Source organism: Passer domesticus, chromosome 1, assembly GCF_036417665.1.
Source record: "Passer domesticus isolate bPasDom1 chromosome 1, bPasDom1.hap1, whole genome shotgun sequence".
NCBI lineage: Eukaryota > Metazoa > Chordata > Aves > Passeriformes > Passeridae > Passer > Passer domesticus.
Window position 1 is genome coordinate 42,705,138 of NC_087474.1, and position 244,350 is coordinate 42,949,487.

At 38.9% G+C, this 244,350-nt stretch overlaps 7 protein-coding genes and 4 long non-coding RNA genes across 21 annotated transcripts; 7 read left to right on the forward strand and 4 right to left on the reverse strand.

The window, feature by feature from the left end:
- Positions 1–33,198: 33,198 nt before the first annotated feature.
- LOC135298622 (prostatic acid phosphatase-like) lies at positions 33,199–51,295 on the forward strand. Its single transcript, XM_064416404.1, has 11 exons — positions 33,199–33,354; positions 34,696–34,791; positions 37,277–37,363; positions 37,961–38,113; positions 40,249–40,347; positions 41,467–41,562; positions 43,930–44,062; positions 45,311–45,393; positions 46,281–46,387; positions 46,872–47,041; positions 49,507–51,295. The coding sequence occupies exons 1-10, from the start codon at positions 33,241–33,243 to the stop codon at positions 47,026–47,028; spliced, it is 1,125 nt and encodes a 374-aa protein (XP_064272474.1). The 5' UTR covers positions 33,199–33,240; the 3' UTR covers positions 47,029–47,041; positions 49,507–51,295.
- Positions 38,026–48,401, reverse strand: LOC135298650 (uncharacterized). The gene is made up of 3 exons (XR_010360687.1): positions 48,297–48,401; positions 44,523–44,616; positions 38,026–39,171 (listed from the first exon to the last, which is right to left on the reverse strand). It is a non-coding gene; the product is annotated as an uncharacterized LOC135298650 (long non-coding RNA).
- Positions 51,296–55,983: 4,688 nt separating the features above from the next.
- Positions 55,984–75,747, forward strand: ACP3 (acid phosphatase 3). Its single transcript, XM_064416290.1, has 11 exons — positions 55,984–56,152; positions 61,949–62,044; positions 63,947–64,033; positions 64,927–65,079; positions 67,607–67,705; positions 68,459–68,563; positions 69,560–69,692; positions 71,080–71,162; positions 72,887–72,993; positions 73,600–73,769; positions 74,559–75,747. The coding sequence occupies exons 1-11, from the start codon at positions 56,039–56,041 to the stop codon at positions 74,675–74,677; spliced, it is 1,266 nt and encodes a 421-aa protein (XP_064272360.1). The 5' UTR covers positions 55,984–56,038; the 3' UTR covers positions 74,678–75,747.
- Positions 75,748–82,157: 6,410 nt separating this feature from the next.
- LOC135298640 (uncharacterized) lies at positions 82,158–86,605 on the forward strand. Of its 2 annotated transcripts, none has more exons than XR_010360683.1 (3): positions 82,158–82,386; positions 83,465–83,741; positions 85,310–86,605. It is a non-coding gene; the product is annotated as an uncharacterized LOC135298640 (long non-coding RNA). The 2 variants fall into 2 exon arrangements; XR_010360677.1 differs by having other exon boundaries at positions 83,470–83,741.
- Positions 86,606–93,691: 7,086 nt separating this feature from the next.
- DNAJC13 (DnaJ heat shock protein family (Hsp40) member C13) lies at positions 93,692–150,438 on the forward strand. 5 transcript variants are annotated; one of them, XM_064416087.1, is made up of 57 exons: positions 93,692–93,759; positions 101,645–101,725; positions 105,982–106,057; positions 106,546–106,695; positions 107,059–107,100; positions 108,187–108,387; positions 109,451–109,657; positions 109,743–109,838; positions 109,979–110,070; positions 110,870–111,036; positions 111,136–111,215; positions 111,295–111,464; positions 112,280–112,379; positions 112,629–112,736; positions 113,242–113,397; positions 114,139–114,195; positions 115,453–115,574; positions 116,717–116,792; positions 117,825–117,920; positions 118,059–118,202; positions 119,376–119,390; positions 119,904–119,986; positions 121,154–121,307; positions 123,367–123,470; positions 123,549–123,708; positions 124,652–124,714; positions 125,058–125,159; positions 125,308–125,412; positions 125,810–126,012; positions 126,451–126,535; positions 127,017–127,171; positions 128,081–128,126; positions 128,305–128,459; positions 129,034–129,235; positions 129,892–130,007; positions 130,830–130,908; positions 131,467–131,602; positions 132,720–132,904; positions 134,330–134,404; positions 134,589–134,708; positions 135,953–136,132; positions 136,465–136,632; positions 137,237–137,350; positions 137,684–137,800; positions 138,311–138,488; positions 139,510–139,601; positions 139,944–140,043; positions 140,926–141,000; positions 141,167–141,279; positions 141,663–141,832; positions 142,200–142,242; positions 143,210–143,383; positions 144,340–144,519; positions 144,769–144,909; positions 145,355–145,498; positions 146,300–146,399; positions 149,595–150,438. In XM_064416087.1, exons 1-57 carry the CDS (start codon positions 93,737–93,739, stop codon positions 149,690–149,692), a joined length of 6,774 nt encoding a protein of 2,257 aa, XP_064272157.1. In that variant the 5' UTR covers positions 93,692–93,736; the 3' UTR covers positions 149,693–150,438. The 5 variants fall into 5 exon arrangements, 4 of the variants coding, with proteins under 4 accessions (XP_064272157.1, XP_064272179.1, XP_064272168.1 ...); XM_064416109.1 differs by lacking the exon at positions 93,692–93,759 and adding an exon at positions 93,844–93,864; XM_064416098.1 differs by lacking the exon at positions 93,692–93,759 and adding an exon at positions 93,909–94,113.
- Positions 114,128–180,839, reverse strand: ACAD11 (acyl-CoA dehydrogenase family member 11). Of its 3 annotated transcripts, none has more exons than XM_064416133.1 (20): positions 180,548–180,839; positions 178,655–178,754; positions 178,299–178,424; positions 176,789–176,950; positions 176,193–176,357; positions 174,341–174,488; positions 173,636–173,757; positions 173,103–173,209; positions 172,839–172,962; positions 169,718–169,795; positions 169,200–169,338; positions 168,975–169,082; positions 168,785–168,883; positions 157,206–157,272; positions 155,617–155,702; positions 155,354–155,425; positions 154,671–154,825; positions 152,739–152,855; positions 152,213–152,322; positions 151,413–151,761 (listed from the first exon to the last, which is right to left on the reverse strand). In XM_064416133.1, exons 1-20 carry the CDS (start codon positions 180,682–180,684, stop codon positions 151,647–151,649), a joined length of 2,337 nt encoding a protein of 778 aa, XP_064272203.1. In that variant the 5' UTR covers positions 180,685–180,839; the 3' UTR covers positions 151,413–151,646. The 3 variants fall into 3 exon arrangements, with proteins under 3 accessions (XP_064272212.1, XP_064272203.1, XP_064272223.1); XM_064416153.1 differs by lacking the exon at positions 180,548–180,839 and adding an exon at positions 179,326–179,405; XM_064416142.1 differs by lacking the exons at positions 151,413–151,761; positions 152,213–152,322; positions 152,739–152,855; positions 154,671–154,825 and adding an exon at positions 114,128–115,219 and having other exon boundaries at positions 155,353–155,425.
- ACKR4 (atypical chemokine receptor 4) lies at positions 161,459–166,818 on the forward strand. The gene is given in 2 exon segments (XM_064416323.1): positions 161,459–162,005; positions 164,814–166,818. Coding segments are annotated over 2 exon segments (1,158 nt in total). The 5' UTR covers positions 161,459–161,928; the 3' UTR covers positions 165,895–166,818.
- Positions 180,840–180,921: 82 nt separating the features above from the next.
- On the forward strand, positions 180,922–190,876 carry UBA5 (ubiquitin like modifier activating enzyme 5). 2 transcript variants are annotated; one of them, XM_064416300.1, is made up of 12 exons: positions 180,922–181,122; positions 182,133–182,178; positions 182,293–182,382; positions 183,097–183,206; positions 183,619–183,705; positions 184,263–184,347; positions 185,838–185,942; positions 186,121–186,248; positions 186,636–186,771; positions 187,226–187,301; positions 188,071–188,177; positions 188,773–190,876. In XM_064416300.1, exons 1-12 carry the CDS (start codon positions 180,977–180,979, stop codon positions 188,854–188,856), a joined length of 1,200 nt encoding a protein of 399 aa, XP_064272370.1. In that variant the 5' UTR covers positions 180,922–180,976; the 3' UTR covers positions 188,857–190,876. The 2 variants fall into 2 exon arrangements, with proteins under 2 accessions (XP_064272370.1, XP_064272380.1); XM_064416310.1 differs by lacking the exon at positions 180,922–181,122 and having other exon boundaries at positions 182,134–182,178; positions 182,293–182,377.
- Positions 190,877–191,000: 124 nt separating this feature from the next.
- On the reverse strand, positions 191,001–217,531 carry NPHP3 (nephrocystin 3). The gene is made up of 27 exons (XM_064416122.1): positions 217,031–217,531; positions 216,349–216,474; positions 214,966–215,116; positions 214,054–214,206; positions 212,575–212,708; positions 212,163–212,323; positions 210,598–210,745; positions 209,990–210,064; positions 209,293–209,472; positions 207,830–207,933; positions 207,034–207,148; positions 205,791–205,934; positions 205,160–205,257; positions 204,581–204,683; positions 203,877–203,959; positions 202,707–202,845; positions 201,734–201,898; positions 201,169–201,266; positions 200,217–200,339; positions 199,698–199,887; positions 199,315–199,556; positions 198,848–198,923; positions 197,563–197,690; positions 195,711–195,951; positions 193,994–194,119; positions 193,561–193,676; positions 191,001–193,368 (listed from the first exon to the last, which is right to left on the reverse strand). The coding sequence occupies exons 1-27, from the start codon at positions 217,376–217,378 to the stop codon at positions 193,188–193,190; spliced, it is 3,948 nt and encodes a 1,315-aa protein (XP_064272192.1). The 5' UTR covers positions 217,379–217,531; the 3' UTR covers positions 191,001–193,187.
- Positions 217,532–218,052: 521 nt separating this feature from the next.
- On the forward strand, positions 218,053–239,218 carry LOC135298637 (uncharacterized). Of its 3 annotated transcripts, XR_010360668.1 has the most exons (6): positions 218,053–218,179; positions 219,795–219,890; positions 221,664–221,860; positions 223,240–223,524; positions 234,277–234,411; positions 238,649–239,218. It is a non-coding gene; the product is annotated as an uncharacterized LOC135298637 (long non-coding RNA). The 3 variants fall into 3 exon arrangements; XR_010360667.1 differs by lacking the exons at positions 234,277–234,411; positions 238,649–239,218 and adding an exon at positions 224,633–225,279; XR_010360666.1 differs by lacking the exons at positions 234,277–234,411; positions 238,649–239,218 and adding an exon at positions 224,633–225,279 and having other exon boundaries at positions 223,429–223,524.
- On the reverse strand, positions 223,495–226,792 carry LOC135298629 (uncharacterized). The gene is made up of 3 exons (XR_010360655.1): positions 226,708–226,792; positions 225,213–225,507; positions 223,495–224,169 (listed from the first exon to the last, which is right to left on the reverse strand). It is a non-coding gene; the product is annotated as an uncharacterized LOC135298629 (long non-coding RNA).
- Positions 239,219–244,350: the final 5,132 nt, after the last annotated feature.

A 244,350-nucleotide genomic window follows, 5' to 3' on the forward strand; every position in this document is an offset into this window, starting at 1 on the left:
TTTATTTAAGACTACAGATAATAGGCCTGAACTCAGATTGTTTTTCTTGTTGGTTGTTTTCCCCACAGTTCTGAGAATTTAAATGCTTCCTGGTTTTAGATGAAGCTGTTGCTTCTTTTCCAGTTAAGTTCTAAACTTACAACCCTTCAGTTGTTTCTTATTGTTAGAGCTAAGTTGTACCTTTGTAGCCATTCAGTTGTTTCTTATTGTTAGAGTTAAGTTGTACATTTGAAACTGTTGAGCTGTTTGCTGTTGGTAGAGTTAAGCTGTAAGTTCATAACTGTTGAGCTCTAAGTTTGCAGCATGCTTCATTGATAACTTGTATGGCTAGTGGTCCCACCTGACAGCTCTCTCGAGTGAATGTTACAAATTCAAGAATATAAAGGATACATCACCAACTACAAAGAGGCCTGAGCCGGTTCAATTGAGTTGAAGGCTCATTCAAGGCATAGGTCACGGTCTCACACAAAGCCGTGTCTGTGCTCTTGTCTGCAAGGTGCCTGCGGAGGATGACACACAATGCTTTTGTATTTAAAAACAAAAAGGGGGAACTGTGGTGGCTGACAGCTGGCCTGCAGCCCTCAAAGTGTAAATATTTATAAAATTATAATGGAAAAATATAATCAGGTACATAATTGCCTTACTTACATAATTTGGCCAGTAAGAGCAGGCCCAGGCCACCGCAGACTCAGGCTTCTATTGGCTGGCTGAGCAGGAAGGAACAGGCTCAGCCAGTGAGGATGAACCTCATGGGCTCTTAAGGTATAGCAGGGAGAAAGATGTGAATAAAGTGAACGGTTGCTGCATGAACTCAGTGTGTCTTGTCACTGCTCTGTCTCCAAAACTGTGACAAAGAGCGGTCTCAGAGAGAGAGGAAGAGAGCAGAAGGTAAGCAGGTGAAGAACTCGATGATGCTTAAGGCCCTTGCCAAGCAAAACCATTTCTTGATTCTAGATGATATAGATATGTTTATTATAACTTGATATGACCATTAATAATATTATTATCATTATCAATATTTTCTTTATTCAATACTAATATTATTGCAACTTCTTCTTTATCTTCTTTATCGTTATCTTTCCTATGTTAATCTTCTTCTTTTTCTTCCTCTTCTTCCTCTTCTTCTTCTTCTTCTTCTTCTTCTTCTTCTTCTTCTTCTTCTTCTTCTTCTTCTTCTTCTTCTTCTTCTTCTTCTTTTCCTTCTTCTTTTCCTTCTTCTTCTTCTTCTTCTTTCTAGGCTTCCCATAAGTATTATTTATGGCAACTATTACAATTTCTTCTTCTAATTCTTCTAATTCTTCAAATTCTTCTAATTCTAATTCATCTAATTCTCTTCTTCTTTCTATTCTTCTTCTACTTCTTTCCTACTGCTACTTCTATATCTTCTTCTTTGCTACTACTATTTCTTAATCTTCTTCTAATTATTATTCTTATCCTATTATTTTTGTTTTCTTTGGGTTCTTTAGGATTTTTGGGGGTATTTGGAATTCTTGGAGATTTCATTTTCTCATTGTCATTTCCTACTACTCTATCTTAAAGCCTGTAATAGGTGGCTGATGGTCTGGGATGCACCGCTCTGACACCTGGTCCACATTGGCACCCATGCTGGCTGATTTGGGGCCGGCCCCGTGGGTAAAACTTGGTCTTGAGGAGGAGATGCACTTGGGATGCTCCAGAGCAGCCGGGGATTGCTGAGGCTGCAGGCACATGCTGAGGGAAAGGCAGCCCCTGTGGCTCCCTCAGGACGCTGGGCAGGCTGCGGGCCGGCCGCCGTCTGCGGGGCCGCTCCTGGTGCCAGCAGCGGGCACTAATCCTGGGGCTGCGGCACCAGGCAGGGGCAGCGGAAGAGGCTGCGCAGCGCCCGCAGCGCCCGCCTGAAGCGGGAGGGACGTTTCTTGCACGGGCCCGGCTGCTGGCTGAGGGCCTGCGCTTGCACACGGGGAGAGGAGGCACAGAGCGGCGCTTGAGGGCACGGCTCCAGCTCCTGGGGCTCAACCCAAGCCTCCGCAGGGAAGGGCACTGGGAGCCTGTCTCCTGCAACATCACCCGGCAGTGGCGGTCTGCCTTCTTCAAGCAGCTCGATGACGCTGATGTCATCCCATTCGTCCTCCTCCTGCAGCAGGAGCTTGTCCCCGACACCCTGGGGGGTCACACATTCCCCGTTGTCCTGCTCGATCTCTTTGGCACTCTCATCTCCCCAGCTTGACTGCACGGTGGGTCGGTTCCCATTCCCTTTGGGCACTTCTTGGCCAATGCAGTCTTCCTCATGGCCGAGCTCTTGGAGAATGAATTCTTTCCACTCTGACATTTCTGGGTCACCACCGACACCTTGCTGCGACAGCCCGTGCTTGCTGTATTCTTCCCAGTAGGAGAGTGCTGGGGAGCTAACTAGTGCTGCCTGGCAAAGCCATGGATCCAAGCTTTCTCCCCAAGCAGAAAATGGTTTGTAGCTTGGCAGGTCACGGGCTGCCTCTCCCAGCACCTGGTTGCTACTCTGCTGCCACTCTCCCACACTGCTGGGAGAGCTGGGCCCCACCACAGCACAAGCCTGGGCATCCTTGTCCTTCTCTGGCTGGCATTTTTTATCCCACGTCTTGCCACCGATATCTTCTGCCCATTGGGACACGCCCTGGCTGCTGCCACGCTCTTCCCCTTGGCACGGCTTTTCTTTGCTCATACCTTTTTCTTCTTGCGGCAGCTCTGGGAACAGTAGTCCCGCCCACCGGCCAAGCTCTTGGCCACTAAGGGCTCCCCCTGAGGAAAGCTCTGGATGCACCTGATATTACCGCTCTTGGTCCGCGGTGACAAAGGGCCCCTTCTCCTTCTCCTCCTCTTCAGTCTCCAACAGGCCAAGGACTGAGCCACTCCCTGCCGCCAGCCACTGCCCGCTCAGGGCCTGGCTTTCAGCTGGCCGGGCAAGGGACTGGGTGCCTGCCTGGGACTTGGGCTTGACCTTATCCTCCTGTGTCTCAGATGTCGTCCAGCGCTGAGAGATCCCGGGAGCTGCTTCCTCCTCACGCAGCGGCTCTCACGGGACTGGGCACGCCAGGGCTCTGCGCCCCTTTTCCAGCCCTGTGGCAGGCCGTGGCTCTGCCGCGTCACAAAGGCCTCTGGGCACCACAATGTCCCGTCTCACTGAGGACCATGACACAAGGCGCCTGTGTCACAGAGGGCCACACCCGGCACCCCTTCAGCAGCCCAACCCACTGCAAGGGACATGGAGCAGCCCCTGGACTTTGGCCTTCCAGCCCCTTCTTATGATCCCTTCATTAAAATGATCAGACATGCCTCAGCTAAAAATTAAGGTGCCAATGGCATCAGGCTCCCAAGCCAATAGGACAGGTTTTACTGAAGGGCAAATGAGAGAGCAAGACAGAGAGAGAGAGAGACAGAAAGAGAGAAAGAGTGACAGGGAGAGATGAATCAGAAAACCTCAGTGCTCTGCGGATCCCAGTGGCGTCCCATTCATGCTGTCCATGAGGCCTTCTTGGTGGCCAGGGTCCCCCAAAAACCTAGAGCTGAGTGGATTGATATACATTTGGGCCAGGTGGGAACACCCAGCTAACTTCCATGGCAGGGGCCGAGTCTGACAGAGTTTCTTGCACCAGACTCTGGAACGGGTGCATCACTTTGCATCACGGGCAAAGAAATGTGAGCTTGAGAGATGGAAAGAAAGAGGAAAGCCTGTGGTGGTCTACAGCTGGCCTGTAGGCCTCAAAGTATAAATGGTTTGTATAAAATAAATTTATAACAGAAATATGTAATCAGGTACATGATTTCCTTCCTTACATAATTTGGCCAGTAAGAGCAGGCCCAGGCCACCGCAGACTCAGGCTTCTATTGGCTGGCTGAGCAGGAAGGAACAGGCTCAGCCAGTGAGGATGAGCCTCATGGGCTCTTAAGGCATAGCAGGGAGAAAGATGTGAATAAAGTGAACGGTTGCTGCATGAACTCAGTGTGTCTTGTCACTGCTCTGTCTCCAAAACTGTGACAGTTGGTAACCCCTGACGGCATCGCAACAGCTGCTGCCAATAGAGCAGGGAGACAGACGGGGCAACTAGGAAGAGCTGCCCGCAGCCTTTGAGCTGCGAAGAGTGGCGTTCACAGCGCCGTGGGGCAACCAGGCAGAGTTGCCCGTGGCCTTGGGGCTACAAAGAGCGGCCTTTACATGGCTGTGGAGCAACGAGGAAGAGTTGCCTGCAGCCTTCAAGCTGCGAGGAGTGGCATAGAGAGCCGAGATTGGTCCAGACCCCCCCTTTATTTTTTCTTTTAATTCCTCATTTTTGTAAGTGGAAGACACCACCAGCATGGCAGCATGGGCTTCAACAGCAGAGGATGCACTCCTGAAGGTATGGACTCCCATTTTAAAGAAATATTTGAAAAATTTCAGGCATGGGCTTTAATGCAAGCCTTACAAACATCCTTATAACATGGTGTGAGATCCATGGACTGGATGTATCAGAAGGGGCTGCCCTAGATTTAAAATCTGGGAGCAGACTGGCTGACATATCCTAACAGCTCCTGCACAGGAGATGACTCTGCCATTTATGTTGTTAAAGCATGGAGACTCATCATGAACATGATAAAAATGTTGCAGAGTGAGCAGGTGGTGAGATCAGCAGAGGGATCCCAACTGATGCCGTCGGCTGAGGTGAAGGGCTAAAGCGTGGCAATGAGGGAGGCGGCAGGGCAGGCAGACGCTGTGCCGGATGCCAGAAGGATGAGGCAGGGTGCAGAAGGTGCAGCACGCCGGGAGGCCTACCGGCAGAGTCATGGGGCTTCCCCAAGCAAGGGTGATCTACCCGGGGAGCGCCCTGACACCCTCCGGGACCAGGATCTCTTGGCGGATCGCCCTGTCCCTGAGGCTGCCAGTGAAACCACCCCAAGTGGCTGTGCTGTGCTAAATGGGCACTCAACAGCCCCTCCGTGCCTGCTGCGGATGCCCAGACCTCTGAGACGGCTGGCCGCTTTCCCGCTCCGCGCGCTGGTGCCCCTGGTCCTGCCGTGCTGGCAGAGACCTCCGTAGCCGCCCAGGAGCAGCGTGCATTGTCAGCAGAGCGCAGTGCCGCTGATTCAGAGGGCAGAGAGACGCCGTGCTGCAGAGCCCCTTTGAACAGGCCCTCTGCCACTCTGCCGTGCCCTGTTGACCTGGCTCAGACCCCAGAAGTGGTGCTTGGTAGCCACAGGAAGATGCGTCGCTACTGCAACCGCTGCCAGGTTGCACCCAACTGCCATTGCTACGGGATGCCTTGCACCTGTGGGATGGTGCACGGCCACAAAGCAGGGATTGCTACTGCTCCACTGTGCCCTGCCGCCCTGGCTGAGATACCAGAAGCAGTGCCAGGCTCCTGCGAGGTTCCAGATCCTGTATCTGTCTCTGCCTGCAGCAAAGCTACCTCTCTGTACTTTGCCATGCCTGAAAACAACCCTACATCCCTACCTGACCACAGCGAGACTGTGCACGGCCCTGGCATGAGAGTGCCCTGTCCCTGATGGGGGGCACTTGGCTGCAGAACTATTTCTGGCTGCTATAGAGCTGCCCAAGCCTGCTGCCAGGTGCGCCACTGCCACCAAGCCCTGCCTGCTGCTGAGCCACGGCAGCGCAGAACTTTCCCTTCCAACCCTGCTGGGTCTCCCCGTGCCAAGCCTAAAATTAAGTTGTCTTCTCAGTTATCCAGAATTGTGCAGAAGTATTATTTAAGGAGAAAAGCTGTTAGACGGATTTGTTAGACGGATTTGTAACTAACCAGCCAAAGGTACAAATGAAGCTCTAAAGCTTATAGGGTTATTAAGAAAACACCAAAAGTTAGCCTACTCAAGATGCTTGCAAAAGAAAGCCTTACATACATGATTCTCAAACAACAGTCATGATAATATTTACCCAGATTTGATCACCTTCTATCTAACTGGACATACCTTCTCATAACTCTAAATAATAGCAACAGAGCACTTCACTTTGTCACTTTCAGTTGAATGATTCTTCATAATCCTTCAAAGAAGAATACACCTTCGGCCATCCATGGCACCCTTAGAATGACAAGTCACTTGTAACTTTACTCAAATACTTCAAGAATCAAATCTTTGAAAGACATTACTGACACAAAGCTGTGTCATATTTGCTCATGTGCCAAGATGCGGCCTGTGAAACCTCAGACATGAGATGTTTCCTTGGAATTACTCTTGTAAAGAGGACTTTCAGAAGCAGTCGTATACCTCACTAAATGCAATTCTTACAGCGACAGGGCGTCCTCCTCCACTAGTATCTCCTACATAGCACTTTGAAATATACTTCTTAAACTTTTGCAAAGGGGGAATGCCTAGTGCTGGGTACACCCTAAAACAGGTGACACTATTAAAAGGATTTTCTATATTTACAGACATGAAGACTAAGGATTTTATTTATTTAAGACTACAGATAATAGGCCTGAACTCAGATTGTTTTTCTTGTTGGTTGTTTTCCCCACAGTTCTGAGAATTTAAATGCTTCCTGGTTTTAGATGAAGCTGTTGCTTCTTTTCCAGTTAAGTTCTAAACTTACAACCCTTCAGTTGTTTCTTATTGTTAGAGCTAAGTTGTACCTTTGTAGCCATTCAGTTGTTTCTTATTGTTAGAGTTAAGTTGTACATTTGAAACTGTTGAGCTGTTTGCTGTTGGTAGAGTTAAGCTGTAAGTTCATAACTGTTGAGCTCTAAGTTTGCAGCATGCTTCATTGATAACTTGTATGGCTAGTGGTCCCACCTGACAGCTCTCTCGAGTGAATGTTACAAATTCAAGAATATAAAGGATACATCACCAACTACAAAGAGGCCTGAGCCGGTTCAATTGAGTTGAAGGCTCATTCAAGGCATAGGTCACGGTCTCACACAAAGCCATGTCTGTGCTCTTGTCGGCAAGGTGCCTGCGGAGGATGACACACAATGCTTTTGTATTTAAAAAGAAAAAGGGGGAACTGTGGTGGCTGACAGTTGGCCTGCAGCCCTCAAAGTGTAAATATTTATAAAATTATAATGGAAAAATATAATCAGGTACATAATTGCCTTACTTACATAATTTGGCCAGTAAGAGCAGGCCCAGGCCACCGCAGACTCAGGCTTCTATTGGCTGGCTGAGCAGGAAGGAACAGGCTCAGCCAGTGAGGATGAACCTCATGGGCTCTTAAGGTATAGCAGGGAGAAAGATGTGAATAAAGTGAACGGTTGCTGCATGAACTCAGTGTGTCTTGTCACTGCTCTGTCTCCAAAACTGTGACAAAGAGCGGTCTCAGAGAGAGAGGAAGAGAGCAGAAGGTAAGCAGGTGAAGAACTCGATGATGCTTAAGGCCCTTGCCAAGCAAAACCATTTCTTGATTCTAGATGATATAGATATGTTTATTATAACTTGATATGACCATTAATAATATTATTATCATTATCAATATTTTCTTTATTCAATACTAATATTATTGCAACTTCTTCTTTATCTTCTTTATCGTTATCTTTCCTATGTTAATCTTCTTCTTTTTCTTCCTCTTCTTCCTCTTCTTCTTCTTCTTTTCCTTCTTCTTTTCCTTCTTCTTCTTCTTCTTCTTTCTAGGCTTCCCATAAGTATTATTTATGGCAACTATTACAATTTCTTCTTCTAATTCTTCTAATTCTTCAAATTCTTCTAATTCTAATTCATCTAATTCTCTTCTTCTTTCTATTCTTCTTCTACTTCTTTCCTACTGCTACTTCTATATCTTCTTCTTTGCTACTACTATTTCTTAATCTTCTTCTAATTATTATTCTTATCCTATTATTTTTGTTTTCTTTGGGTTCTTTAGGATTTTTGGGGGTATTTGGAATTCTTGGAGATTTCATTTTCTCATTGTCATTTCCTACTACTCTATCTTAAAGCCTGTAATAGGTGGCTGATGGTCTGGGATGCACCGCTCTGACACCTGGTCCACATTGGCACCCATGCTGGCTGATTTGGGGCCGGCCCCGTGGGTAAAACTTGGTCTTGAGGAGGAGATGCACTTGGGATGCTCCAGAGCAGCCGGGGATTGCTGAGGCTGCAGGCACATGCTGAGGGAAAGGCAGCCCCTGTGGCTCCCTCAGGACGCTGGGCAGGCTGCGGGCCGGCCGCCGTCTGCGGGGCCGCTCCTGGTGCCAGCAGCGGGCACTAATCCTGGGGCTGCGGCACCAGGCAGGGGCAGCGGAAGAGGCTGCGCAGCGCCCGCAGCGCCCGCCTGAAGCGGGAGGGACGTTTCTTGCACGGGCCCGGCTGCTGGCTGAGGGCCTGCGCTTGCACACGGGGAGAGGAGGCACAGAGCGGCGCTTGAGGGCACGGCTCCAGCTCCTGGGGCTCAACCCAAGCCTCCGCAGGGAAGGGCACTGGGAGCCTGTCTCCTGCAACATCACCCGGCAGTGGCGGTCTGCCTTCTTCAAGCAGCTCGATGACGCTGATGTCATCCCATTCGTCCTCCTCCTGCAGCAGGAGCTTGTCCCCGACACCCTGGGGGGTCACACATTCCCCGTTGTCCTGCTCGATCTCTTTGGCACTCTCATCTCCCCAGCTTGACTGCACGGTGGGTCGGTTCCCATTCCCTTTGGGCACTTCTTGGCCAATGCAGTCTTCCTCATGGCCGAGCTCTTGGAGAATGAATTCTTTCCACTCTGACATTTCTGGGTCACCACCGACACCTTGCTGCGACAGCCCGTGCTTGCTGTATTCTTCCCAGTAGGAGAGTGCTGGGGAGCTAACTAGTGCTGCCTGGCAAAGCCATGGATCCAAGCTTTCTCCCCAAGCAGAAAATGGTTTGTAGCTTGGCAGGTCACGGGCTGCCTCTCCCAGCACCTGGTTGCTACTCTGCTGCCACTCTCCCACACTGCTGGGAGAGCTGGGCCCCACCACAGCACAAGCCTGGGCATCCTTGTCCTTCTCTGGCTGGCATTTTTTATCCCACGTCTTGCCACCGATATCTTCTGCCCATTGGGACACGCCCTGGCTGCTGCCACGCTCTTCCCCTTGGCACGGCTTTTCTTTGCTCATACCTTTTTCTTCTTGCGGCAGCTCTGGGAACAGTAGTCCCGCCCACCGGCCAAGCTCTTGGCCACTAAGGGCTCCCCCTGAGGAAAGCTCTGGATGCACCTGATATTACCGCTCTTGGTCCGCGGTGACAAAGGGCCCCTTCTCCTTCTCCTCCTCTTCAGTCTCCAACAGGCCAAGGACTGAGCCACTCCCTGCCGCCAGCCACTGCCCGCTCAGGGCCTGGCTTTCAGCTGGCCGGGCAAGGGACTGGGTGCCTGCCTGGGACTTGGGCTTGACCTTATCCTCCTGTGTCTCAGATGTCGTCCAGCGCTGAGAGATCCCGGGAGCTGCTTCCTCCTCACGCAGCGGCTCTCACGGGACTGGGCACGCCAGGGCTCTGCGCCCCTTTTCCAGCCCTGTGGCAGGCCGTGGCTCTGCCGCGTCACAAAGGCCTCTGGGCACCACAATGTCCCGTCTCACTGAGGACCATGACACAAGGCGCCTGTGTCACAGAGGGCCACACCCGGCACCCCTTCAGCAGCCCAACCCACTGCAAGGGACATGGAGCAGCCCCTGGACTTTGGCCTTCCAGCCCCTTCTTATGATCCCTTCATTAAAATGATCAGACATGCCTCAGCTAAAAATTAAGGTGCCAATGGCATCAGGCTCCCAAGCCAATAGGACAGGTTTTACTGAAGGGCAAATGAGAGAGCAAGACAGAGAGAGAGAGAGACAGAAAGAGAGAAAGAGTGACAGGGAGAGATGAATCAGAAAACCTCAGTGCTCTGCGGATCCCAGTGGCGTCCCATTCATGCTGTCCATGAGGCCTTCTTGGTGGCCAGGGTCCCCCAAAAACCTAGAGCTGAGTGGATTGATATACATTTGGGCCAGGTGGGAACACCCAGCTAACTTCCATGGCAGGGGCCGAGTCTGACAGAGTTTCTTGCACCAGACTCTGGAACGGGTGCATCACTTTGCATCACGGGCAAAGAAATGTGAGCTTGAGAGATGGAAAGAAAGAGGAAAGCCTGTGGTGGTCTACAGCTGGCCTGTAGGCCTCAAAGTATAAATGGTTTGTATAAAATAAATTTATAACAGAAATATGTAATCAGGTACATGATTTCCTTCCTTACATAATTTGGCCAGTAAGAGCAGGCCCAGGCCACCGCAGACTCAGGCTTCTATTGGCTGGCTGAGCAGGAAGGAACAGGCTCAGCCAGTGAGGATGAGCCTCATGGGCTCTTAAGGCATAGCAGGGAGAAAGATGTGAATAAAGTGAACGGTTGCTGCATGAACTCAGTGTGTCTTGTCACTGCTCTGTCTCCAAAACTGTGACAGTTGGTAACCCCTGACGGCATCGCAACAGCTGCTGCCAATAGAGCAGGGAGACAGACGGGGCAACTAGGAAGAGCTGCCCGCAGCCTTTGAGCTGCGAAGAGTGGCGTTCACAGCGCCGTGGGGCAACCAGGCAGAGTTGCCCGTGGCCTTGGGGCTACAAAGAGCGGCCTTTACATGGCTGTGGAGCAACGAGGAAGAGTTGCCTGCAGCCTTCAAGCTGCGAGGAGTGGCATAGAGAGCCGAGATTGGTCCAGACCCCCCCTTTATTTTTTCTTTTAATTCCTCATTTTTGTAAGTGGAAGACACCACCAGCATGGCAGCATGGGCTTCAACAGCAGAGGATGCACTCCTGAAGGTATGGACTCCCATTTTAAAGAAATATTTGAAAAATTTCAGGCATGGGCTTTAATGCAAGCCTTACAAACATCCTTATAACATGGTGTGAGATCCATGGACTGGATGTATCAGAAGGGGCTGCCCTAGATTTAAAATCTGGGAGCAGACTGGCTGACATATCCTAACAGCTCCTGCACAGGAGATGACTCTGCCATTTATGTTGTTAAAGCATGGAGACTCATCATGAACATGATAAAAATGTTGCAGAGTGAGCAGGTGGTGAGATCAGCAGAGGGATCCCAACTGATGCCGTCGGCTGAGGTGAAGGGCTAAAGCGTGGCAATGAGGGAGGCGGCAGGGCAGGCAGACGCTGTGCCGGATGCCAGAAGGATGAGGCAGGGTGCAGAAGGTGCAGCACGCCGGGAGGCCTACCGGCAGAGTCATGGGGCTTCCCCAAGCAAGGGTGATCTACCCGGGGAGCGCCCTGACACCCTCCGGGACCAGGATCTCTTGGCGGATCGCCCTGTCCCTGAGGCTGCCAGTGAAACCACCCCAAGTGGCTGTGCTGTGCTAAATGGGCACTCAACAGCCCCTCCGTGCCTGCTGCGGCTGCCCAGACCTCTGAGACGGCTGGCCGCTTTCCCGCTCCGCGCGCTGGTGCCCCTGGTCCTGCCGTGCTGGCAGAGACCTCCGTAGCCGCCCAAGAGCAGCGTGCATTGTCAGCAGAGCGCAGTGCCGCTGATTCAGAGGGCAGAGAGACGCCGTGCTGCAGAGCCCCTTTGAACAGGCCCTCTGCCACTCTGCCGTGCCCTGTTGACCTGGCTCAGACCCCAGAAGTGGTGCTTGGTAGCCACAGGAAGATGCGTCGCTACTGCAACCGCTGCCAGGTTGCACCCAACTGCCATTGCTACGGGATGCCTTGCACCTGTGGGATGGTGCACGGCCACAAAGCAGGGATTGCTACTGCTCCACTGTGCCCTGCCGCCCTGGCTGAGATACCAGATGCAGTGCCAGGCCCCTGCGAGGTTCCAGATCCTGTATCTGTCTCTGCCTGCAGCAAAGCTACCTCTCTGTACTTTGCCATGCCTGAAAACAACCCTACATCCCTACCTGACCACAGCGAGACTGTGCACGGCCCTGGCATGAGAGTGCCCTGTCCCTGATGGGGGGCACTTGGCTGCAGAACTATTTCTGGCTGCTATAGAGCTGCCCAAGCCTGCTGCCAGGTGCGCCACTGCCACCAAGCCCTGCCTGCTGCTGAGCCACGGCAGCGCAGAACTTTCCCTTCCAACCCTGCTGGGTCTCCCCGTGCCAAGCCTAAAATTAAGTTGTCTTCTCAGTTATCCAGAATTGTGCAGAAGTATTATTTAAGGAGAAAAGCTGTTAGACGGATTTGTTAGACGGATTTGTAACTAACCAGCCAAAGGTACAAATGAAGCTCTAAAGCTTATAGGGTTATTAAGAAAACACCAAAAGTTAGCCTACTCAAGATGCTTGCAAAAGAAAGCCTTACATACATGATTCTCAAACAACAGTCATGATAATATTTACCCAGATTTGATCACCTTCTATCTAACTGGACATACCTTCTCATAACTCTAAATAATAGCAACAGAGCACTTCACTTTGTCACTTTCAGTTGAATGATTCTTCATAATCCTTCAAAGAAGAATACACCTTCGGCCATCCATGGCACCCTTAGAATGACAAGTCACTTGTAACTTTACTCAAATACTTCAAGAATCAAATCTTTGAAAGACATTACTAACACAAAGCTGTGTCATATTTGCTCATGTGCCAAGATGCGGCCTGTGAAACCTCAGACATGAGATGTTTCCTTGGAATTACTCTTGTAAAGAGGACTTTCAGAAGCAGTCGTATACCTCACTAAATGCAATTCTTACAGCTACAGGGTGTCCTCCACCACTAGTATCTCCTACATAGCACTTTGAAATATACTTCTTAAACTTTTGCAAAGGGGGAATGCCTAGTGCTGGGTACACCCTAAAACAGGTGACACTATTACAAGGATTTTCTATATTTACAGACATGAAGACTAAGGATTTTATTTATTTAAGACTACAGATAATAGGCCTGAACTCAGATTGTTTTTCTTGTTGGTTGTTTTCCCCACAGTTCTGAGAATTTAAATGCTTCCTGGTTTTAGATGAAGATGTTGCTTCTTTCCGAGTTAAGTTCTAAACTTACAACCCTTCAGTTGTTTCTTATTATTAGAGCTAAGTTATACCTTTGTAGCCATTCAGTTGTTTCTTATTGTTAGAGTTAAGTTGTACATTTGAAACTGTTGAGCTGTTTGCTGTTGGTAGAGTTAAGCTGTAAGTTCATAACTGTTAAGCTCTAAGTCTGCAGCATGCTTCATTGATAACTTGTATGGCTAGTGGTCCCACCTGACAGCTCTCTCGAGTGAATGTTACAAATTCAAGAATATAAAGGATACATCACCAACTACGAAGAGGACTGAGCCGGTTCAATTGAGTTGAAGGCTCATTCAAGGCATAGGTCACGGTCTCACACAAAGCCGTGTCTGTGCTCTTGTCTGCAAGGTGCCTGCAGAGGATGACACACAATGCTTTTGTATTTAAAAACAAAAAGGGGGAACTGTGGTGGCTGACAGCTGGCCTGCAGCCCTCAAAGTGTAAATATTTATAAAATTATAATGGAAAAATATAATCAGGTACATAATTGCCTTACTTACATAATTTGGCCAGTAAGAGCAGGCCCAGGCCACCGCAGACTCAGGCTTCTATTGGCTGGCTGAGCAGGAAGGAACAGGCTCAGCCAGTGAGGATGAACCTCATGGGCTCTTAAGGTATAGCAGGGAGAAAGATGTGAATAAAGTGAACGGTTGCTGCATGAACTCAGTGTGTCTTGTCACTGCTCTGTCTCCAAAACTGTGACAGCAGCGGTCTCAGAGAGAGAGGAAGAGAGCAGAAGGTAAGCAGGTGAAGAACTCGATGATGCTTAAGGCCCTTGCCAAGCAAAACCATTTCATGATTCTAGATGATATACTGATGTGTATTATAACTTGATATAACCATTATTATTATTATGATCATTATCATTCTTTTCTTTATTCAATACTGCTATTATTTCAACTTCTTCTTCATCTTTATCTTTTCGATCTTTATCTTCTTCTTCTTCTTCTTCTTCTTCTTCCTCTTCTTCTTCTTCTTCTTCTTCTTCTTTTCCTTCTTTTCCTTCTTCTTCTTCTTCTCTCTAGGCTTCTCATAAGGATTATTTACTGCAACTATTACAATTTCTTCTTCTAATTCTTCTAATTCTAATTCATCTAATTCTTCTTCATCTTCCTATTCTTCTTCTACTTCTTTCCTACTGCTACTTCTATATCTTCTTCTTTGCTACTACTATTTCTTAATCTTCTTCTAATTATTATTCTTATCCTATTGTTTTGGTTTTCTTTGGGTTCTTTAGGATTTTTGGGTTTTTGCCTTTCTTTTTGTCTTTTCCTACTCCTTTATCTTAAAGCCAATAATAGGTGGCTGATGGTCAGTGATGTACTGCTGAGACACCTGGTCCCCAGTGGCACCCATGGTGGCTGGTTTGGGGCCGGCCCCGTGGGTACAACTTGGTCTTGGGGAGGAGATGCACTTGGGAGGCTCCAGAGCAGCCGGGGATTGCTGAGGCTGCAGGCACATGCTGAGGGAAAGGCAGCCCCTGTGGCTCCCTCAGGACGCTGGGCAGGCTGCGGGCCAGCCGCCGTATGCGGGGCCGCTCCTGGTGCCAGCAGCGGGCACTAATCCTGGGGCTGCGGCGCCAGGCAGGGGCAGCGGAAGAGGCTGCGCAGCGCCCGCAGCGCCCGCCTGAAGCGGGAGGGACGTTTCTTGCGGGGGCCCGGCTGCTGGCTGAGGGCCTGCGCTTGCACACGGGGAGAGGAGGCACAGAGCGGCGCTTGAGGGCACGGCTCCAGCTCCTGGGGCTCAACCCAAGCCTCCGCAGGGAGGGGCACTGGGAGCCTGTCTCCTGCACAGCCCGCCAGCAGTGGCGGTCTGCCTTCTTCAAGCAGCTCAAGGACGCTGATGTCATCCCATTCGTCCTCCTCCGGCAGCAGGAGCTTGACCCCGATGCTCTGGGGGAGTCACACATTCCCCGTTGTCCTGCTCGAGCTCTTTGTCACTCTCATCTCCCCAGCTTGACTGCACGGTGGGTCGGTTCCCATTCCCTTTGGGCACTTCCTGGCCAATGCACTCTTCGTCTTGGCCGAGCTCTTGGAGAATGAATTCTTCCCACTCTGACATTTCTTGGTCACTACCGACACCTTGCTGCAACAGCCCGTGCTTGCTGTATTCTTCCCAGTAGGAGAGTGCTGGGGAGCTAATGAGTGCTGCCTGGCAAAGCCATGGATCCAAGCTTTCTCCCCAAGCAGAAAATGGTTTGTAGCTCCTACCTTCTCCTTGGGATAGCTCTTGCTCCCAGAAGGCTTCCGCTTGGGACATGCCCTCATAGGTACCGGCATCTGCTTGGAGCAGCTCTGGCACTTCCTCATCATTGTGTGGCAAAAGCATCAGTTCTCCAGCCGGTATTCCCTCCTCAGCCACTGGCTGTGCTAGCACTGACCCACTCCCTGCCTCCTCCACTGCTCACAGAGGGCCAGGGCTGGCAGCAGGCTGGCTAGTGGGCTTGGAGGACAGCCAGGGCTGGAAGCAGGGGTAGAGATGTGGACTAATTCCCCTTCTCCTGGAGCTGCTGCTGCTTCTTCTGCAGCCACGCATTGCTCCAGCTCCCTCCCTTCCTCTGGCTGCTGGCCACATTCCTGCCTCTGTGGCAAATCCTGGCTGCTGGGCTCCAAGTTGATGTGCTGGGCCAAGTCCAGCAGAGCCTGGCTACCTCCTCAAGGGCCCTCTCTAGCAAAGGCTGACCTGTCAGTCTCTGCTGTTGGCACCTCCCGGCTGAGCACAGGAGAAGCTGGCTCCTTTTCCAGCTCAGGAGCCAGCGGCCTGGGGAGCTCCTCCTCTGCAGCAGTGCCCGGCATGGCACCAGCAGCTGCCGGCTCAGTGTGCCGGGGCCTCTGAGGGCGTGGGCACCGAAAGTACAACCCTTCAAAGAAGGACAACAAAATTAAAAGCTTTCTTCGAACCAAAACACTCAGTGTAATGTACTTGAACCTTTCATTTCTTTTTCATGTATGAGGGTGTTGAGAGTAGGGCAGAAAATATATCTTGATTTTGAATGTCTTACTTATCTCTGATATGTATGGTTTTTCAAATGGAAATCAGACTGTATTTTTTCTCTTGAATAAAATCCCATGTTCAGTTTATACAAAAATCCTGATTTACACACTTAAATTAAATATTACCCCCCATTTTGTTTTCATGTTCATTTTGAAGCACAATCCAAACTCTGGTGATAAAGGTACTGACCCACAACCACTTACCATTTGTCCAAATTTACCCAGCAATGGCAAACCTTCTTTGCCTACTTTTCCAGGAATTTTGCATGTTGTTTGGACAGATGCTCACTAAAAAGTGTTGCTACAAATCAGCAGAGCATAGCTGGTGTTTTTTTGTGGGTTTTGTATACAAAACCTGGAATTCCTAAATTTTTTGCTTTGCACACATTGTGAAGATATAATGCTGATTTAACAGGCCAGAATTGTCAAAGCCATTCACTTCCGTGAGAAGAATGAATAAGCAGTAGCACATCAGGACAAACTTGCAACATGTATGCCAAAATTCACAGCATTTGCTTAGCACCTAAACTTTGGCCCTAACATCCTGATCCAAATAAGCATTAGATCTGAGAATGTTCTAGTTCAAGCCACCCACTGGTAGCATTTCAGAAACATATAAATCACGTTCAGATCAGCTTTCTGTACTATGCATGTTTAATCCTAGACCCATTACATTCAACAGCAAAATTTAACTGCTGTAAATGGAAATTTTTTACTTACTCCAAGGTAGTATTCTAATACAATAGCTGACACAGACTATTAATATAATAAGTTTCTCAGCTTTAGGTTCAGTCTTTGTTACAAAGACTACTAGTTCTCACACAGCATTTTTAGCATCAGTTAAATATAATCTAGAACAGGGAGAGTCCTGGGCTAGACTGGGGTAGGTGGGATGGATATCTGTCAGGAGCCTGTTTTGCCCAGACTTACAAAGAGAAGACTTGAGGAGTCCTTGCTTACAGCTGCCAGATGGGAGAGAGTAGAGAAATAGTCAGACTCTACAGCTACACAGTGGGTAGAGGAGAAGCAGTAGACACAAGCTGCAACTTAAGAAACTTCCATTAAAAAAAAAATAAAATATATATATATATTGTCAGAGTGGTCAAATGCTTTGCTTCTGCAGTGTTCAGCACTTCAAGTCTCACTGTAAAAGTTTATGCATGCTATGATTTTGATGTTTGCATTTTTAATTTCTGCTCAGGGTAACACTTAGAAGGCAGTGCTACACTCAGAAAATATTTTTTTAACATGCTATATACGTACTTTTGCCAAGGACATCTGAAATTTTACAAGCTATTTATTTTTTCAGAAGTGTCTGATTCTTTCACCTGAAATCATCCTGAGGTGCATAATCATTCCTGCAGGAACCAATTGATTTCACAGAGTATTCTTTCAGTTGAGAAATAAGCAGGTGATGATGAATCCTGCAGGGAAAAAAGCATTCTTGAAAACTTTCCTCTGTCCCTATCTAAAAAAACAGAACAGCAGGGAAACTATATATGTAACAATTTCTAAACTTTTTTTCCTGAGAAACAAGTAGACAAATGATAGTCCTAATTCAGCAAAATAATGAGGTATCTGGACAACCTATGAATCGTGAGTGTTGGCTAAGAAGATGCCTCTCTGAATTTAAGCCAATGTTGAGTTACATCGTGTCCCCTCCTTTTCTCATTTTCTTTGATCAAAGGACTCCTTCCTATGTGGCAGATACATCAGAAGAGCTAAGGAGGCTCTTGACAGGTACCAGCAACTGCTGAGTGCCACTTACAAGTGGAGTGTCAGTATAACTCCATGTAGCTCTCCACAGCAGCTGAGTTAGGCCAGTTCTAACACCTCCAGAACGCCATTTAATGCAACATGCCATGGGAATAAAGTTGGATCATAGCTCTCTCCACACATCGAGTAATGGAGGCACTGAGGCAGAGTCTTTTCCAGTATTACATCCCTTCTCTAGTTCTTCTGCTTCCCAGAGTAAGATATCAGAATCTCTCATTAGATAGAACCTTGCCCATTACACTGACTGAATCAGAAATACAAAGAGCAGGTGCTTCATAGCTACAGCCAAATGCAATGGCTCTGAATCTTCTATGTGCCACTTTCATACAAGGTCAATTGCACCTATAATTAATTTATACAAACTGAACCCTCAGCTGCTATCTTACACAGCCTTACAAATCCACAGGCTGCACAAAACTGTATTGGTAATTAATTTGTCAAGCAAATGCTAGGGAAGAACGACACTGGTAATTTATATCATAGATATTCAAATGAAACATCTTGCCTGAGTAATTTAATGTCAGAGAGTAGAAGAGCCACAAAGCAGAACAAAGAATTGGAGTCTTCCACCAGCTGTTTCTTGAAGGGACATTGCTGTAATATGTTATGAGCCAATTTCAGACACAGTAGAAACACATGCTTCTTCAATGAAGTATTCTGGACAGGTTTTGGCATTAAAAAGGATTGTAAAATTATAGATGCACATCCTTTGGACAGCGACAAGGATGACAGAGGATGATCCAAGTCTACTAGAAAAGACTTGTATGGAAGACACTCTGTGTTATCCTGAGAAAGTATGGGTGAGCTATTAAAAAAAAAAATGGTGCAGGACTGACTCCACAGCCTTTCTTCTTACTCTACCACTCTTAATATATTGTGGTTGGTATTGGAACCCTCATCATTTATTAACAACACTCCTCTCCAACGATAACACTAGTGATTGTAGTTGCTGTAGTGTTACTTTTTGTGTGTACGTAATAGAATTTCACTTAAAAAAATGTTGGGGTTATACTGCAGTGCTTTGCCAGGATATTGTGGATTCACTGGACTTCAGGAAAACCAAAAGTAGGATTCCCTGGCTTTGTGACTGTGCATTGGACTTCACTGTACAATGGAATGACCTAGTATTGGAAATGCTTGTCATGCTATGAGGACTATGTCTGAAACACCCAGAAGCTTCAATTTGGTCAGCACTTCATCCCTGCTGCAGCAGCTTTGGGAGCCTTGGTGAGAATTGTAGAATTTAAAATCTTGAATAAAAACCTATGTCAAATTCTGGTGTTCCACAGTTCCACCCTGTTAAATGACTGTTAAATGACTTCCTCAAATCTTCTACACATTTTAGAGGTCTAGACCAGTTGACTTATAGAAACCAAAATGTCTCAGTCCAGAATCCCACACCATGTTTCTTGGTTTCTATTGCCTGTAAAGCTCTCACCTCATCAGTCAAGAAAAAGGGGAGAAGAACGAATTCTTCCTGGTGTCACAAGTTATGTAAAGCATTTCAAACCTTGTTGACAACAGAATATTTTATAATTTAAACTGTAAGAAACATTTTTTAGATGTACTCACAACAGATGATGGGGAAAACTACACTTCTATGTAAAAATATTTCATATGCAGTACAAAAGAGCCCCTTCATTTTCCAGGAGTATGACGAGTTAAGATATTACAGCCATCTGAAACAGACATCCTTAGCACCAAGATGACCCATTTTCCTGACTTGTGTGTCTTAGGATGATTTAGTGGGATAAACAGGAGTATATCTGAAGGAGCAATGGTAGAGCAAGCAGAACTGCACAAAAAAAAATATATATCCTCTTAGCTGTCTGTCTGGTTATGAAACCATGAAGAGAAATAGGTCCTTTGGGGAAAATATGAAAGCAAAGAAGGTTAAGTTGGAAATTGCCTGACCACTGTTAAAACCTCTTTCTCCAAGCAAAATTTGTTGCTAGTCTTGAAAAAAGTTGTGTTAATATAGGTCTGATTGTGGGATTTTCCCCTTGATTTTTTACACAAGCCAATTCACAATAAGACATATCACTAGTAGATTTTAATCTGGCTGTACTTTACTCTCAGCAATATTTCTGAAATATATCCTGCTGAACAGAACAGGAACAAATGACGAAACAAATGAAAGATGGAATGTAGAAGCAAGAAGAATAGTTAAAAAGAGGCAGGTAGGAAATATAATTCATATAGAGTTGAAAAGTCTTCAAAAAAAGTGAGAGGAGATGAGGGGAGCTCTGCATATAACTTGTGCAAAAGCATAATTAGTGGACCTCCTATGTGATAAAAATATCAGTGTTCACAGAAAATCTAGGTATACTTCAGCCATACAAGAGAACAAAAGAGCTGTAGCTCAAGCAGTGTGGAGATATATATATGTAAAAGTCAAAAACAACAAACAGAAACCCCACAAGATCAGCTGGAAACAGTCTGAGAAACTGCTTAGGGGGATGAAACTATCATTGTTTAGAGGGTAAAAATTAATTCAGTCACCCAGTTTGACAGTCAAAGTAGCCAAGCTGAAAAATACAGCATGAATGAGATGTAATCATGAGTAACACATTCAGAGCATTATGAAATAATGACAAAGCAGTGGACATATCTCATTATTGAAATAACACTCAACTTTTTGACCTCTCTCTGGTGCCATCAAAGAACTGAAAACAAGTCATGTTCCCAGCAAGTGAAAATATGGGTAGCTTTAAAAGTGAAAAATGTGGTATAAAGAATATACCAGCTTCCACAACACTTTATAATTGGAGAGAGAACTGAGAGCCAGAACTGTGGGCTTTGAAATCCCACAGTTTTTATTCATCTCCTCGGAATCCATGAACAAATCACCTCTTCTCTTGCCTTCATTTTCTTGTGAAGAACTGGAACTGATGCATGTCTGATGGGAATTTGACAATCCTGATGTGATCATCACTTGAAAACCTTTTTAAAATGTAATATGGGAATGTTGGAGAAATGCTGCAGTTGTACCCCCTCCAGGGTTTCTACTCTCAGGTGTATGAGGGGGAGGACCAACCTGTTTTTTTTTCTAATTAAAGTTGTATTTACTTACAACTTGGATGAATTATTTCTGCTCTCAAGACAGAAAGTTTGAGTTAGTAGGTGTTGGGGAGCTCAAAAATTATATCACTGGCCAAAAAACCCAGCTCCATGTCTATTACACTAGCGTCTGATGAGAAATGCAGTGTAGGCACTCCAATTTACCAGCTGACTAATGCTTCACACCCAAGGACAAATAGTGTATTACAATTCACTAGAAATGGGGACCATTTCTATAGCACAGTAATCTCCACATAGTAATTGTTTGATGGTTTTCAGTTGGAAAAAATATGCTAATAGGATCAATAAACAAAGAGAAAAAACCTTAGAAACAATGATGAATACATATAAAACAGCTCAGTGAAACAGAGATATTTCCAGATGGCAGCCAAGCGTAGCTAGGAAGCATTGCAGTGTCTTTTCTGAATGCAAAGAAAGAAGCCAGTGCTCAGAAATAGACTCTAAAGTTGTACTTAGATAGGGAAAAAAACTCAGTATTGGTTAGAGGTAAGGATTGTGAGGTTGAAGCAGACAAAACTGTCTCAGCTCATTTACAGTCACTAAATATCTTTTTTTTTCTTTTGACATTTTGGTCAAATGTGTTGACTATCCTGCTTTGAAAAAGGACTGTGGTCTGTCATGGAGGCCACCTTTTCTGGGTGCTGTACTTCATTATTTGTATGGGTACATTAATTTCATTATTTTTGTTAAAATTTAAAAAAAAATCCTTCAGGAACTGTCATTATTCTGGCTGAGTTTCTCTGAGTAATTCAGTTCCCACTTGGAGATTAACAATAAAAATTCCCTCAGCTCTCTCCAGGTTCTCATCAAATACTGCCTGAAATACACCACAGTGCTATTCCATCCATTCTTTCTTCCCTCATGTTATCAACCCATATTTCTGAGCAGAAATAGCCCCACAGATGGCACGATATGAGACTTTATATTCCAAGGCTGAGAAAGAGCAATGACAATGTCTGTTGTGGTTCAGTGCAGTGGTTGAATAATAGTTAGCTTCATTTAATGTGAAAACCTTACTTGTTGAGTGCATTAACTGTAAAACCAAAGGCATGAACCAGAAGTGTCATTGCATTAAATTGTAAAACAATTTACAGAGCTTGCCAAGAGTAGTAAAACAAAAGAGAGGACCTGGTCCTTAATTTTTTTATCACCAGAAAACCAGACTGGCCATGTAATGCCACTGAGTAGTACAAAGTAACATCCTGACTCAATCTCACCAGACCATTCTGGCTTGCAGAGTTACTGTACAGGCAATTCCATCTTTCAGAGTATGTAATGGAAAGTTGGCAATGCAAAAGTTGCAAAGGTGGGTCCTTTTGTATCCAATGGATTTCAAAAGAGGGATGGTTTGAGGAACAACAGCTTGGATGCTTTTCCTAATATTTTGTAGTTTTTGTTACACAAACGCAAGTTTGTTGATTTTGTCACAATTCAGAGCTGAAGTGAAAAGTGCGTAGGTCTTGGTGTGGATAAAAGGTCCATGTAAGTGTCCAGCAGACAACCACTGATGTTATTTTGTTTACCTTCTGGAAACTGCACATTTCATTTTGATAGAACATTTGTCTGAAAAGCAATCACAGGTTGCTTTGACATGTGAATTGTACTAACATAGAATAGGCTACAAAAAGCTGAAAATTACTACAGAGGTGCTGTGAAAAAGATTAGATTGTTGGATGGGTCCCATTTGACACAGGGAAAAGTGGTCACATAAAGCATGAAATCACAAAGGTTACAATTGCAAGGACTTCAGGAAGGGGCAGCACTAAAGAGAGATTTGTACTTTCTCATTCTTGCTAGTTTTTGGGGTTTTTTGGTGGGGTTATTTTGTGAAAAGAAGGAGGGTTGAGTAGCTTGCCATATAGAAGGCTGCTGCTACTTCAGACAGCAATTTCTATAGTGCTAGGACCTGTCAGATACTCTGCCATAGTCAGGAAGGACATTATCCTTGAAAAGAAAAGAAATAACTTAGAAAAGAAACACTGTTCAATTATAGGACCAACATAAAGCAGTTTTCAAAATATTATTGACATGTAGACTTTTCAATCTGGCATGCAGTAGGAGATTTTTTTAAAAAGTCATCCTAGTAGTAGTTTTCCATGCAAATACTGCACTACCAGAGAATGTGGTTCTTCACTGTCTCCTCCCTTACAGATTGTCTCATACCAGTCATTTCCATTTCCTGCGCTGTAACACAGTTGTCATGCTGCAGCTCCGTGTAAGAAATTCAAAACCTTCAATCAAATAATCACTGCTACATATTATACTACAAGTATGTACTTTTGCTGTCCTCTTCAAGTTTACCCTAGATGAGCTTCTGCTTTATGCTGGAAAATTCAAAGGAGGATTTTCTCTCAGGGTAACCCGCATTGTTTATATGCAGCATACATTGTGGACAAAACTAAAATCCTAATATTTTTCTCTAAAAACTAGAAATCATGAAAAGAAGAAGACTGTTTGGATCAAATAGTAGCACACTATAAAATTTGTCCAAATTACTCTATTCACTGAGGTCCACATATAATCTTTTATAAATTAGTACAGAATATTTAATGTAATTTAAACACTGACAGGAAATCTATGCTTGCTTGCTCTTCTTTTCATTATTTAAATGTTAATGCTGGAAAATAATTCTAAAAACCTGAACAGTTTGTTGACTTTGCAGTATTTTTTTAATACTGCAAAGAGGAGACAACTACATGTAATTTAATGATGCAGAGCATAAAAGACCAAAAGGGTAAAATCAGATGAACCAGAGTAGATATTTTTGTCAATGGGTTGCATTTGTTTGCTCCTTAGGGCAGGAAGTACACATGCTTTCATAATGGTATGTGTCCAGTGAAGATGTTCTAGACCTAAATATACCTTTAAGGCAGTGCAGCAGAATATGCATGTTTTTCAGACCTTGAAAATTAATTGACTGAATTATGCATTGGCTAATTAACTTGTGAGTCTTTAAAAAGACATAGGAATAGAATAGAAAATTTTTGTATTACACATGGTAATCATCAAAAAGAGAGAAGATTAATGTTTGATATTGCACAGCCACACCTTGACTGAAATTCAAGAACAATCTGATCTGGCTTTGGTTAGCCAGAAAGAGAACTTTATAGGCAGTCTGATCTTCTCTGAGAGTGAAACCCAGCAGAAAGAAACATGCTTTACAGATCAGAGATATCAGGAGCTGAAGCAAGTAATCATCAGATGTTTCTGATGCAAAACTATTTACACAGCAAAATTATAAAACACAGCAAAACCATTCACAATTTCTTGCAAGGCAGGTCACCGGAACTTCTGGACACCAATGGTTTGGATGCATGTGTGTGTGTGGGCACACACAGCACATGTACATAGACATCACAGCCAGCTCACAGACGGCATTAGAAATATGCACTGAGAAAGAGACACCGTACAACAAATGCACTGTTTGCTGCATTGGTATTTTTTCTTGTATTTTTTTTTAACACAAGTATTTTTTCTTCCTCCATTCATGACATATTAGTTATCCAAATAAGGTCCTTGGTTTTTCTTGGAAAGATTGCTGTCACAAACAGCAAAGTAACCAAAACCAGTGCCTTTTCAATCACTTTAATTTTACTACCAACTGTAAATAGAAACACTTTCAGACTAGTTTTGTCAGATGCATCTGACATTACTTTAAAGTTAGTGAAAGGATTAGTAACAGAGATCAGACAAACTGTAAGATGGAACAGTTGACTTATGAGTTACCCTCTCATCTAGCTTTTGTTGACAATACCATGACTACTATAAAGAGAAAGATCTCAAGCACTGCTTAAACTCCCTGTATGCAGCAACTTCATAGCACACAAATCTCACCTTCTCTATCTTGGTATCCAACCCAAGTTTATAACTGTCTTTACAGATATTGATATTGATATACAGAAATTGATACTTTATAGAAATTCATACTTCAAGGGCTCTGATTTTTTTTTTTTGTCATTGAGCTGGAATTTTTCCTATGGAAATGGAGTTACAGGAACTCAGTATTTTGTTAAACAGCTGTTATGATTCCCATTTAATTGAACTAGTCTAGCCAAAATACACTCTTAGCCATTCATCTGGCCAGAGCATTATGAAGACCAAGTGCTTAAAATGACATTTCCTTTGCTTAATTCCTTGGCTATTGTAATACCCATTTATTTAACAATCTTTCTCTCCTGAGTAGATGGTACAGTTTTCCCCACAGCTTCACAGTTGGAGATGTCACAGTTTCTAATGTACTTTCACACTGTTGATGTGACTGACATTTCTTCATGCAGCAAGACTATATTCACATGGAGGAAATGTTTTGGTCCTCAGGAATCAATATATTCATTAGCAACAAGACATTTCAGGTCAAACTTTCTTATTTTAATCAACAGCAATGAACATAAAGGGTGCAAGTTTGTCCAAATATTTGACTAGAAACAAACCAACAAAGCTTCTGGCACAAAAAGTGCTGAGAAGCAGCTGCATATTTGTTCTATGTTTGCCTCCAACAAAGTGAGTGATCTTAAGAATGAAGTATTGTCCTTTCCCTCTGAAATACTCTCAGAATTCTTAAGTCTCAGATATACATCTTCTGGCTCTTTGCCACAGGAAAATCTCAGCCTATGGCTCATAGGGACTGGGAGTTTGGGCATCTCTTTTCTTGCCTTACCTTTAGCAAGGCAGCAACAATCTCTGCCCACAGCTGACCAAAAAGGAAGGGGAAATTCAGTTATCCAATGCACAAAACAGCCAAGTCAAAATACATTGAAAGTACGTTGCAATGTTCCACTGATGTAATTCCATAGTAATGTCATTTCCTTTATAGAATATATCTGGAACTCTTACAGAACACAGGTATGTTCTAGAACATTGTGATGGTCTCATGGGTTTAGAGATGGGTAGTAACTCAATTAGAAATGCATAACGATCTCTGCTGATGGTATCTCTCCTTTTCCCATTTTCTTAAAGGGAAATAATACATATAATTTCCTAAACTGCATTTACTTGCAATTTACCTGAAATGTCAAAGACCCAGTTTTATTAGCAGTCCAACAGTTAATGTATACATAAGTACATAGTTAGGAAATTAATAAAACTACCACATTTACTTTTACCTTTATATTTTACTTTTGCCTTTCGAAGGTGAGCAGATGATGAAATGTACAGTAAACTTCTCCCTTTTCCTTTTCTTTACCTACCCGACCAATTTCAGCTAAAGGTTCCATGCAAAACCATTATTCTAAATGGTTGAAAGCTGTTTCTACCCACCAGTTGAAAAAAAATGTCTTAAAAGAGAAGGCAGTGTTGCTGGATATACTGGAGCTTTCTTTATATGTTTCTAGATGAAAATGCTTTTTTTTTTTAAACATCATACATATAGGAAATTATAGCTTCAATCGCTGAAGTACAGCACAGTTTTATACAACTATAAAGCAGGATGTCATAGAGGTAAAAGCTCTTTTTAAAAGGAAGTGTTTCCAGCCAGCTGATAAAGTTCCAATCTTCAGCTCACTATCTGAAAGTCATTGCTATGAATCAAATGAGTTCAAATCAAAAATAAAGCATGGAAAGAGAGATGTGAAAGCTATGTCATCTTTGAACACCATCAATAATAAAACATGCAGAATTTCTCTCTTTCACATTAAGTAAAACCAAGAACTGAGTGGCATAGAGGAGAAAAATCCCCAACAAACTATGTGAAAAGAAGAAGAGAAGAAACTACATTACCCTAGCTTCATCCTTGTGACCACTCAAATTCTCTCATTTTGTAAAATTAATCCAAAAGCCGCTCTCTCTTGCTGAATGCCTATAACAACACAGATGAAAATATACAAAGAGAAAATTATTGAAGAGTTAATAACACAAGTATATAAAAATCGTTGCATCGTTTTTTCACCACTTCTCACAGTGTTGAAAGAGGAGGCAGACACTGACTTAAACAAACTCTTAACTTCTGGTGGGTACATAAATATTGCCAGAAACCCTGAATACAGGAGTGAAAAATGATTGAAATTAATCTTTATTTTAATTTGGAAATGTGGTCATGTATTCTCGATGTCTGATTGCAGTAATGCTGTTTTGCATTGCTCAACAAATTATGGGATTTCCAACGATTCTCACAAAAGTGTCCATCAGGAACCTACTGCAGCTACAGCAGCCCAAAGTGCAATGAACAGAAGAGAGTTTAACACTAGATGGCAATATGCTTTTGCAAAATATTTATCTGGGGTGCCTGTAATAAAGGCACATATTCTTCAAACTATTGCACTATTTCTTTTTTCTCATGTATGTTACAGTTTTTCTTTGGTTTGCACTAAAATAAACTCTAATTTCATGCTATTGTATTTTTTTTATTAGTTTAGACAATACTCTGATCCAGGCAGAAGAGATTCACAGTTCAACTGAAAATATGTTACAAATTATTCACTATTTTGTATGCGTGGAAAACGTGAAGAATCATATGTGAAATGTTGACCAAATCTCTCCTGCTTGGAGAACTGAATACCAAAAGGAAGCTTGTTTTGTGGGCTACCATCTTCCTTCTACTGATGCAAATCAGAGCGTGAACCTAACCATGTGTCTTTTAAACACAGGATTGCTTTGGGTAGCATTTTTTCCCATTATCTGAAACACTGAACTTGCTTACCCACATTTTACTCTCACTTAATCAAATAGCTTCCTCCAAAGCCCATGTCTGTTACGCTGTTGAAATAGCCTGGATTGTGCTACAGTTCTCCACTGTACTGTGGGTTAAAAAAATCAAAGCATTCTGTATTTCGTGTAAAGCTTTTCCCAATTCCTTGGAAAGCTCAACATATTATTAATCAAACCAATAAACCTACACTTTGTAAAACTAAACCCACATTATAATTATCAGCTAAGCTGCTAAATAATGAGTAGCTTGGTTGTTTCCAAGAATTATCAGTATCATTAATCTGTCTCAGCAGTGGCAGCAGCTGAGAAAGGCCTCAGTCAATTCCCTGCATGATTTTAGGTGCATCTTCCTTCTACTGGCACTTCTTTTTCTATAAAAATGGGTTCCTTGAAGCTATTACCACTCCCATACACAACTTATTCTCTCTTCCCTATCCCAAAACAAAACAACAGGGTGGTTGCCAGTACCATTTTGTCTGTTCTCCATTTTAGCTATTGCCCTCTGGATAGTTTATCCCATATTTCTGGAAAAGGCAATTGTACAACTTTTGTGCTCTTTATGGATATGTCTGTGAAGACAAATATGGACAACACAAGATTATAGTAGGTAAGAAAATGGGACATTATTCAAAGTATTTTATTGAGGCTGATTGACATACCTGACAGAACAAACACATTGTTACTTCTAAATTAAAGGAAAGTTTCAAATTTCTGTTACCCTGATATGCAATATTTATTTTAGTTTGATTTAAAGTGAGAGAAACTGGACATATGACCTAAAGGAAAAATGCACAGTTTATTTCTAACAGCCATATTTACAATCAATGCAAATTTCCTTGGAAATTCCAAGGAGAGCTTTGAAACACACCACCACCAGCCAGTCTAGTCAGTATTAATAGACACATTGTAGTGACATAAAAGCACAGTCATCCGTTTTCACAGTTCTGACAGTTTCATTCACAAAACTTTTGTGGCAATATTAAAATAAATCACCAGCCTCTCAAGAAAACATCTGATAGAAAAATATTTGAAATGTGCCATGAAAGCATGCCTACATCCTAGCATAGAATGCTTTACTGATTTAAATGAAGAAGAGCAAATATAACCAAAATCTTCAAGAATCCAAAAGACCCTGAAAGATGATAACAGTACAGGAACAGAACAGAAAGGAGGAAGGGGAGGAATTAAATCTGAAGGAACAGCTAATTTATTAATTCTTCACTAATAATTCAGGATTTAAGTATCAAAAAGTAAATCACTCACAGGGGTCAATGACACTGATTACCAGAAAGGTACAATATTTATGAGAAATTGTTGACTTATACTTTATCTTAGCTGGTATTTTTTAAAAGGACATTTTGTTTTTTATTCCAATAGAAATAAAGAAGTTATTGAGAGAACATTTACTCCCTCCCACATATTTGCATTTCAAATCTTGCAGCATTGTGCTAGGGCATGATCAGAAATCATTCCAGCTGAGCAGAACAATTGCTTTAATCATAGCTATTGTAGCCTCTCTCAAAGTTAAATATAGTTATTAAAATTTAAAGAAAGCATCAACCCAAACCCCTCAGGTATTCTAAGGTGCACAAGAACAATAGCTTGATGCTTGATTACACACAGGGAGGTTGTTTGGACTGATGTCAGCACCTGCATGAAACATTTGTGCATTACACCCAAGCTAGACAGCTGTGGCGGTGGCTGGCTGGAACAAAATGTTCTTTCAGCACAAGTAATATTTCATCTCTCATTGTCAAAGCAACATGATCCTTCTGGTCCATACAATTCATTAGCAAGTCTAAATAACTAGATAGTGTCACTGGTGTAAAGGCCTCCCATCTCCTAGCCATTTGCTACAACCCTTGCTTCTTTCCTGCAGTGGCAGTCTGGTTATGGGATACAGCCATCCATCACACTCAAGCAAGGTTACTTGAATTTGTTCACAGAATTTGGGGGAAAAAAAGAATTATGGAATTTTGCACTGCACAAAATTCAGGTTTGTGACTCATTGATGGCCCAAGATCAAAACAAGAACCACCACTCTGTGGAATACTGCCAGTTAAACCCCTTTGTTCTTATATTATAGTAATCATCTGTTAAAACACAACTACCAAACTACATCTTAATTGGTAACTCCTCCATGTCAGTGTATTTTATGACCAAAAGTTGATAAGTCGTAGAGAACTGGAGAGAAAGTGCTCACATTTGAGAGGAGGGAGTTTTACAGTCCAGCGAAACTCCAGACGAAGGTGCTGAGAACATCATTAGTGGAAGAATAGCTGTGTAAACACAAAGGAAAATATATCTGGAATAAGTTCATCAGCTTCTAAATACTTACTCAATATTTGCCTCAGTGTAATGGAGAAGAAGCTGGCCACTGTGCAAAAAAAAGTATTTTGTCTCAGATGACATCAAGAGTGCAGCTTTGAACCCAAAAAGAAGGCAACTGCCTGAATGGCCTGAGAACAGCCACAGCAGTAGTCCTTACAAGTCCAACACTGACTGCTGTCTCCTCTTTTCTGCTGCAATTCAATGAAGGATCAGAGAATATGGGGTAATAAGTGATGTATTCTGCCAGCAGTAAAAAGGACATCATGCATAGTTCTTAAGATCCCCAGGTACCAGTGAAGACCACTTTATTTGCAGGACAAAGGTACTCCATTTTGTTCATATTCATAACTAGCCTCATAATTCAACTCCTCAAAGCAGTTAGACATGCTTCTAATTCAGCCTGAAAATGTGCAGAAGAGTATTATTGAATGAGTATTCTTGTATGCCAACACTGAAATCATTAACAGAAAATGTGTATCTGATTGGGGCAGAATTCCTTTCAAGGCAGGGGTAGTGTGTTCCTGAGGCAAGGCGTGGCGACATGACATGCCTTTGTTTTCCTAGCACAAAGGACCGAAGAAGGCTATGTTAAGCATTAGCCAAATAAAGGCAGCTGATTCCTATCTATTTACCTATTAGAGTTGTTGGAGTTGTATTTTTTTGTTGCTGTTCTGTCAGTTTATTGCAGCTGAAGAAATGATACCATCACTTTTCTTCATCATTTAACCAAAGCATGTAAGGAGACAAAGAGGTACACTGTAAACCAAAGCAAACCTTGAACTGTCTTGACACATTTAGCCTTGATCTGACTGGAGCTGAGAAAAGATGAGGAAAAGTCATGGAAGTAGACATGGACACCAAAACTGTACAGAAGCCACAGAATCATGACTTCAACACCAGAGGCTGGAATAAGAATCCCACTAAGGAGTTGCTTCAGGCACGGTTAAGAAGGGGAGGCAGGGTGGGCAGGTTGAAATCCTCCTCCACCTGCCTCATTCTCCCCACACTAATTCTACACTGGAGTCTTCCTCTAACATTCTTTTCACTGTGTCTTCAACCAATTCTGACCCTTCTCCATTGTCAATGAAGAAGTAGCATCTCAAGCTGCAAGTCCAGTCCTACCCTGTATTTACATATCTGGCAGATTTAACCCTACACTTAAAAGTGGGAGGAGGGTGTGAGCCTGAAAAGGAATATTCATATTGTAATTTGGGGGTAGAGGGTCAAATTTGGTTCTTTGGATTAATAAGCTTTCAAATACAATACTAGCACTTTAACCATCAAACAAATTTTAAAACACTGGAGCATTGTTAATGAACATTTGCATTCCCTCAACAATGTTAAAGATCCAACAGCTTCAGATATCACAGTACAGAACACAACACAAAGCTGTACTTTTACTTGCTTAGTAATATTACGTTTATCATGATCGTATAAATATTTAATCAGGTTTATTGGTAGATAAAGGCATGTGATCTACACCTCGTATATTGTCCTTTGTACTCCCAAGGAAGTGAGAGAGGTACAATTATTACCTTTATCATTATGTTCTCTCTTCCACCTTCAGCTGTTGCTTTAACACAGGCTGCAAGCATATTAAATAAGCAGTTACCTTGACTTTGGAACAACTAGAGTTTATACACCTCTCACCATGGCACAGCACACTGCTTCATTCTCCCTTTGTGACCTTCAACAGGAATAGAATTAATCAACATGGTGTACTTAAAAAAAATTCAAGCCCTTTACATGTCTCTTCTAACAGAATTAGAAACATCAAGATCAGATCAAAGGAAGAAAGTATCAGCTTTAACACTACTATTTTTTCTCATTTTGTTAATATTTTTACACTAATATTTTGTTATCCTCAAAGTAAGAGTAATTTTACCTTCCTAGTTACAGAAGTTTCACATAAAGTGTGAGACAATGGATGCTTGAAAAGATTAAAGTTAAATCTTTCTGCTCTTGTTGTAGATCTGCAGTTCCACCCAGACATATCTACAGTATATGGAGAACCTGAATGGAGCCTTGCAATTGTGAGAACTTGCCTATTTTTTCTGAGTTCTATTTTTTCTGAGGTCTATTTAAAAATCTTGTCTTGCAGAGCAGTGTATTTTAGGAGTAGTGTCTGATGCCATGTTCTCTAGAAACAGCAAAACACAGACTCTTCAGAGAAATTGTTGAGGTATGACACGTACAGGGTGTGAATAGCTTCAATCAGTTGACCCATATCTCCCCAGGTGCCTCCAAATTTAAAAAAAAAAAAGGCATTTTCTTTCTCAATAAATGTGGGCAAGTCCCCACATTTTTTTTATTTCTGAATCTCTTAAAATTGTCAGAGATAAAAGCAGAAATGAAAGTGTGACCTCTGATTGTTTCACAGAGGAATCTTTTTAGCTCTGACAGATGTGAAAGATACAACATTGTTACCTCAGGAAGGAGAACTGATTCCCCCTAGAGAAGTCTATATCTAATAATCACAACAAAAGTTTTGTTTTGTGCCTTAAACTAGTTTCGGATTACATAACCTTTTTGGGTAGCAACATGATTTTTTTTTTTCAGTAATTTCTTTTAAATTCTTACAGACAGCTTTTGATGACTAAGAAATCACCCTCAATTTTAACATATTAACAGGACTTTCACTAACACATGAATGGACTGAACATAAATCAATAACTTGCAAGATCAATCCTGTCTCTCGCAATGGCATCTCTGACCCAGAGTTTTTTTCTCATTTAAAATATACTGGGGAAATGACAGAAGCAACTCTTGATATATGTACCCTCTAACAATGAGAGTGTTTGCAGCAAGAGAAATTTGAAAAGTTAAAATTTAACTAACTGTATGAAATTCTGGGGGATAGTTCTAGAAAACAGCGTCACCTGCTTTGCCACTAGAGACAGTAGATTTAGTTCAATCTATTAAAGAGATTAAAAGTTCATTCATATATCTCTACATTTTTTGCAATGAATTTAGGCTTATTCCTGTTCCTTTGCAACAAAACCTTCTGTTGCTTATTCCTCCTACAAATCACAGCCAAATCCCAGGAAAATCCAGAGATACTTTATAAAAGGACATTTGTTAGCACTGCTCCTTCTAGTACAAAGTGTTCAGAGAAGACTGGGAGCACTAGGAATGCAGATGGTTTTATAGTCCTTTTGCATACAGTAAGATACCCACAGCATTTTCATATTTGGGAAGGCTGACTGACCCATACTAAATTCTAGTTCAGTAACAGAAGGCAACCTCTGGCTCTTTACATTCACCTGCCTTGCCAGGGGCAGGAATTAGAGAGCTCAGAGATTTCACTCTATGCTATACATGGGACACAGATATTGAGTACAAATGAGAAATACACTTTTCATTTCATGAGTTCCCTGAAAAGCACTAACCCTAGAAAGGGAGAGAAGCAACTTCACAGCCTGCTCTCAGATTTCACTAAGCACTGCTGACTCCACCCCTCTTAGCCATATATCTACTGTCTCACCACGTGCAGCCAGGGACCTTGATGTGCAAAATAGCTGAAAGCTACCCTCAGGATGAGAGCAAGGCAGCTGGTCTGTGGAATTTGGAGTCTGTGTTTCCTGTTCTGTCTTTTCTGCATTTTTCTTCACCAAACAACAGCTAAAAGAAAACTGAAGTTTGTGTCCCTAGTAAGTATGGGCAAATGAAATTTCTTCAAAACCTGTCACTTACTACACTTTTTGTACTCTAGGGTAGGGAGGAGGGGGCACATTTTCAAATATTTAAATGTTTCCTCCATATCCAAAATTAATTATTGTATTGTTCCAAAACATATTAATTTTAAATAAGATTTTATAATTTTGTCTCCTTTATGCACTCCTACATGAGCTTACTTTCTGGATGGATATAGAATGCATATTTTATAGAACTGAGAGAAAAATAGCACAGGATTTGGTTTTAAAATGTAAAAGAGAATTTCATAACTAAATACCAACATTGCAAAAACCCTCTTTACCATGGAAGAGTTTCCACTTTTCCAGTGGTTTCAATGGACTAACACACAAAGTAAATTTCGGTATATGAAAATCAAACAAGTGTACAATGACGTTGAACAAGCAACACAGAAACCAGCACTGTGAATCTAATGCTATTTGCAATGGTTATGATGTACCATTTGTTTGCAGAAAGCCTGAATCTTATTCTGAACATCACACACACATATCAATAATTTATATAATTTTTTTCCCTGCAGTTTTTGATTTAATTTTTCCCTGCTTGGATTAAGAAATTTAAAAAAAAAATCTTAAAATTTTAGAATAATATCGCTCATATCTACAGGAATTATGCTGCAAAGCACATGAAGCAAAGAATTCATTGCATGAATGAAAATATCCAATATATCTGTATAAATACAGCTTTTTTCTGAAGTGAAATTCCAAAACAGGTTCAATGTTTTCAGAGCAACAGTTTAGCCTGTATTTACATATTAGATAACACTTCTATCACCTCTTGTGATGAAAAAGCCAACATATGACTTTTTAAGGCTAATTTCTGTGAAGTGAGAGAATTTCACAGGAGTCATCCACAGAACTGTTACTTTGAGTGATAGTTTTGGTTTTTTCCTTTTGAATTCCAACTTAGTTATACCAAAATACTAGCATTCAAATATCTCTGAAAAATTACTTACGTGATTCTGTTTGTTTTCTGTTTATTTAATATTAAGGTCTATACCTTCTAAAATACATAAAACCTCTTTAAAATATAACAGAGTATCCTGTGGTTTTATAACTTGCAAAAATTTATTTGGGCTAATTTATTGTAAAATGCCAAAAAAGAACCAGTTATATTTGTCTAAATAAATTAAACAGGAAATGTAGCCATCTAAATTTAAGGCAAGCACCATTAATATACTTAGCATCTGTCAGATACAGTATTCACTGTCATAGCATATTCCTTGTGACTACACTAATTAGTAATAATCATCACAAAAAATACCAGTAACACAAAAGCAATTTCATCTATTTTATCAGGTATTTCGCCATGGTGATCATACCCCACAGGAGTTTTTCCCAACTGATAAGCACAAAGAAATTGCAAGACAACAGGGATATGGCCAACTTACCAAGGTGAGTTTGTTTACCTGGGCAAAGAACTGAAATATTGAAAGATGTTGTGTTGATATTTGGGGGTTGGAACTTTGCTTTGGAGAAAGCCCTTATTAAGTTGCCATTTAAGGACAGCCAAGGAACTTATGAGGAAACTACAGCAACATCACTCACTAATTTTGAATTAAACTGAGCCAGCCTGTTTTGGTCCAGTGTCAGCATATATTGAGCTTTTTGATTGCAGACTAGGGTCTTCTGGGAGGAGCCAGGCACTGGTGACCATTTCAGAAGATTTAATCATCAGTAGCAGAAGGTGATGGAAGTGCTGACAGACACAACCCTCCCTCAATCTCTGCTGAATAGGAGTGTTTTCTTACTCATAAACTGTTAAGTTCAGTACAGGCAGAAACTCTTCTTATGCTATGCCCAAGAAAGTTGATTTAAAACTCAGTTAGTTTAGTGCAGGCATTTGTGGAATCAGCTGTTGGTGGTAACCAGAAGCAGCACAGACACTGTATGTGACTGATGCTGTGCCTGCCTTGACTGTAACTTCTATTAGCTGCCATCTCTTATAAATGGAGCCATGAGTGAACTGTAAGGCTGTAATGCAATATTTGGACACTGGGTGTTTTTTCCCCTCCCACTGGCAGGACCCACTACGTCTGTATGCTTGTGCTTCGTTCCTTTTTGCCCAAGATATGCTATTTGGATGGCAAAAGCTGCCAGTTATTTGCCCAGCACTCAGAACCAGGCAGTCTCTCTGAAGTAGTCTGAGAAATGTGGTTGCCCCAAATAAATGGCTACAGTGCATATGGAGGCAGACTGTGTGTCTCTCTGTTAGGCACACGCACCTTATGTGCAGTGTCTCTGCAGTGGGTCTCTCACCTAAAAGAACTTGCCAGGTCTCCGCCAAAATCAGAACAGAACAAACTGCCTGAGGGGTTCCTCCTCCCCATGGTTCTTAGGAGGCAAAACTGGTCTCCAAAGCAAAATCAGGCCTATTTCTGCTCAAGTCAACTCCCTTGAAGAAACAGGAGTAACAGTAGATTCCCAACTCAGCTGTGACTCAATCATTCCATATAAACGCTATGCAAGTTCAGCAATCCATGCCAGCTTGCTCCAAGGCATAGAAGACTTCAAGACCCAGGAGTCAGGACTTAACAACATGCATATTAGGCAAGTTGAGGCAGAAGCCTAAACCACACATACTCCCTAGGAAACTGGGTGCACCATTCCAGCATGAGAAAGAGGTGATCATGTGCACACACAGTGGGTCCTGAGTAACTCCTAGTTGACTTGGCTTTGAGCAGGAGGTTGGACTAGAGACTTCCCAAGGTGCCTTTCAGCCTGAATTATCCTCTGATCCCACAGCTTAGAAAATTTCTTTAGGAAGCAATGAGTAAGCACTGTATTTCAGATACCAGTGTACAGTAATGATTACATGAGCAAAGTGGAAAATATTTAAATTTAGGCCAGGAAACACCATGTACAAGTAAAAAGATGGCAATATAGAGACTATTACAGGGACACTGTGTGTGATTGTGGTGGAGTCAACACCCCAGGGGTGTTTAAGGAAAGAGTGGATGGTACCTAATTCCATGGTCTAATTAACATGGTAGCATTAGGCAATAGGCTGGACTCAGTGATGTCCAAAGTCATTTGCAACCTAACTGATTTCGTGATTTAGTGATTCATATGTGATGTGTTCACAAAATTATGTAGGTAAGTTGAAAGATGTTCAGCTAAGAGCTACCAAAATGTTGGGACTGGAAAAATTTTGCTTTGAGGGTAGAGAATTGTCATCAGTTTCATTTAACACAGAGATAAAGTGACTTGATTCCATTTTATGGATTATTGTTTAACTGTGAATAAGATCTGTGATGGCGAATGTTATTCAAAATTGCAACAAGATTCAGTGACTGAAAGTTGGGAACACAGTCAGGCAAGAATCAAAAAAGAAATGTTTCAGACTGTTGATAACTATTGTAGCAAAATGCCCAAAGGCTTGGAGGACTTTTACTTCAAGACTTCTATTCTGAAAAACTAGATCTTGCCCCAGGCTAAAAGTGTAGCCCCCCATAAGGAATCACTGGTGATACTCTATGGGATTTGTATCCTGGATGTGTCTTCATGGACAGGTGGCTGCTCTGTCTGCACTCCCAGTTAATCAGCTCTGAGACAGCAACAGAGTAGAAAGTAGACAGATGGTGTTGGAACATCTCTATGCCTGCTTTAAGTCTCACTAGCTCAGATAAACATACACATAGCTTTCCACAGAGCAAAATACAAAACTGCATCTACCAGGAGTCATATCTAATGTTATCCAATAACATACATGCAGCAACTTCACTAATTTTTTCTCATGTCTTCTTTCCTAATTAAATTTGAAAAAGAAAAAAGGTCTTTATTAAAATAACATCAAATATTATTGTATTCTTTTTTGGTTGTAGGAATGGATGCATAGCACATTTCTTTAGCCTCTTATGCTCTTGTGTTACTTCTACAGCTTGGCATACAACAACAGTATGAGCTTGGCCAGTACATGCGGAGGAGATACTCTCATTTCCTGAGCGTTGTATACAAGCAGTGTGAGGCAAGTACTGGATCTGGGCAGGAAGATGGTTGTTAATGGGACTTCCTGGATGCATAAGAGTCTAAACCTGGTGCAGTTGGAGAAAATGTAATACCAATTGAAGTCAATGTCATTCCAAAGTATCCCTGAAACTGTAGTTCAGCTTTTATCCTGATGTGAAAATCACAAAAGCTTTTAGGCTGCACATCAGGTTCAGCTCCCTCCCTGCTGTATGGGAGAGCATCTGTGTCAAATACCTCCAATGCTACACTTCTACATAGAATGCAGGTACAATGCAGTTTTCATCTAGGTTCCAGCTTTTTAGTGCACATGCCATGCCCCAAAGCCTAGAGGGTCAAATAGAGTCAATCTCATGTTGTCCACTAGGATTTCTAAGATGTTAGCCTGCTGCAGCTCAGTTGTCCAGGAAAATGTTATTCCAGCTGCAGTCTTTCTCCTTGCTTCTTCTTTCTCACAGACCTTCTTCATGCCACTCCATTTTAATGACAACTTCCCCAGTACCAGCCCCTTTTTTTCCTACCAAGAAGGCAATAAAGTAAACCTAACGAAAGACATTACCATCACAAATGTTTATTTTTCTTTTTTTTCCTCCTTCAGATTTATGTTCAAAGCACTGACTGTGATCACACACTTATGAGTGCTCAGGCAAGTCTTGCCGGACTGTACCCACCAACACAGGACCAGATTTGGAACCCCAGAATCCTTTGGCAGCCAATTCCAGTTCACACAATGCCACTGTCACAGGATAATGTGAGTATAAACTAGGGGGCATCTGCTTTCCCTTGATCATTAGTAAAGTACATAGGATATGAGATAAAGGTGCAGCAAAAAGCTCATAGTAAAGGCAATGAAAAGAACATTGTTACAAGCATTTTGCAGGAAGGCTTAATAAGCTGAGTAAAAGTGTTGGTAAGTATTTCACAGGAATGGACTTGCATATCAGAGACATGATCTTAACAAAAGAGAAAGAAAAATGGGAGTACTGGGTGTAGAGAAAAAGTTCATTTATAAGGTGAGTAAATCACAGTAGAAGTAGATTAATCCTAAATTTAATGCAAACATGGTTTTCTTTGTGTGAGAAGAGGAAAAATACTTAATCTCACTAGTGCTTCAGTATTGCTTAGTCCGCAGCCAATGAAGAGGACAAAAGAATCATTCTGGGACTTACATTATGGTGAGAATTGGGTTACAGGATTGTTTTTCATGCACTTTGCAGGTCAATGCACGTACTCCAAAGATTGGTGCGAAAAGTAAAAGGGGAAAGGAAGGAAAACTCAGAGCTTTAAGCACAAGTTCATAGGGCAATGTATTTATTCACCTCCCCTCCTCAGCTCCTCACTTTGGAGTGGTAAGCAATCCTGTGGATACCAGCTCTGTAGCTTGCATATACTTGTGCTAGAGGGGAAAACTGTACAACTGACTGGAGATGGAATCTCCTGTGTGTAGAAAATCTGTGATAAAAAGTTAAGATCAGGAGTGTGCAGCATGAGTCCCAGTTTATGAGAGCAGGCTTGCACATGTGATGCAAGATAAATTGTGTGGGCTTTACAAGTCTAGTTAACACAGTCTATGATGATAAGGGAATCACGTCAGATTGGACATGGAGCAATGGTTTTCACCTCAGGGTAATGACAGCATGAAAGTGGAAGGCATGGAGACATGTCTTCCTCTTCACACACACAGCCAGGCACAGTCAGGAGCTGCTTCTGACACTGTCACAGGTGGGGATATCTCAGCAGAGAGACGAGAATACCTGGCCAGTACCAACACAGATGGCACACTCAGCAAGCAGGTGCTGCAATTCACGTCTAGGGGAGCAAGTAAGTTTATTCCAACAAATCATGAAGTCATGAACACATGCACAATTGTCATACTTTCTTCAACTATTTGTGTTTTAGCCTTATTTATCTTTACTACATATACAGGCTAAGCCACATGTATCCTACAACATAAAACAAGTGTCCCTCATTTATTGGCGAAGTCATGCCTGTTTGTGAACCTATGGCTATAATTCACAAATACCTTCCTATCTTATGGAATGCATAGTTTGTATTTCTAAAAAGACTGAGGAACTGCTGTGAAGCATTCCAAGCTAATTATCCTTTCAAATCTCTCAAGTTCTTTTCAAAGTTCTTTTAATATTGGGACTATATAGATGGGGCTACATTACTGAGAAAAGGACAAAAAACACATTAGGGAAAAGCACTGATAATATCAGTGTAAAATTTTAATTTTTGTTTAAAATGTAACACAGAAAAAGAGAATAAAATAAATTTAGCTAACATATATAAATACATATAAATGAAATAACAAGTTCTTAAGTTATTCCAGTCATGTTTAACATTCTTATATCTTAGGTTGATGAAAGACAAAACCGAGTTACAGAAAGTTCATAAATTTCTACAATTTAACTGAACTACATGAAGCTGTGTTAAACAGACTCAATACAGCTGAGTATGCACAAAGACACTTACTGCAGTCCAGCTGCTGCTTTGCAATTTGTTGTAAAAATGTGATGGTGTATGCAAAGAAAGACTGAACACAATGAATGAAATCATCCCTGGAGAAGCTAAGAACAAAGGAGTTCATGAGGGCTTGTCTCAGTCTTCTGTCAAAGGACAAATTTCATCTTGTATAAATGAATCCTTTAACTTTGAACTACTGCAGCTATTACTCCTCTGAACATTTAAAGATTCTTTTGTATGTAGTCATCAGTATGACTCCTAGAGTCCTGAAGATGAATATCCTTGAAACTACGTTCCCAAATTATTTTTCAGCTTGTCCTAACTAGTGCAGCAGATCAGAACAGCAATCTTGCAAGGGTATATTGAATTGCAGAACAAGATTCACCTTGCCTAACTAGGATTTTGTAATTTTCTTTCCAGTTGCTATACCTACCTCTCTCACACTGCCCAAAATACAAGGAGCTTCTGAGAGAAACCTTTGCAACAAGGGATTTCCAAAGGCAATTCAAGCACTACAAGGTAAAGTATTCTCAGTTCTGGAAATCCAGATAAAGTGTACCACTTCTTCAACATTATCTAACACATGGGTTTAAAAAATAACAGTTAATATGATCCCTTCAGATCTCAAATCTTCAGAGTGGGTGTAGACAACATACCCAAAAAACAATTACAACATTAGAGATCCAGCTGGACTGGGCTATTCCCGACAATTGAAAATGGCAAGCCACAGAAAAGATAAATTATTGACCTACTTGCAAAAACTTAGTTTCGAGGGGACTAGACAAAACAAAAACTCAGATAAAATCAGAGTCAATGCCTCTCAGATTATTCCAATACCTCTCTCTGTTTACTCCCTTGTAAAGAAACTCCTCTGACATCTCTGCCTATACAAGTCTCTGAGTTCAGATTCATTTTCTCAGCTCAGTTCCCCAGAATTTCTATAACAGTCTCAGTGTTTTTCTCAAGTACCTATTCATGTTTTCCACCCAAAATCTTAATTTTGGTGTTCTCTTATGTTTTGTGCCTGTCTTCATATGGTATCCTTTCCTTTCTTTCTCCATCATCAAAACCTTTGCATGTCTATATAACCAGATGCTTATTCTGCTGCAACCTTCTACTTCACATGTGTATTCATCAGGACACTATGATCCTCACCTGTTTTTCTATCTTATCTTTCACCATTGACCTCAATCATCCATTTGTGGCTCTGCATCTGGGTATTATATGCAAGTAAATCACAATTCCCATTTTACATCAGCACATTTACATCATACCTCTCCTTCTCCTGAGTACCAGTATCAGAATAATTCTGTTTACCACACTTCCTTTAAGCACTTCTTGGATTTCTGTCAGACTTCTTCATATATCTGTGTTCCCTCTACTTCTTTCTAAACATTTCCAGCAAGCATAAATAATCACCATACTTCAAATCGGAACTAAAATCACCAACCTTGTCTAAATGAATAGGCCAAATTCTCTTACCTCTAGGCACTGGTTTATTGCTTAAGTGCAAAGTGCACTTAAACAATGAACCTTCTTTCTAAAAATTCCTATGTACTACTATGGCAGGCAATGTGTAGAAATCCTGTAAAAATGCCCTCAGTAATACAAGTTTGGATATTTTTCTTTGTATTCCAGCAATTTCTGAAGTTTTTAGCCACTCATACAGGATATCCATTGAAGAAGTTGACTAGTGAAAGGATTTGGAAGCTCTCTGACACTTTACAATATGAGGTAAATAGAATCATAGAGTCATTTAGGTTGGAAAAGACTCTTAAGATCTTTGAGTCCAATAGAAATTCCTACACTTCCTTCAACCTGGTATTTTTGATTTATTTTTTTATTGTAAGTCATAAAAAGATCATAGATCTGTGCTTCAAAATTTTTTTACACATCGACTACTTGCAGCTTCTTTCCTAGAAACCCTCACTTAACATCAAACTTACAACTGAAAATCCTGTAAACACTCAAGGTGTGAGGCTGCTGTGTGTCATCTACCCCTGTAAGGAACACATATTCAAGATCCAGCCAGTGACTGCATATGGAGAATTAGGCAAAAGCATACCTTAGGATAAAATTGTCTTGTAACTCCCCCAGACCCCACTAGGAGATACACAGGGATAAAAATATGTTGCTGGCAAAGAAACATAAGCATCCTTCCACAAAGATTTTATGCAAATTGAATAAGCAAGAGAAGCCATTATTTGTACATTGCCAGTAGTGGACCGAGTATTTTCAGGAATTAAGCAGCCATTGGAATGACACAAATTGCTATTTGTGCAAGTTTGGGAGCTTGTTCTAAGCAAAGGTATCACAAAAGAGCATGAATTGTATAAAAAAGGGGTACTATGCTGCCAAACTGGTATGGGTATCTGGGCTCCGCAGTCTGGAAATGTCATGATTTGAAAAAAATCCTGACTGCCCTTAACTTAGCAAGAAATTCCTCTTCAAAGTTGAGATTTACCTCAGCTGACATAAAATTGCAGTCTTGTGTTTAAAAGTTATTTTTGAAGGCAGCTTTTGCTACACTTTCATGCATAACTATTTATAAACATATATTAATGATAAATTGGTCATCAGTACTGGCATATTAGTGAAGAAGTTTTAAGGTGGATTTCAGAAGCAACATGTAATATTTTACAGGGTGTGATACGAATGAGCTTACCTTCATTCCTGCAGTTTTTGCAAAAATCCAACTTTAATCAAAGCAGACTTGAATAGAATGTTAGCCAGGGACTTAAGTTAAATGAAATGTTAACATGCTGGGACATCTCACCGTAATTTCAGTGAGGTCACCCTTCCATGTTTTCCAAATGCAGGGCCACAACTTTCTATTTCAATAGTTAAATCATACTGAGAATCTGTGTCACCAGACAAATTTGGAAAATCCACAGCTCTCATCAAGAATCTAGCTAAACGCTGGAATTAAAAAAAAAAAAAGTGCTTCTCCTTCTAGTGTTACATTTGATGAGCCTTGGTCTTTGATACTACTGACTGAGGTCTCCAAGGGTATCAGTTAAGACATCTGCCATAAAAGCCTCTCTCATTTTTCAAGCATACAGAGAGAGCGTGCTTACACAGTTTTTAAATCCAATTCTTGAAATTATAGTAGCACACATCTCTCTGTATTTGTTACTTTCAGCTAAGTGTTATCTGACTTTCAGGTAACTCGGAGACTGAGGTGTTCGCTTGCCTACAGACTGTCTTAAATAGCATGCAACCATCCAATTCTTTCCTCAAGATATAAATCACATTTATTAAAAGAGAAATGGATAACATTGTGATCTGAGATGGTCTAACCAATAGCACATTCTATTGTTTTCTTGTTTAAACAAACCCTTAAAGTAGTTGACATTTTCCTTTGAGTTCACTTGTTACAAGAACACTCCTTTTGGTGAGCTCAGTCCAAAGGTTACATTGCTCTAAAGGAAAATTACCAACCTTGTTTAAACAGGAATTCAGGGTACTGCAAACCAGGAGTGTTGTGCATATTTTCCCTTCTCAAAGTTGTGATCACTTATGTACCTTGGACTGCATCCCCAAGGAAAGACTAATCTGCTCCACTTTAGCTTGAGGACTGTGACAGTACCCAATAGACCACAACAGGTACAAATTTCATTTATATCTCATCCTTATACATCTACTCCATACTTCAGTACATCCATACTGCAGCTATACATTGATCTCTGTATTCCTCTTACACCTGAAAGCTACCAGCCCTTAAAATCCTGATGTTTATACAGGATTTGTTTCAGTAAAAATACATCCCAGCACATCACTGGAAAAGTAATACACTGATTTTTTGCACCTGACAACATAAAAAATGCCAGTTGCTTTTTGTGTAATTTTAGTATTACTAATAAATATTCCTCCTCTTGTTGAAAACTGCCCTTCAAATATCTTTCAAGCATTATGATGCTATAAATAGGAATGCTACAGCTGTCTAAATGCAAAATACAGTCATTCTTTTATTACAATGAGAAAATGTTACTGGAGTGAAACATTTGGAATTTGTTCTGAGAAGAATTTTGTGGCAGAATAAATAACAGTTAGCATTAGGAATCAGTAAGAAAATCAGCATGTTTTCTTTCTTCACTCTAGGATATTAACAATTACACTTTACCTGTTTGGGCTACTCATGGTGTCAGGACCAAGCTGATAAAGCTGTCAGAATTGTTATTGCAAGCAGAATTTGGGGTCCACAAAAAAATACAAAAATCACGTTTGCAGGGAGGTAAGCTGAATTCTTACCCCATTTAAAACCAAAAGCAGGATGGGAAAGAGGAAAGGGTATATGACAATGTTGCTGATTTTATGGTAGAATGGTGAAAGATGCCATTATGGGGATATTGGTGGGCAGCACTGAAATATTTTGATTAATGGGGAGGGAGATGGTGAGCATATGTATCATGAATACCCTAATCTAACATTGTAATTGAGATATCATTTAGATTACACTGTATAAGAAATTCAATATAACATACAGATTCTTGTTGAATTGAATGAAGTCTGAACTTAGCATAAGCCTCCATGAGTAACTTACTTAGAAAAAATATTATTTGTAAGAATGGTGACTTTGTTGCCTAACAGTCTTCATATTCCACTACTGAGAGTCCTAAAATGAGATTACCAAACTGCTTCTAAACCTTACTCTGCTCAGAAAACAGTTGCTGAAATTTGAAAGTACTTTATACCTTTTTTATCACTCGTTCTCCTCCAGTCTTCCACTGTCATCTTTTGAGCCTCCTTTTTGTTTTATATGGGCACTGTACAGGTAGGATCTGTGAGCTAGGAAGACAAATGAACATATAATAATGAATTAATTTGTTGCATTTTTCAAAGCTCCAACTTGTAAAACTTGGCACAAAGTTCAAACCTCTGCCCTTGCTTTACTAACCATTGCTCTTAAAAATGTGCCAGAAGCTAAAGACTAATTCTGTCTAATTTGCTGGCTGGTACAGTTCTACTTTTAGGATTTTAACCTGTCAACATGGCAACCTTATATTAACATACTAGAGCAGCCATTGATTTAAACCAAGTAGTTTGTCTTAACAGTTTTTCAGCAGTTAACATTAACAAAACTCAGACAACTACACAATTTATAAAGCCCCAGAGTCAAGAGGATATGCTCTTTCTTTTTTCTCTGGAAAGCAGGAAATCACTAAAGCTACACAGACAACGGGGTAGCACTCATTACTGTGCTCTTGCACTGTTCTGCTGGCACAAAGTAACTATGAACGCACTGTTTGAAGCTGTTGAGGCTATTAGGGATCCCCAAAACATTTTACACAGAAGTAAAACAGGCCCACTGCTCATTTGAAAGATACTGTCACTATTAATCAAGGCACTCTGCACAAATTACCAATTGAGTTAATCGAACAAATCTGGTGCACTTAGTGACAGATTGCTGAAATGGCAACAATCGATACAGATGTTAACAAAGCATCTCTTTCATCGTCACTGCTTCCCCATTTTCTTTCAGGTATTCTTTTAAAAACTATTCTAAAGCATATCTTAGATGCTAGAAAGCCTTCATACCACCAAAAAATGGTTATGTATTCCACGGTGAGTGCTTTCTGTTTCTCTTGTGCTTCCTTTCTGCAGTTATTAAATGCAGTGAAAGCTGTGAACTTCTATTTCCTTCATGAAATACAGCTACAAGCATTTTTTTTATTTGGTTAACCTTAAACATCCTCAGATTTAAAAAAAAAAAATAATGAACAGATATTACTTTGAAACCTGAAGCATTCCTGGCTTACAACTTTCTACTGAATGTCATGGTTTTTTCATTGTAATAATGTTTTGACTGAGCAGGGAACTGGAAAAATCATGCCTCATGTTTTATTAAACCTGGATCACAAAGTTAATTTAAAACAAAATCTCCTTCCTCCTGCATCTTTCTCAAGTGCATATGGGGGAAAAAAAGAAAAAAATTAAGTTACAGTTATTTTATCAGGCTTTATGAAGGCAGTTACTCAATTTCGATCTTATATTTTTGTTTAGAATGTACAAATGCTGCCATTGGAGGAGGAAATTTTTTGATTGCTTTCACTAAAAAGTTCCTGTTACTAAACTGCATTTATATCATGACCTATTGGGTATATATCAGCTAAAGAGCTTACTGATCTGATCTCAAATAGTTCTTACTTAACAGGCAAAAACCCTAGTTCTTTTTAAAGAAGTTTTAACAGCTCCTATTAATTTTGTAAGAGCTGCAAATGACTAAGGCTTCTTAAATATTTACATATATGTACACTTTATACATGCAGGACTTCAGTTTATATAGCCATAAAGGGACAATATTTGCTCAACAGTGCAAAGGGCAGGTACTTATGAGGCCCTAATGAGGTTAATATTGAGTGGACAGATAATGTGAGGGAAATATTGCTAAATAAGAGGTTAATGCAATCATTTTCAACAGACCTTTAATTAAAGGTTTCTTCTGTTCACAGCATGCAGCCACCATTGCTGCCTTACAGATGGCACTCAATGTCTTCAATGGAAAATTGCCTCCTCACACTGCTTGCCATTTTTTTGAACTTTACCAGGAAAAAAATGGGCAAGTATCTGCAAGCTATACTGCTAATATGTACTTTTTCTAAGAAGGAATTTTCTGATACCCAAGACTAATTAAACCGGATATGTGAGGTTTACTATTCAGGGAAATATTACACATTGATTTTAATTATTGTAATTGCATTCATTTTAGTAATCAGTAGCAGAATAAGCCTGAAAACCATATCTCTATATATACATATAAATATATAGATATCTTACACTTCTGAGAGGTTGTTCTCCATCTTTTTTTATCTATTTACCTCCTTAGCAAAGACAGCAAACTACATGCACATTGGTGTTGACCCCACATTGCTTAAAAAAAGTTCTTTTCAGACTACTAATTATATTAGTAAACCATAAACATATTAGCAAGCAGACAAATAAGCTGGCTAAAAGTTTGTCCCCAAGTACAATAACTGCAGCATGGAAAGGCATGTGGTTTTGCACAGCTAACTTTATTTTGACCCCTCTGTGTTTTGAAACAGGCAATACACCATAGAAATGTACTACCGGAACAATTCCTTGAGGGAGCCTCACCCCCTCACTCTCCCTGGCTGCAAATTTCGCTGTCCCCTAGAGAGATTTACTCATCTGGTCTCTCCCATCCTCCTACCCTATTGGACAAGAGAATGTAGGATGTAGGACATCAAAAGAGGTAAGCTAAGTGCTTTGGGCACATGTACCCAGAAGTAAAGTCAGGATTACATCTTGAGCCAACAGCTCATTTGAAGTGACAGTAATTTTCATAAGGGTCTGCTCTGAAATGAAAAATATGCAGATCCAGGAAAAGAGAATTGTAACCATGGCTGTCATTCCTACTCCATCAATGCATTTATCTATTCCTGACCAACTTTCTGGTGAAATGAAATCAAGGCTGATCTGACTTTAGGGTACAGTTTTTCATGTGGGGTTTTTTGTTTTGTTTTGGTTTAGTATGATCCAAAAGATCTTCAGTTACTGAAGAAGTACATAAAAATGCACTGACTTGCAAACAGTCACCTTTTCTTCTCTAACTGCAGAGTGTTTGTCCAAGCTGATTAACAACAGTCAACAATTATGCATTCTCTCTATTTTAGCAGGCATTCAGAGATCAAAACAGATAAATATTGAATAGTACACCAGATTGGTACTTACCAGAATGTCAAAAGTATACAAACACACGTTGGTATACTAACTCATTTCCTCATAACTTGTCTATATCACCATATTTGGATGTTTAAATTTCCATTTTGACCACTTACAATACTTAGTTTTGCAAAATGAGGGAACAGGAAGGCATAAAATGGCATTGTATGTCTTTTATCTAGCTCTATATTACTTAAAGGAAATAAAAATCTAAGAAATCTCACTTTTCTGATGTTCAAATATTGTACCCAACATTAAAAAATCCCATATGGCTTTCTGAATCACTGATCTCAAGAAGAATTTGAATCGTCGGAGATTACAAGAATGCAGACCAGGCAACTCATCTGGTTGGAAATAATTTCCTGTTAAATATCTTGAATCCATTAATTGAGTGGATAGTATGGCCAGAATACACGAAAAATTAGCAAGTAATGATTCACTAAACAAATTTCTTCAATATAGTCATTGCTCACAAATTCTCAGGAAATATTTCCGGAAATTATCACATTTAATTGCAAAAGGTAATTTGACAGAGGAAGGGGCAGGTTGTTTCTGATGAGGTTTTTTTCCATTCACACTACTAATACAGTCATGGATATAATGATAAATACTTCATGTTTATATTGTGGTGCTTAATAATCTAAGATTTGTGGAAATTAATCCCTCCTCCTTCACAAAGCAAACTGTGTAACTGATCAGATAAATAAATGAAAAAAATTATATTTAAATTTTACAATAATAAAGACACAAATATTTAGCCTTCAAGTTTAACGCAAAGGCTGTACCTTGTTTCAATCCTCATATTTTTCTGAAGTAGAAGTTAGATGGCATTCAGGCATTTTATACCAAATTCAGCATCACTGCTTTCATTAGCAATCCTGAGTGCTGAAAACACATATAGACCACAAAAGAGGTTACAACCAAACCTGATACTCCGATAAAAATGTTTTCCATATTGTCATATCAAAATTTGACACTTTCCACTATTTTATCCTAGTTGATAAAATATGGATAGTTCAGAATGGACCTGTTGGGGCCATATCCTAATGTTTTGGACTAATTTAGGAAACATGAATTTCATTTTTCCTGCAGGTAGTTTTAAACTCTCTGCTGTGCATGAGTGACACTTGGGAAAAAGCCAAGGCACACTGATTCACAGGCTGCACAGTGCAGCACACTGACAGTCTGTGCTAAACCACTGTGCACTACCAATTCTCAAGGAATGCAGACAGTCTGGAACAGCTGACTTTTACCACCAGTGAGCTAAATTAAGGAGAAGAGTGATGCATAGTTTACAGGTCACAATTACACTTGACACAGACAACTGCAAAATCCCTGACTTCAGCTGTTTCCAACTCTGTCAAAATTCTTCTCAACTATTTTTCTTTAGTAATCCATATGTTATTAATTTGATAATACATGCATGAGAGCATTTTATGAAGCCCATAAATGTGATTTAAAAAATAATCCAGAAGTGTGACTGAGCTCAAAAATGTAATTATAAAGACAACTATTCTACAGGGAGACTCCAGTTCACAAACATACAGATGTTTCTATAAAAAGCTTAACTGAAGTTTTATGGAGAGGATTTATGTCCGCACTACCAGGAAATAAAGGGGCTAGGCAAGTATTGTTATTATAGGTCACACAATACAATAACAGTATTTGAGGGTGGTTTAAATGAGCCTTAAGTTCTTCCACATCTCAATGACCATAGAGTGAAATATAGGAAATGAATAAAGATCAGTATATTTGGGAAGGAGGTAAAACTGTGAGCTCTCCGTGTGGTCTTTTTGCTGCTCAGGAAGATTTCAGCATGGATTGACTCAACATTTCAACAGGCTTTTCCTAATCCCGTCAAAACGGGAGCAAATGTGTTAAGTCCTTCCCGCTTAGTCTGAACTGCTTCTTGTAGAGGTACTATTAACAGGCTTGCCATGTTTTTGGAGAATGCCATATGGTAAGAATGCATCTCTCTTTTTGTCTTCCCTTTAGGTGTTCCCTCCACTATCTTCAGAGTGCTTCACTTTATGAAAGAACTCTTCCCACACTGTGATATGACTGTGGTCCAACATTTCTCTTTAAATTCCATCAGCATGACCAACTGAGTCTCCTGATCTCTACCAAAAGAAAACATTCCTTAATGCTACAAACAAAAATTATAGAAAGCAAGGACTTATTCTTCATGAATATTTGCTTTACTGGTAAAACCCAATGCAATATGAAACCAGTGGAATTTTTCAAGACCTATTCTGTCAAAAGGGTCTTTGTCAGAACTACTTCAACAATGCAATTATAGCTAGAGTGTTTTCAAGGGCTATAGCCTTGATTTACAGCAAAATTGGAAAATACCTCTGAAGGAGTGTTGCCCTCTTTTGAAGAATGAGACAAGAACTTCCAGAATTGGTGACAGAAGCAATGCTTCAAATGGAGACCCTAAAAGGAGGAGTCATTCCACTCAGACTTTATTTTACTTAAGAAGCAATGAATCATTTTGCCCAAACAGTTCTCAGAAGCCACAAGAATGAGGATAATGCCTGCTTACTTACCTAAGAGATTTCTTTCTTCTTTTCTCTGCCTTTTACATGCACAAATCCCATATCTACATAGAAGGAAGATGAGACTTATGGAAAACTTGGAGTGTGAATCTAGAGATAAAAGGGGCCTAGAAACAGCCAGGCTAGCTAACATGAAGACCTAGCAACTACTAGTAGACCCAACAAGGCTTTCAGATATTCTTTCCAAAAAGACAGCAAAGCCAAGTGCTAATTTTGGAAGAAAAATAATTTTTGGTTTCAGATAGATTTTTTAACATCTTCCTTTTATTATGTTACCTTGACTGATCTGATCATATAAAGTCTGTTCTGATCTGATCATATAAAGTCTGTTCTCCTGGGAAATTGTAAGTAGACACTGTTCTTGACATGAACAAAAAAAAAATGGCAATACAAAATAAAAAAAAAAATCAGACCTGCATGCTCATTAAAATATGCAGTATATGTTGGGCAATCCTTTACTAGTTATGTTTTCTAATATTGCTATTGCAACAACAGCTTGTGTTCTTACTACAAAAGCTGGATCAGAACAATCAGATGCAACTAATTTCTGAAAACAATAGATATGTCTTTGCTTGAAGAACTCGGATTTCTTTTTTTGTTTGTTTTCTCACAGTGGATAGGACCTTTTGTCAACAGTCTTATTGCCCACAGATCATTTCAAAGAGAACTGGAGTAACAGCTGAGGTGCAGAAAATGTTGCTATTCTGGCTTCTTTTCCTCAGATCAGGCTTTTAAAATAGATGCTAAACCTGAAAAGTATATTCTATACAGCATAAGCAGATGTCACTCTACAAAATAAAAATTAATCAAAATAATAAAAAATATCCCTTTTCTGTCCAAAAAGAATCTAAGTTTCAGAATTCTCACTGTAAATGCCCTATTCTCTTCTCAGCAGTTCCCAATTTCTGTTCTTCTTAAGCCATCATAGGAAATATAATTCACCAGAAAAGCTGTAGTTAGATTTCCAGCCAAAAAATGCAACCCCTTTTACCATAGCATCCAAACAATGGTAAAAATGTTTTCTGACAACATGAGACAACCAGTTCTACCTGCTTCTTAATGCAAAGAAGAGCAAGCTTGTTTATTCTGTATTACCTTAATGTCCTATAATGGACACCAGAAGAAAGTCTTCCCAGGTCTGGCAGCCCTCGCAGGAAAGTTAGTGCCAGCTCTTTAAGTTATTCATCTCAAAGCCACGCTGATCATCACACCTCCCTTCCTAAGAAGTAATTAAAAAAAACCTGCTAGACGAAAGCAAACAGAAAGGAAAAGCCAAGACTCCACCATTATCAGTGTTAGACTTCTAACACATTGTAGCCTTGGCTGTCAAAACCAAATTTCTAGGCACTTTCTCTTCTCAACCTGTTCCTGCTTATTCTTTTTTTTGAACTGGTGCCAAATTGTGGTGCTTGAGTTGCTTTTAACATTTTGTTTGCTAGATGTTTAGAAGTGAAAGTTCAAGAGCTATAAAGGGTAAGTTTCATGATTCTCCCATCAAAGTTAAGAGTAACTTTTCTGTTAGTTTCCTGAATAGGACAATGCTGACATAAAAAATGTGATAGAGACTTGAGACATTCTTCATTATTCTCTTTAGTCTCCAGTTCCCAGCTCCTCCCCTCCTTCCTAACCCAAATCCACGTCACAAAAACTTTCAAAGCTGCATGAAGATCCTTTGCCCCAGAGATTTGTCTGGTTTGGGGGATCATGGACCTGGATAGACCCTGGCCTCAGCCCTTCAGTTCATTTATGGAAATGCATCCTATGTGAGGTCACTGCTTACAGTACAACAATGTAAGGCCCCCTTTTCCATCACATGTTGAGAAAATATCTGCTTCCATGCTATATGCCCTAGTGTATATACCTTGAATAACCTAATTTCTCTTGAGCAAAAATATATTTCAAATTTAATTTACAAATTAAGACATTTCTAAGACATTTCTATTTTATTCCTCCTATCCCTACTGAACAGAAACCCCATCGCACACATTCTTTGTAATGCTTTTTGTTGTTAAGACTATCATTGTACAAACACAGAAAGGAAGATTTCCTTTATACCTCACTAACTCAGAGTGAAAATAAACATCAGTGTTTATAAAGGCTGGAACATAAAGCCCAGATCTATTGTAGGAATATAAATTGGGCTGTCAGTGAATGAATAATAAACTGCTCTAAATTATGTTTTCCTACAATTTCACCAGCTGACTTAATTTGAAAAATCTGTCTTACAGTCTTTTGCAGGCATGAAGTCATAAACAGGTTCATTTCAGTTCCTCTTAAAGAAGAAGTGAGTCAAAATTAGAAAAAACAATTTGACTTTGGAATTATTTAAATTACCTATTTTTTAAGTTTGTTGCAAAACCAGGATCACCTGGATATGAAACTCCCTCTCTCCTTTCACAAGCAATGCCTAAATAGACAGTCATATTTTAAAGAAGACTTGCTTCAATAACCTGAATAGTCATAGATGGTGTAATATAGCTGGATATAACTTGTGATCACTATTTTTTCTTTCATATGCTGAAGCAGTGTCAGTAAAATGGGGAATGAACAACAGAAAATCAACAGTAATTTTGTGCTCCCTGGGAAAGGTGGCACTGGACAGCCTGAACTATCATTTTCATTAATTTCATCACCTGTTTTTCTTTGGGTTATTTACTGAGCTGACTGACTATCAAAAATGAATGAAAGAAGAAAAACCCAAAACAATGCATAATCTGATCAAATTAATCAACTAATTTAGATTTATTTCATAGTAATACTAGAAGTAGGTGTTTCTTCTTTTTATTTAATGTTTATAGTATTTAGCCAAGATGTGGCAGACACAAGTTCAAATCCCTCCTTTAGCAAAAGGATTTATCTCTACCTCTCCAGAAAATAAAATCACCAAACTGCAGAGTTTCAGAGAGGAAAGATAAGAATTGTGCTTTTTGTCTCTTAGTTATTTGTTCACTTTGAAAAACCTGCAAATTAGGTTTCCCTTGTCTCAGGCAAACAGCTTAATCTCATAAGATCAAGAAGAAATTCTCTGACTGCCCTGTAACCAGGTGTGTATTACAAACTTGGGACAACCAAGAAACTATTAGAAGACAGTGAGAAGACAGTTTCTTCCCCACACCTGCTATAGATTAGTAACTTTGGGCTTCGGACATTTTCCTCTGTAGTCTAAGATACAGGTTCATGTTCTGTCAGCAGTACAAGTAAGTGATTCCATGTCACAAATGAACTCCCAGACCCTTCCCACTCCCCACGATTGGGTGAAAACACCCTCAACACAGGACTGTCAGACAGTCTTGTTTTCCTCATGTTTCAGAATGGTGCTTGGAAAATGTGTCACTTTTTTACTGAAATGAAATCTTTTCTTTTCCCTTTTTCAGCCCAAAAAGAAAAAAAAAGCTTGGAAAAAAGGATTGCAGATAAATCCAAACCATGCTAATCGCTGATCTGCACATGCAGTCAGTAGCAGGACCTAAGCTGTTTCCCTACGTAAGCAGCCTGGTTCATGAGTGCTGGCAGCAGTTTCACACCTGGTGCTTTGACTGCAGTGACTTCCACCCTTTCAGGGTGTAGGCTGTGCTCCACCAGCAGCAGTGGTTACCTCAAGTAACCCTTGTGTACAATAAAGCACAGACTCTTTTGCAACCAGCCACTTCAAAGCAAATCAAGGCTTCAGCAAGCCTTTAAGATAGGTATGTGCACTTAAAATTTATAATTGTGTTTAATTCTACTTAATGTCATAATATCATAATTAGAACTTATGACAATAAGTCAAATTAACATAAGCATGATTTACATTGTTTAGGTTCACTTGCACTATAACGCTTCAACAACCGTAAATAGATTAAGAAGGACTTTTTAAATTATTAATATTTTGAAGCAACTTTTCCTGAAAAGTGCCAGGATTTAGTTACTGCAGAATATGCTGAGTTTATACCTGCCAAATGGCCAGTATAGAAATGGAGATAATTGCAGAAACTCAAGGAAATTTCCAAATTGAATACATACTACCAGCATACTTACAGATTGCATACAGGATTTCTACATGACTCTTATCTTAACCACTATGAGGATTATTTTCCATTTTGGAATGTGCAAGCATTTACTTAAGTTGTTGTGGTACCTATTATTTTGGGCACAAAATAGTCTCCCTAACAAAGCATACATGCCAAGGGAAGAGTGAAACCACAGAAATCACTACTATTTACCACAGGCTTGGTCTTGTGTTGAAGTATCATTTTCAAGAAATATTACCAAAGATTTTCTATGAAATGTGATTGACATATTTTTTAACATTCTTGAATTATGCCATCCAGAATCCCCTCCCTGTCCCAATAAATTGCGTTCAGGTCCTCAAGTGAAGTCATTAGAATGGTTCCATAATAGTGAGACTACAGTGGTCATAGTCACTCATCAATGAAAAAAATAAACCAGCAAATCTTACAAAAACAAATCAGTTATGAATTTCGTAGGAAGGTCATAAGAAGGATAAGAAAATATTCCAAGGGCAAACAGTGATCCTTGATCAATAGCTTAGGAACCACCCATTACATAGATTAAAAAAGTAGGACATCCATTCTTGAATTTTGAGACATATTAAAGTATTCTGACAGTCTGTTTTATGACCTACACTCTTAAATAATGGAGGAAGATGATCAGCTTATATTTGTTTTCAGAAAGACAACATATTCTATATTTATGAACTCTCATGAACCTTTTGCATAGGCAAAAATCACACCAGGAGAGATCAAAAAGGAGGGTGGGGACAGAACAGTGGAGGAAGAAAGAAGTCCAACTGCTGAAAACTGGGAATGGACTGAGAAGACAGACAGGAAAGTTTAGGATCTGTCATACTCCTCTCATCCATCAGAAATGTGGATACATAAAGACATTCACACAACTCAGAGGAGGGGATACCTGAGGCTTAGTGGGCTTTAGGGCCTTAAAGATGGAATTTCTGGTAAATAGTGAAGCACCTGTTGTAGAAAATGTTGCTGCAGAGACCTCAGCAGAAGACTCTGAGACAGGTTTGGGCATGATAGGAAAGGACAATACACAAAGGACCTAAAATTTCAGCATTTAAAAAACTCTGCTTAAAGATCTCTACAAACTAATTCATTACTCAAAAAGTGCTTATGAAATCATGTCTACAGGTATCATTCTTCTTATTTTATAGAGAGGAAGTCAGCATAAACAAACTGAGCAATCTCCTCAAAGCCACTGAGCTACTGTCAGAAAGAGTGTTTTTAATCAGTAATAATAAATATGAGATCCAGGACTTGTTCACAAGAAATTTCTTAAGGATTTGAGGCCAAAAAAGATTTTGACATAAGCAGTTCCAAAGGAGAAGTCTAGGAATACTCCAAGGGAAAAGCAAAATAACACATGCAAATTGAAGAGCAAATAACTGCCCAGCAAGGATCTTAAAGAAGATACTTGTCGCAAAATTTTTTTGAGTATTTTATCTGAGACCCCGGCAATTTTAACCCACATGAAATTTTATTTTAAATAATTATTCTGATTTTACAATGATAATGTGGAAGAGGGGGGAAAAAAGGGAGGGCTGGCTGAAAAGTGGGCTAGCTGAGCAGCAAAGAGAAACTATTGCCTGGTTCATTCCTGTGGCTGTAGTTCGGAAAAATTCCAGGCACAGAAAAGTCAAAACAGAACAGGTAGGTTGAAATATTAGCAATGCTTAGCAATTCCTTTGTATTTTAACTTCATCCTCACACTCCAAAAGAGTAAAATATTACAGGAAAAAAAAGGAACTGAATTATGATTTGATTAAAAAGAATGTAAACAGTAATTTGGAAACAAAGGGCGATGCAATTTGTTGCGTAGTCACACAACATTCCTCTTGGATTTGAAATGCACCAGCGGCAGTTCCACCCCTTCTGAAGGTGCAGCCTGACGTCTCACAGTTGAGCCTGAGCAGCTGCTGGAGCTACAAAGTCTTTCTTTCCTCTTCTGTCAGGATGGGTGTGATATGTCTTCCCAGCTTGTCTAGGATCCTGTGTTTTTCTTTTCACATTATTCTCATTCTGCTTCAACAGACTACTGCAGCGCGAGAACTGAAGTTTGTGGTTGTAGTAAGTAGATATGTTCTCTGTTTTGTTGTGGGGAATACAGGGACAGAATTACATGTCTGTTGAATCAGACAAGGTGTACAGTTTCTTTGCTTGTCTTCAGACTTAGAAAAAAGTACTACTGTCCTTTTGCTTACTGAGTTTAAAGACCGCACCTAAAGAAAGATAAAAAATGTCTCTAGTTCTTAGAATTTTCATCCTCTAATCTCCTAATTAATTAATCTCCTACTTTCATCTTCAAATTTTCATCTCTTAATCTCCTAATTATTATGTCAAGATAACTGACTTTGTGGTAGATGCATAGTGCAGAGCAGTTGAAAGATGCAAAGTCCACATTTACCTATTCTTCCTTAGTTTAGCTGACACTCCAATGCATAGTGTGAGAGCTGGTGATTATGGACCTACCTCTTCTATGCTTGCAAGCTGAAGCTTATCATGTTAAGAAGTTACCACACATAAACACACAAAAGACTTTCCATTTCACAATAACTGCATTGTCACAGCAGTACCCTGAGAAATTAAATAGACAGGCATTTTTAAGTCGAGATTTAAGAGACATGTTGTATTGACTTCAGTTAGGCTGAAAACAGACTCTAATAATTCTTTTGCTGGGCCATTTCTTATCTCAAAATAGCTAAGTGACTACTTCAATGTCACTTTCCCAAATACCTCTAGAAAAGGAGACATTTAATTCAATGTAATACTTTGGATTATGAAGCTTGAACCATGGTCCTTTTCATTCTTTTTATAAATAAAAGGTATAATGATAAGGAACAGTTAGTCCAAAGGAATATTTTTTGTACAAAGTTGAGGGGATTGGAATGAACTTTTATAAATAGACAATTGAAGATCTTCTCCTTCAGCCTGTCCATATTTGAGACATTATGTGTGCAGTACTGTCTCCAAAATATATCTTCTGACTCTAGATAGAGTACTTCATGTATAGCCACATTGGGTGCATTGTGCATGCACAGCTTGGAGGAAGGCCAGAGTGCACAGGAAAAACCAGTTCTTACTCCTGCTGAGACACCACACATAGCAGGGACCTGACGCTAACTCCAGTAACATTCTGTATACAGAAATATACTTACGTGTTTTTTCACTGCTAACAGGGAGGACTAGACACACAGATGAAAATGGGTATACAGCAAGCCTTGGAGCATTAACTCCCTGAAAGAAATGAGATTTTAATTGAATTGTAGCTGTTATTGTGTTTTGAGAAGCAATGGTTTTGCAGCATGGTTTTGGAAAAGTTACCACTATGGAGATAGAGACTTCTTATCCAAAATCATCTGCTTATCATAACTGTGCTTACCATAACCTAACAAAAAACCAACCAAACAAAAAAACCAAAAACCAATTTCTAGGGTAGTTTGTCACAATAAACATTAAAGAGTAGGTAAATTTCATTTATACTGTGTTCCTTTTAATCCTGTTACTTTTGCTTAGGCTGACCAATCACATAAAATGTTACAATAGGTTTAATCTTATCACAATATACATCTTTTTTCTCAAGGCATAGTTTACGTATGGTCTGTTGAATTTTGCCTTCTAAAATCAGTGGATTTTCATAGAAACAGAATTGCTAGTATAAACATACAGCATAGGAATTGACCTCATCAGTGAATATATCACTGATTTAATGGGATATAATGAGGGTATTGCTACAGTCAAGGTAAATCTGAAAGGCATCTTTCTGACATACTTCAATAGCCATTGTCCAGCTGTCCTGTAAGTTACTATGTTTCCACCTGGGAATATTACAGCAGTGTGGAAATTGTCACAATGACTTTTTAAAACTTCCTTAGCAGAACTGCACAATATAAAATACATCTGCAGGGGTGAAGAAACACAGATAAATGTTCACTTTTTCTCACTTCTAGTATTGTGCTGTGCCTGGGAACGTGAATCACTTTCTCCTCACAACTTCCAACTTTGTGCTGATTCTGTGTGTTTTGATTATTGGCCACAAGCCCAGTTCTCTGAAAAGCTCTAATTCAAGCCAATTTGTCAAAATGCTTTTTAAATTTCTTTGCTTACATGTAAACATTAGCTTTTACCATAACTCTTGTACAACAAATTTAAGATTAAAGGCAGAATTTAAATTTAAAACCACAAAGTTTAAAGAGAGAACAAAATAGGAAATATGTAGGACAATCAGGCACCTAAATAGAAACAAAGTACTGATTTATTGCCTTGGTTTACAGAAGTTCTAACCTGGACCTTCTGCCTCTACACACACATACATTTCACCTGTCATATATACAAAGAGGTGTGGTTTCTGAGGCATTGTGGTTTCATCATGTTTTTCTTCTTGTAAATCAGGATAGGAAGAGTTGACTGAACATGTTATCTCTCAGCGTGATTTCTCTAATCAAGCCAAGCCATCTGAAACCTTGACTAAACATGCTCCGTATTTCTACATCTGGTTTCCCTGAACTGCCAACATGATGGTTTCACTTCACTTTTGTTTCTTCCTTCCTACTGCTGGCTTCAAAGTAAGAGATATTTTGTCTAAAGTTAAGCCTGTCAGTGAAAGTGTCTGCAAGAGGCTCACTATTACTCAGAGACACATACTTCACTGTAATTCATGGCATTTCTAAATGAAGATGTTATGTATATATATATATGTGTGTGTGTGTGTGTATGCTACACATGCTACATTCTCAGGGCACCCCCTCCCCTGCACCAGTTTGTCTCCAAAATGATTTTTCACCTGACAACAATGGAAGCAAATGCTGGCCAAAGTCTAAGGCATGTGACCATTTTCATATGAAGTGATCATGCTCACAAAGTTAGCAAGAGTGAATAGATGAACCCAGACACCAAATCAGATTCAAGCTGTATCAGAGTGGAAGGAGAGGGTAATGAATTTGGTAATTATTCACCTACTGCTTTAGAGAACTGAAGCACTTCAAAAGGAGTGCCAAAATTAATATAGCAAACAGATCTGTTTTGCTCTTCTTGTGTACGCAGCACTTACCATCCCCTCCTTCTTGATTTCTGGTGTCTTTTTACATTTTATAATGCTTCCTTGCTCCTCTTCTCTCATTCTGCCATGTTTTGTGTCTCCTGAAATGTCAGTAAGGCAATCTGTAGGCCAGGAGTAATAAATGCTGCAGCACACATTTTTTTAAATTAATTTGAAGAATGCACTCATTTTTAACAAAGTAGAAATGATACGTTGAGAAACATATACTGATGAGTAAGGTAAGATCTTCAGTGATACAGTTTCTTTTCCTATCAGGTGTTCTAATGAAAAGCATAGTTTCAAATTTTAGAAAAAGTCTCCTAAGATGTAGCTGTGAGTAAACGAGTTAGTCTTTCAGGTTAAGTGGTTGTTCATGTGGTCATTTCAGCTGAAGCAAAGTCATTTTCAGAAGTAGCAAGTTTGAGCACATACAAAAACCAGCTGTCTAAGAAGCTTTGTCCTTAAATTCCTAAAAATGGGGTTCTGCTTCTTTAAATGTTTGTTCCCTTCTTGTTGCTTCCAGCTTAGTGTTCACATCATATTTATGTGACACTGTGCAATGAAGGTGCAGAAATATGAACAAGGAATGTAATTATTAATTATCTCCTCTTTTGTGTGGACTTAAAGAAATTAAGCTTCTTTTTAGAAGAGCACACCTCCACTCCTTTAATTCCTTAAGGTTACAAAGAAATAAAATATTTTTCTTTATGTCTCCTGCTCACATATTCAATATCTCTTTTGATCTTGATCTTTTTGCACACTAATCTCCATTCAGATAAAATGCTATTCTGGCTTACTGAAAGCTGTTAGGGACTGGCTGTTGTAACACACTCAGGTTTACGCTGTACATTGAACATAAAACATCACAAACCACTATTTAAAATCTAACATGTTGCCAGTAATTTTCCACTAATAAAAAGGGCATATTTATGGCCAAGTGTTGATCTATTGTTAGTTATTGCCTAAAATATACATAAAAATTAGTCATTTAAACATATCAGTCAGTTTGAACAATTGTCAATTATCCATAAAAATGCTTTTGTGTGAAGTTGGATAATTTAACAAGAGAGAATGCAGCTATGCTGTAATTGGAAATTTAACCTTCATTCTTGACACAGGTACCCGCTTGTCCAGAAAAACGAATGAATCCTACCTGATACCTATGTACATCAAAATAAGGGAATGAGCAGTAGTACAAAAGTCCTTCTCACTCATTTTTCCTACACTCAGCTGAATCAGCCACCAGACAACATAGCTCTTCACTTATTTTCCTGTTGACTACAGGTGCACTGAGAAATTGTTATGAAGAACGGAGATTCAAAATTATAAGAAATGAGATTTAAAGAGGATTAAAACTGCACAAATAAGAAAAAAAAACCAAAAAAAACCTTGATGATGAGGGTGAAAACCTTCCTTGATTCACTGCAAAATATTCATTTCAGGTTGGCCACATAGTGACATTAAACTGGCAAAACAAAAAACATACATGTTCTAATGGTAACTTATACTCTAGCAAACTTCATTGTCTATTGTAGAAAATGAACAGAGGGAGAAATCCAATCATATTTGCCTTTACTGGACAGCATTTTCCATCTCTGAAGTACCTGCTCTAGCACAGGTTCGTGTGCATTAGGCTGATGGAAAGGGTGTGTGTTGTAATTAAAACATTAAGTCACACTGCTGATGTTGACTTTGAAAAATATAAATGTGAAACACCTCCCAGTGGGAGTGGCAAACTAACTAGTGTGAACAACTCTCTCTGATGTCTGGGCAAGAATGATGTGGCTTAATGAGGCAATGGAGAGTATTAATTATAAGCAGGTTATGCACCACTAAGGTATTAAGGCATAAATGTCATTTTATTAACAAATATACCATGCTGCTATGTTGTCACTTTATTGTGCTAAGTCAGGAATGAAGTTGGTGATGGGAACATTGATAAACAAAGCTTAATTTTATTACCCTACAATCTGGGTCAGCATTTTATTTCATGTGAAACTTCTGTGGATTTAATTTTTCTAAGCCTATGCAGCATATGCTATGGGGGGATAATTCAGTTTTCCAGAACCATTTAATCTAGGGCTGTAATTTCCTTTGTATGCTGGAATCAAAACACAAAAAGGTTCATTTAATTTTTCTGATTAAAAATCCTATGATTGAATGCATCACACTAATACTCACCATGCTGGAGTGTCCAGGATAATAAAGCAACCAAACTCTTTGCTCTCTCCAAATTTGATAAAAATAAAATCCTGAAGACTTAAAAAAATATTTTTATATATGCATGTAAAAGTACTAAGAAAGTATTAATTGAGCTAACAATGTAAATGTTTATACTCTTATCTTTACATTTTAGGATGATTGAGAAAAAGAGCATAAGATCCATATGTACATAGAATTACTTTTAAAGATACTGCTATGAAGAAAAGGTTACCAAAAAATTTCAAGTGTCTATGACATAGTAATTAAATACTAATCACATCAGTAACTGGCTTAATATTCAGAGGCACTGAGTTTCCAAAATTCAGTCATATTTCCTGTCTAGATGCCTAGCTGTGAACACAATCCCAACATTAACATCTTGAGTGATTATTTTAATGTTCTAGGATGAAGGATCATCAGGCTTATGCCCACTTAATTCTAATATAATTATACATAATCTTGATTTTAAAGAACGTATTCACATCCTACTTGACCAGGTTTCTGCAGACTCTCCAACATTTTCAGTTGAAAAATGACACTGGAAGTATAATATATGCTTTGCTACTAGTTAGATAAGATTGTTAACAGTAATGAACTCAAGGGGTTGTTATTGCTTACATTGTCAGCTTTTCCGACACGGTGACCGAACACCAATTGTGAACTTTCCAACTGATCTACACAAAGAAAGTGAATGGCCCCAGGGATTTGGACAGCTCACCAAGGTATGTTGACTTTTCTAAGAAGAACTTTAAAATGCTTCTAAAAGAGGAAGTGGGAAGATATTTTTTGTGTGTGTGTCTCAAAAGCATTAGCAAATCCCAGGTTCTGATAGTTGCTATTAGCAAATACCAATACCAGTAATTCATAAACATTTTTGCAATGTTATTCATTCAGCTATTGTTAAATTGAAATATTGTTCATCACAGGTTTATAATTACCTTCCTAAAAGCAACAACTTCTTGATAGTGCATCATCTGCTTTCAAACAAATGGCAAGTTTCAACACTGTACTGTTAACACTGATGAAGTTCTAATGACCATTAAGTACTGAGCCCTGTGACAGGTTAAAGATATGACACCTGCCCACCAAGTCAAGCGAGACGAGTCCACCTCTCATCATTGGACTGACAACCACCAATTCACAAAACAAAAGAAGACGTGCAGTAGAAGGTTGCTTCTGGGGACAATGTGTCTTCTTAACAAGGCCACTTGCAGTCCAGAGCTTCACTAGGATGCACTGAACCTACTTTGTATTTGACATATGACACTCTGGAGCAAAAGAAAGCCAATGTATTTCATAATAACATTTTGTCATGGTGCAGAAGTATGAAATAGAGACAGTTCAGTCTTTAATGTTTGAAAGGGGCTTGAAAGATCTGTAAAATTCACACACTGAAAAACTGCATTACTGTCTTATTACTAGCTTATGTACTAAGATGTTCCTGCTTTGGCATTGGCTTTTTTGAGAGCTTTTTTCTATTTTGCTATCTTTTTAAAAACAGTAGTAGGAATGTACTTCTCTGACAGGTAGAAGGTAAAAAGTTCAGCTCAGGCTTTAGAAATAAATAACAGAAAAACAGTCTGCAACCTAAGACAACTGCAGGCACACAAAGGCAAAGACAGAAGAATGCTACTTAAGGCATGAAATATAAGCCACAAATGTATAAGGCTGGACAATTAACAGGGAAATGACAGTGATAAATACTAGGCTGTCAATCATACTCTCTCAGCTGACACTGACATACATTCTAAAGGACAATGTTGATTGGTGTCTACATACCTACAGTTCTGAGGAAATAATATTTGTATGGAATTGGAGGCATTGCCTTTCTTTAGCAGGTGCTGCAATCTTAGCACTTCAGAACACAGAATTTCTTCATAGATGTAAGTGACCATTTCTAGTAAAAATTCTAGATCACCTGCAACACACACCGTCGTTCTGTTTTTGGCTGAGAGAGAGCTGGTATGGGGCTCTGTTTTGGATTTCTGCTGAAAACAGTGCTGGTAACACAGGGATGTTTTTGTTAATGCTGAGCAGGGCTTACAGATTCAAGGACTGTTCTGCTTCTTGTACCACCCTGAGTTTGTCTGGGGGTGCACAAGAAGTAGGGAGGGGACACAGTTGGGACAGCAGATCTCCACTGACCAAAGGGATATACTGTACCACATGATGCCATGCTCAGCATATAAAACTGGATGGAGAAAGAGGAAGGGCCAGACATTCAGCTTGATGTTGTTTGTTTTCCCAAGTAACTGGGATGGGGCTCTGCTTTCCTGGAGGCTTAACACCTTCCTGTCCATGGGAAGTGGTGAATAAATCCCTTATTCTGCTTTGCTGGCATGTGTGGCTTTTGCTTTTCTTATCAAACTGTCTTCAGTCCCTGGAGTTTTCCCACTTTTACTCTTCTGATCCTCTCCCCAGTTTCACCAGGAGGCAGTGAGAGAGCACTTGTGTTGTGTTCAGTTGCCAGCTAGGGTTAAACCACAATAACAGTATGTTCTACAACCACTTAATGATCACTTAAAAGCTAATTGCTGAAGACAAAAAAAAAAAAAAAATAAAATTTTACACTAAAAGTCTCTAGTAACCTTAATCTAGTAGTCATTCATATGCTTGCCTTACAGACTGGAATGCAGCAGCTATTTGAACTTGGGCAGTACATGAGGAAACGATATTCCAGCTTCTTGAACAGCACATACAACCGGCAAGAGGTACAGAGCAGAACTGTCTGCAGCATGTTTCTCTGGCATAGCAGAAGTATGGATTTATGAAAGCACATTATTATACTAATTTCATTAATGAAGAAATTAGGGTAATAGAAAAACAATTTTGAAAGTCAGACTTATGTCAAGATAAAACCAGAATAACATCTATTTTTCAGCTCTTACATTCTGTTTGGGTCTTTCACAACCTAATTTTCCCAAACTGAACAGCTCCACGATGAATAAGTTGGGAATTTTTAACAGACTAAGACAATAATGGTCACTGTACAGCTAAATACCTCTCCAGTCCTGTGATGGGCCATGCTTACACACTTCCTCCTGTAGCAGAGAGTTCTAACAGCTCTTTGGATGTGCTTATCACACAGTACAGATCCATTGTGGAGAAGACACCTCTAACGTTTTGGTTTGTTTAGGAGGCATGCATTATGGGAAAATATGAAAGACCTTTGCTGTGCTTCCAAGAGAAGTTTATATTTTGAGTACTTTAACATTCCTGATGACTGATAGACCATAGAAACATTTAGGTGGGAAAAGACCTTTATGAATTTCAAGTCCAATTGTTAACCTGTCCACCACTAAATCATATGTATCAATGTTAAGATTGAGAAAAATAAGATAGAGACCATCCTTCTTTGAAATAATATTTTCCTATTCTTTCAGTTCACTCTGAAGGCTAGATTCCAAATTAAAAGATGCCTTAGAAATTCCATTTGTGAAACTGAGGTAGTACCCTGGAAAGCTGAGTTACAGTTTCACTGTTTTGACTTTATGGAAAAATATAACACTAAAAACAAGAAGTCAGTATTGACAAGTCAGGTAAAATTTCCCTAATATTTTATCTTTTCCATTTAATCTTTAATTCTTTGCCATTCTATTTTCAGTTTTACATCCAAAGTACAGATTATGATCGCACCATTATGAGTGCCCAGTCATATCTTTCTGGCCTCTTTCCACCAACTAGCAGCCAAATTTGGAACCCTGACCTTCTCTGGCAACCCATTCCAGTCCACATTTTTCAAAAAACAGCAGAGCAGGTGAGTACTGGCTAGAAGCATTCTACGAGGTCCTAATCTTTCACAGAAGCAAAAGAGCTAAAAAGCATTTTTAAAGCTTTTTGAGTCCAACATAATAGAAAATATCAAATGGAGCTACTGGCTGACAAGTATGTCATAGGTCAACTGTAAGAGCTACATGAAAATCCTCCTTCCATAGTTGCAGAATACCCGAATTATCACACACACACACTACCATTTTCTCTGAGGTTAGTTCTTCTGACCAGAACACTTTTGGGCACTATTCTAGGGAAGTTTTTCTAAATCTTTATAGGAAACAAGTGTTTTTCTAAATGCCACTCAACTAGGCATATCTTGTCTCTTTGGCAAGTTTTTTCCATAGTTTATTTAAGGAATTGAATTTCCACCAGCCACAGTAATGACCTCAAAAGTATTACCTTCCTATTCTGGTAGCACTTAGGCATTCTAATTACAGACAAGGGCTCTTTTATGCTCAGTGCTATAGAAACACTTAATGAAACCCTAGCACTTCTCTTGCAGATCATAAGAGTAGGCCTACCTGAATAATAGGGCCTGTAGAAGTTTTACTTCATATAGCTCACTCTGGCTGATTCAGGTTTAGATTTTAATTTCACTTGCTCTTGTGACAAGGACTGTGTAAGGAACAGTGTGGCCAACAAGGGTAAAAAGCTTGTGAGTGTAATAACAGAAAACCTCATTTACTTCTGGCTTTGAGGACAGAAGCTGACTTTAATAAAATTTGTACAAACCCTCTATTACAAAACTGCCCATCACCAACATCAGACAATGGACTCACTCATTAGGGGGCTGCCACACCTCTCTCCCTTTGATGTTGCTCCATTCTTAGAGACCACGTTTAAAAACAGGTACAGAGAGAAAGGGTTCACACAAACTGAATTAGGTAAGTGTGATTCAGCCAGAAACTTAACCCTGTTCCTAAACAGAAAAGAACACTGTCATTGTTATTTAAATACAGGACACCAGAGGAAACCCTTTCACCAGAAGACAAGAAAAACATCAAAGTGGTTACAGTTTTGGCCACATAGTACCTCAAAGCCCTTAGGGGAATCACAGTGCAATGAAATAACCTGTCTGAGGAAGGCAAGCTCATTTGTAGGAGTCTCTAGTGCCTCATCACTTCTGTGGCTGCTTCGGGAGCGAGTATTGATGCTTCTCTCAAACACACCTCTGCAGCAACACAAAATGCCTTTTATAATGCAAACCACCTGGAACAAAACCACTGTTCCCTTGTTAAACGAAGCAGATGTTTGAAGGTATTTTCAAGCCCCAAGCAACACAAAGTGGGAAACTGAAGCCAGGTACAGTCCTGTATAAAAACCATAATCACAGTTCATTTTTAAGCTGCTGAGATCAATCAAGACTTGACAGGCAACAGTACTGAGTATTGCTTATTGAAGCCAAAGGGAGTGGCTTGATTAATAACACTTAGAGAGGGATAATTAAGACATACAACAAGAGAAACATTTGTTATTGTGTAATTAAACAACATTCCCCAGTTTCATATTGCAACTTTGAGCTTTCATCCTTCAGTGTGCCACTGTTACAGAAAAATTGGACCATTGGAAATCTATCCAAGTGAAAGTGGGCTGAGGTCTGTTGATGGCTGCTGCCAATGTCCCACTGGAAACATGCTGGAAGAGCAGTCTGTAAATGTAAATGTAACAGGATAATACTAGTGCTGGGTCAAAAATGCTTTAGTGATGTGGCATAAAGTGCCGTACCAGCACAAGCTTGTTTTCTTCACTGTGGCTTTTCACTGACATTTTATGCTGTATCAGGGATCATTTGTCTTTGTGCAATTGATATAAAACATATTTTTCAGAGCTCAGGGTTTGAAAGACGCACGTATTTACATGTTGTTCAGATCAAATATGTACTATCACGTGACCTCATAATGCACACACTTGGAGTAATTAAAAGTGAACCATTTCCTTAAACAAGAACAGAGCCCTTAGGCCCATAGCTTCTTGATATTTCAGAAGAACAATTCATCACTCTTGTTTCAAGTTCTTTTAAGTAGTACTTAAAATGCTTACCATAATCCACTGGTTATCTCCAAAGAGATGAAACCTGGATTTATAGATGGAGAAGCAATTCAGTTTCTAGTACCAGGTGGAGTTAACTCACATCTGGGAAAAGACAGAAAATGAGAGGGAAATTGCAGCTTTTAAAAATTTCTGATCATGGACCCTGACCCATTTCTCAAAGCAATCCCTTGACAGACATGTGTCATTTCTTTTTACCAAAATCAGTTAAATTGAGGGAAATCAAGCTATCACAGAAACAAGTAGCCGTTGAAAAGTCAAGATACCACAGTCTATCACTTATGTTAACTGAATTCATGATTAACTGAATTCATTATTAAAGTACCCAAACAATTATTGAGTAGGTCTAGCACAACCATGAATCTGTCTAAAAAATGTTACACCATTAATCTCAGCAACAGAAAAAACAGAGGGGTGTTGATAATTTTAGAACTTTCTAAGTGTTCCTTTTCATGTTTCAGAGGCTGAACTTTCCTCTGCCCAACTGTCCCCGTTTTGATGAACTTCAGCAGGAAACACAAACATCAAAAGAATTTCAAAGTAGAATACAACCGTACATGGTAAGAGAAAAAAAACCCAAACAAACAAAAATCCAAACAAACACAAGATGTGAGAAAAAGGAAGGTAACTAAGTTGCAGAAGTTAAGGAATTGTATTTTTTCCTTTTGTTAAAATGCAAAAACTAATTTAAAAAAATTAAAAGCCTGTTTAGGTTATGTTATCATTGGATCAGAGATGACACAAAGTCAAATCAGAAGGCAAAGTGGCAAAATAGCTGAAACCACTTCTTTTATATGCTGGTCCAATACAGGTGGACCTGAGTGGTCATTTAATCAATGCATTTCACATGATTGGCTAATTAACAAGACACCCATTTGTAAACAACCTTATGGGCAAAACAGCTTATTACAAAACACCAGGTGCAGATGGTTTAGAATTATTTCCAGCTGCCTAAAGTTTCCCAGACTGATTCATGGGAAAGCTTATCTAGCTTTTCTCTCTGATCACACTATTGTATCCACAAATTTAGATATTAGAGAAAGGTTCTTCACCCAGAGGGTGGTAAGGCATTGAACAGGCTCCCAGGGAAGTGGTCACAGCACCAGCCTGACAGAGTTCAAGAAGATCTCAGGCACATGGAGTGATTCTTAAGAATGCCATGTGCAGGGCGAGGAGGTGTACTCAATGATCCTTACAGGTCCTTTCAAACTCAGCTTATTCTTTAATTCTGTGAAAAGGTTGGGTGTTAGTGAATCTATCTGCATGTATGTTCCATGTGCATTTGTAGTACACTGTTCACTTTTTCCCCACAGGATTTTTTACAAACAATGGCAGTTAACACAGGACTTGAACTAAACCACCTTAAAATACTGGACAATTTCCAGCTCTGGAATACATATGATACTCTACATTGTGAGGTAATAATATATCAATAGATGCTGGGGAGAAATATAACTCCAACTTTGGGTTTCAGTTAAATCGTGGCCATGTGTTTTCACTGGATTGAGTTGTAATGTCTCCTACTTTTTTCTCTTTTTTTTTTCTTTTTAATTTGAATCTAAGTTATATTTTAGTGCTTTGATAAAAAATAACTGAAAAACATGGTCTACAGCTTGGGAGATTGTAATTTCCATTTCATGTTTGAAAAATTGTTACCGTTCCCATTATTTCCTTTTTACCCTTCCCAATATGCTGCTATAGAATTATTCAGCATGATGGCTATAACAGAGTTGTGATTTTTAACAGAGAAATGAAATTATTAGCTTTAAACTATTAACAGGTAAACACCAAAATACTTAAGATTTTGAATACGAGAGATCATGAAAGATCTATCAGTTAAAAATTTTTGAGACAGTGATTGCTATCAGTTAAAAAAACACCCAAACTGACCCCAAGTATGGGATAATTCCATTTGGCCTCAGTCACTACTGGCAGTGCATGAAGGATTTTGAACATATCCTCTACAAACTGAGGTAATTAAACATGATAATATGCTGTCACTTTTACATGACTGCAGAGTGACACTTGTGTCTAGCTGCCCAGTGATAGAACCGGTATGTGGACAACTGTATGGAAGGCAGAAAAAAATCACATATTTATAACCTGAAGACCCAAAGAAAGGAAAAGAAGACATATGTCTGCAGTATTTCCCACTAAAACATGTATCTCTATAGCAAGAGCACATTATACCTACAAAGAATCTCCTTCATTCAGGTGCTTCTGCCCTTCACTCACTTCAGGCCAATCCCCATTCCCACAAAATGTGTTTCAGGGCATACTCTGGAGTAAAACCAGACTGTGCAGAGAATTGCAGGACAGCCTCAGAAAGTCTAAACTAAGTAGAGTGAGGGTAGATGACAGGATGATGGAAACCAGTGAATTATAAACATGCTTTTGTTTTCCTTTACCACTAGGGTATTCACAATTACACTCTTCCTGTATGGGCCACTGAAGATGTAATCAACAAGATGGAAAAACTGGCAGAATTGTCCCTACTCTCATTATTTGGGGTTTATAAAACGGAAGAGAAATCAAGACTACAAGGAGGTAAATCAAAAAGTGCACAGCTCTAAGAAAGGAGGAGATAATGCAACATCCTGTCACTTTACTAATGCAAAATCATCCAAACAAACTCTTCATTTGAAACTATGGACATTGGATGCCATATTAAGAATTCCAATATGTGCTGAATATTGGCACTTGCATGGATAAAATACTGCAACTAGGTGTAAAAATTACTATCTTCAGGTTTTCCAGATTTTTTAAGGGATTTGGACTTTTTAGAAATATTATAGAAAACTAAGGGAATAAATCAGGCCCTCATGGTTATGATCATTACTTATCTTATAGTAGGTTAGATTGTTTCTCCAACATTTCTTCTAATTGTTTACTGTTGTTTTTTCCCTTTGATGTACTGGTTATACATTGTGTCAAAACACTGGCAACAAATTTGTAGCTCTCTCAGTGATACAAAGCTGCTCCAAAACAGTCTGATCAGAATAAAAGCTGAGAGATTCCAGTTACGTCTATACTGCAAGAACTACAAGAACTGGGAACTACTGCTTAGCTCCAAAATTGGGGTACATAGACTGTGCTGCACATTCTGACAGTACTTCTGGACACAACCCAGGAATTTATCATAGGATCCCCAGGTATCCATGAGCAAGAAATCAAAAAAATTGAGTTTGAAGATTTGCAGGCTGGAACATTTGAGGCCAGGCTTTCTAATGCACCTACTGTGCAGATCTAGGTAAAGAATAATTAGCAAATCCATCACCTGGGCATGCACATCACTGGATTGAATATATAGTAATTACAGGCTCCAATCTGCAGTAAAGCCTGTTAGCTGGCAGATGCCCATATCATACGGTCAGGACTATTTAATGTTCACTGGCATACCAGTTACATCCTCTTTCCTTAGAGTGATATAAACTGTGCTTCAGGGAATTTCTGCTGCCCTTACCCATTAGTTTTAGAATACCTTTGGGCTGGAGAAGAAGTAAAAAAGAGCTTTGGAAAAAGCAAAGAATCAATAATGTGCAACATGTTGGAAGTAAATAGTTAAAATATTTCTTTGGCATGTAAAGAGGAAGAGATCAACACAGCTGTCATTATTCCAACACTACAAAAAAACAAAAAAAAATAATGGAGAGATCTCAGCATAACAGAACTGGAAGTGTCATTATCACCAGTTCTCAGGATGGTTCTAAATGATTTCCTGTGAATCCTGCTTCTTCATTTAATCTGGATGATGAATCATATATTTCTCCTCTGTAATATCTTCTCTGTAGTTACAAAACTGTATTAAACTGAAAAATGAGTACGAGGCCTGAGCAGATGTCTTATATTTGATACTCTCAATATTTTGTCTTTTTTGTTTCCATTCAAACATTATACCTTCATTTTCCACTTCCTTTTTTTCTATCTTTTTAAGGTGTCCTTGTGAATATTATTTTAAACAGTATTAAACAAGCTGCCAATTCTTCAAAACCAACAAAAATGGAGGTCTACTCTGCAGTGAGTATTTTCACCTTTCATACATCTTACTTTGATTTTATCAGTAAGTTAAATGAAAGAATAATATACTACAGTTTAACTAAAGTGCTTTAAGTGTACTGATCGGTGTTTTAAGGTAAACACCGATCAGTACAAGAACACAGTATAGGCATGGATCTCACCTCAGTTTTAGTTAAACTATATTTGGAAAAGAAAACTATATATTTTATCATTCATTTTTCCTACAACCTAATGGTGCCGTTTCTATTAGTTGCATCTTTCCTGAAGTGCTCCAAAGATACTGGCACATAGCAGAACTTCAGCTGTGCTTCCAAACCTCTCCTCTGTGGGTTCTTTTTTATTACTACTACTATTACTTTATTTATTTTAGAGGGTGAAGAGGGCCACTTTCATCAGGCTAAGATCTGCTTAGCTCATTCATTATTCTGTCTCTAACAAGAGCCAAAGGCAGGGATGAATGTCAGAATAAAGCCAGCAGAGAGTGATAAAACCTTCCAGCAATCTGTGTCTTAGGGACTTCCTGAGAGAGAATTTGTCCCTGTGTTTAGTGTCCCTTGACAGACTGTCTTCCATCAACTTGCCTAATTACTTTTTAAATTAATTTATACCTTTGGAATCTGCAATATCTTATGACAATGAAATTTGTGTTAAAGAAAAAAGTACGCCTGCTTTTATTCACATTTTCTGGGTCTCTAATGAATTTACTATTTTCTGTCACTCTTTTTCCATATTTCCTTTTCCAAGACCAAGTCCTACTGTATTTAATCTTTTCTAGAAACTACTTGATACCTCAAATCTTTTTCACTGTCCTTCCTACATGATTCTAGCACTACCATGTTCTTTTTGAAGAGGGAAGAGCAGTACATCCAGATTTTTCACTTCTGCTTTAATACCCTGAGTTAAAGTATAGTGTTATTTTTGAAACTGATCAGCCTATAAAATTCCAGAACCTGAATAATAATTAAACCATAGCTGCTAGACTACAATATAAATAGGTCTAGAAGATATATATATATATATATATGTATACATATATATACTTAAAGATGCTTGCAAAATTTATGCACCAAAGTGTTTGGACTTCCTGCCTTCAGCTCCTCATCCTATAATCCCTGCAAAAGCAGGGATAATGGGTAGATGAAGAAACTATATGTGGGTGGGTAACAGATCCCATAAAAATAGAAGCCAAACTGAGATTTTGTTGTATGAGTCCAAACAGAAGGAACAATAGAAAAAAAATCTGAAGTGGAAGAAAGGAGAATAGTCTTTGTACACAACTATTTGTCTGGAATACTACCAGAAAAAAAAGTACTTGTACCTTCACTTGAAATTCCCTAGATTATACTACTCTACACTGCCTTAATCTGACCTTGGAGCAAAAGACACTACCAAAGGAAGGAAAAGAGAAAATGGACTGAAAAACTAGATTTATTACTCAAACCACATCTTGCTTTCCCTCAGAATCTGTCTCCAAAATTCTGCCAGATGGTGTAAGACACATACTGCAGTAACTCTTTGCAAATGCCTCCTGCTCTCTGTAGTAATCAGTTTACATGTTTTCCCCAATGGTGAATATACTGAACACATTTTTATAGTCAAATTTACACAGGTTTCCTTTTATCTTGATTTCCACTCCCTCTCTACTCTTGTCTCATAACTCTGGCTTAGTGCTAGTTGACTTAATTGACTGTAAAGGATGGATTTATTTTTTTTTTCTTCAATAGCATGACACCACAATTGGGGCCCTCCAGATTGCTCTCAATATTTTCAATGGAAAACTGCCACCATATGCTGCTTGCCAGTTTTTTGAACTCTACCAAGAAAGCAATGGGCAAGTATCTTCTTATTGATGCAAGAAAGAGTGTTTAGAATTTGCTACCCTCGTCCCCAAAACCATTTTTCTCTCAAATATTGTGAAAAGATACAATTTTGATTTAAATAGATAATTTACTAACAGCCACAATTTTGATTTAAATAGATAATTTACTAACAGCCCATAGGCACAAAGTCATATTAATACTAGGGAAAATTACATTTTCTGGATGTGCATGTATGTTTTGAAAGACAGGAAAAAAGGTAAAACAAGCCTTATGAGAGGGAAGAAAATGGTAAAATAATTCTTCCTGACTCTTCAGATGATAGCAAGAACATTTCCAAGACATAACTCCCACAATAAGCCAGCTGGCATAGAAGAGCCCAGTACTGGTGCATTCAAGGAGCCTGCAGAAGGACCTTTTCAGCTCACTGTTGATCAGTGCTGTTAAATTAACAGCTTTGGCAAAGTGGGCTTTGCAGACGTCTTTCACAAAGCCTCCTCTCTTGGAGAACAGGTTCTAGAGTAGGGTGTTAGAGGCTATTTCCAACATGCTGTCTTGAAGTAGGAAACCTTCTATTTAAGTACCATTTTTTAAAAAAATTTTTCAATGTTGTTAACCAGGCAACATAGCATCGAAATGTATTATCGGAACGACACTTCAAAGGATCCTTATCTCCTCACTTTGCCAGGGTGCACCTCTTCTTGTCCACTTGAGAAGTTTGCTGAACTAGTTTCTCCTGTGATTACAGAAAACTGGTCAAAAGAATGTGGGAAGAAAGACAAAATGAAAGGTAGTATAACAGTTCTGTATTTTCCACATAAGACAGGGAGGTAGGTATTTCATCAGTGGCTGAACTTTGTACCCTTCACACAATCAATAGATTTCCCTTTAAGTGGGGGCCAGATTTACTGTGAACGAGGATGTCTGTAGAAATTAAATTAGCATATTCACAAAATGAGCCGCCTGAAGCCTGTGGTCAAAACTAGATCTCCACTTGTTGAAACGTCTAAGAGAAGTATGGATGTTGGTGATATAAGAGGGTCTTGTTCATGTTGGATACATCAGACTTTCTGCAAATGCAAAGCAAAAGTGGCTTGCAAATGCATGGTAAGATTTGTGCACGTGTATTTCTGCAGTTGTACTGAGTGCAGCTGATCCATGATCTACTAACAGAGCTGATAACCTCTTCCTGCCTGAATATTATTTCTTGGAGGGAGGAGAAGAGCAAGGCAACACATGTTACTTTTCAATAGTCCCATTATTTCCCCTGTCCTGCATACATTCACCATTTTACTGACCCCTGATGAAAGTATTTTTCTTTTTTTATTAACTACACATAGGCTCTCCTGCCCTATGGGAACATGGGAGTAAGATTCACCTACGCACAGGAAGCACAGGAATCTATAAATTTCTAGGATTGAAGTATATGTTCTTATCTTGCATATGCCAGTAAATGTGATCTTGTCAAAAATATTTCCATTGTACATATATGTAATTAGACTGCTAGCTTTGCATATAAAATGGTATATATATATGTCTTTCATTAACTCCCTTTTCATTTATATTTTGTTCTTCACAGATATTTTTATCGGATTTAATGTTGCTGTTTGCTTGTTGTCCATTTTTAACCTTGTACTGCTCTACCTCCTTTATCATTATGGACGCTGCAGGAGCAGAAACAACTACCAAGATATTTAAAGTGGAGGTAAAGAAGTGAAAGTGAGAGCAGCTAGACATCAAGGAATACTTGAAGTTGCTGATACCTATCAGTTTGCTCTGGCCAAAATAATCTCCAAAGCATATCCAATAAACTTGAACAGCTGAGGTATCTGTGGTCTCCTAAAATTCTACACATCTGCAGTGAGAAATACTGTAGAAATACATTATTTTAGGAATTACTGGATGGATGGCGTTATTCCAATTAATATCTTTATTCTACTACTACTATTACTCAATTTTACATTAACCAGTGGGGTGAAAGAATGCCTATGCTTTTTTTTTATATTGTCTATTACCATTTAGCCCTCTGCTACTCAACAAGTCTTTCTTCAAAACTGCATTCTGTAATATTTACCTTACTTCCTATAAATGGCTATTTTGTTGATGCACAGGAAACCAGTGAGCAGAAGCTGCAATTTCTGTACAAAAAAGACTCATACCAGCACTTGGACATACTGTTCCTGCATTTAGTAGTGCAAATTTATGCTAGAATTTTGACCTTAGCCTTCGGCCAATAAAAGTCTTCAGCCAGCTCTTTAAAGGAGTTACATCTCTATAGCTCTCAGTGAAATTAGTAAAACTGGTATAATCCGTCACATATCTAGGCATCAAGCAAGAAGCTTAGTGCAACAGCATTTTGGTCAGTGTCTGTAACTTCAATAATATGGATAAGTAAATATATTAAAATCTATTTTCTATTGCTACACTGTTTTCCTATTTTTTCTGGGCTCCCAGTCATGAATGATCCTTTGCTCTGCATTTCTTTGAGCCACTCTTAGAATAATTCCTCAAGCTATCACTCTCTTCATTATCTTTTATTTTAAATCACAATAACTCCTTTAACTCATTGCTCTGTTCACAATCCAATATGTTAGCAAGATGTACACTAAAAGTAAGAAAACAATGATTCTGCTTTTTGTATGTTGATCTCTTCTGTGCAATTTATTTTGTTTAGATTGTAAGCTTCTAATGTCAGGAATCTGTTTCTGTAACTGCTCTTGAGTGTCACAAACTATATGCATAATAAGCACTAATATTGCTGTATAAAACCCTACTTATTGTCATATGTTTCAAGACTGAATCAAGACTTTTTCATCCTGTATTCCTGCAGAGGCTACTGTGAATGACAATACCTTGGAGAAGTCTCTTTAAAAACCAAGACAACCATAAAAACAGGTGCCAAGAGCAGGGTCAGTCCAACAGGTATAATGTGCTGAAGCTAGCGTGTCCTGCTGAGATTCAGAAAGAAAGCAAGCTGAGGGATGGAGCTGCTTAACTCAGACATAGCATCACAGCAATGTGAATACACTGCTTCTGCACTGACTTTCACATTCTGTGGGTTGCAACGTGGAGCTCAGGAGCCTCAGTAAGCTGTCAGTGAGATAGTGATCTAGAGATCAGCCTTCAGTATTACAGCTGAAATGTGATATAATAATATATAGTGATATTAATTATAATATATTAAATAGTATAAGTCAGAGTAACAAATGCTTGTGGGAATACATCACTTCCCAAACATTGCATTTCTTGTAAAAACTTCAGTTACTGAAGTGTCCACCTTTTGAAAATTATTTCTCACTCAGTAAAAGGCTTTTATTAGTATCCATGACATTTCCATTTTATCTATTTTAGGAAATATCATAATCAGCTGGTGGATTTGAGTCTTACATGTTCAGGATTTTTATTGTATAACAGGTTGATGCAAAGCTGTCAAAAAGATGAAAGGCTGTCCATAAGTCAGATGGTTTAGATGTACAACCTTCAGCTTGTAACTAGTCATTTTGATCCTCATGTAAAAACTTGAAGAAATATCTATATTGCAGTCAAATGTATTAAAGCAGCTCTAGGAAACAAGCCTGAGTTGGCTTGATTACTGTTAGAAGTGTACTCAAGGTGGGGAAAAGTTCAGAACAAACTGCAAAACTCATCCTGGCTCCTGTATGTGCATACGTAGATATATATATGCTCAGTCAGTGAATACCTGATACTGAGCTCTGCATTAACACAGCCATAATGCCGCTGGTACCCACTTAAGGATAAATTATGTTTCTTATTAGAGGAAGTCAGATGCTTGACAAATGAAGATGTATCAGCTTGATAATGTGCAGTAGGAAACAGTTTTGAAGTATTACAAAATCGGTCAATTGCACTCCTCAAGAAGCAGAATGGGACATATTTTCCCAAGATTTCTTCTTACAAAAAGAAGTTGATTTCAGACAGAAATTAAAATGTGAAGTGTCTGAGACATCTTGTATGGTTTATGATGCCCAAGCCTAAGCTGTAACAAAGAACTTCAAAAGATAAGGCAATTCTTATTGCAGCAGGAGCTGTCAGGAAGGAGTTTTATTGTAGGGACACCTTTCTGTTAAGAGCTAGTCATACTTGAAAATGCATATGCACTTTTAGAAAGGATCCAGTGAACACAAGTTACAGAGAATGTAATGACAGGTTCAGATGATGTAACTTCAGAATTAATGAGGGTACATTAAAGATGTAATAACTTAGTAAAGTAGGCCCTGAATCTCACTTATAGGAAAGATGTTTTGTCTTGCTGTGTTTAAATCAAGTAAAATTTCTCCAGTGGAGTAAAAGTAGGAAATTTCATGTACATGTAGACAAGTTCATAGTTTTTTTTATTTTTTCAGCCATATTTAGAATTTGTTGAGTATAATCTGCAGACTGTTTGTGATTAGAAAATATCTTGTCTCCAAGAAACTTGTGGCACTGCAATAAAGTACTTTTAAGAAACAATTCAACATTTGCCATTTTATCTTATTGAAAAACAATGGAACTTTCAGTACTTCTAGAATTTCCAAACAAAAGTATATGTTCAGATTTGTTGCTTCTGTAAGAACAGATTTTAAAGCACTTCTGCTTTGATATAAATAAAGTTGATGGCATGAAGCTCTTCAATTTGCTCTCTAGCAGTGACATCATCTGACTCTACAATAATTACAGTAGCAACTAGATGCTCTGCAGCAGGGTTTTCTGGTGCCTATGGTAGACAGTAATGCACACACAGCACTTTTCACCTCAGTCAGCAACAACCTCCTCTCACTGAATTGATTTTATTTGGGAACTTCTTTTTTCACAGGTCTGAATATTGAACATAGTGGGTCAGCACAGAATGGGCCTCTGACTTCCAGAGAAATATTGGCTCAGCCAGGATCACTCATGTTCTTTTGTACCAGTAATGTAGAGACATTGGATCCAAATGACATTATTTCCTCTCACTGTAATGTATTTTCTTAGTTGTGGTAAGAAAGCAGAATGACAAATGCAGTCTATTTGAATTTTTTAAAAAAATCTATTCAGTCCAAAAGTTCTTAAGTCTGGATTAAACCCTAAAAGAAAAGAATTATGTTTCTAAATTTTTCTCCACCAAAAAAAAAAAAAGGCTGAAACTTCTACTCTACAAAGAATATTAATTATTTACTGTGCTGGAATTTAAGAGTGGTGGTGAGAGTAGAAACAGGCTTATTCTTAGGCACATAACCTTGGCCCATACAAGACCATGCTGAGGCGGTGTCGGCAATATTGCATAGGATTGTATTCTTGGCATGGAAGAGTTAAAACTACAGTATTCCTTATTGCATTTCTTATAAAGATGGGGATGAAAGATGGACATTTACCTATAAACAGCTAACTTTATTGATTTAGACACTAATGCTTCTTCATCAGAAATTGCCAAGTATTAATACTCAAACAGATAAACATGAGTTGCTATTGAAATAATAGCATATCACTTGAACTATTACACTACATAGTCTCTTCTATGACTAGGCAAGTTCACCTTCAAAGGGATTAGAGCACTAGGAAGACCTGCAAGATCACGTGTAGGACATCAGGTACAGTTGGAAAGACAGATTAAAGTCCTGTTTTGCTAATTTCTGTTAACATCTCTTGTAGAATGACACTACTTTTTCTCCTGAGAATCAGTGCATTATCAATTTTTTCCATCCTGCAGACTAAGGTTCCAGTGGTCTTTAAAAAAATCTGTAGAGAGTAGAATAATGACATTTATCAGTTCAAAGTAGATAGAGGCAAAAGAAATTGTCCTGGCTTTGCCTCTGTATATATTTAGCTGCAGTCATGTGCACGTCCAAAAAAAGGTAATTTCTTTGTGCTCTGTTTACAGCAGCTAAATCTCTTGCTCTCTTCCTACAGTGAGCCCTTGACTTCAGAGGACAAAGCAATTCTCCTAGCTCATCTACCCTATAAGCTAAAACTGTGGAAAGAAAAGTTATAAAAAGCAGTCTGATCATAAAGTCTTTTCTTTAGGAAGATGAGAATAAATGTGGACTGTAATTTAAGGTCTAAAGAGGTAAGCTCTCCATTCTCTAATATACTAGTGTTGACAGCATTTTTATCAATAATTACAGGCAGACTAGCAAAATTCCATAATACCCACAACTATTGAGCTGTCTGAGGCCAGTGCCAGTACTTCTTGGAAGTGGAGCTCCTTCATTCTTTCCATTCTAAGGCATTCTCGCAGTTTCTCCCGGCTGCTCTTCAGGAAGCAGCAAAAGCTGAAGCAGATATGAAGCCTACATCTTGTTCAGAATTTTTGAAACACATATATTTAAGATTAAAATAGATGTGACTAGTGAATTACTGTTGTACTTGTTGTACAACAGTTTGCTCATGTGTTTTATTAGAATCTATATGAAGAAATACTTTTAAAGTGCAGTAGGTTCCTCCACGGCAGTCAAACGAACAATTCAGACATAGCATGTAAAACTTGTATTTAGATGAGATCATTTGCTACTGATACAAGTAGCTGTGCATGAGAATCTTCTGTATCCTCTGTAATATGGTAGTGGAAGATAGCTTTATCAATTTATTATCCACAACAATCAGACTCCTCTTTTCTTGGTAAAAGAAGATGTGGATGAAAAAGCACAATAATCTGGAGTACTCTTCAAATAAACACATAGAAGTCTCCCTTTGCTAAATGAAGGCCTAATTTTCACTTCACTCAGTTAAACGTTTGGAAAGAAGGATTTGAAAAAGACAGGCTATACTAAACCATGCAATACTGCAGTTAGCTCACCTCCAGCACAGTTACTGAGTTGTCTTCTCTTGTGGTGAACGACAACGATACAGTGAGTACTATAAGCATGTATGTACTAATTCTACATATTTTAATGACCAAAATATTTGGCCATGTATGTGAACCAAATGAACCATTAATCCTCATTCTAACTACCACACTGAAACCTCAGTGTATGCACCAAACATAGTCTCTGTTGATTTATCTCTCTCCCTTTCTAACCATACATTCGGTAATATCAATACTATAAAAAAAAACACTAGCTGGGCTCATTGGTCTGGTTGTCTGGTTGAGGTTTCAGTATGGTTTGTATACCAACCCTCTGTAAAGACCACTCTTCACTATGAAGTGCTGTTGTCATTAATGACTGCCTGACTTGAGCCCTAAGAAGGATCCTATATTCTGCAGAATTGCAGGCCAGAATACAATTACTTAGCATCTATTCACCTGAAGCTTCAAACAAGTAACTCTGAACAAAATGTTAGGAGGTTTTCATAACAATAACTTGCATTATCAAAGCAGACTGAGTACTCAAAACAAACTTTCTTCTCTATTTCAATGAAGTAACTGTCACTTTGGAGAGTGCAGACATCCTCTGACGCTTCTTAAGTGTGTTATTTATAATGATGTATCTCTCTGGTTTAGGATGTATTTTTAAAATGTAGTCTATATTTGTCAGCAGAGAAAACACAAAGTCTAATATGAGGCTCTTGATGATGATAGGTCTTGACTATTCAAGAAAGAGCTGTGTTTCCTGAAATAACAATGACAAACTTTAAATGAACTGCGTTGCAGAGCAGAAGAATGTTACAGACTCTTATCTGTTTCATGTAAATTCTAAGAAAATTGGAAATACTATAGGAATGGTCATAGGTACAGTTTTGGAAAATTTCTAGTAATAAAATATAAAAATTTTGCAAATGGGCTCTTCTGTCAAGAAGAAGAAGTCCTGAAGTTACTCTTTCTGTTCTTCTCAGAGATGTTTTTATTTTCCACCATGTGCTTACATGTTCACTGAGCCCTTGTAAATGTGACTGTGACAAGATCACTTCTGAGTCTGAAAGAGTGCATAGGAGGGAGGAAAGAGGGGAATTGTGCATAGGTGGACAACACCTCATTCTCAAATCAATCTTTCATTTATACACTATGCAACTAATATAAAACTGATATTGAGCTAACATGACACATGGACAGGAACTCAGAAAATCTGTATGTTTCATCATGTATGATTTCTAAAGAAATTCCATCACGTTTTAAGGAAGATAAAAGCAAGATAAATCGTCCTGAAGATGAATGTCATAATCTTAATCTAGCCAAAGCATGCAGTAGAAATGTAACATAGTCTGAGCAGGAAAGCAAACCCAAAAGAACTGTGATTCTGCATATCCATGGGATGTCCCACTAACCATCAGTGGAGCCTAAAGGATCAGTCTCAAGAGTTAGTTTAAATACAGAAGCAGCTAAAATTAGTCTTAATAAAATTATAAAATCCATAATGTTTGGTTATTTTGTACTTTTATAATGCCTTTCCTAGCGTGAAAATCTTTTTTTTTTATTCTTTCGCTTTCAAATCTTGTCTGATGATAAAAAAAGTTCTAAATAATCTGGTGAATGCTAAGCATATCAGATACAACATTTTTGCATGGTGGACAGGCAGCTCCCCCAAGTGTTTACCAGCCACTGGATTGTGTGGTTTCCAGCAGTCTGTGGACAGTCCTCTACTTTGAAACAAGAGCCTAGTTCAAGGTGGGTAATGAAATGTCTTGGTATACACTACATAGAGTCTGACAGTCAGGAAAATAATGGCATGAGAAACAAGTGTGATGGGGAAGGCAGTTTGTGTAAGCACCACAGGCTTCTCTTGAAATGAAACGTATGAGACAAAAGCCAAGGCATAAGGTGCACCCTTACGTACATTAATTATTAGCAGCAGGGCATTGGAAAAACCCCTCAAGGTGAATTTAAATTCAAAATAAAATCTGCTATAAAGGGAAAAGATTTGTTCCACCTTAACATCATTTAGGTAAGGGTAAGCACAAAAAAAAAAAAGGTTTTGTCAAAGACTGGATCCCAGATTTTTGGGTACTGTTCAGAACTACTTTGTGTATGTAGAGATCAGTAGAGGCTGTGGTATATCCACAGACATCCTCAGACATAATTCCATGTGTTAAATTCTATTTTGGTTAAAAAAACTCTTTGGGATCTCTGGAGTTAAAAGGGATTTCCAAATAGTAACAAAACTAAGGCATACTGTTGTGTAGAAGTGTCAAAGCCATGACAATGCTGGCTTTCCCTCAACACTGGCAAATTCTTCAAATAAGATCAAGGTCACCCAGCTGCTGCAGGGCAGGGTAACAGCCACAGTTACTCTAGGAACTGATAACACAGGGCGTGTGGGAGCAACATCCCCTCGCCTGGCAAGGGCTGCCTCGAGTATCCCTGGCATGCTCTGTGAAACTAGGCAGACTGCTTGAATCCTAGGAATCTCCCCACCTTTACATCTCTCTTCTCACCACCTCCAGCACCAGCCCCGTGGGCATTAAGAAGGCCTGTCACAACTTCCTAAGGATTACTGGGAGCAGTCTGCCACCTACTGCTTAGACAAGATCTTGGTGTTTGCAGTTTCCCACTTATGGTAAGAAATCCTGTTTTCATAAGCATAAGAAATCATAAGAAAGTTTGTTTTAAAAGGGATCTAGCCCACTCTGATGCTTCTGAATCTGAAGCTAAAATCACCTTGGATGGTGAAAGCTCAGTTCTATCCTTCCAGAACTAACTTTTGTTTTAAAGGAGTAGAAAAGATACCAACAATTTTCTTCTGGATAACATGCAGAAAGTTGATAGGTAAGTTAGTGTCAAATGAACAGAGCTTGCTGCCTCAGAAAATACCAGACTTCACCACTACACTTGGCTCAGGGATTAACCCATGGTCTTCTTTTTCACAGACAAGAACTTCTACTCAGTCATATTCAATGGCAAAACTTCAGAAGATGATTGTTTTTCTGACCTCTGTTAGCCTGTGTTCAGCTTGATCTGTGCTTAATTCCTACAGCCAGCTAATACAACAGACACCTTTAATAGAAGAACAGAGGAAAAACATCTTTGATCAGTTTGCTGTTGATTACAGGCTGAGCTGTGCTATATTAAATTTCCATGCTGACCCCAGACTTTCCACCAGCATTTTCTTACTTCTTGTTGATTACAGTGATGAATCCAACCCATTGTATTTGGCCACTTTGCCTAACACTGGGAATTTCAGCTGGGGATTTTTCAACACTTTGTTATCTGAAGTCCAATGCTGTTGCTACATGCAAATACAAGCTTTCTATCGAAACCAACAAAAGACATATTTGTTCTAGAAACAGATGTTCAAGGCCTAGCAAGTTTGAAACATTGTATATTTTTAATTCTGGGAAAATCTACAACATAAAAATTTTACAACCCCAAGCTATTAATGGCTAAGACTGTAGTAATTTGAGAAATAATTAATGGCAAGGAAATTCCCACTTCCAAATTCTCCTTCAAGAGCTTGTACTAAAATAAGTACAAAAAATAGTGATACACTGTAAGCAAATTTGTTGTTTGTAATAATAACAATGTAACAGATTTATATTGCTTTTAATAGTAGTATTCACATTTTTAAAAGGCACTTCGTGAGGTAGATGAAGTTAATGATCAGAAATTAATAATTAACTTTGTGTTGCCTCCTGCAGTACAGAGCAATTCTGCTTAAAGCCCATTCAGACAAGACACGAAGAGACACTCAAGGGTATGTATGAGACAAAAATAGCAATAGAAATGTGAAGACATGCAAAACACTTGCCTTGAAGCCACCTCCTGGAAATCCTCACCTGTGGGATGAGTACATCACACATGCACAGTTCCACTGACTCTGATCCCTCATACTGAGACCACTCACCTAAGGAAGGCTGGAAAAGGGAGGTCCTGCTAGATGGTAAAGGTAGGAGCAGTGAAACAAGGAATAATATGGTAAGCTGCAAATATCTCGGAGTTTGGCAGGGGGGTATTAAGTCTCTCAAGGAAATCGAGAGGAAGAAATAAATTCTCCTAGAGGGAAGAAAATACACAAACCCACAATGAAAGAGTAATATTCTGCAGAGGGATGCCGGAAGGCACAAAGTAAAAGGAAACAGAATCCCATGTGTTGAGCTGGTTACAAATTGGAACACTGTCAAATGCAGCTTTAGGCTTTTTAATTTTGCTTTTAATCAGCAAAGTCCATGGTGTGTCCCTGTTTACTGGTTGCACTAAAATAAATTTAGGGCCACAACTGAACAGTTTGTCCTTTGTCTGCCATGTGCCAAGTCATCACTTTGTGCTTCTGTCAAAAGCTACATTAGTTTTCCTAAAAAACTGGGTGTGCCAGCGCTCTAACCACTGGTCAGAGAGAAAACCAAATTTTATTCAAAGACATAACTGCTAGTCACTTTTACATAAGAAAATAACAGCAAATAAATTAATTAAATGCTTAATTTTCTCTTAATGACTACCAAAATGTTAGTTTATTCAAATACAATAAACAAAGAATTCATTTTTAGTACATTTCTGTATAGAATATTCTATACCTTACTTGACTGCAATCTTATTTGTGCCAAGAAAATTTTCTTGTAAGGGTCAGGTCACTTCTGATTATAAGATTCACACTGAAAGAATTAATCAGCATATCTGGTGTTATGAAAATAATTACCTCTTTATAAAAAGATTCAGTTTGGACACAATCAGTAGTAAAAAAAAAAAAGGCTCAGTACCTTTTTTGCTAACAAACCACTTGTTTGCATATTGTGGGTGAAAGCCATCAGTAAAAAGCTTGAGCAATTATGGAATTGGCTTATATATTTGTGAATTTTATTCTTGACTTTCCTATAATGGAAGATATTCCTCCTTTCAAAATGCAATTTGGATGAGAAGCAGAAAAAAAAAGAATTATGTGATTTTATGATTGTGAACATAGTCCTTTTCATGGCTGTTAAAACATCACCCCTATTGAAGGACAATTCAAGCATTTTTAAACTTAGTCTACCCTCCTCTCGAGTGGATAGTACTTACTTGCTGACCAACTAATTCAATAAGCACACTAGCTAATTTCACTTCACTGTGAAGTAATTTATCAAAAAGCTGATTAATTAATATAATCCAAAACTGATTATTAGTATAGTACAATAATAATTTGTATTTTCCACAAATTAAGATGCATAAATAAGAATATATTTGAGCTTCTTTTGTTACATGCCTCTCCGCCTTACACTAAAAATAGGACAGCAGAAGTTCAGAGGAATTTGGCCAAAAAAACCAAACTAGCACTAAATAAGATTACATAACTATCCATATGCTTATGCTTAAAAACAACAGCATATGCCTTATATACCACTTGATGGTCACGATCTGTGTCAAAGCAAAGCAAAAAGAGTGGGAAGATAATATGGATAACATACTGCCTGAAATGGATGTTAGAAGGGGTGTTAACTTACTGCTGTTAACTTTCTGCCTTGCTGCTTGTGCTTTCTCACATGCATCTAATTCTGTTTCCATTAATTCAGCCAAATGACCCAGTGATCTGGATATTAAGGGTGGAATACTTTTTCATCACCAGAATCTAAAATACCAGTATCCCTGCAAGACTGAGAAATTGGTAAAGGACTCAATGATTTGGTCATAATGAGAAAAACGAAACTAGAAACAGCATGAAGGAAATGAAGGTGAAACTGTAACGATCTAAGAAAAAATATCTACCAACTCAAAAGAAAACAGACATTTTCAAAGTACTGCTTCTGCTTATTACAGGAAATGGGAAAGAGCCGAAAATCATGCTGACTGATGCTCTTTTTATGACTCACTGCGTCCAGCAGTCTTACATTGTAGCTGTCATTCAATAACAGGGGAAAAGCAAAGTATCAGCTTCTCTATGTCCACGGCTTGCAATGCAGTTTAGCATTACTGCAGAATATGCTACACCCTCCTTCTGCTGTTAATGTGGACGTAATCTGATTATCACTCTAAATAGCTCATAACACGAGATTTATAAGCACCTGTGCCCATCTTTTCTGAGCCTTCTTCCAAGGAGAGGGTGTGTTGCCTAGGAATATTCCCCACCCTCCTTCAGACCAGCACTAGCGATCACTGATGTTGCACAGAGAGCTTAAAACATTTCTCACATAAATGATGAGACCTCTTGCCTGTGAACAGTAAAGGTGAGAATATACCTATAGGGAATACCACCCACCTCTGTGGGTTCAATCACTTTATTTTTCTTCATGAGCTACACAATGTTATTTGGAGATTCAGAGTCAAGGACTCCAGGGTAACTGAGTGTGACCTCTCATATCTGAGATCTGTCTACATCGAGGAGGAGGCACAGCTCCCAGGATCAAGGCTTTTCCTGGCTCCATCAGGAGTTTCAGGTTCAAATGTCAATTAAATCAGATGCATCATGTGCCATCAGTGTGTGACGTGCCAGCTCTGCCATGCAGGGACAGGGTGGCTTTGTGTGCCACACTTTGCTGAGGGAAGTTACACCAAGATGTAAAGCTACTCATAGGAATATAGCCTGAAATACCATCATTGATGACTTATAGGCATTCTAGCTGAAGTGAACTGAAAGTCACTATAGTTAATTTCCAGTCTTTCATAGCAAAAAAGGGACAGGGGATGGGGAGAGAGCAGCTTAAGTAGCCTAGTAAGATGTGACTACTACAAACCACACACACACAAAGATACACTAACTTTTGAAGTTGTTGTAAAGAGTTTCTTTGGCGAGCAGGATTAGATAGTGATTGCATAGAGATCTGGATAGCATCCAAAATGCGGAAAGCAGCAGGTGCTGGGCATCCCATTTTCTGTGCTATGGTGCTGGAGCTAGGGGTGCCTGGTGTAATCTCATAACGAAATTTCTGAATGCTTTGAGAAATTGAACACAGCTCAATAAAACAGCTCTTGAACTAACGTGGAATTTTTTGTCTTCCAGCAATCAGATAATTGTATTCTGTTTTACTTCAGAATGTTTATGAAACCAAAATACATTTTTGTAAAATCCACCATGAAAATATGTTCCAGTTGTGGATCATGCATATAGGCCATTAAGCTATTATTGGGGTGGGGGCTCTCTAACAGATACTACAGGGTATACAGATAATGCTTGAGATTAAATTGTTATAAAAGCAACGCAGCTTTCACATATTATGCAACTTAGATCTTTCAGCCAGAAGCCTTTTCATTGCTGCTGCTGCTATTGGTAGTGATCTGTTCACAGATGAATAAGAGCTAAGGAATGTTATTAGGCAATAAAATGTTCTTTTGTTTTTGTGATAACGCCTTGCAGCTGTATCATTCATAAATGGTTAGTATGCATTTCTCAACTAGCAGTCATTCTAAATGGTAAAGAGCATACTACTGGATCATGAGAAGCTTAAAAAAAAAAAAAAGAAAAATGAAATATTCTTTCTGATTTACATTCTTTATCACAAGGCTATAATTTCAGTGGCTTGGCCTGCAAATTATGAGATCATAATTTCCTCTAATCTTCTCCGTGCTTCATGAACAAATTTTGATGAAACTGGATATGCTCAAGAACATTCTTGCTCTCTGAAAATAGTAAGACTTCTAGGATCATCTGAGACCTGTAGGAGGGTTAATAATTCCTGTTTGTTATTTTGTCCACAATTATTTTCATTGGGCATTATAATCTCACTTATTGCTACTTCTGGGATTTGACCCCAGGCTAGGGAATCAGAAATTAGTACTTACTCTTCCCCTATTGCTCTACAGGCTGCAGTGATGAATCAAGAATATATAAGTGACTCCTTCATAACTCTTGCTGATGAAAACTGTATTGTGTAAGCAACAAGAACCTGTTGCTTGGTTTTCAAAGGCCTTTTTTGTTTGGATGACCAAATTTAAACACCTGCACTGCAGGAATCTCCCTGTGATTCTTAGTTCAACCAAAAAATTCCAATGACTGAATGTTCCTACTGTCCCACTAATTCACTGTACTCCTGAAACACTTCTGTATTCAAAATATTTTTTTTTGTTACCCTAATTGCTGAATATAAATTTCAGCCACTCTGTCAATATCCAGTTTCTCAAATTAATAGCGTTGCCACTCCTGAACTAGCATTTAAATTTAATTTTCCACAAAAATCAACTTTCAATAAATAAACTGACAATGAAACTGACAATGCAATACCTTAAGTAGATGAATTTTATAAGATGGGAGCATGTACTAAAGTACGTAAGACATGTAAAAGTTGACATGTCACACTGTCACACAGATCAATACATTGAATAAGCCTGCAAGGTACACTGTCATCTGTTTTTGTTCTCATGTCTATAAAAAGAGACAGGGAAAGATCAAACAGCAATTTGATTTTTTTTAATAGGAGAAGTGTGCTTTTGCTAAAAAACATGTGATCTTTAAAGGTTGTATTAGGATACTTGAAAATTATACACAGGAATACACAGAAAAAGAAACATTAATGTACTTTCAACTAGTCAAATATTAGAAGCAGAAGGATGCTGAGAAAATAAATTAATTCATGTTTCTGGAGCACTCAGTGTACTGAACAATGTCACAGAAATGCCAATATGGAAATTAGTAAGCTTGAATATTCTGAAGCTTGAATAATAGAGCTGGTATAGTGTACACAAAATAAATCTTGGGCCAGCAAAGTGAGCAATGTGAATAGAACACAGCATAGCATCCATGTGGATTCAATGAGTCCTTTCATCTTGTGGAGTGAATAAGGCAAAGTTCCCATGGATAAAAATTATACACAAGCATGCAATTATTTGCAAAGGCAACACTAATCTTCTGGAATTTTTTTAACTCTAAAAGACTTGTGGGTTTACAACGTCAATACTGCATATATATGTACATTTATTTACATATTTATGTATGTAAATGCATAATTGTCTAGGTTTATTTTAAAAATCCACACAGTAATGATGTGGGATTATATCATATACCGCATCTAGATCTGCAACACAAATCTCTGATTGGTATTAAGAATAACTAACAACAGAACTAAGTGGAGATCCACTAAGGGAGGATGTCAGATACCAATGGGCATTAGGTTTCTCAGCCTGAGTTATCCTGGACAAACTGTGGTTTCTAGTTTAGCAAACTGTTGCGGGTACTGCCTCTTTTGTCCTGTCTTTTGCAGCCTCTTGCTCTGCTAAGCCCTTTCTCCTACCCCTTGCTTCTACATTTGAATCTTCCTATTCCATTCTATTCCTCAGATCAATCCCTGTCTCCTTCCCAGACATTCCCAGTCTTTCTTCTCAGCTATATGTATCATTAACAGTGTTTCGCTAGGCCAGATCTAAGTATAACCTAGCTTCCTCTCTTCTGAGAGTTCTGCCTGTATCAGTTTTCTTGAGAAAAAGTCCTCCCTACATAAGCTGTTCACAGTAAAATTTTCAAACATCATAGCCTCACAGCTCTTCCTATCTTCCCAGTTCCCAGGACTAGCCTGCAGAAGCTGACTGATTACTCTCCTTCTCAGTTGTTCAAGATACTTATCCATCCTAGAAGTCCCTTGTGCAAAACCCACTCCTACCATGCTGGCCAATTCTGCTCTTCCAGAACTCCAATTTCTTCTTTGCACAGGCCCTCACTTTTCTCACAGTCTGTTCCTCCTGCAATGCCTCTTTGTGTTTCAAGGCACTTCCCTGCAGGTGCGGTGTGTCAAGAGTAGGAAGAAGTATCAGCTGGGACATCCACAGTACCTTTTATCACAAAATGGTCCCCAGGAGTCAGATATTTCAAAGAACAGTTTACGTTTAGCAGCCTTGCAATGCTAAGGTGAAGCATTCCCAAGATGAAATAAGTATATTGGAATTTTAATTGTCATTTTATTAAGGTTTCCACTGAACATATGTGTACAGTTTTTTTTTCAACAACCTGACTAAATGCTGTCAAAAGAGAAGGCAGTTAAAGACTTACTCTATGAATTGGCTGCTATTTTGTTTTACATCCAATAAACAATACATTTCTCCTTTACATTTTCCTTTGAAAAAATACAACCACATTTTTTAAACAGTGTAATTTCATTAGGAAGTGTTACATCATGGTGCATTGCTATTTAGTTCCATTAAAAGATTCTTTCTACTATGAATGACATGTGAGGTTTTAAGCATATCTGATATATTCACTTTTCTTACACCAGATGTACCCACATAAACTACTAAGACTGTATTGCAACTAATACTGGAACTTGTCTATTGGAAGGTAAAAGAGTTAAAAGCTAATCTGTAGATTATCTTCAAAAGACACACAAAAAAGACCAGGTTATACAAAGGTATAGATGGATCAAGAGCTCAAAAATTAATATGTGAGTGTTTATTGCACATAGGCCAATGCCAAAATGAAAGGATTATCCAAAAAGAAGAGGAGTTATTGGAGGAATGCTATGAATATGAATACAGATTGGCATGCATCCCTGTATTGAAGATACTTATTAATTATCTACCAAAATTTATCAACAAAATTCATCAGCTTAGGCTACAGTTATTATTAAGCCTTTAGCTAGGATAACAAACAAGTCATCATTTAACTAGTCTATCAGGAAATACAGAATTATTAATGGAGAGGATCCAAAAGTTACCTGTTAATTAATGTCACAGAGAAGATAAATTATTGTAATTATCTGCATTTATTTTTAGACAAAATATGTCAAGATACATAAAAATTTGATGTGAGCTTTGAACAGCTGGCAGATTGTCAGCATAGTCTTAATGCTTCTTTGGGATAACAAGGAAGAGAACAAAGACTGATGCAGGAATGCAGGTCTGATTTCCAGAAGGCCCTCTGTGTAACCTGCATATTGCCATTTACAACAACTTTGCAGTAAAAGACACAAGATCCAGGACAGAGGTTTCCAAAGGCATGTTTCTTAATTAGATTTATGTGGGACTTTGACATTTACTTCCCCCCTTTCAAAATCCTTCTGTTATCCCTTCTCAGTGAAGTACTATAATTAGTCATCAAGGGATTACTGTTCTTGTTATTTGGTAATCTAAAAATTACAAGCATTAAGCATATTTTCTGATAGTTATCCTAAATTCATACTAAGCTGTGGTGTACCTCTCAGATCCAGTCTTTAGGAAGACTGGATAGATCCACATTACTTCATGGCAGAAAAACAGTAGTTGATTTTGGAGTGGATGGTCCTACACCCTCCAACACTGCACGTTAAGTAAGAGAGTAAAGTAACTATTCCCAGTACTAGCAGGAACTTTTTTCCTTCTAAGACAAGGAAGGATGGAAAAAGTTCTCATTTGTCCAAACAGATGACCCAGAATTCTGCCCTACCATTAGTACTAGGAAGGGAAGTTAATTTGTCCATTGTTTGCTTCTTGCAGGCCAGGTAGAAACTTGATCTTTTTTACTGCTATAAACCACAATATATCTGTCTTAAAAGTAATAGGATCTCTGCCCTTAGAGGTTGTATTTACAATCATAACATTTACTGTTGCTGCAGAGAATCTCAGCATTGGCTCTGCAGTACCTGTACTGTAGCTTGCTTGAAGAATTCAGCCATCCTAAACCACAGTCTTTCACAATAGGTGCTGATCACAGAAATAGCCAGTGGACTATTAATTATTTAGTGGTGGACTGGAACTCTTCATTCCTTCCAGATTTCAATAATTGGATGGTAGGGAGAGACCTTGCTCTCTAGACTGGAGATGGCCTGAACTCTTTTGCAAATGGAAGTATTTAAATGGACAAGGTCAGACTGACATTTGCAGTACTTCAGGTGAAAGATCTGGAAGAACTGAACTTGGGTTTGCTTATCCAAAGTGGATTGAAGCAATTTAACATTTTATCTTTCAAGAAGCCATCAAACCTGTGTTTTGCTATTGTTATTTTGATAATGAGAATGTCTCTGATATGATTTCTGACTCTGTAAGTGACTGGGAAAACTATGGGCAAAGCACTACCTGTGTCACAGACAGGTAATAACAAAACTGCCATTGACATTAATGGAGCAAGGATTTTGTTCATTTTCTTTTTAAATTTAAACGGCAAACTTTTAAATTTGAGGTGTTAAAAATACAATTTTTGTATTAGCAACAAATTGCATAACTTATAGTTTTGCAGTATTAGCATTTTCACAAACCTTTAGTCAAACTGAAAAATGAGATCCTATCCCTAAAAATATCCAGTAGTATCATTCCACAAGAAAAAATGACTCAGCAAACTAGAATGCTTTTTTCTGCACACAAGGTAACTTCACACATACTTTACAGTTAGACAGCAATGAAATCCTGGTCTACTTTAATTTCTGAAAGACATTGTAGCATGTTGTGCAATATCATTTCCATAACTTCCTGTCAGAACTGCTAAACACACCTTCCTTGTTCACTTTTTCTCTGAATAATTTAAAAATTATTATTTCACTATCTCTCCAATTTTCTCTATTTTAATCTGTATTCTCTTTTCCTTTTATCAATTATTTGCATTAGATCCAAAGTTAATATGACTACTTATGAAAAAGCATGTCCAAAAATAGAGGAAAACACAGTTACTGAAATACTAGTTTGAGCTGAATAAATATACTGAAATATAATCTGTGCTGTCTGATTAAAATCCATCCATGAAAACATTGATTACTACTTTGTTACATCAATTTCATTATGCAAGTGTCATTCTTTGTTCCTGAGCAATAAACAGCTAACAAGCTGTTGCTTTACTTGATGTATTTTACCTACCTATATTAACAACACAAAATAAGTACTGAGACAAAATCAACACCCCCCAACCAAAAACCCTCTGAGACAACTAATCAACAAAACCAGAAATCAGTCCAAATCTGTCAAAAAACTCTTCCATACACACAAAGAAACTCTTCCAAATCCTATGACCTCCCTATGAAATTAGATTCCTACAATTCCTAGTACGTTAATAAAACATTAAATCTTTTTTTCCCCCTTGAAGTTCTGTAACCAAAAGCAATTTATCAGCTTCCCTGAAGTAATGCTATTTTCCCATCAGTGCTACTTTATCACAGTGCCCCAGATTCAGAGGACTAGATTTAACAGAAGAATGTCTGACTAGTATTTAACTTTCTTAAGCAAAATAGAAGACAGATAGTTTATCACAGAATATCCTGAGTTGAAAGGGAACCACAAGGATCATCGACTCCAACTCCTGGCCCTGCACAGGACACCCCAAGAGTCACACCATGTGCTCAGGAGCATTGTCCAAATGCTTCTTGAACCCTTGTCACGTTTGTGCTGCGACCACTACCCTGGGGAGCCTGTTCAGTGCCCAACACCCTCTGGGTGAAAATCTTTCTCCTGATATCCATCCTGAACCACCTCTGACACAGCTTCATGCTGTTTCTTAGAGTCCATATGATGATGAAAAGGATATTAAATCATTAAATGTTAAATTAAATTAAATGTTAAAAAAATTTAACACCTGTGGTTTTGGTATTTCTCGCCAAGACAGTTTGTTCCACTTACAGTTTTTTCCTCATTTCTCTCTTCCTCTGCAGACTTTAATGACACTGTTTTAAGGGAAAGGCCATAGTATTCTAATGCAAGTCATATTTTGAAGTATTCAAAATATTTCTGCCAATCAGTAGGCATTTTAAGGAGCTCGTGTTATAATGCTGCCGTAGTTTACAACATTTTTGGGAAAGCTTGCGTCTGCTGCAGAATATGGGGAAGTTGACGGGGAGCTTAAGAGTCCCGTAACAAATCTGGAGGGTGGTTAGCCAACCACATAAATCAGTGATTCAGTCTCCGCAGCCTTCATGTGGCATTTTAACATCGCTTTTACAGTCACGTAAGTAATGTGCATAATTAAACAGCGTGCTCCGGCTTTTTAACTGTTCAACGCGCCTTTCACGGCGCGGAGACGCTCGGGCAGGAGCGCACCGGTCACCGACACTCCTGAGGCGACGCGCAAGGCGAGCGCCACAGGCACTTTGCACCCCGGCGGCGCGGCGCCTGCGCACGGAGCCATGCCGGTTCCCGGCAGAGCAAGGCAGGGCAGGGCAGGGCAGGGCAAGGGGCGAGGGTAGGAAGGAAGGAAGGAAAGAGGGAGTGAGGGAGTGCGGCGGGAAGGGGGAGGCAGCGCGGAGCACATCAGGTGACCGCGTCCCGTGACGGCCCCGGGCCGCACGGCGGCTGCGCCGAGGGGGCGGTCTCGCTGCCCGAGCTAAGATGGCGGCCTCCAGCGCCAGGCTCTGAGGCAGCGGGAGCGGTGTAGCGGCTGCCGCCCGCCCCGCCGGCCGGAGGGTGAGGGGTGAGAGCTCCGCTCAGTGCCCCTTCGCCCTGATCGCCGGGAAGGCGCATTGCTGGTGGGGGCAGGTCCGGGCAGCGCGGGCTCCCCGGCCAGGTAAATGCCAGCGGCGGGGGAGGTGAGGGGGCGGCGGCAGCCCCCGCCTCCTTGCACGGTCCCAGGCGCTGCTCGGGGCCGGGCGGGCGGGCAGGGGGCGCGCCCGGCCCGCGGGGCTGTGCGGGGAGCGGGGCCGGGGCAGCGCTCGCTCTGCCGCCCGGGGCTGCTGCTGCCGCCGGCACAGCCCCGCTCCCGCCCCAGCCGCCAAGGGCCTGGGGCTGTGAGCCGGCGTGCCTCGTCCCCGGCGTGGTACCTGTCAGCAGCCGCTCGCAGCCCTTCGCTTCCCGTGTCCGGGCGCAGGAGAGGGCTGCGCTTGTCTCCAGCCCCAGCCCGCCCGGTGCTTCGCTCGGCGTGTCCCGCACCTGATGCGGCTTCTGTAGCCTCCGGGCAGAATTTGGTCGTTTTTCTTGGAAGAGTATTGACGTGTCCATTAAGAAAAGACACGTTATTTTCCTTCTCCTGCCCTCAGATCAAAATATGCCCGTCAGGAGATGCTTTGGAAATAATTTATGAAGGGTGGGAGAGATGTGGCAAAGATATGCTCTTACAGAGATTGATTAGATTTTTTTTTTCTTTTTTGAATGCTAACAGTATGCCTGAAGAGCATGAGCAGAACTAGATGCACTTTTCAGAAAATCTACCCTTAATGCTCTTGTTTTTCCACAAGCATTTGATTTCCTTCCATGCATGCTTTTAGCTTGCTTTTTGTTTTCTGAAAGTCAAAACAAGGCGTCATATTTGATGGTTTTCTGTCTGTGGTGAGCTGCCAGCAGTCTTTGGGATAGATTTTTCTGTCGAGTGGTGTGAAGCTTGTGCCTTCATAGCTGTGCCTCTACTGAGGGCAGAGTTCTGGGCCATAAAAATGTTGTCTTAGCGCTTCAGTTTGGGAGGGAGAGGTCTTTTTTTGGTTTGGCGAGGGAGTGTTTGAGGATTCTGCTTGGGGGGAAACATAGGCCTGGAAGTTTATTCAGAGACTTCCTGTGAATGCACTTAATCTCTGCTGTGTGGCTGCTTTTGAAGTTAATGTAATCTGAAATACGTTTTTCCTTTTTCTCCTGTGCTCTTTCACGAATAAGATTTGTGATGGTTGGAGTAGATGAAATTGAGTAGATAACTGCTTTGTTTCCTGTTACTTAGCGCTGGTTAGATAATACTGCATTTCAGAAAATATTGCTCATTTTAGAATTTAAATTCTCTGAAGCTGAAGACTTTTTTTTTGTTGATTATTATATTTGTCTGCATAGGCTAGTTGCATGTAGTGAGATCTCTTGAAATGGAGGAGGCTGTTGAAGGGACTACTAGTGACTTGGGTTTCATTTTAGAATTGAGTTAGGAATATAGTTTATGAACAGTCTGATGAAAAAAATCAATAACAGGACCAGTATTACAGATGTGAAAGTTATGCTTGGCTCTACCCTCCTTCAACTCATAGACGTGCAGCTTGGTCTAATTCCTGCCTGCTATAGGCAGCCAAGTGCCAGAACACTTAACTAGAAGTTACTGGTGCCTTTCTATTATTACTTGCAACAAATATCTGAATATTTGGAGACCGAGTTGCATTTCTCTCCCTGTGTGGTGTAAACTTTATCCGGGAACTTTAACCTCGTATTTTAGCCTTGTTAGAACACATTTTTTGAAAGATTCATTTTGTATGTATTGCTTGCTCCTCTGGGTGTCATGTGGCATTTTTCATAGTTTCCAAACACATACTTGTCCTGAGGGACTGAATCACTTTGTATTTCCAGATTTTAAGTGATATGCTGAGGCTTGTCTTTTAAAGCCTGATCTGTTTTTTATACTGTGGAGGTGACTTTGTTTTTTGACTTGTTTGAAGCTCAGTAAGTGAAACTTACTGACTTAATAATTCTTCTGCTGGCATTCAACCATATCTTGAAGAGTTAACCTTCAACTGCTTAGCTTCCTGATTTGTTTCCAAAAAACTATTGTGTCAAAAAAATTAACTCTCTTGCCTCACTAATAAAACAGAACATTATTCTGAAGAAATATGACAGGACTGCTAAACTATGACTGAAAGGAACACTATTTTTTTTTCTTCCTTCCCTTAGTGAGTATATACTTTTATTCTGATACTCACCTGTCTGGCTGGGAATCAGATTGGTTCACTAGTAAAGCAGAATGCTAATATAAATTTAAAAGAAAACCAGACTCTTCCACACTTTTTATTATCTTTAATGGGTCACCTGGAGGATGGACTCTAATGTTGTCACCATCATTTATGTTAGTAGTAAAGCTGAAATTCTCAGCCTGTTTTTGTCCTGGGTCACTGAAGGTGAGATTGCTGCTATCACTGAGGTGGGTTGCATGTAGCTTCTTTTAAGGATCTGGTGGATCTTAGCTCTTTCTCTTCTTACAAAAAGGTCTGGGAGATGCTGCACTACAGGCAGAATCTTTTTCCACAGCTAATTAGGCTGTAGTACTTTAGGAGAAGAGTACAGTTCAAGGAAGAGGAAAAATTAATGCTTGTTAGAAAGAATCTGTCTGAAGGCAAAACTCTGCCACGTAGTGACCACAGCAATGAAAGAGGACGCTGAAATGTGGACAGCTAAAACATTTCAGTGCAGGAAAACTCACTTATTTAAATAATGTCTTTAAAGCTACAGAGGTGTGGGTAACTGGAAATCAGGCTCCAGACCTTTAAGCTAGCAGGCAGGTATGTAGAATCATAGAGTAACAGAACCCTAGGGGTTTTTTTAGTGCTTTGCTCTCATTGCTTTCCAGTTGGTTCCTGTTTTTATGTTCATAGTATGTCTTCTCTCTCTCAGAAAAGTCACACTTGAGCTTCCTATGAGTATCTGTCCCTGTGTAGTAAAGACTTTCCAGGAACTCTTAACTAGTATTCAGCCATGCTGGAATAAATTTTTAAAATAAAATCAGTTTCTTATCTTCATTTCTCTTCCTCTTTTGCCCAAGAAACTTCACTTCCTTATCAGCATTTATTTTACTCCTCCCTGCAGTGGAACAGAATAATAATCTTATGTGGGGCTCTGAATCCTACCTTGTTAAACCTTCTTTTAAGAAAGATATTGAGGATTTGTAATAATAGAGAGATAATCAGGAAAAACCTCAATCTGAATTCTGCACTAAACTTTGAACCCATGTCCCAACTTCTGACTTTATTTAATAAATTGAAGGAAACTTATGTGTAATTACAGCTGTGCCTATTGCTTTGATGTCTGCAAGGTCACAGCTTTTCTTCTGACTCCACAAGTGCTGGTTTGAGACTGACTTGTCTCAGTTTCCTGAAATAGATTGTTTTCCCAGATGGTAGTGTTGTCTAAAGAATGTGAAATCCTGGAAAAGTGGAAAGTGGCTGCAAGTTGAATATAGATTGTGTAAAAGGTCCCTTTCAACTCAAACTATTCTGTAATTCTGTGTAGCTGAAACTCTGAGGCAGGGGGAGTCCTGGAAGCAGTTCAGGCCCTTAAGTTTAAAGGTTTGCTATTTCTGGTACATGAGGCACTCAAAAATGTGGTTTCAGCTCTTCCCCTAAAGCATTTCCACTGCTATTTACAGTACTACAGGAACCAAATAGGAAAGTATTCTTGAACTTCAGTCCTGTGAAAAAGCTGATTAAAATATCCAGGGGATATTTTGGAGAGTGCTTTAGTTAGGCTTCCAAAAGAAGTTGCAAGTTGTAGACAATACTTTGCCTGCAGAATCCTTGGGTTATTTGACTACAGACTGTATTCAGCATCCCCTCTCTCAACCAAGAAAATCATGTTTACAAACTGCTACTTTCAAAGTAGTTTTTTGCCTCTGCTCCAATGGAAATAGAACAGCTGGGTGTTTCTCTAGTATCAAACCTTAGAAAACCATCAGTATGGGATATGCAGTAGCTGTGCTGTGAAGTATTTAAAACAGCCTTTGAAGTTGTGACTTCTCTACTCCCCAGTACCCCAGAACATTAAGATGATTGCTCAAGTTAGTGCCTTATTGTCCTGGATGCTCTTATGAGTGAGATAACAAATTTCACTCAATTTTTGTGTCAAGTCAGGCAACTTTTTAAAGGTTTGTTGAATGCAGGAAGAAGAGGTAAAGGTAACAAGAATGTTGTCTTGTTTTAGGAAATTAATATATAACTAAGCAGGCCACTATAGCTTACACTGACAATGTGGCTGAACTTGATTAATGGTAAAGCCTGATGTGTTCTGCAAAGTCAATGGTTATACTGTCTTAGGTGATAAAATTACAGTGTATGACACTGTGGATAGTATAAAAGAGGTGCCAGACTGGTTCTGCTGGAATGAGTGAAGGAAGAGGAATTTCGTGGTTTCTTCTGAAATACTGTTCTCTTTGGTGTGAACTTTTTTTTATTTTGTTCTTACTGTGGAATCAGAGACAACCAGTAAATAATTACTGGGCTTTACCACAGCAGCTCAGAACACTAGGCTATTGTTAGCCTTTTCTGTCTGTTAAACTGCTGGAAAATGTGTACAAGAATTAATTGTTGGTAGACTTGGGCATATATTGCCACTGTGGTAGTCTCCTCAGTGGGAAGGATGGTTGCAATCACTGTCCAGAAGCACAGTGAATAAAGCATGAAAGCTAAATGATTTTAGTGGTTTTCATCCAAACAAAAAAGCAGTCTGATGAATTTGTCATTGCACTTCAGGTACAATACTTCATGCATCAGTATCCTGATTCTAGTTAGATGCTGGTGTTAAAACTTCTGGGAGCTGCTGGTAGCTCATAAATGAAGGTTTCTTAGTTCTGTATTATTAGTAGATATTTGCAATCTTGAGAACGTCTTGCTTTAAATACTCTAGAGCAAGTGGTGTTCAGGTCTGGGAGACCTAGTAGAGCTGGTCAGAGGAGTCTGGTATTGGTGAAACTGGAATTACAGATAAATAGATCTTTTAATCCTGTACTTAGTAGAGCTAGTCTTGTTATAAGCCTCTTATTTTATTTTTACTAATACTTTAGTCAATGTCAAGAAAATGGCTTTGAAAGAGAGGCATGAAGATTGAGTATATGGCATGTTGTTCTGAAAGGTAACTTTAAAACAAAATTACCAGATCTAAAGTGTGCTACTGTGCAGTAAGATCTGTGTAGTTTTGATAGAGTGTACTGTTTTGATTCTTATCCATGGTAATAATAATAATAACATTCCTTAAACCAAGCAAAATGGAGAACTTCAGGAGTAATCATAGAATGCTTTGGGTTGGAAAGGACCTTAAAGATCATCTAGTTCCAACCTTCCTGCCATGGGCAGGAACGCTTTTCACTTGACCAAGTTGCTCAAAGCCCCATTCAGCCTGACCTGGAGCACTTCCAGGTCTCAGCCTGTCTCCATAGAAAAGGTGCCCCAGCTCCCTCCCTGGCCATCTGTGTAGCTCTACTCTAGATTCACTCCAAAAGGTGTGGACCGGGTCCTTCTTACGTTGGGAGCCCCAGAGCTGGACACAGTACTGCAGGTGGGGTCTCACAGGAGTGGAGCAGAAAGAATTGTCTCCTTAGCCTGCTGGCCAGTTTTCATTTGATGCATCTCAGATTGTGGTTCTGGGCTGTGAGCACACATTGCTGGGTTGTGTCAAATGTCTCATCAACCAACACCCCCAAATCCTCCTCAGGACTGCTTTCAAGCCGTTCTCCACCAAGCTTGTATTTGTGCTTGGTGTGGCCCCGCTCAGCTGCAGGGTCTTGCATGTGGCCTTGTTGAACTTTGTGAGATTGGCACAGACCCACCTCTCGGACGTGTCAGAGTCCCTTTAGATGTCATCTCTTCCCTCATGCCTGTCAATTGCACCATACTGCTTGGTGTCATCAACAAACTTACAGAGAGTCCACTGTCTGAATCCCTGACAAAGGTGTTAACACAGTGCCAGTCTCAGTCTTGACCCCCAAGGAATGCCACTTGTCACTATCTCCACTTTAACATTGGGTCATTAACTGCAACTGCTTGAGTGCAGCCCTCCAGATAATTCCCTGTCCACTGAGTGGCCCATCTGTCAAATCAGTAATTTCAGTTTAGGGGCAAGGATGTTAGGCAGGACAGTGTCAAATGCACAGGTCCAGGTGGATGATGTCAGCAGTCAGTAGCAATAATGCTGTTGAATATCCTGTCCCTCATAAAACTTTATTTCCAAAAACTGGCTTTAAAGAATTTAACTCGCCACAAGTCATTGGAATATTAACTCTGAAAATTTGACTCGAAGACTGAGTCATTGAAAGATGTAAATACTACTCTTCTCTCTTCCCAGAGGCAGTACTTCAAGTTTCCTTCAGTAGGTAGTGATGATTGTGCTGGCTCCTCACCTGAGGGAAGGAATTCTAGAGTTCATTTTGAGCAGGTTATCCATTCTTCATGCTTATGACTCCATAACTGCTACAGCCTTTGCTCAGAAAGAAAACAACCTGAAGTCATGGAGGGTAGAAATTAGCAATAAGCTAATGTTGCACATCATCCATCTCAAAAGAAGAAATCTTCCTTTGCCCAGTCAAGCAGAGTTAGCTGAATGTAAAAAGATAATAGGTTGTTATTTAACTTTCAGTGGGGTACTTACTGGGATTGGGTTGCTTGAGAATTGCTTCAGGCAAGCTGTGTTCTTGCAGACCAGCATCAATGTGTGTTATTTTGGGGATGCCACTGTGTTATTGGCCTGAGAGTAGTACCAGTCTTCAATCAGTTACAGGGAAGGCTGATTTAACACATTTGAAAATAAAACTAATGCCGTAGCAGTAAATGGAGAGTGACAACTTCACTTTTGTACTTAATCAGGGAATGTCTGCTTAAGTTCCTTGTATATGCAATAGCAGTGAAGTAAAAGGGAGGTTAATTTCCTAACTACTCAACATGCATGTGTTTCAGGCATTGAAAATAGTAGTGTTTAGAAGCATTCCTTAGAATTTAGTAACTCCTAAAGCAATGATCTACTCAAGCAATTATTGGAAAGTTTCACTAAATTCCTCTCTGTGTGTTTAGGGAATAGATATTCCCTCTGTGTGAAATAAGCATGTCAGGATGTTAGTGGTGAGATTGCTTAAACTTTTGCAGCATAGGAATGGTACTTAGTCAGCTGTTCAATCATAATGCTTAGCTGGTAAGTTTCTCAACCTCAATTTATCATTCAGACTGGAAAACAAACTGTTCTATGTATCCAGGTATCTCCTTACTGTTTATTTCAGAATTGCAGTAGGACTTTGGTTTAGTTGGAGTTACAGGTAGAGGCTACTCAAATAATTTTATATAATACAATTTTTGAGAGTAAAGTGTTTTGGAGATGACATAAAATATACTTGAATTTGAATGTGCAAAGGTGCAGTGAAAGTACTGTGATTGTAATATGGCAAATGTGGCATAACTTAGTGGAAACTGGTACCGTTAAGGAATACCTAGTATAACAAATGCAGTGAAGAGAGTAATAATTCTTGTGCAATTTGGTCCATCTGTTGCTTGATAAACATAAGTTTAAAAACAAAGTCTTTTTGTCTTGAAGCATATCGATGATTCGTGAACTTTGGTTTTAAATAAGAAGCCTGAGTGCTAACAGGATGTCTCCTTTGTTTTCAGGTCTTGGCGCAGAATGAATATAATTAGAGAAAACAGAGATCTTGCTTGTTTCTACACAACAAAACATTCATGGAGGGGAAAGTAAGTAGTTTGAAGTTTGTTAATTTTGGTTTTTTGTTTTTAAGGTTTTGTGTGACATTTTTTCCTCTCTGTTATTGGATTTAACTGCATAGTTTTAACTTCATCCAACTAATGAATGAAAATTGAACTAAAGGCTCCTGCTGCTCAGTGTCTGAACGAAATGTATCTTCACTAGAATCAGTTTGGATTTTAAACATTGCGGTTTAGCTTTCCTCTGCTTATGTTCCCACACTGCAGTGTAGCTCTAAAATGGACCACCTGACCTCATCAGCTTCTGAGTCTCTTGAACTTACTATATAAAACACTAAATTTAAGATGGAAATGTTTTCCTCGGAACAGTTTTATGGAGTAGTATTTTATGTACTTTAATTGATGAGGTTCACTAGTCCACATATACACTTAAGAAGCTGTGTAACAGATTATCTGTTAAACTACTAACTGAGATAATTGGAAGAATTCTACTAATAGAAATTAACCTGATCTTAATGGGGGTCTTGGATCTAAAAATGAATTTTTGGTGGTGCTTCTGTCTGCAAAAGCTTGGGAATGTCTAATAAAATTATTCACTAAGTTGTCATAACTGGTATCTGTTATGCTGTGTCTGAAGTCATCTGTTACAGGACTTTATTTGGTATTCTTACCCACTGTTCCTTTTCACATGCATAGAATCTCTGTAAAATGGGATTTTTTCTTGCTATCCAAACATCAACATAACAAAGAGAGTGGGTTATGTGCACCTTGGGAACATGAGAACTGTTTGATTCTAATGTATTTATGAAGAGGTATTGTCCAAATCTGTTGTTTGACCGGTAAATTGAAACTGGTTGATTTTTTTGTCTAATACATTCATCCTATCAAAGGCTGGGAATACTGAGAAGGAAAGGAGAATGGGCTTGCAAGGAGCAGCAGTCACAGATCTTTCACAGTTGTGCTTTGAAGAACTATGAGGTTGCTTCAATGTCTAATCAAAGAGCTCCCTGCTTTTTTGTTAGCAAAAATTAATACTCTGGGTAGTTCTGAGTCCAGACTAGACTGAGCAGCTCTCTGAGTGCAAATCTTTCCTCTGCCAAGTCAGACTTTTGATTGACTTGACAGAAATTGTGTAATATTTAGTTTTTCTCAGTGTAATTGTATCTGGTACTTGTGTAAATTGAGTCTTATGTGAGTTATGATCCATGCATTTGGAATTGTGTGGGCATGGGTGAATAAACTATTTCCCTTAATAACAATCAGATACTATATTACAGAAGAATATTAGAGCAGTTTTTCCCTCCTAATCTTTCTGTTCCCCAACTGAACATGTCTAGTCTCTTCCTCAGAATTTTCTGCAGCATATGTGCAAGTTTAGTGTGCACGTGATTTGAGCCAGTTGGTGAAAATCAAATACCTAAACCTCAGATTTCATTTTTGCCCAACTCCTCTCATTGAGGAGCCTGAGGCAAGCTCATGAGGTTATGATCTTGAACCTTGATGGTAACATTTAGACAATTCTTCCAGGTCTTCAGGCTAAGTCTAAAGTCTAGAATAGATTTAGTTTAAAAATTCAATGGTGTGTTAATTATTTTATAGTGAGGGGGAAAGAAGTATTTAGTAAGTAGTTGCCTCTTGTTTGTTGCAGCAGAAGCTTATTTGGATTTTAGTAATTTTCTATTTGAATTCTCCACTCAGTTCCTCCACTGAGTGGTCCATTCAGTTCATAGTCATACATTCTCAGTATAATCTATACATAACATTAAAAAAAAACTAGTAACTTAATGTGTGGTGCTAAATGAGCCTGAATAATTTTGACTACCCATAGAATTAGTCACTTTGAATATGGGCTCTGTGTGTCCATAAAGTATTTTCCAGTAGTGCAAGTGATGATGCTCCAGTGTTCTGTAGACCTGTAAAATCAATTAAGATTTTTTTTGTTGGATGTGGTGGTATGAAATTTATCTGCCAGGTTCATTGTGATTAAAAAGGTGTCTCCAGTGCTTTGAAATAACTAGTGAACAGGCCATAGCCTTTTTATGGGGAAGAGGACATTTGCTCCAATGTTTCTCAAAACAGCTTGGGATTAGACAGTACTGCAGAGTAGTTTGAGAGATAATTAATTGTAAACTCTTCAAGTCCTGGAGGTATGAATACCTTTATTAAATATTGGTAGGTGAAGTTATGAACAAGAGTAGGCCATGTGTAAGAGCTGACTGCTCAATCTCCTCTGTTCACGAAACAAGACTTGGTTCTTCTGAATTTACCTAGGGAGAGGAAACAAGGGAAATGGCAACTCAGCAAAACTGTTATGTCTTGTGTTCCTTGTCCCATCACATATTAAGAATTCTGGATAATAAATGCTTCCTGGATCTTGAAATGTAGGCTTGAGCATAAGGGGAGAAAAGGAAGGGCTATGATGTTTGGAAGCTGATCTGCAGTTATGTGTAATGGTTGCAGATCCTTCCTCTGCCACAAAGCACTGTGCAGCTCATAGTAGGCTAAGTAAGTAAACAAAACCTTGAGCAGGTAATAAAGAGCTTTATTACTTGTGATATGCTGTTCTAAAGAACTTACACGAACTATGTTTATAAGTCGTATAAAAGATAGAATGCCTACCTAAATTGTGCAACAAGAGGAGAGGGAACAGTTGGTTTCTTCTTGTGAACTAAGAACTGGAGCATTCTTTCACAGACTGAATATAGTGGAATTATTAGCAACTAGGGTAGTTTCAAACGTTCTTCTTCATTATTTCATGATCCTTGACCTGCATCTTAAATAAGGAAATTTCAACTATGTGGAAAAACAAATGGGTTTTGCAAATATGTTAAACATCCTTAACGTGGCTGATGAGTTCAATACCAGTCTTCCTAAGCTTTGAAGAAAATAAGCACTTGCTTTAATTCCTAAGTAAACTCTGGGCCAGTGAAGGCTTCAACTCACACTGGTTATTTTAGTTATAATGGAAAATGGAAGTGTATTAAGTTTGTAAGATTGCCTGACTGTCAGATAGATGCACTTGACCTTCCTGTTATAATGAATATGTGAGAGCTGCTCTGAATATATTTGAGACCCATGCAAAGTTTGATTTTATACAGAAATGATGGCTTATGCTGCAGACATGTCAAGTGAGAGAGGAGAAAGGGCTGCAACACAAGAATGCAGAGAGGGATGGAAGAAGTGACCTGCTGGTTCTTGATGCAGTCTAACATGGCACAGATGCAGATTAATCAAGCATCTGGTTGCTAATATCTTTTCCAAGCAAACCCACAGTTTGCTCAGAACTGAAACTTAAATTCCTACACTGAATTAATTTTAATATAGACAACTAGCCAAAGTGTTTTTATTTGCTTCAATTTCAAGAAAGGCATCTGTGGTCAGATACTATTGCTTCAGTCAGAGAATACAGAGAATGCTCTGGTTCAGGTTTGGCTTTACTTTTTGGGCCGGATGACTTCCAGATGGAAGCACCCTAGAACATGGTTTGTGCAAGTAATAAGCTATTACTAATAATGTACTGTTTCAAACTCTGCATAGTTACGTTTCAAAACTTTTGGATTCAGAAATCTATAGAGTCTCTATTTGTTCTGGGTACATTTTGGAGATTATCTAGGAAATGAAGCCATGGTAAGGCTTTGATTTTGCACTTGATGCATCTGAATTCTGTAGCTTTAGCTCACTGCTGCTTGAGTCTGATACACTTGAAACACAAACCTTGCTATTCTTTAACATACTCTGTGACAGTTAACATATCTGTAATATCAGTGTACAATGACTGTAGCTTTGGTGATATAAGTCTTTCTAGAGTTTGGTAGCTTTGCTTTCCCTCAAGATGGAGAAAATTAGGCTTGGCCACAGTAGTACTTTGACTTGATACAATATTGTGGCCAGTTGTATAAGTTGGATTTTGTGTTAAAACTGTTGGCTGAGACAGCTTTAGACTATTGCAGGAATGGTTGGGGATTTTTTGCCTACCTGTGTAGCCTTCTTAAGGTCTGGTAGTACCTTTCAGTGCAAGTCCATGAGTCTTTGATCCTGCCTTAGCCACTAACTTAGAAAAAGGTATGCATAAGTAAATCTATTTAGTAGTATTTAACTTGCAGGTCCCCTGTATGGATATATGGAACAGAATAGCTTAACATATTATAAGAGCACACTGCAAGTCACAACAAAGAAAATCAATTTCCTAACAAAAACCTCTGTATATCATCCTAACATTATTTTTGCAATTCAGCATGGGTTTTCCTGTGACTTCTGGAGAAACTTAATATTCTTTTGTATTCTAGATATAAACGAGTCTTTTCAGTTGGAACCCATGCCATCACCACATACAACCCCAACACGCTGGAAGTTACAAATCAGGTAACTGTCATTTTTGAAGTTGATTTTTGACTTGTGTTCATTATCCAGAATGAATAGTGGCATTCAGGCTTAAGAAACCATCTAGTCTGACAAGATCTCAGAAAAGCCAGAAGGCGTGGCAGCTGTGTACAAAAGTACACATAACAGAAGGTCTGTGTTGCCTTTGCTAACTCTACAAATACCGAGTAGGGTTTTGCACTTTTAAGCAATTTCCCTTTCTTGACCAACAAGTAGTAGTTTGCCTTTGGCTGTGCTGTTCTGAAGGAACCAGGGTAAGTTTGATCACTGCTGAGCTGTGTCCCAGTAGGGAGTCAGGACACTTAGTTACTTTGCACAGTATCAAATAGGAAGCTCAAGCTTATGCTGTCACCTAGCGTGCTAGCTGTCACCTTGTTACAGGGTTATTATATATTCTAAGGGGTTTTGAAGGGTGGAGATGTAGCTTTAAAATTACTGACAGTATAACCTAATTACTTTCAATTGTTTAGTGGCCTTATGGAGATATCTGTAGTATTTCTCCTGTTGGAAAAGGACAAGGAGCAGAATTCAATCTCACTTTTCGCAAAGGGAGTGGAAAAAAATCCGAGACACTTAAGTTTTCCACAGAGCACAGAACAGAACTCCTTACAGAGGCACTGGTAAGATTTTTATTTTTATTTTCTTCAAGCAGTAAGTACTCGGTTACCATTTGTGGTAGTGTATTATGCTTTCTTTCCCTGCATAAAAAGTAGGAAGCCAAGTTTTTTGAGCTGTTATGTTAATGATCTTGATCTAGTGTCAGTTGGAGCAAGTACTGCATGATTTGTAAAGAGTGAGTAAAGCTACAAATACTGAATATATTAAACTGCAGTGGAATGGTGAGCCTTCTGAGGAGGTTTAGTATGAGTCCCATAAAACATAATATGAGTCCCATAAAATTTAAGTCAGCTTAAAAGTAGACTTTCTGGATAGATAGGTTATCATATTTGCATTCATTCACTGTTAACTTTTTTTAAAAACAGAGATTCAGGACAGACTTCTCAGAAGGAAAAATCACAGGACGGGTGAGTGTCTGGCTTACCTGAATCATATGCAGTTTAAGGAAATGATCTAAAGACTCAAATTTCTACTTTGTTCATGTAATTTATGCTTGTGCTATATGTGCTACTTGAAATCGCTTTTGTGAATTTGGATCTGAAGTCTTTGGGAAGAGAAAATGGAGTTTGTTCAAAAGCAGTGGGAACCTCTTTACCAGTAGAATATTTGAGCTCTCTTTGATTGGCCTGAGCATTATAGTTGTTCTTGGACTATGAATTGTTACTGTTGAAATAGAGGGCTGTGCTATGTGGAGCTCTTATCTGGAGAGGAGAAAAACATTGACTCGTGTTAGTCAGTGTTTGCTTTACTTACTAATTAAATATTTTCTGCATAACATCCTGAACATTTTGATGCTTCCTAGGAGGATTTCTATAGGTCAGATTACAGACAAGATTGGCATTTACTGAATTGTGGTAATACAGCAGTAAGCAATGCAGTCTTCAGAGCTGGGTTTTATATTTGTCTTTTGGTCATAGAAGATAGCACTTCATGTGCCTAAATTTACTTAAAGTAATTTAAAGTATTACATAGAATAAATCTTCAGTCATGAGCATAGGAACATTGCTGGAATATGAGGATCCCCTTTGTCTTACTGGAGTTTAGGAGATACTTCTAACTTTTGCTGGTTAAATTAGTTTGTATTTGTAATGGAATGTGACTGTAGGAGATGAAAAATTTTCACTACAGTGACAAACTTACCTTAACGTGATTTAATGAGCTGAATAACAGCATTTGGTGTAAGTGCTGTTTCCTCATCTAACCACAGTGTTCAGAAGTCTGTGAGTAGACCACCCTCTGCAACAAGAGAACTTACTTCCTTTGGGAGTGGCTCTTTTGGGATTATGTTCTTGCTTCAACATGCATTGTTTAAGCTGTGACCTCCTTGTCAATTGACAGCTACAGCTACTTTCCTTTGCTTCATAGTGTTCTTAATATAGACAACAGCATTAAGGGAAATTATATAATTTTTTTGAACTTACTAGCTAAGTAGAGAACTACTGCTGTTTAGTAAAGGAAGGTTCATGGATGTCTAAAAGCAGCTCTCCCTGCAGAGGTATAATTGCTATAAGCATCACTGGAGTGATACGAGGAAACCTGTGATTCTGGAAGTGACTCCTGGAGGTATTGACCAGATTGATCCTGCAACAAATAAGGTCCTGTGCTCCTATGACTACAGAAATATTGAAGGATTTGTTGATATTACTGGCTATCAGGGAGGTTTCTGTATCCTCTATGGAGGGTTTAGTAGATTGGTGAGTATTAAATCAAAATATCTTGGTATGATTCTTAGGATATTTATAGCTGCATATTTAATAATGAAGCTTCAACATAGTTGGAGCATAGAAGTATGTGCATCTTTGGGACCCAGTTGTGTAGCCTCAAGGCTTATGGACAGATCCTAAAAGGGAATGAAATTAGTTAAAACATTTGAGAGGGTATTGATATGGGTTTCGTTATGGTTTTTGGTGTGGGGGGGATTTATGTGTGTGTATTGCATGTTTAAGAACTAGAAAGGATGGGATATCTAGTTTTTTAGGCATATGCATGTAATGTGGATGTGAAATTTCCTGTCATTTCTCAAATTTACAGTAGTATGTTACTAATCTACCTAACTGATGTAGGGATTCAATTCAGCAATAGATCAAACAGTGATGCCATTGCCTCTTTAGACCTGTGATGTGATTACTTGGCAGCTTTGCTTGGGAAATATTGCAGTGTAATGTTGGTTCTAAAATCATGATAGGGTTTCTGTGTACTGTGCATTGAACAGCTGAAAAGGATCTTTACATTATTAACCATAAATTAATTTCTAGGTATAGCTACCTCAGTCTCTACTAATAAAATAGGACTAGATGAGGGTTTCCATGTCTTTTGTATTGCAGCATGCTTTTCTTTGGCATAAAATTAGCAATGTTGATCCTCTAGAGCTGCTCTAACCTTGAAGATCACCAGTGGTAGCCCCAATTGCTTTCTCTGGGTCCTCACTCCTGCCAGGCTGTCAGGGTCAGTTGCCAAGGGTGGACAGGCAGGTCATGCAGACCTTAAATTTAGAGGCACACTAATGTGTAGTAGGGTATCCTTTAGGAATAGCTGCTATAGATTTTCTTTTTAAAGGCAAATGTAAAGTCAGTAGTGGATCTCCTGTGTAATAAATACCTGTCTATACCATGCACTTAGCAAAGGCCAGTCCAGCTGCTGTGAACATTCCCTACTGTTAGGTATATAGCGGAGGATTATTTCTAGAACTGTGATTTTCTTTGGCTGGGCCATATTTTTCACCTGTTAATTTATTTTTTTTCTTGACAAAATTTGCAGCACCTGTTTGCCTCTGAGCAGAGGGAGGAAATTATCAAGAGTGCAATAGAGCATGCTGGCAACTTCATAGGCATCTCTCTGCGGATAAGGAAAGAATCCCTAGAATTTGAGCAATACTTGAACCTTCGCTTTGGAAAGTACAGCAATGATGAATCTATAACATCTTTAGCAGAGTTTGTTGTTCAAAAAATAACACCTAGGCACTTGGTAAGGCTGTCAGACTGAACATACTTGGTTCCTATTAAGTACAGAGTATTCTCTTTCCTAGCATGCCTCTCTCTTGTTTTACAAGGAACCTGTGAAAAGAATACTAGCTCTTACAGAAGCTTGCTTAGTTGAGAGGGATCCAGCTACCTACAACATTGCAACTTTGAAACCATTAGGCGAGGTAAGGGACATTCTTTCTCACAACCACTTCTTCAAGTAAAGGCTCTAAAAGAGAGCAATTGATAGTATTTGTGAGCCTTAATTTGTAGAGTAGCTAAATAACACTACTTCATGAATGTGAACCTTGTCCCTTATTTTCAGGTATTTGCAATAGTGTGTGACTGTGAAAACCCCCAGCTTTTCACCATTGAATTCATCAAAGGACAAATTCGGAAATACTCTTCAACAGAAAGGTAACTAGAGCTTCTGTGCATTACAGATTCAAATGGAAGTTGCTGCTGTAGCACTTCTAGCTCCTCAGCTTCTATAAACTCTGACCCTTGGAGGGGTAAACTCAAAGCTTTGCTGTGCTAGCAGTCTGCCACTTACAAATCAAGATTTGTTACAAGAACTAATTCTCTTCCATTTACCTTCATCCCAACTTTGAACAAATCTCCCCAGAAGTTGTCTGATGAACACGAAAAGGTGTTGGACAGTTAGATACAGCCTGTTTCTCCTAAGCAGTATAGTTCTGTGTATGCTGTACTTGGTTAAGTAGTATATCTGAAACAAGGGAAGAAAGCACAGTCTAAGTAATATGGAAATGTGAAGGCTGTGAACCCTTTGAGCTCTTTGCTTGAGACAGTCTTAGTTGATTCTATTTAAAACAACCAACAGAACAGTCCCTGAGTGCACTTGCAGTTGTAATACAGTCTAATCCTGCTAAGTGAGGTTTTGCAGAAAGCACAGGGATGAATTGGCTACCAACATGTGTCACTGATTAACAGATAATCTAGAACTGATCCCGTTAGTGAAAGGCTGCAGCTGGCTATACTGGGTGTAAGTCAGCTCACTCCTTACAGTGCATAAAGGAACGCTGGAAGTTAGTAGTTTCTTCCAGAGGTGTAACTGTTGGCAGTAGTGTTAGTAAGAGATTCCAAGTATTGCTGCTTGTCATTATGTGGTTTTGTCCCCCCCTTTCTCTTATAATGTGTTTGTTCAGCACCACTTCTCTGATATAAATTGTATTTGTGTGTCATTGTCCCCACCCAGAGATTCTCTCCTGGCTAGCTTGTTGGATGGAGTGAGAGCCTCTGGTAATAGAGACGTCTGTGTGAAAATGACCTCCACGCACAAAGGCCAGCGTTGGGGATTACTCAGTATGCCTGTGGATGAAGAAGTAGAGAGCCTTCATCTGAAGTTTTTGGCTGCTCCTCCAAGTAAGCTAATGCTTCTTATGTGGGTTTATAGTGCTCTTTAAAGCATCCAGATATTGAGTCAGGTACTGTACACTTAACTTTTGATATGTCTTTTTCCAGATGGTAACTTTGCAGATGCTGTGTTCAGGTTCAATGCTAACATTTCCTACAGCGGAGTCCTACATGCAGTTACGCAAGATGTAAGAATAGAGCCTTTACCCATCCTTTTAAGATGTTGCTAATGCAGAAAGAAATTAATGATTGTTATTTTTCAACCAGGGTCTCTTCTCAGAAAACAAGGAGAAGCTCATTAATAATGCCATAACTGCATTGCTCTCCCAAGAGGGAGATATTGCAGCATCTAATGCAGAGCTTGAAAGCCAATTCCAAGCAGTAAGACGACTAGTGGCTTCAAAAGCAGGCTTCCTTGCCTTTACTCAGCTTCCAAAGTAAGTGCCAAGTCTCTTCAAGCTTGGAAGTAGTAGATGAAAATAGGCCTTGAACTTCTGTTAGTAACTTACATCTAAAAGTGAGAAATGGAATTCCGTTCTGAAAAGGACTGTAAGACTGTACATGATGGTTTTCAGTAGTATGAGGCTGCCACTAGGCTTTTGTGCAAATTGAGAATCCCAGATAATCATTTGCAAGTAAAGCTGGTTCTTCCTTTGCTAAATACTCTGTCTTGAGGCAAATATGGTTTAATGATTTTCCTAGTGGAAAAATTTTTAACATGTACCTTCGTCCTTGAAGTAGGCAGTTCTTCATTCTCAAAGTATGTTGATGTCATTGCTATCTTCAGTTCAACACAAGATAAAATGGTGTTAGGAGGTTGTACTTCTGTTGTATGTACAGAGTGCTTGGAGTTTGTGTTAAATAACATAAGGAAGCAGAAAAGCTGTCTATTGTTCTGAAAATGAAAGATTCTTTGAAATATTTCTGACTAAGAATATAGAGCAACTGTAATATAGAGAATGACAAGAAGAGTAACAAAAGCACTTAGTCTGAGACCTTTATAAATTTCAGTTTCTCTGTAAATAGTATCCTGTAACTACACAGATACATTTTTTATTTTGATGAATGTGCTTGGGATGATAACAATGAAATCAATATTTTCCTACCAGGAATCTCAAATTTATGAAAATATCAAGGTATTGGCTTGCTAAGTGCAAGAGCAAACCCCTCTTGGCCACTGACTAGATTTCATCTTAATTTTAAGATTTTAGTTTCTTCTCTGATCTTAGTGGTTTTGCTTCCCTTTCAAAAGATTTCGAGAACGATTGGGAGTGAAGGTTGTGAAAGCGCTCAAAAGGAACAATGATGGAGTAACCCATGCCTCTATTGACATGCTGTGTGCTCTTATGTGTGTAAGTATTAAATTTCAGGTTCTTTCACTTTGGAATATGTCAACTTCAGGCTAGTGAAAGATGTAGAAGCGGGGACTGCCATTCAACTTGCAGTGTGTTCAGACATGGAATAACTTGTTTTACAGTGATTTCTTGCTGAACTTGAAGGAGGATGTGCTTTTTGTGTGTAGAGAGATGGCTTTTGGATTACAGCTGTTAGGAACTGAGGTTTGAAATGTTCCTTTGTAGTGAATGCTTCTTTTTTTATAGCCTATGCATGATGACTATGACTTGAGGCAGGAGCAGTTGAACAAAGCTTCCCTTCTTTCTTCAAAGAAGTTTCTAGAAAATCTACTAGAGAAATTCAATTCCCATGTGGTAAGTCAAATTTTGGAAACAGATTTAAGCTTCTTTAAGTGCCTTTCCTAATTGCAATGAAAATGCCTTTGTCATATTTAGATGTATCTTTAAATGTATTTGCACCTACAATTGAAAAAGCAGCTCTGTCTGGCACTGAAGTTTGTTCTAATTAAGCTTGGATCTTGACAGGTAGGACGTAGCTGTCAATACTGCAGAATTTGAATGTCCTGGAACAAATGTTTGCATGTTTAATATGGAAACTGGATGTTTCTTTAAAGTAAAAGAATAGTGTAAACATGGATTTGTGGGATTAAACTAGATGAAAGTATTTTGAATCTCTAATATGCTTTAGAAAACAATTATTTACCAGGGTAGTGCCATACTCAGAGTAATGGAATATTCTAAACCTGTAGTTTTTGTTTACAGACTATTTTAATGCTATGACAGGGAAGAGCACCTTCAGCATCATGAATACTCTCAGACCATTGTACCTGAGTTTACATACCTGTTTTCCTAATTTCAGGATCATGGGACAGGTGCCCTAGTAATTAGTTCACTTCTGGACTTCCTGACATTTGCCCTATGTGCTCCATATAGTGAGACTACTGAGGGGCAGCAGTTTGATATGTTGTTGGAAATGGTGGCATCTAATGGAAGAACACTATTTAAGCTCTTTCAGGTGAGATTTACTTTTCATTATTATTAGAGGCTTCAGGTAATCAGTGAACATAATTTTTTTTTTTTTTTTTTTTTTTTTACTGAAAGACAGGTTTGTCTTCAGCTGGTTAATGTGCCTGAATCTTTTTGGTCTTGGTGAACGTTTTAGTGGCCTGTTATTTTGCCTTCAGATATCATATTGAGGTGATAATTCTGTGGGTAATGATATGCCAAATCATTGTAGAATAGACTGTCTAGGACCTGTTTCCAGAAACACAGTAAAATACCACTTGGACTTTAGGATAGATTCAGCAGATGCACAGATCTTCCCCTGACTGGCAGGTTTTCTGCCTTTTTGTTTCTTTCTCAGTAAATGAGAGTTAAAAGAGCTAGGAAACAAAGAGTAACATCCTCTTCAGCAGTAAACCTGTAAGGACTGTAGCATTTTTAGCCAAAACATCAGTGCCTTCTTACTGTAGAAATAGTATTGTCTTCTGCTTTTGATTAGTGTCAGCCAGTTTCCTCAGCATTATTTCAGCTTCTCTGATATATGCTGCTGCTCAGTGCCAGGAATTCTGTCTGGCAGTTGCATAAGAGATGCTTGTTCAAAGACGTAGGGGAGGAATTCTTCTTAAGGCTAGTTTTCACAAAACTGAATTGGAGGTAGAACAGCCATGTACATTAGTTAAGGAAACTGAATCACAGATGATCTAATCTTCAGTTTTTGCACTTGGATAATTTTTTCATTAACATTCTGTTCTAGCACCCTTCCATGGCAATTGTGAAAGGAGCAGGTTTGGTGATGAAGGCAATAATAGAGGTGAGATTTTATCAGCGTTAGCTGGGATAGCATGCAAAATATGTATTGTCTATTTTGGAAGTGCAATTGCTTACCGAGAGAAGTTTGTTGTATTAGCTTCTCAAAGTGGGGAGTGGGGAGGGGGAAGTTGGAAGGTGAGGAACAGAGCACCTGCTTAATTGTGAGTGGTTTAATATAGCAACTTGCTTTATCTTACACTGGGGGTTTGGAAAGCATGTGAGTTGGGACATTAGATAGTGCCTTGCATGTCTTCATACTGCAGTCAAGATTTGGCTGTAAATGTTGTATGTAGCTCAGCCACATTCCTCAGAGCCACCAGACTTCTCCTGCATGTTAGAGGGTATCTCAAGGAGGAAAGGCCATATTTCCTGGGATGTTTTTCCAGATGGAATAGAATTGCGTTTAGGAAGCAGTAGTGTCCCAGGGCAGACTAGTGATGTCAGCCCTTGTTCTTGCTTTGGCTTTAAGTTTCCATACCACATAATGTATGGGCCAAGCCCATACTTCTCAAGGGTTGCTCATGATTGTTGCAGGGTGATCTTGCTAACTGATTCTAGACACTTCCTGGGTTGAAATTCAGGGCTTAAGTTAGTGCCTCATTGTATCACAACGGCTTATGCATCTGAAATCCATCTAGTACTTTCTTGGAATGGAAGTGAATGAACACTTGAAATAGAGGCATTCCAGATATTCAAGTTTCCATTGATGTACCTGATAATGTTAGCTAAAAGTTAATATGTTCTTTATTAGAAGTCCTATAATTTAGACAAGTAAAAGTTCTGCAAAAGCTTTTTCTTATTCATTGCAACTAATGTATCTTGAGTGAGTAGCAGTCTTACCCATGTGGCTGTTTAAACTGAGCATCAGCCATTAATCTTAAATGGTTACTGCCAGCAGAAGTCAAGCAACAACCCATGTGTGGCTGCCATTCTTTGTTTAGTTCTAATTTATAATTGCAGTGTGAAAATGGTACTGCTATTACAACCTTCTGATGTGTGGTGGGAGGACAGGCATCCTGCCCTCTTCAGTTTTTGTCCTCACAGACGTAACTACCAGTTATCTGGTCCATGGCTTTGCTACAGCATTGAGCAGTTGCTGTTGAGAACTTTCACTTAAAATCTGTCTTACTCTAGCTTCTGGTTTTTGAATATTAGTTGGTATAATTGATGGTCAAGAAGGCCTTGGAACTTTAGACTGAGATAAAAGCAGCTTAACTAAGATTCTTTCCTTAGTAATCATCTTGCCCTGTTTCCAAAGGAAGGAGACAAAGAGATTGCTACCAAAATGCAAGATCTTGCCCTCAGTGAAGGTGCCTTACCTCGTCACTTGCACACTGCTATGTTTACAATAAGCACAGATCAGAGGATGCTTACAAATAGGTATGTCCATCTCACTTGATATATCATGTTTAAAAAAAATTAAGTAATGGCCTAGTGAACATTGTGAGGTCAAGGAAGAAAAGTTGCAGTTCTTCAGGAGAATATTTTCTTTAGTAGCTGGTATGTTTTAGTAGGACAAGCTTCAGCTGAGACTGCAGCCACTTAACAAACCCTCGATTATTTTTTGTTAAGGTGGGCTTGGGTTGGTTACTCTTTAATGGCTCAAGTTTTGATTTTTATTTCTTTTAATTTAGGAACAGAAAAGGCAAGTAGAATATTTGGAACTTGTAAAAAGTTTCAACTTGTACTGTACAACTGTATAAAAATGGGTGTGCACATCTCAGACACCTTGCATGCAGTTAGGATCACCCATCCTATCTGAGAGACAAGTTTCTTCACAGAAGTTATTCCCTGAATCAACAGTCAGTAGAACTTGTGATCTCTGAGAGTATGCTGTGGAGGATGAGCAATAATTCAGTTAATTCCACCCAAATACAAGATTATAGAAGCTTTAGTTGTGAAGTCCTGACGTGCTTAGAGTTGCTAAGGAATGTAGGGACAAGTGGAGCTTGTTGCCACTGTGTGTCATCCAGGAGAGAGCGGGTATGAAACCATCTGTCATGCTAGTTCTGTTTGGTGCTACTACTTACCATGTGCTTGTAGCAATGCTTCAGTTCAGTGCAGTAGAATCCTAGTGACAAATGTTGGCAGAAAGCATCAGTTGGCATAGAAGGCAGGCTCCCAGAAAAGATATTCTAGTAAATAACTTGTATTAAGAACTTCAAGTAGAGCATGTAGCAGTTCTTGATGGCTTCTTAACTTCAGCTGTAACTTGAGGTAGGCTGGATAAACTACACTTGGTTATCAGCTATTTCTGCTCTATTGCTCAAGTGTTCTTTGAGGTCTAGATGTAAAAGCATGTGCTGCTACTGTTCCACTAACTTCACTGGAACTTCTTGAACACTTTAAAGCATGCTAAGCATATCCTTGAACAATGTAATGCATTGTGCTCTTACTCACTCAAGAGCACGAAGCTCTTGCTCATCTTCATTTCATCAACATGGTAAGGGTGACAGTTTAGTGGTTTAAAAATCTGTTTAAAGTACTAACTTGAAGTTTCTTAATTCCAATGGCTTTTTCAGGCAGTTAAGTAGACATTTGGTTGGCCTCTGGACAGCTGAGAACAAAACTGCTATGAATTTGTTGAAACGTATTTTGGTAAGTAAAAGCAGAATATGGAGTAGCAAAGAAATAAAATATGAAAGCTTGCAGTATCAAAATTGGGACAGTCTTTATAATAAACATACTTGCTTTTCCCTTCAAGGGGAAGGTCTTGCCTGGCAGATCAGCAATCTGGCATCTGCTAATTAAAGGATATTGATAAGATTCAAAGCATCTCATACTCTAAAAATTTTGTTACTTCCCTGACACTTTTTAAGATACTTTGACACAAAACATAAAAATAAGGTGTGTTGAAAAGAACAAAAATGTGGGACACATTGTAAGCATGTCTCTAATGTTTTTTTGTGCCAGTATGAAATTGAGGTATTAAAAGTGCTATCCACGCTTTCATGCCTTGCCTGTCCAACTTTGTTTGATTGTAACTTGGTTAAATCTATATGTTGTTCGTTCATATGCTGATCGTTCATATGTTCTTTCACCCTTACAGCCTCCTGAATGCTTCTTGCTTAAGTTACTTCAGTAAAGTTAGTTCAACGTAGTTAGTTGTAAGAAATTATCCTATCTGTTAAATTACTAGCTTTTAATTTCAAAATAGCAGTTCCTTCATTTTTGGCAGAGCAAACTGTCCTGAACTTGAACACTGTTTTAGGCAAATCTTAGTCAAAAAAGACTGTCTCATCTCTAATGTCACATGTAACATTTAGTCCATATCAGAGGATATGGATGGATTCTGGTATTATTCATCTCTCTCAGTTATTGCCCTGGGATCAACTTGTCCTGCATTCTTTAGGTGCATTAAGTGCTGCTTTAAGAAATGAGATATAGCCAAGAGTTCTGCTGCGCTGAAGCCAATAATATGTCTCTGTTGAGCAGTTCTGTTGAGGATGGTGGCATTTTACTACTCACAGAAAAAAAAAAAAAAAAGCTGTAGCTTTACCTACTTACTTTAGAGTAGAATATAAATTCTGTTTTAAAATCTCTGATTTAAAGAAATTATGTTATTACCTAATGTGATGGTTTCTTTTCATTAGCCACTTGTGTGTTTACATTGGTTTTAAATGTTTTTAGCCACCAGGTTTGCTGGCATATCTTGACAGTGCTGATCCTGTTCCTGAAAAAGATGCTGATAGAATGCATGTTAGAGATAACTTAAAAATTGCAACTGTAAGTAATTGTAGTTGTCTTTCCTATTCCATTATATAGATGTATTGTCTTAGTGACTTTTCTAGTACAGACACTTGACTGCTGCACTGACCTGCAGCAAAGATAACCCACAACTGAGTAATTGCTTTTATTCTGTAGGATCAGTATGGCAAGTTCAATAAAGTGCCAGAGTGGCAGAGACTGGCTGGAAAAGCTGCAAAAGAAGTTGAGAAATTTGCCAAAGAGAAGGTGGATCTAGTCTTGATGCACTGGAGAGATCGAATGGGCATAGCTCAAAAAGAGGTAAAAGTATTTGAAAGTATTTTTTAGAGTAACTTGACTAAGTCACAGTTGAGTGTCAGAGCACACACTCAAATAGTAAAGAAGTGTTGTGATGTGAGAGTTCTCCTTCCTTTTAACAAACTCTCTACTGCTTACTATACTTGGTTTAGAAATAGGATCTAGGGAGAATGTAAATCAGGCAAATTAATTCCTTCAGCATATGTATTAAGCTTTAGCCAACTGTATCAAACTTTAGTGCAGCTTATATGCATTTCTTGTAAAATGATCATACAGGAGAAAATTTCTTGAAATGTGGCAAAACCAGTTTTTGAGGTATATTTAAAAGAAATGGAATGTTCTTTGCATTCAAAATTATATGCTTTTCACCAGTAATATTTTAGTTGTAGAACCTTCTTGAAGAATCATAGAATAGCCTGGGTTGGAAGGGACCTTAAACATCATCTAGTTCTATTCCCCAGGCCATGGACACCACCTTAGGATTCACTTGAATATAGGTATCTCAGTGTGTGAAGGGCAACACAAGACTGTACCTAAGGTCACGATTGAGACTGAAGTCATAAATAACTGTTTTGGTCTGATATTGTAAGAGGAGAGCTTAAGAATTGCTTGAGTCTGTTGGTCTCATTTTTCTTTTAGTTGCATTGCCATGTTTAAAATGGCAACTCTTTCAATTATAAGGTTCCCTTAACTTTCTTTATTATATTGACTAAGCTTGTTTTTATGCATTCTGGAAGTGAGACAGTCTGTTGTGCAGGCAAGGAAGGATGAAAAGCACAATGCAAAGTATTGAAAATGCCTGTCTTTGTACTTGTTCTGATATAGCAATAAGCTTTAATTTACGAAAATCTAACTCAAGTTTGATGTAGAATGTGGTGCAGAAGTTTGTTAGTAATATTTGTAAAATAATGGTGATTGAGGTTCAAAACAGGAAATGAAATGAAGAAATGTGAAAAACAGTGGAAGGTCAAATTGCACTTTAAACAACTTGTCTAGATATTGAGTTTAAAGAGTCATTTTTCTATGTGGAGTTCTGAGCTGTATCATTTCACAGTAAATGTGTGCAAGTTAGCTTGGAAGATGGAGCAAGTTTGGTGTTACCACTTTAAATTACTTCAGTGACTCTGGAGTGTTAAATGTGTTTTTCTTTTTCTTCCAATTTTTCTTCATAATCAGGACAGAAACAATATGGTGAGTCTGTGAATCTCTTGTCACTTGTGTGGACTCTGTTGCTCAGACTTCTGCTTGCATGTGATACCTCATGTAGATGATAACAGTGATTTCATGCTTCATCAAAATAGGGAATCTTTCAGTGACCAAGTCAGGCTTTATTTTTGTGAATTCCTGTAGTTCTTTCCTTTCAAGGGCAAAACATTTTTCGTGTGAGTTTTCACCTCCATCAGCTTTGGAGCTGATGAATTCCTATGGTGGTGGGAATTAAGCTTTTCTCAGGGATAACTTGCTTCTAAACAAATGATGTGTCAAACAGCTGAAAGTTTCTCTGGCATGATTTAACTTGGTGCAAATAACACTTGTGAAAGTCTGTTGCTGCTACTCACTAGAAAAGGAGACATTTTTCATTAATAATAAGACTTAACTTAGTATGGTTTTTGAAGGAGTGTAAAAAATATAGCCTTTTATTTTAAAAGGGAAAAATGGGAAGTATCTGCCTCTACTGACTTAGGAAATTTGGTTATTTTGCAGAACATTATTCAAAAACCAGTGATATTAAGGAAACGGCGCCAAAGGATAAAAATAGAAGCAAACTGGGATCTCTTCTATTACAGGTGAAAATACTAAAGTTAATGTGGTGGTCTCAGATACAAGTTTTTATCTGGCTGGATATTTTTGTTCATATCTTCTGAGTTTCTGTGACTTCCAATTTCTGCCTGCCTTGAAACAGTGCAAGTGTTTTGTAACAGCTGCTTACTAGAAAACCCCTAAGCTATACTTAAGGATTTCACTTGTGTTTAGGCAAAGGAGGAATTTAGAAAGCTTCTAAAGTATCATCAAACCACATAACTTTTTCCCTTGAACCAAAAGGAAGAGTAAATAACAAACTGCAGGTGCAAATCTGTGTGGTACTGAAGGCCAAATGAAGTAGCACTAGAAAGCATTGTAGTTGGATGGTACTTCAACCTGTAAGCTACTCAACATGTTGTAACTTGAATTGGAGCATGAGCTTAAAGCAGGGCAAGAGAGAGCACATGGATACTGGATTTCAAGTAGTGCCACAGGTCCTAAATGCAGCTTGCTTACCTGTGAGTTCTTACAGCTGTCAAAGTTTACAAGGGAGGGGCTTCCATCTGAAAAAGATACATCACTTTGGCTAGAGCCATTGTGTTAGACTAATAAAGCTTGGCTTGGCTCGCAAACTATGTAAGCAAGCTTGGAAAAATTCCATTAACTGCTTAATGTTTCTAAATGTCAAATATAGTTGTATGAAAGGAAGATCTTCCAAACCTTTGATATTAAAGTCCATTCTCAGTCTTTGGATCCAAAGGTTGTGTTGGTAACTGCTGCTCAAGAATGTCCACTAACTGTTTTGTAACATTTAAGACATCAACTTCTATTTTACTGCATAAGCTACATTTTGTGTTGTTGGTTTAAAACACAGCTGGTATGTGCATGTCTGCTGTTCTGGATTGTTTTCCTGTAGCCCTGGCTTACAGTGCATCGCTTGCCTGTCTCCTGGTCATCAGCTACATGCAGATGGCACACTGAGTCCTAAGGGATGACTCGGGCATGCTTTAATCTAGGCTGAACTCCATGGCTATCAGAACAGTATACAAGTGAACAACTGTAATTACTGTAGCAAACTGGAGACCACTGCTCTCTGCCTTCTACTTAAGGTCCATTAATGCTAACGAGGTCCCCTAGCTTCCCCTAGCTGAATCTTGTCTGCTTTTCAGATAATGTTTTGAGGAGTTTAAACTATGAAACTTCTTTCTTAGATTTGTTCAGGATCATGCTAGATCAAACTTGATTTGGAACTTCAAAACACGGGAAGAACTGAGAGATACTCTCGAGTCTGAGATGAGAGCATTTAATATTGACAGAGAACTTGGTAGTGCTAATGTTATCTCATGGAACCACCAGGAGTTTGAGGTAAATGACCTACCATAGGACAAACTGCATCTGTAAAATATGTCTACTTGAAATGTCATTTCTCTCTCTAATGCTATGAGTGAATCTTGTGTTGATGATCTCTTACTGCAAGCTAGAATATTTTGGGGTTATGGAATCAACTGCTAAGGCTCAAATCAGTGAACAGGTGCTACTGTCCAGTGTCACTGGGCAAAACAGCCTCTTTAACTTAACAAATCATGCTGTACAGATGAAACGCTTATCAGAACCTGTGGTGTATTCTTGCATTAAGAGTTGATCCTTACACTGTTGTTTATTGTCTTTATTTCCTTCACATTTCAGTAATCCCGTGTCTTAAATACTGGCTTGCCAAATCACGAATAGGTTATGGGCTAAAATACACTGCATTGTAAATTTCAGATAAAGGTCACTGTCATCCCATTCTAGGAACAGCAGTACCTAAAGCAAAAAAAACCCAAAAACTTGGATGCTTCTGCAGAGCAATCATTATGGTCCTGACTGGCTTTCTCAAAACATCTTGCGAGATGTTTTCAAGTAATGTGCTAATAAACACTTCTTGTACTGTTCTCTTATCTCCAGTATTGTTATGGTTCCACACAACAATGTGGTTTTAATTAATGTGTAATGCTTAAGCAAAGCACAGCTACTGTTCAATTCAACTTCAAGATATTCCTTAGATATTCCCATTGCCATCCTTGTTAGAGTATGGCTTTCTAGTGACATTGGAGCTGAGAACTGTTAGTGAAATGAGAACAAACTTGGTTTGGGTAATTTCTCACCTGGCTACTATGCAAATCAGGAAGAACTGCAAGACATCAGGATAATGTTTTATGAGAGAGCAATTTTATGTATGCAATTTATCCCTATCATACAACTACAGGTTGCTTCTTACATTGATGCAGGAAATAGCTAAGACTGGGTTTAGATTGATATTTCTTGCACTGGCATTTGTCTTTCAAAGTTTTCTTCAGGTATAGATCAGGCACAGAACTTCCATGTGTCACAATGTCTGCTATCCCAACTTTTTAGCACTGCAAACTGGGACAGAATCAGAAGTACAGACTTGAAACTTAGTAATACAGACTTCCCCCATATACTCTATGCTCCTGTGTGGCTTTATGCTGCTGGAATGTAGCAGTAGCATTCTTGCAGCTACAACCCAGGATACTTTGGGACTGGATTGAACAGCTGCTGTCTCACGGATTTGCTTTTAAATAGTAATGAATATGTGATTGGATTATGCTGTAAGTATTTGAACTAGATAGTGGTGACAAAGGTTTTTCTATCAACTGTGGGACCTGTCACTTTGCCGAGGGTGATGGTAGCTTGAGACTCCTCTGAAAGCATACCACTTAGTGGGATATCTTTGTATAATATGCTGTGATCAAATCTGTAGATAACTTTGTGGCCTTGTGACAGTAATCTGCTAACTATAGATAAGAAAAACCACTGTAGAGTAGCTGTTGTTGTATGTTAGAGGTACCTCTAATTGAAGTGTTTCCAAATGCTTGTTACCACTGAACATTGAGGCATTTGTTAAATTTAATGTAATTGCTCTGAAGTTAATGATGGCTTTTATTGTGCAATTTTACTTCAGCTTCTTGTTTGGTGAACTGATGCCTCTAGGGTTTTATTATCCAGCACAATAGCAAGTATAACTACTAATTATGTCATGCTTGTATTTCATACTTGCAGTAACATTAAGTGAAATACCTTGCAGTGGAATAAATACTTATTAAACTTGAGTCACTGAATGCATCACATGTTATACAAGTTTGGTTAATAAAACCGGCTGGTATTAGAAACAAGTTAGTTAAAGGCTGGAAATAGAAATTTCAGTATGATGGAAAGCTTCATTTATTCAGGGGGCCAGCAATAGCCAGTGACTTTCATTCTGTAGATGTGTGTTTCTTTAACAGAAAACTCAGATTTCAGTTTTCCTACAGCTTAGGAGAGGTTTTAGTTTTTAGGTGCAATTGAGCTCAGTATTGTTATGCGAGCAACAACTTACTGAAGAAGAAACAATATATATTGTTAAGTAAGGTGTTCTGTGTTACAGGTAAAATATGAGTGCCTTTCCGAGGAAATAAAAATAGGGGATTATTATCTAAGATTGCTGCTGGAAGAAGATGAAACTGAAGAGAGTGGAGCAATCAAAAGATCGTGAGACATTATTAAAACCTTATCTCATTCCTAAGGTCTGTGTTTGTTTTCTTTTCTAAAATCTCATTTCTTTTTTAGATATGAATTCTTCAATGAACTCTACCATCGCTTCTTGCTTACTCCAAAAGTGAATATGAAATGCTTATGTCTGCAAGCATTGGCCATTGTTTATGGAAGGTGTCATGAAGAAATAGGACCGTTTTCTGATACTAAGTACATTGTTGGAATGTTAGAAAGGGTAAGAATTATTTTAAATTACTGGGTATAGCAGTTAACATGCTGCTAGTCCAACATATGTTCAGATCCTTCAAGTTACTGTGAAACCCAGATTTTGGGTTTACAGATTGTGAATACTTTTTTCCATGCTGTCAAGAGCTGTTCTTAGTATCTCCCTTTGTTTCAGTTTCATTAAAGTTTAACTGAAAAAACCTGCTGATCATAGAGGTATTTCAAACTAGTCTCTTTAAGGCCAACAAAATGCAGATATAACTTGTGCTTGCTTTTGAAAAATGCAAAAGCTTTATAACAGGAGAATCTTCTTCCATATCACATTACTTCAAAGTACTGACGTTGAGTCGTAACCCCAGACCTAATGAAATTATAGTTTTAGATGAGCACATGTGGTAGATTAAATTTGTAGTAGTAGCTGCTTTGTCTATTAAGTGTCTGTTAAGTTATGTCTGACAACTGATTCAGCTTGCAAAAATAAATTTCCATGCAGTCTGAAGGAGTTCTTTCCTTGCATCAGCATGGTTTGTGGCTGTTGCAAATGAAACTGAACCAGGGTGGTCCCTTGTTATTTTGCCTTGAGCCTTGATAGTCTCACCAGGGATGAAGTACCAAAGACTCTCTCTGTCTGCTGGCTAAAAGGATTCTCTTTTTCTCTGGTGCTTGTTTTAACTGGTTCACTGGTAATCACACATAGTCCTGATAGAGCAGTAGACTTGTCAGAATAGTGGGTTTGATCCAGGACAACAACAGTGCTGGAGGGCAACAAGGCATTTGTTCCTCAGTGGCAGAAAACTGCCTTTATTAGCATGAAACTTAACACTTAATAGTCAATAGTTTTTCTGGGCATGAAGAAACAATATGGGGCTTTGCAGTTGCAACTATGTTGACTTTTGAAGGGAGTTTCTTGTATGTACTATGAAATACTAAGTTGTTCTTTTCTGCTGAAACAGTGCACTGACAGGCTTGAGCGGGACAGATTGATCCTGTTCCTCAACAAGCTGATCCTCAATAAGGTAAGGTGGACATGTACACTTAACAGCAGTTCATCAGTCTGTTGACTGTGTAAAACAGTCTGAAGTAGTCTTTCAGGGTTAACTTGAACAAAAATTCAAGTATTGAGGCAGTTTTAGAACAATGTTTGATACAGCTTTCTGGAATTTGAGAGCTGTTATTTACTGGTGAGAAAGCTGATGGAAATATGTAGATATTGTGGTGATTGCACCAAATTGAGTCACTTTAGAGAATGATTTGACTTTTTTTGTGGTCACTTCTTACTTGAATAAAACTCTGCAATGCTGAATTGCAGCAATGCTTATCTAGAAAATGCTTTTGGTAATTCAGTTCATTTGTTCACAGAGAAACGTGAAGGACCTTATGGATTCAAATGGTATCAGAATCCTTGTAGATCTTCTTACTCTGGCACATCTTCACACAAGCAGAGCTACAGTCCCTTTGCAGGTACAGAGCCTTTGTTTCTTACTACTCATATGTTGCTCTGTGAAAGGGACAATTCTTAAAAAAAATCAATGTACTTTTCACATTTCCTGTAGAAATGTGATATTTGCACTGTGAAGTTAAAGCTCTTCTTGTAAACATCAACTTTTAGAGCAACGTGATTGAAGCAGCACCTGATGCCAAGAGGGAGAGCGAGAAAGAATGGTACTTTGGCAATGCTGACAAAGAAAGGAGCGGTCCTTACAGCTTTCAAGAGGTACCTGTCAGCTTCAGACTCACAACATCACAAATTATGTGTGTCCTGGTGACTGGGTGTGTTTCAAACAGTGGGAGGGACCATAAACAATGCTAAAGAATGTTCTCCAACTAACTCTTTAAATAAGGATTAAAGCTAGATGAGAGACTTGATGTGGTGCCAAGAACTACAGCCTTTTTGGCAAGACTGCCTACCTGTCCATGCCTCAGTTAGTTTTAACATAATCAACACCTTATTCTTCATGATTCTATGACAGAGTTATAAACACATTGAAATTTCATGCAACTGTAATAGTCTGCTATATAACAGTTAAAAGCTTGTCATGAGCACAAGTGTTTAGGAGCAAAGGTGGCTCTGAATGCTGAATAAACTAAATTCGTCTCTAATCTTGCAATAGATGCAGGAACTATGGAACAACGGGAAGGTGACGTCCAAAACTCGTTGCTGGGCTCAGGGTATGGATGGCTGGCGACCCTTACAGGTCATCCCTCAGCTGAAGTGGTGCTTGCTTGCCAGTGGCCAGCCTGTGTTGAATGAGACTGACCTTGCTACACTTGTCCTCAACATGCTCATCACCATGTGTGGATATTTTCCCAGCAGGTAGACACAGAAGGGGTTAACTTTATCTGGCAGATGCATGAATTAATAAATCCTGTCTTAAAGCTTTTCTTAGAAAGTAGTACATTAAGGAACTCTATTAAAGAGCCTTTTACATGGTGGTAATTAATTCTGTGGGCAAATGGCGAGTTTGTAAAGGAGACAATACTAATATTGTGAAAGGGACTGCAAGAATGAATGCACAAGCTATGTGCATTTCTAATGCTATAGACAGGCTCTTGTTTAACTTAAACAGAACTGCTTTAATGTAGGACACTAAACCACAGTTACCAAGTCTAACAGCAAACTTTGAAGTCAACAAACAAAGACAAAGAATATGGCTTCAGTAGTCTAATACTTATGCTTAATAAAATTGTTCATTCTTGAAAGAGAAAAGGCACATGTATACTTACTGCTGTACTACTGCTGTGCCTTTTTTAGGGATCAAGATAATGCTATTATAAGACCTCTGCCTAGAGTGAAAAGGCTGTTGTCAGATAGTACTTGCCTTCCTCATATCACTCAGGTAAGTAACTCTTCAAAAATGTACCTAAATGAGTAAAAGTTTGACGTACTCTACCATGTTCCTCATGTGAATACTTTAGGTGGGGCAAACCCATCAAAGAACAATCGTAACATTGTGCAGATCTGACCAAGCAGTTGTTAATTTCATAGGGTGTTGTTGCAAATTTTGTCCTTTTCAGCCAATATATCTTAAAGAAATGTTTTCATCCTTGGAGAAGCTGAAAAGCCACCTGGACATGGTCTTTATTCACCAGGTCTAGATGATCACATTTATAGCAGAGGGGTTTGACAAGATCATCTCCAGAGGTCCCTTTCAACTTTAAATGTTTTTTGATTGACACGTGTTGTTTTTAGGCTGAAGTATTCTTTAAATGTAATACCTGTAAATTTCTGGGTTGTCCCAATAATTAGTTAAAACTTCAATTTTGGCTAGATGACTTGCACTATTTGCAGCTAATATAAATGCTTGTGTTTGATTTCAGCTATTACTTACTTTTGATCCTATCCTGGTGGAAAAAGTTGCTGTATTGCTCTCTCATGTCATGCAAGACAACCCTCAGTTACCTCGTTTTTATCTGAGTGGGGTATTCTTCTTCATCATGATGTACACAGGTTCCAATGTACTTCCTATTGCAAGGTGAGGAAAAAGAACAGCCATAAGTACCTCTTCACCATTCATGCTCAGGACTGCTGCTCTACATCTCTACATGCTCTGGGGCATATGGTTTGCTAGAACCAATATGAAGTTCTTCTAGAGAAGTTGTCTCCACATGATCTAGTCAGTCACTAAAAAGTGAATTTCTTATCCTTCCAGAGAGGGAATGATGATACAGTTCTAGCAGTACAACTGGGCATGCCTTACTGTAGAATAAGCCATTTACAAGCACTAAAAAGCAGTAATACAGGCTACATGTATGCTGATGTAGCTTTTGATGGTAGGCAACTATTGAAAGAGTTTAAAAATTTTAAAACTTTCAATATTGAAGCTTAAAACAGTTAAATCAGTCTGTACTGCCTGATAATGCACTGCATATGCAGGTGGCTACTGCTATTCTTGTCAGTACTTTTTTTCTAAGTGCAATAGTTCATAAAAAGCTGTCCTACAATTCCATTTAAGTCTCTTGGACAGTGAAATGCATTAGGCAATGATTGCATGCTTCCATGATGACTCTGGTGTAATAGAACTGTCAGCACTTAATCTAAAATCATCCTGTTTCATCCCTGCAGTGATGATCTAACAGTGCAGAGGTTGTCTGTGTCTCTATCAGCATCTTTTTGTGTGTGTGTAGAAAACCAGCTTTCAGGAGTAAGACTTCCAAACTGAAATGATGCACATAAGGCAGCCCTTATAACACGGGAGTGCTTAACTGGGTGGAGTTCCCAAGGATTTAGTGAGCTGAGTACATAAATTCTTACAAATGTTGCAATTACTCTTTTGTCTGAAAGCAAATGTGCAATATCTGCCGGCTGGACTGTGTTGGTCTGTTACTATTCAAGGGTATCTAAGTATCAAACAGAAAGAAAATAACTGTGGTTTCTCTTCTAGGTTTTTGAAATACACACATACAAAACAAGCTTTCAAGTCTGAAGAAGTGAGTAGATTGCATCAGTAACTACCTCTGTTTTCAAATAGTTTTGCAAACTACCTGTAGATGTTTTAACTAGAATTTAACTATTATAAGGGAAAGGGGGGAGAGTTTTTAGGTATCAAATTAGTTAGCAAGACAGAATTCAATTAACTTTGAGATGACCATATGATCTCTTCTGTAGACAAAAAGTCAAGATATAGTTCAAAGAAGTATACTTGGACATATTCTTCCTGAAGCAATGGTGTGTTATTTAGAAAACTATGAACCAGAAAAATTTTCTGAGATTTTCCTTGGAGAATTTGACACGCCGGAGGCAATTTGGAGCAATGAAATGAGGTAACTGTTTTCTGTCAGAGGGACAAATAAATCTGAAATACAGGTTGTCTTGAAGAGGTATTTGACATTCTTAAAGAAAGCTAAAAATACCTGGATTCCATGGCTTCCTCTTGTTTGCCTTCTGCAAGGGCAATGTCCTGCATTGCACTCTGCTTCAACAATAAATAACCAGTGCAAGGGAGAGCAGAATTGGCAGTGGGAAGGGGAGTATTTCCCTGAATGTCTTGAGTAAGTTACTTCTCTGAATGGAGACTTTACCATGTATGTGAAGTGTTTTATGCTTACTCATTTATATGTACTTTTTTATTACCAACGCCCATCTCTGTAATATACCCCTAATATTCCAATACATATTAGGGTCTTGCAGAAAGTAAAGACGTGTTGAGAAAGGTAAAATATTACTTTTAATTGTTTTTAATACACTAATTTTCATGGTGTTTAAATAGGTCTCTAATAGAATAGGACAGAGTCCTATTTCGAAGGAAAACCTTTTCAGAAGAAATCATTGAACACACTTGTGAGTGAGGATTAAGGACTGCTGGGCAAGTGTTAAACTAAACTTTCTAACTTTTAGGCGCCTAATGATCGAGAAGATTGCTGCTCATCTTGCTGACTTTACTCCTCGTCTTCAAAGCAATACAAGAGCCCTCTACCAATACTGTCCCATCCCTGTTATCAACTATCCCCAACTGGAAAATGAGCTGTTCTGTAACATTTATTACCTCAAGCATCTTTGTGATACACTCAGATTTCCAGACTGGCCAATTAAAGATCCAGTAAGTAAAAAGCATTTTAGGATTCATTTAGTTATTGATATTTCAGTCCTAAAAGTTAATGAAAAACCCTAAAATATTAACAAAATCAAGTGCTAGGTTTGTTGCAAGTAACTCCTTTATTGTGAGTTTTGGACCACAAGTAAATACATTAAACCATACTTTATCTTCAAGCAGCTTAGTGTTCTTTCCACATAGCAATCTCATAAGTGTATCCTTCTTGTTGTGACTACTTAAATAACAAAATCAAGTATCCAAGACACTTCAGAGAGTGTTTCAGTGAATCTTATTTTGGGGGCAGAGAGAGGGAATGGAAGTTATGACTTTGGGGTTCTTATTTGTCCATGCTGCAAAAAAAACAAGCTAACATGTCAGTACATTAACTGAGGAGATCTTTTTGGTACAAGGCTATAGACTAGATCTGTCTAAGCAGCTTTATTTATTCATGCAGCTTTTCTGTTTTTTAGTATCATGATTTGAGGTGCGTCTTATTTAAGTGGTTCTCCATCTTCCAGTTTGACTCTTAGATAGTCATTTTAATTTCAAGGTGCTTTTACCTTGAATAAAATACAGGATTCATTAGTAAAACAGCATTTTATTAAAAATTATGTATACTGGTGTCAGCATAAATAAAACACTAATAAATTGTAATTCTTGAGGTTAAACTGTTGAAAGATACCCTAGAAGCTTGGAAGAAGGAGGTGGAGAAGAAGCCACCTACCATGTCAATAGATGATGCTTATGAAGTTCTTAACCTGCCCAGAGGACAAGGCCAGTAAGTTGTCTTCAGGATTTAAAGTTGTATAAATACTTTTGTATAAACTCCATGCACTGAACAAACTGAAGTTTCATATCTCGGTACTTGGAACGAGTTAGTGGTACCCGCTCGGTCACATGTAGCACCTGCTTCTTTCACAGTGAAGGATTGCTTTGCTAAAAAGAAACAAAGCTTGGAAGTAGAATTCCAGTGTTTGAGAAAACAATTGTTAAAGTGTTTAGATAAGCTGAAAATGGGGAAAAGAATGCTCTGAGCTTTCCTCTTTTAAAGGACAAGCTTTAACCGTAGTGAGCAAAGAATATAGCAGAACTTGAATATGTTCAGAGGAGCTTTTTTCTATAATCATCCTTCTCCCTCCCCCATATTGCCCTTTTTCTTGGTGATTATACCCTTAGAATTTTTTATGTCCTGTCTTGCCACTGGTTTCTGACTTCAGGTCTCTAGAAGTGAACCAATAGCAGTTTGTTTATCCTTCAAGACCAGTGCACTTAACTGCAAATGGTGAAATACTAATACTAACTTTCAACACTTGTAGCTCATTTGGATACTTCATTTAAAATATTGAGGGACTTTGAGCACCTTGAAAGTATTAAAATACTTTTAATCTTCAAAATTTCTTCTTATTGTGACCACACAATTACCCCCCATTCAGTGTAAGATGATGAAGCAGGGTTTTAAAATGGAAATAGGAGAGCTTTGTAGTTTTCACTCAATTGCACTTAGTACTCTTTTCAGAACCCCAGGCTGGTTTTGCTGGTTTTGTTGTTTTAGGGTTTTTTTGGTTATTAAGTGTAATTGATGGAACTTGTTTTATTGCAGAAATGATGAAAGTAAGATCAGGAAAGCCTATTTCAGGCTGGCTCAAAAATACCACCCAGACAAGAATCCAGAAGGCAGGGTATGTACAGCACAAATTTATGGTGTTAATAAAATGGGAACATATTCAGCTCTTACGTATGTTAAGTATTTTGAAATGCACACTTGATTTGTCTTTCTTCCTTTTAAAAGCTATGCTCTAGGTGAATTATAAAATAAAGATTAATGCTAGAGATTAATAATATAATTAATACCATTCAAGGATTAAGGATTTCTACAGTAAACTGGTGTAGTCAGATCGGACTCACATCTCAAAATGTTCTTGTTTAGAGAGTTACACAGGACCTAAACAAGCTAGTTTTTTCCCTTTCAGAGACTGGGTTTGCCCATTCTCACAGTCTTACTGCTTTTGTCATACTATGATTGACTTAAAGTCTCTTGCCTAGGACAGAGTTCAGGAGACAAAAGAAAACTAATCTATCAACCAGTGTTTGCAGTATTTCCTGAAGTGCAGTGAGGCAGCAAAGCTAGTGCTGTTGCTAGTAACCTGAAATGCTTTATTTTACTTGCACTTATACTGATGCTCTGGTAATTTAAAGTGTTCTTAACAACACTTACAGCTGTTTCTCCTTATTGGCAGGATATGTTTGAAAAAGTTAATAAAGCATATGAGTTTCTGTGCACAAAGTCTGCCAAGGTGATAGATGGGCCAGATCCAGAAAACATAATTTTGATCTTGAAAACTCAAAGCATCCTCTTCAACAGGCATAAGGAAGGTAAACATGCTGCCTCAGTGTTTTATGTTCATTTATTTAGTAGTCATTTCAGTCAGCTTTAATCTCCTCTCTTCTTTAGTCTGTGCTCTGTTGATCTGGTTTCTGACTTGCCACAGCATTATGTATCTATGATATAGGGCTTCAAATTAGGACCTTTTCTTCCATGAGATAAACTAATCTGCAGTAAAACTTAATTCAAAACAGCATGAATAGCTCTTTGAAGTGCGCTGCTCCAACACTGATCAATTTGAATCCTCCTCTGTACGGATAATTCTGTCTGTGCAGAAAAATCCTCACTAGTACTCAGTCTCCCAGATGCTAATTATACGTGAGATTGGCTCATTGTCTGTAGCCACATGATGCATTCTTGCAGGAATTCTGACCAGCGTTAGAGTCCTTGGGTGAGTGTGCTGAAACATGACCTATCTCATTGCTCAATTGGGAAAGAGGGGTAGCTAGAGCACCCTAACACTTGGCTCCAGCTACAGTCCCAGGCTGGTATCTGCTGCCATGTCCCTTGCAGAGCCAACAGTGTTTTTCTGTTTAAGTGTTACATTATAATGATAAACTAGGAACCTCAAATGCAATCATAGTCCTGTCAGTTATGTGGAGCTAGGGACAGCATTGGTATTGACTTTAAGTGTGTTGCCTTGCAGTTGGCTCTGTATGAAAAATGAAATTATGCTTTAGCCCTGCTGAATTCTACAGGAGTGAAAGATGCAATTTAAAACTTAAAATTGTTGTGTCAAACTGGACAAGGTCCTTATAAGCTTATTGCTAGTCAGTCCTGGCCCAAGACAGAGACCAAGCTATACTTGAGTTTTTCTGGAGAGAGACAAGCATTGTTGGGAAATCTTTGAGCTTGGGGATTACTGAGCTGGAGATAAGCCTTTTTGATCTTAAATGAGTTCTTCCTGTGAAGCTCTATTAGCTTCTAGAATAAGCAGTTCTGTGTGATGAGGAGTTAGATTGTGCGGGCTGCTCAGGTTTCCCGGGTGTTTGGCTTCCTTTCCTAGTCCTTGTATATCTTATGTATCTTAGACCAATAATTTTGTGGTGGCTTAAATTGTTTCGACTGTGCATATACATAAACTTGGACTTTTTTTTCCTCTTTCAGATTTGAAACCTTACAAGTATGCAGGCTATCCTATGCTGATAAAGACCATTACCATTGAAACATCAGATGACCTTCTGTTTTCCAAAGAATCTCCACTGTTGCCTGCTGCTACAGAACTTGCTTTTCATACTGTCAGTTGTTCAGCATTAAATGCAGAAGAACTGAGGAGAGAAAGTGGAATTGAGGTAAATGTAAAGAAATGTGTTGAAATGCATGTTTTTAGTCTAACTTTTCCATAGCTAGAAATCTTAGATCCTCAATACCTGGGAATCAGATGTAATTGAGAATCACTTTTGGTTCTGAGACACCTGTTACTCTTAACATCTCAGATATTCTGGATACAGTAGGAAAAACATCTTGCACCCTTTTCTGGACCTAGGCTTTTCTATTGAACTGTGGATAAACAAGCTACATACAAAGTTTCTCTGCTCCTTTACAGAACCAATACATTTTTTACATGAAAGAATATATAAATGTGAATAAGTCACTCGAGCAGAAGACCTTTTCTTTGTACATTTTACCATATTAGAACCATATAGGTTGGAAAAAATGCTGAAGATCATAGAGTGCAACTGTTAATCCCCACACTGACAAGTTCCATTAATCATATCCTGATTAATTACCTTCAGGGATGACAACTCAGCTGCTTCCCTTGACAGCCTGTTCCAGTGCTTGACCACCCTTTCAGAGAAGAAATTTCTTCTAATATCCAATCTAAACCTTTCCCAGCACAACATGAGGCCATTTCCCCTTGTCCTGTCTCTTGTTTCTTGGGAGAAGAGACCAATCACCACCTTGCTACAGCCTCCTTTCAGGTGCTTGTAGAGAGTGATAAGGTCTCTCCTTAGCCTTCTTTTCTCAAGGCTAAACAACCCCTACTGCCTCAGCTGCTCCTTATCAGATTTGTACTCCAGAACCTTCCCCAGCTCTATTGTTCTTCTCTGGACGTGCTTCAGCACCTCAATGTCTTTTTTGTAAAGAGGGGCCCAAAAATGAACACAGCATTCAAGGTGCAGCCTCACCAGTGCTGAGTACAGGGAGACAATCACTGCGCTGGTCCAGCAACATCACTGTTGCTGATCCAGGCCAGGTTGTCATTGGCCTTCTTGGCCTCCTGGGCACACCCTGGCTCATATTCAGTAGCTGTTGAGCAGCACCCTCAGGTTCTCTTCTGCCAGGCGACTTTCCAGCCACTCTGCCCCCAGCCTGCAGTACTGCATGGGGTTGTTGTGACCCAAGTGCCCGATCCAGCACTTCACCTTGTTGAACCTTACACAGCTGGCCTTGGTCCATTGGTCCAGCTTATCCAGATCCCTCTGAAGAGCCTTCCTGCCCTGCAGGATCCACACTCCCACACAACTTGGTGTCATCTGTGCACTGACTGAGGTATTAGCTCACATGTGAGATGATTGTCAGCTCTTAAAGCATCAAAGGTTATTACTAGCACTTGCAAGGAATTTTGCACTACAAGCCATTTATGCAAACAGCAGATTTATGTCAAATGTTTCCTTTCAGCCATTAAAAATGACTTTACCAGCTAATGTTTTGGTTTTGCTGGCTTTTAGCTCTTTTTGTTGTGACTGAATTTGTGCACCATCCAATCCTCCCAGGTATTGCAAGAAGCATTTAATCGCTGTGTAGCAGTCTTGACTCGTTCTAGCAAGCCAGATGATATGTCTGTACAGGTGAGTTTAAAGCAGCAGCTTTAACTGAGTGTATGGTCTTCTCAGAAGACTGCATTGTGTATATATATGTATAATATGATAATAAACACAAATGTGTGTGTATAGATAATAAAAACATTGATCTAGTACTGTATCCATGCATTTTTTCCTCCTCTTGGAACCAATACAATATTGTGTTTTGTAGGTATGTGGATACATTAGTAAGTGTTATAGTGTTGCAGCTCAGTTTGAGGAATGCAGAGAGAAGATTACAGAAATGCCTAACATAATTAAGGACCTCTGTAGACTACTGTATTATGGCAAGGTGAGTGCTTCATTTGCTTATCCAAGTGGGTGTTTAACTGTTAAATGTTTAGGGCAGTGTTCTGGGTTTTGGGCAGATACGACAGTCATAGAATCATAGAATGGTTTGTGTTGGAAGAGACATTGAGTTCATCTAATTCCAATTCTCCTGCCATGGGCAGGAACACCTTTCACTAGACCAAGTTGCCTAGACCTGCATCCAAGCTGGCCTTGAGCACTGCTGGGGATGGGGCATCCTGTTTCTCTGGGCAACCTGTTTCAGTGCCTCACCACCCTCACAGTAAAGAATACTTCCTAATATCTGATCTAAACCTACTCTCACTGTTTGAAGGCTTTTCCCCTTATCCTGTCACTCTGTACAGTTATGAATAGTCCCTCTCCTTTTGTGCAGGCTCCCAGGTACTTGAGGGCCCAATTAGGTCACCTTGAAGCCTTCCCTTTTCTAGGCTGAACAAACCAAATTCTCTCAGCCTTTCCTCATAGTTGCAGTGCCTGGTCAAACCCTTCTGTAAGATCCCAGCAAATAATGAGATACAGAATTCAACTGCCTTGTTACCACACCATGTATTTGAATCCATTTAAACTGCAGCCACTCTAAAGATTCAGCTGCTTTTGCCTTTTAACTGACACATCGGACAGCTTGGCTTACTGTACTTAATCAGCCAGTAAAAGTACTACAACTAGGTCTTGCATAAGCAGATAGACACTACAGTCAGCATAAACTCTGGGAACAGTATTTAAGAAGTTTTTTTGCCATTTAGCTCTTTTGATCTTGCCTCATATTATAAAAAATATTAATTTTGTCTGAATTAAGAAAGTTTGTCTTTAACTTTTCATGTGGGGTGTGTGAAAACAAGAGACTAAAACCAGATTCTAGTAATTGACTGTATATGCTTGTCTGTTATTTAGTCTCTGCAGGACACATGTGTTGCCATAAAAAAAACTCACCTGTCAATCTCTGCCACAGTTTTGAATTGCTTTTCCAGCAGTTCATCAGTGCTTCATTCTAATCATATGAAATAACTATTCAAGTACTCTTCCCTTTGAAAGATGCTGACCAATTAGCCATGTTGTTGGTTACCAATATTACACCTGCAGAAATTATATGCACTTCATTTTTTAATCTGGGCTGCTTGGATAGTACTGCAGAATTAGCATGTTTTGGGTTTTAAATCTTTGGTACAGAAACCAGTTGGCATTCTTTGGTTACAGTCATTAAGGCAAACTTCTTTTTTCTCCCCTCAGACTATACCACGAGTAGCTGCTTTAGGAGTAGAGTGTGTTAGCTCCTTTGCCTTAGATTACTGGCTACAAACACATTTGTTCCAAGCTGGAGTTCTGTGGTACTTACTGGGTTACCTCTTCAACTATGACTATACACTGGAGGAGAGCGGGATTCAGAAAAGTGAAGATTCAAACCACCAGGTATTGTTGCTGAGGTGTTGTCAACAATGAGTGGCTGTTATTTTCCATCTCTTAGTAAGAGACCAAGTGTATTCAAATATTTGTTACAATCATTGAATAGCATGAAGAGTAACATTAACAGAGAGTTTTGGAAGGGAATTTTTGTATAGTGATGAATACTCTGAGTTGGTTTGGGTTTTTTTAAAGCATTCAACTGTTAAAGCTTCCAAAGCCTGTGATTTCTAATGGACTTCAGGCGAGACACTTTTAACCTATATCAAACACTATAAAAGTAAATTTTTGCTATCAGAAGAAAGCTCTAGGTTTTCTCAAAATGTCTCCCTATTTTTCAGGAGGTGGCAAATAGCCTTGCTAAACTCAGTCTTCTGGCTCTGAGTCGCCTTGGAGGGTATCTTCCTGATGAACAAGCTACTCCTGAAAACCCAGCGATCAGGAAAAGCTTGGCTGGAATGTTGACACCCTACATTGCAAGAAAACTTGCTGTGGTCAGTCCTACTGAGGTAAGCATCTGTTGGCCAAAACTTTCTCTAGTGCTTTATAGGAGGAGTAGCTGATCACTTCTAAAACACTGAAGTCTCTTATGCCAACTTGATACTAAGAACAGCAGTGTGATTTTTATTTGCAGTTGAGGTAACTGCAGGGAAAAGAAGCTGGTTCAGCCTCAAACAGTATGGACAGGAACAGTGCTTTATAGACTAATATTTTCAAAAAAATACAGGAACAAAAAAATGGAGTTAATTGTTCAAGGCTTAAGGACATCATGATGATGGAGAGCAAAGGTTAAACTTAACTCTTTAAGAGTGGTGCCAGGGAAGTAATCTGTAAAGAGATACTGAGGTAGTTGCTGCTCACTGTCAAAAATGGATGGAGAATCTGAAGTGTGTCTTAGAGCAGAATAAAGAGAACTAAAATCTAGATTTTACCACATAACTTACACATACTGTTTTTCTAATATGGGAAGTTTCATACTTTAAACTTGCTTGTGTAATCAGTCTAGCTGTTAATGAGATTGGATTTACTGATACTATGAAAAATGCTGATTACTGTGCATAACGATCCAAAACTGTTGTAAATGTGTTACATTGTGTAAATTCCTTTTCTTAGACTCTGAAGATGCTTAACAGTAACACAGAGAACCCCTACTTGATCTGGAACAATGGGACACGAGCTGAATTACTTGAGTTTTTGGAATCTCAGCAGGAAAGCATGATTAAGAGAGTAAGATACTCTTTACTTTACATCCCAGTACTATTTTTTTAAAAAACTGTTTTGTGTTTTGCTATATCTTCTTGGGATGCAATTGTATGGTTAATACAAGCATCCATTGTTGTCTACCCCAAAGTCACTTTGTTCATTCCAGTTTATAAAAGAAAACAAAACCCCTAAGATCTTGCTTGTTCATTTCATGTTAAGTTTCAGTCTGAGCTTCTGACTTGCTGAAGTATTAAGTTTTCTGTTCAAGTATTGCCTATTTCATTATTGGATTATAGCATTACACTTTCTACAAGATTATTTTCTGTCTGAGCTTGTTCTGCTTATCTCTGATAAAAGGGTGATTGTGACAAGAGCTATGGATCTGACTTTGTCTTCAGTGACCATGCAAAGGAACTTATTGTGGGAGAGGTTTTTGTTAGAGTCTACAATGAGGTCCCTACTTTCCAACTAGAGGTGAGATGTAGCTAATTTTTTTCTGTTAAAACTAGTGTTTGGAATGCTAATTCTTCCTATTTATCTATCTGTCAGTGCAAACAGAATGGAGGAAATAGAAAATGTTATGGAAAGATCAGCATGTTATGGGAGCTTTTTACTGGAGCAGAATAAATTAAAAGACCAAGTCTGTCATAAAGATGTGCTCTTCAGATGTCTGAATGACTTCTCTACACTTGTGATGCAGACACTTGGGTTGATTCAGTAATTCCAGGAGGTGCCTGTTGGCTTTACAGTCAATCTCTATGTATGGGCAAACACACACCTGTTGCAGTAGTGGCAGCTTTTTCAGTGTATGTTTAGATAGAAATAGGGTGTAATGTGATCCAGATGTTATGGTGATCTTAGAAAAAATCTGCCTGTCTGGAAGAAAGGAATATGTGAAATGGAGAAGTTACTTGGATACATTTTCTTCTACTGTGGGTACTGTTGCACCACACAGCTAAAAATGCTGTCATCTCTACTTCAAAGCTTCCTAAAGCATTTGCTGCCAGCCTCTTGGATTACGTAGGCTCACAAGCACAATACCTTCATACACTCATGGCGATAACTCAGACTGGGAAAGTGGAGTCCAATCAACATGGAGATCGCTTACGGAGAGTTGAAATGGCCCTGGAGGCTCTGAGAAATGTCATCAAACACAACCCAGGTAGGCTTAAAACTGAACTGCCCCAGTATACTCTTCTGTGGGCACCCCTAAAAACTCTGAACCTCTGTGGTCTGTATCTTCCAGTGAGAAGGAATCTCCTTTTACTTGCTGACAGACTTAAACATTGTTGGTAAGCTGTATAAGCTTGCTGTTTTTTTCCTTACTTGGAGAGCACTGTCAGTAAATGCAGCAAAATTTTTGGTTAAATTCAAGCCTTATCTGTTTTCATGTCTGAATCATAAGGTTTTAAATGTAATTCAATCCTGACGTTGCTAGGAAGACTTAAACCTCTTGAAAGAAACTTTCTGTAATCCTTCAAAGTATCTTCAATTGATTTTAGAACTTCCTTGCATCAAAAAATCCTTCTTGACCTGACTACTTTGTGCTAGTAAACACCTAAATGGCACATGTGTTAGGGTAGTAAAGCAAGAGGAGAAGATGCTCTTGAGAGTTGTCAGCAAAATTTAATGAGCAGACATCAATGTACAGACTGGAACAGCCTGAGACAAATGATTAGGATGTTTTCCTACTTCTAAAAGCAAACCATATCTGGTTGGGATGTTCTCTGTGTTTGCAATTATAAACCTGAAGGCAGCTGCTCCTGCTGGAGATAACATCCCTGCTCTGAGCTGGGAAAGGGCAAGTGTATTTGGAGACAATAGATTTTGATAGTCAATGATAAGTGAAATTATGGAATTTGTTTTGTTGTTTTGTAAGAATGCAAGTAACTGGGTAGTCCAAGAACTACATCAGTTACTTTCCTTGGAGTGGGGAGTTACCCTCTGTTTTTGAAATATTGTTGACCTGAAATTCTGTGGAAGCTAGATTAATAGAGAAGAGTTCATAATTTTCTAATTCTGCAGCAGGTGCTGTCCTGTATGAGCTATTAAAACTTCTGTGGCAGACTATGTACAGCTGTGTAATCTTTAACACCTCTCTGTATAGTGAAATATGGGTGTGGGAATTTGCCTTTAGTGAATGCTTTGGCTAGCAGGAGAGTGACTTCTTTGGTCTCTTGCAGGTTCTGAGTGTGAATGCATAGGTCACTTTAAGTTGATATTCTCCCTTCTGCGTGTTCATGGAGCTGGCCTGGTGCAGCAGTTGGCTCTGGAGGTAAAAAACTCAACAAACCAACCCCCACAAACTCCCAACCTCACTGTCTGGATGCTTTACATAATCACCATAAACAACCCTGTTTAGGCTGTTAGAGTAACATCTAAAAAATACTAAGATTGGGGTTCCAAGGTGTCAGTTCCTCCTTGGAGGAACATGTATCATGCCTTTGTCTTTGTGTCCTTCTTGCCTGAAGAGACAAAAAAAATTTGGTGGCAGGAAAAAATGTTGTATCACCTCTGTTGGCCAGTGATTTCATATGGCTGATTTCATACACTGAATTTACTGAAAAGTGTCTGAATAGCTGAAGTATAATCAAGTGTTGTTTCTGGTCTTTCGCAGGTAGTGAACATAGTAACAAGTAATCAGGAATGTGTTAACAACATTGCTGAGGCAATGGTCCTTGCTAACTTACTGGCACTTCTGCATTCCTTACCTTCAAGTAAGTACCGTAGGATTCTCCGTCTTGCAAGGCAAAGGGTTTCTAACTCAGGAATTTATAAGAATGCAGGAAGTTGGCTCTGTGTCTTAGGTTACAATGGTCTTGTTAGCTTTATAGGATAGAGAGCTGGGTTATGAAGAGAAGCTACAGTAAGAACACCAGTATATTGGAACAAGGCTTTCCTCAGGCTTCCCAGCTATTGCTGTGCTCCAATCCAGTTGCTCAGCTATTAATGAGAGCAGTAAAGACAGTACTGCAATACATCCTCAGTGAAGCATGGTGTTTCTATGCCTTGTCCTAATAACATTCTTCAGCTATCCGTTATTCTCTTCTAGATAAGAAAAGCAGAGCTACCAAACAGGAATCACCTTTTTTCTTAAAGAAGATGACAGGAAGCAGGAATAGAAATAGTTTTTTAAACAAATGGAAAATTTAGACCATCTCTGTCATCACACAGGCCCTATGATATGCTGCTAAGTCACTTCTGTCAGCTGATTTAAACATTAGTGGCTATCATATCCAAAGCTAATGAGAATGGTTTACAAAAATGTCGTGTGTGGCAAGTTTTTTGTGTTAAATGTGTGACCTGAAACATAAGAAGTGTAGGTACTCTGATTACTTCTGAATTGCGTAGTGTTTCATTGACAAATTATTCCTGGGAATTTAGTTAATTAGCATCTAATTAAGAAGTTATGCTGTATTAGAGTGTGGGATTGATTTGACATTCCTTAACTAATGTAGTATAGGCAGAAATCCCTAAATTTGTAATTGTCAGAAGCTTTATTGCAGTTTTGATACAGTTTTCTGTTAAGATCAGTTACATTTATCTTCTCTTCTTCATTCTCTCTGACTCAAAGTTCTTAATGCTCTTTATTTCAACAGGTCGGCAGCTTGTCCTTGAAACTTTGTATGCTCTGACATCTAGCACAAAAATAATTAAAGAGGCCATGGCAAAAGGTACAGTACTGCACTGAAAGCAAATGTTTCTGCAACAATGGGCTTAGAAAAGTGCATGGAGTGGCCACTCTGCCCTTTAAAATAATTAGTGTGGAATTGGAGAATTTCTACTACTTGTGACCAGACAAATATACTAAATTGAATGCTCCCTATCTCTTTGTTACAGGTGCTTTAATCTACTTACTAGATATGTTTTGCAACTCAACTCATCCACAGGTCCGAGCCCAAACGGCAGAGCTTTTTGCTAAAATGACTGCAGATAAGCTGGTGGGTCCAAAGGTAAGAATTTTAACAGCTCATGTTGTAACACTTTCTTGATATTACCTGCATCTCTCTAAAGGTGAGCAAAAATATTTCAAAATAATTTAACTTTGAATCTGTGAGCAGACTTCTAGAAGCTGTTGTATGTACAGTAATATGTATAAGCAGTTTGGTTTCCATTTGTAATGACTTTAACAGTAGAGACCTAGATTTCAGTATCACTGGCTATTGCTATTTGAAATGAGGGCACTATTTTATTTTGTGGTGTTGTGGTCTTGCACTTGACAATTCCTGCATTAAAGACAGTTAGACATTGTGGAGTTTTCTATTTCTGTCAGTTTGTCCTGTTGGTTAGTTTGTCATATGATACACTAAGTGTCATTTGTGTTCATCCCTTCTAGGTTAGAATCACACTAATGAAATTTTTACCTGGAGTCTTCATGGATGCCATGAGAGACAACCCTGAAGCTGCTGTTCATATCTTTGAGGGAACCCATGAAAATCCAGAATTAATTTGGAATGACAGCTCCAGAGAGAGAGTATCAACAACAGTTCGAGAAATGATGCTTGAGTATGTGGAAACCTTCTGACTCAGTTATCTTTAACTGAGACTCTCTCTGGCAGTAAACCAGAGTAGCTGTAGAAGAACTGAAAGACAGAGCTCTGCCTGTAAAAAGTAGAATTCTTGCAAGCCAGACTTCAGTGAAATAAAGTTGTTCACTGTTTGTGTACTGTACCAGTAAGTCAGTGATGCAGGTGCAGTTTGTGCACAGTCCAGGTATTTGCTCACTGCTGTAGGATTTGGAGGGATACATTGGGGACAGAATGGAGCTTAGAAACTGGAGCTGCTTCACAATGATGGAGGGAGACTGAGGTGTCAAGTAGAGAAGACAACTGCTTCTTTTTACTGCTCATTAAAACTTACTTTCTTTTTAAAGGCACTTTAAACTTCAGAGGGACAACCCTGACACTAACTGGAAGGTAAAAGTACTGTTTCTGCTTTGGCTGTTTCCAGAGAGGCTGCAAGCCACATGATAATAGATGCTTGTATTGGACTCTTAACAGGCTTTTCTCTTAAATGTACTAACATGATTTCACTGCTGTTCATAACTGTTCATAACTGAAAACATAACTGGTTTAATGTTGGATTGATGCTATTGTTACTACTTGCAGCTTGAAATGAGATAAAACCACTGTCAGCATACTCTGAATATTTTGATAGTTCAGGTCATTCTAAAACTCATCAAAAGTCAGCAACAAAGGAGAATACTGAGGCATCACTGGCTTGCTGGAAAAAATCCTGTCACTACACAGCCATAGTAAACTTGTTCTTGGTAAATGTGAAGTAACTTTAGTAAGTCATTGGGTCTCAAAAAATATTTGAGTCCTTAAGCCATTCCCTTGCATCAGGCCCATCAATGAGATGTTTCAGTATGTAGTAATTCCCAGTATCTATGAAAAGCTAGACATGACTTCTTCCCAACAGTCCTCTAGTTCAACATTAAGCCAGTTTCTAAATACATCATAATGTCTATTTTGATCCAGATGAAAACTGGAAACTTCCCTAGACCGGTGGTGAGAAACCTTTCCCTGAAGTATGCCAGGAAGGAAAGGGCTGTTGTATCATCAGCCTTGTTGCTGGTGCTTCTCTTGAGCTAGGGTTTGCCACTGTTGCAGTTGTAGGTTGAGTTATCTGTGTTCTTTGAAAGAAAAGTTATTTCTTTGAAACTTCTTTCTTTCTTTTAAAAGAAAAGTTTGCTGTAGTGGTACTGCCTGCACTGCACTTTCTACTGTCACTTCTTACCTCATGTTCTTTCAAGATGAAGGGTTTATTGGTCTAGCTCAGCTCTGTTTCAGAGAATACAGTTAGTGACCCTGATCACTTAGAGAAACAGTTCTAGATCTCTCAAATACCCTTGTCAATAACTTCTACTTTACAATTCAACAGCTGCCTGAAGACTTTGCTGTGGTGTATGGTGAGGCAGAAGGTGAACTTTCAGTGGGGGGAGTCTTCCTCAGGATTTTTATTGCCCAGCCGGCCTGGGTTTTACGGAAACCAAGAGAATTTCTCATTGCACTGTTGGAAAAGTTTACTGAACTACTGGAGAAAAATAACCCCCATGTAAGATGATTTTTTTTCCTGGTTCTATGCTTTGAATTTTTTTAGCATTTTAAAGTTGTTAGTGTTTTAATTTCTGATTAACTTAGATTCTCACGCTTTCTTCCCATCATAAATGGGGTTTTCTGTCTTCTTTCTGACTCTCTATAAAAGTGTGTTGATATGTTTAGGCAACTTCCGAACATGAGTCAAGGTTTCTTTCAAGTCCCTGAAGCCATTGAATCAGGTTCAGTTAAGTGTGAGATACTTACTTTGTGCTAGAGATGAGGTTTAACAAATGAAGTGTCTTTCAATCATTCCATGACTGACCAACCTAAAAAATGGCACTTGTTCTACACCACCTAAAAATTTTCTGCTCTTGAGGCTTCTGTTGTTCTTCTGCAACACTAGCTTCCCACTCTGGTATAAATTATGTGACTTGCAGAAGGCTGCCACCTTAGTTAGTATAATGACTACAGCAAATGTGCTGCAGTTACAAATTCATTTTTAAATGGTGTTCACACAGATTCTGTGCTAGACTTGCAGGATGGAAACTCACTAGCATGTTGAATAAAACAAGCATCTTTATTACAAAGATGTGATAGCAGTTTGTAGAGGCATGCAGAAGGTGTGACGAGTGCTTCTGCACAGACTGCAGAATCCTTTAGAAATTCAGGTGGTCAGCCAGACATCCATGCTGTCAGTGCTTCCACCAAGCAACTTAGCCAGACACTGGATTCTCAATATGCTGGAAACAGTGCTTAGGAATTCCAGTGTGATCTGTCTTTGTGGAACTAGTGAATGTTTGCCACTATTGGAGCTGATAATCATGTTCTTACCTTGTTGTTTTAACAGTTTGAGAACAAAATGATATAAAAGCATTAGGGAAAAAAATTATAATGCAAAGCAAGTGAGAAATGTTGTTATGATGATGATACTTTACTGAGTTATACTTTCTGTTGATTTTCAATTTTCTGCAGGGGGAAACTTTAGAAACCATTACCACAGCAACTGTGTGCCTGTTCAGTGCCCAGCCTCAGCTGGCTGATCAAGTTCCTCCTCTTGGTCATCTTCACAAGATAATCCAGGCTATGAATCACAAGAACAATGCCATTCCTAAAAGTGCCATTCGTGTCATGCACATATTGTCAGACAATGAGGTACTGAATTATTTAAGTGCTTGAGGGGAGAAAAGCATAGCTGGAGTTACTTGTATTGTTTAGTAGTGTTCCTAAAAGGGCATTATTCTAACTGTAAATACTGTGTAGCAAATGAGCAGGACCTATAGCTAATTAATGGAGAATTGCTAGATTAAACACTGAGAAATTCTTGGTGTTGGCTGACCGTATCTGCAATAACCATTAATCGTGGCATAAAATAGAGTCCTCAGGATGTTTATTTCTCTACAGCTTTGTGTAAGAGCGATGGCATCTCTAGAGACCATTGGCCCTCTGATGAATGGAATGAAAAAGAGACCGGATGTAGTTGGGATAGCCTGTGAAACACTGAATCGAATGTTTCAGAAGGAACAAACTGACTTAGTAGCCCAAGTAAGTAGTACATTCTCAGACTGTAAAAATGTGGTATATTTCAACTGTTGAACTTAAATGGCATCTGGGAAGCCTCCTGCACACTTAACTAATGTGCTTTTCTTGTTGGAAAAGTTTTTTATCTAAAATGCAGACCTGTTCAAGGATGTGACCTGGGCATTGAAGCTTAATGCACAGGGTAGTGTTGTGTCCACTGAGAAAGTGTAGTGGAATGCCAACTAATTCAACTGATTTACACCTAGATAGAGCAGAATTGCTGGACAGTGTCTTTGCTTTCTCTTATTTCTATTCAAGTATTCCTGAAAGCTCAGGAAAATTGGACTCATCTTGGCATTTGTAGTAATAGCTGTTGGCACTTTTGATTCACACTAATGCTACTGATATTGAAAATTTTGTATGGAACTTCCTGTACGTGCTAAGACAGCTCATTTGGGTATGTTTGCAGGCTTTGAAAGCAGATTTGGTCCCTTATCTTCTGAAGCTGCTTGAAGGTCTTGGTCTTGAGAACCTGGAGAGCCCATCTGCAACAAAAGCTCAGATTGTTAAGACTCTGAAATCCATGTCTCGTAGCCTGCAGTATGGGGAACAGGTGAGTACTCACAAGTCCTTATCTGGGCTTTGACACTTGGTAGGTGTGTACCAAATTCTGAACATCCCTTGTTTAATGTTCTGGCTGTCATCATTCCACCTAAAGTGTTAGCACACTGCAACTGCAAAATGATCATGGTTTGGAATTTCTTCACCTCTTGCTTGTGGAGAAGCCTTTGGTTCAATGCATGTGAATACCACTAATAAAGACCAGTCCCAAGTGCAGAATGTTCTATGAGCTGGTGATCTTTAACTGACAACTCTTGAGAACTTGTGTTATAAATGTAAATTTCTCCTCTGTTTTCGGAATAAATACATAACTTCAGCAGCTTTATGGATGTATATCTTAAGAAAATTTGTCCCAGTAACTGTGCTAGTTCTTAATGCCTTTCTCTTACCCTTTTGTTGAAAGCTTTCTCAAGGGGAGGAAACTTGGAAATAGGTCTTTCTTCCAAGTAGTCTGTATCTTGCTGTAGTACAGAAAAAGTCCTATTCTCCCTCAGCTGTCAGTGAGTGGCAAGGGCTGCTTCTAGGGTTGCTTTTCCTTGTCACCTTTCTGGGGGACAAAGGATAAAGTCATCCTACTGAATAACTCCTTTTGAGTATTGTGTTCAGCTATACAATTCACATGGAAAAACAAGCCTCCTTGGAAATGTGCACGAATTCCGTATCGCAGCCTGAACTATTGCCTTGTTCTTTGGTGTAATCCTTTCAGAATGGTTTGGCAATAGAAAATGCATTTGTTTGCCTGGAACATGACAAATGGCACTTGCTCACTGTGTCACCTCTTCAAATACTGTAGGTAAATGAAATTCTGTCCCGTTCTTCTGTGTGGAGTGCCTTCAAGGATCAGAAACACGACTTGTTCATTTCTGATACACAAACATCAGGATACCTCACAGGTTAGCAACTTTTTACTGTTTATGTCCTGAATAATACTGAACTGTTACTTAATTGTCACACTGGACTCTGGAGTTACTGTTTATCCCCAGGATCTAGTGCCATCACGTGGTTGAACAGTCAGTGCTGTAAAAATACAGTAAGTTTTTAAAACACTTACTAAAAGGTAAACTTCCTGCTGGTTGAGAATGTTTTTCTCTGCATAGTCTTTACTGTACATACAGGATCTGGGCACTGGCAAGACTTGCAAGTACTCTGTAGTGATAGAGCAGAGATGTAATTGAAACTGATGAATGACAGTAGCTTTCCATGCTTTCTTGGGATCAGTCTATTTCAGTTCTAGAACACAAGTTTGTCTACAGTTGGAGGGATGTGTAAACTGTCTTCAGAATCACTCAGACTGTCTGTATCAGTTGGCTGTGTGAATTAACACAACTTTAGGGTTAGGCAGGTAGCTGTACTGTTGGAATAATAGGTTGGAGTAGGAGGCTATGTTGCAGCCTGAATCAGTGGCCTGCCAGGGTGGCCTCGTGCCTGTACGTGGAGCTTGCCGCATACACTTCACTGCCGCAGTGGTGCACCTTTGGGTGGGTCCCCTGCTGATGCCACCAAGATGAAATGGCACCCCAGCTTCACCCCAGCCCCACTGATAGTGAAGAAGAAGAGCATTTTAGCAGTGTGTGCTGTGCACTGTGTGCACAGTGAGGTTAGCAGCTGAGGGAACTTCCTTGCATGATGCAGCCATAATCCCAGATGAGTTATGTCACTGAAAATCAGCTCCTGTTCTTCCTTCACTTGAGCAGCACTTGACAGACACAGTATCACAGTCCAAAACATCACTATCGCATAAAATATTTTCTGATGTAGCAATAATGACATTGCAGCAAACTGTCTGCAAACTTCTGGCGCCTCAGTAGCCATCAGCTGAACAAACACTTGGTCTTAAAAGCTTTGCTTCACAGATGGGGTTTTAGAGTCCTTTGTGACAAGCCAGTGTGGACACAGCTATGTGCCACATGGAACTTTCTCATCTAACCCAGCTTAGGAATCTTAGTAAAGCTTTTGAGCATAACTGAACTAATGAGGTATAAATCAGATGGCCAAAGTTTTTCCTGCAAGATACTAGCATGTATTTTGAGACAATGAAGCAAGAGCCTTTCAAGTCAGGAACTACAACTCCTAGAAGTAGTTGCTTGTATTTTGAGAATAGATATTGTGACAGTTGATGCATTTTTTTCACATGGGAGTCTGTACTTTAGCTCTGAACAGGAGTTTTCTGGTTTTGTATTGTTTAATGCCAGTTTGACAAAGAACACTGGAACTTATTCATTTTGTACTGAATTTCCTTGGTATTTCATAAATACTATAAATTTAGGAATAGGAAGAAAATGCTGACTGATTATTGGCCAAGAACTGAAACTATACCAGATGTGGTCAGGCTTGAGACTGGAGGCAATACAGTTTTCCAACTGCCTTAAGGCCTGTGCTGCTTTTAAATTGCCTAATGTTTAAGTGCTTGCCAATGTAGAATGAAGGTGCTCTACGAATGCAAAGTGTAGATGGAAACCAAGCTTTATTTTTAACCTCTCTTATCTTGTATTCTGCCTTATGTCTTGCTTCAAATTGCTTTGCTATTTGCACTTCCCTTGAAACTTCCCTTGCTTATTTCTCTTCCCTCAGGTGTCTCTTCTCCTTCCCTTCTAACTGGCAGCAGTCCCCTTCACCTGAGAAGTGGGCTTTAGATCTGCTGTGTCAGGCAGCTTGCTAACTTCTGTGTAGCTCTCTAAAGCAGGTAGATACCACCTCGCAGAACGCACGCTGCGCTCGCTGCATTCCGAGTCACAGATGCATGTCCTAGAGCTGTACAAATGCGTGGTTCCAAACTGCCCAACACCGACACACTTGCCTTCCTCGAGCACACAGGAGCACTACACTGACACCTGCACTGGCTGGTACTTGCTGGTACTACACAGGAATTCAGCTTTGGACCTGTGTTAGGAATCCTCCATAACGGAAAAGCTTGAGGCACAAGATAACTCTTGGGAATTTTTGCACTAGGATGGGTAACAGTGGGTGTGATACTTGGCAGGTTCCACTGATGGGCTGGCAAAGAGAGGTTCCCTCCTGCAGTCAGAGAGCTTTGTATTGCCAGAGGCACTGCTTGCTTTGCTCTCTGCCTCGCAGGAGCAGTGTGGGCCCACAGGGAGACCAACCATGCTCTGATGTTCTGACTGAAGTATGAGAAAGGAGGGTGGGGCAGGCAGGAAGGAATAGTAAATTTGGGAGAACTCAGTGAGGATGGCTTAAAGGGGAAGAGTACAGGACCCAGCAGAACTTAGTATGTTGAATATTGGCAGTATAGTCTGGAGGTCTAAGAGCAAGTCAGTCACTGTATTGGTGCAGGAACATTTTGTGAGTGACCCATTTTCTAGTCACTAATATGATAAAAATTACTGTTAAAACACTTTATGCTGCAACCTAAGTTTTTATTGCATTTGTTGAAAGTTTCTATATGACTAAATTTTTAATTCCAGATCTTAATTCCAGGGCTTTACCTGCAGGGCAAAACTGATTGTCCCTATTGTAATCAACATAGAAACTTAGTAATGGTGTGAGTCTGCATCTCCAGTATAGAATTTCTGTATTCCAAGAATGCTGTCACTTTATTCCAACTGAAGGCACAAAATGCTGGCTAGACAAGCTTTAGGTAGTTCTGCTTCTTCAGGGGTACCCCATTGGGTTTCCTGGAATTATACAGCTGGGAAAAACCTTTACCACACTGAAAAGATACACAAGGAGCCCAGTAGTGGAACACATGCCTGAACTCACCTTAATTCCATGGCAGGGCATTTCTTTAGCAAAGGAAGGCCATCCCTGCTTTATTGCTGCTTCCATGGTGGAAGGTGAGATGGGTAATGCAGGTGCTTGAGGTTCTTTCATTTATTTGGCATATCAGAATTTTAAAAACTGAGCAAGCCCAAAAATGGTCCCCACAAGCTATTCCACTTGCTAGACTAACAAGTCTTAGTTTCTAGTCTTCCTAGATTTTAAAGAATCTAAAGGAAAACTCTTAAATGTTCTTGTGTAAGGTGTCTGGTTGACTTGGATGATGTATCTGAGTGTTACCAGAGGAAATAAAGCTGTTCAGTCGCCCAGTAGAAGGAAAACTAATCACCAGTATTTTTTCCTCCTGAAAGGCCCTGGAGTTGCTGGTTACCTCACTGCAGGGACGACGTCATCCGTAATGCCCAACGTACCACCCCCGGTAGACAACGAAGTGGGAGATGTCAGCTAAGGACTGGAAATCCTTGTGGAAGAGACAAAGGCAGACTGGCCAGTGATGAGGAACAGCACTTTCCTCCAATACATTGAAGTGAACTTACTGCCTTGCCAGGTGTTTATGACAGTGTTATTCCTTTTTTCTATGACTTTTTTTTCTAGGAAAAGTCAGTGATTCTAACTACCACACTGTAACACATGAAAGCACTCTGTGGATCAGCTGAAATGGGTACACAAGAATTTTTTTCTTGTTGTACATAAGCACATTTTGTTCCTTTATATTTGTTTACAAGACTGTGAATCAAACTTTCCTAGTTTTTATATTTTATGAATTAGCATGACTGGAGTTGAGCTACAGTCTAGAGTAATTGGGCTAAAATTACTTTGACCTCACCGACCCCACTAAAAGGGCATCCCTTCATTTCTCAGTCTGATGTGATCACTTCCATTGAACATGACCTAAAAGGGTTTGTTCCTGCACCAGTTCACTCATGTCCTTAATCATTAACATTATCTTCTTCCTCGGATCAAACAGCATTAGACATTTGTATGTATAACTGGCTTGACCAAATTGACGAAGCTTCAGCAAAAAAAACCTTAAAGAGTTGACATGTTATGTAAGAAATTAGTGTAATTGTGAAATGTTCTATACATTATCCAGTATATAAAAACTTTCTATATTGAGTGTACATTATACAGATCATTCATATGTACATAGAATTTTAAAATAAAGGGAATTAAGAGCCTTGTTAATGAGATAAAGGTGGTATTCTTGTCTAGCTGCTCATTGAAAGTGAGAGAAATGAGGGTGGTCAGAGACCCTAATTGGAACATGGCTAAATATGAGCCTGGGCATTGGTTGAAAAAACACTTTGTGCAGGTTTTGACAGCCTAGAGCAGAACTCTTGAACCACATGTACAGTGCAGGTGGTTTTGTATTTGAAGTGCATTTCAGCCACTGACCTGCTGACAGTCTCAACTTCCTGGAAAACATTCTTGGCAGGAAGCAAGAGGAAACTAAGGTGGATGGAAATGTAAACAAGAATTACGGCTTTCTGAAAAGAGGTTATAATCTTGGTTTTAAGTACAATGAGGTAAGGAACTTCATGGAATGCTTCTAGTTCTAGGGACTCTGCCACTGTATCCCCCCAATATCCCTACCACTGCAGCTGTAGCTGGACACCCTTAGGGTGAGCACTTGGCTCTGGGCTCAAGGACAGAACTGGCACAGCCTCATCCTGAAGACTGAGCCAAGCACAAGTGTTCTCCACAGGCTCCAACAGGAAGGAGCTTGGAGGGGAGAGTTCATTTGTTCAAGCAAACGGTAAACCCTTCTGTCTTTAACTTCATTGCCCTTAAGTTACCAGCCCTGTGTAAACTGAGAAGTGATTATCCTAATTCCAGGAATCACTCCAGTGATATCCTAACTCCAGGCTCCAGCCTTCTGTGCTGCCCTGAACCTCACTTGAGGGGAGCTGGGGGCAGGACTGAGTGTAGTCTCAGTGACAAGGAAGGCAGCTGAGAGCAGGAACTGGGGAGCAGAGAGGGTTGGACTGCAGCTGAGCTTTGGAAAAGAAAAAGCAAGGTACTGCCTCCAGTGTTCGTCAATTTAACAAATCCAAAAGTTTAGCCTAGCTTGCAATAAATTAAATTGTGTGGGACTTCTGACTCAAAACTACTTTGTCTACAATAAAAGGATAAAATGCTCTGATTCAGAACAAAGAAAGCACTTCAGGCCTGTTAGAAAATAGATTTTATTTAGTATTATAAAGAAACCCAGAAAGTTATTCCATGGTGTTCTGCAAATTCTTAAAAGCCCATAAGTATTAAGTGTAGTAAGTGAAAATAGTGAGAGAATTGCTTCCAGTTAGAATCAAGTTTTTGTATTCATTCAGTTTTACCTTCGATACCATTATTACACTGAAACTTCTCCTTAATCTTCCCTCCATTTGAGAAGGCTTTATGCTACATTAGATTTTTGCAGTGAGCTTCTTGGACTGCTCAAGGAGTTCCCACCTTGCAATGGTTGAGAGATGAACTTCATCGGGCCCGTCTGCTAGGCGCAAGGTGCGTATGGACGCGAACCTGTGGGGGAGAGCTGAGTTAGGGCTGGGCTCCTGACCTGCCACAGCAGCCACACAGGCTCACACGGGAGCTCTCAGCACTGCTTTTGCTGCCCTTTTGCTCCTTGCTTTGAAAAGTGCTGTCACATGGGAGATATTGCAGCAAAACCTTCCTGGCAGGATTGAGATGGGTGGGCTGGGAATTCAGGAGTTTTGCCTCTCCCCAAGGCCGTAAGAGATAACATTAAGTTTTAGAAGCACATCCTCTTTACTGCTGATAAGAACTATTTTAGGTCCAGTGCCAGCTTTCATTTTTCATAAGGCTAATTGCACTATAAAAACAATTGTTTTAAATTTTATAGCTTAAAGGGACACACACTATTATTTCACGCTGAGGTGAAACAGCATGTACTGGTGTTATAAATTATCATAAAATAAATGCTTAAATCTACAGGAAATCTCCTTTTACTCACATGAATGCCAAAGGAAAATCCTGAGAAACTCCAGCTCCACCACACACTTGAATTGCACAGTCAACCACTTTAAGCACAGCTCGTGGAACAACCACTTTGGTCATGGCTACCTGTGGTTAGAAGAACTCACATTACCAGTAATAGTTTCATAAGCAAGTGAAAATATTTACCCAACACTTCCACTGAATATTGGTATCTTTCAGTACATTCCTTCCTCTTGGGGTTGGATGAGAGCTCTGCTGTTCCCGTCCCCAGCGTGTACGGTAAAACTGTTTCCAGTCACTCAAAACTATCTTACTGTGTTAAGACAAGCAAGCAATGCTTGAACAGATTCATCTCTGCTTCTGCCTGAGATCACTCCCCAATCTTCTGACAATTACAATCATATCTTAAGGGTCCTTTCAACATGGATTTATACTCTACACATGCAATAATGTTTAACAATATGTTTTACCTTGTCTTTTAACCAGCTGAATGCACAGGCATTGCATCCACCAAGTCCTAGCTACCAAAAAATAACATTTACCTCTCTCCTTGCTCTTCTGTTGCCCAACGTGTCGATCTTGCGGGCTGTTTGTAGTGTGAGCAGGCGTGCCTGTTCTATGCTAAGACGGCATTCCGCAATCCAGTGGGCAACAACTTCCTGCAGATCCCAAAGCCAACACCAGGACATCAGTTAATGCCTCTGAGCACACATGGAGCTTCCCCTCTTCCTCAGCATGTGCACGTTCAGTCAACCTACAGCCACTTGTGTACAAATTAAAGTACATCTAATATGAGGCATAATAAAGAAAACACTTGGCTAACAGAAATATTAAAGATAGAGCAATTCTTCTCCTGCCAGGAAACAAGAAAAAGGGAAAACCTGTGGATTCTGGCACCTAATCAGACCCCACTGTGTGCTGGCCATTTTCCTGAAGCTCTTCCATGCCTGCTTTCCTTTACCTCTTACCACCCCTCACAGCCTTTTCTCCCTATGATAAGCCCCAGTATACAGAAATAGGGAGGTGAAAAAGGAGAGGAATTCCTTGTTCTGCTTAAACTGGTGGTGTGTGGTGCATGACACAGAGGCGAACAGCTGCAGGGTGGTGCCTGCTGCCTCTGACTGATGATAAATTAGGAACTCTCTGGCTCCAAAATCAAGTTATGATCCTGGCAGCCCTTCCCTGCTCTTAGCTAATTCCCCCCTGCAGCCAACATAGCACAGGAGAAACAAATGTGTGATGCTTATCAGTGCATAAACTGTTTTGAGCCTGAGCCAGCCTCCACTTCTAGGGCTGTGGATTTTGTAGCACACAAAAGCAAATGTGCAGCACTTGCTTCAGTACAGGCTGGAAGCTCAGCTTGGCTGGTGCCAGCAAAGGTGATCTGAACCTGGGTGGGGTGTTCAGTTCTCTTCAGTCAACAGCTCCTGGGGTCATAAACGATGGCCTAGGTAGGGACAGGCACAGTGGAACTCAGGAAGCTGCCAGCCTCACCTTGTCCTTTCCCATCCTCACTGTGAAGAACCTGCATGGGCTCAGCAGCTGCCTCCAGGTGAGGCCTGTGGCTTCATCAAACATCACTGTCACTTCAACATGCTTCTGAGAGGCAGGGTGTGCCTCATGCACCTCTTACTCATTCAATTTATGGTGGTGAAGGGAAGTTGGGAAATGATATGACTGGAAATACAGATCTGTAAAGTTGCTCCCTCTGGATCTGCACAAACAATTTGCTACAATCTGTGCCAGATGCTAATTCAATTTCCTCTTTCCATTGCTTTTTCTTGTTTTTTCCAATAAAGCTATCCTAGCTGTTGGGAAAGATTAAGGAACGCTTGAAATATGACAGACCAACTACCAAACTCTGATGGTTCTTATACAAAGCAGACTGTCATATTTTTATTATTTTAGCAAGCTCTTGCTCATGAAACAGTATTTCAGTCCTGAGCAAGATAAGAGCAAGGATATCCAGTTTGTACTTTCATAAGCAACTACAAATACTTGATCAAAGCAGCAACATTTTCAGTGAAATTTAGACTCCCAAGTGTCTCCAGTGATTGTGAATGGAAACAGCCAGGTGACAGAATGGATACACAAAAATGGTGAATTCAGATTGTAATTACAGAAATGTAAGCTGCATGCCTGAAAAAATACCTGTCCAAACTGATCAGGAAAAGCAGAAAACAACACAGAGTGACAAAATCCATATTCGACTCCAGCAGAGGATATCCAATTCAGTGCATATTGCAAGGAAAAAAAAATAAAGATACTGTAGATTATGGTGAAAAATGGGAGACTTGCAGTTGCAGTATGGTTTGGGTTTTTTCCCTTTGCCACCCAAAGCTTTATGAATAGGAATTCAAGGTTAGGGCACAGCTGCTGCCATGGCCATTATCAGAGCCACAAGGCTGTGTGTGGGCAAAACAAAGGTCAGTGTGTGGAGTGTGTGAACTGAGCCAAAGAGGGAAGGTGCTTACGTGCTGATAGAGTTTCTTGCCGAAGGTCTGGCGCTGAGCCGCGCGCTGGCACAGGATCTCCAGAGCGGCCTCGGCCGTGCCGAGGGACCGCATGCAGTGGTGGATCCGGCCCGGCCCCAGCCGGCCCTGGGCTATCTCAAACCCCCTGCCCTCACCTGGGTGGAAAGAAAAACGGGCTCTGCAGACTCCGTGATTCCCTCCTCAAAGGGTCCAAGGCTCCAAGCAGAAGTGGCCCCATAGTAAAATAAGCAGAGGGGAAATAGAAGAAATCAGGACCTACACTAACTGAGAGAAGTAGAGCAGAGTTCTCCCTGCAGGGGACCACAGTGCTGGCCTGCTTGTTACTTCTTTTCAGTTCTGCCAAGTACCAGCCATGGAGTGCATCAGAACATTCTTTCTAAAAATCTGTTTGAGCTGGTTTTGGGGGAAGAGCACCACTTACAGACTTTGCTTTGCTCACTTCAAGGCAATGATACCTGCATGACAGCCAGAGCTGCCGTGCTTCCTTCTGCTCTAAATAAGGTACATTCAAACAGCAGGAAGGCTGCTAAAGGAAGAGTGGGCTCCCTCAACTGACCAGAGCTGTTTAAAATAACTTATGGTGATTCATGACACAAACCACTGTCTCATAAAGCTTGGTTCATTGTTGTATGTATTAAAAATAAATCAGTGCTAACACTCACCCAGGATTATATTGGAGACAGGTACTCGCACGTCATTGAAGTGTATCTCAAAATGTCCTCCATGGATCTCATCTACAAAGTTAGAAAACACAACAGCAGGGTAAAATGAAGGAGGAAAAAAATACAGGCCTCCAGTTCTTAACCCTTCTTCTGTATATCCCTTTTACTGATTTATTTCATACACAATATTTATTAGTATAACTGCAGCTTCTGAGCCTGCTAATAAATTAATACACATATAGCTGATAAATATGATCACCTACCCATGTAGCCAAACACTGAAAGAGGTCTTATCAGCTTCAGCCCTGGGGTGTCCATGGGAACAATAATCATACTGTGCTGCTTGTACCTGATCAAAACAAAAAGCACAGTTACATCTGAGCCTCCCTTCTGTCTGCCCCTTCTGCTTTTTTTACTTTCCATCCTTAATTTAGGACTCGCATAAAGTAAGGGGTGAGATTTACCCGTACCATCTCCACCATCCTGCCCACACAATGTGGCTTCAACCCTTCTTGACCCACCAGTCAGTAAGTATTAGTGGCACCTAATGCACCATGACTGAGAAACTCCTGCTGCTGTCACTTCTGTGCACACAGTTCTGAATCACCCAGTCAGTTCCTCCCCCTCTACCTTTCTGTTTTGTTCTCAAAACCAGTTTATCAGAATCATCATCTTGGCTTGCCTACAGCTTAGGAAAGAGAAATCCATCCCCATGTTTACATTCCTTCAGAATATTTAAGACCAGTTTTTAGTCACACAAAATGAGGTGATGCCCCAGGTCTATGAATTCAGTCTCCAGTTCCAGCAAGTGGAGTGTCACATAATCCCCTCCATTAACTTCTCTTCAGCTTCTAAGAGCTCAACAGATGCCACTGTCTGTACAACTTCCAGGCAAACCTTCCTGGGTGCTGTGTACAAGTTACTGATTGCTTCTTGGTGGAACCTAGCCAAACCTAAAAACTTCAAATTATCCACGGAATTTGGGCTAAAATCCATCTTAGATATAAATGTCACAATTCTTTTGCGTTACAAGCTGTGTGATGTTAATAGCACCAGACACGGAGCATTTTATTCATTACTTGTATAAATTTTTGCAAAAGCTTGCAATTCTATGGTAACGAGTTGAACGTGTTTGTGTCAAAGAAGAAGAGGTAAGGATTATGTTTATACATATAGGAATAAAATGTGTAGGTCTGATTTAAGATGTGCAACGCTCTCTGCTTACACAGCTTCACCTTACCAACACCCCACGTTTCAGACTTAACTTTCTGTATGTACAGATAACTTTGTGAAAAACTTAATCAGTAACTTCAGGTCTCTGATGTGCCACTTGTACCCATTCTGTTCAAGGGAGCTCTGAAAAGTTTTGTTTTTATTATATAAGCATTATTATTTCATTCTTCCTGGTGTTAATTGTTTTATACACTACACTTACAAAATAAATTATAAGCCAGAGTTGTTGGTTGTTGATGCAGACTAAACAACTGATGCAGACTAAAATTTATGTGACCAAGATAAATCTAGTGAAGCCCCCAGAATTTCCTGATCCAATTCATCACACAGCTGCACAAACACTGGTGCATTGCCGGTGCAATGGAGAGAGGTGGGAAGCATGCCAATGAAAGATGGTAACAGTGGAAAGGTTGGGAGGACTCAGTCAACAGCACCTTACAGCAAAACAGGAACTCAGGCTACAATAGACAGGTGCTGAAGTTTAAAACATCCCTCTAATTTAGGAGCACATCCAGCTGGTCAAGGCAATTAATGGCATTTCACTTAATAAAATTTTGCAAACAGTGACTCCTCCAGGGAACAAGTTTTAGGGAATTCCAAGTCTACTAGGAATTCTTACCTGGATGCTGATGAATTTTTGGTTTTGCCCATTACAATTGCAACTTTGCAATTTGGGTTCCCAGCACCTTAAAATAATGGCAAACACAAAAATTGTTTTTAGCATAAAATTTCAATGTAGAAACAAATTAAGTTTCATAACAAGAAATCCTACTGCCTTCCTTTTGTGAGGCAGGAAATGCAATCTACCCCCATGTTTATGTTCTGAATACCACACTGAAACAAAATACATACTAGCACTCAACATGTAAAAAAAGGGAGCTGACTTGTGGGAAGCAGAACATGAAAAGCCAAAACATCCAAACCCTCCAGGTCCATCACCTATTCCTATGAAAAGGGAACAAGAAGGTACTTGAAATGGAATCTGATTACTTCAGTCTCCATTACAGCTGAGCAAATAAGTGTGATACAACAGCACATCTATCAAGGTGACATGCTGCCATTTCAAAAGAAAAACTTTTAAAAAAACTACTTCAACCTATAAAGACTGGAGGGTCTATGTGGGAATGAAACACCAACCACATTATTATCAAATTATGCAGGTAAGGCTATCAAAGGGCTACCATGATAACTTTGCTACTACTTCAGCATAACTTCTCTGGAATGCAGGATTTCTCCCCCTTTACACAAATTATTTTAAATTGCACTTTGAAGAAAGATCTGAGTGAAAACTGTTACCTGAAAAGAGCCTGCTAATGTTTCAAGCCATGGATAACATTATTTGAGATGTTTCTTATTATGGACATATTTATTAAGCCTTTGTAGCATAAAGAAAGCACTTTAATGTACTAGTGCTGAAAAAGATTCTACCATTGATTAAAACATTTCTATGATCATTAATCCTCCCTGTCTTTTTCTTTAAAGATTTCTTAGTACCAAAGCATGCTCGTGTTCCTTTCAAAGCCTCCCACAAACAATAAAGCTAAGGAAAATACCCAATGGGTGTGGCAATCAGTAATTTTTTAGTGCAGATGGCAAGGTTTGTAGAGATTCAATTCAAGGCTTGATCTGTGTCAGCTTGGCTTTGTTCTGAGGTTAGAAGCAAATACAACTGTATGACTTCTCTGGCAGCTGTTCTCACAAGGCTTGGGAGACTCTGGTCTGGACAATACAACTACCTGCCTTTGAGCTGAGCCACTTCCTCCTACAAACCGCCACTGTGATGGCCAGGAAGTGGGAGAGAGATTTATTCAATTGTGATAAACACTGCCTGTTTGGAGGGTCAGACTGCCAGATGTTTACTTTTCTCTTTTGCAATATGGTATTCAGCCATTGTTTCCAGAGGGGGCTTAAAGAGTGGCCCACGAGCTGTACAATGCCAACAATGCAGAAAATCCCAGTGAAGAGCGTTGGGCAGGGGCATAAATCAATTTGGTAAAAAAAAACCCAACCAAACTGGATCCCAAACACTTAGATCATTTGGGCAACTGCAACAAGCAGCTGATCAGCCCCAGATGACCCAAGATATGCTTTGCAGGGTACTAGCCTGCACCGGGAAATGTCACCACTGCACAAGGGGTATTTGACTCTTCTTTTCCATGGAAGGTAAAGAATTGCACAAGTGCTATTTTCTAAAACAAACCTGTGTTCAAGTGAGGTTTACAACAAAAGATGTTTTGACCTTCTGGAAACTCCTGAAAAGCTGTTTTGTAAATAATCCTCAATCACATCCCTGCTTCAAAACAAAGGGCAAACTTAACCATGTTGTATGAAAAGAAACCCAAAACCTCAGAAGAAGCTTTCATGTTGAACTCAATGAGAAGTTCACAGAGAGCCGGACATCTGGTTAGATGTTCTAAATCATTTGTACACATTTCTGGAAGGCAAATGAATACTCCAATCTTACATGTGCTTGTTCCTGTCTAAGCACAGCAAAGGACAGCAGATTCCTGGCCCTTCCACTCCTTAGAGTCTTAAGTCCAGGAAAACTAAAATAAATTTTATGTCACTTTGACCCATAAAAGACTGAAAAAAGTTCTGGTCTAATGCAAGACTCTGAAAAACGCCAGTGCTTTTGGATGGAATGCAAACAGCCTGGATGCAATAAACATCTCTTTTGTAAATGACATTTTCACATCACTTACAGAATTCAAAGATGTTGCTGGAGGATGGATGGGAAGAGTCAGAGATTGAATAAGAGTTAGAAGTAGTTCTGCAGGAAAACTCACAACTGAATAAACACCAGATGTTTAAGGTGGTCAGTTTTAACTATTTTTCCATATTGATGAGCTTTCAATAAAGTTTTCCATGTATATGACTGCACAAACCAAAACTTTTAGACCACAGTGCTGCTACACTAGCAAACATCTTTGGTTTAACCAACTTCTTACACTTTTGAACTCTTCATGGCACTTACATAGTGAGGCAAAGCCAGTATTTTAAAACGTGCTTAGAGTGTTGATCACAATCCCATCAGAAGCCTAATCTTTGCTATCAGGGGTATAAGATGCTTAAGTTTACTGATCTTCACACAATCAACTTATACAGGTTCTTTCTGGTGGAGAGACTACTAAATATGACAACCTTTGAGTACTACCTGTACTTGAGCAATCTGCCATAAAGTCTGCTTCCAGAAGCCAGCAGCACTTTAATTGTTACAATCTATTTATTTTTCAGTGTTCAGTCTTCAATTTCCTGTCTAAGATGACTAAGGCCAGATGAACTAGTGCCTGAATGCTGAATACCTATGATTTTTGTCTCATTGGCTGCTGCACCCCTCAGCCCAGCAAGTTACTTCTCTCTGCTAAAGGTCAGGGGTCTGTGGTAGCTTACAGACCTGACAGCTTCCTGTTCTTCCAGAGTTCTGGACTCTCCTGCAAGAAGAAACTGGTCTTGTAGGACCAACACACTTAGGATGTTGGTCCTACAAGGATGTGGATGGCAGCATGGTACTGACTGTTGGAATGTGGGAGTCTCCTGATGGAGAAAAGGGACACACAGAGGCACATCCCACCAAGAGCCCACAGTAATTTCTATCCACCAGCACATTGTATTCCATAGTTTTATCTCATCTTCTCCAGATAACAGTGCAGGCAGCTGGTTCATGGAGGACAAAGACTACAGCTGTAGCTGCAAGCAAACAGGCAATGCTGGAGCTGTGCAGCTGCAAGTGGCTTTGCAGTCCTGCTACTGAATGTGGCTGCTGGTCATTCCCAGCTGGAGCTCATGGGCTCCATTGGTGCCAGTGACTGCAGCTGCTCAGCTCAGGTTTTTTTCCTTGCCATCCTGCCACTTTCACATATCCACAAGTGTTTTTACTTACTTTTTACTTACTTTTTACTTTACTTGTTTCATATTCAGTCTTACTTACTAAATAATTTTTATTTTTTACCCTACTGAAATACACACATGACAATATTATTTCTTTACTCTGACTGGAAGGATCTGTCCTCCCTGCACCCCTAAAAAGTTATAAGGAGCTGAGAAACTGCAAAAACAAGGCAGGATTCACATGAACTGCCTTCCTACAGCCTGCCCACAGAACCTCTTGGGCACTTCTGCAGGCAATTCCCTGGGAGCATTCTCAGCTCTAGCCTGATTATTCCATCTTCTTGGAGGCCCTATTGAGACAAAGCCTATTCAGAACTGAAATTTTAATTTGTTTTAAAGAGATATAGCTCAGGCCTCAAAGCCATGACAGGACCTGTGAGATGATGGCTGGGAGAAGCCCAAGCATCTTATCTGCCACTGTGAAGAGCACCACTGAAGTACTGTGATAACTCAAGATGAAAGCATTGCAGAAATATGCACAAATATTGTGGCACTCTTCCTCTAGGCTGCAATTCCTCTCCCAGCCCATTTTACTTTGTCATTCTGTAACAAAATATAGCATATGGAAAACATCTGCCCATTACATTCTTAGCTGTTCATTTTTAAGAATCTTTCCTTTCACATATTTCAAAATAATTGAAGCACAGACAGAAGGTTAATCTAGTCATGGCAGGTGCACCAGCATGCCAAAAAACTCCGAAAATCTGACCTCTGGTCTCTTTAATATCTCTCTGTGTTGCTGGGCTTCAATATTGCATTTACTGAAGCTCATTAGATTGTTACCTGATCCAGGATAATTCAAATAGGTCACTAATTTGATTATGAGATTGACTGGCAACATTCAGGTCCCTGGGAGCTCTCCCCGAGGGTGCAGGACTATCTGCTTGTATGCTGGTTGACAATTTGCCACTTGCCTTCACATATTTTCCTTACCATCTTTCTGGTTTCACACACTGAAAGAACCCCTTTCCCCACCTCACAAAAAGTAACTCATCTGTCTATTGTATCCCCTAAAGAGTTATGTAAGGAGGGGATGTAAGGATCTATTTAAACCTTATACAGTCAGCCATCAAAAGCACAGTACTGCCCCTGAGGAAAGATGGAGTGACTCCCTGTGGTGTCTGGGCCAGTAACTCAGCCCCAGATGCACCTCCTTTCTATCCTTTTCATCTTTTTAATGTGTTGTTTGATAAAAGCCTCTTGATGATGTATAAAACATTTGGACTTCCAGGAATAAAACCACAAACAACAAAGAGAAGCAGTAAGAGTGTCCTGACCTTCCAAAGAGCAGTCACAGTTTGTTGGAACAGGAAGGAATGTAGGAAGTGTACATGTTCAACATAAGAAGAGTCGCCAGGAAAGCACATTTTTTAAAAGTTTTTTTAAACTGTCAAGTCAAAATGAAAGTGCAACGGACTTCCACATGAGGGTGTGGTGTTTGAAGACAAAATGCAATGTGTCAGAGCAATTCAGATCACTTCACTGAGGCACATCTCAATTGCAGTACCTGCTACTCGTCTGCTGACAAAAGGTAAATTTTGTTTTATCCTTACTGCTCTTTATATTGGATGATATCTTCTTTGCATACATTTACTCTTAGTTAAGTTTGCTTTACAGAGATATGTCATTTCACAAAGGCATGTCTCCTTTCCAGTATCAAAATTAGATTTGCTCAGTAGCAGGACAGAATACTGCTTAATTTATCAGATGAAAAAATCTGTCTGTTTAAACTAGAGATATTAACTTAATTCACCATCATTCATACAATCCTACATCAAGTTTAAATACACAGAAACACTGAATTTCTATCTGACTGGAAGGCTGAAACAATTCTGCAAGAAAACATGCAGTTGCAGACCTAATATATTTATTAGTATACCTCCTAGAAAAACCAGCAGCTTCTGAGCTGTTTGGGTACTTGTGGGTAGTTTGTACGTGACAAAATTCCTTTCTGTCATAACATTCTGAGAAGCTCCAGCTGGAAGATGCAGTGTACCCACAGCAATCTGCTTCTGTAAGAAATTCCACGTGGGCATGGCTCCCTGTGTGGGATGGAGACTAAACTAAGCTTTTCCACCACTCTTCAGTGCTCGATTCCCACAGGACTGCTTGGCTGTTTGCAATGGGCACATGCTCGTGTGCCTGAGAAACAGCACTACCAGGAAAGAAATGTGAGCCAAAACATAACTGTGCTTTCAAGGGAGAAATGTCAACTGTTACATTTTAGATAACTTTGTTTCTGTCATGAACTCAAGGCAGGCAAAAGCTTATCAGGCAGCTGAGCACGGAGTCACAGCCAAACTGCTCTGTCATACACAGACTTTTAAAGTTTGCCCTGAAATGTTTACTGATTTACTTTCAAGTAAATTTGCCAGTGACACAATTTGATTAAATATTCCTTGATGGGTTCTGTATTGAGTGTTTTAAGACCACAAGCAAATCTTTTAATTTAACTTCTAATTTTCCTCAAATCTCAGCTAAGTAGATTAATTTTTTCTTGCTGCAGTTTCTCTTCTATTAAAAAAAATTAATAAGCAAAGGTCCTTTTGCTGCTGATAACTAAATCTCTCCTCAAAGTACTATAAAGCTGCAAAAGATTACTGCTGCTGGAGAATCCTGCTAACACAACTTGTTAGGCATAGAACAGACATCCCTCTGCCAAAGTATTAAGTAGAGTGACTCTACTTTTCCATTCTGCACATCTCATGCCAACAATAAAGAACAAATTGCAAGACTTAAAAAGGAGTAATAATTTTTTTTAAGTTTGATGGGGAGTGTTTTGAAATGTTAACAGAATAATACAACAAAGTCATTAAAGATGAGCCAAACCTGATAGCTAATTTTAAACTAATACACTTAAAAAAAATTGGCTAGGAGAATCACTGAAAAAAATTAAACAAAAATAAAATCTATTAATTTCTCTCTATTTAATTAGTCTGCATCCCTTATTATGAGATCAATCAGCAACTTGTTTTTTCCTAGTAGACAAATATATTAAAAAAAACTTTAGGAGTTTAAACATTCAGTTCAACTTCATTTAATTAATTGTTTAAGAAACAGAAATGGTATTTGCATTTTTCTTTCATGCTTGAAAAAGCCAAATTGTAGCTCTGGGGCAGACTATCAGATAACAATCTGCTTTCAGCACAATTGACCTCAAATTCTGAACTCTGCATATGATGACAAAAGGGGGATATGTTTTTCATTCTCAGCTGATTTTTGCTACTGCTGCTAAGAAACCTTAATCCCATTTATTCCAAGGAAACAGGGTATGGCAGGACTTATTTTATGACAGCAGAATTTCAGCACATTAGTCAATGAACACAGTTACAGGAAAAGGAGAAAATAATGCAGGACACAAACTTGCTTAAGACACAATCTGAAGACACAAATGCTTAAACTTCAACCCTAAGCTGGCAGTGAGAAGCCAGCCTCAGTGTGTACAGAGTAAATCTGTCATGAGATCATACTTGAAAAACCAACAGAGTTTCTGAGCTGTTTGGGTATTTGTGGGTAGTTTGTATGTGATAAAATTCCTTTCTGTCATAACATCCTGAGGAGCTCCAGCTGTAACATGCTGTGTACCCACAGCAATCTGCTCCTGTAAGAAATTCCACATGGGCATGGCTTGCTGTCTGGGAGGGAGACTAAATTAAGCTTGTTCTGCTGCTGTTGAGCAACAGACCCCCTGCTGTGCTTTTTGTAATGGGCATGCACAGTGTACCTGAGAAACAAACAAGAACCTCTCCTTTGTACTATACTCCTATCCAAAACTTGTCAGAATTTATGACAGCAGACAGCTGCTTGCCTCAGCTCTAATCTGCTCGTATTCCTTATACACCTGATTGTAACAGCATTTACAGCCTTCAGCTGGTATTCCTTTGCTTTGCAGAGGCTGCAGAGGGAACCCCATAAAGGTACACACAGAGTTATGTGCAATGGAATATTGTCAAACACAACACAGTTGGAGCAGTTAAAGCAATGATGGCTCCTTGACTCAAATGTGGAAATCAGTGAGGGGCACTCCAAGCATATTACAGTCTCAGATGCTAAGGGTAAAGAAAGCATTTCAATTGAATCCATTTTACATGTATTGCCCACACTGATGTCCTCAGTTACCCTATTTCACGTGAGAACTTGAAATGGTCTGCTCTGCCTCTGTTACTGTCTAGCTTCACTTTGATTATTCACAAATGTATTCTGAATATCCAAGTTCCTTAAATTTTAGAGGTATAAGCAGGCCTGAAGAAGGGTTTTATGTTTGAACAGAAATTTTAGAACTTACACCCAATATTATTTCTTTGGTGTTCCCTTCTCCCCACTTTTTTGTGTCTTGTAGCTTTGCCACGGTCTGAAACATGAATAACTCAACAGATTACTGGATTGAGGAAGAGGAGGATGATCTCAACCCTCTTATAGATTACAATACCTATGAGCTTCTCTGTGAAAAAAGCGACGTGAGAAATTTCAGAAAATTATTCCTCCCAGCGTTCTATGCACTGGCTTTCACAGTTGGAGTGGCTGGAAACTCATTAGTGGTTGCAATTTACGCCTACTGCAAGAAACCCAAGACCAAGACAGACGTGTACATCATGCACCTCGCCATTGCTGATCTGCTCCTGCTCTTCACCCTCCCTTTTTGGGCTGCAAATGCAGTGCAGGGATGGGAACTTGGAAACCCCATGTGCAAGCTCACTTCTTCTCTGTACACCATGAATTTCAGCTCCAGCATGCTGTTCCTGGCCTGTATCAGCGTGGATAGGTACAGGGCCACCTCTGAATCCCAGGGCCAGAGAAGAGTAGGCAAACACTGCAGTGTTACCTGCATCTGTGTCTGGCTGGCTGCCACTTTCCTCAGTATCCCAGAGCTGATATTTAATCAAGTCAAGAAACACAATGAGAGGAACGAATGCCTTCCCATATTTCCAATGAACATGGAAACACTCTTAAAATCAACCATTCAAATCCTGGAAATTATCCTGGAATTTCTGCTTCCTTTCCTAGTAATGCTGATCTGCTATTCCGCTACTGCTCGGGCAATCTTTAGGTCTGCAAATGTTAAGAAGTCCAGGCCTTTCAAGGTTCTGCTGGCAGTAGTGGCTACTTTCATTGTCACCCAGCTACCCTACAACATCGTGAAGCTGTGGCGAGCCATAGACATCATCTACATGTTGGTTACAGACTGTCACACGAGTAAAACCATGGACGTGGCGCTCCAGGTCACCAAGAGCATCGCTTTGTTCCATGCCTGCCTCAACCCTCTCCTCTATGCCTTCCTGGGCGCCTCTTTCAAAATGCACATAATGAAAATTGCAAAAAATTATGGGTACTGGAGAAGACAGCAGCAGAATGGAAGACCCGAAGAAATTTCTATGAATTATGAAGACCCTACTGAAGAAACCATCAGTTTCACTATATAGGCCCTCTGTTCCTTCCATCATCTTACATGACCAAGGGAATTGTTAACTAATTCCAGGGGGTATTGCTTCTGCAGCTGTTTCTCTGCAAGTCAGCTTTCAGATGAATTTCTGAACCTGCCAAGATACCACAAAGCACTTCAAAGTGGAATGTGTTTATCAGAATCAAGGAAGAACTGAATAGGAATCAAGCAAGAACTAAATACTGAAACCCCTAGAAACAACCTCAGATTTACTAAACAACAACATTAAAGAACTCAAACAAAAAAAGCACCACAATAAAAACCAAACACCTAAAAACACCCCCAAGACTTAAATTCCTAAGTGTCATAGTACTAGGCAATTAGGCAACTGTGTAATGAACAACTAGTACACATCTAAGCATGCAATTAAAACAGAGAAAAAAAAATCACCAATCAAACAGGAACCTTTGTACCAGAAGTTAATAATCTTGTGTTTCTTCAACTATTTTATAAAACTTTAGAACGTTTACCTAACAGTTCAGCTCCATTTCTCAACTCAACTATCATTCCACAGATAACCTTGCAGATTGAAATTAAGTATAAACTTATGGCTGAGAACAGAGAGGGAGAAAGAGGGGGAAAAGCCATTCTCTATGTGTTCCTACAAAGGTATAGCAGCAACAACATTCTCCACGAAAGTACCCCAGCAACTCCTTTTCTATAACTACAGAAAAAATGACCTTTCATCTCTTCTTTTCTGCTCACCCTAAACTTCAACAAGACCAGTGCTTGTAGGGTGGCTGGCATATTCTAGGTTTTTATAAATGTAATAAAAAGTTCAGGTAATCTTCAGATACAAGGCCTGGATTTTTTATTTAGAATTGTTAAAATTAATCAAGCACTGCAATAACTGTATCTGCTAAAGTATATGAAGATACAATAAAATCAAAGAATAGAAAAAGTGCACTGGCTTTTGTTTTCTTATCTTTGTTTTTGTTTTGTTTTAGTAGGTACTGACATCTGTCATCATAGGCATTTACCAACCAGCAAATGGGAGAGGCATTGCTTGACAAAAGAGGTTCCCATTCTATATGGAGCTCATGGATTCACAATTTTTACACAGAGAGGTACCAAGGCCATCCCCTGCCACAGTGTTGGCAGGGATTCACCAGTTTTTCCATGAGTCACTGGAAGCATTTCAAACGTACTGACATGCTAGCTTAGCTTTCAAAATGAAGAAGTGGTGTTACAGCATTCTGTCCTTGTCTTCAGACATCCTGTGGGCTCTGACAAAACCTTTTGTCTACAGATTAGGAAAGCCAACAAGAATCTCTCATTTTTAGATACTGTTGCTAGTTACACAATTACAGACTGGAACAAAAAGCTCTAAAATGACAGACAAGAAACAACAGTAGCATAAACAAGACATTAGCCTCTTCTCCCTGTCTGGATGACAAAAGCTTACAGAATGTTTGTCCAGAATGTTTTGAGAAATACCAGGGTGTGAACAGATAAGTCAGAAGTGCCTGACCGGTTTTCTACAAGTGCACCATAAATCTGACCTATTTAAGCCATACTGGATTTATTGTACACATGCAGAGCATAATAAGAAACCCCAGTTTTTCCATGAAGTAACTGACTCCTTGCATGTGTGATTTATGACTTGCCTTCACAAATAAAGAGTGACATTCTTACCAGACTGCCAGACTTCTGGAAATCCCACACATCCAAGGTTTTAATGTCCCAAAAGTTAAAAAACCCAACAAAAGAAAAAAACACCTGAACAAAAAACCCCCCCAAAAAAAAAAAAAAAAAAAAAAACCAAAAAAACACCGAGAAACTCCAAGAAAAAACCCCCCACCTTTCTAGCCAGGCAGAAAGAGAGACTAATACAGAGCCAAATGAACATGTTTCTCAAACTTATTGGAACTGCAGTGCCTTTTATGCATCTGTCTTTATGCAAATCTGACTGCCCTCATTGTATTTATTGGAAATAAGACAAATCAAATCATGCTGTCTTATGTTTACTCTCCTTTTTATAATCCACATAACTAATTTTATGAATATTATTTTGTGTGTGTGACCCCCCCCAAACTTTCTCATTACTTCCTCAGGGACTGCAATGCACAGCTGGGAGACACTGACCCAGAGCAAAGGCTAAAAAGCCAGCAGTTAAGCAACACTCTTGGGTCAGGAGACAAGATTCCATGCCTCTCTTTGCTGCCAGCTTTACAGGAGTAGAACACAGAGAGAGATCTATCTTCTGGTGACTCCAAGTATTGCACAAGCATGTATCAGCAGCTAGCTGTCATAATTGTGTACATAAATGAAACATTCAAGTTTAACAACTCATTTACAACAGTTTGGATTCCAAATTCTCAGGGAATTATGATTTTCAAGTTGCTGTCACATGTTTTGGCAAAAAAAGTAACAGTTCTACAATATCAGGGACAGTTGCCACTTACAGTACAATACATTGATTTTACTGGGAATTATAACATAAGGAAATCTCCTTTAACAGTCAGTCCAACAACATCACAGGCTACTTTAAAAGTAGCCACATTTTACTGTAGCTATACAGCACTCTCAAGCCTCTCACACAAGCTGCCAAAGACAGCTTCACAAAAACAAAGCCATAAATGTGTAATTTGACTGACAGAAAGAGGTTTAAAGAAAACAGCAAAAAAATTTTGTGAACAAAATTCAGAGGTTCCAAAAAGGGCCCAAATTCCCAAACTAGATTTGAATCTTGGAGTTTGGTTCATAGAAAAAAAGCTCAATTCAGCTCCTTCTGCTGCTTTACATTCTATTGCCTTTACTCAAGAGAAGACAAATTTTTATCTCAGAAATGGAGCACAATAATTTTTGTTTTAACAGTTCTTAGAAAAAAATTCTTCCTTAGCCATTCTTATTTAGGTTTCCACACTTACCACTGCTCCACCACTTCTTGCCATTGATCACATAGCTGTTCCCATCTCGCTCAATGGTGCATTGCATATTGGTCGCGTCACTTGAAGCCACATCAGGTTCTGGGTCAAAGGAAAAAACAAACCACCAGATTAAATATAAAGGTAATAAAATCTCCAACTGGCTTTAACTTTCTTCTGGAGAAAAATTTACCTGTCATGCAGAAGCAAGAACTAATCTTCCCTTCCAGGAGAGGCTCCAGCCACTCTTTCTTTTGCTCTTCAGTGCCATACATGTGGAGGACCTCCATGTTTCCAGTGTCTGTAAGAAATCAGAAGTCATGCTTACTGCTTGAGACACACAGCCTTTAAGGTGTAAGACACCCAACCTTTTAATGCTCCAGTGCCATAGTTTTGGGACTAAACCAGGGTTGCTAACCTGGTGCATGACAGTTGAAAACCTCAGGAGCAATAAGGCATCTCCCTGTCTCCTCAGCTATTAGGGCATAGTCGAGCTGGCTGAGACCACTGACAGCTGGGAGGAAAAGGTTCCACAGACCTTCTGCTTTGGCCAATTCCTATCACAAAAATCAACAGAAAAAACATCAGCAATAGGCCATAAAAAAATTTAATTCTGTTTGCAACACCTTTTCTTCACTCCTGCCTACCCTACTGTCCAATATATATAATGCTTTTTTCAATAGCTATTCTGAAATTGTAGGTTCAGTCTTTGATTTAAAGTTCAGATATCCCCCTCTCAGACCTCATTTTGTTTTTCCTCTCTTTCATTTCTTTTCTCACTTTTTCCTTACTTCCCTCCTCCTTTCTTTTCACTGTTCCTCACATAGTTACTTTCCATGTAAAGTAACTTCTTTGACAGGCTACACCAATCACTCTTATCCTCTGTGTCTGTGCTCTTTTACTGCTAGAGTGCTAAAAATATTTGTTATCCCATACCTTCAGTCTCTCCAGCAGTGGTGGTTTCTTCCATTTGTCCTCAGCATTTCTTTGTTCCATATAATATTTTATTATTTCCTTAGAGAAACAAAATAAAAGATGCTGTTTAAATTAAGAACACATGTAACACACAAATATTAATACATCTCTTCCAGATCTATGAACCAAGGAACCAAGTAAAAAAAAAAAAAAAAACAAAACCAAAACCACAGGTTTACATTATATAGTTGGCTGGATTATAAAAATTAAATATATAATTGAAAGTTCAACTGCAATCTATACACTTTGCAAGACTTTAAATATGAGATGACCCCAATCAGTACATTAACTACTATTTGGGATGGTTTAAAGTATGTAATGCTGGCACTAGGAGGTCAGTATTTTCTGGAGATAAAAGTATCTATTACGAACAGTACATACAAGAGGCACAAACCCAAAACAAAAACAACAAATAAAAGCCTGATGTACTGACAGTTAAGATTCAGACAGGTAACCCAGCTAATCTTTTCTTAACTGTTGTTGTGGTTTGACCAGGAAGTGAGTTTCTAGGAAAGTTGTGGTCAAACCAACCAGTGGCTAGATTTTAAAACTGGCACCTGGTGTGGCTACTGGGGACCTGGATACGCCTCTGAGAACACACAGGGTTAAAAGCAGAGGATTCCTAGAGGGATTTTCTCTTTTGGATCCCGCGGTGAGTCCAGTCTGACCTCTCCCCTGCCCAGCTGCATCTGGGTGGGGAAGGGGCAGGCCATGCGGCCTGTGAGAAGGGAGGCCGGAGCCCTGCAAGATGCAGGGGTGGAGGAGATCTGAAATGTTTCAGGCAGCCCCCCCACCCCAGGAGAGAATGATAGAGACTGTGCTGGCTTGGAATTTGGTATCTTGTGCTGGCACCACGGCCAGGAGGAGAAGGCAGGGGCAAGGCCGCTGGCAGACCGTGGCCAAGGTTTTAACCCCGTTGGTACTGAGATAATGGAAGCTGTAAAAAACACTGATCCTCCCTAGCTGAGAATTGAGAAGGGATGGAGGATGAGCAGATGAGAAAAAGGCTTGAGTGAGTGAAGAAATACCAGCAGATGAGAAGCACCCTAGATAGAGAAGATGATTTGGAGTGACCTTTTAGCTAAACTTTCCTCTTACATGGCCACGAGACAGAACCAATTTCTTCCTGTAAGGTAGAGACTGCACCTTGGGGAGGCGGTTGGCCAGAAGCCAGGAGTGACAAAGCCATTGTGAGAAAAAGTAAAGGGAACAGAGACTGATGGGAGGGTGTGGTGGAGCCCTCTGCCTTCAGCGGAGAAGGATCTCTGTTCATGAGGCACCTCGGCCCCAGGGGGTGAAATGGGGGGGACAGGTGTCCCAAATGGTGAGAGGCGGCCACTTCTTGGAACCAGGCAAGGAACTCTTAAAAGGACCTGAGAAGCAGTTTGGATCCATGGACAGTGGTGAGAGCACTGGACATGGAAGGAAGATGGTCACCATAGCAGATTCTCTCCGGATGGCTGCCACGTGTGACATGAAAGCACAAGAGGTTCCAAGTGTGTTTCCTGGGGAGGCCCATGGTGCAAGAGGGAGACTCCTCTCTCCTGGTAAACTAGGAGGAAGTTGTGTGAAGGATAGCATTAGACTGAGAATTGAGTGTTAGAGGAGATTGAGTGTTAGAGGGGTGAGGGGAGGAGGAGTGTTTTGGAAGTGTTCCATTGTGGATTGTTGTGTGTGGTTTTTTTCTTTTTTTTTCCCTTTTGTCTCTATGTCGTAGATTAATAAAGTGCTGTCTTTTCCCTCCATTCCCAAGTTAGAGCCTGCTTTGTTCTGTTTCTGAGTCACATCTCATAGTAACCATTTTGGAAATATACCTTTCATAGAGGCACTAGCACTGTGCCAAGGTCAAACCGTGACAACTGTGCAACAAAAAAAGCATTTTCTCTTCCTGTCAATATAATTCCTTAACAGATAATGTAAGGAGTCATTCCGAGCACCAGTCATTAGTTTTAAGTGAACCTCTGCATTCAGTAATCTTAGTATTTTCACAAACATGTTTTAGTGAGGCACAGAACTTCAAACCTGGCCCAAACCTAGTAATAAAATGAATAAAAGTAGTGCCTAATTCTGAAAATGACACAATAAAGACAAATGGCCAAGTAGAATTTACAAGTCCTGATTCACAATCCCTGTTACCAGAAACAACATCCAAGCAGAACATAACTCATCTGAAAAACTTGCATGGTTATTTGCGGTTCGTTTGTTTTTTAAAGCAAATTATTGCAAGCGTTTCCCGGACAATCCAAAACTACAATCCCAACTTAGTCACGGACATACTTTTAAGGAAAAGAGTTACTGCCCTCGACCCCTCCTTTTGATAGGTAGATGTATTCATTAAACTTTTAGATTAAGATTTTTCTGCATTTCTGCCTGACTTGGAAAAAAAATAATTCAAAAAGTAAAACCAACAAATTCTGCATCAAAAGTCATCTGTACTTCCATAAGGCTAAAAGCTGAACCAACTTTCTAAGGGGAAATTCCAAACCTTCCTAGGATATGAAGTAAACTACTGTATCTAATTTTCCCTTCCACTAACTACGGACTTTGTGCATATTTCATTATCTGATTTCAAACCTTCATTGGTATTAGATATATTCAGGAATGAAGCTATTCTGACACATTATGCAATCCCATTTTCTGCCACAGCCTAAAAAGCAAGAAACAGAAAAAATCAGCTTCATATGGTTAAAATCAGCAGTTTCTATTTTTAAATAGGTGTCTTTCAGTTCAATATCTAAGAGTTCTAAGTTGTTGTTAGTCTAACAAGTATTTTGGCAACTTGCTTTAAAAAGTAACTCTTGCTAAAAAAAGGTTTTACACTTCAAAAGTTTAAAAAATAGCCCTTTCATTAACAATGCATACAACATTTCAATCCTGAAAAGAAATAATGCTGTCTATAATGATTTCTGATAATATTTTGTAATGCCATGATCATTACTGCATAAAAATCAGGCTGTTTTGGGAAAAAAAACCAAACCAGGAAGACACAACTTCTATACATATTTTTGCATTTTTATAAAGCCTAGTCAGGCTTTATAAAAGAAAATGTTCCTTTATAAATAGGTTAATGAAAAGCTTGTACCTTCTCAGCTGGATAAATGTGCTGCTTCATGAACTGCTTAACTTTCAGCAAAATTTCTTGGCCTTTCCTACTCTGATGGAAGAGCTCTCCAGAAATGCTGTGCTGTGTGCTGCTGAAGGATGACCTAGGGAAGAACATTCAATGCAGTAACAGGACCAGATTTTCTCTCATAATAACATAAGCTGCCTTAGACAGGCATTTAATAAATAAAGATGTTGGAAAAGCTTTGCCTTGCCTTTGACCAGTAGTCTAGACTACTCTTACCTTTTTGAGAGTTCTAATCCTCTTTCTGCCAAAGGCTCCACAAGCTTAGCAAATTCATGACTGTTCTCTGCAGAAGCATTTCCAATAAGATACCTGGCATATACACCCTAAAACCAAAGGAAAGCCATATATGGTATAATTATGCACTTAAAATTGTCTCTTTAACACACTGGTGATGTCTTCAAATATAAAAGTAACACTTAAATGCACATGCCCTTAAAATGAAAAAAACTTACTGGGATATGCTAATATTGGTTTTGGTACGTATCTGATATAATGGAGATGCTTGCTGCACAAGAGTTAAAACCATATCCCAGCTAAACCAAACGATAGGCAAATCACAAAAAGCAGTAGTGGAAAAGTAAGAAATAAAAAAGAAAACACAAATGTCTGCATATGATATGGCAAATGAGCCCAGCCTGTCCCTCAAGCCAACTGACAACATCATAGACATCAATTATTACACATGACTAAATGAACTATCCACAAACACACAATAATATGTGGCATTTCAGCAAATGTGAGGGTATTACCTGGGCTATCCCTGCCATTTTAAAATAGGACAAAGCAAGAAAAAAGTTCAAGTTGGGTAAAGTAGTGGAAATACGTCGGCAGCGGCAGTAAATGGAAACCAGTTCTTCAAAGGAAGGAGTTTCTACAAAGAAAAAAAAACAAAACAAACACAACAGATTTGTTTAGAATACTCAACATTTTCTATGATTTTTCCCACCATATTATTCAAACATTTGTGCAGTTTTTAAACTTTATGAGGTATTTCTTTTACATAGTAAACTCATGATTTATCATTTCTCATGACATAATTGTGATATGGAAAGACCAAAGGAAGTAGGAATTGCCAGAATTTCAGATAACCATAAGAATTCCTGCTGTCCTTGGTCTCCACTGTGGTTAGGCAAATAATTTGACCTGGGGGAAAAAAGGCTTTTAAAAATATATAAATGATATATTTACATTTGCATTTATTTTTTCTTCCATTATCTCTTAAAAAGGTTCAAAATAAGGTTTTACAAAAGTAGCATCTTGTAGCTAATACAAACAGATAGAACAAAAGTATCTAAAACCTCACTATCAGCATGTTGACAACAACAAAACAAATTATGGAAAAATTCTTTACAAATGCAAAACTACATGTTTGTGAATTTACCATTTAATTCCTACAACATTTCAAACAGAAATAAAGCCTAGGATTTGTGTCAAGAAAAAGATTAGTTTCATACCTATGGTGTCTTTGAAACCCAAGACAGAGCCTTGACCCAAGGCCTTAATAGATGTAGGCCAAAAGTAGAATTGAGTAGCATATGCTAAATCTGCTAAAGGATGACCAGTAGTTGAAAGTTCCCAGTCCAGCACTGCCAAAACACGAGCCTTAAATAAAAATAAAAGCCTCAAGTGAGTGCTAGAAGACATGTTCTCTCCATCCACAAATGCACAACCCACTCAATATCCAAGGGTTTTATTTGGTTACTATATGTTTTCAATTAAAAACACACACTCTAGCTGTCAACAGCAAAAAGAGTTCTTTTTGGCACTATCTAAAGATCTGCATAAAATTAAAATTCACATAGGGACAGAAAGCCAGGCATTTTTCCAAAGAAAATCTCATTTAAATCTACATTTTTGAGTAGTGCTCTTCCTGTCAGAAATTTCCAAACTCTTCTAGCATAAAAGATGATTGAATTAAAATATCCTAAAGAACAGCAGTACTGAGAGTTGTTGTGTTTCTTTCCCAGTCCTGTTGCACAGTCCTTTAGCACAGAAATTAACAGACAGACCATGCATCAGAAAACCTAATTTATCACAACATTGTCCATAGATTAACACTTATGTGGGGAACTGAATTTCTTAAACAGGAAGTCAATCACTACTCAGAGTAAGCCTCTACTGCAAGCATCCTTGCAATGGTGTCATCAGCTGGGTGGTCTGAGACCCCCCACAGTGTCATTCTGGTAAATTCCTATAATCCAGCTGTCCTGTCCACCTAAATGACCACTCCAGCCTACTCATGATCCATGGCTACTTCAAATATGTGGAAAAGTCTTTCCTACATGGTCAGTCCTGCATATTCAGGAACAGTTTCTACAGATGACTTAAAATTAACTATGTACAACTTGGTCAATTCCATCAGTTCCATCAAGAATAGCTGGGAGAGTCCCCAAGACAGTTAAATTCCCTGCTCAGTAAATCAATCAGCACACTTAAGCCCACAAATCAGGTCTGTCAACTAATCTATGCACTAGGAATCTCTGGGATCTGTTGCTTTGTCATGAAGCATGCAGTCATGGTAATAAGTTCCAGGCATGTCTTCTGGTGACAATACAGCAGGTAACGTGCAAAAAAGTAATGAAAATGCAACTGTGTTGATATAGGTAGCACACATTTATTTCCATAAACTAGAAACAAACAAACACACAAAATCTCTTTTTTTCCCCCTAAAGTTGAATGGGGAATTTTCAGGGTCTCTGTAATCTACATGTGGTCCATAACTAAACAGCTCTGACAGATTTTCCTTTGCTTCCGCTAGTGTCATGTATCATACACTCAGCTCCTGCTCCAAAAGCCCTTGTTGTCAACTGAAGCCATAAAACAGATGTCAGTGGGCTTTGGATCAGGTGCTTATGCAGCTCAGTGAAGTGAGATCTGGATTCAGCTGCACTGAATCCAAGAGGATCTGTGCATATAAAATGCTTTGTTCCTGTACTTTGAAGCAAGGACTAAAATGAATGGAGTTATCTCTCAAGGCCAGGTTGGATGGGGTTCTGAGCAACCTGGTCTAATAAAAAGTGTCCCTGCCCGTGGCCAAGGGGTTGGAAATAGATGATCTTTAAGGTCTCTTCCACTCCAAACCATTCTATGATTCTGTGATTCCATTGATTCTATCAAGCTCCTGCAATGAAAGGACTGTATTAGGTCCTTACAGAGGAGTATAGAGAAGAGCTCAGTATTCTACTGTTTCTTTCAAAGGTGCTTCATGCACTAAAATAATCCACATATAAGTGTCCTATTACATGATAGGAGTACAAACAAATGGAGGGCCAAAATCTACTAAATGTACAAATACATTTCAAATACCTCTGTTGGGTGAAAGATGATGTTATCTATTCTGAAGTCCCCATGAATCAGGGTTTCTTCATTATCATCAGGTGGCAAGTTGTTTGCTAACCACTCAGCCAGCTTGTTCATGGCAGGAATATCTGTATGAGCAGCTGCATCATACTGTTTTTTCCAAGTTGATACCTTAAAAACACAAACACTCCAACAGATTTTTCAGTTGATTCACAAGTTTTTCAAAAGTACAAAATTTTTAAGCACATGATTCTGGGCCTTGGCTACCACCATGTTTCTTGAAAATTCAGTAAAACCCAGCTCCTCTGCATTTGCAAATGTGAACTGAGATATCAACAGATGAAATTAAGACTACATCTACTTCAATCCTATTTACATAGCCCAAATCTAGTGTTATTCCAAAAGCAAATGTGTTATCTTTCCCTAAGTACAGCACTACAGAATCAATCTGAATGCAGTAGTGGCTTCAGATTGTGCACAATTCATTGAACTAAGTGAAATTTTAATAGCTAAAATACAATCATTAATAATTAACAATTTAGCTTGCAAATCAAATAAACATTCAAAGACCAGACAAAACAAGAGAACATTAAGAGCTATACCTGTCTTTTGCAGTACCCTGGTCCTCTACCATATCCTTGGAGACCCAATGACTGCAAATCAAAGGAGTGCAACAGGGCCAGAGTTTCTATCATTGCAAGATACAGAGCAGAACGCTCTGCTGGGCCCACCTCAGGCAGGGAGATGTCTCGGAAAATGCGACCCTAGAAATAAATCAGGTATTTGCTGGGATGTACACATCAGATGAAAAGAAGAAAAAGTATACATTCCAGAACCAAAACCAAATGTAGTGAACTAACACTCCCTACGCAATCAAAAATTCCTTCCTCATTTATTTTATTCCTCACCCAGGGCCAATGAAGGGATTAATGGTAAACCAAATCATTAGTATGTAGTGTATATGTAGATGAAATTTTGAATTAGAGCACTCAATCCAGGTATCCTTAAGCTTGAAAGTACCAGGAAAAGCAATGTTACTGTACTGTCTCTAAAAGCTAAGTTGCAGAAAAAATACCAATGAGGACCCAGGGGAAAGGAAGGGCAGGCAAGGTAATGGGTGGGTTATGGGTACAAAGAATCAAACAATCCAAAGAAATTCACTTGTTTGTTTTTCTCCTTAAGTGCAGTTGAATACATTTAGAAAATGGGTATGTTGTTCAATTTTCACAATTGTTGAAAACAGAGCAGTGCTGACCATCACAGACCATATATTGACATACTTCAAAATGTAACAAGGTTTCTTTTTAAGGTATCACTTTGTTGTAATCAAAACCAGTATAATCCTCCATCTTTGATGTAAGAAATCTGTTCAAATTTTTCACAACCCTTACGTTCTACTACCCTTGATTTACAGTTTTTGTAGGAAGGTTAACCCAATCTTCAGAAACTGGCCCACAAACTTACATTTCTAATTTCCCAGTCAACCTGATGACAATAATGAAAAGAAAAAGGCCTGAATTCAACTCCTCCTCCCAGAGGATAAAAAAAAAAAAAGAAAAAAGACATAATACAGTAGACTTATGCTCAGAATCACCAAAATCTAACAAGAAGTGTATCAATTCAGCTACAGCACCCCCAGAGTGGTGGACCACAGATGGAGATATGCCACGTTCTTTCTGAAACTAGTGTTTGAACTGGAATCCTGCTTTGTTTTCAAGAGCAGGTGATTGTATGTCAGCTCCTATCTTCAATACTAAAAAGCCTACAGGATGTCCAAAGATTCATTTTACAGACTGATTTTTTCCCCTCTGACTTGTGTATGTTTTTCACAGGAGCAATATTGCCTCATTTCAAAGATATCCTTCCAAGAACTCAAACAAGAACAAGAGGTTAAATACTGAGCTAAAAAATTCAACAAAGTGTGAAATAAGCCCTGGAGAAGCTGAAATCTGCCACTGATCACTGATATCTAGCATTTCTTCAAAACAACAGAAGATTATTTACTCTCATATCACAAAATTGTGCTGAGCAAGGCTCTAACAGAAAAGTTTTAAACAATTTAAAAGCAGCTTGTAGGGAGAAGGAAAGAATCTCTCACACTGAAGGACCAACCTGCACATGTTGCATTACATAAAACTCTGTTCCAATGATAGAAACGTCACTGCAATACAAAAGGGGCTCAGGCACTGGAAACCCAACTGAAAATAAGGCTTTCTGCACACGATACTCTCTATCGACCTGAGGAAGACACAGAAATTTAGGTTCAATTAAAACCTCCCAAACATAAATGAGCACAGTGAATCCTCTTGAATGTTTAATTATATGTAGAGCACAGAACATGGGAAACAATCCAGTAATTCACTGTGCTTCTGGACACATTTATCAGTGTGCTGAACCATCATGTATAGACCCTGGTCACCCACAAAACACAAAAAAGTGTTTGGAGCTCAGTGAAGAATGTTACTTACCTTGTGTGCTCCAGGTAAAAGGGGACCATGGGGCTTCTTCCTGAGCACAAAGGCCTGCCCACCCTTCTGAAGGTAAAAGGTTGGGTTTGACTGGCCTGAGCTGCAAAGAGAAAGATTACTAAAAAATTCAAGTACTTACAAATTTGGAAACTTCTAACAGAAATTACATTTGTAAAATGCATTGTGACTTGACCTGAACAAAATGGCAGGATAGAGGAAAGCATCTTCTCCAGAGTTGTTTTGTGTTGAGGGTTTTTTCAAATCTGGACTGGAACAAGCTGCCCAGAGAAGTTGTGGATGCCCCATCTCAGGAAGTGTTAAAGCCCAGGCTGAATAGGGCTCTGAACAACCTGGTCTAGAGAAAGGTGTCCCTGCCCATGGCAAGGGGGTTGGAACTATATGATCTTTAAGGTGCCTTCCAGCCCAAACCACTCTATGATTCTACTCTATGATTACATTACTGATTATTCAAGTACCAAGCCCCACTGTTTGCCGGCCTGATTATCACATCCAAAGATAATACTTAAGAGACAGCCTATAGGAACTGTAAAATTTTAAAGAATGCATGTTGGGTCAGAAAGAAAATTAGATATTTCAGTAGTGTAAAAGAGAAAGACAACCCAGTTAAGCCCTTCATAACACCTTGTCTATCACATTCTAATCAAACTCACTGATCCTTATTTTCCTCACGGGTCTGTGTTAATCTGCATGCTTCTCTCTCCTTATTCTTGTTCATTTTTAAGATGTATTCTGACCTAGACCAATAAATGATTAGACAACTGTTGCAAAATAAAAATCAAATTAACTTCGGCCCTCATTCCTCCCATTATGTTTCCATTCTCCCCAAAGCAGTTAGGGCACAGTTTGCAATAGTTTAAAAAGTTTAACTGACAAATACTCTGCCTGGAAAAAAACAAATTTAGGCCAGCTGAAGCCTTGAACTGTAATTACAAGACAAAGAAGTAAAAGCATAAATACTAACAAAATTTTAGCAGACTTTACTATTAGTTACTCTACTAAGGCTCCTCCTAAGTCTTCTCAGCTGAGGTATGTAGGAAGATTAGGGTGGATTGAACAAATTAATGTTTTACATTTACATCAGAAGACAATGAAAAATTGTTCACTGTTTCTTAGTGACAGCTGCAGATAAATTAGTCAAGGTCATGCCTACATAGGAATTAATTCTTATTCTTAGAAAAACTTTACTTCTTATAGTTAGCTCCTGACATGAAGTTGTGCAGCCACACACTGATTTGCTGAATGTACACTAACTCAGTGCTCTATGGAACAGAGCCTTTTTGGTCTAGTACCTCCGTGGCACTGCATAATGCTCAAGTAAGGGGAATCTCAGCACATCCTAACGCTGTTCTCATGCATTTGCTTACCTGGCGACAGCCTAACGCTTTTACCTGCGTTTTTTGATTTCTTAAACCATGTGCGTCCTTCTGAGCATTACTACTGCTGTGCAATTAAAGATGGAGCAGATCAATTGCGACTTATGTGTAGGCAACAAAACAATCGTGGGTGTACTCTGAGGACAGCGGGAAGCCCATACAACACACAGCCCGCCCACAGACAGCCACAGACTGAGTGTGACAAAGGTCACTTTGGCCGCCACCGCGAACTTTGCCTTCTCCAGCAGCTCAAGGGACGAGCCTTTAATTGGACTAAGTCAGAATGCGTCTTAAAAATCCATCGATGGCTGCTGCCCGCCATCCCGATGGCAAAGGGCTCTACCTCTGACCACTTTCCCTGGCAGGCGGCAGCGAGCGGCTCCTCTGCTCGCCCCTCCGGGCGCGCCGGGGCGGGGGAGCGGCGGCGGCCCCACCACCAGTGTCTGTCAGTGCCCTGTCACCAGTGTCAGTGCCCTGTCACCAGTGTCACCTGCGTTACCTGTACTGCCTGACAGCCAGCGTGCCCGCGGGCTGCCGAGGGAAGCCGGGCAAGCGGCTGCTCAGGTAGCGCTCCAGGCTGCCCTGGTCGAAGCGGTGCTGCCGCCGCACCTCGCTAGTGCCCGGCTCCTCCGCCATCCTCGGAGGCCGCGCCGGAGCCCGCCCGGCCGGCTCAGCCGGAGGCGCCTCGCTCGGCCAAGGAAAGCGCTCCGCAGCCCCCCGGCTGTCGGGCCTGGTGGCTTCTCGCGGAACACGGCGTTTCCCGGGAGGCAGGAACCGGCCCGGCGGACACCGCCCCTCAGCCCCTCCCGCGGCCGGCCGTGAGGAGGCGGCCCCGGGAAGGGAAGGGCCGGCCCCGGGAAGGGCAGGACCGGCCCCGCCCCAGCGCTTCCCGGAAGCTCCCGGGGCCGGGCACAGACGTGTCGCTGCCATGGCGGATCCCGGGCGGCTGGAGCGGCTGGAGCGGCGTGTGCGGGAGCTGGAGGAGGAGCTGGCCCGGGAGAAGCGCGGGCGGGCAGCGGCGCGGGCCCGCATCGACACCATGAGCGCCGAGGTGACCGACTCCAACCCCTACAGGTGCGCCCGGGGGCTGCGGGGGCCCCGCCAGGGCGCGGAGGATGGGGAAGGGCAGGGCCTGGGATGGAACGGTGGGTCCGCATGGAGCGGGAGAGGTGGAGCTGGAGCAGGCTCGGACGGGCGGGAGTCTCGGGGATGCGGCTGGCTGTGCTCAGGAGGGTGCCGGGCAGCGCAGGAGGCAGGTGCTCCGGGAGGGATGCTCTCGGATTTCCCACCTGGCAGGACTGGATGTCAGGGTTACTTTGTATTATGTTGCTTTACAATACAGGCGGGGAGGGAGAGGGAGAAGAAACCTTGTGAGTTTTTCAGCTAGGTTGCTGGTAAATGGGACAGGTGTTGGTATTATATGAGGTCTTACTTTCATTCCTCCAAATTGTTTATTTTAGAAGTTGGTTCATAGAATTCCTGAGCTTTTAGAGACCCCTTCCCTTCTAGAAATCTGATGATTTTTTGGTTTTTGTTGTGTTGGTTTGGGTTTGGCTTTATTTTTCTTTAATACGCATTGATACTCATACTTTCATGAAAAATGCAATAAAGGGATAAAATGTTACTTTAAAATCCTTTCAGTTATCCTCAAAACCTATAGTCTCTATTTATTTTTCAAATGTTATGTTTATCTAATAAAATCTACCAGAAAACAGTGCAAGTCTTCACTAGTTTGCTGCCATATGGTTCATTACCCAAAAAAATGTCACCTTTCATTCTGTAAATCAGGGATTCATTTACAAAAATATCTGTGTCCACCTGATTTCATCAATATTACCAGAGGAATAGGTGCAAGAGTTTCTGCAGGGTTAGGGCTCTGGTGCAAATAGGAAAACATCTACTCTGTCACTCAGGCTGTACCTAGCTGGCAGTCACAACTGCAGTGGAATCAGCAGGCTTGCATTTATTGCTTGGTGAGGTTATTTCTAAAGCAAAAGTGATTTTAAATACCTGAAAAGCAAAATTGTTGTTAGAAACATAAAGAACATTTTCTGTGTAACGTTGTATTTCTTTTTTCTTTGTAGTCGCCTGATGGCATTAAAAAGAATGGGGATTGTCAAAGACTACGAGGTAGGATTCTATCTGCAATGATTGCATTGTTTCCTGTGAGGAAAAAATTATTTGCATTTTTTCCTGAGAGGACTACTTTTGAGATACTGATCTGTACATTACTTCTTCCTGCAGAAAATCCGTACCTTCACAGTTGCAGTAGTAGGTGTAGGGGGTGTTGGCAGCGTGACTGCTGAAATGCTGACAAGGTGTGGCATTGGTAAGGTAATGAGAGTTTTTTTATTCTTCTTTATAGTAGATTGACCAGTCCTCTTCATAAAGCATTTTATTTGATCTTACCCAAATAAAAAAATGTTGTGAAGAAAGCACTCAAGAACAGCACTAGTGTAAACATTGCACATGAAGAGCTTGTATTTTTGTTATGCTGTTAACATTGATTTATTTAGGACTTGATCCTGTAGCACGTGGATGATTCTTGTTGGGATGTTTGTCATCTCCATATTCTTATATGAACCCATCTCTGTAATCTTCATACTGCAGAAGGAATACTGCCAAAGGAAAACAAAATAAAGAAGAAGGAGGGCGTATTTCACATAAAAGATAAACTCTTATAAGAACCAAGTTTGTATATGCAATTGAAATGTAGTAGATGACAAACAGAAATCTTTATCACAAACATTAGTTTGTCACGTAGCAGCAAGTAATATAGGTGATAATAGAGGTGATACTGTTCATATAGGTTAATCTGTTGAATATGCTTAGTTTTAATGACTTAACAGATTGGTTCAGTTTTTGGCACCCTTATGATGTTTGTGCCTCTTCTATGTGAACTGAATGGGCCTCTGAGGGAGGGAGTGTGGTTGGGGGAGTTTTCTGAGGCTTTGGTTTTAGAATTAATTTTGTTGTTCAAAACTGCCATGGTGCTCTGTTTGCAGAGTCTCTGGAGATTCACACATGTTAAAAAAATCTTTGTTGTAGCTGCTTCTGTTTGATTACGACAAAGTGGAACTGGCAAACATGAACAGACTCTTCTTCCAACCTCATCAAGCTGGATTAAGTAAAGTGGAAGCAGCAGAACGTACTTTGAGGTATAACTTGGAGAATTGGGTGTCAAAATGTATTTAGCCAGGATGCTGCTCCACAAAACCAATGTTTCACTCTTAATCATTTGCAAAGGAGCATGATCTAATTAGGGAATTTGAGCACAAAATATTTGTGGGGATGATTGATATTTCAAAGACATTTTTGTACTGGCCAAAACCTTAATATCAGTCTACTTTTTAAGTATAGCCAGTTTTGCTCAGAAGTTTGGTATAAACAATGCCACTTCCATATGTTGTGGGGTTTTTTCATATTTAATCTGAATTTTTGACAAATGTGGGTGAATTCTAGGGTTCAGAATGGAAACTTAAGACTATAGCAATACTTGTGAAGTTAGGGAGAAGAATGTAAATTATCATTGTATTCTTTACTACTGACTCCTCTTATTTCCTCCATAAGGGATATTAATCCTGATGTTCAGTTTGAAGTACATAACTACAACATCACAACACTGGACAACTTTGAGCACTTCATGGATAGAATAAGGTAAAATCCCCCAACTTTAGCATATTGCTAACTTCTGCTAATGTGTGATTCTACACAGCCTCATGTTTCTCTTGTTGGGGCTCTTTTTCTATTTAATAACTTCCAATTGAAAACCTCTGGGACATACACGTCTATGAAGACATTCCTGCCTAGATGAGTTATGGAAAACAGATAATATCTTGAGTGCTCTGTGGCAGTTTCAGGTATGATTTATAGAGTGAAGAAGAAAGTAGTTATTAGTGGATCTCATAGAGCTGTGGAATAACTTCCACCGTTTGCAGTTCTGTTGTACAAAGATACAATTCTCCAGTACTTTGTACTGTGAGGGCATACTATATAAAATAGTCTAAAATGCCCATATATTTAAATCCCAGCCTCAGCATTGTGTTGTTTCTACTGCAGATCCAAGATACTGGTTGTGTCCTGTACTGCATTTGCACAAGCTTTGTTAGAAATTCACATTTCTTGGGCTTCTGTACTCTAAAGCAGCATGTTGGTTGCCTGTTGGTGTTTTGTTCTGCCAGCAGTTTCATGTAAATTTCTGATGCTTGTTTCAGTAACGGTGCACTGGAGGAAGGGAAGCCTGTGGATCTGGTTTTAAGCTGCGTGGACAACTTTGAAGCTCGCATGGCAATTAACACGGTAAGGCCACCAAAGGCTCCAGCTTGTGGAAGTCTGTTTTCTCCTATAAATAATGTTAGAAATTGTGCAGCTATAGAAAAGACAAGACTTACAGACAATCTCCTAAGAAATGGCCCCCTTGGCTTGAGGAATCTGAGCTTTTACCCAGTTCTTATAAACCCATTTTATGTGTATAAATATCACTAAAGACTTTGAAGTTACTATCAGTTAATGTTTAGTAAAAGACTGAAGTATCATAAACTGTCTTTTCTAATTACTCTTTTTATGTAATGGTGTTTTCAAAGGCTGGTATGTTAAATCTTACAAACCTTTAAAGATTTTCTATAGCTAATTGAGTACTTCACATGACTTTTTGTATACTAAAAATGCTGTTTATTTAATCAAACTGGTTTTCTTTATAGTAGCAGCCAACGTAGAGTATATGCCATATATATGTTTTCTGTTACCCTTCAGCTGACTTGATCCATAAATTGCAGGTACACAGATAGACTGTATCCAAGTCTCTAAAAGTAGTTTGTAGAATTATGTTCTCTGTGGGAACTCAGCACATCGCTCCAGATGTCCAGAGCTACCGAGAGAACCCTTGGGGGGCTCGGAGGTCTTGGAATGTTGCCAAAAGTGTCTGGTGACTTGACTTTGCCCATTCTAGGGATGTGTCATGTGTGTATGAGGAAATGAGAAATCTTCAAGTTTGAATGGTGCAGGGATGGTATTCACTGGGTGAAACATAGATTTTGAAGCACTGTACAGGGGGGTTTTGAATCTTGTACAGGGAGGTTTGGAATCCTGTACATGGGGGTCAGGAGTCCCAAGATGGAGGAATTTGGGCATGCCCTGTCCTTCTTCTTTCTTCTCCTTGGCATCCATGTTCGGGATGATGTTGGCACGTGTGGATTGGTTCATGGTGAAGGTGCACTTGTTAACAAGGGTGAAAAGTATTGGAAATAGAAGGTAAATATCTTATATGTAGTTTTCACTATAAAAGACACACCCGCCCCATGGGCGGGAGAGAGTGCCTTTGGCTTGTTGAGGTCTTGTTGATCAGACCTCGGCTGGGCAGACAGAGAACTTTGTAGATAAGAAATAATAAACACAACTGAAGATCGAAAACTCAAGAATCCAGACTCATCCTTTGAAGCGCGGCCTGCCCAGAACCACCTTTTCCCGTGTTGGGGCAGAGACAAGTAACAGCGGACCCCGATAGTTCTCTAGTGTGCTGTAACTGGGTCACTGATGCCTGCATTGTTAGAACATTTCAGGTCCTCAGGAAAGCACGAAGGGCTGGCTTCATGAGGGCGACTTTAATTTGCTGTTTGATTTGTCCTTTGATAAATAATTTCTCTTCTGTCTCTTCATGTACCTTTTTCTGACCATAGTCTTTTAGCCTGAAAACAGGGAAATGAATGTTTTTCATCACTCCCAATTGTTTGGGTTCCTGTTCTTTCACTAAACTTCTGCAGTGCTGACGTGTGTGTTTCTTTGTTTATAAGGCCTGCAATGAACTTGGACAAATCTGGATGGAGTCTGGAGTGAGTGAAAATGCAGTGTCAGGACACATCCAGCTGATCATCCCTGGTGAATCTGCTTGTTTTGCGGTACGTAGTGCTCTGCTGAATTGCTCACTTGCCTTTTAGAGTGGTACTGGGAATGTGAAGATTAGCTGGTCTTGTGAGTGTGATCCTGGCACAGCTGATGCAGTACCTTTAAATTCTGTGTGATCTGTGGGATTTTTTGAATGCTTTTTTACAGCTTATTTTCTCTATTGCCCCTCAGTGTGCTCCTCCACTGGTAGTAGCTGCAAATATTGATGAGAAGACATTGAAACGAGAAGGAGTTTGTGCAGCCAGTCTTCCTACAACCATGGGTGTTGTGGCAGGAATGCTTGTACAAAATGTTCTCAAGTAAGTGACTGAGTTGTTGCTATTTGATGTGTGCAGCAAAATATTTAAATATTTAAACATGCTCTGATTTGGCATCATTAAGTTATACATTAAAAAATGCTACAGTGCTGACTTGTGTACATGGACAAAGAATAAATTACATCTCTTGCCTGTAGCTGAGTTATTCTCACACACCGTGAGAAGATGGGATTCTGTATTGCTCCAGTTATTCTGTTGCTAGCTGACTACAGCATAACTGGATTTAAGGCAATTACAGTAACTCACCTTACAATTCCATGAATCTGAAAGTGTATTCTAAAAGTTTTTTGAGGAAAAGTTATTCCCTACATGACTGAAGTTTTAGGTTTACACCTGTATTACAAGCTCCTTCTTTCTCTGTGTTTCTAGATACCTGTTAAATTTTGGTACTGTGAGTTATTATCTTGGTTACAATGCGATGCAGGATTTCTTCCCAACTATGTCTATGAAGCCAAACCCCCAATGTAGTGACCACAATTGCAGAAAACAGCAAGAAAATTATAAGGTAAAGCAGTTTGCGTTTGTGGGTTGATTTTCTAATTTCCCTTTTCTTAGAGAACAAAGCAAGTTGCAAATCTGTAGTAAAAGAAAATGTTCTTTGCTACTCCAGTTTGCAGCAGTTGTCTTCAGATGGTTGCACATGTTTCTAAATATAAAGTACTTAGTTACCTTGAAGTGAAGAGTAGGAAGAAAGTTGAACAATTATATAGAAGAAAATACTACTTAACTGAATGCAAACGTTTCTAACAGTTATATGTTTCTGAATGTTAATGGATTTGGTGCTTTTTTTGAACTTGCAGGTATTCTGCCTTTTTGCTCCTAAGCAGTCACTATTTAGAACATTTTTATCTTACATATTGGAAGAAATGTGACTATTAGCCTTGAACTTCTTTGCTCTTTTTTGAAATTGGACTGTTAAATTTTGGTTATTGAGGTTATTTTCTGTGTTTTCCCTCCAGAAAAAAGAAGCTGCAAGACCAAAAGAAGAAGTCACTGAAAAGGAAGAAGAAATAGTACACGAAGACAATGACTGGGGTAAGTCATCACCTGGAGACAAAATGGTTTTCCCAATACTGAGATTCATTTTGGGTGATCAGTTTAGGGTGCATAGAATTTTTCTAGTTTCTACTTTTTATAACTTATAGTGTGTAACTACTTTTGGCTTTTCCCAGATTTTGAAAGTAATTTTACCATAACTTGATTATATGTTTTTAGTGCAATGTGCAGGTTTTAGGCTCAAAATATAACTGTTGCTGGAATAAAAAACTTTCTCAGATGATTTGAAGATGAGATAGATATGAGAAGATGTATTAACTGCATATTCCTTTTAAATACACTAAAGAGTTGTTGTCAATTTCATAACCACTGTCCTGAGGCATCCCATGGATTTTTACATTCCTCTGAGGGTTTTAAATTAGAAGGAATTATCTGAAGGAATGGTGAATGTCTTTTTTATAACCATTTAAAGACTGGAGATATATGTTCTATTTATTACATGCTATAGAAAATAATCTTATCTTACAACTGGGAGAAGTGTCCTGATGGTAAAGTTTAATGGTAAGGACAAGGAAGAGATGCCATTCTGGTTCACAAGTTGCCTATATAGAATTGTTTCATATATTATAAAGGGAAAATATTTTCTATTTGTAATGGAATGAAGTTGTTGAAATCAAAGGTATTTCTATTTAATTTAATTCTGTTATTGGAAAGGAGCTGCATCTTTCCTGTTACTCTGATAACTTGGTGATTAAAGAACTTTTTCTTCTAACTTCTAATGGAGTTTTTGTTTCCTTTTAATGCAAAGGCATTGAATTAGTATCAGAAATTTCAGAAGATGAGCTGAAGGCTGCATCTGGCCCAGTACCTGAGCTTCCTGAGGGAATTAGTGTAGCATATACTATCCCAGACAAGGTAATGAACTTACTCTTTATGAATTTTTGAAATACATATTGTAGATTAAATTTATAATACCAGCCAATCTGATTACCCTTTACACCTAAAACAGAATTCCATCTTGAACAATTCCAGTGAAATGTGACCTCAGCTCATTTGATAATTCCTTTTTATGGTCCAATTTTGTGTTCCTGGGAAAGATACTTCTTTAAGTGTGGATGCTAGTGTAAATGTATTGCTGAGATGGTAGGAATTAATGCGTTTGGGGGCTGGAAGAAGGACAGCAAATGACAATTTCTCAGTTGATATTTTGGTGACAAATTAATTTTTCCCATTCATATCTTGTAAAAGATGTATATAGTCAGAGAGCAGTGAGTATACCTGGGGAACATAGAATCTGAATGCACTGCAGTAAGAACATTCTAACTCCTAGTCAAAATTGTTTACAATTGAAGCTTATAATCACTTAGGGCTAATCTCACAACTGAGTGCCTGATTCTAGGAAAATGGTGTGGTGTAACAGCAATAAAGCTGATCTGGGGGGGGGTTGGGTTTTTTTTTTGGTTTGTTTTTAATTTTTTTGTTGACAACTTTTTCTTCCTGTTCCTAACAGGAAGAGAATTTAATAACTGGGGAGACAGTAGCAGAGTCTGAAGAAAGCCTAGAAGAACTAATGGCCAAAATGAGAAACATGTAGAAAAACAAATATTAAGTGCAACTTTTATGAGTTTGGATGGACATTGGATTTTGAGAAGACCAGACTTCTTACTTCTTTTTTTTTACCTCCACTGAAGCTTACCTTTACTTTTCTGATGAAACAGAACTGTTACAGGGGCAGGAAGGATGCAGACTTACATTGTTTATATTCTGTTTTCTCATCATGTTGTTATTAACAGATAGAGCTGTGCTACTGTAAATTTTAGTTTCTCAGCATTGCTAGTATCCAGATATTCAGTGGCAAATAAAAGGACCTGGATAACCTAAAAAAGCAGGCACAGCACATTATACACCCTATCATGTGATGAGAACAGCACATAGAACAGGCCAAGGAAAAGATGAAATCTGCTGGAGTGGGCTGAGTGGGTGAAGGACAGATGATAATGCCTCTCTCGTGGTGCTGCTCCTGAGTTTCCAGGCACTTTTAACTGGTTGTCATTCACTGGTCTAAAGTCTTGGCATGGATCATGCTGTGGCTACTTCTTCTGAGTGATGAGAACATATAAGCCTTTTCATCTGCCTTAAATATCCCTGGGATGGAATTTTCTTTATCCCTATCTTACTGCTGCTTGTTAAACAGCTGCCTGTGTTTTGTATGTGATGTTTTCAGTATACTGTAAGAAGGTGAAGTCTTTTGTTATGATTAATTAGCAGCATGCCACTATTTTGTCTAGCACATGCTTTTCATGACAAAATTATGAGCAGCATTGGAAAGAACTGGAGATTCTGTCTACCTTTTCAGAAGTCTAAATATATTTTTGTTGGATACTGAAAGTTTAGCTATAATTCTGATCACTCCCCATCACGTGGGCGATATTAAGAAATATAAGTCTGAGTTTGCATAGAAAGTCTTTTAAAATTAGATGCTATAAATTTTTAGTTTTGCAAATGTCTTCACTGGAGTAGCTCACCTGTTGTATTTGTCTTGTAAATGACGTAAGTACAGTCATACAACCTTTTAAATGGCCATGTGTTAAACTGACCTGTAAATATTTGCATCCTGGGGCACCAGTACCCTGTAGAACCGGAAGGATCAGTTTCAAATACTTTAACTACTGTGGGCATCTGATCCAGAACTTGGTAATTATTTCAGCCTCAGCAGTATAATACAAGTATTTCCAAATTGGGCTCTTCAAAAAACTTTTCCACAATGTGATGCAGCCAACACAGAGCCAGCTAGTATTGGCAGTAGTAGTATCCCACTAAAATGAAAAGAGACAGCAATACTATGGTGGTGCTTCTGTTTCTTGGGGCAGCTGAATACCTGTTAGTTATACTAATAATTAGTTTAAAAAATGTTTCATTTCTAATTAACGGTTACAAAATTCAAAATCCATTTCCTCCACAGCTGACATCAAATTATATTTTATACAGAAAAATCATTTCTGAAACCAGTGAGGGAGATTTTGGGTGGGTTTTGAGTGTGTGGCATTATACTGTAAAATTGAAGTGGCTTTTTTGGATTGAGTTCTGTTTTGGAGAAACCAGGTTTTAGAAATGAACTGCAAAGAAAGATAGGAAACAGAATAATGAGACCATTAAAAAGGTAGATACTGGAATCTGTGTCAATAAGTCTACGTTAGCTTGATCCAGTGTCAGTTTATGTGTTACTTACATTTCTGTGGGACTTTCACCTTTCTGTTGGGAACAATAGAAGTCAGGCACACAGCTGTGTGGATCTGGAGATCCTGAGGCAAATGGCTGATTCATTTCTACAACAGCTCAGTTCCTCCTGACTCTTAACTGTTTGGCTGACATGGCTGCTATGACAGGATTGACAGCTTTGAAAGGCAACTTCAAGTACACTTTTATGAGGGAATTAATACATTTTTGTATGCCCTGTTAGAGAGTACACAAAACGGTTCCTGTGTTACTTTTAGACTTTCAACTTGTATATACAAGAAAAATTTGAAATAATCAGAAAATGAATAATTGTATAAAGATAATTGTATGTACCAATGGTTAAAATTATTTAAAAATAAACAGCATCCAAAAAAGCAGCACTAAGGAGTCTTTTTCATTAAAAAGATATTTACAAGTATAATGTACTTTAACTGTAAAACACAGTAGAATATTTATTGCTTCCTTGGTTATGAACTAACAAATCAAAGTACATTGCCATGATTAAATCCAGGTTTGTTTATTTGGAAATCTTATAAAAGTTTATTTGGCAAAAAAAATAAAAGTATAAAAGTTTATTTGGCAATCTTATAAAAATGTTCCGTTTTTACAGTGTCTCATGAACGTTATTAAGATGTTGATATTCTGACAGTACAATTAAATCTCCATTGAAACTGATGACCCTCTGCTTTCAGGTGGACTTATACACAAAAGTATTATCTGGCATATCCCATATGTAGCAATGACTTTTCCTTGCTGTCCATGAGGTACAGCTCCATGGAAGCTGTCTCGTAAGCTTTCTTTGGGTTCACAGGGTAGGCACATGGATTCCTCACCCTCTTTGCTAAAGGACAACGGATGGCTGAGATCTGCTGCTTTTGAGGGACTATTTTTTTATTTTAATTCTTTTTCTTATTCCAAAACCAATCCTGCAACCTATGAGGAAGTTGCAGAGAGAACTTGCTCAATGGAAGAATAGTAACAGCTCAGCAACAGCAGCACTGAGGATCTAGAAAGTAACTTCTTATTTAAACTAGCTACAATAAGGATGATGTTTAGGAGAGGAAGATGTACCACTGTATGTGTTAGAATAGACAGGACAAGCTAGACCAAACATCTGATAATTCTTTCAAGGAGAGAATTACCAGGTCTAAAAAGTCATCTAAAAACATCAGGCAACAAACACACACAAGCTGAGTAGACTGAGGTTTTGGAGGGGAGGGGGATTGGGTATTTTTGTTTGGGATTTTTTGCATGTGTATTTGTCTGTCTTTCCTTTTGCCCCTCTTCTCAGTTGATGACAATCATGCAAAGAACTTCCTAGTTTTCAAAACTTTGTAACGTGGCTGAAATAGAGTGGTAAACCCTTACTTTGTTTACAAACCCATTTTCTGAATAAGAGGAAAATATCCAGAGAGCTGTTCCCAAGTGTCAACTCTTAGTGCTCTCTCATAACGCCTTCAATAACTATTTTTGATTTTTGTTTTCAACTAAGCCTTAATCTTAAAAATCAAATTTGGGTTTTATATTTGTGCTGTCAGTTTTATATACCTTTACTTTTGCCAAGTTACTGCATTACCAAAATACTACATTCCTCCTAATCAGAACAAGGGCTGAAAATAGTAATATTTAATTGTACTGTAAAAGAGAAAAAACACTTGGAAGGCAAGTACTCCTTGGAAGTGAAGGCCATTTGCATTTTTGAAACTGGATCAAATTAACATTAGTTGCCTCTGAAATATTATAGTAGGTTTTCAAATAATTTTCCACTTACATTTCTTATTTTATAAAAAAGTATTTTTTTAGTATGTATTTAAATTGATGCATACATTTATGGACTGAATGAGAATAGAGCTCAGACTGATTCTCCCAATGATGCAGGTATTAAATACAACAGGCAGGTAGATTTGATTAATATTTCTTTATCTGATGGCAGTCTACTTTGCATCACTAGGTTTTCCCAGCTAATACAAACATTCTTGTATTTTAAGGGATTCAGTAAGACTAAACAGTGGGTGTGTTGCTAAAGGTTTAAGAACAGGAAATCTGGCCATAATCATCTTCATTTTGATTCCTCACTGGAAGTATTTTTATTGAACAGAGCGGAATCCTTCAACAGCTTTAATTGTAGATGACCATGAGATATTTAGATACCCTAGTTTCCCAAAGAAACCACTTAATTTTGCACAACTCCCTTGAATGAAAGTTTGCTTAAGCTGAAATAACATTGCAGGTAAAACTTGAGGTTAAACAGTATTTTCAAAGTTTTTTCAAACTTACTATTTATTCAGAAACAACTTTAAAGGCTTGTAAAAAGGCAGGAAGGATTGATGATACAAAAATACACAAATTCTCTAAGCCATGCTGTTACAACACAGAGGTAAGAAATGCCTCTTAAGAGTTTATACAAGTGGTTCAGCTTAATTTGTTATAGTCCTGGCACTTAGGCTAGGAGGCATCAAGTCCATGGTATTAGCTACAACTTGAGCTAGTAACTAATGTGTGTTACCTATGAACAATGAAAGAAGCTCACTTTGTACCATACAGTCTGCAAAGTTAAGGCAGAATTCATGAAGACAGGTGTCATTCCCAAAGCAGTACATAATCCTTGGAAAAATGGATTTGTCTTAGTAATTTTCTGTCTACTTGAAAATATCAATAGAGACTGCCTTTTCTTGGAGCAGGTTTGTATCACCTTTGTCCATGTTCCAGCAAAGCATTTGGTGATAATGCACTTTTTAAGCTGAATGTGTCTCCACTTGACGAGTGTCGAGAAGTTGCTTTTCCACCTATCAACAAAGTCTCTGCTTCTTTTATTTCCATAGCTCTCTTGTAAAGTTCAGCTGCCTTCTCAAAGTCTCCTCTTTCATAGCTTTGGAAAAGAGCAAAACAAACTTGAAACAAGCAAATAAAACAAGTCTCTCAATTAATTTAAATAGAAATATACACCATATTATCAACATAATGTACTTTAAACTCTACTTTACTGGACAGTACACAAGCCCAGATGTTTTTTTTTTCATGCAGTAGTTAGCATTTATAGGGTTGAAGCATATAATCTTACCTTAGCACAGCCAAGTTTTTCAGTGTTTCCCCCACACGAGGATGCATTTGGCCAAAGCTGTCTTCATAAATCTTTAGTGCACGCTCATAGAGAGGCAAAGCTTCAATCTGTTTTTTCTTTGGGTAGCAGAAAGTTTCTTTGTTACAGATTGGTATTTCTTTGATACAGCTGTGTAATACATAGGCTTTTTCTTGCCAACATAAGTATCAATGCAAGCTGGATGCAGTATCATGCCTACCATTCACAATTATCTTTTCCCTGCATGCATTTTTCTCACCAAATATGCTTTCAGTGTTTAAAATGGAGCCCAAGAATTTGCAAATACTATAAAGAATTTCCCTTTTCAATACAATTAAGTTTATTTTGTTTAATTTAGGTACAAGTCATAAAAAACCCTAAGACAGGAAAAATAAGTTAGGCATGAAAAACTCACCATCTGACAGTAAAGGACTGCCAGGTTTACCAGAGCAGTTGCTACACTTGGGTGTTTTGGGCCAAATGACTTCTGTCGAATTTCAACTGCTAGCTCATACAGAGGAACAGCCTTGTCAAGCTTTCCCTAGAAATAACATGGAAAAAAATGATTAATTTCTCTGGTATCAAGATAGTAACAGCAAAACCTATTTTAAACAAGAGCCTTGGGAAGACCTAATTGTTTCTAGAATAAGGGGATAACTTTGCTAAATGATATGTATATTCTGCATAGATTATTTATCATGAGTACTTTTATTAGAACCTAATTTTCCAAAATACTGGGCATATTCAACTCCCAGTTACTATGTTTCTCAGCTAAGTCTATTTCTTCCTTTCTTAATTTGTTTTTGCCCGCAAGTGTATCATTCAGAAGGCTGTAAAAAGATTTTTCAGCTGTACTTTTATCAAAATAATTGTCTCCACCGACTTTTAATTTGTGCTCCTTCAAACTAGCAAAGAGGTTTTTGATGCAAATATTGAGTGGTTTTGCAGCTTCCAGCAGCATGAAAATTAGAAGCTGAAGTGAGCAGAAAATAATGCGACCCAAAACCATTTAAAGCAGACAATAGCAGGTAAGAATTATTTATCAAAAACATGAGCAAATTTGTTTAAGAGATTATCAAGGTTTTTTTTCTCTTTGAAGAACAGTAAAATAAGAAAATATAAAATAAATAAAATTCTTTTAACCCACAGAACTTGATCTTGGTTCAACTGTTGTAAACAATATAACACTATTAAACTAATAATACCTAATGGTTACAACAACCATACACAAACACAAATATTCATAAGACATTTTGAAATTAGGAAATGCAGAAGTTTATACTCCTGTTAATTTTACTCTACAGAGTGCTTTTTTCACAGGAGTAATGCTCATCTTTCACTGAGTCAACAGAAGCTGAAGGTGCCTCAGCCAGACAGATTATTTGTGAGCTGCTATCTCCCTCATAATTCTAAAAGTTGCCCTTAAACTGACTATAAAGTTCAAGGTCATTGTGTAAGAGGAACTATTTCTACCCAATAAAACATGATTTTTTTCCATTAAGACATAGACATTACAGTTTGTTACTGTAATATTTTCTAGAAAAATCCAGAAAAAAATTTGCCAGGATTTCTCTCCCAGGAAGCTGAGAAGCTTCAGAGAAAAAGGAAAACAATATTGTCTCATTTGCTTCTTCTGTGTTTTGCTCCTTTGGAATGTACTTTAGAGATTTTTTATCCAACAGGTGATTGTTTAATTGGTTAAATGTGAATTATTTTTACTTATTAGCCAATTACGGGTCAGCTGTGTTGGACTCTGAGAAGAGAGTCAAGAGTTTTTCATTATTATCTTTAGCCTTCTGACAGTATCCTTTCTCTATTCTTTAGTAAAGTTTAGTATAGTTTAATATAATTAGAATTATAATATAACATAATATGATATAATATAATAATAGAATACAGTATTTGATATCATATTATATCATATATCATATAAGATAAATCATACCATATCATACCATATAATGTAATTAATATAATAATGTATCATATAATGTAATATCATATCACATCACATCATAATAAATTAGCCTTCTAAGAACAGAGAGTCACATTTCCTTCCTTTGACAGAGACCCCAGAAACTACCACAACAGTTAATTTAGGTGATCAGAAGAGATAACAGATGTGTGCTCACCATCTTTTTGTACAGCACTGCAAGGTGTTTCACAGTGTAAGCCAAGGAGGGATGATCTGGAGCTAAGGCTCTCCTCCTGATGTCCAGAGCTTTCTCATAGAGCTCCTCAGCCTTGTCATAGTGCTTCTTCTCATTGTACAGGGCTGCCAGGTTGTTCAGAGACTGTGCGCAGTCTGGGTGGTCGGATCCCAGGACTCGCTCCCGCATTTCCAAGGAGCGCTTCAGGAAAAGCTCTGCTGTCCTACACAACATATTTGCTCATCAATATTTTAAAGCTGGTAACATCTGTACAGGCTGAAATGCCTGTTTGAAACAACAAACTCAATCTTGGAAACTTATGGTAGAATCTGTTCGGAACTGACAAAGTATTTTCTAAAACACTCTGTAATGAGACCACTGAAGCAAAGAGTACATTTTTTCTCACGACAGTAGGGTGCTACTATTTCATTTCAGCTTTACAGCAGCTCCTCTATCAAAACTGGAGATGATCCCCCCATAAGACTGATAGCATCCATTATTACTAGGCAGCTCCTCATCATGACATCCACACAAACCCTGTCATGCTATTCTCAAGAGGTCAGCTAAGTAAATCAGAAAAATCTATTTCACGTTAGAGAAAAAAAAGACCATTTATACACAGAACTGTAGGTTCAATTCTGGAGCTCTTAGAGAAGTGTCAAAAGGTGTTCAGTCTATGCAAGGGCTGGAGGATCATGTGTGACAAATAATTATTCATTAAGTGCATACCCTTCTGCCAGTGATTTCATTTTAACTACATGAAGTCTTGGACTTGCTGGTTCAGAGCAGGGATATCCATTTAAAAAAGTTCCTTAAGCTTCCACTAGAACAAAGTTTATACCTTTTCTCACCTATGAAATAGCACAGATACAGCTACTCTTGAAGTAGGTTGCATTTAACAGGAACTACATATGAATAACATGGAATATTAAACAATTTTGTATGAGATTAGATAATATATTGCTCTTCTATAATCTTTCATTTCATGAGGGTAAAGTGATGAAAACCTCACATGTCCAACAACTGTTAAAAATCAATTCCTTCACTGTAGACATCATGATTCTGTATGCAGATCCTAAATAATTATGTACTTCTGTAATTATCCAAAAGCTACAGGTGCTTTAAACATCAGGTACAGGAAGAACTGGAAGTAAAAATGCTTCCAGAACTCACTCTGTGCTTTTTGGCTGGGCACTTTTGTTCTCTGAAAAGGCTCAGTTGAGTGGAATTTAGGTGACTTTACAATTCCCTCATAACACATAGCTTAAATTCCTCTGTCAGCTAAAGAAGTTGATGTGAAGAGTGGTTAAACATGCAATCAGAACTATCTTGCACCTTTTATTCTCCTTCTTCAACACCCCTGTTTATCTCTGTCTGCTTTTAGAACATCTTTGTGCTGGTCTGGCCCTTTAGCAGGACATCAGGGTAAAAGCTGAAGGATTACAATATTTAGGTCATGACTTCTTGTAATACTGTCATAGAAAAACAACAATGCTGCTGTTCAAAGATGAACACTGCAAAGGGGAGTCACAAAATAGTGAAGCTGAGCAGAGAAGGCAGAAGTTTGAGAGAGAATTGGAATTTGCAACAAAGGCTAATTAACTGTGGAACATCAATTCTGAATGCAGGAAGTGCACTGACTTGTAAAATACCCACATGCCAACAGCACCAAATAGAAAATAGGAGTGAATTTCACAGTGAACAAAAATCAGTAGAATGAATAAGGGACAAGTATTTTATTATGTGTATGCATTTAGTGCTGGATCTCCCTGCTCTGCCTCCATTCAGACATCTGAGAACACTCAGTGGATGTGTCACAATCAGTACAACTCACTCAAGATTATTCTGCAGGTAGTAGAGGACTCCAAGCTCATTTAGGGTTCGAGCATTATCTGCTGTATCCTTGCCTAACGTGAGCTCTTCCAGTTGCAGGGCTCTTTGACGCAGGAGAGCAAAGCCACACTACAGCAAAAAGAAGGAAATGTAAGCCAGTCACCAGTACTTTTAAAGTTTAACACTAAAGACAGAAAACCAGAAGACTTACTTTGGTGCCAAAGTAGCACAATAGTCCTCCTTAAGTTCTACTTTTGAGCTACATGGCAAACACAGACTTACAATCTATCAGCAAAATGAACCAAAAAAAGTGAAATTTTGGTGAAAATTTCCAGGCAATACAAGTTACTGTGTGGTCACACCTCTCTCCCTGTATCAGACATGGTAATTTGCTTAAACTCCCCAGTTCAAATAACCGATTCAGATCAAATTCTTAGGTCTAGAACCTCAAAACTTAAAATCAATTTAACCTCCAATCCTGAACACCACGTAGAAATGCATATAAAATATTACTCAAGGCTTCACATAAATTTGTTAAAAATAGACAAACAAGTTAAAGCTTACAAACAAAATAAATCAAAGTAAAAAGTGCAGCCATTTTTACACACTCTGCTTATTTTTGATCTTTGCAGTCTTGATAAAAATATTTTTGCAGAACTCATTACAGAAATAGATCAAATCTTCATGAACCAAATCCATTCTTATTTAATCACTGTGGAAATAGCAACATGTTTATGGTTTTTTACTGCTTTCATTAGAGCTACAACTTGAGCTCTGGAGGTATTAGCTGGACTCTTACAGTACAGGCATTACATGATAAACTCTTAGCCCAAAAATGACAAGAGAAACCCTGTAGCTGAAAAACAACACAGGAGAAGAAAACAGGGAAAAAACTCTGGATATCACCTAATACTTTTACTGGGATTTTCCATTGCAGTAAGCACTGCATTCACTAGTAGTATAAATGCCTCAATTATTCTGGAGATAATTTTCCATTGTGACTTTGACACACAATCGTATTGGCTGTAATTCTGCACCTCTGAAATGTATATATCCACTTCTTTCTTCTGCACTTTCAACTCCATTCCAGTTGTACTGATACATCTCCACTTCCAGCAGAGTTGAAAGGACAGTTACCAAAACTGCTGCTAAGGTGCTGCACTACCTATGCCCACAATTATCAAAAGCCCTGGAGCATTATCAGCTCTGCAGACACAATTTATCATCTGTTTAGCACAGCTGCAATATGCTCTGTACCTCTTCTTAAATATAAAGCACTGCCTTACCAGACTGCCTTTCTGCCTTGCTGCTTTTTGGCGTATTTTGAAGGACTTTTTCCTCAGTTGCTCAGCTTGTTCATATCTGAAACAGTTATTTGGAGTGTGAGAAGGATGTCAAATGTGGTATCAATAAGCATCCTGGAAAGATTCTAAGTTACTTAAGGGTACAGAGTTGAAAATTTAAGATTCTTGAGAATTATCACACTTTTTTTCAAATATAAAATTTACAAAATTATTAGGGACAGACAATATTTCTCCTTTATCTCTGCAAGTTTTTTGTTAAACTAAGCACAAAAGTTGGCCCCTCCTATGTGACCTTCTACAAGAATAGAGGGGATGTTCATGGTTGCATATGAAACTCGAAAAAAAAAAAAAAGAAGAAAAATTCTGGCTTCAGGACAAACATTGTGCTGTTACTTTTTTTTTTGTACTACCTCCACATAAAACAAAACCAGCAGTGTAATTAAGCTTACTTGTTCTGCTTTTGGTACAAGGTTGCAAGTGCATCAAGTTCACGGGCCACCCGAGGATGTTCAGCTCCATAGGCATTTTCAGAGATTTCCAATGCCTGCTTATACAGCTGTTCAGCATTTCCAAACTTCTTCCACTGAACATACACTCCTGCCAGCTGGTGGAGTGACTGTGCCACCCTGGGGTGGTCTGGATCCAGCGCGGTCTCTCGAATCTCCAGAGAGCGCTGCAGAGGAGCTACAGCCTGCAAAAAACAAGTCCAGGCAGTGAGTGCAGCAGGCAGCATCCTCTATGCTGCAGTAACTTATCTACTGCCACACAAAGGACACACTGAGCTTGCTTCATTTGCCTTTTTGCTGTTACAACAATCTCTAAATGTACTTACCTGACTGAGAAGACCTAGGTCCTTAAGAAACCGTCCCAGGGTCTCATACAGATCAGCCAGGCAGATCATGCTTTCCTCTCCCTCACTGCTTTTTTCATATTCTTTCAGAGAGTCAAAATACTCAGCTGCCATAGAGCTCTTATCTTTCCCAACCAGCTGCCAGTAACTCAGCAATTCTGCAAAATGTCCCCTGTTTTAACAAGGAAAAGAATCTTATCTCTGATACCCCTCTATTCAGACCTATGCTAGCTTAGGAAAAAAGGCCTACATGCATAAATGTTGTTGTTATACATCAACACAGACAATCCATGGAGACTAACACTATTCAACAACAATATTTATTCCTTTACCACCCCCCAGGGTGCAAAAGAATAGAAAAAATACATTATTTATATGGAAACAGCATTTAGCACTTCAGTCTCTACTGTTCAAGTATTTGAATCTGTCACTTTCTGATTTATATTGAAAAAAATAAATATGAAATGTTTATAATGGCCAAAGCAGTTTCTACCTTTGTACCTTTTGTAAAGGTTTTGGGACACAAAGAGATTCAAAAGACACTTGTGTAGCTTTTGCTTATCTCCCTGCTGTTGGAAGAGCCAGGGCAGTTCATCTGCACTTCTCCAAGTCACTCGGTCTTGACTATTAAAAGAAAAACAAATGGAAATTAAAATTTTGACAGGCCTAGCATCTTGTCAATTTGCTGTGAAAACCAGGTAAGCATACAATTTGCACCCCTGAATGAACAGATTACTGTAAGACCTATGTGCTCCATTTTCTTATATGTTCATTTTAATTTCACCTCAGAAGGTACTGGAACCCCCAGGCACCCTACAGGAAGCTGCTTCTCCATCACATATGGGCTAATCTATGCCTGCCAGCAGGACTGCAGCCCTGCAGCAGCCCATCGTCCCTTTGTGCCTCCTTTGTCTGGCACACTGTGGCCCTCTTGGCTTCCTCCTACCCAACAGCAGATGCCTGGAGGAACAATAAACAGCAGCCCACAGCTGGGACACTAACTCAGGATGTAAATGCAAATAGTTTTCAAGCTGGATATGAACTTGTAGATGTTCAGCTGTCCTACCAGATCTCCTCTTATCTATGTGCTAATTACTTGCTGAACAAAAGTGGTTTTCTGCTTCAAGTCCTAAGCAAACTCAAATGTCCTAGCATTTACTGGGAGTTAAAAATCCATGGGGAGTTGAAGACCACAAAATAACTGAAATGGTATAAATTAATGCCCTACATTTCCCCACGATGACTTTATTATATGCCCATTCCTCTTCACAGACCTCATTCTTTTCCAAGACCAAAAAGCAACATATCAACAAGTAAACTTTTAAGCTGACAATTCTGCATAGTTATTTTGCCATAATAATTTACTCAACTCAAAGAAAGTATATGAAGAAACCAAAATATCTATGAGGCATGAAATCCGCCATTTAGCACTTCTTGAAGAATTCTGACCTACCTTAACTGCATGGTGAAATATTCCACTAGTTTTTGTCTATAGGCAGAAATAACATTTTCACCTGCTTCCATATACTCTAGTTTTACCATCTCCCAAGCCTGAAAGAGAGTATAATTAAAAGAAAGAGAATGCATTTAATTTGTTTAAGTGCTGATGATACCTAAGGTGATGAAACACATCTCATGTTGTAGAACTGAAAATCTTCCAATGACAAGGGCACTACAAACAAATTGTCTTACATTAGACCACAGCTCTGGTTATTCAAGCAATACTCCTTTCTCTTTCAATTCTTTTTTTTTGGGGGGAAGTAAATGTTTTCTGGGATACATGGAGTTAACAATTAATAGATTTGAAATTTATGAAGGTTTGAAAGGACAGATTTTCAGCAATACTGGTTTCTCACAGTTCTGGTAGTTTTCAAGGTGTTTCTAAATCTAAGGAGAATGGATGAGCAAACATACATTTCAAGGCCTAGGTAGGTAACAACACAACTTATCTAGAAAAACAGGGGTTGGAGTCAGGGGTTGGAGCTTCACTTGCACATGTTTAGAACTACAAACTTTACCTGGAGGTGTTGGAACTTCAGCAAACCACAGCCATATGTCAGCAGACACATTTTGTGCAGGCTGTGAAGGAGTGAGGCCAGCACTGCAGAAGTCAGCTCAGGATAAAGCTCCATCAGCTCTGACTCACTCACCCCATTGTGGCTGACACCAATGACACACAGTATCTGCATGAAGCAGAAAGCACGATTTCACATAGTTAGCAATATTCCCTGGAGAGCTTAGTTACACTGAAATCTCAAGAAAAATACTGTTTATCATTGTGATAACTTTATAGCCAAAGGAAAAACCCTGCCTCTACAAGCCTTTTCCATCTTCTCAAAGAAGAGACCTCAATGTTAATGGTTTAATATTCTGATATATAAAGCACCAAATGGGACACTCTGGGACAAACAAACGGCTCCTCAGACTTTCCTCTAAAACACTGGAAGAGAGTAACTCCATTATCATGAGGAACTTTCATCTAAGTAAAGTATGCTGAGGGTCTTCATGCAGCCAGAACCAAAGAAGTAGCAAGTAGGAGTATTGTGTCCTAATTAAAAAAATGTTTTGCACAAGAGGGAAATTCTGCAAAGGTAGGAAGAGGAGTCAGAAATGTAATAAGCAATGCCTGTATTCCCAAAACACCATGTTTTGATTGCACTTACTATGCTCTGCGTAATTAATCCCTAGATCATGGTAGTGATCAGCAAGGAAGTGCTAATTCTGTATCACATCATAGTGAAAAATCCCTGCTTCATTCTGTGAGACAACAGCTCAGTTGATATTTAACACAAAGCAGTCATACATTCTATAGTTATACAACAGATGTAATTACATTAATTAAATTGTCCCTTCTATACTTATAATACACAATAATCTCTGAATCATACATATTAACGAATATAAATTTGTATTTACTTTTAAGTTAAGAAAAACTCTTTACAGTGAAGAATATTCATTACCTGTAGAAACAGAGATGCATTCTCTGCTTACCTCTCTCAAAAGATCTTTCTCTTTATCACTCTGCAATGATTCCTGAATTGATCTCAGAACAAGCCTGTACAGTGCCACTGTGTCTTGACACTGGCAACATTGCTGAAGAATCTCATCAATATTTCCTGTTTTTCCAACACTGAGCAGAAGGACAAAAAGGGTAAGGTTTAGCATATTAAATTTGGCTGAGTAAGACTGATTCAAAACAACGGAAGAGTTCTATCTCAAATATTCTCTGGATTCCTACTGGGTTCAAAAGGTGCAAACCATCTGGTGGCTAAGATTTAAACAAAGAGGTGAGTTCTTTCAAGCCAATTTCTGATTTCTGTCACATTGTCTGATTTTTCTAAATAGCTGCAACAGTTTTATTAAAAAAACCTATGCTGCAGTGTTCTTTTCTCCACCAGGAGTACAAGTAAGAACATCAGGATGGATAAACATAAGCCCACTGCTGCTATTTCATTTAATGCCTTTACAAAGCATGTTTTCAGGAGCAATTAAGTCTTCTAGAACATAAAACGTGAACAAAAATAATGAAATCAGTCACCCGGAGTAAATTACCAATTAGTATCTCATCTTCTGGGAGTCCCTTAACTAAAAATGCATCTTTCTCAACAAGATGAAGTCTAGGTTAATAAGAAACCAATGCACTTATTAGGTATTCTCTTGCACAACAGGGAAGATTAATTTTCTGCACAGCAGGAATTACAAGGCTAAGGACCATATGCAGGAAGTTAAACTAAACAGGTGTTGAACTTCCTTGTTGCCTTAAAAAATCTATGGGGCAAACTCTCTGGTACATCAGTAAATACAACACACCTGAATTTAACTGTTTAAAAACACCATACCAACATTCTCCAAATACCTTTAAAAACCACTGAAGCAACTGATACACCCATAAAGAACAACAAATGAAAATAAAATAGAAACAGAAGAGCTGAAAACAAATAGATATAACTACTTGGATCCACTTAGTATCAAACTGGTGACTGTACACTCTCTGAGTTCTGTTCCTGTTGCATTCAGAGTCAGTGGAGGGCAAAACTTCTCTACTGTTTTTTCCTAACAAGACTCCTTCTGTGTTACATTACAGTATTTCAAAAGGCTAACCTACTTGAAGTCTTCTAATCTAGTGATGACCATAGTAATTTCCAAAACACCTCAACTTACCAAGCAATGGTTTTGCCCAAGAGAGTGACATACAAGGCATTGCAAGTTGTGGCGGAACGACAATGTCTCTCAAGCTTCTTCTCCTACAACATTTTAAATAATCATCTGTGAACTGAGATGAAACTAACCATACAAATAAAATGTTCACTGTTTGATAAGAAAGCAGAAGTTCTAGATATTATTTTATGTGCAACATCTGAAGACTATAACATGGTAAGTAGTACACAAAATACTGCACATATTTCCAGCTACAGAAGCATATGAGTGAAAAGTTCCATGAATTAAATTCCATTTGAATTTAAGAGGAAGAATTAGGGTCTAACATCTCAACATGAAGGTTACCTTACAGAATCAGTCTCAAGGGCAAAGGTAAAATACTGTTTTTCCTAATCTGTCAATGATTGTTGCAGTATTATGCAAAAAAATTAATTAAACCTTCTGGTATTCTAAAATAAAATATCACATTTACAGCAGTATGTGCAACTGCACAGTTTTTCTGTTAAAAATTTATGTTGTTCCATCTGTGTATCATGGCTATGAGCCATGGGATAAAAATACTCAAACTTCATGCTATCTTGAGCAATCATATTTAGTTAGCTAAATATAATTCTTTACTCTGGCAGCTGGGCTTATTTAATCTTTCCATGCTTTCATTAAAAGTTATACTAGAGTAAGGTATTCTAGAAAAACTGCAACAGACATACCTGCTCTTTAGTCAATTTAACATTTGCAGAGTTACATTCTGCACTAATGAGAGATTTAACATCTTTGGAATTGAGGGGATCAAGATGAAGAGTAGGCCATAACCTTTGGTAAGAGAGAACAAAGTCATATTTGAGCCTTATTAAATAGCACAAAAAAGTTAAAAAAAAACCCATCAGAGTTCCAGGGCTTTTTAAAGATTTATATCAAAGCAGTAATTGAAGCTGTTCCCTGCTACTATGAAATTCTAGTCATCTGAAGTAGAAATTCGACTTTTAGCCTTATCCTGAATCTACATCATGGTACTGCAGTTCTTGATGTGCCTCTGACTACATTTAATATCATCTTTCATACAGTCATGTGGCTAGATCCATCACAGTAAAACAAAAATCTGGTTTTCCAACAGCTAAAATCTGTCATTGCAGCTAAAATAGAGAAGCTTTCATTTTCCTCATAGGTTGCAAAATCTTATCTTATTAAATCTCCACATCTTGACAAATCTGCTCTTCAATGAGTAACTGCAATTTAAAATAATAATTCTAAGCCAGGATACTTTGACACATCACAGAAACAGAACATACCTCCACGCCTGCGGACACGTTTCTACATTCACTGATACAATCACTCTCACGTTCACTGGCAGTGGATCTATCAACCACTTCATATGCTTCTCAGCTTGCTTAAAAACAAATTTTCATTTCTTAACACAGAGGTTGTTCAAAACAATACCAGAAGCTGCTATGTTTTATTAACTGCTCAACCCAATGAAAGGAGTCTTAACTTCTCCAGTGTCCTTTAAAATCTTTCATGATCTGGTCCTCTAGACAGTACTAAATGACTCACTTACATGTATTAGCACAACTGTGCACCAAATAAAGAAGATAGAATACTATTGTTGAAATGTTCACCTCATAAAAACCAGGCTATTTACATGCCCAATAAGTCAGCTCACAGCCTTGAATCTTTGGATAAGTAATGTAACCAGACTGCTTAAAAATTAAGGTATAAAGATAAAATTTAGAAGAAAAATACCAAAAAACCCTAAAAAAATCCAGAAAAATAACTCAACTGCACTTTTTACAAAACTATTTTCTATGTTTTCTTCAGAGCAAAGCAAACACTAGTATTTTTGTTACACAGCTATGACTGAACCTATTACAATAGTCAAGATTCCTGTTAGACTGACAAATGGCAAAGATTTTGAAAACATACCTGTATTTGGTCAATAGAGTCAATAATTATAATAATGCTGCCTTGATGGCGTGCAGAAAGCTTTTCCAGCCAACGGGGAAACTCTTCTAGAAGTTTAGCTGGATCGAAAGTCAGAGGTGATACTAACCAAGAGTGTTGCATAAGCTGCAGAATTATAAACACGTACAAGAAAATTCTACCTTAAAAATCAGCTAGGATAGTTGAAAGAAGTCCTATAGACACAAAAGGGAAAAAAAAGCATTTCTCCCAACCTCACTCTCCCCCCCAAAAAAACCAAAAACACCATGTGATTTGGGGGCAATTTTTCTAGTCACACAGAATTCTTTGCTGATAGCATATGCAGGAAGCTGGCATATGCAGAGCAAAGAACATTTCTTGAACTCTTTCCTTCTAGTATATGCAGAAAGCTGGCATATGCAGAACAAAGAATATTACTTGAACTCAGTGTGCAAATTCTAGAAAGATAACCTTTACACAACAGACAAGAAATATGGAGACTTAAAGGACTTGAAGTTGCACAAAATAAACAGGCAAACATCTAAGACAGATGAGAAAATTGCAAGGATAGCACAACTGGATAAGTTCTTCTATAGGTTTTACTACTGCAAGGCCCTTAGTGATCCACTCTTGTGATCAAAAAATCAAGTTCAGACCCTAGCACAAAAATGAGCCTTCTTATTCCCCACGTATTTAGCACACAATTAAAAATTAATTAATATAGGAGAGAGCCTAGTCTGGAACAAGAAGTACCAAGTGGCCAACACAGCCTTGGGTTTCTAAGCACATGGACACAAGATGTACCACCTGCCTCTCTCATTGGCCAGATGGCAGGGAGTTTTGGAAGGAGTTTATATGGTTTTACAAGTCATCAATATAGGTCACTGGAAACAAACTGCTAATGCTGATCCATTATTAATATCCCAGAGATGCTATTTAGTTGAGCTACATTAAGTGCATAGGATCAGATTCCCCTCATCCTATAATGCCTTACATTTCCTAGACTCACAGAAGAGTTTGGATTGGAAGGAGCTTTAAAAGGCCACCTAGTCAAACTTCCTGCAATGAGCAGGGGCATCTTCAACCAGACCAGGCTGCCCAGAGCCCTGACTGATCTGAACCTGAATATTTTTCTACTATGTTTGTATTACTTTTCACCAATGCTGAAAATTTTGTAGATGTTATCTTTGCATGCACACATACACACACAGAAAAATGCAATGCAGCGCATGTAATGCAGTATTACCTTCAGAGTAAGGCGCTTAATTATCAGGGCAGATTCTGAACTAGTAGACAAGGGTCTCCCAACAAAGTGGTAAAGAATTAGTGTATTTGGTGAATGCTTCTGCTGTAATTGAATCCTAATGAAAGAAGAGAAGAAAAAAAGACTCAACAGACTGTAATTTTGCAAATAGATCTCGAACAAAAAGTACCAGTTTTGCCAAAGCAGATAGAGTATCTTAGCTACACGTGTTCCATGTTTATGTTACAAAACAGGATAGACATTTCCTGAGCTACAATTGAACTTCTAATGTCAGATTCCATTTTTAATCTCACCATTACTGATAGCAATTAGCAAGTGCCCTTCCTGGCACTGAAGAGTCATGTGCCACTAAGCTTTCAAAAAGCAATGACACCATCAGTTTATTTTTATGACAGCAAATTTTGTCATAGCATACAAGAAATCATAAAATACTACAGTTTATGATAAATGATGAGGATTCTTTCTTTATTTCAGACCCTTCTTGTGTATGAGGGAAGGGCAACACCATTGACCTATCAAAACCACATCTTAATGCTGTGGAAAGACAGATATGTAAATGATGCCTTATTATAACGTGTTGCAAATGGCATCAGGGAGCTGTCAAAGGCAGTCCAGATGAAATTAGCTACTCAAATATCACAAATCTTTCCAGGATGCTTCAATAACACCAGCACTTTGTAAATGCCCCCATTTTATCTCTTATTACTGACACAATGTTTGAAATGGACACTTTTTTCTTAAATTTCATTCACATTAAAAAAAAAAAAAAATTAACTACCATTTAGATAGAAGAAGAGATTTCCCAGAGCCTGGTCCTCCTGATACAAGCAATGGTGGAATTGGTGCTGGTGCTGCTACTAGGTCATTCAGACGTTCAAAATACTATAAAAAAAGAAGCAATCATTATAAACAGTCCAGTGTTTAAGGAAGAAATATAGTGCCTGGTATTGTAAACCATGTCAATTCAAAATGCAAGTACCAATTTATTCAGGTAAAGGAGAAACTGATGAAATACAATACAAGTGTAAATAGATGTTGCAAGGAAACACTTAAACCGTAGAATTCATTATCTCTTTTTTAAAAAGTGTAAAATTAATTAACACATTCTTCAAAACTCTATTTAAAATGGAATCTTCAGTGCTAATAAATGGAAAGCAATAGTGTTCTGTTTTTGTTCAGGCTTCCTTGCCCTTCTTTTCCCCAAACTACTCCACTGCACTGGATATGGCTGCCAGGAAGAAGTTGGCATCTGTCATGAATGACTATTTCGAGCATACAAAAACAAACTAAACAAGGCTTTATTACAGCATATGAATGTCCAAAACTATTGCAGCAGATGACAAAATAAACCAAAGCAACACACCCTTCACCTTCTTGGGAGAAATATTTTATCTTCAAAGTAAGAGGTGCCTTTAGATATACATTTGTATTTTTTCTTTAATGTTCTATTATTCTATTGCTCTAGATTGTAGTAACGATGGTACAACCCTCCAAACCATTACCAATATAGGAGTGGTGAAGTAAAAGAATATATTGTGCTACTAAAATAGGGGTACTAAGAATTTAAATGCAGTAATATAAAATGCATGCTTATGTTACATTGCCAAAATAAACTACTGCACCACATTCTGTGATGACTTTAATGTTTATCTTCCTACATTCATTGTATCTTCCCAACATATTCCTGACACTCACAACTTGAAAAGTTTTAAAAAATTATTTCCAGTAATGAGTAAGTACTGAGGTATTCAGCAGCTTTCCACTATAAAGTTTCCTTTGTTCTTGCTTTACGGCTGCATGATGAGATGAAATCTTTTCATTAACCATCTCCTAAAGACCTAACTCCAGGTGTCAAGAAAGAGATTGGATTTCCCCAGGGAAAAATAAAAGAGAAATTTAAAAAATAGTAGAAGAAAAAATAGATACTCAGAGTGTTTTCTATTGATGACCAAAGTCTAAGAGGACGCTCTGCTTCTGGCACACTGTTATATTGCTTTTCTCCAGAGCAGGCAAAACAACTACTTCTTCATCAATGCCATTCAACGACACATCAACTGGCATCTCTCCCAGAAAATAAATATGCCACTCATATCAGACATATGTCTTCTTCCAGCATAAGGAGTGATAGCCTAAAGGATGCTCTCATACACAGCTTCTTCTGTAGAAATGCATCTTGCCCAACAAGGGATGAAAGTAAGTGATGACTTTCACTTGATCCATATACCTTTATAATGTACTCACTTTCTCAAATCCCAGCTCACATGTTGAATTAGAGGCCTGCTGAAAAGCTTCCATCTGTTCTTGTTCATCGTGTGCATCCCACAATACATCACCAAAAACTTCTTCTTCAGGAGCAGTGGAGTCTTCTTTATTACCCAAATCCTTGCCTTCTAGGTCTGTCATTTCACACCCCAATATATCCTCAGTAAAAAGAAATTACATGGAGAAAACTGTAACAGTAGTGCAAGCACATGTGATCTTAGTCTCAGCATGAGTGTGGCTCCACTAACACCAATATGCTCATTTCCTTGCAGGGTAGCAAAGATCTAAGCAATAAATAAATAAGCAATTAAATGAAACTAAGTTAACTCTGAATGCACAGGTCTCAAGACACTGATTTTAAATACCTCACAGTAGAAACAACTCACCACAAGAACAAGAAGAGGACATATCTATGATACGGAGAAAGACAAATTAAAAGGTAATTTTGGCCCATAAATAGAACCCTTTCCCATGGTCCAGTGCTTCTGTCCATAAAAGCACTGCTCAGTTTGGGGTTTTATTTTCCACCTGCACATTCCTTGCTTGCCAGATACTACCAATAAAACAAAGAGATACTTTGAATCACACTTACGTACCACATAGTAATCACACTGACATCATTTAAGATCATAAATCAACATGTAAATAAAAATCTAAAATGCATGATGTAATTTACCTGTTTAATTATTTTTTCCACACAGTTATAGATTTCATATGCTCCTTCCTCCATACCTCCAACATGGTCAATCATCTGAAAAAGTAAATGGAAAAGCATGACACAACTCTGAATCCAACTGAGGACAATATTTAGGATTTCCAACAAAACCATTCTGGAACACATTTAAATTCCATTCTGTTGCCTTCCTTAGGTAAGATTCACTTTGCCTAACAACTTTAAAAGTTGGGCATCTAGTTTCAGCTGTTCTCAACCATTGTCTCTGTAGAGGAAAATACATCATAACTGATCAATTTTTAGGCAGCAGGAATCTTTCTAGAGGTACACTTCACTCCCTTCAGAGGGACCTCAGACAAACAACTTTGCCATTTGAATGCCTAAATACAGGTAAGAAATTCTAACCTTCCAGCATAGCCATTTTTTTTCAGTGAAAATAAGGTGGTTTTTTTATTCCCTTGCTAATGAAAATTTCATAATATTCATAAATTTCAGCTTCATCAATGTGCTCACAGAATGAGCAGCCAGAGCAATGAGTGCAATGCAATTTCTTCTAAAATCTGGGACTATTAGCATGCAGTGTTGTTTACAGCAACTTTTAAATGCCATACCTTTGCTTTGTTCATGCAAGAAATTTGCTCAATTAACTGTTGCACTGAGACTGAACTGACTTTGCCATCCTCCCTTCTGTGGTAAATTAACCGGGGTTTTTCTTCGGGATTTCTCAAGAAGGCTTCTTCACAGTCCTCCAACAAACAACTAGATTGGAAATCAGCATTCTTGTGCTATATTACACTGCTGTAGTAAACAGTTCAATCAACACAAGCTCCGAAGATGGGTTTCACTGCAAAATCTAATTCAAAAGCCATATCTATTTATAGCAAAAAGCAGTCAAATACTTCAACAGAGAATTTGAGAAAAATTCTGAAGCAAGAAAAAGCTAAGAGAGAGATTTATACTACTTGTACCAAAACCAGTAAGACCATTTATTAATTTTTATGATTATTGATTTGTAAATTTAAAGCTGTTTTTCCTGTCATAGCAGTATGCAGAGTGAAAGTTAATTGCCTTGCATAGAAAGAACATGGTTTCACATATGATTAATAAGCATCATATATATGCTTTGCTATCAGTGATCTGAGGGCTCTGTTCTCTCTTTCATCTTTTTAGGAAGAGTCCTTTAGTATTTGTCAGATGTCTTGGGTGACAGTCTTTCAATTTATAGCGTTTAAAAAGGAGAATTTGACACCTCAAAATTCAAAAGCACTTTGCATTTATATATGTGAATGATATCCATGGATATCTATTGCTGTTCCAGAAAAGGAACTATACTACTTGGGGACGCTGACAGGATTGCTCAAACATTACCATGCTTACACAAGAACTACTATTTTCATCAGAGTTTTTCTAAGACAAATTCTCTAAATTAATACTTTTGGGATTTTTTTCCCCCTGAATATTTTGTTCTTACACATTTTTGCTCCACATACATAAAACTGGGTTATTTGGCAACAGCATATAATGCATAACAGTAACATTCCTAACACAATTCAATAGTATTCCTCTTTTAGTATATTTTCTTTAGTGAATCATGCTTCTTCTTCTTCTAGAAGGTTAAGAAATTACTCACTGAACAAACAGACCACATTCCATCACTATTTGTCATGAAACATCATGACTTCACTAAATCAAAGCTGTCAAAAGACAGAATACAGTAACACACAGGAGAGCCATGAAATTAGTCTGAAAGACAGCCAAAACCAGGAACTTATATGTGATAGAACAAAGCCCAAATACTATGGACAGGTGTAAGGCTAGATAAGCAAATGAAGAATACTGAGGACATTCACATCAGCCATCTTTAATTCTTAAAAGACATAGCCACATGCACAACAGAGAGCTGCTCTTGGAAAGCAAAACATTTCTGTATGTTACTAAGGCATTGTTCAAGCTGTATTTTAAGAGAATTTGTAGCTACAAGAAAAAGAAAATGGTACAAAGCTGATATATTATTTTAAGTGTCTGCACTAGCAAACCTAAAGTTTGAAGGAGTATCACTTTGAAGTTGCTAGCTTAGGAAACATACTGAGCAAAGCATCCCATACATTTTAATAAGATATGCACTCCGCATAAATTACCAGTTGCCATTTGTTTCACTAGCCTGGAAAATACTTACCTTGGCAAAGTTAAATGCAGGAGCAAAATTACTAATGAACTTTTTTCAATTTCCCATTTTCTTACATCCTGAAGAGGCCTTTCATTCTCTGTTGAAAAATTAACAACTTGAAAGAAGTACCCCATTGTTTCACAGACTCTCTGAAGTTTTGGGGAGTAGCTCTGAAAGCAAATGTGAGCAACAGTGCTTTATTACTAACCATGCATAGCACTAAGGATCTACCAAACAAATCTCAGTTTCTTTTATCCAAGCAGTTTTGTTCCCCTGAAGCCATTGACAATACTTTCACTGATTTCACTGAAATCAGACTACTCCTACTAAAGCTTTCAAGAAGCATTAGACACATTTCTGAACCAGATTCACATTGGAAACAAGACAGCACATAAGTGAGCACAGGCTTGGGGGTACTCACTCTAATGAAGGTGGTCACTTCTGGCTGAGTCTCATCAGTACTGATAATATAACATCTTACTGTGTTACTCCACAGAGAGTGGGAAAACAGAGGAGTAACCTGCAATAAACTGGCAACAGCAGCATCCCAATCATCTGCCAATGGAAAAAAACCCAAAATGAAGTCTTAGACATCTTCACATGTCATCACACTGCATAACAGTTAAGTCATCACCTCTTAACATCATGAATACTACATTTTATTTAGAACAGTAACAGTGTTTTTACTCAATTATTTAAATTTTACAAAATTTGAGAACTCATGCCACTTGATAATGTCACACAGTTTGATAATATGGCACAATAAAAGTGTTAAATATATTTATAGTATCATCACAATGATATCTCCTTTAAAAAGGATTGATGAAATGTTTCCACAAGATCAAGCTGATAGTTGTAAAATAAGTACCAATATGCAGGAGTAATAAATTCACTCATAACCAAACACTTTTTTTCCCCTTCAGATCAACAGGTATTTCAATTAGACCATGTGAATAAATGACAGCAAAACACTGTGGGAACCTCCTCTTTTGGAGAAAAAAAATCTATTGCTTTCTGTAGCATTGTATGTTTCCCTACAGAAGCAATGACTTTAAAACTTTGATTCTTCATTTTGTGGCTGGCCATTCTTTCAAGATAGGATTAAGTTCTCTTCTCAGGACCACATAGGTTGATGAAAAGCTTAGTGTATGAAGCTGGAGCCACCATAGGGAAGGCCCACCCCTCCCACTTTGCAGGCACAGATTTCTGATTTATACAGAGCCTGAAGGATTGAACTAAAAAGGATTGAACTGGAGAAACTGCCAGCAAAGTCAACTATATGCAGGAGAGGTTCCAGAGCCAGGACAACAGTGAAGGAAACCAGAGTATCAGAAGCCAATTTACAAGAGGCCACTTGTGAAACAAAGTTCATATGCAGTAACAATTGACAAGAAAATACCAAGCACTGATTTACATAACAACTGTGCATCCTGGTCTTACAATCAGATTTCCATAAGTGGTCTCCTAGGCAAAGTCAAAATCCATGCAAAATCAATGAACAAAACAGCAGTATAATTTATTCTAATAACAAATGTGATGCTCATACTCAGGAAGTAGAGAATCTGAATACAAATGGAAAAAAAGAACACCAGCAGATGTTGAAAGAAGGAGCCACTATCTTCCATTGTCAATACAAGGAGCATACTCACAACAAAGCACTGGTAACTGCTGTTTGGTAAAATCACTGCTGCACATACCACAGTCATCACATATATTAAACATAGCTTAGCTACATTTCCTTCTATTTTTACAAAGAATTCCAAATAATCCTTTAGTCAAATTACCCAAGAGTGAACACAAAAGGACTTAAGAAGGAACACAATTACTTTAGCATAGCTGAAAAAGTTCCATAGACACCTAGAATCCCCACAAATTAATTTCTGAACCAGAAATTACTTACCTCTGTTTATATTTGCAAATGGTCCCTCAACATCTATGGAGCTATGTGCAAATTCAGGCCCTCTGAAAGACTGCTGAAGTTGCATCATACTACCCATGGATGGCTCACTTCCCAACACTCCTCCGTTCCAGTATTCAGATTGTGCCCCAGCAGCTAAGAATTGGAAAACAACAGAAAACCCTCTTCTTTGTCACTACACAAGGTAAATTGTCAGTCCTAAATACTCTAGCCACATGCCACTGACCATAATTTTTTTTTTCTTCAGCAGATTTCCTCATGCCTTTGTGTGCTGTAGTTCTAAATGGTTGCTTGTCCAAAATTAACGAGAATCCATGACACCAAAGGCTGAGGGTATTTCCTAATATTTGCTATTACATAGATTGCTCACATACCCATCAGAACCCTTTCCATGTTAGTAAATTCCTCATATAGCATATACAAGGTTTTGCACCTACATTTTCTTTGTTAAAGATCTAACTCTGCTGTTCTGGAACACACAGCAGCTGACATTGGCATATGTCATCATCCAAAGTGTCTAAGAGTCCCTCTAGTTTCTGGTGTGATTTTTGGATATGCTGGAGCATCATCTCTCAGATACAGAATAAGAGAACACAGAAAAGACTGGAAAGCTCAGAACAGCTAATGGAACTTTTAAAAAGTGTTCAAGTAACTGTGTCTAGACAGTACTCTGTCTTCATTCATTCACTTGTAACACCAGAAATGTGAGGTTCCCACAATCTAAACCAAGTTTGGAAGATTTGTTTCTTTTACCCTTCAAACTACTTTAAGTTGCTTTTCATCTGGATTAATAAAACTTTTTTTTCAAAACAACATAAATATCTGTCTTCTGCTTTACTATTTGGAGACTTCAGTCAGGGTCCAACACAAAAGTGTTGGGAATGAAATTCTCACCTGTAACATCTGTACAATTATCATCAGAATCAGACTCTTCAGGATCAAACACTTGGATTCCCTGGGCCTGCAGTCTCTGGAGTTTTGCTTCTAGCTCTCGTTTGGCCCTCAGTAAGTCCTGAATCTCATTTTCTTTAGTTTCTCTAAAAATCTATCAGCAGGAAGGAAAAAAATATCACTACCTTTTCCTGAGATCATGTTATCCACTTTCAATAGGAAAAGTAAGTTTTTAACATTCATTTACCAGGCAAAGGCGTGAAAATGTGAATCTGAAGCCATCATGAGTCAGAAATGAGCAGGAAACCAGAGTTTAAAATTATCTGGTTTTAAAATTTTACCATTATAAACCTTAGCGTACCATTCTGAAAGATGTCTGCATTAACATTTTCATTAAAAATTAAAAGAACTATTTTTACATTTAACTTTATTGTCTTCTAAAATTGCTACATGTAACAATTCTTTTAAAGGTTCCCTTTTATTCTCCCACGTATTTATTTATAATTACACATGATCTTGTATTTACATTTTATTGTCGCAGAAATTTAAATCTCCTATGACAAAAATTGATCAAGCATCTCCAGCTGTCCTGTCTGTAACTCATTACCATCATGTGGGAAAGAAAACATGAATCTAGTTTTAAATTCAAATAAATGAAGTAGTCTTCAAATCTCATTTTCTTAATTAAGCCAGAACCAATCCTCTTTTTATATATCTGACAAACATGAACAACATGTACCTACAGACAACTAAAATTAAGGACATGAAGAATCTTGAAAATAAGGAAAAACTAGGACCTACTGCCCTGTTTTGGGTGGCAAAAGTATCATCTGCAGCAAAGGAAAAGCAGAAACATCTGCCTAGCCTTTTAAGTCATCCCTGCAAACTGTCTCCAACTACCATATTTTTGCAGCAAAAGAGATGCACCAACACACAGTTTTTAAAAAAATGTAAGGTAGAGGTGTTACACCATACAATACAAGATATAAAATTTATTCAGAAAGAATGGAACTCTGTGTTTATACATTCATTAGGCATGTGTCAATTTACAGCTCATGTTTTCTTGTCATCCTCAAATATTAATTTGAATATGAACACAATATCCTGTGTTCAAATTCAATGCAGGAATTTAGTTTATGATGTATCACTTCATATTCTCCTTTTAATAATTACAAATTTATTTCATATTTTTTTCCTCTTAGTCTTACAAAGAGGTTTCTGTAGGATTATTTTAATGGATATGGGCAGCTACAGCTATGACACTCTAAGGTTAAGAAGGAGAGGCTCGCATGCAAGCTATTGGAGAAGGGTTAATTTGGGGAATGTGAACAAGTGACATCCATCTTTTCTGGTCATTTTCCCAAGAATAGAAAAGTCAAATCATACCTTGAATTGCCTTTTGACCTTGTCTCGATCATGTTCAAAAGTAGCAGCTCTCTCCATGGCTTGGTATTTAGCTTCTAATGCACTTTCTTTCTCTCTAAGTATTTTCTGGTATGTTTTCTGAAGTGCCTGAAAACATTTAGTATTTCATTTTTTTATTGCCCATAAGAGGTTTTAGATTACTTTTCAGGTCTGACTACAGTATTATCTCAGCACCCCACATCTCTCCTTACTGTAGCGCAGCCAGAATCAGAGAATATCCTGAGTTGCAAGGGAGCCACAAGGACCATCGAACCCAGCTGCTGGTCCTGCACAGGACACTCACTCCAACAATCACACCGTGTGCCCGACAGCATTGTCCAAACACTTCTTGAACTCTGTCAGGCCTGTGGTGTGACCTCTTCCCTGAGGAGCCTTTTCCAGTGCCCAACACCCTCTGAATGAGGAACCTTTATTAATATCTTGCCTAAGGTCGCCACAGCCGCGCAGGGCGCGGTCCCCATCCCCAGACGCGCACTTTGAGGGCATCCCGGTGGCTCAGCAGGAGAGCACCGGGGCACCGCTTCCCCAGCACCCTGCCTTCCCTCGCACCCATCACCTCCCTGCCACAGCTTTCCCCAGGAAGCGGGACGAGTCCTTGGCAGCCCCAGCATCGCTGCTCAGTGCCCTCACCCGCGGGCGCTACCTGCAGCTCGGCGCGCAGCCGCTTGTTCTCCCTGTCCAGCTTGGCCTCCTTCTTCACCATGGAGGCCACCTCGTTGTTCTTGCTGACGCGGAAGATCTCGTACTCCTTCCTCAGGCGCTCGTACTCGGCCACGCACTCCAGCTCCTGCACCGAGGCCGTGGACTTGAAGCTGGCCCCGATGAGGCCGCCGGGCCGGGAGCCGCCGACGCGCCGCAGGGACCCGCGCAGCAGCCGCGCCTTGGGCTTCACCTCCACCGGGATCTCGCAGGCCTCGCCGCCGCCGTACGTGTCCTCGATCACCTCCCCGACCGCGCCCGCCGGGCTCACCAGCGACGACGCCGTGCCCATGGCCCCGCGCCCGCCCGGGCGAGGCTCTAACCCCGAGCCCAGGGCCCGGTGCCCCCGGGGGGACCTGGCGGCGGGGCCGTGCCCGGCGCGGAGCCTTCCCGGCGGCGGCTGCGGGCCATGGTCCGCTCCTTGCGGCCGCCGGACGAGGAAGGGAGAGCGGGAGGAAGCTGCCCCGCGGGCCGCCTCTCTCCCTCCCTCTCCCTGCCGCTCCCGCCCCGTCCCGGCCCGTCCCGCGGCGGCTCCCGGCTCGGGAGGGGGAGCGCCAGCCGCCGCTGCAGGCTGGGAAAAAGCCCAGAGGGAGAGCCGGGGGGGCTGGCGGCGAGAATCTGCCGCTCTCAGCTAGAAGTGACTGCGTTTTAGGGTTTTGCTGCTAAAAAGGAGCCGATGTGAGGTCATGGCAAACTTTCCCATTCCCGCTTCCTCCATCTCAGCCTGACCGGGGATGCTTTATCAAAAAGAAAAAAAAAGTGCCCATTTTCTCTTCGCCGCGTCTATTTCTCCTCAAGTGTCCGTTTCTACTCTCTCTGTCACCTGCCCCGGAGCCCTCGGGTTGCACCGCATCGCTGGCTGGTTTACACGAGTATATCGCGCTGTTCTCCTTGGCCAAACAGGGACACGCAGTTGTGCCACCAGCTTTGGTGTTGAGGAGACCTTGGAGGGGGAATTGGGGGAATTACCCCTCACTGGTCAGCAGCTGTGACCTCTGAGACCAGCTGGCACTCTGCAGGAAAAACTGAGAAGAGCCGCTGATGGCACCAGCAAGAAATGAGCGCTGGGCAACAGTGCCATGTCGTGCCCGAGGTCAGTGCTTGCACCTTGTGCGCCTCATGAAATTGGGAATTCCGTTTGAAGATTTTCCCTGCCAAGAATAAGAAAACCGTGGATTATCGGCCCTGTAAATTATCCTCATGACATTTCCTTCTCTGTCTCTCAAAAAAACTCTGTTTGGTTCCTTCACTTGTCATAGGGAATTCAGTGTAACAGATCCCCATAGCTGAGGAGAACATCCATTTGTTCCCACATCTCAGAACCTGCCCTACCTTTGGTGCGAATGACAAAAATGTCACTACTTCAAAACAGATTTTGCCTCCTGTATGTGACAGGTTTGTTAGCCATGACCAAGGAGCCATTTCCTCTTAACAATGACGAAAAAAATAATCTTAGAGATGTCTTTCCAATGAGACAATCCTGTTTTCAAAATCTACTGGAGGGGGAAGTTACTTTTGTGTACAGTAGTAGAAATAGAACAAAAGATGTTGCTTTATTTCCCTGAGTAAAAACTTTGGGTTTGGAGAACATGTGCATTTTCCCCCTCCTAATTGTACCTAATTGTTTTCATGAGGAAAAATGACCTCATTGTCTGAATATAATTTAAGGATAAGTCACATTGGTGACGTATTCCACTTAAACCCTGCTTCACTAAAAGAGACATACAAAATATGTGACAATTGAGGGAAGATGAAGGGTGCTGCTATGTTTTCTCTAATATTGACAGTAACATAGCTTGCACAGTATTAGGTGATTCAGCAAGTCTGCAGTTCTGTAACAAAGCAAAGCTCTTGGTTTCATTTGTGTGTTGGTATCAGGCAGTTTCTCCACTTCACTGCTGTCTGAGCTCTGGGAACAATTGAAAATACATTCATGCTGGTGCTTGAGCTGAATTATTTTCATATTCTGGGGTTTTTAATATCAAAATCTGCAAGCTTTAAGCCTAGAATAAAAAGTGTGGTATTGTAAGAGCTCTTGGATTCCTTCTAATAATCCACTTGACATTAACAAATAGATTGGAATAACTGTAAATGCTGTTTCTCTAATGCTGCCCCTGGGTGCATTATGGAATTTTCATGGATAATAAAGATCATATTAACACAACCCTTTCTAAACAGAAAAATTACACTGCTTCCCTATTGCTTCATGAATTGGTTTTCCTAATGTTTAGAGATTAGAAAAGCTTACTTCAATATCTAATTTGTAAACTAACAAAGTTTGTTTTAAATCACTGATTAGGACTATTCAGAAAGCAATCCAGCTATTCATTGCACAAATATTGGAAACAGTGTCTGAAGATGAGCTGTCTTAGCTTTCAGAAATTAATTGCCCCACACAATCATTTGCTGGAGAAAACACCTTATCAAGTTCTTAAAAAATTTCACTTCATGTTATGCTACTTTTTAAAGTGTCAATTGGACCAGCCCAATCCTTATTGTGTCATAATGTTCTTCAGTGGTCAGTGAACACATTTGGGGTAATTGAGAAGCTTCCTATTTACCATTTCCATTATTTACACAATTGAGACAGTTTATGAAAACATTCATTATTATTGAAACATGAAATGTGCTGGGTTAACTTTGGCCAGCTCTTATTACTACATGATGTATTTTTGATGTTTCTTACTCCTGACTTAATTTCATTTTAGGAGTTGTTGGTGACTGTTGACACGAAAGTTCTATGGATCTAAGGATCTGTCCCATAAAGAAAAGTACAACTGCAGGAATTAGACCTTTGCAAGAAGGTTTGGTTTTATATATGTATTATTAAGTTCAGCTCCGAGTTAGCAGATGTTCATTTTATAAAATAATTTACCTGATACCTATGCATTCCAGTAAAATTTAGTGTACAAGGTCAAGATATGACAAGATAAGGGGAAGATTAGGAAAGCTGAAGATGGTGAGTTGTCACAGATTGATTAACCAGTAAAAATGAGAGTTGCTTTGTTTAGAACAAATGGTGATCATGACCTGAAAACAGAAGGTGCTTTAAAGGAAAGACAAATGACCAAACTTCTGCTCAATTTCCTTTCTGTTAACTCAGAGGCTGGACTGACTTTTAAGGCTGTATACTACAGGCATAAGCAAAGTGTGTTAAAAATCCTTCACAAATCAATATTAAAGTGTTTTTGCCTACACTGAAGGGAGTTGAAAATATTTCAATATCTTATTCATTCTTCAAAAAATGTCTGTGTCTGATGGAGCATGATAAGGGAATTCTAGTGAGGACATAGAGTTAAAATATGTAGAATGTAATTAAAAGGTTGTTGTTGTCATGGATTATACAGGCTTTTTACAAGGGCATGGAGTGATAGTACATGGGATAATGACTTTAAACTGAATGTGGGTATATTTGGATTAGATACAACAAAGTATCTCCCTTTACTGTGAGGGTGGTGAGGCACTGAAATAGGTTGTCCAGAGAAGTTGTGGATGGCCCATCCCTGGCGGTGTTCAAGGCCAAGATGGATGGGGCTTTGAGCAACCAGATCTAATGGAAGGTGTCCCTGCCCATGGCAGGGGGATTAGAATTAGATAATTTTTAAGGTCCCTTCCAACCTAAACCCTTTCATGAGTCTATGGTTCTATGGTATAAGCTCTAAAAGGAGACTTGCTATTGTGTTGCTCTTTATTAACTTGTTGTCTTTCCCCAGTACTGTACATTGAGCACAGAATGCAAGTCTGAATAAGCCAAATGTCTAATCTGCTTACTCAGCTTCTTTGTTTTATATAACGAGGCCTGATGATTTTCAGTTGAGAAGATCTCTTTTGAATCTGGTACATTAGTTGTTCCATAAAAGCCTGAAACTGCCCAATCTTAGAATTACTTTGTTGGTTTTTTTTCCCTGTTGTGACATCTGCATTTTGTTCATCTGCATGAAAGACATCTGGACATCTGTCTCTGTCCTCCTTGGAGACCTTCATGCTAAGCATCTGCAGTTCCATGATTCACCAGCCACTTTGGCTGAGATGTAGGGTTCTGGAGCCGTGTGCAGCTGAGCTGATGGCTGCTGGATGGTGGAGAGGTAGATGGCTTCTTCCCTTTTTCATGTGTCACAGCATGGCTGAGGCTACGTCCATCCTTATGACCGGTTTACACCTTGCAGTCTTTCTGTGACCTGACATGAAATTGCATAACTGGGATTTGAGTCATTTGAGGTGTTACGAGTATAGAAGACAGGGTTACTAAATAATGGAGAGCAGTTCATCATTAGCTCAACAAGTTAGAAATTAACATTCATAAGCAAGGCTTTGTCATAAATTTTTTAGAAGTAGTACTGTACAATTGAAGTCTGAAGAAATGTGCTGAAAATCCCATCTAAAGTCTTAAGAAAATTTATTTCAATAGGCATGTTTATAAGAGTCTCTAATACATCTGCTTTTTATTTTCAAACTAAAAGTAATTAAACATACCTGTGGTTAATTGTAGGCTGCTTAACAAATTCAACCTTGGGGCATAGTTCTAAGTTCAAATAGCTACTGAACTTGCTGTGTTTCACTCAGTAACTTTTTTACAGTCTGGCAAGTTGAAATCATCAGCTTCTTTCAAGAACCCATTTGCTGGGAGGCCTGAAAGTTACCTGGAGCAGAGATGATGAAAATCATAATGAAGGAGAGGACATCTGCTTTCAAATGCTCCCACAACTTTTACAAGTCATAGCCCTTTGCCACTAGAGGACAGCAAGACCTCAGGAAAAGGGGGTTGTGTGAGGAGGTGAGAGAAAAGGAGAGAAATTGCTTACACAAAAGTTAAGAAATCCTTAGTTCAGAAGTTACATGCTTCTAAGTATAATCAATCTCGTTAAAGGTTGAGTCCATTTTGGAAGATATTTCAAGACAAAATATGGAGGAGGCAGATAAAAGCTGAAGTTTTAATGTAGTGCTTTGTCTATCAGTTATAGATAATGTTATTTGAAAAGTACAGTACTAATTAGCTTTAGGAGCTGTATGCTGTTTCCATTTAATTAATATATAGTTTTGTATTGATTTCAGCCAGAATAGAGCTTTGCTTTGAAATCTTAAATAACCTGTAGGTGTTCTGATTTTTGATGAATGAATTAGATACCCTTATGTAGAAAGGTTCTTACAGTCTGTTATTTAGAATGAAAATAATAGACTGAACACACCAAAAAGGAATCTTCTGTCTCTACACTTTTAATCATATTTATATCTGTGACTTCTAATGCAAAGATCTATTAAAGGTTTCAACATAAACTATAGGAAATGCATTCAGAACAGTGCAATTCATAACCAAAATCAAACTTTTCACTTTCATGACTTTAGAATGTCAGACAAGAAAAACTTTTTTAATCTTTATGGTAAGTCACTTGGTGATATTTCTCCATTAAGGGTTCAAAAGCCTCTTTGAAGTGACCTTCGTTTGTCATAAATCTGAATTGAGTTTTAACTGAAAATTACACAATGAGTTATAGTCCTAGAAAGAAGAGCTCTTGAACATCTATTTTATCATCACTGAATCATCACTGAACTGAGAAGGACATACCAGATTTTGCAGTCTCATGGTCATGCTATTCCAGGCCAATTGGATTAATGTATATGATCACAAGGCTGAAGAACAACTAATCTTGTTCTCCAGAAAGATGGGGTGAAAGTGAAGGAAATATCCAAACAAACAGCAAAACAAAGACACACTAATGACAAGCAATTGCTGTTGCCATGCTCTTTATTGCTTCAGCTTAGAGCCAGAAAACAACAATGGTGCATAACAAGGAATGAATACAGAGAAATATGCTGAAAGTTGCACCTAATAATTTTGATGATCACTTAGGAGTGCTCTTTAAAAAATCTTCTTGTGTTAGTGGGAATGTGAAATTCAATAGGACCCATGTGAAATTTTGTGAGTACTTCCTTGCTGCATGGTTCATCCCCAGAACATCTGCCTTCTTGGCAGAGCTGAGTGTCCCAATAATTCATCCTGTTCTGGATTTGCAAATTAGGTATCTTAAATCTGAACAAATTTTTTCTTTGCAAACACATGGAAATGGCACTGCCAATAGGAAAGTTTGGTACCTGAGTGAGTTTTTTAGCTTTTTTAGCCTGGAGCAATTAGATTCTGCATCTTTTGTTTCCCAGAAGGTTCCCTTGACCAAGGAGCTGTAGGCAGCACTGGGCTCAGACTTTGTGCAGCCGTGTGGGGAGAACTAGTATGTCATACAGCAGAGAGTGCATGTTTTATGGAACCGGAATGAACTATAGGAGTCATGATTCTCTAGATGCCTCTTCTCTTCCAGCAAGACAAAATAAGATGTATTCTCTCTCCAGATGTACTCAGCTATACCCAGATGAGGATGAAATGAACTCTTGCTTCATTTTAGATGCCTCATTTTGGGAAGCACCAGAGATCTCAAGAGTGATCAGGTATAAACCACAGTCATTCTTCATCATTCCTATAGGTAGCTATTGTCTTTGTCATTCTGTATTCTGTCTGTCATCAAGTGTGACTCTGCCCTTGTAGTCTCTAGAGAAGTCAGACATGTAAAGCTACAGAGTGCACTGTCAGGGCAAGAGGCTTAAAATTTGGTGTTACAGTGCTAGAAGATGTCATATTTAACTCTCTTTCTAAGGTACCAATTTAGCAGTGTCCTTAATCATGCCTAATCTGTAATCATGTCAGTATTTACTTTGAAATCCAAGGGGCTAATTCCTTCCTGACATTTTTTCCTGCAGTTGGTGTCATCCTTATCTTCAACACAAGCAATTTTGGTTTTAGGAGTCATAAGGACAGCCACAGAGATTTTTTTTTTCCAACTTGATCAAATGTAAAAGAAATTATGTTGAAATACTGTGAGAAGTTTCTTCAGAAATCCCTGCATTGTTAGGCTAGGGTAGAAATACCAGCAGAGGCATGGCATGTGGAATGTTGAATCCATCTTTTAAGAAAATAAATACTAGAAAGCTGCCCAGAAGTTCTTAGTGCATTTGAAACTTTGATCTCAGATCTGAATGAGGCCCATCAAAGGATTATGTGCTCTGAACTTCCAGAGGCAGGTCCTTTCTGTCTAGCTGGAAATTAAATAATAAGTTCCTTTAGTTTTTCATTGATCCCCCCAGTTTTAATTATGTAGCGTGAAGTGCTTATTACAGGGGTGCTGCTATATTTTATTATGTGTACTGCTAAACAGGATACAATTTCAAGAAATTAATTGGATAGTGTGGAAATTGCTGAAATTAATGAAGAATGTTAGATATTTTCCATGGAGTTCATGTTATTAGCTAGAAAATGTAGTTACTTGTGTGCTACATTAGTTCTACATTTATGAGCTGAAACTGGCAACTGCATGATGTAGAATTTTCTCTCCAAACCATTATGTGGCATATTTTTGAGTCAGTTTATGTAGTTTCCTAAAAATTTTCTCATGCTACTGGGATAGCAGTTCTTTTTAGTACTTCATTTTCTATTGTGTTTAAATTCTCTATATGAGACATGTATTGAAACCAAATTACGTTTCTCTTTTTATAACTGCAGCAGATTCTGAATATCCTGAGGCTATACCTGACTGGCAGAAAGATTAGAAAACCATTGCATAATAGGAGTGGCTGGAGAACACTGGAGCTTCAAATACTCTTTTAAACATATGGAATTTTAAAAATGTGACTCAAATGAAGAAGGATTTCGGTGTCAGATACATTAAGTTAAAGCTTATGCCTTGAAGACATCAAAAGAAAGGACATACAACTTCATTTATGGAAAGTTATTTGCCCAGTTGTCCTCTACAAACTTATTTTTTCTCCCTTCCAGTCTTCATTCTCATGTCACCTTTCACCATCTTTCAGTACATGCCGGAGGAATAGTCAGACAACCAGACAGACACTAGTAGGGCCTCTTCACTCCTGATACTCAAGTTTGAGTGCTGCAATGGCCAGACACTTCTCTTCACTCTTTTAGGTATTGCTCTGCACCACAAGTATGATTTCATCCCATCAGATCCTAATTTATTCTTTTAAAAGAAAAAAAAAACAAACCAAAAAATACCACCACCAAAAAAACAACAACAACAACAACAAAAACAAAACAAAACCCAAAAAAACCCACCAAAAAAACCCACCTTCAACAACTGCTGTTTGAAGAGGCATCACATGATGAAGGAAAGGGAAAAATATGAGAGGTATCTTTTTGATTTGGGGTCAACATAGATGAAAGCATATTCTGGCAACCAGGAGACTGCAGTTCCTTCCTACCCTCTCAGTGGTGGGAAGCAGAGCACAGGTGTTTCAAATAATGGAGAAAAGGCCAAGTGCTTGGTGTGAGATACCATCTTTAATACTTGCTAGTATCTCAAGTGCGTTAGAAAACAATCTTTGCAGTCATGAGGGCTAAACTTCTTTTTGAAAGTTTCTGCTCTGCACAAAGAAAATAAGCAGTAATGAGAAGAGAGACCTAACTCCCCAGGGCAGTTTCTAAGAACAAACAAAGCAGACTTTATCTATGTGTTTTAAAGACCTCTTAATGTCCATTTAAGACCCTAATTAATTGCAAGGGAAACCAGGCTATAAAACATCTTTTCAATGTATTTATAAACAGTAAAATATCCTTTTATTCTCAAGCAAAGTAAATAAAGCCATGAAATACGTAGCTCAGACCTGTCAAAAACATACTACCTTTGAATCAGAAGAAGTATTTCCCAGTATATCTTCAAAATAATTTCAAAATTTTGTCTGGCAATGAGACTAGTCTTCAAAACAGTAACCCTACCTAGCTTTAAACTGTTAAATGTCAGAGCTGAGCTTATGTTCACAATGGAACTAAATGATGAACAGCACCAATTGAATGACCTTTATTGAGTAAACAATTTGTTGCAGTCTCTGGTGAAGCCTTTCCATCGACATGCCTTTAGAGTAGAGGATACGTTAGAATAAACAGTACTGATAGCTAACAGTAAAGGAAACATTCAAAATACTATTTTATTTCCCCATCCTCCCTAAAGCCTGTCACTTCATTCTCATGTACCTGCTAAAGAAATGCCCAAGGCTGCTTGAAACATCCAGATTTCTTTGAAAATTAAGCTGCATGGAAAGGAAATTGAGAGCAAGGGCAACCTTCTTCCTGCTACACAGGTGATGGGAAATAACTGTAATTTTTGGGTCGAGGGCCATCTTGTGTCAGAAAGTCATGTAGCAATGAGCTTTTCTTTTCCCTCACAACACTGGAATAACTTGGAAATTAACTGGGCACAAGTGAAGTACCTTTGCTTTGGAGTATCATGGCAGTGTTTCCTCAGGGAATCAGGAGTACCAGGGTGGAACATTCATATCTAGTAAATAGCAAACTCGTGTGCTGGGTTTCTGAACCAAACATCTCCAAAGTCCTTCTGCTGGCAATGTTGCAATGCCTTTTTGGAATTGCATTCCAGAGTCCGTTCCCTGCAGAATGTGCTATGAAAATAAGGTCATGTCTCTGTACTCTTCTTGTTGCAGTTTAGTGCATGGTATTAACACAGAGTAATGTCACAGAATTACAGAATAGGCTGAGTTGGAAGGAAACTACAAGGATCATTGAGCCCATGTCCTGGCTCTGCACAGGACCCTCCCCAAGAGTCATACCTTGTGCCTGAGAGGATTCTCCAAATGCTTCTTGAACTCTGTCAGGCTTGGTGTTGTGACCACTTCCCTGGGGAGCCTGTTCCAATGCCCAAACACCCTCAGGGTGAAGAACCTTTTTCTAATGTTTAACCTAAACCTCCCCTGAATCAGCTTCAGGCCATTCCCTCGGGTCCTGTCGCTGATCAACAGAGAGAAGAGATCAGTGCCTGCCCCTCCTCCTCCCTTCATGAAGAGGTTGCAACTGCAGTGAGGTCTCCCCTCAATCTCCTCTACTCCAGGCTGAACAAACCAAGTGACCTCAGCCACTCCTCGCCAGGTTTCCCTTCCAGACCCTTCAAGTTCCTTTTTGCCTTCCTCTGGGCACTCTCTAATAATATCTTTATTTTGTGTCTCCCAAAACTGCCCCCAGCACTTGAGGTGAGGCTGCCCCAGCACAGAGCAGAGCAGGACAGGACAATCCCCTCCCTTGCCTGGCTGCTGATGCTGTCCCTGATGCCCTTCAGGACACACTTGGCCCTCCTGGCTGCCAGGGCACTGCTGACTCATGTTCAACTTGTCATTGACCAGGACCTACCCTGGAGAGGATATTGCAGTGTTTGGATACAGCTTTTCAAAGGCCAATGTGTGCCTTTGGTTAGCCTGAAACATAGAATGGTATTTAAGTGATTATGGTTTGTTTTTCTGAGCACAGGCAAATACATGTTCCATATGAAGTGTCTCCTTAGGCACCAGGCACTTTTCAGAAGAGTGTGAAAGCAGAATACCAGGCTAAGAACGCAGCTCACAGACAAATGTTGAGAGCACAGATGGGTTGCCGTGCCTGAAGCCCACAGGGAATGAGCAACAGAGCTGAGCATGTGTTTTCTTCCGTGATGGTTGGGTAGAGACTGTATTTGATTGTGGGTTCTGATTTTGTATTTCAGTGCAGTCACGAATTTACATGAGGTTCAAGAAGATACCTATTCAGTTGGTCACACTGTAGGGAAATTTTGCTGAATGTATGAGTATCTTGCTTTCTTATAGCATGTTGTCATTGGGGGAGAAGAATTGGGGTCTTCTTTTGTCAGTTATTTAAAACAAATTGGTGAAAAACAAGTGTAGTAAGGAATCAGGTCAGTGGTAAAAAGTTCCCTCTCCAATTCTGTGCTAATTAATGAGGAATTAACTTAGATCTGTGGCAAATTCAACTAAGAAAGTAATCAGTCTTTCTGTATGATAAATAAATTATTTGTCAACTTGAAACCTATCAGTAAGTTTATCAGGTAAAGACAATTGTTCTGTGCGTGTTCATGCTTCTGATATCAATCAGCTGTTTATCTTCTTTTGTGTGTTTTCTTCTCATTAGTTGTCACATGCATAATTTATGGTCTAATTTTTCATAGCATAGATTTCTGTACATTGGTTCCTATATATCTTCTTGTAAAGTTTGGCTGTCAAAAACTTAAAAACTAGAGTATCATATCATGTTAATGTATAAACCTGTTCAGAGTGACTGAAAGAAGCAGCATACATCCCCTGCAAACTGATATTGTCTCTTTGCAGAGTTCCAGCTATATTGAAAGGACATGAAACTGTTTGATTGATTTTTTCCAGTAAGTTATGCATGTATATTTGATTACCTGAGACATCTAAAGTTCATCTAAAACAAGTTGTGCAGAATTTGGAGTATTTGGTAGGGTGCTTGGCAGTGTTCAAGGTCATGTGGCTGAGTGACCTGCAAGAGCTCTTGGAACAGCTGAGGTATTACAGCAGGACAAAAGGATGGGAAGAGTAGGAGGCTGCAGGGGAGCAAAGGTGGAAGCAGGAGCCTGCCCCAGGGCAACACGTTTGGATGTAAGCGGGGAGGTGAGAAGTGGATATTAACAGAGCTACAAGCAGCTACCCTTCCATATGGTTAAACAGCTGTGTTCTTGCTGCTCTCAAAAACATGTTTTCCTATTACAGCTTGGAGCTGATTAATTCAGAGACACACTCCAGACCATAGCATAATGAGGCAGAGCCTTGCTTTCTATCTGGGTTATGATATTTAATTAAATACCAGGTAAAATATTAAAAAGACCTCTAGGTGACTTAGAAATCTAACTTTTTCATCAGATTGGTGTTGAATTTGTCTTAAACTCTGTTTGAACCACTGTAAAAATGAAGCCTAAATACCAGTGTCTAATGTGCAGTCATAATTATTTACTTTAAAGAATCTTAGTGTTTGTTAGGAAATGTAGAAAATTAGAAATATTATTGTTGCACTATTCCTTTAAATCACTTAGGCCAGATTGTGAGAATGAAGAGTAAGCAGTGATATTGGCGCAACAAAGTGAGAATTTTACTAAAAATGTAAAGGAAAAACCAAAGGTGAAAGAAGTTAAGTGCCCTGAAGAACTGTTTTTCTTATTACATGATTCTTTTCTAGACCAATAACACCTCTGAACAGATTATTCTATTCTTAATTTTTGTATCTTAAAAGTCTACATTATTATTTATTCAGACTGTGGAACCTTGCATTTTAAACCTTCACTAATGTCTGTTGTAAATACCATGTTTGCATTGATGAAAGAAATTATCTTTTGGGGAAGGTAATCTTTTTCTTCAATCCCTCTTGCTTAACTGTGTTATAATCCTTTAGGTAAGTATTTTAAATAATACATATTAAAGAGAACTGAAATATGGAATAAATTTGGAAGATTTTAGGAAGGTAGCAAAATCTTAAATGCAGTTGAGATATTTGCTGACACATCTTTGTGACAAAATATACTGTATAACAAAGCTATAAAGAATGGTTGGATTGCATAATATTTGGATTTGAGTTGTTCCTCTGGGCTTTTGGTCCTGAGATAAAGTACATCTATTTCAGATGTAGTTTCAACCACTCTTGTTTTTCTCCATTTTAAGTAGTGCAAATATTACTGAAGCATCTGTGTACAGACATAGGTAAGAGTCACTCATCCATGTCTTTTCTGCAAAGCTGGTGCAGTTAACAGGGCTGCCAATCCACAGCCTTCACTCTTTAGATCTTCATTCTTCTTCCTGTAGAAGTAACTCCTGCAGATCCAAATTAGCCTGAAATCAGTGAAGACAGAACAGAACCAAAACAGTTCCATAAATTACATATCATCTTGAGGTGAGGCTGTGACAGGAAAGGACTTTCTACCGTTTGTTTCTATTTCTGCAGAAGAAAAGTTCAGCCTGGATGTAAATAACTCTTTTACATATTCTGTGGCCTGATGAAAATTGTAGTATAGTGTCACATGGCACCATTTTCATCACATTCCATAGTTTTGTAGAAAACCACCTACTTTATTTGTCCACTTCTTTCAAGAAAAACTGTGTTAAAATACTTGAATTGTGATAGCTCAATGTCCATATTGCTTCTTCATATTTTGACTCAAGCCCCCTGAACTTTATGGAAAAATAGGTACTGCATTCCATTTTTAAACTACCTATTCATGGAGCCCCATATCCAAAAGAAGCTGACTCTTAAAGAAGTGACTCCTAAGTGTTCCTCTCAAATACATACCCACTTTTCAAGCAAATATGTGCTTCTGAACAAAACAGATTAAAAACTTAAAGGTGCTTGGGAAAAACTAGAGCTTTTCACAAAAACATAAAGAATCACTAGCAACATCACTGAATATGATAAAATATGTAGACAGAGAACTGCTTTCCCTTAAAAACAAGTGAAAAATTCTCTCCTAAGAAAACCTTCAAAAAGAAAAAGTAGGATTATTTCAATTACATGAAAGTTCATGTCATAAATTTTCTAAAGAAAGTGTAATCCTGTGTTAATGCAGCTTCTTTAACTTGACTGTACAAGGTTGTGTTTGAACCCAAAAACCTCTTCAGGAGTTTTATTATCTCTCTGAAAACTCTGGAAAAAGAGTGAGATTCTACAAATGAGACATTGCACTGGTTATTTTAAGTCTTTCAAAATGAGATTTTGCAATTTTTATACATCAGTGGGGTTAATTTTTTTTGTGTTTGCAGAAGCTCAGTCTTTTAATACGTCTTTCTTTTTTTCATCACTTTGAGCATATAGGGTTATAAATCTCTTTTATAGTGACTAATGATGAAATTCTTGCAAACACAAATGTAAATACATCAAAACTGTATTTTCTCGGGTGGCAATTCTGCATCACTCTGAATTTTTCAGTCAGCATTAGATTTCTTTAAATCAATTAATTTCCTTCAACCACAATGTTCAACTAGATTCAAGGACTGAATGAACATTTTCTTTTTTTTTTTTAAAAATCTTGGTGTCAGGTGACATGATTGTTAAATCTTTTCTCTTTGTGGATATAGGATCTTGAAAAGGGGGAGGGGATTGGGAAGACAGCGTGGGCATGGAAGTTAGAAACCACTAAATGAAGGCAGAGGATAAAATGGCATGAAAGGAGAAAAGTCTAAAATAAATGAGATAAAGGATATAGATGAGAATTCACTTTCAGAAAGTCAGAAGAATGTATCTGACAGACCACAAAAGCAAGTGCAAGGGACAGAGTTGATTGAAAAAGAATTTGTTACATTGCACATTCTCATCAGAACCAAGCTTTGCACTTAGTTGCCCAAGCCTTCAACTTCTCGGGTACACTGGTTCCATCAAATGGAGCTGTATTGATCCCATCTTTCTTTTGCCTGATACGAATCAAAAGACAAGAAAATGAAGACATTCCTAGGGCCCAGCAGGCTATGAAATGCATTTTGAATAGTGCAGCTACTTCTACAATACCAAATTAAATTTATCAGCTTAGTTACTATGCCAATTAGCTATAAATAGATCTTGTCATTAGATAACACAACAGCTGTATATTTGATATGATTTACTTTGCTTCTGATGGCAAACACTGCTACATCGTAGTGCCAGATTGATTTTCATAAAGGGATTTCTAGCTGATATAAAATATCTTCATTCCACTGACTTAAATCCATCCAAGTCTCAGTTTAGGTTGGGTCTTTGGCCAAGTATTTAATAGCTGATGCCAAGAAAGGTAACAGTAACACAGCAGAAAAAAAAAAAAAAGAAAAGTGAGCAATGAGAGATCTTCATTTTACAAAAAGCTTATCTGATTTCTGACTGAAAAAGTTATGAATTATAGCTGCAAGCTCCCTTCTTACTGAGCAGCTCATTTACTTTTATGTATGCTGACCATGGAGTCCTGTAAACAGAACATATGACTGCATACCTTAATTCTACCAGGGGAAAAAATACTTTCACACACTCATTTGCTTTGCTTTACATCAAAGAATGGCAATTAATTTAATTGTCCAGTGAATGAGAACAATAATCTGCTGGCTTGTTTTGTAGTATTGACAATTTTACAATGTTCAATTACTCAGATTCCCATCCTATTGTAAAAGAGATGTATTAATTTAATAGAGAGATATTATTTGAACTTATTATTTTGGATCCATATCAACTTGTTTTTTCTCAAAGTTTCTAGTAAATTGGAATCCGATGTTTGTATGATTTCTAGATAGTGTCAAAAGGCTTTTGATTATTTGTGCAGCAATTGGATATGAATTTCTCCAGACATTTCTGAGGTTTGAATCAAATCCTCCTTGGAGAAGATCTATGAACTATCACTGATCATAAAAGAATTAACAGACTGAAATGAGTTAAACTGCTACAAAGTATATCAGATTTGCAATGAATGCCCTGGGTTACTACATTGGCTAAGAAGAATGGCATAAAGTCCTAAAATTGCATGAATAGTGAGAGCTTTTCTTTACTGATAAAGTAGGTAAAAATGCAGTTTCCTGATTTGCATTTACTCTTAAAATTTATGGTGTCCACAGAGCCAAGTGCTAGCAATTTAAAAAAAAACAATCCCAAGCCCAAAACCCCACGTATGTTTGAGGTTTCCTCTTTACAAATTTACGATTAATTGTGTTTGACTATATCAACTTCAGTGTGCTTTTCAAACCTTGCTAATTTTACTTAAAGGAATATTGAAGAATTTCCATGGATTCTAATTTATATTTATGCCTAACCATATCAGAGTTTTGACAGTTGCATTTTTCCCCTGCTGATTTTATGCATTTTGAAAACTTTTCCCCTCCATCGTCTGTACAGAACAAAAGCAATCTCTGGGGCTGATTGTCATGGTACTTTATTTCCATATTTTTAAACTGAGTGAAAAGAAAGAGTCCAGCTACATAAAGCTTTCCAGAGCAAAGTCACTCAGTGAACTTTTTCAATACTAAGCATTTAACAGGAGGGACAAGGGCACTGTTACACTTTGGGCTTATATAGGCACATAAATAACTCCCCAGCAGGCAGAAACAGTTGAAGCATAGACTGTTCATAGTGTCTAAAATGAAATATATGCAGTAAGCCTTTGAAGGAAAAAGGTCTAATTTCACTGGTTTTTAATGTCAGTGAAGAAGAACCCAACCTAATGTTTTAGACAGCTGTCACGTCCTTAAATGCCATACATCAGTGGATAATGCAAAATTAAAAGCAGTTTTGTTTAAAGGCAAAAATAACAGAAAGCTGTGCCCTATTAAGTGTTCTGCAGACCTCTGTATGTTCTAAAATGCAATGACTTTGGTGATGCTATCTTCAAACGGAAAAGAGAATTTGAGTGGTTCACAGAACATCAAACTTATAGTGCTGTTTATGAGAAGATGTTGAAAGACTTTGGGGAACGTTTACAACTCTTACAATGAGCCATCTTCAGTTTGAGTACTTTGCTGTGAAAGTTGTGGCACTGTACAGTGAGAAAGATGTGAATGCCAGATAATGTTTACTGAAATAAAAATTCTTATGCATTACATCATGCTAAATCTTTTTACACAGTTTTAAATTATTGTGCTGCATGTACTGAAGCAGTGTGTTTAGATATGACAGTGATATTTCACTACACAGTATTTCAGTTAAATAATTTAATACTTAAACAGTGTTATTTAATACTTTAAACAGTATTTTCTAAATATGGAAAAGGACACCATGTTATATATGTCTCCTTGATATATGGATATGAAGCATTTAAATAAAGTACCTTTTAAATTAAATAAAGAAGAAATATCAGCTTTAAAATATTTAAAAATTCTGAATTCTTTTCAATAGTGGTATAAATTAGATGGAGTAACAACCATTTCATTGTAGTGCCTTCAGTTTTCTTAAAAATAATTGGACTTCAGGAGGGACCCTCAATACATGTAGAGCACAGGAGAGAGAAAATAAACCCTTTTCAGTGCCTTTCCAGTAAGTCGAGTGATGTTCATGCACAGTTTGTTCAGCATCCAAATGGAATTCCAGCAGTGAGGCCTTGACCCTCGACTGGGATGTGATAGCTCAGATTTCTGTATCTATGAAGAATCCTTTTTAAGTCATTGGTGTGCACCTGAGTGGTTTTTTTTTCACAGTTTATCATCTGTTCTATTTGTTTTAGAAGACCACAAGTACCTAACTATATAAAAATAGGCTTAATATGATTCAAAAAGATAGGGGAAGCTCAAGAAAAGGTTGATACCATAAAAATTGCCCTTTTAACAAAATAAGGTCAGTGTCAAACAGAGTTTTTAATCTTGTTTCAGGAAGTAATGAAATGAAAACAATGCTGTTCTTGATTTCAGGTTCACCATTCATAACATGGCTTTTTCTCCTTGAAGAAAGAGAGGGGGAAGAAATAATCCTTATCACACTCTCTCTTCATCGTAATAAGTAGGCAATTGCACCTACAGGCAGATGAAATCTACCAGCTGTAACTGGTAAGACCAGATTTTCACCACTTTTCTTTGAAGGAAGACATTGGCCACTTTGCTATATGCCTACAAAAAAGGGGGGTTTTTTGGCTTTTCTGTGCTCAGGTAGTTCAGCCAGGTGTCTTGTTTATCTATGCTTGCTTTTTATGTCCTTATGAAAAAGGTCTGTAAATAGCTTAAGTAACTCATCAATGAGCTACAATACCAAAGCTTAAAGAAACATTGAATTACTTTTGTTGAACACCATAGCTTGTACAGAAGATTGTAATTGTTTGCAAAGGGGAGATGGAGAATCCGTAGCTTCCCCATTTAGAAAGGAGCATTTAAGAAATCATTTGCCTTATGTTTATTGTATGACATTAAATGCTAGGAAAAGCAACAATAGATTTTTCAGATCCACATCCTCAGATGGAAAAGTATGTTTGAGAAACGAGGTTCTAATAGCAAGAGTGTTGTTATGCTATGGGTCTCAATTTGTTGAGAACTGTGCACATACAAAAAAAATTGCTTTTAGCCTATAAATTAAATCTTAAATATAAGTCTATGTATTATAAAATGTGTGTAAATGAAGACCAAAAAGGGCGGACAAGGTTTCAGTGGGCTAGTTTTGCTCAGTCTGATAGTCCATTGCGTTAGAACACCAGTACAGCAAAGAGAGATGAAAGGAGAATAACAGGGCAGCTATGCAGATGTTAAGGTTAACATATACCCAAAGTATCATTGACAAGAGGAAGGAAAGCATAAATTATGTTGCTGTTCACTTTCTTGCCCATTCATTTAGTTAGCCTAAAATGAATTCAGCATTGACAGATCACCATGTTAGTAAATTTGTTTGATAGGTAGAGATACATGTACACACTCTGAAAATGCATACCAGGCTTTTCTGATTTCTTGTAATAAGAGAGCCAGTGAAAGGATTCAAAGACACAGCAGTTAAAATATGAACTAGGAAAATTACTTTTTCAGCATCTTTCTGGATATGTATGAGCAGAGCCAGCTTGCACTGATCAGGACCAAGAGAAAGGAGGTTGCAGTACTTCAAGGTAATGAGATGCAGATCCTATGGTTTGATAGCATGCACAGAACCTTAGAGGCAGAGTGGAAGTTTCTAACTTTATTGAGATTCAGATGCAATGTGGGTGTGAGGATTTTAGAGGGAAGTCTAACTCCAAAGTAGTGATCAGCTGCTGTAATGAATACTGATGAGAGAGATTTGGTGACTGGCAAAGGAAATAGCAGGGAGAGATTAAAAGAAAATGTAAGAATGTCTTATGTCTGATGTTGATGAATCTGTGAGACGGGAGACAGTTGAGTCATTCAGTTTTACTCATATTAGTGACTCTTACTGGGTGAGTACATGGCTGTCCAATGTATTCTTAAACGCTCCAAAGTTGTGGCTTCTGCAACTTATCTACTTCTGCTACTTACCTATCTTTTAGTGATTCATTTCCCTTATCACTAAAATATTGTTTCTAATGCCTAATCTAAATTGATTTTGCTGCAGCTTGTGTGTCTCCTTCAGCCCTTTTTTTGCCATATTAACTATCTTTCATATTCCTCATGCAAAAATAGCATAGTCACTTCATTTAATTGTTCAGTCCCTGATGAAGGTAGGATTTTGAGCTAGTTATATATTGGATTGGTTCTTAAGTTCCTGAGGTTCGGTTTCAGTGTATATTCACATTTCTTCTTTCCCTTCTGAGAACCAAGAACACTGCCATTTCATGTAGGATCATAGAATCAAGGAAAGGATAAAACTTGTATGGAACTTTTGGATGACCTCCCTGGTTCAAACCCCAGTTCAAAACAATGCCATCCAAGATCAGGTTGCTAGCAGCTTTATCCAGTCTTTAATATCTCAAAGAATGGAGATGTTACAGCCTCTTTGAACATCTTTTAGTAGTTGACTGCCTTCATGGGAACAATTTTTTTTCTCTATAAGTTCCTATGAAGTCATTGAAGACCAAGATGCATCTACTTCAGTGTTCTCCAGTAGCTGCTTTCTATTATCAGAAATAAATATTGAGGAATATTTGTGCATAGTTCTTTTTGACCAGTGCATTTCAGGAGCTGACTAGACAAAACATTTTCCTTCCCCATGAGATATCTGAGCAAGTTAACACTTCTATTCCCACCACTCAAGTTTATTTTGAATTATTTTGCAAAAGGCCTGCAGAAATTTTGGTTTATCTGATTTTGATGATTTGGCTTCATGAGTTACCTTTCCAAAACAGATCCCCTCCTTTTTTTTTTTTTTCCTTTTTCCTTTTTGTTCTTATGCTTGCAATGAGTTCATCCACATTCCAGCCTTCAGAGCAAATTCTTTATGTGCAAGCTAATGTCACCATCTCTTTTTCTCTCCTGTCTTCCCGAAACAAACTGGGTTAAATGTGAGGCAACTGAGTTACACATTTGCATCTCTTATTTCACACCTCTGGTCTTCTGCCACCTGATTTTTACCACCTTGTATTTTTTTCTTTAGTATACAGACATCTAAGTTGATCAGTGATTTGCGACAACTCTTCCTTTTGTCCTTCTCATTTCGTCTTCAGCCATTTGCTCAGACAATATTTCTTTGGCCCATAATATTGGATTACTATTAGTCAAACTGGATTACAATCGAATTTTGAAAATTGAAATAAAGCAACACTTTTCTCACAGTAATGTGTAGAAAACAAACTGTTTCCACAGAGTGGGCTTTCTTCTGAAGTTACCTGTAAGCACATCAAGTGCTGACTCTGTAATGTAAAGAAAGACTACAAAGGAAGTTAAGTGTAAGTTAATGGAAAGTGTAAGTTAATGGAAAGTCATGGTGAAAACTGATATCTTATGTTCTGAAAGGATGATCACAAAGAATACAACACTTTCAAGATCTTATTACTCTATAAACTACACCCAGAATTTTAAATGAAGGGCTATAATCCTGTGAGATTGCAACATATAGGATGGGTAAATTGAGTTTATATATATTTATTTCCAAACATAACATAAGCAATAAAACAGTTAATATGTGCTATGCAGTAAGAATTGCACTAGCATTTTTATTACATAGTTAAGGGCAAGAAACACGCCAAAGGAAGGAAAATAGCATAACTTTTCAGTTTAAAATAACTTCTAGAAGCAGGGGAAGTAGTCTAAACCAAAAAATCCTTACTTTGCAAAGTATTCTTTTCTATGAATGCTAAATGTGAAGGTCAGCTGACTGTGTGGCCTCAACTTTTGTTTTGTAGTGTAATGTGGGCTTTGTTGGCTCTGATATGCAAGGTTTCTGTGATCAGAAAACATAATTATAGAAAAACAGAATTTGAGTATTGAAGGTTAATGACCTTAGTGTATTCAATTTCATGCTGTCCAAAGACAATTACACTGAGTTTATTATAAGGCTATTTTTAATCAGTCCTGGACGTTTTCCATTTAAGAGAGCACTTCCTGTACTTATAGAGCATGAGAAACCTAAACAGCTTTAAGAAAGTTAACCCTTTTTATTGCATCTGAGTTCATTGCTGATTAAATAATCTGACTCCTAGATGTCAAAGTTATGTGGAGTTTGTCGGGAAACAAATCCCTGTGGGTGCAGTGAACAGGCTGCTGAGGTGTCTCTGCTCTCGTTCAACTCCAGTAGGAGGATGTTCTTATCATGACTAAGAAACTCTGGACAAAGTATTCAGTGAGTGTTTTTAGGCCATTGCAGCACAAGATGTCTGTTTTCTGACTCACCTTTTCTTCTGCAAAGAAAGTGCTCTTCAGACGAGATTTCAGATTAACCTTCATTTTTGCTTTCATTCAAATCTACAATAACAGTATTCTAGATAAATAATGCCCTTGTAGTTAATGTTATTGAGTATATTCAGGAACCTTGGTATATACTAATGATACTAATTAAATGGCTCAAGGCATCTGTCAATGGCTGTCAAGGAAAACTCCATCCTTGTTACTCCCCTTGACTTTCACATTCTTAATGCTTTTCCTGATGGTCTTCTACTGAGTTTGACTATCCTGTATTCCTGTATAGGGCAACTTACATATATGTATATATATATACATATATATACATATATATATATATATACACACCCCTAATTAGGCTTCACAATGGAAAAACACTTTCTTATTTTAATAGTTTAAGAAAGACAATTTGTTCTCCTTCAACTGCAGAAGTAGTCTTTTTAGTTCTAGCTTCTTATTTGATTCTCTATAAATATTTTCTGAACTGTTCTAGATTAATCACACATCTTTCTTTCAGGTACCAATACCCATTAATCACATATCTATGAGTCTTCAAGTGGTGGCTGTTGTCTATCTGTGCAGAATGCATGTCTTGTGAGAGCATCGCTCCCTTACAGTCAGTCCTTCAGGTTCTCTGCTGTTGTTTTTCCTCAAGTTTAGTGATGAACAGAATTCTGCAGCAGCAGCAAATTATTTCCTGAAGAATTCAGTGGATTGCTAGCATAAGATCCTAATACAATACTATAATATTTCCTATAAATAAAGCGTCCATGTCTTTCAATGTCTACAACACCTACCAAGTGTTCTTTTTTTTGCATCTTACATATCTTACATCTTTTGATCTGACATCCTGATTGCTCATTTAACTGTAACTGACAGTAAGTTCTAACAGATATATAAATGTACTATACCTGTTCTGTAATTGGTATTCCATTACCTTATTTGTGTGCAACAAATCTAATTTTAGATATTTGTTATATATATTCTTTCTTTTCCCCCATGTATTTATAGATATGGTGACGTAGTTCAAATGTTTTAGGGAAAAAGAAAATGGGTTAGAAATATAATGTGATATACCTGTGTCATAAAAAGAGTTTATTTACCTTGGCAAACTATTTATTTCTTGTCATTCATGTATATTCTTACACAGTAACTAATGGAATAAAGGAAATACTAGGTTTGCCTTACTTTGGATTTTTGGAGTGTTTTGCATTTCAGCTTTACTTTTGTTCTTCCTCGTTCCACCTCATCTTTCCAGTTTGGGGCAATATTTGGTCTTTGTGGCCTAAGACACTATATTTTCTTGAAAAATTGTATCTATAAGGCAGTAGCTTGGAAGGATGTAGTTCCTCACACAGCTGTCCATTTTTCACACACATATTAATATATGTGACCCTTTATGTTTCCTGTGAGAAAGGGAATTAATTGCTTTATTCCTAGTTTCAGAGTTACATTGGTAAAGGACAGGAAAGTTTTCCTTTTTTCTGTAAGATGTCAGGAAATAATTTGTATGGTCATTTCAGTTTTACTTCAAAATGAATCATTTGGGATAAGATGCTTCACTCTTCTTATAATTAGTATAATTGGATGTGAGTAAGAGACTGTAACTTCGTTGACTTGGGAAGTTGCAATGCTGATCCTGTGTCTGACAGTGATCCATAACTGCTGTATGCTCAATTATTTATAGAAAATTTTCTGTGTTAGGTCAGTTTATTCCTCAGTTTAATTCCAGGCCTTTCAAAGGCAATTTAAATAATGACACTGTTTACAGGCAGAATCCTGTGTTCTGGTTCCTGGTCCAACTATACACTTGATTTAATTCTCTCATGGAATGGCAGTTTTCACTTACACAGTAATTGTGTTCGGGCAGTCTGCAGCTTTACAAACGCAGTGGATGCAAGGCCTTGTTTTTCAGGGTGTGGCAAATCATCATTGGATTGTAAATTTATGGTGGGTGCTGCCATCAATGTCAGCTGCTTCCCTGGTTACCAATCTGCAGCAACAATGTAAAGGGGAAAAATTAGATCCTAATGACAACAGTTAAATTAAAGTAGTCTATTAATTACAAGGGAAAACCCCCTCCGCTTTGTTAGTTTTTTCTTGTGGGGTGGAGAGGTCAATATCACTTCTCATTTATGAGACTTCTTACAAGCATGGAAAAATGAATCCTCTACGTCACTTTGGTTTATATTATATTTCTAGGCTGACTCCTATTTGCTCCTTTAAATATTGTGAATGCAAACCCATTATTGCTTTGTTTCTGCAACTCTGTTCATCACCATTTTGTTTCTTGAAAGGAAGCAGACACAAAAATAATTTTCCAGAAGCTTGTGACTTTCTATTTTTAACACTTTGAGATTTAAAAATCAAATCTCTCAGAAAGAAAGCAGAATAGGAAAATTTAGTTTCTACTTTCCTTCAGTTAATGCTCTAAAACAGACTTCATTACTGAGCACTAAAACCAAAATTGCTTGTTGTAGTCTGAATAAACAAGCTATTCTTCTAAACAAGAATATATTTTGGAAGTCAGTGCAACTTTGAAGACAATAGAGACAAATTCAGTAAAACAAATTCTGACCATCTGCAGGTAAGATGAGTAAAAAATAACCATTCATATTTCACAGTGACCTTAGAAATATAGTAGTTTAGATATGGGCTATAGCTATGGCTCAAGTATTGCATTGTAAAATTTAAGACATTAACATGAGCTAAAACTTTAATTTTTAATTCCTATTTCACTCATTATATACTTTATGGCTGCAGTAATTGAATTATAGAATAAATTAAACCTGTAATTTTTTCTGATGATCTTTAGATGAGTCTTTGCAATTCTCCCAGTTTATGGAAATAAATTACTTACGACAGACCATGGGATGAAATACAAAATGCTTTTTCCCTTCTCATTTGTAGGTAGATGTTAGGCAGGACAACAGCTAATAACTTTATTTTCGGCAATATTTTGACTCATATAATTTTTGAAAGGTGAGTTAAAAGCCTTAACTGTGCATGGGTCTAAGCAGCAATTATTTTTAACCTAGAGTGATTGAATATTAATAGTAAGATGCTTCTTTGCTTGAAGAAAAGTTAATGCAAGAAGAAACTGCCATGAATAAAATTAGGTGGTATAAAGCACCATTTGTTTTCATATCTTCAAATCAATTGGTACACCTCAGGGCTTCCACAATGCAAATAACGGGGAATGTGGAAATTATTACTTCATTTGCTTTTAACTGAAAAAATTATTAGAGTCACATTCAGAAATGTTTTTGCAATATTTTTATTAATTAATGGCTGTTAAGAAGAACTCAGAGACTTAAAAGTATGAGATAAATCTAGTCACCATGTAATTACTTTTAAATTAGATTAGCAATAAAGACTTCATTAAAATTTTTGTGATATAAACCGACACAAAATATTTAGATATTTAAGAGCTCAGTCTCTAAAATTATTTAGATCTCACTTATAAGATTAGAGCCTTTAGCTTCTCTCTGTTTGAGATAAACTCTTCTTCAGTCTACTTTGAAATAAATCTCTGTAAGTTGGAAATCTTGAAATTATTCTGCTGGAACTTGCTTGATTGCCATTAAAATATATAGAGGGTAATTTTCTTTGTATCCCACTCACTTGTACCAGTAACTGTAATTTTAAATTGTAATTCAAATCTGTCTCCGAGTATGGGCATCTCTTTACTTTGTGTGAAACATTATTCTGCATACTTATTCTACTTATTCTGTGTACTTAGTGTTAATACAGGAAATAGTGTTAACAGAGGAAATTAGTGTGCATTAGCTATTGAATTTCAAATTCGCCTGTTAACTTCCTCATCTAAACAGGGCTATAGAGGAACAAAGCACCATATTCAGGCTCATTTTAAAATAGAATGTACTAGTCAATAGAGTCTTGCATCTCCTTCCCATAATTCCATGAATTTTCACATAAATAAAGGCAAGGGTGGATACTCCCATTAAATCACCTCTGTTCATGCAAACGTTATTATTATATTGAAAGTTCTGACCATTTTCACATACATTACATACCATAGATACCAACACCATATCTATAGGGTATATAAATATGCACCTGTATATGACTTTATATGTACCTAAGGTATGATCTATAACAAGAAGATCTGTTTTAAAACTTTGTGTTTGCTCCTGAATCTCAAGATGTAAAAAGACCTTCTGCCTACTCATTATTACAAAATCCATTATACTCTACATGCATACATAGCTGTTACTGAATTTTTAATTTCAAAACTAACTTCACTTATCTTCATTCTCTCACAAAAATGGTTGCAAAAACAGGCTGGTCTAAACTGCTGTCAATGTCTAGCTGTTTAAAAATCCAATAGGATTTCTAAATGCATCATGTATCTTCAATCTAATCTTGTTTCTAGTGTGATCTGGATTACAGTTTTCAGTAATCCATAACAAATTCTTCTCCAGGAATGTTTATTGAGTTGACAATAGAAAAATATGAAGTCTCTCATAAATATGTGTTTGTCTTGTACTCACCTGAAATTATTATTGGAAAAATTTTGGTTTTTGAAGAAAAAGCTGTGGGTTTTAAAGTCTTGTCTGTACTGACATACTGAATATCTAAAGCATGAAAATTACAATCTCTATTATGTATATTCTACACAATACAGAAGTTCTATTTTTTCTGCTTGCACCCATATCTTGATTATTTCTTTTATAAGAGCAATCAGGAGTGAGTGTGCTATGGAAGGGTATAAAACAATTGCAGTCCATTCATCACTCTTACTGTTTTGATTTTGATAATTCATGTACTCTTTCAAAAAAAAAAGACTTTTCTGAAGAAAAGAAAAAAGGGTAAGAATAAAACTTTGTGTTTTTTTAGGACAAAGAATGTTTTTATCTCTTTGCAAGAGAAATAAAGAATGGAGGATTCTCTACTTCTTGCAGCCCCGGCAGCTGCTTCAGGTTGAGGTGACAGGAGGGCTTACGGAGGATGGTGATGGTGGCATGAAGTTGTGTGGGGGTTTGCACTGCTCCTTCAGAGGGGAAGCAGTAGCTCACACTGAGACAATGTGTGCCACATGCGCTCATGAACATACAAAGTAAAATGCAGCAGTATGTGAAGTCCTGTTGAGTCTATAACACCTTCTGTTCATCCAGCCCATTAGTTTAATTTATAAAACTGACTGAAGGACAATGTCAGGAGTTAACAAATACAGCTCTATTCAGAAAAGGAAATGCAGTTTTAGCTGTGTTTACTGAAGCACAATGGCAATCTTATAGAAAGATCTGCATAAGGAGCTGTTGTTTGTACACCAAATTAGGCAGATCATGGCATACAAAGCTGCTTTGTTTCAAAGTGATACAAAAAAAGCTCTGCCTGTTTTCATATTGCCCTTATGAATGTTGGTACTTAGCTATTTTTCATTCATTCCCCTTTAGTTCAGAGGAGTTACTAAAATATAAAAGGACTGCTCAGAAAAGGAGAATATGCTCTAAACAGAGTTATAACAGGAGGAAGCCTGGTGCATAAAATCCTAGTAATTAATAGAAAATAATTGGTAAATGCCTTAGGCAAGGAGATATCCTGAACTCCTCCTGGAAAAGAAGAAAATTATCTTATTCTGTTGTATTTCACTCTTCTGAAACCTCTGTAGAACTTGAGAAATCTCCTGAAATTAAAATGCATCAGTCAGACTCCAAATGCTTCAATATTAAGCTTGAGAGCCATGAGTCTATGTGGTCCTTAGTGAATACCAATAGGTAGAGATACAATTAGAAAATATAATATTCAAAGTATATGAAAGGCACAATGTATATAATATATAGCTATATACGATATATAGAGCTACAATCTTTAATTGTAAATATGGAATTAGCTGAACCCAGCAGTGTGATTTTAGGTCTCAGCTGAATTCTCTTCATTCAAAGAGATTGTGAAGGGGGTGAGATACACCTCTTTCCTCATATCTGTGGAAACAATGTACTCACTTCAGGCAAGAGCCATTTGTACTAATTTCTGTGCCTCTGTGTTCACTGAGTGATCCCTTCCTTTCAGTCATGCCCCTTCTGCCGTGGTTTCATGAAAATCTTGCTGCCAATTTGCATGGAACTTGTAGCTGCATGGGAAAAGGACCTGGATGGAAGAACTACACCTATATTGAAAATAGACATCATCACAGCTACAGCTGGAACAGAGCACATCACCATCCTTAAAGGGCCTGGACCCTGGTACCATGGT

What these genes read in the sequence shown, in the direction of transcription:
- ACP3 (XM_064416290.1), top strand. Translation starts at nt 56,039, where the DNA reads ATGGGTGTGATATGTCTTCCCAGCTTGTCTAGGATCCTGTGTTTTTCT. An exon ending in GCACATACAACCGGCAAGAG is followed by an intron (nt 64,034 to 64,926) that starts GTACAGAGCAGA and finishes TTCTATTTTCAG; the next exon opens with TTTTACATCCAAAGTACAGA. An exon ending in AAATGGAGGTCTACTCTGCA is followed by an intron (nt 71,163 to 72,886) that starts GTGAGTATTTTC and finishes TTTCTTCAATAG; the next exon opens with CATGACACCACAATTGGGGC.
- UBA5 (XM_064416300.1), top strand. Translation starts at nt 180,977, where the DNA reads ATGGCGGATCCCGGGCGGCTGGAGCGGCTGGAGCGGCGTGTGCGGGAG. An exon ending in CTCGCATGGCAATTAACACG is followed by an intron (nt 184,348 to 185,837) that starts GTAAGGCCACCA and finishes TTTGTTTATAAG; the next exon opens with GCCTGCAATGAACTTGGACA. An exon ending in CATATACTATCCCAGACAAG is followed by an intron (nt 188,178 to 188,772) that starts GTAATGAACTTA and finishes TGTTCCTAACAG; the next exon opens with GAAGAGAATTTAATAACTGG.
- LOC135298622 (XM_064416404.1), top strand. Translation starts at nt 33,241, where the DNA reads ATGAGAGCAAGGCAGCTGGTCTGTGGAATTTGGAGTCTGTGTTTCCTG. An exon ending in GATATGGCCAACTTACCAAG is followed by an intron (nt 34,792 to 37,276) that starts GTGAGTTTGTTT and finishes TTACTTCTACAG; the next exon opens with CTTGGCATACAACAACAGTA. An exon ending in CTTTACCAGGAAAAAAATGG is followed by an intron (nt 46,388 to 46,871) that starts GCAAGTATCTGC and finishes GTTTTGAAACAG; the next exon opens with GCAATACACCATAGAAATGT.
- ACAD11 (XM_064416133.1), bottom strand. Translation starts at nt 180,684, where the DNA reads ATGGCGGAGGAGCCGGGCACTAGCGAGGTGCGGCGGCAGCACCGCTTC. An exon ending in GGGTTTCAAAGACACCATAG is followed by an intron (nt 173,758 to 174,340) that starts GTATGAAACTAA and finishes TTTTCTTTGTAG; the next exon opens with AAACTCCTTCCTTTGAAGAA. An exon ending in TTTCAACTGTCATGCACCAG is followed by an intron (nt 169,083 to 169,199) that starts GTTAGCAACCCT and finishes GATTTCTTACAG; the next exon opens with ACACTGGAAACATGGAGGTC.
- NPHP3 (XM_064416122.1), bottom strand. Translation starts at nt 217,378, where the DNA reads ATGGGCACGGCGTCGTCGCTGGTGAGCCCGGCGGGCGCGGTCGGGGAG. An exon ending in GTGAGCTGGGATTTGAGAAA is followed by an intron (nt 207,934 to 209,292) that starts GTGAGTACATTA and finishes CTTTTTTTATAG; the next exon opens with TATTTTGAACGTCTGAATGA. An exon ending in ACCTAGGTCTTCTCAGTCAG is followed by an intron (nt 199,557 to 199,697) that starts GTAAGTACATTT and finishes TGTTTTTTGCAG; the next exon opens with GCTGTAGCTCCTCTGCAGCG.
- DNAJC13 (XM_064416087.1), top strand. Translation starts at nt 93,737, where the DNA reads ATGCCGGTTCCCGGCAGAGCAAG. An exon ending in CAGATGATATGTCTGTACAG is followed by an intron (nt 134,405 to 134,588) that starts GTGAGTTTAAAG and finishes TGTGTTTTGTAG; the next exon opens with GTATGTGGATACATTAGTAA. An exon ending in AACATCAGGATACCTCACAG is followed by an intron (nt 146,400 to 149,594) that starts GTTAGCAACTTT and finishes TCCTCCTGAAAG; the next exon opens with GCCCTGGAGTTGCTGGTTAC.